The following is a 288,358-nucleotide window of genomic DNA, read 5'->3' as shown; positions in this document are numbered from 1 at the left end:
ACTGTTACCCTTATCAGTATCACTATAAGTGTACCACAAAATGCACCAGCTCTCTAAGGGATTCCACAGCAATCTACCACAAAATCCTGTGAATCCACCGGCGCCTTCCATTCACGTCTGAATGAGAACCAAAAAAGTTCCGTTACTACCCACTACTTCACAGACAATCCCTAGTCTATAATTTTTAAATCTTCCTACCTTCATTTTGTAGATTGATCAATGGTGTTACCAGTATACAAGTGCCACGCGTCCTCCACCAAAACTGTAGGGATAGTTTACAGTTTAACCCAAAGAATGACCAGTCTGGTAGATGAAGAAGAGCCGGAGTCAGAGATTTAAAAAAAAATAAATTAAGTTTACTGAAGATAGTTTGCAGTTTCATTCGCAGAAGCCAGCTTCAACACTCTCAATGAGTTCCTAGGCCGCTCTGCTTACAATCACCAATCAATAACAATTATACTCTCACATAACGTCATTAACTGCGTCATACATAAAGGTGTTCTAACCTGATTGGTTAAAACACAGATAGACTAGGAACATTTCCACGTGAGGTTCGTGCGTACAATTTTGAACAATATCTAAACATAAACGTCAGACACCCTTTAGACTGATTAGAGCTGACTCCAGACCTGTGAAACGGATCAACAATCAAATAGAACACACACACTTTAATTATAATCTGTTTCTAATTTATAATCTGAGTGTACCGTCAGCCGTCTTTATCAAAACTGGTTAAAAACTGGTATAATCTACATTCAGGCAGTTATATTCTTACTACACAAAGTCTATCTTGAATAAAAAGTAGAATCACTTTAAAAGATTTAACCGTAAAACTATAGCAAAATCACTTTAGACATTTTAGACAGTATTATCTCCTAGAAATAACAATAGAAACAGTTGTTTCCAGTCCTCAGTTCCACTCAAGATCTCCATGACCTCTGACCTAGTTTGCTGGCTCCTGAAAATAGGTATAAAGAGACTGGCAAATGCACTGAACATTCTTATATTAAGCAATGTGTTAACTTATTCATTAATTAAAATCAATTCACAGTTAAATACTAAAAAACAGGATGATTAAAAGGATAAACGTTGGTGCATGATGAGATGGACTGGAAAGCAGAAAATCTGAATCCTTCATTATGTACACCTGGCAAATGATAATAATTGATATACTGTTTTATCTGTAGAACGATGTTTGAAGTGTGAAGATAGATAGTCCTTCTGTGGTTAATCATGGTTAATGAAATGCGAGTGGCCATCTAACTAATGACGCATTGTGTTTGACTATGGGATAAAAGGGTGGAGTGAGAGGATTTTGTCACACACTGAGGAAGGCATTGTGCCAAAACGTTTGTGTCTTTAAATCACCCAAATAATGTAAAAAGAAAAAAGAAAAACAGTACGAAGTAATTTCTTGATGAGTGCGAATCATTACCTTTTGTATAAATGTGTTGAAAAAAAATCTTCTCTCCGTTAACAGAAAATGGTGAAAAAATTAAACAGAGCGAATAATTCAGGGGGGCTAATAATTCTGACTTCAACTATATGGGGTGTAATGGTTAACAGAAATCATATATATATTCTAATGGGTCATCTTCTGTGGTAACTAATGTCATTTGATTTATCCCAAAACTTTTATCATTTAAACTTGTAATATAGTACATCAGTATTCATGCATCTGGAGTAATGCAACAGTTACTTATCACTTTGAGTGCTTGTATCAGTTGAAAGTTATATTGTGTCGATTAAATGAATTCTCTGTAATTTCAAATGTAATGTGAGTTGCATTTTAAAATGGGATCAATTTGATGTTTATGTGTTATATTGAAAAGACGATTTTAGTTCAATGAACAAAGTAACTTTGACTTATGTGTATTGTATCCAGGCATTTGAAAGAGTTAAGATTTTTGCAAAAATGTGCAGTTTTGACATTGGTTGTAAATTTTGTGTCTAGATTTTTTAAAAATTGACACCAGGGTTCTGAAATTTGTAGCAAAACATTTGTAAAAAAATAAAAATAAAAAAACCTGTAAAAGACAACTTATATTAATAATATTAATTATTATTATTCATAATTATATGGGCACATTTTGCTACACTTGCTTTTCAGGGATCTTATTCAGAAATATTTAGTGTTTGTTTTCTGCCTTTGTTTCTGTGACTTCTGTTCACTGAAACATTCTAAACACACATAACCTTTATTCTTTTTTTTAATGCAAGTGCAATGCAATGCATTTTTTAATGTGTAGTTAATTTTAATATTAACTAGTAATGGAAACATTTTTAAAGTCTTAATTTAATCTTACAAATGTTGTTAATGTTCATTTGAGCAACGTGTTTTCTGTTTAAGAAACCATTCACTAAGAAACAACTGTTAAAATGAAGATAAAGTTTTAAATGCATTGTGTTCAGAATTATTATGGATTATTGATTTAATAAAAATAAAATACACAATGCAGAACCACCAAACTCTCGGTATTGGCCAATAGCAGTAAACAATCGATTATCGTTTCGGCTGGGAAATTTGCTATCGTAACATCTCTACTATTAAATATGTGTGTCAATCAATGTGTGAGTGTGTGTGTGTGTGTGTGTGTGTGCGTGCACTCTTGTGTATTGATCTGGCTTATTCTTTATTACAAAACTGTTTTTTCTTTGAGAGAATGGTTGACCCCAATAATTTAAAATTAATATTTTTTGGTTTCCCTTCCCATGATGGCTTTTTTAGTGTTTCTTTCTGGATGTAAAATAATTATGTAACACTTTGGGGCAAATATGGCCACCAGCACTCCAAAACTAGAAGCTAAGATAGCAAATATCTCCACAGCCACTGCATATTTTCCTGGAGAGCTCACATATGCTGGAACAAATGCAATCCATACAGCACAGAAGATTAACATGCTAAAAGTGATAAACTTTGCCTCATTAAAATTATCTGGAAGATTTCTTGCTAGGAAGGCTAGTAGAAAGCTTATTGCCGCCAACAATCCTATATATCCTAGCAGCAAAGAAAACCCAGCCACTGAGCCAATGGCACATTCATAGACTATTTTGGAGCGGACATACTGGTTATTTTTATGTGGTGTTGGAGAAGAAGTTGATAGCCAGACAGCACATATTACTACTTGGAGGACTGTGAGGACTAGAACTGTACATCTTTGTTGAGCTGCTCCAAACCATTGCATTGCTCCTTTGCCCTCAGGCCGAGAGGAGTTGAACACAGCTATTACCACCATAGTCTTCACCAGAATGCTGGAGATGCACAGGACAAAACTTATGCCAAACACAGCATGTCTTAATTGACACGTCCACAACTGTGGCTGACCAATGAACAGCAGCACACACAGAAAACACAGTTTAAGTGACAAAAGCAGCAGGAAGCTGAGCTCTGAATTGTTGGCACGTACTATAGGAGTGTTATGATGAAAAGCAAAGATTATCATCACAAGAGCACAGAAGCAGGTTCCTAGCAGGGAAGCAGTGGTCAGAGAGATGCCTAGAGGATCTTCATATGATAGAAACTCTATTTCTTTAGGAACACACTGATCCTTATTAAAATTGGACCAAAATTCATCTGGACAAACTGTGCACTTAATAGCATCTGTTGGTACAAAACTTGTAATTAGTAGATGTTCTCTTAACCTTTGTTCAATTCATTTGTTTATTTCTATAATACAATTTTGTATACAATAATATTCTCACCTGTTGTGTTAGAAATTTCACCATCTCCACATGTCAGGCAGTCAAAACAGCAGACAGGAAAGCCCTTCCTCATGGCTTTTCTGGTGCCTGGGGGACAGCTCTCACTGCACACAGACCGTGGGGCCTGAAAGTGACATCATGCATTATCAGTCATGCCTCTGTCATCTCTGTCACATTATGACAAGCTTGGCTTTTCTAATTGTTGTCATCTGTAAGCTTTGAGTAGTATTTAGACTTAAAATTACCAGAAAAAAAAACATTAAATTTAAGCTTACTTTTTGTGCCTCAAAGTTCCAGTAAATTTCATCCTTATTCAGTCTGAGCACCATTCCTGTTGCCACCTCATCATTTACTACACCAATACTGTGAAGTTTAATTGATCCTTCAGAGCTCGGCTGCCAGTTCAAAACATCATAGATGGCTAGAGCATCTCCATTATTGTCAAATGACACAGGATCCCCAAAGCCTGTGGTAAAATTCACTTTTTTTAGGTAGGAAAGCAGCTGTACAGATTGTAGAGAGGACAGATGTTATAAACACACACACGCACAAACATACATGACATTTAAATGATTATATGGCACATATTGTGCTAATCCATTTTCCATTCCCCTGCACTATACATGTGGGTCTTACCTGCCAGGGTTTTAGATCTGTTATGTCAGCACAGTTTTTTTCGCTGAGTGGTCCTCTCTTCTCTTTACACTGCATTAGGTCATGAAGTGCATGGGCCAGGGCATAAACTGCTTTATACACATTATAAGGTGCCCTCAAACCTGAAACATCAGTGTAAGGTGTGTTTGTGATGCTCAGATCCTCCTGTCCTGTACACACCTTTTTTATTTGTTGCCCAAATGTCTCTTTATCTTCAGTTTCAAAACTGCACCCAAACATGGTCTCCCAGAATATCCTCACTATATTATTTCTTTGGTCACTGTTGGGATGAAGGCGTAAAAGAAAACTATGAAGGCCCTGGATTTCTCCACGCCTAATAGCAATGCCCAACGTTCCCTTCAAAAAGGGCTGGTAATATGGAGTGCGAAATACAGTTGAGGTGACCCAGGCTTCACTCGCTATCCACTGCCTGCCTGTCAAATTCTGCAACACTACCTTGTTCATCAAAGGAATCAATAGGGATGAAGCAGAAAAAACAACCACTACTCTAGCTGTAGAGGCCTGAATTACTCCTATAATGTGATCAATAACTCTGGGGTTGTTATCTTGGGGCAGGATTTCAGAAAAAGCAACACAGTGTCCAAATAACTGCATTTCTTTATGAAAGGACTGAGCTGCGTAGATACCATAGTCATTATTACTGTAGATCAGACCAACCCAGGTCCAGCCAAAATGCCTCATGGTCTGAACCATAGCCCGCACTTGGAAGGTATCACTTGGGATTGTCCTGAAGAAGGAAGGGTACTTTTTCTTGTCACTTAAACAAGAGCAAGTGGCGTAGTAGCTAATCTAATTAGAAAAGATTTAGGGCAGAACAGATGAAAGAAAATGTTAAAAATGTGACAGATGAGACAAAATATGTATACAGACAAAAAAAGACATTTACAAATTCAGCTTTAAATCTACTGTTAAAAAAATATTTTGTTTTTAAGGCTCATACCATAGGCAGCCGAAAAAGCCCCAGAACACTGGAAATTGCAATAGAATGTGTAGATCCTGGATCACCTATGACTCCAATAACTGGTGGTGGGCCTTTACAGTTGAGGTCAGAGATTGTCTCCTCTGTCCCACTTATCAGAGCTGTAGCTGCCCGAAATGCCACTCCAAGCCTTAAACAGTTGTCATAGATCTGGTAACCAAGTGTAATGTTAGGTAGCAGGTTAGGATTGTTATTAATCTCACTGATGGCAAAAACCATTGTTAGTGCTTGCTGGAAGCTTGTCATATAGAAGCTGGAGAAGAAAATTAAAATTTCATTTATCATCATTAGTCACAAAATTACAGTGAACATATGTTATGCCATTAATGATTTTAATTCTGTAAAACAGAAGTATACTAGAGAATGTTGCAACGTATATGTAGTTGGAAAAAAATAGCCATAATAATTCCAAATGAATAATTTTTCAGTAGCTGTGGTCCAGACTCACAGGTCACAGTTTGGTAGTTTTGGCTGTGTTCTGAAGCTTATCTCAGGGTATACTTTCACATAGCTCTGAATCTCAAAAAGACCACCAATGACAAAATCTCCATCCTGGTGCATCCCATTTAATGTAAAATGTCCCTGTTTCTGGCAGGTACCTGAACTAACCATCAAAGTTACACAGATGAAATTACAAGACAGGAACAAACAAAAAAGTAGAATTGCCCACATCCCTCTGTCTTTATCTGTGTGTGTCTCTCTTCACTCAGCTCACTGATTTATCAATAAAGATTGTGTGTGAGACTTTTTTTTTTTTTGGAGAGAGAGAGAGAGAGAGAGAGAGCAGGTGGTGCTATTTCTCTCTGGAAATAACAACATAATGTTTGTCACTTTGTATTCCACTACCTCCCAATCATTATAAAACATTTATTATTCACAATTATTATTATTAGATTACAAGAATTATTATTAAAATGGATTAGTAGACTAATTTTATAACACAGTTAATCTATGTGAATAATTAATAAAAACACTTCAATTATATATTATATATTCAATTATATATTCAATTTATATTAAAAGATCTATTTTACTCAGTTGAAATTGGTAACAGGCGCCGCCATGTGCACTAAAGTAAAGAGATTAGAGCTGCTAGATTGTTGTATGTTAATTCTTCAACTTCTCCCAATATACAATTAAGTTGCTATTTAACGGGCAGAAGAATAGAGTAATAGTTCTAGTAAAAATAAGGAAGTGTATTTGATGTGAATAAATTGATTCTTATTCTTGTCTTTATAAACATCAGTTTAAAAAAAACTTAAACTTATAAGTTTTGCTAGCACTTATGTGTATTTAAGTATCTGAAACCTAAAATTAATGTTTTTTTGTTTGAAAGCACTGATAAATAATGATTTATTTCTCTGAGTCAGCGCACGCCATCGCAGAAAAGCAGATTTTAATTTGGTAACTGTTCAACATGAACAAAGACCAGTCAAGACTGATCACATCAGTATCATCATTAGCGTTCAAAGTGTTAAATTGTCATCTTTAGTGTGTTTGCTGTTTTTGTTAGATTTATTTGGTTTCTTTATTTCGGTAAATTTATTTTTATTTTTATTTATTTATTTTTTTTACCACAGACAGGACTTCGTATTTGTGTGCAGAATATGGTTTTGCATTGCAAAATCAGGACACAATTGTCAGTTTTGCATTGTCTAATTAATATATGCATGGGCATCACTGGAAAAGAAGGCACCATAAAATCTCTAGGTACTTTTTATAGCATTAATGGTGCCATCACAGAAGTGCAAGTTACACAAGGACACTGACACAACCCCATACCATGACAGACCCTGGCTTTTGGATTTGTTGTTTGTAACCAAAACTGTCAGCACACTCTCTGTTTCTGTAGCGGACTTGAGGAGATCTTTCCATCACGTGAACATCCGGAAAGCGACGGGCCCAGATGGCATTCCTGGACGTGTACTTAAAGCATGCGCACACCAGCTAGAGGGGGTTTTCACACACATCTTAAACCTCTCGCTGTCTCTGTCTGTGGTTCCCACATGCTTTAAGACAGCTACAATTGTGCCTATACCAAAATCAGCTAAAACCACATGCTTAAATGACTGGCGTCCAGTTGCACTGACATCCATCTTCAGCAAGTGCTTTGAGAAGCTAATTAAAAACCACATCTGCTCTGTACTGCCCGCTCACACTGACCCTCTGCAATTTGCATACAAGAATAATCGCTACACTGATGATGCAAATGCTTTCACCTTGCACACCGCTCTGTCTCACCTAAAAAACAAAAACACATATGTGAGAATGCTGTTTGTAGACTACAGCTCAGCATTCAACACCATAGTGCCTGCCAAGTTGGTGGTGAAGCTCCAAGATCTGGGTCTTCACAGCTCACTGTGCAACTGGATCCTGGACTTCCTGTCAGACAGACGCCAGGAGGTCAGTATGAACAACATTACATCATCAACACTGATCCTCAACACTGGTGCTCCACAGGGCTGTGTTCTCAGCCTACTCCTGTACTCCCCGTACACACATGACTGTACAGCCTAACAGCTGCAACGTCATCGTTAAATTTGCTGATAACAAAACGGTGGTGGGCCTAATCACCGATAATGATGAGACAGCCTACAGAGAGGAGGTGCACACTGTGACGCAGTGGTGTGAGGAAAACCACCTCTCACTCAACATCAGCAAAACCAAGCTGCTGGTGGTGGATTTCAGGGGAGAGAAGAAAGAACACACCCCATCACCATCAATGGGACATCAGTGGAGAGAGTCAGCACTTTCAAGTTTCTTGGAGTACACATGGCTGAGGATTGACATGGAATGCTCACACAGGCGCAGTGCTGAGGAAGGCACAACAACGTCTCTTCTTCCTCAGGTGTCTCAGGAGGTTTGGAATGAGCCCCCACATCCTCCGCTCATTCTACACCTGCACTGTGGACGGCATCTTGTCTAGCTGTATCACCACCTGGTATGGGAATAGCACCAGCAGCAATTGCAAAGGCCTACATAGGATTGTGCTAACTGCTGGACGCGTAGTAGGAGGTGAGCTTCCCTCCCTCCAGGACATCTACACCAGCCAGTGCATGAGGAAAGCCAAGAGAATTATCAGCGACTCCAGCCACCCAAGCCGTAAACTTTTGTCTCTGCTACCCTCAGGCAGATGGTTCCGCAGCATCCAATCACGCACCAGCCGGCTGAAGGAGAGCTTCTTCCCTCAGACTATCAGGCTGATGAACACTTAACACACCACACACAGACTCTTCCATACCCCTCAATGCACACCATCAATATTTAGCATGCACTGCACTTTTACCAATCCATACTTGAAACAATACTGCCTACAACTGGACACCTATTCATTGTACATATTGCTGTCAATTTCACATTGTCGCTGTTTTTGCGTTTCTGTATTTTGCACTGTCTGGAGCCAGGATCTAAGCTTTTCACTCATCATTGCACACTTGCTGCTGATGATGTGACAATAAAAGTGATTTGATTTGATTGATTTGATAACAGTCTGGATTATGTTTTTATTCATTAGTCCAGAGCACACGGAATACATTTCTTGCTAAATACTTTAAATAGTGATTCCTCTGACCACAGTACACATTTCACTGTTTGATAGCATGAAGCATTTGTGGATGTAACAGCGTATTGTGGTACGTGACAAAAGCCCATGTGGTGATATCTCTTTTAGATGAATGATGATTCCTAATGCAGTGACGCATGATTAATCATAGATCATGGTTGTACAGTTTACACCTGTGCCATTGTCTGTTCTGCACTGAAATTCCTCCAGATTCCTTAAATCTGTAAATTAAAATATGTGAAATATCAAAATGTCTTTCTATCTTTCTTTGAGAAACATTGTTTTTATACATTTCAATAAATTTTTTAATGAATTTGTTGGCAAACTAGCGATCCTCTGCACATCTTTGCTCCAAAAGGACTAGACCTTTCTTGAATGCTGCTTTTGAACCAAATCATAATTACAATCTCATGTTGACACCACCTGTTTCAAAATACATCATTAAACCAATTTATTGATTGATTGAACTTATTTGATTACTAGCCCTAAATTGCTCCTGTCCCAACTTTTTTTCAATTGTTGTGTTGCAGGTCTGATTGACAGGAAAGGATGTAAATTTACTAATGAAATGAAGTTGACCACTGTTCATATTGTCTGCAATTAAACACAAGTCAAAGCAAAAAATTCATTTTTTATTTGCTTTTTTCATACTATCCCAACTCTTCTTATTTTGAGTTGTAATAATTTTTTTATTATTTTTTTTCTTTTTTTGCAGTGAACTTACCCTTTAATTATGAATATGTAGTTATTTACGTGTTAATTGGGCTATAATTCTGTAACAACATTAAGTCATACTTAAAGGGTAAAAAGAAGTCAGGTTTGACAATGTTGTCTTGTGATTTACGTTTTATTATAATTTTCAGTAAAATACACAAATAAGTGTTTGTGCATTAAATCAAACTGAATCATTTGAAACAGTTCACTTTTCCAGTACTTATCCACAAATTACTTTTTAACATGCCTGATACCACCTCTGATTCAAAATAAACCAACTTCCTAAGGTTTTCAGTTACCAGAACAGAACACTGAGATTATATTGGTGTCAGTGAACTGACACCGCAAAGCAGGTCTTAAAACAATTCTAAAAACAAAGGTAGAACCGTGTGTGAAAATACTGCATAATACCATCATATAAGATATTAAAATAATGACAGGCAAGGGAACAGATTTGGAAGAAAAAGTTTGTATACCACTTTCTGGGAAACTGTGGTTGGTGATTGGTGACGTAGCAGGAGATACTTATCTTGCAGGCACTGTAACCAGTGTGCAGAGTAGCATTTAGTAGAATCAGCTGATGTTTTTTGTGGCGTTAGTATTATCATTTATCATTATCATGTGTGGGAAAAAGGAATTTATTATTATTTTTGTCTCTTTTATAAAAAAAAAATTAGACTACCAACAGATAAATCAATTTTCTTATGTATGATACCACATATTAACCAAACATACTGTACTTCTTTCTTACTGTGCTTATACTTCTTAGAAGGAACTGCTAAAGAGGGAAATTGCAAAATAAGATTAAAAATAGTTGGGGGCACCCTGCACTAGACTTCCTGTCGCAAGAAGTTTAGACGTGTGTACTGTCAGAAGAAGCTGGATACTTGTAGTAGTTGTGAAATATATTGAAGGTGCAATTATCTGTTCAGTTCTGGGATGCAGAGAAGTTAGCAAAAAGAGGAAGTATATTTGGGTGTGATTGAGAAGTGACAAATGCCACTAAAACTCCACCTGTTCATGTCAGCTGTGTAAACATGCTGGAGTCAAGAAAATGTAAATCTGTGCACACCTCCTGAATTTAATTATTGTATTGCATTGGGGATACCCCCAATGCAATATAAGCTAATATTTTTGACAAACTCTCTCCTGACCTTTTTTATTAAACATGTTAAATTGTATATCTATTCAAACAAATGGTAAATTATTGTGTTTATGGGGGTGGCACAAACTCTACCCTGTCAAGATATCAAGTCCACAAGTTTCCCATTGCTGTTCTTTTGTACTTGGTTGATTTTTTAATGGTTATAATTAACCTGATAAGATTTAAAGCTAGCATTGAATAGGCAGAACACATCACTGTACTGATCAGTCTGAGAAGCAGCTCAATGAAAATGTGATTTATATATATATATATATATATATATATATATATATATATATATATATATATATATATATATATATATATTATTTTTTTTGCCAAATGAATAAGCATGACCATATGAGTAATTACAACCAATGCAATGTGTTTACTGTACGTTGGAGTACTGCACTGCAGCTAACATTAACTTGTAACATTAAGTATTTTAAATGTATTTAAGTATTCATACTTTTTTAAACTATGTAAAAAATGTAACCATATGAAAAGTCTACCGGTAACATCAGTTTGCTAATATTATAAATATATTGTCTAGTTACCACTTAGTAACTTAGTTGTTTGCACAGCTAATTAATAACTTGCTGTCATGTGGTCAGGGCTGGATTAAGAACATATTCGGCCCTGGGACTATAAAACCCAAAGACCCCCATTTACTTTATCTCACAAATGTTTTTTTTTTTTTTTTTGCTATTATTATTAATTTGCTAATTAACATTATTTTCTAATTCTCCAATATTTGATTTCTATTTGGGCGACGCAGTGGCGCAGTAGGTAGTGCTGTCGCCTCACAGCAAGGTCACTGGGTCGCTGGTTAAAACCTCAGATGGCATTTCTGTGTGTAGTTTGCATGTTCTCCCTGCGTTCGCGTGGGTTTCCTCCAGGTGGCCCGGTTTCCCCCACAGTCCAAAGACATGCAGTACAGGTGAATTGGGTAGGCTAAATTGTCTGTAGTGTAACATGTTTTTAAACATAATAGTTAAACTAATTTCTAATAATTAGAAATTATTCTTTTCCATGGTGACAGTCAGTGCATAATATTTTACTAGCTATTTTGCAAGATTGTATTCAGATAAAGTCCCTTTAAGTATTCTATAGCTTTTGATTCAAAATAAAGTATTCAAATTAAAGTGTAATTTAAAAACTTAATTAGGTTATGTTAACTGGAAAAGTTTGAATAATTAGTGAAGTTATTGTATAAATGGTTTGTTGTGTAGACAATAAAAAACATACAGTAAATAATTCTTGAGGCTAATAATACTGACCTAAAAATATACTTTATGTAAAAAATTTCCTTGGTTTGTTAAAAATTTGAAAATGACCTTCCATGCAGTGTGTAACAACTCTAAGCGCATAAAAAAAAAACATCCAGCTGAGGTTTAAATCTAAAAGTTCACCTTGTTTAAAACTATTGATTCTTTAAATTTTTTATTATGTTTTAACATGTACATACACATTTCCACGTGTCCTATTTAACATAAACCAACAAACAAACAAACAAAACAAAAGGCTTCTCAGTATTTTAATCAGAATACAATTTCACTTCTGTTACTAATCATCTAAAAAAACATTTCCAAATCCACCACCTTTTAAAAACAGTATAAAAGTTCCCCAAACTCTATCAAAATTATGTATTTATTTCTTATCATATGAGGTTTTTTTTTTTCATAGTCATGATTGTTACCATCTCTTTCAGCCAACAGCCTATATTTTGTGCACATATACTTTTTCAGTTTATAAAAATAATAATTTAGTTTGTAGAATACATATATTCATCAATATATGCTCCGTCTTTTTCAACTTGATCTCCTTGGGATATGAATGAAATTAAAAAAAATAAAGCAGACATTGGTATATTAACCTCAAGAACATTTTCTATAATTTCTTTCACACCTTTCCTTTTTGTATTTCTTTACATTCCCATATACAGTGAAACAACGTTCATTTATGGTCCCTGCATCTCAAGCACGTATCTGTAATATTTTCATTATATTTATGTAATAAAACTGGAGTTTAGTAAATCCTCGTCAACCATTTATATTGTAACAGTTTCAGACAAGTGTTCATTGTCAGTGATTGAGCTTCCTCGCATGTCTTCATCCAGTCCTCTGTAGAAATATCCCTAATAAGATCTAATCTCCAAGCTTCCAATTTACAATTTGAAGATTCCTTTGATCCTGACACCAGCATCTTGTATAATGCAGAAATTAAACCTTCACTAAAACATGTCTTTTGAAGGCGGCGCAGTAGGCAGTGCTGTCGCCTCACAGCAAGTAGGTCGATGGGTCGCTGGTTCGAGCCTCAGGCTAAGTTGGCCTTTCTGTGTGGAGTTTGCATGTTCTCCCTGCGTTTGCGTGGGTTTCCTCCAGCTACTCCGGTTTCCCCCACAGTCCAAAGACAGATGATACAGGTTAATTGGGTAGGCTAAATTGTCTGTACTGTATAAGTGTGTGTGTGAAAGTTTCCCAGAGATGGGTTGCGGCTGGAAGGGCATTCGCTGTGTAAAAAACGTGCTGGATAAGTTGGCGGTTCATTCCGCTGTGGCGACCCCGGATTAATAAAAGAACTAAGCCAACAAGGAAATAAATGAATTAATGATTTCACAGTACTCTTTTCACCACTGTGCATAGCACCCTTTTGTAGCACGTGTAAACTGCCACTGGTGAGTGAGTATGTGAGAGCTCAAAGCTGGTATCGATATAACCAAAAGCAAGATCATATTGTTAAATATTCCCTTAACAATAATTTTCGAAATATTTATTCAATTATATCAAGTGTTTATTGAGATTGTGTGATCTGTATAGGCTGTCTTATCTTTACAGAAGCTGTAAACTGGCACACACGCAGTGACCGCAGTGATGTTTAGCTCTGATGAGGTGCTTTTATTTAGCCTGTAGACTTTAGATTTTTTACATAATGTTCCATTACTTAAAATTTATTTCATTTTTTATTTATAGTTTATATATAAAATGAGTGCTAGCTAGCTTATTTAACTGTGATCATTATGCAAAGATCATATCTCATATCTGGTTTATTCTTCAGTCGCTTATAGATTTGTTAATGATGTATCTTTTTAACACATTGTTTATAAGGACTAAGCTATTAATATATAATACGTTGGGCTAATTAATACATTAGCTATGTTTACATTCACCTATTTTTATGCACATATTTTTTGAAAATGCGCATAAAAAATGTATGCACATAACTAAGAAGGATAAACTTTTTATTTGATGAGAAAAGATGCTTATAAACAGAAACACTTTTACCGCACAAACTTAAGTATGCACATTAAAAAAGGTCATGTGATTTTGTTATAAGAGATCATGTGATGATCAAAATGTATGTAAAAAGACAAACCAGCAGGCTGAGTCCATTATAAAACATCTGAAATGTTGTTTTGGTCATTCTAAAATGCCTTACCGTTTAAGTATTATTCTTATTATATTATTATTGACCTGCAGAATCAGAGTGTCTGTGCTCCACGTCTGACACGTTCAAACGCCACCGCGCATTCACTGCATGTCAGAATTGCCTTCTGAGGAGTAAGTCATTTATTAGATGAAGAAAAGATTGACGCAGCTTCTCCTACTGCAGTAAATTCCGTTTTTACTGTTGATATTTGGCACCAGTTATACAGATACCAGTTGTACACATTAACGCTGCTTTATTCACACATCTTTTATGCGATAATCCAGATAATCCATAAAGTTTATTTGACTTTTTGGATGGAAACATATCTATTGAAGTCAGATAAGACAACAAATGACATCCATGTAGTGAATTACTGTTGAGTGGTATCAATGCATTGTATTCGCCTTTCATGTATGATACTGTAACAGTGGCTGGTAATAATAATTCAGTTTAAATATAATTTGAATGAAGAAAAATAAAAATAAATTTCAAAAACCAGTTATAGTGGGATTCGAACCTGGACCTGTTTGCACCGCGGTCCAACGCTCAACCGCTAGTCCACGTGACCACTAGGACACAGCCCTTAATCTCACTCCCAGCAGACCTCAAACAAAAAAAAAAATTAGTTATCAATATTTTTAATTAAACTTTGGGCACCAGACAAGATTACCTTGCCAAAAAGAAAAACATTTACTAATACCCTGGTTAGCTACAGCCGGCATTCAACCACCATACACAATGCAAAAGAAAAGGATAAATAATAACAACGCAACACACTTTAAATGAAGTCAACTGTTGTATTTTTATCACACAGCACAACAAATGTATTTTCTAAATAATAACTAATTCTTTTTACCACTGTTCAATCTTGGTTGAACGATTTTTAACAACAACAACAAAAAAAATCACTGCTTAGATAAGTCAATAAAATAAAAGAAATAAAACATCAAACAAACAATCAATCAAACAAACAATAATAACGTGTGGCTGAGGTAACAGAAACCAGAGAGAAAGAGAAATGTAAAGAAAGTTTGTGAAATTGAGTAGCAATGGGTGTGGATTGTATGGGTGTATGAATGAATGTGAATGACCTATATAACTGACCCGGCAAACAACGCTGATTCTGTACAGGTCCACCTTGGCTTTCGATCCCCATAAGATCCTGCAGACCCCTCGCACTTAATCGCTCGTGTAGTTTTTCTGGTCAGCCTGTCCACCATCACTTTCACACCACAGTATTTATCGCCACACCTCCATCTTCAAAGCCAACAGCTCTTCACCTTTGCATCTTTCTTGTTTTTTCGTCTTTTTCTCTCCCCACGATTTCACCACCAACACGCAAATAAAAAACCAGCAACTCCAACAGCAGCTCTAACAACCACAACAACAACAACAGCCACCCGGAGCAACCCTCAACACCCCCTTTTATGGTCTTCTATTGTGTACCTGACCTTCCGCTTCCTCCCGACCCCGGAAGTAAGGTTTTGGAAGCTCGACAGAGGGCAGAACAGAGCAGCGCCTCCTTGTGGCACTTTGAGAAAATGGGAGAGCATTTTATTCACCACAATACGAGTACAAGCCGATACCCGATACTGGTATTGGTGCATACCTAATAATAAAAATTACAATAACAATAATGGATTTATTTTCTCCTTGAGGACTGTGCAACTCGCTTGAGCTCTAAGCAAAAAAGTATTAATAGGATGCTAGAGCAGAGGACGCCCATCAATTGAGTTCTTGCTGAAGATCGTGAAGTCAATGGGAACATTACATGGCAAGAAGCGGATGTGTTGCAATCACTGAACAAAGCGTTAAAGCCAGTAAGTGAGTTTACTGACATTCTGTCTTGAGAGAATAACGTAACCGCGTCATCTCTTCTCCCTGTGCTATGTTTTATTAAAGAGGACACATTGGCCCCATCGGATGATAACAGCCAATGTCGTGGTCGACTGACAGCCCACAAGAAAAAAAAAACTTTGGCCAGTTTATTAAAAAAGAAAATTAGACACTGTGACTGCAAATTTGACTATTAAAGAAATAGTGCTGTTGGAAATCTCCGCCTATGCTTTGGAATCTCGCCATTCACGCAGAGCAGGATCCTCTGGCCTGGTGGAAAGACAACCAAAGTAGAAAGCAGAAAAAAGAGTAAACCCTCACCCCATGATGATTAACCGATGGGGAAATTTCCTCATCATCACAACCCTACCCTAGACCAGTATTTTAAAGTTAGTGGAATTAACTCCTAACAAGGACTTTGCTGTAGACACACAACAGGTTGTGTTTTTTTTTTTTTTTACCTGTACAAAGTCATCGTTACATATATGAGTTGTGGGCTCTGTAAAAGTTGGCAGAGGTTGACTTAGTCTTTCCTGTGAAGTGTCTGACAAAACTTCAACAATACCTTTATTAGGATTTTGGATTTGGTCTGTCCTATTGATGCTTATGAGAGAGAATTAATCCTTATGTGTAGTCGTAAAACTATAAAAATGTTAAAGATTCAATGTGTATGGAAACATATTGTCATTTCCCTAGATTTAGTCTTACCTGTGAAGTTTTTGAAATGCCTGACGCAGTTTTCACACATTCTCCTTCTTTCATTTTGGATTTTGTGTGACTGACAGATTTGATGACAAGAAGAACAGACAGAAATGATGCAGTGTGTAAAAATTTACTTTTCTGTTTAAAATATAACTACTAATTATAAAATATCACATTTATGTATTTGTCTATGTAGTTATTCAAAATGTATTGAAGTTATTATTGTCCATAATACTCTCCTTTAATTTTGGTGAAGGTATAGCTTCTAGGGTATTAAAGTGTTTTTTTTTTTTCCTTTTCGGTTACACAATCATTTTGGGCCATTTTTCTTCTATCTACCAATCTTCTATTTTTCACATTGAAACACTTCTGTAACATTCTGGGCGCTATCATACACCCGGCTCAATGCGGCGCAAGGCACAATGCAAATGTTGTTTGCTAGTTTCAGGTTGGTGCAAGGGTCATTTTGACTTTTTGCACCACGCTGTTTGTATAGCAAATGCATTTGCGCTCATATGTGTGCCCATAGACTTTCTGGTCTAAAAAAGGAGGTGTGTTAAGGCGCATTGCTGGAGTGTTGCTATTTTGAGAAACTAAAATAGTGTTCAACAGACCAGATGAAAGCAGGTCTATAGTCCAGCACAGAGCGTGTTATTTGTGCACCTCGCTTACACATTGCTTAATACACACAGGGTGTACAGCAATACGCAAATATCTTTACAAATGAAAAAGAATTAAAAGATTAAAATATTACAAAAAGTACTATTTTCAGTTTTTTTCAGTTTCTTCATAACAATTTGCTTTTGTATAAAGTTATTATTAGTAGAAGCATTATATATATATAATGATTTGCCCACCTGTCTGTCAGGTTTTAGACCGTATGGGGCATAGCATGTGTATTTGGATATGACTCAGTTTTTTTACCACACTTCAGTTTTATTGTTCATTTATTTGTTTGCTGGAAATTAGAACTGAATTTAGAAAGTTCTGAAACAAATCTTTGCACTTAACAAACAAAATTAATTATATATAGGCTAATTGATGTCTGTGCGTTCAACACGTTTCCTTATCCACGACAGTGAAAGTAAAAGTAAAGAATGAAGAGGTTCATCTCTCATTCTCGTGCTTTAGATGCTATGTTTAACTGTTTTCTCACTAGTGAAGGGTTAATTTTTTCCAATTACAAAGTTGGTCATGTACATAACAATTGCGCTAAAGCCTCCACGGGGTTTTCCCCCTTCGAGCTACTCTATGGCAGACAGCCCAGAGGGGTTTTGGATGTCGTTAGAGAGGCTTGGGAGGACGAGAGAGGCTTAAGAGGACAAGCCTTCTAATAGTAAAAATTAAATTCAGTATATTCTGGAATTTAGAGCAAAACTCCACACACTGGGGCGGCTCTATACAGAGAATTTGCTTAAGGCCCAGGATGACCAACGCCGGCGTTATAATGAGGGCACCAAACTACGTGAATTTTCACAGGGAGATAAAGTCCTTGTACTGCTACCCACTTCCAGCTCTAAATTACTCGCCAACTGGCAAGGGCCGTTTGTGGTCTCACGACGAGTCAGTGATCTCGATTACAAGGTGGTTTGTTCGAACAGGGCTAATTCAAGTCAGATCTATCACGTTAATCTGCTGAAGCAGTGAAGGGAGCCGGAGGATTTATCGCTGGCTACGCTTGTTACTAACGAGGATGACATGGGGCCGGAGAGCCCCGGCCGGAAACGGTGAAGCGCTCTGGTCATGGGGGGCGATCATCTCTCAGCGAGCCAGCTCCTCGACATCCGGCATCTCCAACGTGAGTACTCTGACGTGTTTTCGCCCATTCCCGGTCGGACTAACCTGATTCAGCCCTATATCGAGATTGAACCGGGCATGGTCATTAGGACCTGGCTTTATCACCTACCTGAACACAAGAAAAAAGTGATTCAGGAAGAATTGAGTATTATGTTGAAAATGGGAGTAGTAAAAGAATCCCACAGTGACTGGGCCAGCCCATTTGTCCTGGTACCCAAGACGAACGGCTCGGTCCAGTTCTGTGTGGATTATCGCAAGGTGAATGCTGTGTCGAAATTCGACGCTTATCCAATGCCGCGTATTGACGAGTTGCTCGACCAGTTAGGTGCTGATTGGAATAACTCAACATTGGATTTAACGAAGAGATATTGGCAGATCCCCTTATCTCCAATATCCTGCGAAAAAAACGCCTTCACGACGCCGTTCGGATTACATCAATTTGTGACGCTTCCATTCAGGCTGTTTGGAGCACCGGCGGCATTTCAGCGCCTGATGGATAAAACAGTCGGCCATCGAGCAGCATATGCCGCTGCTTATTTAGAGTTTATGTGGAGAGGTGAGCGTGATTGAACACCCAATAAGGGGGGAGAGCATACTCGGAACCCGGCACCAAATCAGGTCAATCAGAAATGATAAATAACACATGACTTTCTAGTGATTGGGTCGGAGAGACTCCCTTCTTAAAGAGAACGGGAGGAGCAGTCGGGAGAAGAGAGAGCACACACACACACACACACACTGCTACATGTGTGGTGGCATTTAAAAAAAAAATAAATCAGTTCGCTTACCTGAATCGCCGACCCGGTCATCATCTTCCCACCACAACGAACTTTACTACACCTACGTTCTAGTATGTGTTTCAAATGATAGAATATGTAAATAGTTTATTATGTCTATTAAACAGTTATTTTAAACTAAAATATTCAAGATAATTGTTCTCTTTGGCTGTTGGATCCAACATTGGCATTCTCGTCACTCCTGCAGCTGCTGCTTGCTCCCTCATATCTGTAGTAAGATGTCCAACTAAACTAAATATATTTTTGTTTTAAATAATAGGCCATGTAACACCGACTATAGGCCAAGCCTGTGTTTTGCACACTTATAACGTCCTGGCAAAGCTACACTGTAAAAATATCTGCTAACAGTTAATGTATTTTGTCTTTGCCATTTATTTATGGTTGTGGATTGCATTATGGGACCTTAATCTCTGCTCTGTCGACTTTTGAAATAATATAATTTTTAAGAAATAATATAGGCTATAGATAAATTAATCTGTAAAATAACAGAAAATGAACTGACAGTTTATAACAAAGTTTTTGCAGCATAATATACAACATCAGCCCAGACAATATAAATAAATACATAAATAATCAAAAAAATAAAAACATAAATCACAAAATACTAAAAACTGTTAATTTATGGATTCTTTTTACTGTGTACTCGACATTAATCCAGCGAAAGTTTCAAAAGGAAGGCTTGTTGTGTGAGAGAAAATGTGTGTGTGTTCTATAATTAATAATAATAATTATATAGGCCTAGCTTGGAAACAATCATTCAAACCAAGTGGTGCTCACAAATCTTTTGCTCAGCATCAGGAGCAATTGAGCAGCAGTTTTAACGGCGAACTATAACAGTATTTTAATGTTAAATTGTAATGATAAATGTCTAATAATACTGCTAGTATATTAGAGCAATAAGAGGAATGCCGCCTACAAGTGGATAATGAATTTTAAAGTAATTTATCCATTACGAAAATCGAAAAATCGAGCCAAAAACAGTTATTTAATAAATTATTTAATTATTAATACGAATAATTCTTGTAGCAAACTATTCTCTATTCTCTAATATGAACTATTCTTGTTGCAAAGTACATGGTATTTTAAAATGAAACAAAAATAAATATAGATATTCATTAGTATTTCTACTTTTCTAAGAACATTTTAATGTAATATAATATGATAAACATTATGATTTAATGTAATATAATAATATAATTTAATGAAATACGAGCATTTTACTGTAAAACAATAGAAGCAATTAATTAAGTAAAAAAAATGTATTTATGAAGCTGGCATTTGTATAACTTGTTACGTAAATCATGATTATCTGAGCATGTTACAAAATTATTTGCTGTCGATTGGTACTTAAAGAGCACATATAAATCTCACCTTGATCCAATTCCTCATCTCTTATGCTGTGTTCACACCAGACGCGGAACACATGGATAAATCGCACTATTTCCTTGTAAATAGACTTGTGAACATTTTAAGTTTACTCGCTTCATTCGCACATTTAATTTACTGAGCCATAGACTGATAGGCAGGGCTTCTGTCTGCCCGATGATTGTAGCTTCGTTGCTAAACGGCTAACATGGATTTTAGTGAAGTTTACTTTTAAACTAATTTCTAGAGGAGCATGTAATTATTATTGACCCAGCTGGTCCACATTACCTAATCATGATCCTCCAATCTAAAGATCCCAAGTCTATATATATATCCTCATTTACTTTCTACAACTATCTTCGTCTGGAAGAAACCCCCCTCCTCCCCTTCATCCTCCTTTGTCCAAAATGGGCAGCACGGTGGCCCAGTGACTAGCACTGTTGCCTCACAGCAAGAATACCTATAGCTTTGGGTCCTCGCTGAGCCATCTAGTATTTATGTACGTAGTTTGTATGTTCTCCCTGTGTCCGCGTGCGTTTCCCCGGTTTCCTCCCACCATCCAAATGTGCTGTATATTATAGATAAAATAAGCCTAAACCTTTTATACAATGTCTTACTCTTCACCTTGGCCTCAGCAGCGGGGAAGTTTGAGATCAACCTGAGCTCAATCTCCCCTCGCCCTGCAAAAGGGGGGAGCCCTGGGCTCGAGGATCGCTTAAGCTCAGGGCTCTCACCTGGGATAGCATGTCAAATAAGCTATGTGTAAATCATGAGCTTAGTGTGAACTCTTGAATTGAGAGAGTAGCTGTGTTTATGTGCTTTATGAAGGCTGAAAAACAATGCCGACTCATTTGGAGCAGTGTACGAGTTAATTAAATCCTTTTAGAGGTGCACCCAGCTCTGTGAGTTCATAAACTCCTCCAGAAACGTAACCTGGATGATGAAGTTGAGTGATTCAAGCAAAACATCAATCGTGCAAAACGCTCAACTCACGCCGCTTCATTCTCATGAATCATGCCACCTGATGTCTGTTCACGTCTTTACTTTGAGTAAACATGTTAATCACTCACGCTTGATGCGTCTTCTGCGTCTGGTGTGAACGACACATTAATCCTATGAACTACCCAAAATTAAACACTGCCACAACTGTGCTTCGGTTTTTTAATAATAATAATTTAAAAAAAAAAACAACTTGCAATAATTTTCCACCAAAGTTATATGAGGCATCATTTTTGAAGTCATATTATGTTTAAATCAATAAATTGATTATTCATTCATTTTCTTTTCAGCTTACTCCTTTTATTAATCTAGGGTCACTACAGCGGAATGAACTAGTGCGATGCCCTTCCGGCCACAACCTATCAATGGGAAACATTCATACACACATTCATACACTACAGTCAATTTTTAGCACACTCAATTCACCTGTACCACATGTATTTGTACTTGTGGGGGAAACCGGAGCAACTGGAGGAAACCCATGCAAACACGGGGAGAACATGTAAACTCACATAATGTCGTCAGTTTTCTGCTACCTGGCAAAGGCCTAATCTTTTTCCATTTATGCGCAGGAATGTAAATGGTAAAACTTCAAACAAAAACGCCAACTGACCCAGCCGGGGCTCAAACCAGCGGCTTTCTTGCTGTGAGGTGATTGTGCTACCCAATGTGCCACCATTACGCCCCATAATCCTGTCATCAAAATATAATTATATTATGAATTAAACATAAATTACATTACATAAGTCATGTTTATTAAAAATAAACACAATATACACTTCAAAGCAGCTTTACCTTTATGGTCTGCATGTACATACATTAGTGTAATTTTCTATTAAGCAGATAGAAGTTGCTACAAATTCCCAGAGATGGGTTGCGGCTGCAAGGGCATCTGCTGCGTAAAACATATGCTGGATAAGTTGGTGGTTCATTCCGATATGGCGACCCAGATTAGAAACAATGAAATAGTATTAAACAAGTTTTCACAATTGCACAAACAGATTAATGTTTACTATCCCTAATGTGTCTCTCTTCCCATGATGGTTTTTTTATTGTTTCTTTCTGGATGTAAAAGGATAATGTAACACTTTGGGGCAAATATTGCCACTAATAGTCCAAAACTAGAAGCTAAAATAGCAAATATTTCTACAGCCACCGAGTATTTTCCTGGAGAGCTCACATATGCTGGAACAAATGTAATCCATACAGCACAGAAGATCAACATGCTAAAAGTGATAAACTTTGCTTCATTAAAATTATCTGGAAGATTTCTTGCCAGGAAGGCTATAAGGAAGCTTACTGCTGCCAACAGTCCAATGTATCCCAAAAGCATTGAAAATCCAGTCACTGAGCCTATAGTACATTCATATACTATTATAGAGCGGATGTACAGGTTGTTTTTATGGGGAGTTGGAGAGGCAGTTGATAGCCAGACTGCACATATAACAACCTGGATGGCTGTTAGGACCAGAATTGTACATCTTTGTTGAGCTGCTCCAAACCATTTCATTGCTTTTTTGCCCTCAGGCCTAGAGGACTTAAACACAGCTATTACCACCATAGTCTTGACCAGAATGCTGGAGATGCACAGGACAAAGCTTATGCCAAACACAGCATGTCTTAACTGACATGTCCACAACTGCGGTCGACCAATGAAGAGAAGCACACACAGGAAACACAGTTTGAGAGAGAAAAGCAGCAGGAAGCTGAGCTCTGAATTGTTGGCTCGTACTATGGGAGTGTTATGGTGATGCACAAAGATGACCATCACAAAAGCACAGAAACAGGTGCCAAGCAGTGAAGCAGTGGTCAAAGATATGCCCAGAGGATCATAATAGGACAGAAACTCTACTTCTTTGGGAATGCACTGATCCTTATATAGATTAGACCAGAAATCATCTGGACAGACTGTGCACTTAGTAGGATCTGTATGTTTAAATAAGAAAGAAAATTAAAATGTAATAAAAAAAGCTTTTAAATTCGAATTTAAACATTGTCAACAACAATTTACTCACCTGTTGTGTTAGAAATTTCCCCATCTCTACATGGCAGGCAGTCAAAACAGCAGACAGGATGGCCCTTTCTTGTGGCTTGTCTGCTTCCTCGCGGGCAGCTTTCACTGCAAACAGACTGTGGTGGCTGTCAAAGACATCACTTGATATGTCATTTATTTGAGATCTCTTTGGTTATGTCACCTGAATTAACTAATTTAAGCCCACTTGCAACTGTAGATGCCAAAGTTCATATGTGCCATTTTCCTTTTATAAGTAATTTTTTACATGTTGTCCATGTTTAAATTCTAAATGCAAGCAAACAACCAAATAAAGGATTTAAAATAATATAATGAAATTGATTTCCTATCTGTCACGCAAGGGTTTCAACTTCCAACCCCTAATTCCATGATGCAAAATGAAGACAAAACCTGTCAAATAATGGAAATTATGATATTACTAAAAAAACTTTTCATATTTTTTGTTAACAAATATATATCAATATAATTATGAACAGGGCTTTACATTAACAGCCGCCAAATGCGGGCAGATTTAGGTTGTGGCGGGTTAGACAGCCACTTCCACTAGCCACTTTGGCTGACTGAAACTCTTTTTTTTTTCATTGTGCATATCGAATCTATTGTCAGTGCTGGCTCGTCGTCACTTCAGATTAAACTGCAGATTACAGATTAACAGATTTAACTAAATTAATTAAGAAGCAGCACGGCTGACAAAAACAGCTTTTCGCGGTAGCAAAAGAAAGCAGGTGAATAACAAATAAGTGGATCATGCACACGCTGATACAGGCTTTCCTTACTCACTGCCGAGAGCTTTAGTGTTGCGCATATGGATAATTTGACGCGCGAGTGTTTAAAAGCTTCTGTGCCGTTTCCTCCCTTGAAGCAAATGTGCCTGGAAAAGAAACTAGTGCGATGCTCGTGCACCCACAGTCCTTCATGGGCTCGAGATTCTTTGTAAGCAGCAGCAGTTGTTGCCACTTTCGCTTTAACCCTTCTTTGAACAGATTATTAATTGGCCTAACATTAACCATGTGCACGGCATCATCCTTTCATTATCACGCACAGAATGTTTTTTACCTGCTTTTTGTTTGCTGTTATTTTTGTTAATATAGTTTAATAATAATCCTTTACAATAATATTGCTTTAATATATTGTTGTGTGCATAGTTAACTCGTGATCTGGGATCTTGAGCCAAAACAGACCATTGCGCATAGTTTTAGATGCATGATAATAAATATGTTTAAAATGTCCGCAGTTTTGTTGAATAAAAAGTGTATGTATAACGCAGTATTTTGCTTGTTTTGAAACTTTATTTAAATTTGTGCCAAGAAAATAATTAGTTTGGTGTGGCTGGAGGAAAAAAAGGTAAATCCTTATTGTGTTGAGCCCTGAAAAGTCCTGTAAAAAGAAAACTAATTGCAATGCGACACTTTTTTATGAAAGCATAACCCATTTGCTCATGTTCATCGAGTTAGCTCATAAACAAAAAATAGGTAAATGAATGAGGAGGCAAGTGGAAAAAACACAAAATCTAAATCAAGTAATTTTTAGCATGCCGCAACCCATACCAAATTCAAATTTATACATATAAAATATTTTTTCCCAACAACAAAATTGTGGCTAGTGAAAATGGCAAGTGGCTAGTAACGATGGAAAACTACTAACTACACTAACTACAGTGGCTGGTGATCAAAAAAGTTAATCTTAAACCCTGATTATGAAGGTCACTAAACTCATCCAAACAAAACAAATCTTTCAAGAGATCTATAGTATTTTGTATACTTTGTCAAAAGTCCAAGTGGCAACTACAGTTGCTTGTGGGAAATGACTTTATAAGTACATAAGTCATGAGAATATGGTAATACAGTGTTCCCAACAAATAAACATTATTGGTCTTGTTTAATGTTTTTTTTTTTTCTTTGTGCATCCATAATACCCCATTTAAAAACAACATAACCCTTTAACTCATACAGTATCTTTATCCTAAAGTTGACTTTTTGATACACAGTTTGATACACTGCAAACTCTTCAGAGTAAAATAAACTTGTATTTGGTCCCACCCGCACAAAGAAGCTGCTTGAACGTTAATGATAAACTCATGCTGTTAACAAGCAGAAACACTGAAGAAAAAAAAATACAACTGACTTCACTCACAGCTTTAGGCCCTGCTGTCCACCGGAACACCTGTATTTTTAAAACAGAAGCTTTTTTTTTTCAACATGATTTGACTGTTTAAAAATGCAATATCAGGTCACTAAATCCCAAATTACTAATCGCTTACTGTTACTTATTACTAATAATTTTGAATTCATTTCTGTCAGATATCTACACAAGTTCTTAATGAGATCTGAAAATACTTGTTTTGTTAGATGGCTTATTGTTGAGAGTGTTTTTTACTTTACTTGGGCTCTTTGACTCTTGATTCTTTTATGTTATCTTTTTACTTTGATTACTTTGATGATTATTTTTTGCAGTGTGGGACCAAATAATCTCTACTCTGGGGATTTTTAAGACAAATGAATTAGTTATTTGTGTTTTCATATTTAAAGAATTACATGATATATACATATTTTTCTACAGGTTTTTTTTGGGGTTCATATCAAATGGTTTTCCACTTTCTGCTTTACAATTTTCTAGAAAAACAAAAACCCAAAACCTGGAGAAAATAAATGCAAAGCATGTTCATATAGGACACTTTTAACAAGGCTACATGCATGAAACCAATTTGAAAAATTTAAGCAAAAATTGCTTAATTTTTTATTCAATTATTGTGATTTGTAATCTAGTTTTCAATTTTGAAAAAAAAAAAAAAAATGACAATATAATGCAAAGTTACTTTTTTTGTCTCAAAGTTCCAGTATATTGCATCCTCATCCAGTGTCAGCATCAATCCTTTTTCTGGCTCTTCCCTCACTACACCTACTGTGTGGATTCTTATTGATCTGTCTGAGCCTGGCTGCCAGTTCATCACATCATAGATGGCCAGAGCATCTCCATTCTTATTAAATGACACATGATCCCCAAAGCGTGTGGAGAAGTTCACTTTCTGTAGATAGTGAACAAGCTGTGCAGTTTATAGACAGGACAAAAGTTATATTATTATAATCAGTGTTTTTTGTTTTTATGTTTATTTAAATGAAGACATGTTTTGATTTTCATATGGATATAGAAAATTTGCTATCTATCTGTTGGTCTTACCTGCCACGGTTTTAGATTAGTTATGTCAGCACAGCTGTTTCCACTGAATGGTCCTTTCCCCTCCTCACACTTCATTAGGTCATGAAGTGCATGTGCCAGGGCATAAACTGCCTTATAGACATTATTTGCTGCTCTCAATTCTGAAACATCAGTGTAAGATGTGTTTGTGGTGCTCAGATCTTCCTGTCCTGTACACACATTTTTTGCTTGTGCCCCAGTTTCAAAACTACATCCAAACATGTTCTCCCAGAAAATCTTAGGCATATTATTTCTTGGATCATTTTGTGGACGAAGCTGTAAAAGAAATTCACGGAGCCCCTCAATCTCTCCACGTCTGATGGCTATGCCAAGTGTGCCCCCAAGGAAGGGCAGGAAATGTGGAGTGTAAAAGACAGGTGAAGTGGCCCAAGATTCACTTGCAATCCACTGCCTGCCTGTCATATTCTGCAACACCACTTCATTTATTAAAGGTATCACTAAAGTTGATGGAGAAAAAACAACCACCACTCTAGATGTTGAGGCTTGAATCACTGCCATTATACGTTGAATATCTCTGGGGTTGCTATCATACCGCAGTGGTTCAGAAAAAGCAATACAAATTCCAAATAACTGCATTTCTTGATGAAAGGACTGAGCAGCATAGGTACCATAGTCATCATTACTGTAGAGGAGACCAACCCAGGTCCATCCAAAATGACTAATGAGTTGAATCATAGCCCGCACCTGGAAGGCATCACTGGGGATTGTTCTGAAGAAAGAGGGGTACTTTTTTCTGTCACTCAAACAGGAACACGTAGCATAGTGACTAACCTGATTAGTGATCAAAGGAGGAAGAACATAGCAGAAATAGTGTTATCATCCAACGGGGCTTTTTTAAAATTAAATGAATACAACAAACAAATTAATCAATATATTATTATTAATTATTAATGAATTAATTGATCATATCTGTATATTGATTTTCTTGTGCTTTTTTCATCTTATCTTACTATAGGTACTCGAAATAGTCCCAAAACACTGGAAATTGCAATGGAAGGAGTTGAACTTGGATGCCCCACAATTCCAATTATCGGAGGAGGACCAGTGCAGTTTAGGTTTATGAAGGACTCCTCTATCCCACTAACCAGGGACATGGCAGCTCGCAATGCCATTCCAAACGTCACACAGTTGTCATGAATATGGTAACCAAGAATGATATTAGGCAGAAGATTGGGATTCATATTAATCTCATTTATTGCAAAAGCCATGGTTTGCACATTCTGGAAACTTTCCATACTAAATCTACAGAAGAAAAGTTGATATTTAGTGTATATATATATATATATATATATATATATATATATATATATATATATATATATATATATATATATATATATATATAAACCTAAATAAAAGGCATTAATACACAGCTAAATTGTCAATTTTCACTCATCAACTATAGAACTCTTCAGGAGTACACACAATAAAATATATAGTGGTTTCTTTATCAAGCTGAGTTACAACTATAACCATTATTATTATCATCATCACCCATTCTCTCATCTTTCATAATTATGCATCCAATCTTACTCACTCACATTTCACAGTATGGTGGAGCTGGCTCTGTTCTGAAAGTCAGCTCAGGGTACAAAGTGAAAAAATGAGCCTCAAACATGCCACCAAGTATAACATCTCCATCCTGGTACATTCCGTTTAGCCTGAAACGTCCCTGGAGCTGACAGGCACCTGCTCTGAGGACTACAGCTGCAGAGATACATTTTAAAATTAAGTAAATATTAATAAGCAAAGTTATCCACATTTCTGTTTGAGGTGTTTGAGGAACTAAAGCCCTCAGCTTGTACAAGATGTTATTTTATAAGAGAGGCGGTGACAATCAACAACCTAGATATCAGCTTGTTTTTTGTTTATTTTTTGCCACAAAAATAGCCTACAGTTGAAGTCAGAATTATTAGCCCCCCCTGACTTATTAGCCCCCTAGTTTAATTTTTTCCCCAATTTCTGTTTTCGGTTTTATCTTTGCCATGATGACAATAAATAATATTTTAATAGATCTTTTTCAAAACACTTCTATACAGCTTTAAGTGACATTTTAAAGGCTTAACTAGGGTAATTAAGTTAACAAGTCAGTTTAGGGTAATTAGGCAAGTTTTTATATAATGATGGTTTGTTCTGTAGACTATCAAGAAAAAAAAATAGCTTAAAGGGCTAATAATTTGTTTGCCCTAAAATGGTTTCATAATAATTAAAAACTGCTTTTTTTTCTAGCTGAAATAAAACAAATAAGACTTTCTCCAGAAGAAAAAAATATTATCAGACATACTGTGAGAATTTCCTTGCTCTGTTAAACACTCATTAATTCATTCATTTTCTTGTCGGCTTAGTCCCTTTATTAATTTGGGGTTGCCACAGCCGAATGAACCGCCAACCTATTCAGCAAGTTTTTACACAGCGGATGCCTTTCCAGCCGCAACCCATCTCTGGGAAACATCCACACACACACTCATACACTACAGACAATTTAGCCTACCCAATTCACCTGTATCACACGTCTTTGGACTGTGGGGGAAACCGGAGCACCCGAAGGAAACCCACGAGGGAGAACATCCAAACTCCACACAGAAACGCCAACTGAGCCGAGGTTCGAACCAGCGACCCAGCGACCTTCTTGCTGTGAGGCGACAGCACTACCTACTCCGCCATTGCCTCACCCCTGTTAAACATAATTTAGGAAATATTTAAAAAAGAAAAAAAATTCTAAAGGGAGCTAATAATTCTGACTTCAACTGTAAATCTATAGAAAAAAAATCCAATTACCTAAAGGTTCCCATAGATTTACAAATTCAGAAGCTTTCTTTTTTTATCAATGGCTCTTTCAAGCTATCCTGAATTTATGCTTGTAGAAACTATGGCAAAGCATTGAGCAAATTGCTAAGTAGTGGTTTAGTTATACAGTATGTCATTTAGTCATTAAGCATCACCAGTGGTGTAAAGTACTTAAGTAAATGGACATCGTTACTTTACTTAAGTGTTTTTTTTTTTTTTTTTTGGCTACTTTGTACTTGTACTTGCACTTAGTATCAAAAATGTAAGCAACTTCCCTGCAGAAAAATCCAGCTTAAACCAGCCTAGCCTGGTTGGCTGGTTTTCGCTGGTCGACCAGCCTGGTTTTAGAGGGGTTTTGGCCATTTACAGGCTGGTTTTCAGCCATTTTTAGCCTGGTCTTAGCTGGTCAGGCTGGGAGATGACCAGCTAAAACCAGCTTGACCAGCCTAGCCAGGCTGGGAGTCCAGCCAAAACCAGCTATGTCCAGCTTAAACCAGGCTGGTCAAGCTGGATTTAGCTGGTCATTTTCCAGGCTGACCAGCAAAGACCAGGCTGGAAATGGCTGGAAATCAGCCTGGAAATGGCCAAAACCCCTCTAAAACCAGGCTGGTCAACCAGCTAACAGCCTAGGCTGGTTTAAGCTAGATTTTTCAGCAGGGTTTTACTTTCTACTTGACTACATTTTTGATTGAATATATGTACACTTTACTCCACTACATTTGAACAGACGCTTACTCTTACTTGTTACATTGTGATTGTGCGCGACAAGTCAGCACGCATATTCTCTTTGTACATCCGAAAGAAAGTGAAACTGAGCGCAACATGTACGAGCGCAAAACCCCTCCCTGCCTTCTCCCCCGTATGAATATGCTAATGACTCTACTTTGGCAAAACCCAACGAAAAAGCAATGGCAAACGCAAGCAAAAGGAGAAACTTTGAACAGAATGTGAATTGGAGGTTCTGCTTTCGGAGGTAGATTGGAGAAAAGCAGTGCTATTTGCAAGCTTGTCCTCTGGAATTAATACCAAAAGAAAAAAAAAAAGAGAGTGAGAGAGTTTAGCTGATGCGATTGACACAGTTGGGTCTGAACATCGCACTGAGTGGATTAAAAAAAGAGTGTGATTTAAAGGTGTAAAATTTTGCAGTACCTTTAACAGCTGTAGTGGTGTAGCTTGTACAACGCATGGTAGCATGATCTCACACGTTGGAGCATGAACTCGGATCGAATCCGGTGTCTGATGAACTTGTTCTATTTTTTTCCTCAGCTACATATCAGATTTTGCCTATAATCTTCATCATGAGAAAGACAAGTAGGAATCATTAATAAGTCTGTGCATCATATTTTATTTGCACATTTATTGAATTTATTGAAATGTTTTTTGATTCACGCATGCAAATTCATCTTCAGATGGTGCCTTTATAGCAACGTGTGTGCAGTAGACTGCTCTGATTACATTGGGAAAAACGGCGACCGCTGCAAATTGCACTTTAATGTTTGACAGGTCAACTGCATGGTACGAAAACCTTATGTACCTGCTAGACATGCGGATGAACCCATCTCATACAGCTGCCATTGCACGGCTCAAAGACACTTTGTAGAGTGCAATTTAACACAACTGCCTTCAAGAGTCGCCAATGGAAATAAAACAGACACAAACAACAAATGTACGTACGCCAGGCATGAAGTTTGTGTGAAACAACGCACATTCACACTTTCATTTTATTGTTAGTAAATCCAAACTTGAGCGATTTTGAGTGCGAAACCTGGCGTACGCAGAGTTTTTGTGCGTATGCAGCGTTGATACATGAGGCCCCAGGTGTTTAATTAGCTACATGGCTGCAGCCAGTGATGAAGCCGAAGCCGGCACATCAAGCAGTGCCAGCACTGAAGATCATCCATGGCCTTTTCTTAAAAAGAAATGTTTGCATTTGCCAAAATACAATATGGCTCTTACAGGATGCAGTGTCAACTTTGTTTGCCACGAACCACGAAAATAAGAATTTTAAGAATTCATTGTCAAATTAGAGAAAACTCATTTAAGTAAGAGTCTATTTAATGTTCATTTAATGTGAATTTAGTTAAATTTTGTCTGACTTTACAATGGTATTGTAAGCGTATTGTTACCAAAAGTTAATACAGTTACTAATATGGCAAAAACCACTGCGACATGAGATGACATATTTTAGCTTATATTTGTTTTGATGTAACGTGAATATATGTATCACTGAAATTATAAATTTTGCATCAGTTCCATTTAGCTGTGAGTTTGTGATGTATTTTTCATTAAATTGATATGTAGTTTACTAAGTTGAAAAATAACACTCATCTATATTGTTTATTTTTAATACAGTGAAAACATCCTAATCAATTGAAAAACTACTCAAAATAAAAATTTTGTAGATTTTCTTTTGAGACTAATCTGATTCCATACAGATTAGACTCAATAATAATTCACGCAAAAGACTCAATGTACACATGCGTAGCCAAATTCGCATGCATAAAACCAAATTAACGTGCGTAAAATATTTATTTATATTTACAAAAAAAATGTCACGTGCACAAAATAAATACATTTTCATAAAATACGTTTCACAAATGCAAAACACCATTTGCAAATGTATAAGAGTGTGCAAAAAAGTTTTGAATGTTTAAAACTTGCGAGTTCATCTTGAATGAGAATGTGCAAATCCTCTTTCACGTATGACTCCCCCTGTATGTGTGTGTGTGTATTTTTGAGACTGTCCTGCCAGAGGCAGGGCAACGCATACCTTTCAGCCAATCAGATGAGAGCTGTAGTCACTGACAACAACTCTGCGTTCCATTTGCCAGACTGTTCCTCTCCAGCATGGCGAACAGAGAAAGCAGCAGTCGCACTTTTTTTCATTTATTTACTTATTTGACCATAGCCTCACTCTTTTAATTCATTATTTTGCCGCAGCTCCACTCTTCTTATTTATTGTCTCGCAGCCCCATGAGTAAACTGTAGCCTGCAGGGTCATGATGAGGATTAAGTATCATTCCGGCCACTCAAGAATAGCAGTGCTGTTGTGGTGCAGCGATCAGCAAGTTGCGTTACCACGCCCTAAGATCTGTGTTCAATCCTCACCTTGATTACTCTTTTTTTTTTTTTTTTTCATTTTTATTGTTAAGACATATAAAACTTTAAGGTTGTTGAACATTTGAAGTTCTAAAGCAGCTGTTTTCTTGAAAAAGACGTGATAGTGTAATTAGAAACTGAATGAAATAGAAAAAAAAGGATCCTCACCTGAGTAAATATCTTTTTTTTCAGTATCAATTCAGTTTCTAATGACACTATCATGTCTTTTGAAAGATCGAACACGGATCTTAAGGCGTGGTAATGCAACGTGCTGACCGCCTGGACCACAACAGCGCTGCTATTCTTAGTGGCCGGAATGATACTTAATCCTCATCATGACCTTGCAGGTTACAGTTTGCTCATGGGGCTGCGAGACAATAAATAAGAAGAGCGGCGCTGCGGCAAAATAATGAATTAAAAGAGTGAGGCTATGGTCAAATAAGTAAATAAATGAAAAAAGTGAGACTGCGACTGCTGCTTTCTCTGTTCGCCATGCTGGAGAGGAACAGTCTGCGCAAATGGAACGCAGAGTGGGTGTCATCGACTACACCTCTAATCTGATTGGCTGAAAGGTACGAGTTGCCCTGCCTCTGGCAGGAGAGTCTCAAAAATACACACACACACATCCAGGGGGAGTCGTACGTGAAAGAGGATTTGCACATTCTCATTCAGGATAACCTCGCAAGTTTTTAACATTCAAAACTTTTTGTACACTCTTATACATTTGCAAATGGTGTTTTACATTTGTGAAACATTTTATGAAAATGTATTTTTATTTTGTGTATGTGAAATTTTTTGTGAATATAAATAAACATTTTACGCTTGTGAATTTGGTTTTATGCATGTGAAATTGGCTATGCATGTGTACATCGTGTCTTTTGCGTGAATATCTTTTGAGACTTATCTGATACCATAAAAACGCAACAGCCAGTAAACTTCACATTAGTTTTTCAGTTTTGTAGCCTATAAAAAATTTTTATTACACTGCACAGTCCCACAGTAGTCTAAACGATAATTATTATTTTAAATTATTACATTTATTATTATTAATATTATTAAAATTGACAAAATGCAGAGCCCTATGTTTGTTTTCATTTCAACATGCTCATGCACACTTTTACAGTTTTGTAAAGAAACATCATTATGCAGCAGCAGTCAAGTTAGGACACTTAAAACATGCCTTATGAGTTTAAAGATGGTCGGCCTGCGAAGTCAAGTTTACATTATTATAAATTAAATGGATAAAGTTCACAAAAATGCTTTTCTTATTTAGATTATTTGTCTTGTACTTCCTGCTTTGCTACTGTTCGGACGTCTTTGCCTACTGCTCCGCTCTTTGCACTCTTGCTTTTACATCTTATACCCTAATTTTAACTTGAGCCTATCAGCACAGTGCTCAAACAACACAGCTTGAATATCAGCATCGATTATACAAACTTTTTGGAATATAGCTTTCCTAACAAGAGGGGAATTACCGTTTAAACAATCCTCCTCCTACCAGCTGTCAGCTGCTTACATTCTGGAGACAGGAAAACACAGCTGTGAAAATGCCTCTGGATCGAATTAATTCAGATTCTCACTGCTGTACAAACTGCCACAAACTTCTACAAAGAATTGCAGTTCTTGAAACAAAGTTGCTTGCAATCCGACCAGAACTTCAACTTCATTGTGGACCCTCTGAGCACACAGCCGGTGAGCCCATAAATCTGTTCCTGCTACTGTTTTGAGCACAAAAAAACAGAATAGAACTGTTGAAAATGAGCATTCGCATAAACAAGGTGCGAAACCAAAGGGTACTCACAGGGTCAGATTATAGGCTGCTGCATTAGCGTCTTCTACCTCAAATACAGCTCGGACTCAAATACAGCTTCAGAACAGATATGAAGTTTTAAGTAATATGGTTGAAGAATCCCCAAATGCAGTTAAACAGAGATCGCATGATTTAGCAACTAATTCTGCATGGAACAGAGGCTCAAGGCCGACTAGACAGTGGCATTCTGCTACGATCACACCTGAGATAAGAACACTAGTCGTAGGGGATTCAATAATCAAGAATTTCAGGAGCAGATCTACAATGACATACTGCTTTCCTCATGCAACAGTTTCTTAACTAAAAAAAGAACTTGAGAAAATTCTGAAGAAGCACAAGACTGCAAAACGGATTATTATCCATGTGGCGAAGAATGATATTCGGAAGGAACAGTCAGAACTGCTTAAGAAAGATTTCTGTGAGCTCTTGGAAACAGTTGAAAGATTGAAGGTTCAGCCGTTCATAAGTGGACCACTCCCTGCAAGAGGGACAAATATGTTTTCAGGGCTTCTTGGTCTTAATCTATGGCTACAGAAAACTTGTAACAAGAAAGGACTGAATTTCATTGACAATTTCAATCTCTTCTGGAACCAAAGACAGCTGTTTACATCAGACGGCCTTCATCCAAACAAACTTGGTGCAAAGGTGCTAAAGGACAATATATTTTTCTCCCTCAATCATCCATCAGCTGTGTATGCCACTAAACTGAATCACACACACACCTAGCAAATGTCCGGATGACCACAGGACCTCAAATCAGCTCCTGAGTGGACTTGTGGCTGACGAATCACCCAAGGACAGTGATGATGCCAAGCAGCCAAAACACCCAATGTTGATAGAGACACTATCACTTGCCCTCTGCTCAACACAGGCAGACTGTGATGCATCAGAACAGCATCAAGTCTCGTCACTCAAAAATGATCCTCAGGAAAACATATTTCAGCAGCCAGAATCTCCAGATCCACAGCCTCTGTCACCGGACACGTTCTCATTGTCACCTTGCTCACCACTCTTGGGTTTTTCAAAAAAAGATGGAGGAACTGGTGTATGCTGGAACTAAGCTTTCACACTCCATTGCCGCAAGCCCCCAGTTACCAACCAAAAAGCGAACTGCTCCACAACCACCTATGAGCCCACCTGGAATAGCCCTTCAACTTTTGCCACACCGCCATGGCCCAAGCAACGCCCCATCTTCAGCTGGTGAACACAACAGCTCTCACTGATGTGTGTCGGGGGCCTGCTTAGATAACAGTGTCTTTATCAAATGTTTTCAGAACAAGCAGGAACCCAGTGTGTCTGTAGCTTTCTCTAAGCAGATATGTGTTGTATTAAGTGACAGAAAACCAAAGACTTCTTTTGGCCGTAAAGCAAATAATTCAAATTTAGTGTCTACTAAATGTATAACTGAGACTTCTGTAGAAAAAAACTGCTAAAACTGTTAAATTAGCACTTTTAAACATCAGATCACTTAACAATAAGTCACTTTTAGTCAATGATTTTATCAACACAAATCGCCTTGACTTTATGCTTTTAAATGAAACTTGACTAGATGACAGTTGTAGCGCAGCAGTTCTGAATGAAGCAGCTCCTTTAAACTTCGATTTTTTGAGTGTTTGCAGAGTTAATAGGAGAGGTGGAGGCATCCCTGCCCTGTTTAAAAATGTCTATGAGTGTAAACAAATCATTTGGTGACTATTTGTCCTTTGAATATCTGAGTATAGTACTAAAAGGGGCTCCATGCATCTCCAGCTTATTTTACAGAGCTGTTATCAATAGTAACCTCTGAATTTTATTATTTTAGTACTGCTGGGGATTTTAATATTCACATTGATATACCAAAACTCAACGCTGTAAAAGAACTGATGACTGTTTTTGACACTTTTGATCTGACTCAGCATGTTCAAGGACCCACACACAATCGTGGACACACTCTTGATCTACTTAAACCTAAGGGTTTACACATTTCATCGACTGTTGTTAAGGACAGTTGTCTGATCATTTCTGTGTTTTCTTTGATATATTGATCACTCCAGCTGTTAAAGACAGATCTGTCTCTGTCAGAAAGAGATGCAAAAATAAGAACACAAGTGAGCAGTTTATGAAGGCCATATCACTAGCAGCAAGTATATCTGCAGACTCTGTTGATTCTCTCCTTTATTTTTTTAACTCTAAAATTAAGATTATCATAGATGACATTGCTCCTGTTCAAGTCAAGAAGATGACTGGCAGGCAAAAGGGATCTTGGACAAGGTCACCAAGAGTTCAAATGATGAAAAGACAGTGCAGAAAAGCTGAGCGTATGTGGAGAAAAACGAAACTCGTAGTACATTATAATATCTATAAAGACAGTCTTCATGCTTTTAATATAGAACTAAACACTGCTAGGCAGACTTTCTTTTTAAGCCTTATAAACAGCAACTTAAATAATGCTCGCACACTCTTTGCAACAATAGAGAGACTCACAACCCCCCCCCAGTCGGATTCCAAGTGAACTACTCTCTGAAAGCAAATGTAATGAGTTTGCTCATTTCTTTACTGAAAAGATCAATAATATCAGAAAGGCAATCAGCTCATCCAATCAGCCAAGTTGTGTCGAAGTCCAACTAGCTCAACCACAACTTAAGAAATCAGACATTATTTCTGATTTCATGGCAATTAAAGGTAAAATCTTAGAAGAGACTGCAAATTATGAAAACATCAACCTGCAGTCTTGACACGCTCCCCACATCATTCTTCAAATAGGTGTTTACCTGTTTAGAAATGGATTTTCTAAAAGTGGTAAATGCTTCACTTATCTCAGGGATTTTTCCAACCTCACTTAAAACTGCAGTTGTTAAACCCCTCTTGAAGAAGAGCAACCTGGATAACACCCTATTGAGCAATTACAGGCCAATCTCAAATCTCCCTTTCATTGGCAAAATCATTGAAAAAGTTGTTTTTAACCAGGTTAACAAGTTCTTAAACTTCAGGGGGTGTTTAGACAATTTTCAATCTGGTTTCAGACCACATCACAGTACAGAGAGCGCCCTTATAAAGATAATAAATGATATACACCTAAATACAGATTCAGGCAAGCTAACAGTGCTGGTACTGCTCGATCTCATTGCCGCATTTGACACTGTCGATCACAGCATACTTCTGGATAGGCTGAAAAACTGGGTTGGGCTGTCTGGCACGTTCCTCAATTGGTTTAGATCTTACCTTGAGGGAAGAGGTTACCATGTCAGTATAGGTGACCACAGGTCGAGGTGGACACCAATGACATGTGAATTCCCACAAGGCTCGATTCTGGCACCTTTCCTGTTCAACCTTTACATGCTCCTGTAACGAATATAACTGACCAGACACATAAATATTTAGCACTTTATTCCACAACCGAGCCAACTTTGCCCAGAGAAGACTCAAAACCTGATTCAAAGGTATTTACGACCCAAAGGAATGTGCCATGCGGCATTAAACACAGGAACGGCTTACAAAGGACTCCTCAAACAGCTTGTTTAAAACTGATGTTTTCATATAAACTTTACTCTATTTGTTCAATCACATGTTTTGCAAAGTTTTCCTTTCTCTTGTATTAATATTTTTGGTTTTAATACCCCTGCATATAATGTTAACTGTACCTAAGCTAAACAACCTCTTATAAAAGTTTGGACTTTTCAAAAAGTTTACTCACTGTACAAATCGATCGTTGACATTTTATTTTAATATGAGTGCAACATATTAACGTTTTAAGAGACTTTAACATTTTTGTCCCAATTTGCATAAAATTTGCCTATGCAAATTCTTCTGTCTGGAACAAAGGACTTCTAATTGGTCAACTTTCTATGAAGGGTGGATCTGAACCCGCCCTATAAAAGTTTAGGACCAAGCTAAACTCATGCTCTTTGCTTAAACTCTCTTGGGACCTCTCTTGGCACCCCTCTCTGCTCTTAAACACGCTGCCTGGGAGCTCCCCCTCTCTCTCCCAACTCCAGGCAACCCCCCCTCTCTGCTCTGGAAACACGTTGTTTTGAAACCTTCTTCCAACTCAGCAATATCCTCACAAACCTAAGTATTGAAACCTTCAAGAAAGCAGGCGGAAACCCAGACGGAAAGGGTTTATCGCAACGCGCTCGGCCATTTCATACTCCAGAACTTTTGCGGCGTCAACTTCAAATACTACAAGCCTCGTGGAGAACCACGTGCTCAACAACGGGAGCTCAGACATCACAAACAGACCACAAATATCACCTTTCTCCCAACATCTAAACTGGTGTGAACTAAATTCAACCCTAAAGAGACAATAGAAGGGTTATATTGAATTTGATTACATTTGGTTTGCTTGGTTTGTGCTTACAGACTCCGAGGTTTTCGAATCATTGCATCTTTTCAACCTCTTACCTCACGGTACTCTTCCCTATGCTTGTATGAATGTGTGTTTGTGTTAGGTGTTAGTTTGGTGTTAGATTAGTCAATAAAGTTTAATTTTGTATAAAGAAAGGTGCCTGTGTATACTAATGAATCTAATGTCTTAAACTTTGATCTTGCTTCCCTGCTCAAACTTTGTTGATGGCATTGCTGAACAATTCGTATTCGGATCAAAAGAGTCGATTTATTTAAAACCCTGTTCAAATGAATCTTCCTCCCGCTAAGCTAGTCCGCTATATAATGTTTCAGAAGGTACACGAGCATTGAAATCTAAATCATAACTCGCAACATTATAACGGCGGGAAAGGCGCGGGAAGAATAACCTTAAGCTAATTTACTACAGTAATAATGGTGTAGATATGCGAGCACTTTAATCTACATTGGATAAAAGCGTTTGCTAAATGACTAAATGTAAATGTAAATTTGTCACAGATTATTAATGTGGATATGTGTGCAAGTTAATCTATATTATTGTTATAATTTGCTACAAGTTTATTTGTGGAGAATAAACAAAGCATAAAATATGTAATTTTTACACTCCCTCTGAGCCAAATAATGAGAAAGAACCAAATCTCCTACCACAGCTATGCTGATGACACTCAGATCTACCTAGCCTTACTGCCTAATGACTACAGCCCCATTGACACCTTCTGCCAGTGCATTGATGAAATAAACAGTTGGATGCGCCAAAACTTTCTTCAGTTAAACAAAGAGAAAACTGAAGTCATTGCGTTTGGGAAAAGAGATGAGGTTTTCAAGGTGAATGAGTACCTTGGCTTTAAGGCTCAAACAACAAAAATAAGGTCAAGAATCTTGGTGTGACTCTGGAGTCAGATCTGAGTTTTAGTAGTCATGTCAAAGCTGTAAGTAAATCAGCATACTATCACCTCAAAAACATAGCAAGAATCAGATGCTTTGTTTCCAGTGAAGACTTAGAGAAACTTGTTCATGCTTTTATCAGCAGCAGGGTGGATTACTGTAATGGACTCCTCACTGGTCTACCTAAAAAGACAGTCAGACAGTTGCAGCTCATCCAGAATGCTGCTGCCAGAATTCTGACCAGAACCAGAAAATAAGAGCACATCAAACCTGTCCTCAGGTCTTTACACTGGCTGCCAGTTACATTCAGAATAGACGTTAAAGTATTATTACTTGTTTATAAATCACTAAATGGCCTAGGACCTAAATACATTACAGATATGCTGACTGAATACAAACCCAACAGATCACTCAGATCTTTAGGATCATATAAACTAGAAGTTCCAAGAGTTCCGTCAAAGCAGGGTGAATCAGCTTTCAGCCACTATGCCCCCCGCTGCTGGAATCAGCTTCCAGAAATGATCAGATGTACTCCAACATTAGGCACATTCAAATCAAGACTGAAAACACATCTGTTTAGCTGTGCCTTTACTGAATGAGCACTGTGCTGCGTCCAACAGATTGCACTATTATGTTTTCTCTTCTTCATTCTTTTATATCACATTATACCTGTTTTTTATGTTTTTTTAACTCATTATTATTATTTGTTTTTTTTTATTTTACTTGTTTCTTTTATTCTTATGTAAAGCACTTTGAATTGCCACTGTGTATGAAATGTGCTATATAAATAAACTTGCCTTGCCTTGTTTCAAGTCCAAATATCTAAAAATTCTTAAATCAAGAAGCATTTTCTAGACAAGCAAAACAAATTGTCTTGTTTTGAGAAAGTAAAAAATTTCATTTGGTAAACGAAATGCATTTTTTTGCTGTTTGGAACAACCAACACTCATTTGGGGGATGGTGGGTCTCTAGCGGGGAAGGTGGGTCTTTGGAACGACCGCTGGCAAACACAATGGATGCGCTCACTGGGGGGCGTTGATTAGACCCGGGCCCGAGCCCACTAAGACCACCTTTCCCTGTTTACCTGTCGGGATGTCCCGCGCCTGGAGGAGCGTGCATGACACTGGGTCTCTCTGACCAGCCATCGTGCTTTTGGTGAAGAAAAAGGCAATTAGTGCAATTTTGGCTTTAGCGGTTGAATGAACCAGGGATCTAAGGGCAGGCCTGTTGCCCCAGGAGGTGCGACCGAACCCGGACAAGGCCGGAGGGCCCGCCCCATGGGAGTCAGCGGCCCGCGGCTGAGGTGTCAAGCCACGAGAGAGCGTCCATTTCCCCGCAGGCCAGCGCGCGCGTCCCTTGAGAGTCAGGGGCCCGCGGCTGAGGTGTCAAGCCGTGAGAGAGCATCCGTTTCCCTGCAGGCCAGCCCGCGCGCGTCCCTGGGAGTCAGGTGCCCATGGCTGAGGTGTCAAGCTGCGAGAGAGCATCCGTTTCCCCGCAGGCCAGCGCACGCACGTCCCTGGGAGTCGTGCCCGTGGCTGAGCTGTCAAGCCGCGAGGCAGCGTCCGTTTCCCCCTCAGGCCAGCGCGCGAGCATGCGTCCCGTGGCCAAAGCCGGTTGCGTCACCAGCAGTACGTGAGGTGTCAAAGCTAGAGGGTCTTTGGGGACCGGTGCTTGCCCGGGAAGAGTGGGGGGTCCTTGGGCAGAAAGCGTGTGACATGTGCCCTCGGAGGCCAATGGCTCCAGTAGTGGTCCCCCGGGCAGAGAGCGCGTGACACAAGGCCCTGGAGGTCAGTGGCTCCAGCAGTGGTTCACCAGCGGCACCGTTTAAGCATCCGGAGCGAGAAAGGTCCAACAGGAATACGAGGTTTTGGTAAACGCGACAAATCCTGCACTTAGTTTCTGACAGTCTTGCTGTTGGACCCCTCCGATACTGACCGATAGGAGCTAGTGTGACGCCCCAGGGATTAGGCCCCCACCCCGGCCCCCCAAAGCACCAAAGGGTTGGCCTCTATGGGTGTAGTAGTTCCCGCCCCCCTTCCCGCCACGATCCGTGGGTGAGGACCCAGATGGCTTGTCTGGCTTTGACCCAGAGCTTGTCTGCCGCTCAGCCCGCCCCCCTGGACTCCGTTTCCCCTGCTGATACTCGGTCCGGCTGGGGGATGCTTGTTGGGTTCGGTAGAGTCCCCCAGCATGGTGAATCGAGCCCCCAGGGGCAGCGTAGGGAACGAGCTGGTGTAGGCTTCGATTCTCCAACCCACCCACCACCGCTGTCTGGACTCCCTTTCGATGGTTGGTGCATATCGATATAGTTGTAGCAGGTCGTACAAAAAAAGCTCCCAACGGCCGGCGCGTGTGGAGCTGCCCCCAAAACGGTGCATGTTTGATGGGGCTCAAACAATCCCTTTTTGGGGGTGAAAAAGCGAATGAGAAAGGCTGTGGAAAAGCTTCCACAGGCCAGTGCAGCAAAGCTGCCCGAAGGGGTGCACTGTTTCACGGGACACCCCCCAGGTTCCTTTGAAAAGGGGGGAGGGAGTGAGGTGGACACCCCTCTCCCCCTACCTGCGTCGTAACAAGAGAGGTGTTGAACCAAATGGATCTCGTAGGCATCGGCTTACACCCTCTGGTGCGAGGGGGCGTCTTTCCCCTTTAAGAGAGAGAGGTCCACCAACGTCATGACGCAGAAGTGGATGCCGCCTCCGCCCTCTTATGAACCGCTGCACATGGTGTGTGGGCCTCTTTCCCCTTTGGCGTTGGCTCTTGCACGGTCATGGCTGAATGTGCGCTCTGCTACATCTACCGTCGCCTCTTGCCTCACCTGACCGCTGTACACAAGGTGACCAACTAGGACGAGAAGAGACTATACACACTGTCGCAGGACGCCAGCCCGCCTTGACAGGCACTTGAGGCAGCATGCAGAGCTCTCTGCCTTGGGCTGGAAAGAGGCTATGGGACGAGCAAAGCGTCGAAAAGTGGCTTGGGAGTTGCAGTGGCTTCAGTCCACCCAGCCGGCGGTTCCCGTCGTGTCTCGGCTAGCCTCGTCCTCCGAGGAGGAGTGGGACTCGGACACCCCGGTGGTCAGCCACCCGTGCACCGACTCTGGCTGCAGGCGCGCTACAGAGCGCATACAGGCTCAGCTCACGGACTTCGGCAAGCAGGTGAACAAGATGCGGTCTACCCTGGTTCAGTTCACGTGCCTCTACCGGGAGTTGAGGAGGGGAGAAGAGAGGAGGAGGAAGAGGAGGACCAGGTCGCCTCCTGCACCACCGGCCCCCGGGCGAGGAGCGGCCGGAGGTCCGATGCCCCCGAGCCTCCGGAAGCTTTGGAACCGCAAGTATAGTTGTGTATAGTTGAGTATAGTTGTGGCACTTTACTGTTGGTCTGGTGGGGTTGTGTCTTCAGGGCTATTGACTCTTGGTTGTACCCGTTCTGCAGACCTGCTTCTGGGGGAGTTTGAAGGCTTTCAACTGGGCAGCGAGTCTACCGCCCGCCTGCGGAACAACGTCACTTCAAAGCTAGGCAAGATCAAAACCTTTCTGGGCTACATGGCAAGAGGCACCGTGCAGCCAGAGAGCTTCCTTTTTCTCAATCAGCCGGCCCGAATCCGAGCTTGGGCTGCCTTACTGGGCCAGACGTGGATGGCCGAGCCCACGAGGCAGCACTATCTGAAAAACGTAGCTCAGTTCCTAGACTACCTCTCGGAAACCCCGCCGGCCTCCTGCCGGCTCTCCAGCACGGCCCTGGTACTGATTCGCAGAGAGGTCAGAGGTCTCATTCGCGGCATACGCTGGCGTGTCGTCGTGCACGAAGTCAGAACCAAGCAGGCGAAGGAGAGCAGACTGATAGCTTGGTTAACCCAGCCATGTCTGTCTGCCCCCCTTCCCCCCAAATGAATCCCATTCGTGGGGAAGAGGGGCAGACAGACGTGGCTGGGTTAACCAAGAGCTGCTGGTGACCCGGAGCAGAAATGTTCTTTTTTTTTGCTTTTCTTTTGCTTTAGAGCACCGAACTTTAGCACTTTAGAACGGCTCTTGCTAAGTTAAACTGTTGGTGGTCTAATTTGTCTAACCTTACTGCCTTCATTAGATAGCCTGGAGTCCAACCCAAACACTAGGCAACAGGGGCGCTTTTATGGCTTTCTGCCTGGTTACCTAACCTCCATCTCGGGGCACCGTTGTGGAGTCTTTTAGAATTTGACCATCCAGGAGGTTGAAGAGGCCCCCAGAAGCCCGGATGAGTCTGCTTATGTCATTAACGTGAGTATGGCGCAAGTAAGGTGGGGGTCACCAGTAGCATGCTCTCTCTCACTTTTTCTCTCTGCTTGTTCTCTGATGCCAGATCACCACGCATAAGACAAACAGAGCCTTTTGGGCGGCGCAGTTGTCTCTAAACAGGGATGAATACAGCTGGTTCCGCAGGTTCTTGGCGCTGTGGGCTGGTCTCCCCGAAGGGAGCCAGGCTACCTATTTCTTTTTCACTTCCAGAGCCAGTCCTTGTCGGACTGTAAACAAATACTTTCAGTCTGCATGGACCAGCATAGGGCTTCCCGGGAAAACCGAACTTTACTGATGTACGGACTGCCATCGCGACCCATGCGAGTATGCATGTAATGCCCCTGTAACTACCACCGATGCAGGCAAATAATGCACATTTTTCAGAGGATCGCTGGAAGGTGGCGCAATTCATGTGCCATGACACTTTAACCTCAGATAAGTTCTACGCACTTAACCTCGGACCTCTCCAAGCACGTGAGCGGCGCAGACTGTTTGAAAGGGCCCTGGTGGAGGAGGATGGGGAGGAGGAGGGGGAGGCAGCGGGCACAGAAAGCCCCCCGCGGAAGGGGCACAAGAGGACAGAGACTCCCGGATCTCCCCTGGTAAATCAGTTTCTGTTTTGCGTGTATGGTAACAGCAGAATGTGTGGCATTGGCTAACTGGCCTTTATGTGTCTCTTTTCCAGGAGGGAACCAGCAGGAGGACGCTGCCATGGCGGCCTGCCAAGGGAAAAAGCCAGGGGGCTCGCCCACTCGAACCAACAGAAGACTCTTAATCGTCCCGAATAAATATTATACACAATAACGGTCATATGGTGTTCAGTGTCTTTATTATTCCTCTATCTGTGTGGTAAAAATAGCTTCAGTGGGGACAAATGAACCGTCTCATTAGTTCAAAGCTGGATGCCTGCTGCGTCCAGGTTCAGCCTTGGCTACGGGCCAATTGGGACAAATTATCCCTGTCTTGTATGTTAAAAGTGTCTCACGGGATGCACACGTCCAGGTTCAGCCTTAGTTGATAGCTCATCTGGAGAAATCATCCCTTTTGCAGAACAAGCAGGTGCTGATAAGGATTTTTATTTACGAAATCTATATAAAGATACATTTAATTGGGTGAGTGGAAAGCCCTATGAATCTGCCATTATATGTCAATGAAAACAGGTGACAGGTTAAGACAAAGGTGTCATAAAAGAGCACGAGAAAGGACTTGGGGATACAATGAGAACCATCTGTGTCAGAAAGGCATAAAATGTATACAACATATGTTGAAACATGTATGTTTGAAAAGACACATACTGTGTGGGCGAGTTTCCAGTTTAGATGTTTAAATCATAGATACTAGTCATAATAACCAAATGTGAACTGTATGTGTAAAAAACAGTTATAAATACATTAGATCTTTACATTAAGAGGGCCACCAAGAAGAAGTTAAATTTGGGTTGTAAAGGAAGAGGAGCTGGGAGAGGCCTGTTGAACCAGTAAACAGCTGAGAAAACACAAAAGGTGGGAGGAAGCCAGGATAGAGGGGATAGCAAATGTGAGGGACATTAGATTGTCCTGGAGTGAGACTAGGGATGGGTCTGCTCATGGATGTCTCTGCTTTTTTGGAAGATATTCCAATAAAGTATACTCTTCTGATATTCATAACCCCCAGACTGAGTTTGACTCATTAAGAGAAAAAGATGAAAACCACGGCAGTGCTAGGCTGGACGACACTGTCCAGATCTGCAACTGCTTTGAATGGCCAGATGGCCTATGGTCCAACTTTGGGTATTAGCAAGCTTCTCTCGGGATACCTCGGTCCTTTGAGCTGCACGAAGAGGTCAGGACAGGGTTGCTGGGGAGTGGAGGTTAACTTTGTCGAGAAATATTATCCCAATATTAAGCGAGTTTTTCCTTAAAACAAGCAAAATAATCTGCCAATGAGGTAAGCAAAATAATCTTGTTTTTCCTTTTGACATAAGATTAATTTGCTTACTCCATTGGCAGATTATTTTGCTTGTTTTAAGGAAAAAACTCACTTAATATTAGCATATTATTTTTCAAAACAAAACAATATTTTTTGCTTGTCTAGAAAATTCTTCTTGATTTGAAAATTTTTAGATATTTGGACTCGAAACGAGATTTATAAGTGGATTTGCTGTGGATCCACCTCTCACATGTCCTGCAGGTAGGCTAAATAATAATCTAAAAAAAAATAAAAATGCATTTTAGGCTATACTGCTCATGCAAAATTAAACACCATAAAATATATTGTAGGCCTATATTAAGAGCTAAAATACAGTTAGCATATTGAGTTTGTTTTGACTTGTAGCTCATGGCCCTACAAAATGAAAATAACCTGAAAACAAGTTATTAAAATAGATTTCATAAATAAAATGACAGGTAGGCCTAATGCTGCGTTCACACCGGAGCTGAACGCGCGTCAAGCGCGAGTGATTTACATGTTAAGTCAATGCAAACGCGCAAATTGACATCCTGCGGCACGAATGATGTGAACTGCGCGAATGGCGTGGAGCAAATTGAGCGTTTTGCGCGTTTGATGCGCTTAACGTGCATTTCTGAACTTCAGCGGACATTCGAGCCGCGTTAACCAATCAGGAGCTTGCTCTTGTGGGGGAGGGATTGTGACATAGAACCTATTGATGACATCGACAACAGTTCATCAAACTGGTCCAGGTTTAGTTTCTGGAGGAGTTTATGAGCTCACAGAGCTGGATGCACCTCTGAAAGAAACTAGTGTACTCAGACACGGCCCTTAACGTATCCACGCTGTTTTTTAGACTTTATAAAACAAATAAATACTGTTATTTTCTTCATAAAATCCATGTTAGCCATTTAGCTATGAAGCTAGAGTCACCTGGCAGATAGAAGCCCTGCCAATCACACGAATCCGTGTCTGTTTTGAAGTGAATTTGACAGGCGAATGAAGCTGATTTGACGCGCGAATGAAGCGAGTAACCTCAAATGCTAATGCTGCAATTTACTTGTGAATAGCTGGATTTTTCTGTGTGTTCCGCGTCTGGTGTGAACGCAGCGTAATGGTTTATGATGGCATTTTTACAAATGCCAACCGGACAATATCATGGAAAAAACTCTGTTATGATAGCCTAAGATAAATATTTATATTTTACCTTTAAAATGATGAAAAGGTTATATAGCCTATTGAGCTGAGTGTTATCCCAAAAACTAACCATTTTTTACGGTAATAACTGTGAATGTAGGTATTCTTTTTTAGGATTTTTTCAGGCTACACTTATACCTTAAAATGTGACTAAATATTTTTTTTAAATGACATTAGAGTGTAACATTTAGCTTTTTCCTAACAATGATGTTGGTTGCGTAATGAAGCTTGATGACTCAGTTATGCTGATTTCACTATATTTATTTACCGGTTATACAAATAGTCCGACTGTGGGTTAGCTTGCATGTGTGGGCATAGTTTCACGTCTTAACCTAAAACTTTAAACTATTATTTGAAATAAAACGGAAATAAATAAGTAGAATAAAATTTGATTTAAAGCACTCGTTTGGTCCTGAGCCATGATCTGTCTCTGTTAATAAATACTATTGTTGCATAATCTTTAATAACCTTTAAATTGTTGCATAACCTAAACACAATCAGTAATAGCAAACCTGTGCATATTATACTATAAAAAGTATATTACTGCATTAAGTCAGTAGCTCAGGCCAGGGGCGGACTGGCCATCTGGCAGACCGGGCACTTTCCCGGTGGGCCGACGTACTTTTTGGGCCGGGCTGATCATCGTCTTATGATCTGATCGGCCCATAAAAGGCTTAGCAGCCTATCGTTTTTTTTTTTTTTTTCTGCCCTATTAATTGACGCTGCTGTGATCTGTGAATCTCTAAAAGTAGATGCTTTTTTCCCGGACAGACAGACCGGGCCAGCCCATGTGACACTCTGCAGCCCATTGGCTCTTTTCTGTATTGACATTGGGCTGGCCAAATCACAAACTCCTATTTTGGACTCCGTGTGAGCATGCGTCGTCTGTGTGTATTTGTCAAAATAGTCGAGGGTCAGAGAAAAGAAACGCAAGGGAGGCGCAGAGAAATCGCAGAAAATACACCGGCGTTTTTTTTATTTAGCGGTTCTGAAAAGTTCTCTGTTCATTCTAGTACACAGCTAAAAGCGCAAATCACGTGACCACACACATGCACACTCTCTGCCAAGAGCTGCAGCCTGTAGTTCAGCAGGTGAGCATAAACCCCAGGTGAGAGTATAGTGCATGTCAGACAGTTCCCACATAGCAAAATTTCTCTGGCCCAGCTCTGGCCCACACAATCAGGTTTTGCTTGGCCCACATGCCGCAGTGAATTACGGTACATGACTGGACCAAATCTGGCTTCCAGACAAGGGCCAAACACAGACCATATCTGGGTCAAGTCTCAGCCAAGTTAATAACTCATAACTGGGCCTGAACTGGGCCAGATAGGTTGGTGTGTCACGATTGCAATGAAATTGATAAACCCATGGAGTGATGCGCTTTAGGCACACTATGGGCACGCTTTTTCTCAAAGTGACCTGATTGGTAGAATTTTTTTCTTTAATCAAAAATGATATTAGCGTATTTTAAATTTGGGTCAAGACTGGCCAAACTCACATGGCCCACTTATCAAATTTTTAAATCTGTGCCAAATACTATGTTTTTCATCTGTGCCAGCTTTATGCCAAATCTGGGCCAGAATTCTTTGCTACTAGGGTAGCAAATGCGCTTATGGAGTGACGCAAGGCTCTTAAAGGGAATGGGAGATGAGACTCTGATTGGTTTATTCTCAAAACACACCTATAAATCTTTAAGAAAATAAACTCAACCCTTTTAGACCATGCGCCACGTCGCAAAGCAGATTTTTCTGTCCTTAAATTAGCAAAAATGCATTCTGACATGCCCTGAAAGCGTTTGCGCCCTGCGTTTTGCACTCTGCACATGGACCATCAAAATAGAGCCCAATATAGCTTGAAACACTTTAATATTTTAGAAAATGTAATGAAGGTTGCACAACCAATGTTTGGTCTTCTTAACCTGCTACCCATTATTCAATGTCATGTAGCCTACTTTTTGATTACTTGACCCGCGGATTAATGACAGCACCAGCAGACATAAAGGAGATCTGTGCATAACAGGGTTTTATGTGTCCCCAATATGCAAAGTCAAGTGAGTGCATAACTCCATAGGGTAACGTAAATTGCACACACTTGATTTTGTAATGTGTGAAATCAGGGATGGTCTCACAGCGCAACTTATTAAATGCCCATGCTTAATCAATCATCGATAAAGTCTATCGATTTTAAAGGGTTACCAACAGTAATCAATCGGGTTCTCGTTAGAATCCCTAGTTCAATTAATCGTAAAAGTAGTGTCAATGTTATTAAAATGCACACACAATCAATTAATTAATCTATCCAATACAGGGCTCTAGACTAAGTTTTTGCTGTTGCGCCTTTTTTTGGTTCACAACACATTGCAATAAATGTATAAAATTTTATATTTATATTCAAGATAAATTAGGCAAGAGTATGAAAATTATACTTTTAATATTTTTACACCAACAAAAATACCTTGTGGTATGCACTTGTTTAATAAAAATCTTTGTTGTTGTAACATTCAACATGCAATGAAGTGCCAGAAAAAAAAAAAAAACCTAAACCGCATAATCTTTTGTATCAGCTGAAAGGACATTCGCTGCATAAAACATTTGCTGGATAAATTGCCAGTTAGTTCCACTGTGGTGACCCCAGATTAATAAAAGGACTAAACCGAAAAGAAAATTAATGAATGAATAAATAAAATACATATTAAAATGGTGATGTACAGGAAATAAACACCTATGAGCACAGTGGCCCTGTGAGGGTCCAACTTGTCCTTTGAGGTTTCAAAGGCAGATTTCCCATTGATCTTGTTAAATTTTATTTTCTGAAAGTAATGCCTTGGGCAAAAACTCCTGAAATTCATCTTGGTACCAAGAGCATTATGAATCAAAATAAACCAGATTATTATAAAACGATTCACACAACATAAAAAGCAATCGCTATGCTACAAAATGTTCTTAAATGATCATGAATATTGAAAAATGGGAAGCTAAAATAAATTTGTAACAAAATTAGCAAATGTATGAATATTGATAATTAATAATATGTGATTATTTAAATATGAATATTTGGGTTTAACCTTGTTAAATGTAGCATAATATATATAACAATGATTTATCCAATGAGGAGATTCTTTAATTGTTTATTTATCTGAAAAGGGATGAATACTTCTTGTAAAGTAAGGGAATAGTTTTAGAGGTTTTAAGTGAAGTTTATTCATAAACTAATTTCGAGAGGAGCACGTGATTATGATTGAACACGGCTGGTTTTGCAATAGCATGCATGATCCACCAATCAAGCCATTCCTAACCTACTATAAAGAGCCAGGGTTTTTTCACCACAGTCATCTTCGATTTGAAGAATCCCCCCTTCCATCCCTACCTCTTCACCTTTCCCTCCATAGGGCAGCATGATGGCCCAGTGATTAGCACTGTTGCCTCACAGCAAGAACGTCACCGGTTCTAGTCCTTTAACAGGCCGGTGGTCGTTTCTGTGTGTAGTTTGCATGTTCTTCCCGTGCTTGCATTGGGTTTTCCCCGGGTTCTCCGGTTTCCTTCCACATTCCAAAAATATGCACAACAAGTAAATTGATAAATCTAAATGTTGCACTACAGTTATTCTCTCACCCTGCCGCATATCTTTTCATAGCATTCAATTTTTAGTCATCAGTTTTTATCAAGGGGGAGTTGTCGAGATCTACCTGAGCTCAAGGCTCCCCTCTTGCCCTTCAATCGGGAGGGAGCCCAGGGCTCAAGAACCTTTGGTCTCAAGGCTCTCTCCCGGGACAGCATGCCAAACTTGCTTATAATCAATCATCAGCTAAGTGTGAACTCTTGAAGTAATTTTAATAAAGCTGGTAGCAAAAAGAAAATATTTTACCATTAAAGTTATAGTTTTTTGTTAGGCAAAACAAAGAAATCCATGTGGTATAAAAAAAAATTGAATGACCAACGAATAGCATAACGTACAATACATAAAACACAGAAAAGTGGGGAAATATCGAATTTAGGTAATTAAGTTTACTAAAGCAACATAACAAAATTCATTTCAGCACCGCAGCAGATTAACAGCATTGTACAGTTGGTCAAACTGATGGTCGCACCACTGTGTGGCGTCACATCAAACCTATGAATAGGGGCGATATCTGATACAGCATTAGAGAACTCTAAGCAGTGACCATGTTGTAAATCTCTTTAAACAAACACACCTCTTTCAACTCATCAAACAGAAAGTTTACTCCAAAACATGTGTGTTTGGGGGTACTAGAGGAAGCTGGATAACCTGCCATGTCTGCTATAACTAAGAATTTAGCAAAGTGGACCATGTATTTTCTATATCTGTCTTTACAGAAATCTGCTACAAATGTAATTGTTCTGTTTTTAAATACTTAAAGTATACTAGGATTTTAAAAAACGAATAAAAAATAAAATAAAATAAAAACTAGGAAAGAGCTCTCTCAGTTGTTTTACCAACAACTGCAATAATATAACTGTACCTATATCAATATCAACTAAAATCTGATATTTAATATTAAATACAGATGCTAACAAGATTTTGTACACCCATTGCAAATCTTCTTTGTGTGTGTGTGTTTGTGCTAATCAAAATCTGGAAATTAAACTGAAAAATAAATACATAAATGTATTGACCTGGCTTATTCTTTACTGGGTAAGTGTCTGTAGAATAATCTCTGTTTTTCTCTCTTTCTTTGGGAGAGAGAGGGAGAATACTTGGTAACAAAAAAGTAAAACTATTTATTTTTGGTTTCTCTTCCCATGATGAATTTTTTAGTGTTTCTCTCCGGATGTAAAATGATCATGTAACACTTTGGGGCAAATATGGCCACCAGCACTCCAAAACTAGAAGCTAAGAAAGCAAATATCTCCATAGCCACTGCATATTTCCCTGACGAGCTCATATATGCTGAAACAAATGCATTCCATACCGCACAGAAGATCAACATGCTAAAAATGTTAAACTTTGCCTCATTAAAATTATCTGGAAGATTTCTAGCCAGAAAGGCTAGTAGGAAGCTTATTGCTGCCAACATTCCTATATATCCCAGCAGCAAATAAAACCCAGCCACTGAGCCAACGGGCACATTCATAGACTATTTTAGAGCGGACAATCTAGTTATTTTTACAGGGTGTTGGAGAAGAAGTTGATAGCCAGACAGCACATATTACAATTTGGAGGGCTGTTAGGACCAGAACTGTGCATCTTTGCTGAGCTGTTCCAAACCATTTCATTGCTCCTTTGCCCTTTAGGCCGAGAGGAATTGAACACAGCTACAGTATTACCACCATAGTCTTGACTAGAATGCTGGAGATGCACAGGACAAAGCTTATGCCAAACACAGCATGTCTTAACTGACCCGTCCACAACTGGGGCTGACCAATTAACAGCAGCACACACAAGAAACACAGTTTGAGTGACAAAAGCAGCAGGAAGCTGAGCTCGGAATTGTTGGCATGTACTATAGGAGTGTTACGGTGAAAAGTAACGATTATCATCACAAGAGCACAAAAACAGGTTCTTTGCAGGGAAGTAGTTCCTCATATGATAGAAAATCAATTTCTTTAGGAACACATCGATCTATTATTAAATTATTCTTTTATTTCTATAATACAATTTTGTATTCAATAACATTCTCACCTGTTGTGTTAGAAATTTCACCATCTCCACATGTCAGGCAGTCAAAACAGCAGACAGGAAAGCCCTTCCTCATGACTCTTCTGGTGCCTGGGAGACAGCTCTCACTGCACACAGACTGTGGAGGCTGAAAGTGACATCATGTGTTATTAGTAGTGCTGTCAATCAATAAAAAAAAAAATTAACTAATTAATTGCACTTTTTAAAAAAATGTAATCACGATTAATAGCATTTAAAAGACTGAAACTTGTAATAAAAAACACAAGACAAAAACTATTTATTTCAAAATATTATTAGATTTTTTGTTTAACTTGTAACAGATTTCTTCATGTAAAAAAAACATACTCACTATAAACCATCAAGATCCTGGCTTGACAGCCATATTTTTTACAGAAATAAAAACACAGGCATATTAATGCCATTTGAATTTCAAAACAATCAATGTCAATACAGAAAACATTGATTTCCATGTTGGATTTTAAGTGGACTGCAAAAAAAAAAGCCAAAATACAAGTATTACAGATATGTCAAATGGAAAACTATAATAAAAATAAAGTGTTGAATACAAACAACTGCTCTCATTGCAGGGCTGGACTGGGACAAAAAAAAATCTGCCCTGGTATTTTGGGCCAGAGCGGCCCACTACATCAATCAAAATGCTCCCCATTACCCCATGCCCTTGAATATGTTTACCAACTCCCATTCTATAAAAGCACAAAAGCCATATATAGGAGATAATGAGAGTAGACAAATTAAAAACTTATCTTTTTTTTTTATTTAATATTATAATAAAATTATAATCCACACTGGAAATGTGGGTGCCTGTGTGTTTTGAGGGAGCCTAATAAATAATGAACATAAAAACTGCCTGCTGACGCACACAGTTAATGTTAATTAATAAAATAAAGTTAAATAATAAAAGCAATGTGTCAGAGACTCTAAAAAAATGTTTAACTCAACAATGAAACATCAAACGTAGCTAAAAGATTTTATATTGTCAATCAAATGAACTTAAACAATTGGAAAATGCAACAAATATTTTTTTTAGCCCAAACTACAAAACTAAATGTAAAAAAAAAGTTGCTTAAGTTGCACACTAGTTTGGTCATGTATAAATATCATTATAGCCATATTGTATAAATATTGTCACTAAAAGCCTACATCATGCAGACGATCAAAAACACAATGTCATGATATCTTATGCAATTGTCTTCTGACCGAGTGCATCTTAAAATACATGAATGACACCCCTCATAGAGCTTGAGAAGCAGACATTCTTTATAATTTGTAAAATAAAGACTTGCAGGTTAAGGAAACAGCATAGGAGGAAGTTGCCACGGGCCATGGTGCAGAAAAAAAAAAAAACAGTATATTTATATGGACAGATAGGTAACTAGATAGAATAGACAGGAATATATTGATCTGTGCTCTGCTGCACGCTGCAGAGTGCAGACGCAAAAGGCAAATGCAAGGCTCTCCCGCGGACCCGCGCGTTAGAAACAGGCATGACTCTCGACTATTTCAACAAATACACACCTAAGTTATGCAGAGCCCAACATGGAAGTTTGTGACTGGGTCAGCCCAATGTCAATAAAGAAAAGAACCAATGGGCTGCAGATTATGTCACATGGCTGCTCTTTCCGGAAAAGAAACTTCTTACTTTCAGAGCATGACAGCTCACAGGACCGTCAATCACTTAGGGAGAAAAACTTGACAGTCTGCTAACGTTAAGTGTTTTATGGGCTGATCAGATCATAAGATGATCAGCCCGACCCAAAAATTACGTCGACCCAGCGGGAAACTGCCCGGTCTGCCCCTGGCCACAACAGGGAAAAAAAAAACGGCAACTGCGTTAATTACATTAATTTTTTATAAAGTGTTAATTATTTCAAATTAATCGCATGTGTTAACGCGTTAATTTTGACAGCACTAGTTATTAGTCATGCCTGTTGTCTCTTTCTCATGACAAACTTCTTCTTATTTATAAGCTTTGACTAATATTTCAATTTAAGTTTACTTTTTGTGCCTCAAAGTTCCAGTAAATTTCGTCATTATTCAGTGTGAGCACCATTCCTGTTGCTGTGGTGTGGTGGTGGTGTATCTTTCGCCTGCTGTGTTCACAACTGGTGGTGTGGGGAGTGTGTGTGTGTGTGCGCGCGTGTGCCTCCAACAGTAACGAATGCTCAGACAGAGATGGATCCATGTGCAGTACGTTTATTGTATAAATGAGATTAAACAGGAAGAAGTACATACTCAAGTGTACAGCAGGAGAGTACGGGTTAGTAGACAGGCGGCTAGCAATCGGCATCGGATAACAGGCTGGGATCAGGGCTGGCGGCAGAGATTCAGAGTCCAAAAGCAGGCAAGGTTCAGGGCAGGCGGCGATATAAATACAGGGTCAAGAAACAGTCCGGGTTGGCAACAAGAAGAAATCAGAATCAGGAAAAACGCTCAGAAATGTCTGCGGGGCAAAACAAGACTTCGCACTGAAGCAGCGTGTGAGTGCTGCTTATATGTGTGTGGAATGTGATTGAAGAATATTCGACTTTTGTAATAAATGTAAATCCAACTAGTTAAATTGTGTTCTGAAGTCTGATTGAGCCACAACGAATATGTGTCCTAAAACTGTTGCATAGAAGTGTAATGTGGGTCCCTGGCCCATAATTTCCAGGGTGGCGTAGTCGAGCAATATACCAATCCAACCAATCTCTCTTGCATTACAACAGCCGTCCCCTTCCCCCCAACGCCACACTTGGAAGAAAGTGAGTGAGGAGGTCGGAGAATCTGGAGAGTAAAAAAAACAGTACTCAATATTTATATAAATGTATGTTTACGTATTGAGACTGCAAGCTGAAGCCAGCTACTTCAGCTTACTATAACCATAACATTATTTGACAACTACTTTGCGACTAATGGGTTGTTATTTATTTAGAGGATGTGTGCAGAAAGAAGTGGAAGAGTCTGAGGGACACATATTTGAAGGAGAGGAGAAAGGAGACGGAGAAAAGTGGGTCAGCAGCAGGGTCAGGAAAGAAGTGGAAGTACTCTGCGGTACTGTCTTTCCTCGACCCCTTCGTCTCCCCGCGGGAGACAAGCGGGAACATGGAGAGGGGGGGTAAGGAGAGTCAGCCCGCAGGGTACGAGGGGGAGACAGAAAAAGCAGCAGCAGCAGAAGGGCAGTCAGAAACAGGTGTGTTTGCAAGTAATATAACACAACAGAACACACACACACACACTGTGATGAAAACGAGCCCACCAACTCGTCTTCAAGGGGGAAGAAATGTGAGATCATAAAAAAAAATGATGGCTTACTCGCAAAGCACTGTCGTGCAAGGTGATATTTATTTACAGTGCCAAAAAGTCACTGAAGATATTTACAAGTGCTAACAAAAAAAAATAGTAATAAAAAGTACCAAAGAAACAACAAACAGGAAAATAAAATCTGCAAAAATATACTCCAATTATATCTACAATAATAATAATATACGATAATATCAGGTATTCACAATATACAATATACTTGCTTGAGGCACCACAGTAGCACTCTTGCATCGACTTGGTTAACAAGTGTTGTAAGAAAGTTTGGCTCTGGCTTATATAGCCCAAACTCCCGCCCGTTTGTGGGCTAAACCATTCAACAGGTAAGTATTAAAACGTACAAATACACAAACATTAAATAACTTGACATTCAAGCCACACTTCACATTAAACACATAAAGAAAAAATCCTTAATATATAATTAACAACAAAACATACATTTTCTTAATATAAATAAACACATAATACCCACCCACCCATGAACACAAAACACCTATTTAACAGACATAATGGTTTCGTCAGCTTCCGATCGCAGTGCGCATGCGCACACAATCCCATTCATTCTTAAACCGGCACTTCCTATGTGCTCGGTTTGACCGATCGCGACCGGAACCCTGACTACGCCCACACAGACAAACACCAAACAGAGAAGACAACACAACAGGTGAAGTGGAGGTGTATGAAATGCCTATGGATGACTTATGAATTGCGGGGAGTGGATTTATGGAAATATGACCATTTGCTATCGAGATCGCGTGTGCACCCGCTCCTCCGATAACGGCAACGGCAGGGAGGAACATTATGATGAATGAATGAGGTAAGTGGGTCTGTGAGTATGTCTGCGTGTCAGCGCGTCTGTGTGTGTGTGTTTGCCAGTATGTGTGTGCGTGAGAATATGCGTGTGCGTACGAGAATGTGTGTGTGTGAATGCCAGTGCTGCTTTCCCAGCGGTGACAGTTAATGTGACTTTATCACATCACCTTCCCCCTCTCCCAGCTGCGTACTGGCCGGGAACCTGGACAAGTAGTCGGCTACCACATTGAGTCTACCCGGTCGATGGCGTATTTTAAAGTGGTATGGCTGCAGGGCGAGGTACCATCGGGTGACTCTGGCATTGTGGTCTTTCATGGACTGGATCCAGGTAAGGGCCCGGTGGTCAGTTTCCAGATCAAACTCTCGGCCTAGGAGGTAATAACGTAGACTGTCCAGAGACCACTTGATTGCAAGACCTTCTTTTTCAATTGCAGAATATCTTGTCTCCCTTGGCAGTAGCTTGCGGCTGAGGAAAACAACGGGTTTTTGTTCTTCTGCATTTCCTTGGGCAAGGACAGCTCCTATTCCTGTTGCAGAAGCATCCACTTGTACTAGGAACCTTTTTGTGAAGTCCGGACTCTGTAAGACTGGACTGGAACAGATCTTCTCTTTCAGGGTTTTGAAAGCTTTTTCGCAGTCATTGGATCATGGAACAGGATTTGTGACTGACTTAGACAACAAGTTTGTTAAAGGAGCAGCGATAGAGGCAAAGTTTGGGACAAATCTCCTGTACCAGCCTACAAGTCCTAGGAACGATCTCACTTTCTTCTTGGTCTTTGGCTGTGGGCTCCTGCAAATCGCCTCTACCTTGTCGATCTGAGGTTTAAGCTGTCCATTGCCCAGGTGGTATCCGAGGTAACTGGCCTCTTGCTTTGCCCACTCACATTTAGACACATTTAAGGTGAGTCCTGCTTCTGCTATCTTCTTGAGTGTCTGTTGAAGATGTTGTAGATGTTCAGTCCAAGAATTACTGTGAATTACCACGTCATCCAAATATGCAGCCGCCCAGTCTTCACAACCCTGAAGGACTCTATCCATTAACCTTTGGAAGGTGGCTGGTGCCCCATGAAGGCCAAAAGGAAGGGCTGTGAAGTGAAATAATCCAAATGGTGTTCGGAAAGCAGTGTATGGTCTGGACTCCGGATTGAGGGCTACCTGCCAGTATCCCTTACATAAGTCTAGCGTGGTTATGTATTTGGCTTGACCAATCTTCTCCAGCAGATCATCAATTCTTGGCATCGGGTATGCATCAAACTTGGACTGGGCATTGAGCTTGCGGAAATCGATGCAGACACGCAAGGATCCATCTTTCTTGGGAACAATCACCATTGGGCTGCTCCATTCACTCGTTGATGGTTCGATCACTCCTAGCTCCTTCATCAACTTTATCTCCTCTTTCAAGGGTTCCACCAGCCTCTCAGGCACCCGGTAGGGACGTTGACGTGTTGGTGTTGGATCAGAAAGGTGGATGGTGTGTTGGGTTAGCTCAGTCCGTCCAGGCCTCTGACAGAACAAAGCAGGAAACAGATTTAGGAGGTTCTGCAGCTCTTCCCTTTTGGAGTCTTCTAGGTGAGTGAGATTCACCACAGACGGCTGTCTCTTTACATCCTCCATATCCTCTTCTTCCACATCCTCTTCTACCTCCACCTTCCTCACCAGGAGGGCTGTTTCTGGTCCCTTACCGTGTGGCTCCTTCCACTCCTTTAATAGGTTGACATGGTAGGTCTGCCTGGTCTTCCCCTTGTCTGGATGATGAATTTCATACGTTACCGGCCCCATCTTGCGGATCACAGTAACATTATATACATTATGACCCTCCCCCACAGAGTCAAAATCACAGTCCCCTTCTCTTGGCACATAACAAAAACCCGTAAGTTTAGCTTTACGAGCAGGACATACCGATGCTTTATGACCCAGCTGCTGGCAGTAAAAGCAAATCAAGTCTTTGGTTGCAGGTTTTTGGGTTTGTGCATTGTCCGACAGTTCAGTACGACCCCTCTCAGAACCAGTGTTATGTAACGTGTGACGTACAGTACCTTTATGTGGTTGAGTACGGAGCCCGCCACGATGTGCGTTCAGGTACTGCTGAGCCAACCGTGCTGCTGCCTGTCCTGACTTTGGCTCGTGCTCCTTTACCCAGGTGCGTGCGTCGTAGGGTAGCACCCGAAGCAGCTGCTCCAGGATGATGACCTCGCCAATCTCCTCTTTGGAGTGCTCCTCCGGTTGGGCCCATCGCTTGTACAGGTTCTTTAGTCGGTGGTAGGTCTCTGTCGGCGATTCTCCCACTGGAACTGTAGATGACCTGAAGCGCTGGCGGTATGTCTCTGGAGAGATGTTGAACTTCTCCAGCAGTGCTTCTTTCAGATCAGCATAGACCTCAGCCTCTTCCTCGTCCATTGCCAGGTATGCCTCCAGTGCTTGTCCTGTCAGCAACGGAACCAGACGGTAGCTCCACTCCTCCTTAGGCCACCTCCATGTTCTGGCCAGACGCTCGAACCGCTGAAGATAATTCTCAATATCTTCCCCCTGCTGGAAGCTTGGCATCTTTGGCTCAGTCCACTGCATCGGCACTCTTGGCTCTGTGACATTTGGAGAGTCATGGATATAGGCTGTTCTGTGTTTTGTGGATACCTTTGTTGCGGGTGTCGGTAGCTCCATTCGTGCACTCTCTGCATCAATGAAAGTCTCCGCAGGACGTATTGACTGCAGAATGGAATCACGAAGACCTCGGAGCTCCTGCATATATCGGTCCTCTCTCTCCTCTTGAGAGTCCAGAAATCTCCGCATCAGGGAATACATTCCCTCACCAGCTGTAGCATCAGAAGTAACTGGCTTGGATGGGGTTGAGCTGGACTTTGAGGAGACTCTGGGACGACTTGTGGCTCCCTCCTCATCCTCCGTTGTCACCACCGAATTCCAATCAGCCCCTTCCTCTGATGCTGCCTTCACTTGGGACCGTAAACCCGTCTTCGGTTTTCGGCCTTTTGGCGCTGTCTTGCGAGTAGCCATCCCACCGCTGCCACCAGATGTGATGAAAACGAGCCCACCAACTCGTCTTCAAGGGGGAAGAAATGTGAGATCATAAAAAAAAATGATGGCTTACTCGCAAAGCACTGTCGTGCAAGGTGATATTTATTTACAGTGCCAAAAAGTCCATCCACAGTGAAGATATTTACAAGTGCTAACAAAAAAAAAATAGTAATAAAAAGTACCAAAGAAACAACAAACAGGAAAATAAAATCTGCAAAAATATACTCCAATTATATCTACAATAATAATAATATACGATAATATCAGGTATCCACAATATACAATATACTTGCTTGAGGCACCACAGTAGCACTCTTGCATCGACTTGGTTAACAAGTGTTGTAAGAAAGTTGGGCTCTGGCTTATATAACCCAAACTCCCGCCCGTTTGTGGGCTAAACCATTCAACAGGTAAGTATTAAAATGTACAAATACACAAACATTAAATAACTTGACATTCAAGTCACACTTCACATTAAACACATAAAGAAAAATTCCTTAATATATAATTAACAACAAAACATACATTTTCTTAATATAAATAAACACATAATAGCCACTTCATGAACACAAAACACCTATTTAACAGACATAATGGTTTCGTCAGCTTCCGATCGCAGTGCGCATGCGCACACAATCCCATTCATTCTTAAACCGGCACTTCCTATGTGCTCGGTTTGACCGATCGCGACCGGAAGCCTGACTACGCCCACACAGACAAACACCAAACAGAGAAGACAACACAACAGGTGAAGTGGAGGTGTATGAAATGCCTATGGATGACTTATGAAAAGCGGGGAGTGGATTTATGGAAATATGACCATTTGCTATCGAGATCGCGTGTGCACCCGCTCCTCCGATAACGGCAACCTCAGGGAGGAACATTATGATGAATGAATGAGGTAAGTGGGTCTGTGAGTATGTCTGCGTGTCAGCGCGTCTGTGTGTGTGTGTTTGCCAGTATGTGTGTGCGTGAGAATATGCGTGTGCGTACGAGAATGTGTGTGTGTGAATGCCAGTGCTGCTTTCCCAGCGGTGACAGTTAATGTGACTTTATCACACACACACATATATATATATATATACATACACACACACACACATATATATATATATACACACACACACACACACACACACACACATATATATATACACACACATATATATATATCCAGAATCTCGCCGGAAGTAGTAAGTTATCCGGGCATTTTTCGCATACTGATTATCGAATTCTATTGCTGTTTCGTAATATGCGTTCTTCAGCGGTCTTGCTTCCTCGTGTTCTCGTGCAACGTCATCATCAGCTGCCTAATTTCAGTTCCAATACTCAAGACCGCAAGTACGGAGAACGTGTGAAACTTCCCGGATGTGTTCTTGATATCGAGGACGCACTGATGCAGACTTGAGCACCGAACTCGCTCTGGAAGTCCCAGAAGTCATTGTGACTGAAGATGGGAAGCGCAGCATTCTATTTAGATTTATTATTAAAGGTCAAAGATATAATTTATTTATCTCAGGACTTTCCCTAAATGAAACGGTGAAAGTAAAAATGAACATGAACATCTTAATAAAGGAATAAACACATTAAGGGTGTTTGTTTGCTGAAATTCGTATTAAAATTAGTTTTATTTATATTGTGCAGGGTATATTTATAATGCTTTTATGCAAAGTATATATTTTGAAGAGGGGAAAACAATAAATCATTGTTTGAGTGCTGTAATGTTTAAATAATTTCCATTTAAAACACGTAAAGGTCACGTGACCATCAGGAAGAACACAGAATCTCATTTCTCAAAGGATGCGTTCTCTGCCCTCGCGGTCTCCTAAATTCGTTCTTCCGAGGACACCTGGCAAGACCGGTCTCCACAAGAACGCAAGTCCATTCTCTGCGTTCTTGGAATTGAGAAACAGCCTATGAATTCGGACATACTACTCGGTTCGCATACTGATTTTAGCTTACTATATAGTATGGAAGTACGTGGTTTCGGAAGCAGCCTGAGTGTTTGGTGTGGCCAAGTTAATATGGCCACCAAACAGGAAGTACCCAACGAAGAATAGGTAGTCAGAATTTGGGCGAAGGCTCCCTCTGCTGGCTGGATGAGTGGTTTCTAGTCCTGTTTGTTACACTTATAGCCATTGCTTGTTTTTGTTTCCTTGTACTTTCCCTTCCTCCTTCACCTTTTCTAGGAGACCTCTCATTGCGAGTCTTAAATAAATTAGAGACAACCCACTCTCATGATAATTTATTTTGTTTAGTTGTACGTCAACTATCAATTTTGGACTCATAGCGAGACGTTAAGGCTTCAGAGCTAGTTGTGGACCAGGTCCACTCAGCTCTCCTCTTTCTTCCTGCTTCTCTCTTGATTAGTTGTCATTTCCTTTCCCTTGTTTCCTCCTGTCTTCCATCTTATTCATCTCATTTGTAGGAACCAAACCTAAGCAAACCAACTTGTCAAGTCTATGGGAAAGAAACAAATTTGTTTTGCTCTCAAACCATCCTTTGTTTAGATTCACTTCATGCATTTGTGAATGCAATTAAAACTTCTGATTTTTCCTACAAGATCAATTGACAAAACAAGTAGTGAACAGTTCCTTCTGAAACATCGCTGGTAAGCGGTCCAACAAGTAAGTTGTGTGGTGTCAATCCTGTCATACTGAGACAAGAAAAAAATTCTCAATTATAATTTTAGTATTTCCCTCATAAATATAAGAAGTAGTATTATTTCTTTTATTTTCAGTGATACAAAATATTGAAAATATTTTCATAACTGAAAGAAAAATTATATTTTTCTGTTTAAATTGGTTTTAACTCTGTTGTTCAATTCAATTCAATTCAGCTTTATTTGTATAGCGCTTTTACAATGTAGATTGTGTCAAAGCAGCTTCACATAAATGGTCATAGTAACTGGAACAGTGTGGTTCAGTAACTGGAACAGTGTGGTTCAGGTTTTAGTGTTTAAGTTCAGTTCAGTTTAGCTCAGTTCAGTGCGATTTAATCATTACTGAGAGTTCAAACACTGAAGAGCAAATTCATCGATGCGTAGCTCTACCAATCCTGAACCATGCGAGGCATGGAACCATTGTCTCTCTTTTCTTTTCTCACACGGAAACCAATACATCACACCACTTAATTTTGGTTTATAATCACTTAAACAAACAACACTTAGCTTCTCCACTACATATAGACTGATAACACCACAAAGATCTGGATCAGTCTCCACCTCCCAGCGAGCCAACATGTCACCGACTGCAAAACTCACTGCTCGAGGAGAAGATGGGGAAATCTGGCTAATGGACATCATAAATGGCCGTATCCACAAGGAAATTGAACTTTTATTATTTTTAGTAATATTCATGATTCTAGAGAGACAGGACTTGAAACAGGACTCAAGCCAGAATCACAACCATCCTGAGCTAACCAAATTCACCTGTCTCCTGAGTGCAGCCTTCACAGCCCAGCTCAGGAACAGCACCCATTTTCAGAAGGAGCTGACGTGTGCACAAAGCCGCATCGACAAGCTGGAAGCGAAAGCCCAAGATAACTTCAAGCGTCAAACCACTGAGTTCCTAAAAGAGTTACTGCACCTCCAATGCTGCACAGAGAAAACCCAGGACCAGCTCAACGTATCAGACGAAGTGGAGCATCTAACTAAGAGACATGTTGAACAGCTCCAAACAGCCCTTGCTGTTGCTGAACGAGACCAGCATGAACTGAAGTATTCCCAGCAGGGCCTAATACAGCGTCTCCAGTCTGCTGAACAGCAAGTAGAGGAAGCTATAACCAGCATCCAACACAAAGACGCTAAAATTAATGCTCTGGAGGACCAACTGAGCACATACTGCAGTGCAAATAATGACCTGACCCAATAGCTAAATGACATCAGCGAGGAGGCTCAGAGAACTCATGCATGCCTACCAACAGAACCCAGAGCCAAGATGGGCAGAGCCCTCATCAGCATCACCTTCGCTAAGCAAAGCTGACTCCCTCATCTCCATAAACGGTGGAAGAAGTGAATGGCTGAAGACCAAGTCATTACCAGCCCTCACCACCAACATCTTCCCATCTGATGCAAGCAAAAAGTCACTACACACGGCTGTTAAACCTGCACAGGAAGCAACTCTTAGAGACCTTGATAAACTGGCGAACGCGTCACCCAATTAAACCCAAACTCCACTGAGAGCAGGAACATCAAGGCTTACCTCCAGTACATAGACTTTTATCTTGAAGTGAGACCTCATGTGACTGACAGAGACAGGTTCTACCTCCTCAGATCCATATCCAGTCCCGAGGTGCAAAGCTTCCTAGACAGACAACATGCTCACATAAAGTCAAACTACCAGCTACTGCGTGCAGCGTTAATTGAAGAGTTTAAAAGCTCAGAGTCTGAACATGGAGTGTTTACTGCCCTGGAAACCAAAAGGTCGCCACGAGACACCTTGAGCTTTCTACCACAGGTTCAGGCAAGCATACTTTGCTGCACATGATGACCCGGATATCTAAACTCATTTCACCTGACAGCGACCACGGTCAAGCACAGAGGTCAGTGTCTGTCACAGCCAGAAAGCTCCATCAGGGTAATGTAACGTGGAAGACAAGTCTGCATATCAGCTCCACACTGCCATGACAAACAACTACCCACATTCTGCCAAAGAAACACTTTTCCTAAAGGACTCCCTTCAGGTCACCAACGACCCGTCACCCACGGAAAAGATGCAATGAGCCAAACTTCATGTGTACCTAGAGACAATGAATGAGAAGCAAGTGCATCAAACCAGCAATAATAAGAGAAGGATCAAAAGAATGAGACAGATCTGACCACACAGTACACGCATTACATCAGTAACTGCAAACAGCAAACACATCTGACATTAAAACATCATTGTTTGGTTTAACTCTGCCTATCGTTTCCTATCTTTCTTTAATTAGAATATCAGGATTGGCACACCATACCTAATTTTTGATACTATTTAAATATGGTTCTGAACCAGAGAGCGCTACGCCAATTGGTCATATTATCAAAGATGACTGAGAACTGAACTAAACTTAGGAATGTTGAGAGTAAGTGTTAATTATCAGCAACCAAACAATTTGATACTCTACACCAGTACAGTATGTTGAGATGGAGGTGTTGTCTTGTTGTTTGCCGTGTATTTGTCTGTCTCTCCATCTTGTTTTGCTTTTATTCAACAAATGAGCCAACTTTTGCCGAAGGAAGACTCGATGGTCAGTTGTAATCTGATTCCAAGGAATTTATGACCCAAAGGAATGTGCCCACAGCACAGCAAAAAATAATTAAACAGAACTTCTTTAAGCTTCTTGCTTAAGACTGATGTTTTAATGTAAACTGTATTCTCTCTTTATGTGTAATCATGTGTTTTGCAATGTTTCTCTTACTCCTGTATTAATATTATGGTTTTAATACTTCTGCATACAATGTTTAACTCTACTGAAGCTAAACAAGCTCATAAGCTGTACATGTTTGTAATTGTTTTTAAGCTAATTTGCTTTACTAAACGATTGAACATTTTATGTTAATACGAGTGCAACAAATTAACATTTTAAGAGACTTGAACATTTCTGCCTCAGTTTGCATCAAATTTGCCTATACAAATTTCTCTACTTTGGACAAGGGTCATAAACCATGATTCAGGGAAGTTATCTTCTAATTGCTCAACTTTCCATGGAGGGTGGATACGGATCCTCCCAATACAGCTTGTGTTCAAAGCAACGCCCATTCTCTCTTAAAAACCGCTCTTCAACTTCAACAACTCTCTGCAACTTTTTTAGAAAGAGCCATTCTTCTCTTTACTTAATTCTCTACTCTTAAACCTCTTCAACTTCGACAGCCTAAGCACGAGACCTAAGCAGAGAAACTTCCAAGAAAGCAGGCGGAGACCCAGACGGAATGGGTTAATCGTACAGCTTGTACATTCACATCTCCGATACCTTCTTTTATTTATTTTCCATCGAGAGTTTAGTTAAGTTAGTGTGTCGCACATCAGTGGTCAGAACAAATGGTCCCTTTTGCCGCTTCAACTTGAAACACTGACTCCACCCCACTTCAAAACTCGCGAGAACAAGACCAACCAACCAACCATGTGCTCAACCAAGAGAGCTTATTCATATCATGGTCAAACCACAAGTATATTTCCACCTGAACTGGTGTTAACTAAATGCAACCCTAAAGAGACAATAGAAGGGTGAATTTAATTATGTTTGGCTCGCTTGGTTTGCTCTTACAAAATCTGAGGTTGTTCTATTATTACATTCTCTTAACCTCTTACTTTACCTTCTTTACTATTCTCTACACTTGTATGAATGTGTGTTTGTGTTAGGTGTTAGTTTCTGTTAGATTAGTCAATAAAGTTTCATTTTGTATAAAGATAGGTGCCTGTGTATATATATTTATGAATCTAATGTCCTAAACTTCGATCTTGTTACCCTGCTCAAACATAAATGGGTTTTTATTTTGATAGCAATAGCCATAATAAACTTGACTGTCCACTTAAAAGATCGCTGGATGATTAGTTTGTTCGGATCTAAAGAGTCGAGTCATTTGAAGCCCCGTTCAAATGAATCTTACTCCCGTTAAGCTAATCCGCTATATATATAATGGTGCAGAAGATACGCGAGCACTCTAATCTAGATCATAACTCGCTACATTATAATGGTGGAAAAGGCGCGGGAAGGATAACCTTGAGCTAATTTGTTACAGTAATAATGGTGTAGATATGCGAGCACTTTCTTCTACATTATAATTTGTTACAGATTATTAATGTAGATATGAGTGCAATTTAATCTACATCATAATTTGTTACACAGCATAATACACAACACCAGCCAAGACAATATAAATAATTACATAAATAATAAAAAAATAAAAACAAAATACGGAAAACGGAAAACTGTTAATTTACGGGTATGTTTTACTGTGTACTAATATATATATATATATATATATATATATATATATATATATATATATATATATATAAATTAGCGCTGTCAAAATTAACGTGTTAACGCATGCGATTAATTTGAAATAATTAACGCGTTAAAAAAAATTAACGCAATTAACGCATTTTTTTATTATTATTTTTTTCCTGTTGTGGCCAGGGGTAGACGCTGTTTCGACGTACTTTTTGGGCCGGGCTAATCATCTTCTTATGATCTGATCGGCCCATAAAACACTTAGCAGACTGTCATGTTTTTCTGCCTCAGTGATTGACGGTGCTGTGTGAGCTGTCACGCTCTGAAAGTAATGTTTCTTTTCTGGATAGACCGGCTGTGTGACATAATCTGCAGCCCATTGGTTCTTTTCTTTATTGACATTGGGCTGACCCAATCACAACCTTCCATGTTTGGCTCTGTGTAACCTTGGTGTGTATTTGTCAAAATAGCCGAGGGTCACGCCTGTTTCTCACGCGCGGGTCCGCCCCGCGGGAGAGCAGACTTTCGCGTCTACACTCTGGAGCAGGGCACAGATCAATATATTCCAGTCTATTCTTTCTAGTTACCTATCAGTCCATATAAACATACTTTTTAAACTTTTAATCTGCACCACGGCCGCGGCAACTTCCTCCTGCTGTTTCCTGAACCTGGAAGTCTTTATTTTACAAATTATAAAGAATGTCTGCTTCTCAATTTCTATGAGGAGTGTCAGTCATGTATTTTAAGATGCACTCGGTCAGAAGACAAGCGCATGAGATATCATGACATTGTGTTTTTGATCGTCAGCATGATGTAGGCTTATAGTGACAATTATATTTATACAATTTATATTATAATATATGGAAATAATAATTCCTCTAATATATGGTTAATATAATGATATTTTTACATGACCAAACTAGTGTGCAACTTAAGCAACTTTTTTACATTTAGTTTTGTAGTTCTGCCCAAACAAATATTTGTTGCATTTTTTAATTGTTTAAGTTCATTTGATTGACAATGTAAAATCTTTTAGCATCGTTTGATGTTTCATTGTTGAGTTAAAAAAAAATTAGGGTCTCTTACACATTGCTTTCATTATTATCTTTATTTTATTAATCAACATTAACTGTGTGCGTCAGCAGGCAGTTTTAATGTTCATTATTTATTAGGCTCCCTCAAAACACACAGGCACACACATTTCCAGTGTGAATTATAATTTTATTTTAATAATAAATAAAAAATGTAGTTTTTTAATTTGTCAACTCTCGTTATTTCCTATATATGGCTTTTGTGCTTTTATAGAATGGGAGTTGGTAAACCTTTTCAAGGGCATGCGCAGGTTTTCAATACTTTATTATTATTATTATAATTTTCCATATCTGCAATGTCTGTATTTTTGTTTTCTTTATTGGCATTGATTGTTTTGAAATTCAAATGGCATTAACATGCCTGTGTTTTAATTTCTGTAATAAATATGGCTGTCAGGCCAGGATCTTGATGGTTTATTGTGGGTATGTTGTTTACATGAAGAAATCTGTGTTACAAGTTAAACAAAAATTCTAATAATGAGTTATATTTTGAATTCAAACAGTATTTGTCTTGCGTTTTCATAAATTTTACACTCGAATAGCCAAAATTACAAGTTTTAGTCTTTTAAATGTGATTAATCGCGATGAATTATTTTTTTTTTTAAGTGCGATTAATTAGTTACATTTTTTAATCGATTGACAGCACTAATATATATATATATATATATATATATATATATATATATATATATATATATATATATGATCAAATAATAATAATTAAATGCCTGGGTGCTGATCCACAGAGGACTACAGGACTATTATTTTGAGGATGACATCAGGAGCTCAGATGTGGTTGACCAATCAGACGAAATGGGTGTTTAGAACCACCTTCATGTGGATAATAAATTTTAAAGTAATTTATCCATTTTCCTACCCTAAACCAAAAAAAAAAAAAAAAAAAAAAGGAAAATTGAGCCAAAATCAGTTGCTTAATTTTTTATGGGCAAATGAAAAAATGGCCATTTCTTTGTTTATTAAATTGCGTTTAAAATCAAAAATCGAATGAACGCAACAAACACTGACCATTCTTGTTGCAAAGTACATGGTATTTTAAAATGAAACTAAAATAAATATAGATATTTATTAGTATTTCTACTTTTCCAAGAACCTTTTAATGTAATATAATATGATGAACATTATGATTTAATGTAATAATAATATGATTTAATGAAATACGAGCAAAATATAATTTTATTGTAAAACAGAGGCAATTGATTAAATAAAAAAATTATTTGGAAAGCTGGCATTTGTATAACTTGTTGTTACATAAATCATGATTATCTGAGCATGTTACAAGATTATTTGCTGTTGATTGGTACTAAAAGAGAACATATAAATCTCACCTTGATCTAATTCCGCATCTCTTATGCTTTGTTCACACAAGACACGGAACACACTGATAAATCGCACTATTCCCTCGTAAATAGACGCGTGAACATTTTGAGTTTACTCGCTTCATTCGCGTGTCAAATCCACTTAATTCGTGCATTTAATTCCCTGAGCCATAGACGCAGATTTGCATCATAGGCAGAGCTTCTGTCTGCCCGATGATTGTAGCTTTGTTGCTAAACAACTAACATGGATTTTATTGACAGAGTAGCTGTGTTTATGTGCTTTATGAAGGCTGAAAAAAAAGCACAGACTCATTTGGAGCAGTGTACAGTGTAACAGAGTCCATTAAAGAGCCCATATTATACATGAAATAGGGTCATATCTTGGTTGTAAGGGTCTCCAACAACATTTTAATATGCATGCAAGGTCAAAAAACACTTTCATGGTCTTATAATCTGCATTTATTTTTACCTAATTATCCCAGCGACTCCTGTATGAATCGTCCAGTGATTCATTTGTTCCCAAACCCCTACTTAGCGCGAAGCTAATCTGCACTGATTGGACCAATGACAGTCTGTTGCGATTGGTCGAATGCCTTCAGTGAGAGAGTGAAATGCCCAACAGCTAATCAGCAATATAAAAGTAATCACATTTCATACACGCTCGATAGTGTAGGCGTGGATTCTAGCTGCCAGTGGGTCAATGTAAATACAGACTATGGACTTGAAAATACAGACGTCTATCTATTTTATTGAGCAAAAACTCCAAAAACAGTTGAGGAGATCTTCTAGCTTGTGTCAGTCTGCTATTTTCACAGACACACACACACATATTGCAAACAAACAAACACTTAACCCTGCTCCGGACAACAGCGCGCACACACACACACACACAAACACAAACACACACCTCCGGATGACAGAGTAAGTTACTCTTTACTGATCCTTCCTTTAACAAACTCTGATGAAGTATTCTTTGTAGCATGTAGTTTCCAGAAGTTTCCAGTAGTTTCCAACTGCTTGGCTATAATGCTGAGGTTTCATCTTTGGGTAGAGACTCAATAATATCCATCTGCAGTGTGACTTCAATCGACCGGCATGTTTGTGTGTGTGTGTGGGGGTATCTGTGTCAGAGGGCGGGGCCGCAGGTTTGAAATCTCCCGGGTTTGCGCGTGCACGTGAATAACTTGGTTTCGTTAGTACGTCATGGCAAAACACCTAATGACTCGGTATCAAGGCGACTCGTTTGAAGCACTATGAGTCAACTCTTTTATAGATGAATCACCAGTTTTAAACACTGTACTCTTACAGATTTAAGCCTTAGCTGGATACTTCACTTCACTTAGAGCTGTGTTACAAACTACATGGAAGGGCATTTTCAAAAACCCATAATATGGGCTCTTTAAATCCTTTCAGAAGTGCACCCAGCTCTGTGAGTTCATGAACTCCTCCAGAAATGTAGCCTGGATGATTAAGGCTTTCAGCAGTGCTTCTAACTGACCGGAACCCAGTTTGATCAACAGTGGTCAGGTGTCGGCAGGTGAATTTCCCCCTGGGACACCAACAACAGATGCTATGTCATAAGCACGCCCCTACAAGAGAAAGCTCTTGGCTGGTTAGTGCAAATGTCCACTAGTTTAGATTTTCGAACTTGAGCGATTCAAGCAAAATGTGCGTTTAGTTCATCAAAACGCTCAACTCGCGCCTTTTATTCTCATAAATCATGCCGCCTGATAACTATCAGTTTTCTGCTACCTGGCAAAGGCCTAATCTTTTCCATTTATGCGCAGGAATGTAAATTATAAAACTTCACTCAAAAACTGACCCAGCCAGGGCTTAAACCAGCTGCTTTCTTGCTGTGAGGTGATTGTGCTACCCAATGTGCCACCATTACGCCACATAATCCAGTCATCAAAATTTAATTATATTATGAATTAAACATAAATTACATTACATAAGTTTTGTTTATTAAAAAAATAAGCACAATATACACTTCAAAGCAGCTTTACCTTTATGGCCTGCATGTACATACATTAATGTAATTTTCTAGTAAGCAGATAGAAGTTGCTACAAACTCCTAGAGATGGGTTAAAGCTGGAAGGGCATTCGCTGCGTAAAACATATGCTATATAAGTTGGCGGTTCATTCCGCTGTGGTGACCCCAGATTAATAAAAGGACTAAGTCGAAAAAAAAAAGATGAATGAAGTTGCTACAAAATTCCTGTCATCTCATGTGTTGCATATATGTTCTAATATAACAGAAACAATGACATAGTATTAAACAAGTTTTCACAACTGTACAAAAAGATTAATGTTTACTATCCCTAATGTGTCTCTCTTCCCATGATGGCTTTTTTATTGTTTCTTTCTGGATGTAAAAGGATAATGTAACACTTTGGGGCAAATATTGACACCAACAGTCCAAAACTAGAAGCTAAAATAGCAAATATTTCTACAGCCACTGAATATTTTCCTGGAGAGCTCACATATGCTGGAACAAATGTAATCCATACAGCACAGAAGATCAACATGCTAAAAGTGATAAACTTTGCTTCATTAAAATTATCTGGAAGATTTCTTGCCAGGAAGGCTATTAGGAAGCTTACTGCTGCCAACAGTCCAATGTATCCCAAAAGCATTGAAAATCCAGTCACTGAGCCAATAGTACATTCATATACTATTATAGAGCGGATGTACAGATTGTTTTTATGGGGAGTTGGAGAGGCAGTTGATAGCCAGACTACACATATAACAACCTGGATGGCTGTTAGGGCCAGAATTGTGCATCTTTGTTGAGCTGCTCCAAACCATTTCATTGCCATTTTGCCCTCAGGCCGAGAGGACTTAAACACAGCTATTACCACCATAGTCTTGACCAGAATGCTGGAGATGCACAGGACAAAGCTTATGCCAAACACAGCATGTCTTAACTGACATGTCCACAACTGTGGTCGACCAATGAAGAGAAGCACACACAGGAAACACAGTTTGAGAGAGAAAAGTAGCAGGAAGCTGAGCTCTGAATTGTTGGCTCGTACTATGGGAGTGTTATGGTGATGCACAAAGATGACCATCACAAAAGCACAGAAACAGGTGCCAAGCAGTGAAGCAGTGGTCAAAGATATGCCCAGAGGATCGTTATAGGACAGAAACTCTACTTCTTTGGGAATACACTGATCCTTATATAGATTAGACCAGAAATCATCTGGACAGACTGTGCACTTAGTAGCATCTGTTTTGTATAAATGAGAAATAAAATTAAAATTTAACAGAACAAAACTTTTACATTGTCAACAACAATTTACTCACCTGTTGTGTTAGAAATTTCCCCATCTCTACATGGCAGGCAGTCAAAACAGCAGACAGGATGGCCCTTTCTTGTGGCTCGTCTGCTTCCTCGCGGACAGCTTTCACTGCAAACAGACTGTGGTGGCTGTCAAAGACATCATTTGATATGTCATTTATTTGAGATCTTTTTGGTTATGTCACCTGAAATAACTAATTTAAGCCCACTTGCAACTGTAGATGCCAAAGTTCATATGTGCCATTTTCCTTTTATAAGTAATTTTCTACATGTTGTCCATGTTTAAATTCTTTTTTTTTTTCTTTTTGAAAAATTTGGGCAAAAGTTGCTTAATTTTTTATTCAATTAATGTGATTTGTAATCTAGTTTTGACTTTTGAAAAAAGATTGACAATATAATGCAAAGTTACTTTTTTTGTCTCAAAGTTCCAGTATATTGCATCCTCATCCAGTGTCAGCATCAATCCTTTTTCTAGCTCTTCACTCACTACACCTACTGTGTGGATTCTTATTGATCTGTCTGAGCCTGGCTGCCAGTTCATCACATCATAGATGGCCAGAGCATCTCCATTCTTATTAAATGACACATGATCCCCAAAGCGTGTGGAGAAGTTCACTTTCTGTAGATAGTGAACAAGCTGTGCAGTTTATAGACAGGACAAAAGTTATATTATTATAATCAGTGTTTTTTGTTTTTATGTTTATTTAAATGAAGACATGTTTTGATTTTAATATGGATATAGAAAATTTGCTATCTATCTGTTTGTCTCACCTGCCACGGTTTTAGATTACTTATTTCAGCACAGCTGTTTTTACTGAATGGTCCTTTTCCCTCCTCACACTTCATTAGGTCATGAAGTGCATGTGCCAGGGCATAAACTGCCTTATAAACATTATTTGCTGCTCTCAATTCTGAAACATCAGTGTAAGGTGTGTTTGTGGTGCTCAGATCTTCCTGTCCTGTACACACATTTTTTACATGTGGCCCAGTTTCAAAACTACATCCAAACATGTTCTCCCAGAAAATCTTAAGCATATTATTTCTTGGATCGTTTTTTGGACGAAGCTGTAAAAGAAATTCACGGAGCCCCTCAATCTCTCCACGTCTGATGGCTATGCCAAGTGTGCCCCCAAGGAAGGGCAGGAAACGTGGAGTGTAAAAGACAGGTGAAGTGGCCCAAGATTCACTTGCAATCCACTGCCTGCCTGTCATATTCTGCAACACCACTTCATTCATCAAAGGTATCACTAAAGTTGATGGAGAAAAAACAACCACCACTGTAGATGTTGAAGCTTGAATCACTTCCATTAAACGTTGAATATCTCTGGGGTTGCTATCATACCGCAGTGGTTCAGAAAAAGCAATACAAAATCCAAATAACTGCATTTCTTGATGAAAGGACTGAGCAGCATAGGTACCATAGTCATCATCACTGTAGAGGAGACCAATCCAGGTCCATCCAAAATGACTAATGAGTTGAATCATAGCCCGCACCTGGAAGGCATCACTGGGGATTGTTCTGAAGAAAGAGGGGTACTTTTTTCTGTCACTCAAACAGGAACATGTAGCATAGTGACTAACCTGATTAGTGATCAAAGGAGGAAGCACATAGCAGAAATAGTGTTATGATCCAAAGGTGCTCTTACAAAATGAAATGAATAAAAAAAAAATAAAACAACTAATTAATCAATGGATTATTATTAATTATTAATAAATTAATTGATCAAATCTGTATATTGATTTTCTTATGCTTTTTTCATCTCATCTTACTATAGGTACTCGAAATAGTCCCAAAACACTGGAAATTGCAATGGAAGGAGTTGAACTTGGATCCCCCACAACTCCAATTATTGGAGGAGGGCCAGTGCAGTTTAGGTTTAAGAAGGACTCCTCTATCCCACTAACCAGGGACATGGCAGCTCGCAATGCCATTCCAAGCATCACACAGTTGTCATAAAGATGGTAACCAAGACTGATATTAGGCAGAAGACTGGGATTCCTGTTAATCTCATTTATTGCAAAAGCCATGGTTTGAGCATACTGGAAACTTTCCATATTAAATCTACAGAAGAAAAGTTGACATATATATATATATATATATATATATATATATATATATATATATATATATATATATATATATATATATATATATATATATATATATATATGTATATATATAAACAGGCATTAATACACAGCTTATATGTCAAATTACACTTATCAATTATAAAACTCTTCAGGTGTAGACACAATAAAGTATATAGTGGTTTCTTTGTCAAGCTGAGGTACAACTATAACCATTAGTATTATCATCATCACCCATTCTCTCATCTTTCATAAATATGCATCCAATCTTACTCACATTTCACAGTATGGTGGAGCTGGCTCTGTTCTGAAAGTCAGCTCAGGGAACAAAGTGAAAAAATGTGCCTCAAAAAGGCCTCCGAGTATAACATCTCCATCCTGGTACATTCCGTTTAACCTGAAACGCCCCTGGAGCTGACAGGCACCTGCTCTGAGGACTACAGCTGCAGAGATACATTTTAAAATTAAGTGAATATTAATAAGCAAAGTTATCCACATTTCTGTCTGAGGTGTCTGAGGAACTAACGTCCTCAGCTTGTAAGAGATGATATTTTATAAGAGAGGCGTGACAAGTAACAACCTAGATATTAGCTTGTTGTTTGTTTATTTTTTGCCACAAAAATAACCTAGATCTACATAAAAACTTAAATTACCCAAGGGTTCCCATAGATTTGCAAATTCAGACACTGTTTTTTATTAATAGCTCTCTCAAGCTATCCTCTTAGCTCTCAAGCTGAATTTATGCTTCTAGAAACTATGGGCAAGCATTGAACAAATTGGTAAGTAGTGCTGTAGTTATACAACATGTCATTTAGTCATTAAGTATCACCACATTGATTTTTTACAATGCATAATAGGGGCTCTTTAAAAACTATAAAGTGTCCATAATCATTCAAATTATGCCTGGTTTATGCTGATTACACATACAATTATATTGTACTTTTAAATATAATTATGATTGTTTAAAATACACACACACACACACAAATGCACAGCATTATTTCACTAAATCAGGGGTCCACAAACTACGGCAACATACAACGTGGGGCCTCTTAATTACCTCAGAGACATTAAAATATATATTTTTTTAATTTTTTTTTAATGTGTCACTTACATGCAAATTGTTGTGTATCGATACTATGCACACAGGGGTAGTTCCGAATGCAGCTTTATTATAAGAAGGGTCAATCAAGCAGGGGTCAAATACCAGCATAAACAGTATAGTAGACAATCCAGAAGCGTAATCTAAAAACAGGCAAAAAGGTTCAGGGCAGGCAGCAAAGGGTCAAAACACGATAAACAGTCCATGGTTAAAAACACAGTAAACAAAGAGAATCGATTACGTAAAGGCAGCAACAGCTAAACAATACTCAACACATGTGAGTGGAACTAAGGGTTTTAAATGGTCTAAATAATCAGTGTATGAGCAGCTTCAGCTGTGAAAGTGTAATGAGTCTGTATTTTGAACTGGTTGTGTGTGTGTGACATGACTGGGTGCTGTAGTCCATAACATGGCAGATTTGTAGTTTATTTGAGAATGTTTACCAGCGATCTTTTTTTAATCAAGCACAAACAGCTTGTTTTGTAATTTAATACTGGCTATACCACCTGAAGGACGGTTACAGCGTGTTGTAGTTGGCCATTACTGGAGAAAGTCAACTCTTTCTTTAATTGTTTGGACTAGTTTGAAAGCTTTAGTGGCACTGTAGCTGTCCAAGGTACTGTTTTATGATTTAAATTATAGCCTATGCACCAATAAACAAGTCAAAGGTGTGAATGAATAAATAAAATATATATGGAGACTTAATTGTCGATATTGTTTTTACAAAATAAATAAATTAATAAATAATAATAATACTATAAGTAGAACATTTATGGTGCCATATAACAAGTTTTTGTGTTTGTTTGTTTTTTGTTTTCGGTGATCTTTAATACATACTGGGTAGCTGCGCAAAATATTTTATAAAATGTCAATCAGGAATTTGTCTATAACTTAATTTTGACGTCAATAAATTATTAAAAACTAACAAAAATAAAAAAATAGAAATACAAAGATAAAAAGAGCAGTATTTTGCTAAATATAATAGTGCTTTATGTTCTGCTATGGGTTGTTTAATATTCATTTTTTTATTTCACTTGATGCATTCGTTATTTAATGTTTAAATACTGAAAGAAATAACAGCTATCGTTTAAATGGTTATTTTACCATCAAAATGTATATTTTATATCAGTATAAAACCTTGAAATAAAATCCTGCAGGTGCCCCTGCTACAGATAGACTTTTTGGCTGAAAGACATTACTTGTTAATTTTAGTGCTGTATCTTGACATTTCCCAAGGGCTTCCGCTGGTACCGGCCTCAGATTCACAACTTGACGTTAATGTGGCATCTACTTGATGTCTGGATGACAGCGAGAGCGAGATGAAACCTCAGATACAATGTACGGCTGCACAGTTTCTTTATACAGTTTCTGCAAATTTCGACTATAGGCTCATCTAAATAGTTTTTTCATTCAATTGAAAGCCGAAATATTGCCAGAAAGACATCTAAATAGTTTTTTCATTCAATTGAAAGCCGAAATATTGCCAGACAGACAAAGTAACTTTTGGTTATTAAGTTTAATTAGTGTAATTTATAAATACATGAATTATTTAGTGCTTTTTGGATTTAGGCATAGGCCGAGTATAAAACTTAATTTTACATGTAAATGCAAAAATTGTATACAATCATTGCAATGCATTGTTCACCGAAAAAAAGGTGCACCAAGACAAAAAGTTAGTCTAGAGCCCTGTATTGGATAGATTAATTGATAGATTGTGTGTGCATTTTTAATAACATTGACACTACTTTTACAATTGATTAAACTAGGGATGCTAACTATTACTCGATTGATTATTGTTGGTAACCCTTTAAAATCGATAGACCTTATCAATGACAGATTAAGCATGGGCATTTAATAAGTTATGCTTTGCGCTGTAAGACACGTCCCGATTTCACACATTACATAATTAAGTGTGTGCAGTTTACGTTACCCTATGGAGTCATGCACTTTCTTGACTTTGCATATTGGGGACACATAAAACCCTGCTATGCACAGATCTCGTTTATGTCAGCCTGGTGCTGTCGTAAATCCGCAGTTCAATTAATCGAAAAGTAGGTTACATGACGTGTAATTATGGGTAGCAGGTTAATAAGACCGAACTTTGGATGTGCAAACCTTATTAGTTTCTCTAAAATATTAAAGTGTTTATAGCTATATTATCAATTTATAGACTGCCAAATATGCATCATGGCCAGACATTTATAGTTTATATAAAAACAAGCTCTTACCTCATTTCACTGTGATCATTATGCGGATCATATTGCATATTTGGTTAATTCTTCAGTAGCCTTGCAAATAATGTATTTTATTCATGATTTGTTAATGGACTAAGCTAATAAATACTGTGATTCTCTGAATTGAAAATGCTTAAGTGGTTTCATAACATATCATTCAAAACTTTATCATGTTTATGATCTGCCCCTCATCCTTCAGTATTACAGATCGTTTTATCAGATGATTTGTCATAAGAGAGATCTTAACAAAAACATTTTCTTTATGGAGACCTATCTAAAAACAATCCACAATCAATAATTCATTTAGTATAAGTTTTAGTAACAATAGCTTAAACCGAAACATAACTTTGTACATGAAAGAGCAGGGTTCTGTTTTTCGATCACTCCAGTTAGCTGGATTTGGTTATTGACGATTTGACATGATCCAGGATCGTTTCGTTCTTCAAAACTGATCTGATAGTTGTTGTCATAGCAACAGTTCTGCTAGCTCAAACCTGGTCGGAAGCAGGTTTAATTCATATAAACAGGATTAGATCAGCTCAGTTCAAGCAAAGATAATACAGAAAGTATGTACCGAATTTTGATATTTTCTTACAGTAGTAGTTATATACACTTGGGAAAATACTATTTTTTTTAAACTATATAAAGTTATACTTATTAATAAAATAAATAAAGTTATATATTACAGTTTTTTACAATGGTTATGACACTTTTTTCAATACATATAACAAGTTTTCTAAACTCCTAATGCAGTTAGCACAACATCCGTCTTTTTTGGCTATACAATTAACACATTTCTTGTTGCTTTGACACAAGATGCATCCAGTTAACGACAATTTAAAATGTTTTAACTTTGTTTACACTCAAGCTCAACCACGACCAAAACAATGTAATATTACAGTGAAATTTACAAATTCTCTAACACAGTTTGTCAGAACAGATAACACCATGTTCTACACACAACTTATATGGGCTAAAATCAAAGTGGATTGTGAATTGAAACACAAATATAATCCCTGTATTTTTTCCATTGCCAATGAGAAACAGCTTATTGCTGTTATAAATATATACATATATACATACATACATATATATCACAGCTGATGCCCATCTAGAAACCACACTCATGTGTTGAGTTTTTCCCAAAAGCATGATCATATGTTCTAAAAGAAGACTCTTGAGGTTTTGAAAAGGAACAGTGAGCGCATCAAAGAACTCTGTCACCAATGTGTTCGGGTAAGGTTATGCAATACAGTCAATAATGTACTTTACACAGTGTGTTTTGCAGTAAACTACTCTATAAACCAGGAGTTCATTAGTACATACAGTAGATATATAGTACAGTACAGCATTTGCATACTCTGTGTCTAATTACTTTTAGAGAGTCATGAAGTTGGAGGCCAGTCAAGCACCACATGGAATTATCTATGTTGACAGAGCTGAGGATGTCGCCGTGGGAGAAACATAATAGGCCAAAGTGCCACAGTTACCGTGCCGGGCCATAGAAGATATCAAGTATAATGTGGATGAGAACATGTGGCAAAATGCAGAAGACCTGGCAGAATAAGAGATTACTTAGGTTTTTTTTTTTTTTTTTTTTTGTAATCGCGGTGCTTTTTCTTCTTGTATGTCTTGCAATGATGTCGTTTTGCAAATAAAGTCTGTTCTGTAGCAATTCTGTGTCTGTATTTTTTTAACATAAACTGTAAATATTATAAAGCATTGTTTTTCTTCATTTTTGTATTAAATTTTTGCAGTAAAAGAAAGAAAATGCCTGCATTTACCAAACCCAACAAAACAAAAATGTACAGAGGCTTCAAATATACAGTCAGAGCTGACACAAACTAATGCAGTTTCTGTAATTTTAGCTGAAGATAGTGTTTTTATTTTCAATTTGTTATGATTGTCTGACTGTTTCTGTTGGAAGAGAACATGTGTTAGTGTTTTGAACAATAATTTCATTTTGAAACGTGTTTGCAGTGTTTTGTTAGACACGGTGTATTGTGTTTGTTTATTATTGTATTTTGAAAAGTAGTTTAGAGGTTTAGTTTACAATGTGTGATTTTGAGCATGAAACTGTTTTGCCAATTGTGTTTTAGGTGTGTTGCTGCATTAAGAGTTTAGCAAACTTGTTAAATGCATTGAAAAAACTGTCATAGCCATTGTAAAAAACTGTAATAAAACTTATGCAATCTGCAGCCCCGAAATGAAAGTACAAAGACTGCCACCTGGTGGTGCAAAGAGAAAACTTATTGATATGGACTTTTTAGATCATTTAGTATAATTTGTGTATGATAATAAACATGCACAATATGTGACTTTTTAAAAGCGATAATACTTTTATGCAGTCATAAACAATTTTTTGATAGATATAACGGTGATTTGATGCTTCATAAATGTTGCAGACACCTTTACCAATATCAAAAAGCTTTTGTAAACATCCAGTTATTCTTTACACAGATTAAAAAAACGGCTACTATAATACTACTATAATAAGGAAAATCCGCACTAACTGTAAATATAAATAAACTGCTCTTGAAACATAAAAGGGCATAAAAGTTATTGCTTGTCATATTTAACAAACCGTTTCCAATGAATTTTATGTAATTTTGCTCACATGGATAATTGAATATTAATCAGATGATGTCATTACGCTGCTGTGCCATCAGCCAATCGTTGCATTGCTGATCATGATTACGAGGATCGATAGATCAGTCCTTCACAACACACGCAGCGATCTCTGATAAGTTTATCTAGACATTTTAATCCGATTCACGAACTTGTTTGAAGAACCAAATTAGCGAGAGATCAGTTATCAAGATTAAAAGATCCAGGATCTGCCAAATCATCTTAGATCATTTAAGAGAGCTACGAAGAACAGACCCCAGGTTCTCAGTAACCTTTAAGACAAGCTTGTCGCATCAAAAACGACTCTCACTTATGACGTCTGCTTTTCAGTCATTTCACGTTGTACGCGTTACCGTTGCATTTGTACACATGCTTTAAATTAATGCTTTTTGTTTCCCAAATTGATATAATAAAGAGAACGATTAAAAAAAAACGTTATTAACCGGTTAACTGTAAACGTTTCTGGGCGAAGCAGTGTTGCAGTAGGTAGTGCTGTCACCTCACCGTAAGAAGGTCGCTGGTTCGAGCCTCGGCTCAGTTGGCGTCTCTGTGTGGAGTTTGCATGTTCTCCCTGCATTCGCGTGGATTTTCTCCGGGTGCTCCGGTTTCCCTCACAGTCCAAAGACATGCAGTACAGTTAAATTGGGTTGGCTAAATTGTCCGTAGTGTGTGTGTGTGAATGTGTGTGTGGATGTTTCCCAGAGATGGGTTGCGGCTGGAAGGGCATCCGCTGCGTAAAAACTTGCTGGATGAGTTGGCGGTTCATTCCGCTGTGGCGACCCCAGATTAATAAAGGGACTAAGCCGACAAGAAAATGAATGAATGAATTAATGAATTAATGTAAAAGTTTCTGTTCAGAACGAATAAAGTTTTTAGTTTTTCGTTTCTGTACCTGCAAAATGTCATTCGTTTCCATTTTTCATTTCCATTCCTTGAACCGGTTCGGAGCCCTGCACCAAAGTTCATGTTTAAAAGAAAGTTTACCAGCGAACTCTGCTGGTTAGATTGCTTGTAATCATGACACAAATAGGATTATTATAGGCCTATCTCTATGTGATAATAATTGTTGCCTTTCATTTTTTTTTTTTACTATGTTTAACATTTATGTCTATAGGAAGGCTTTAAGTGTTACAAAATAAGAATTCATTCATATCTCTAAAACTGCTGTGTGCAATCTTAGATTGGTTCTTATATAACTGTCAATCCCTCAGTCACTGCCTCCCGCTGTTAGATGACAGGGCGCTAAATATCACTGCAAATGTAGGGCTGCAGGAGAGGGAATGAAAAGAATACAGGTTTTTTACAACTTAGACTTACATAGACATTAATGAGCTCCCAGTATATTTAAAATTTCATGTTAGTTAATTATTATTTTAATACTACAACCATTCAAAGAATGTAGTTTTATTGTATTAAAAATTGCTTATATTAAATATTTCTTCAGTATATAATATTACAAACTACTGATGCTCATTTTGGTTAATTTTCCCAACCAACCAAAGAATAAACTAAATAGAAATAATAAAATTAATTGGTCAGTCCTAAATATTTTTCACTTAAATTACAAATTTAGATTACAAACAAAAACACTGACTGAATCCTATTTAAGAACTGGCATAGGCTGTTTTTCCAATATATATATATATATATATATATATATATATATATATATATATATATATATATATATATATATATATATTCTTTTGTTCACCAAATACTTTGCAGCTGCCTGTCACTCTGGGTGGTGATTCTACCTTGAGGTTGCTTGGGTAACGTTTATGGTGATATTCACATAGAGCAAATGAGTATGGAATAAAACGGCACTAAAAAATAACTAAATAGGCAAAACTTGAAACAACACGGTATAAAAACTATAATGAAAGTTACATTTTTAAAAATGGGAAATATCATTTTAAATTACAAACAAATTTGTTTAACATTTCATGACAATTCCATAACAATCCAGAAATTCCATGACTCATGGGAGTCATGTGTATAGCCTGCATCAACAAACAAGTGCATAACAAACATTAATGCAAGCATAACTCAAATGTTTTTCCACCATATTCTTACATTGGAGGGTCACTTTTCTTTGATGAAGCCTCATCATTATTGCATTTTTGTGGTATATGGGGATGGCTAGGGAAGTCCAGTCAAGTCATCTTTACAATGTAGATTATCAAAACAGTTTACATTGATGAAGAAAAAAGCCAAAATATATCAAATTATGGAAAATTCCAGCCTCTTAGGAATTGATAAGAACTGTGGTACAGGGCTCGTATTGTTATAGTTAAATTAAAACTGGGTAATCAAAATTTTCAGTAGTGTATGATTCGGTGTGTATGGATGCTTCCCAGTGATGGGCTGCTGCTGAAAGGGGAGGGCATGATACATATTAAAACGGTGATGTACAGAAAATAAACACCTATGAGCACAGTGACCTTGTGAGGGTCCAACTTGTCCTTTAAGGTTACAAAGGCAGATTTCCCATTGACCTTGCTAAGTTCTATTGTTTTTTAAAGTAATGCCTTGGGGAAAAACTCTTGAAATTCATCTTGGTACCAAGAGCATTATGAATCAAAGTAAACCAGATTTTAATAAAATGATTCACACAACATAAAAAGCAATTGCTATGCTAAAAAATTTTCTTAAATGGTCATGAATATAGAAAAAAGGCAGCTAAAATTAATAACGAAATTAGCAAATGTATAAATATTAATAATTTATAATATGTGATTATTTAAATATGAATATTTGGGTTTATCTTAGTTAAATGTAGCAGAATAAATATAACAATGATTTATCCAATGAGGAGATTCTTTAATTGTTTATTTATCTGAAAAGGAATGAATACTTGTAAAGTAAGGGAATAGTTTAAGAGGTTTTAGGTAATTTTTAAAAAGCTGGTAGAAAAAAGAAAATCTTTTATCATTAAAGTTATTGTGTTTTGTGAGGCAAAACAAAGAAATCCATGTGGTATAAAATAACTGAATGACCAACGAATAGCATAACCTACCATACATAAAACACAGATAAGCGAGGAAATATAAAATTTAGGTAATTAAGTTTACTGAAACAACATATCAAAACTCATTTCAGCACCGCAGCAGATTAACTGCTTTATCAAAATGATGGCTGAAGCACTATGTAGCGTCACATCGAACCTATGGATAGGGGTGATTTCAACTACAGCATTAGAGTTCTTTAAGCAGTGACCATGTTGTAAATCTCTTTAAACAAACACGCCTCTTTCAACTCATCAAACAGAAAGTTTACTTCAAAACCTGTTGTGTGTTTGGGGGTACTAGAGGAAGCTGGATAACTTGCCATGTGCTATAACCAAGAATTTAGCAAAGTGGACCATGTATTTTCTATATCTGTATTTAGAGAAATCTGCTAAAATGTAATTGTTCTGTTTGTAAATACTATAAAATATACTAGGATTTTTCTAATTAAAAAAAAAACTAAGAAAAGAACTCTCTCACATATAATTTTCATATTGTTCATATATGCCTGTTTTACCAACAACTGCAATAATATAACTGTACCTATATCAATATCAACTTATATTTAAACTTAAATACAGATGCAATCAAGATTTTGTAAACTCTTTGTACATTTTCTTTGTGTGTGTGTGTGTGTGTGTGTGTGTGTGTGTGTGTGTGTGTGTGTGTGTGTCAATCAAAATCTGGAAATTAAACTGCAAAAGAAATACATAAATGTATTGACCTGGCTTATTCTTTACTGGGTAAGTGTCTGTAGAATAATCTATTTTTGTCTCTCTTTCTTTGGGATAGATAGGGAGAATAATTGTTCACAAAAAAAGTTAAACTATTTATTTTTGTTTTCTCTTCCCATGATGGCTTTTTTAGTGTTTCTCTCCGGATGTAAAATGATTATGTAACACTTTGGGGCAAATATGGCCACTAGCACTCCAAAACTAGAAGCTAAGATAGCAAATATCTCCATAGCCACTGCATATTTCCCTGATGAGCTCATATATGCTGGAACAAATGCAACCCATACAGCACAGAAGATCAGCATACTAAAAGTGATAAACTTTGCTTCATTAAAATTATCTGGAAGATTTCTAGCCAGAAAGGCTAGTAGGAAGCTTATTGCTGCCAACAATCCTATATATCCCAGCAGCAAAGAAAACCCAGCCACTGAGCCAATGGCACATTCATAGACTATTTTAGAGCGGATAGACTGGTTATTTTTATAGGGTGTTGGAGAAGAGGTTGATAGCCAGACTGCACATATTACAATTTGGAGGGCTGTTAGGACCAGAACTGTGCATCTTTGTTGTGCTGTTCCAAACCATTTCATTGCTCCTGAGCCCTCAGGCCGAGAGGATTTGAACACAGCTATTACCACCATAGTCTTGACCAAAATGCTGGAGATGCACAGGACAAAGCTTATGCCAAACACAGCATGTCTTAACTGACACGTCCACAACTGGGGCTGACCAATGAACAGCAGCACACACAGGAAACACAGTTTGAGTGACAAAAGCAGCAGGAAGCTGAGCTCTGAATTGTTGGCACGTACTATAGGAGTGTTACGGTGAAAAGTAAAGATTATCATCACAAGAGCACAAAAACAGGTTCCCAGCAGGGAAGTAGTGGTCAGCGAGATGCCCAGAGGATCCTCATATGATAGAAAATCGATTTCTTTAGGAACACATCGATCCTTATTTAGATTGGACCAAAATTCATCTGGACAAACTGTGCATTTAATAGCATCTGTTGGTACAAAATTAATTCATGTTCTCTTAACCTTTTTTAATTCACTCTTTTATTTCTAAAATACAATTTTGTATACAATAATTTTCTCACCTGTTGTGTTAGAAATTTCACCATCTCCACATATCAAGCAGTCAAAACAGCAGACAGGAAAGCCCTTCCTCATGGCTCTACTGGTGCCTGGGAGACAGCTCTCACTGCACACAGACTGTGGGGGCTGAAAGTAACATCATGTGTTATTAGTCATGCCTGTCGTCTCTTTCTCATGACAAACTTGGATTTTCTATTTGTTTATTCTTATTTAAAAGCTTTGACTAGTATTTCAATTTAAGTTTACTTTTTGTGCCTCAAAGTTCCAGTAAATTTCATCATTATTCAGTGTGAGCACCATTCCTGTTGCCACCTCATTTACTACACCAATATTGTGAAGTTTAATTGATCCTTCAGAGCTCGGCTGCCAGTTCAACACATCATAGATGGCTAGAGCATCTCCATTATTGTCAAATGATACAGAATCCCCAAAGCTTGTGGTGAAATTCACTTTTTTTAGGTAGTGAACAAGCTGTACAGATTGTAGACAGGACAAATGTTATACATATATCTGATTTAAATGAGCATAAGGTACATATTATGTGTGTGCTAACTTTTCTTCACTATACCTGTGGGTCTTACCTGCCAGGGTTTTAGATCTGTTATGTCAGCACAGCTGTTCCCACTGAATGGTCCTCTCTTCTCTTTACACTGCATCAGGTCATGAAGTGCATGGGCCAGGGCATAAACTGCTTTATACACATTATAAGTTGCCCTCAATCCTGAAACATCAGTGTAAGGTGTGTTTGTAGTGCTCAGATCCTCCAGTCCTGTACACACCTTTTTCATTTGTTGACCAAATGTCTCTTTATCCCCAGTTTCAAAACTGCACCCGAACATGGTCTCCCAGAATATCCTCACTATATTATTTCTTTGGTCACTGTTGGGATGAAGACGTAACAGAAAACTATGAAGACCCTGGATTTCTCCACGCCTAATAGCAATGCCCAACGTTCCCTTCAGAAAGGGCTGGAAATATGGTGTGCGGAACACAGCTGCGGTGACCCAGGCTTCACTTGCTATCCACTGCCTGCTTGTTAAGTTCTGCAACACTACCTTGTTCATCAAAGGAATCAATAAGGATGAAGCAGAAAAAACAACCACTACTCTAGCTGTAGAGGCCTGAATTACTCCCATAATGTGATCAATAACTCTGGGGTTGTTATCTTGGGGCAGGATTTCAGAAAAAGCAACACAGTGTCCAAACAACTGCATTTCTTGATGGAAGGACTGAGCAGCGTAGATACCATAGTCATTATTACTGTAGATCAGACCAACCCAGGTCCAGCCAAAATGCCTCAAGGTCTGAACTATAGCCCGCACTTGGAAGGTATCACTTGGAATTGTTCTGAAGAAGGAGGGGTACTTTTTCTTGTCACTTAAACAAGAGCAAGTGGCATAGTAGCTTATCTAATTAGAAAATATATAGGGCAGAACAGATTAAGTGTTAGTCAGATGAGACAAAATAAGTATTTAGCTCTAAATCCACAGTTCAAAAAATAAAGATTTGGAAAAATTATATTATGTTATTATCAATCATAAAGTAGATATAGCCAAATACAAAAAAGCCAAATAAAATGCGATAAAAACAAATAAAAAAAGGCTGCAGAATAGACCCTCCTCCCCCAAAAAAATCCCACAAGAATCTTTTTTAAGGCCCATACCATAGGCATTCGAAACAGCCCCAGAACACTGGAAATTGCAATAGAATGTGTAGATCCTGGATCACCTATGAGTCCAATAACTGGTGGTGGGCCTTTACAGTTGAAGTCAGAGATGGTCTCCTCTGTCCCACTTATCAGAGCTGTAGCTGCCTGAAATGCCACTCTAAGCCTTAAACAAGTGTCATAGATCTGGTAACCAAGTGTGATGTTTGGCAGCAAGTTGGGATTGTGATTAATCTCACTGATGGCAAAAACCATTGTCAGTGCTTGCTGGAAGCTTGTCATATAGAAGCTGGAGAAGACCATATTTAATTCATTATCATTAACCACAAAAATACAATTAACATTAAAAGTACCAATTATATGTAAATAATCATATTAGTACTTTAACACACAACAACATTAGAAAATATTACAATCTATTTGTAGCTGAAAAAATAGCAATAATAATTCTTATTTCCCAATTAATCATTATTTAGTAGCTGTGGTCCAGACTCACAGTTCACAGTTTGGTAGTTTTGGCTGCGTTCTGAAGCTTATCTCAGGGTATACTTTTAGGTATGTCTGAACATCAAACAAACCACCAATGACAAAGTCTCCATCCTGGTGCATCCCATTTATTGTAAAGTGTCCCTGTTGCTGACAGGTACCTGTACTGGCTATCAAAGTTACACAGATATAGCAACAAGACAGAACCAAACAAAAAAGTAGTACTGCCCACATCCCTTTGTCTTTACCTGTGTGTGTCTCTCTTCACTCAGCTCACTGATTTATCAGTAAAGATTGTTTGGCACTATTTTTTGGAGAGAGAGTGAGAGAGAGAGAGAGAGAGAGAGAGAGAGAGAGAGAGAGAGCACGTGGTGCAATTGCCCTCTGGAAATAACAACATAACTTTTGGCACTTTGTATTTCACCTCCCAAACATAAAACATAGACTTTTACAATATTTTAACTATTATAAGATGGATACATTAAAGTAAGTGGCTGTTTAACTGGGTGAAGAATAGAGTAAATGTTTTAATAACACAAATTATGTGTATTTGACGTAAATAAAGCACATACTCCAATTGCTATCTTCAGTCAGTGCTAGCAAAAAATCTATGTTGTGCTAGCACTTTTCTATATTTAAATGTCTAATGAACCTAAAATTTATGTAATTTGTTTGAAAGCACCAATAAATTATAATTTATTTATCTTGCTCAGTGCGACCCATTGTGGGAAAGCACATTTTAATTTAGCAGCTGTTCAACATGATCCTCTGAACATTCAAATCATACGAGTGTAACTGTACACTCCAAGAGAACAACCCAGACTGATCACACCGGTGTGATCTTTAGAGTAGGGTGCATCATGATTCTTTTTCTTAATGATTCTGGATTGATTCTCAAGAGTTCAGAATTGATTCTGTTATCAAATTAGGTTAGGCAGTTTTGGGCCTGCATGGGCACAAGTTCCAAAGAGAAAAAATACGTCTTAGTTTTAAAATGGCATTTTCAACAATTTATTGTTATATATCTCCGGCCACTTTCTATTTATACCTGCTATCATATCAAATGTTTTAAATGAGCTTTGTACTATATAAAGTTACAAATGAATCTGTGTGAAAGTGCGTTACTACAATTCATTTAATTCAAGTTTATTTGTATGTGTTGTCCTTGAGGTCCTTGATGGTTGGGATGGGTGGCTCTTCCCAGGTATTGGATCACACCAATGTTAGTGCTATAAATGAAAACAGTGGTTATACAGTAGGTGAGAGTTCAAAGTGGCTATTACCGCCGCCGTTTGAAATGGCTGCCGCTCTGTTTTTAGTGTATGACTGCAGTTTGTGAATAAGCTGCCAGGGGGCGCCAAGGGACGGGATGCAAACGGACAGAAATAGCCTATACAGCAGCTTTAAATATGCTACTGTGCTTGTAAATGAGATTAAACAATAAGTCAAAGCATTATAATTCCTTCATTAATCATTTAGTGCAAAGAGGACTCTATTTGGAAAATAGAATTGAAGAAATAAAAGCAACTAAAATGAAAGCACAAACATTCAGTACAAATAAGTATGCCTAAATAAATAAATAAATAAAGCAGTCATATAGCCTAAATACAGAGAGATGTTCAATGTTTGCTATTTTGAGGACTAAGACAAGACATTTTCATTAATGTTTTTATTTACGTTTTTATTTACATTTTCATTGTTGAATATATTTTACTATCTCATTTTATGTCTCAATTATTGTACATAATAATAAAAGAACAATGAAAATAAATGAATAATGAAAATAGGCCTAAATTAATAATTTATTTAAAGACATTGTGGCGAAACACTGAGAAACGGTCAGGCGCATGGTTTAAAGAGCTTAAGTTGAATGCTGCTTCATCAAAAGCAAAAAAATAAATGGACCTACCTCAAGCAGATCACTAAAAGTATAATAAAAATAATTTTGCCGCAGGACATAGATTAAATCTCGCAAGTTTATTTTTAATAATTTAGTTTCAGTTCAGTTTTTTTGTTTCAAAATGTCAATGGTCTCCATTTTGTTTTGTTTTTTTACTTAATGGCTTAGTATGTTTTGTATTTTAATTTCAATTTCAGTCACCTTGCATATGCGTGTGAAATATAATGCGCGCATAACCTTGGAAAAAGAAGAAAAAGCTGTCAAAGCTAATTTATCAAAATTAGCTATATTTAAATACAGCATGTATGTTAATACAGGCAGAGTGTGAACAAACTCAAGGTAAATCTAAGATATGCGCTTGCCTTTTAATGCATTTAAAAAGATTTGCAGCCTTTTTATAGGCTACAGGCTACTATGGTGTGTAATAATGTTTTTTTTTTTTTTTTTTTTTGTATGGTAAAGGACAATGCACAGTATGTTATTGATGTAAACTTAGGCTAAAACTTACCATTGATAAAGTGACCCACCTCAATCAGATCACTTAAAGTATAATAAAAATAATGTTGCCGCAGGACGTAAATTAAGTCCCGCAAGTTTATTTTTAAATATTTTAGTTTCAGTTTTGTTTAGTTTTTTTTTCTCAAAACGTCAATTTTCTTCTTTAAAATAAAATTGTTTTTTTTTTTATTGTTTTTTTTACTTGTAATGGCCCAGTATCTCAGTATATATTCATAATAAACTTCACAGCCACAAATATAAAAAACACAACTTGTATTAAAACTGGGCGAGTATAAGAAAGAATAGGATGCTTGTTATATAATTTAAAATTAGATTCCTCTTGTCCAATTTCTGCATGCACATTTATTCACTCGCTACTCTGCCAGGTACTTCGCCGCTGGAGAGCACCTTCAATAGGCCTAATAATCTAAACGTTTGTTTAAAGATGGACCACAAGATGTGCTCAAAAGAGTGGCTACATGTGGTAAAGAACGATGGCAAAGCTAAGTGTGATTATTGTAATAAACTAATAAGTTATAATGCAGAGTGTCCAACCAACATGGCTAAGCATCTGCCGTTGGCTCATTCTTCATGAATATAGAATTAAAAGAAATTAAAAGAAAGAATGGCGCATTAGGTTTATTGTGCATCCCGCGGGTGCAACCAACAAGAGTTGTGCATTTTAGTTTAACTTTTCGAGCGTTATGAGCAGTTCGGTGTTAGTTTTAATTAAAATATATCGAGCCGAAACTATTCCCAGAGATGGGTTGCAGCTGGAAGGGCATCCATTGCGTAAAAACTTGCTGGTTGGCGGTTCATTCCGCTGTGGCGACCCCGAATTAAAAAAGGGACTAAGCTAACAAGATAATGAATGAATGAGCCGAAACTAAACAGCACATTCTCTTCGCCTTCTCGTTTATAACCAGCGAGATGCGCTGCTAAGCAGGCAGGAGAGACTCCGTCATTCATAATCTTAGCTGATGTATCGGAGTCGAAAGAATATATTAAAGAGGAATGTTCTTTTAACAGTCCCGATATGTTTAATCTTTTTTTTCTTTTTTTCCTGTCATTCCTCTTCAGTAAATTATATTTTTTAAAGCTGCTTGATTCTTTTAAAACCGAAAGCAGAGCCCGTCAATTGGTGTTTTTCCCTATCATATACTCATTTATGAATGTTTTATTTTATGAGTAAAGTCTTTAATGTGCTCTTTAAAAACTTTGTTCTATTCAAAGCAGCACTAAGATGCGAATTTATCCTCAAAACGTGGCATGAGAGCGATGCATGTCAAGTGTCCCTAGATTGCCTTTTTTTTCTGCGCGTGCGCGATCTATTTCTGATCTTTTGCATAAAGGTTTTAATCAAACGACAGGTAATTTAATCACTTTCGATGTGCTAAAATATTTGTTAAACGAATGTTAATTTAAAAAAAGCATATGCTCATTTTAATACTGTAAAACAGACTAAAATGCATGGTCTAATCGGAAATAAAGGAAATTATATATTTCATTATTTAATGCATAAAACAGGCTAGTCTTTTGATAAATTTAGTTTAATTGTTTTGAAACTTTTAATTGCATTTTTATTACCTGTAAATAATAAAAGTTGCATCAGATTGATAAAAACGAATCTGAATACCTGCGTGAACAGGGCCACAGTTACTTTTTTTCACTGACAGGACTGGCAAACGCATCAGAAAAAAACTGCTGAATCTCTGCGAATATTTGGTTAACTTATAAAACAAATATCTGGTTTAGTGATGTTAGTAATGCATAGAAAAATGCAAAGCAGAATTCTCCTGAGCTCATTAACCCACTGATGACAGCCAGGGAATCGCTGGCCCACCACATTCTTACTAACATATTTTATTTATTAAAATATATGATTATATATTTTTATATATTATTATATATTATTAAAATATTAAAATAATAAAATAGCCTATTATTTTTTTTCGTGGCTAGAACTTGAATAAATTGATTAACAAGCGATGTGATTGGTAATCTTTAATATGTACTAGGTATACGCAAAATATTTTTTAAAATGTCAAGCAGTATTTGTCTATAGCTTTAATTAATTTAAAACATTAAAAATAACAATAATAAAATTTAAAAAATACAAAGATAAAAAGAGCATCATTTTGCTAATCATAATAGTCCTTTATATTTATATCCATGTGTTGTTTCCTGTTTGTTTTATTTCACTTGATGCATTCGTTATTTAATGTTTGAATACTGAAATAAATAACAGCCATCGTTTAAAGGTTGTTTCACCATCAAAATGTAGCCTATTGTATGTATCATTAACTTTTTATATAAAACTGTGCAGTGTAATTGGGACCTTAATACAGTTTAAAGCGAGGTTGTCTAGAAGGATGATGGGCATGGCATGTATTTTGTTTTGGCTTGCATTGGGCATATTTGAAAATAACTGTCGGGTGAAGGCTTTATGTAACGAAGTGGCTGACACAGAGGGATCCATTTGCAGTATTTTCATTAAACACATTTAATAAACAATAGCACACAGATGTTGTGCGTGCACAAACTCACATCAAATACAGTAGTATGTAGTCGTAGGGCTGGCGGCTGGTAAACACAGGATGAATATGCAGGCATGGGTCAGAGGCAGGCAGCTAGTATCAGAGTCGGTAAACAGGCTAGAGTTCAAAGGCAGACGGCTAGTATCAAAGTTGGTATTCAGGCTAGAGTTAGGGATGGCTGACGTGAAACTGATGTTTCGACACAGTGTCGAGATCCTGAAGCACAAGTGTTACGAAACACTGCACCGAAGCATGATCCGAAACACCTAGTCACGTGACTAAAGCGATTCAAAGTATCGATCAGCTTACAAACGTTTCGAGACCTGGTGAATCTGCATTTGACTGCCAGGGTCAAGACAAAACTCTGTCTCATATGGCCTAGAGGACTGTGTGTGTGTATGCTGTTTCTATGCTTTGCATGATGTTTTGCGTTCGAATCCCGACTTGTACAAATACTCCGAAATCATGGTTTTATGTATTTTAATCATGTTTCTGTTTTGTGTAGCCTAAATAGGATACAGCTGCAGTTACGCCATCAATTTAGCATCATTTTTGTAACACTGTAAAACAATAATAAATATTTTTACAGTATGGTTGGGTTTAGGGTTTGGGTGGACATTAATAAAATACTATAAATGGGCAATTTAATGAATAATATAAATAATTTTTGATAACTTCAGGCCACCCTTTCTGATCTAGCAACAACCCTGTTTTAAGACCAAAACAAGACATATTTATTCACAAATTGTTTATTCGGATTTCAGACCAATGATGAAACAAAATGATACAAGAGCAAAGCATTACCAACTGGTATTAAAGCATTTCGAAACAACTGTATCAGGCTGGCTTCGAACCTACTATCCCTGCATGGTAGTCTGACACCTAAACCATTGTACTAAATTACTTGAAAGACCAAGCATACAAAGTAGGGTTTAATGCCTCAATGTGTTTAACTGTTCTTCGCTGAAGCTGTTTTAGTGCAATACATAAAAAATTACCACTAGATGTCACTGTAGAGTGGGGTTTCAAAACATTTCGAAGCTTCGACACATTTGCTTCGACTGTTTTAGTGTTTCACGAAGCCTTGCTTTGCCCACCACTAGCTGGAGTACAAGGCAGGCAAGACAGGGTCAGAAGCAGGATCACAACGGTAGAAGCAGGCAAGGATGCGACCGCTCAAGTGTGTTAGCCTGGGCAGGACAAGACTTTGCAATGAGGTGTGTGTGAGTGCTGCTTATATGTGTGTGGTGATTGATTGTGGGATGTGATTCAGGTGTGTCTGCAATCAGTGTATGTGGATGACATAATGTCAATAGTCCGGTGATGGTGACCTCTGCTGGCCAGCGAAGGGAATGACTGGGGTTAAAAATATATATTGGTTTTGGCGAATGCTAGGAGCCTAATATAGATATATAAATATATAATATTTTATATAACACAAAGTTCAGTCCAGAAGTTGCTGTGCATAGAAACATTAATTTTCATATGGCCCCATATTTCATGCGGTTTCGTTTTAAAACGCATAGGTTTTGCTACGGTTATGCTATCCATCCTACGTCGGAGTTTTGGATTTTGTGCATGTTTGTGAAAAACATGTATACACAAGAGTGGAGACCCCTTTCCCCATCTCATAACCAAAAGCTTGTATGTCAGGTGTTAATAGGCATCATTGTGCTTTAACCGAAAAAAAAAAAAAAACACTGCATGGATTCCAAGGGTTGCTACAGAAAATAGCCTAACAACATCAATAATACTACTACTAATTATAATAATATTGATGGATTGCAGTTGGATATGCATTCGCTGCGTAAAACATATGCTGGATAAGTTGACGGTTCATTCCACTGTGGCGATTACAGACTAATAAAGGGACTAAGCTGATAAGAGAATGAACGACCGAATAAATGAATAATAATAATAAAATAAAAATAAGGTAATAATTTTTACACACAGATGCCGCACAAGCGGTCTTTTTTATTTTTAGAGATGGTAAATTTGAATTACCTCTCTGCCCACATCCCCCACCTCAAACCTGAAAGTTGCAGAGAGAACTATAGCCCATTTACACCTAGGACAGAGTTTAGCTGAATGAAGATCGTATGTCACATCTGATTCACACAGATAAAGCGCACCATTGCACCATAATGAAACTATTACAATGGTGACAACCGAACCAACCAAATTACACATTACTGCACTGAATTAGCTACATTAAACGTCTATATGCATAAGCCATTCATGGACTGATGTGCTTTTTTTAAACAAACAGATTCGAAACAGAGATTTTAAATATCTATTTGTTTCCCCTCCAATCATTTTCAATCATTGGTGTAAATGGGACCTTAATACAGTTTAAAGCGAAGTTGTCTGAAAGGATGACAGGAACTTCATATCTATTGTTTGGCTCGCGTTGTGCATATTTGAAAATAACTGTCAGATAAAGGGCGGCGACGCAGTGGTGCAGTAGATAGTGCTTTCGCCTCACAGCAAAAAGGTCTGTGTGAAATTTGTATGTTCTCCCTGCGTTCGCGTGGGTTTCCTCTGGGTGCTCTGGTTTCTCCTGTGTTAATGGTACACTGCATTGTGCTTTAACTGGGGAAAAAAGTAAAAAAAAACTGAGAAAAAAACAACAACCTGAAAACACTGAATTGGATTACAAGGGTTGCTGCAGAAAATAGCCTAATAATACTAACAAAAATAACAATGATAATAATTCCTAGTGATGGGTTGCAGCTGGAAGGGCATCCGCTGCGTAAAACATATGCTGGATGAGTTGGTGGTTCATTGCGCTGTGGTAACCCTAGATTAAAAAAGGGACTAAGCCGAAAAGAAAAATGAATTAATGAATAATAATAGTAATTTTAAAATAAAATAATCTACACACAGATGCCATGCAAGTGGCCTTCTATTTTAGAGGAGATACATTTGAATTGCTGCTGCAGCCTTCCCCCACCCCACGCTCTTCAACTTTAAAGGTGAAGAGCGAACACCTTGATGCCTTAGCCTCAATAGCAAAAGATCATAGCCCATTTGTACCTCAAGAAGACAGTGCAAGTTTAACGGAAGAATGTCATATCAGAAACACACAGATGAAGCACACCAGCTGCTACTATCATGAAACTATTAAAATGGTATGGGCATAACTCTTTTATTTGCAGCAGCTTTTTTCGCGCAACAGAAATGCGGCGTTGGGAAGCATTTAATGAATAAAAACAGGGTTAATAGTAAAATCGGCTTTTCATTGCATCCCTATTAACTATATCAGTGCATTGAAGGCATTTTAGTGTCATATCTCGATAGAATAGCCTAAGTTAAATTGAAATAATTTAAAGAATAAAGATATAAAAAATCAGATTAAATAAATCAATTATAAATTTGTTTCGGTTGTTTTCATTTTATTGCCCTCATGATGCGATGTGCTTTATCATTATGGGCGTTTTACGTTATAACTAACGTGATTCAAATGGATCTGCGACAGAGAAATGGGTTTTGGGAAACACCACAAATAAAGAGTTCCAGTATTTGTGAGTTGGAGACAGTGGAGCGGGTCTTGGTTGAACACACAGCAGCACACACACTCCCCTAGTAAGATGGGCAGTTCTGTTTGACAGGGAATCAGTTGTTTTGTATGTGTTGGATTATCGGGTAGATTTTCTCCAGGATCTCGGAGTATTTAATGCACTCGTAAGAATATGCAGTAGCTACATCTCAATCAGCTGCTGAGGGCAGTGTGGGCACAGCCGGTCCTCCACCGGCAGCCATGTTTTTCTGTGCCGGCCCGTCTCTACGGCCAGCTGATGTCTACTGCCCGCTTCTAACATGTTAGAAAATACTGCAAATCAAGCTGTCAGTCTCTCCCCGCAGTTAAAATTGTTCGTTATTCAGAAAAAAGAACAAATATCAGCGCGCAGTGGTTGCTTTATAGATTTATTTTAGGCCTGTACTCAGCTGACAGCGCACGTTTTAATCTTGCAATTATGATAACCTTTAGAGAAAATGTCTATTTTATCAAATTTTCTGTCATTTATTTCTCATTTGCTACTTATTTTTATTAATTTGTTGATGTTAATATGTTACATAGGCTTGTTTATGTGTAACCTACTTCACTCCCAAACCTACTTCATTCACCCTTAAGTAATACACAGACACTGGACTCGGATGAGGAGGATTTTATTTTAGCCCTGCACACAGAGCAGTAACAGTGAGATCACCCTGGTTTTATATAGCATCCACATCCACAGCAGTTCTCCCTAACTCTGCTGCTTTTATTTTGAAAGCTTATATTATTATGATATAAACAAAAAGAATAAAAATAAAGAAAATGTGTTACTAATATAGCTGAATAAACACAGTATACTACAGGAGTTACATACTAAACAACAGAATCCTGTGGTAAATACCACAGAAATGTTTAAGTGATACCACACACTACCACAAGAATACTACAGGAGTATTACATACTAAACAACAGAATCCTGTGGTAAATACCACAGAAATGTTTAAGTGATACCACACACTACCACAAGAATACTACAGGAGTATTACATACTGTACAGCACAGAATCCTGTGGTAAAGCGTCCCAAAAACAACAAAGAACTACACAATTCCAACATTATTTTTGTTTTGTACATTTGATGGTTTACCACATAAAATACCACACGCTACCACAAAAATATTACAGGAATATGACAGTAATACCACACAAATATCACAGGAGTATTATATACTGAACAACAGAATCCTCTGGTAAATACTACAGGAATGTTAAATTATTACCACATACTACCACAAGAATACAACAGAAATCTTAAATTATTACCACATACCACCGCAAGAATACTACAGAAATGTTAAATTATTACCACCTATTACCACAAGAATACTACAGAAATGTTAAATTATTACCACATATTACCACAAGAATACTACAGGAGTATTACATACTAAACTGTCAGGGTTCTGCCACTTTGGTCTTGAAAATTCTTGTTTTGGTGGCAGAGCTCTGACACTTCTCATGTCTGGTCCTGTTTCTGTCTCTGTGTGAGCGCGCGCCGTCGTGGGTGTACGTAGAGTGTGCGCGCTCCTGCTTGACGCGGCCGCGCGCGCGCTCTGCGTCCCTCAGACGCGTGCGCTCTTGTACTCGTGTTTGTGTTTTCGTCTGTCAGCAGCATGGTGTTTCATTCCCAGCGTCTCAGTCTTGTTGGTTTCGGTTTTGGTCGGCGCTGGGATGAAGCATGCATGCTGCATATGTGAGCGCATGGTGAGTGTTTTCATTCATCGTGTGCTCGTGTCTTGCGTCTTTTGTCAAAGCACATGGCTCGGTGTTTACATTGGTCACGTGCTTTTGTCGTGTGCTTCAGTGTTGTGTTATGTGAGCGCATGGCTTGTATTGTCTCTCTGTGTCATGCGCTCTCCCGTCTATTGTCTAGTCCCACCCTCCTTGTTAACCCATATTTAGTTAATTGTGTTCACCTGTGTTTCAATTTACTTTTTTGCTTTATAATCCCCCTCATGTTTTCAGTCCTTGGTCAGTTCGTCGTCGATATTACCCTGTCTTGTTGTCTCCAGTCCTGTTTTGTCCTGCCAGCCCTGTCAAGTTTGTTTTTGCCTTTTTAATTCATGGTTTCCCCTTCGGGGTAGTTTTGTTTTGCCTTTTATTTTTATTTGTAGTTTATAATAAATATTTCTACATTTCTTCTGCAATTGGGTCTGCACTCCTTTTTTTTCCCTCACCGATCGTGACACTAAACAACAAGAATCCTGTGCTAAATACCACATAAATGTTAAAGTGATACCACACACTACCACATTAATACTACAGGAGTATTACTGTACATACTAAACAACAGAATCCAGTGGTAAATATTACAGAAATGTTAAACTAATACAATAATACCACAAGAATACTATAGGAATGTTAAATTATTACCACACACTACCACAAGAATACTACATGAGTATTACATACTAAACAACAGAATCCTGTGGTAAATACCACAGAAATGTTTAAGTGATACCACACACTACCACAAGAATACTACAGGAGTATTACTGTACATACTAAACAACAGAATCCTGTAGTATATACTACAGAAATGTTAAACTAATACAATAATACCACAAGAATACTATAGGAATGTTAAATTATTACCACACACTACCACAAGAATACTACATGAGTATTACATACTAAACAACAGAATCATGTGGTAAATACTACAGAAATGTTAAAGTAATACAATAATACCACAATAATACTACAGGAATGTTAAATTATTACCACACACTACCACAAGAATACTACAGGAGTATTACATACTAAACAACAGAATCCTGTGGTAAATACCACAGAAATGTTTAAGTTATACCACACACTACAACAAGAATACTACAGGAGTATTACATACTGTACAGCACAGAATCCTGTCGTAAAACATCCCAAAAAAACAACAAAGTACTACACAATTAACAGATAATTTTGGTTTGTACTTTTGATGGTTTACCACATGAAATACCACACACTACCACAAAAATATTACAGGAATATGACAGTAATACCACACACTCTAACACAAGAATATCACAGGAATATTGCATATTGTATAACACAATCCTTTGGTAAATACTACCAAAATATGAAAGTGATACCACACACTACCACAAGAATACTACAGTAATATTACATGATGAACAACAAAATTCTGTGGTAAATACTACAGATATATGAAAGTGATACCACACACTACCACAAGAATACTACAGGAGTATTACATACTGTACAGCACATAATCTTGTGGTAAAACGTCCCAAAAAACAACAAAGTACTACACAATTAACACATAATTTTTGTGTTGTACATTTGATGGTTTACCACATAAAATATTGCAGGTAATTTTTGTAATGGTAAGTACATGAACACAATATATAATAGAAAATTACCTGCACACAGAGCAGTAACAGTGAGATCACCCTGGTTTTACTTAGCATCCACATGTAAAACACATATAACTTCATTAGCACTGTATTGGTTTTTAAACTTTTAACTTATGTTGTTGTCTTTATAAGTGTTGTTATTGTGTCGTTGTTGTATGTTTGTAATTGTTGTCCTAAATCCAGTGTTGAAGAAAAATTTCCTTTCTGTGTCAAGCAGAACGGACAATAAAGTTTAAACTAAACTAAACTAAACTAAGCACATGGGGGAAAAAATCAAGATGAGATTAAAAGTATCAAAATCAAACAAATATAAAAAGAAAACCCACTCTATCGATCAATAAATGTATATAAAGTGTGCTAGACTTTTAAAGCTGCATCCAATCAATCACTGAAATGATATTTTTATATTTTAGTGTGGAGCTAATAAATAACCCGACTCACCCACAGCAGTTCATAATAAATACAATTATTATCATAAAAAATGGAATTATGTTTTGTTTATCGCATATACAGTAGTTAAAGTGAATTGCGGGAAGCACTGTGATAGTTTTTCAAAATAAGCGGGGAAATAAATACATTTAAAATTTTATTAAGTGTTGTTCACATTAAATAATAATAATATGAAAACAATTATTTAAAAAGTATTTTGTGACACCCACATCCGTCATTAAAACGCTTTATCTTTAAAATAATTACTCAGAATCCATGCGATAATTTTAGTCCGATAAAAAAGTCTATGCAATACTCTATGTAATAACTAAACTATTATAAACTAACTTTTGGGAAATGGCAAACCAACAAACTATGTTTGTAATGACGGGACCTTAGTTGGCTAACGATGGTTTTGGGAAACGCATCTAAATATATATTTTCCACACTATAGGCCAGTGGTTTCCAACCTGGGGTCCGCGCCCCCCCTTTGGGGGGCGACAGAGTTCACAGGGGGGCGGCGCGGGAGAGGATAAGTATTGAGGTAGAAAAGGCATAAAAATGCTCCACTATTATAAAGGGCTTTGCAATTAATCGAAAATCCGATTTAGATTTCGGTTTCAAACGATTATAAAAAAAGCATTAATCGAGATAAATGATTATTGCATCATATTTTGCCACGTTCCAGTTGTACAAGTGTTGCTCTTAAAAGCGCGAAAGAGCTTATGTGTGTGTGCAGCACGATCACGCAGTCAGAAGCATGCAGCCGGTCAGCATTCACTCTCATTCACACACTGAGACGAGCAGAGGAGCGCAGACATCTAAACTCATCTTAACGTGAGCGCTTTAATGGTCAAATAGGTGTCAAAATGCGGTGTTTAGTGATTATTTACATTAACCCTCATTTGTGTAATAAACAATTGTTTAAACGAGTTGAGGATCAAAAGACGTGAAAGACAAACCATTAAAGAGACAGCGCGCTATAATCCTTCTGCCGGCTGTTTTTATCATTATTAAACAAACATAACGAGAAAACCCTCGCTGCTCTTGACTGAAGGACTGCTGTAGCTAAAGTGTTTTTCTTACAGTGAAGATGCATAAAGCACAGTTTGTTTGATATTTTTATTTTATTGTATTTATTTCTCTTTCCTTTGCAGGGTGGAAAATAACTGTATGTATACAGTTGAAGTCAGAATTATTAGCCCTCTTGAACATTAGCAAACCTTTTCCTGCCCAATTTCTGTTTCATGGAAAGAATATTTTTGAACCACACTGTTCCAGTTACTGAACCACACTGTTCCAGTTACTATGACCATTTATGTGAAGCTGCTTTGACACAATCTACATTGTAAAAGCGCTATACAAATAAAAAGCTGAATTGAATATTTTATTAACTTATTTCTGAACATAATAGTTTTGATATCTCATTTCTAATTACTGATTTCTTTTTGTCTTTGCTATAATGACAGCACATAATATTTTACTATTTTTCAAAATACAAGCATTCAGATTAAAGTGCAGTTCAAAGGCTTAATTAGAGTAACAAGGCAAGTCATTATAATGGTAGTTTATTCTGCAGACAATCAAAAATATATATTGCTTAAGGGGGCTAATAATATTGACCTTAAATTGGTTTCAAAATATTTAAACCTTTCTTTATTCTAGCTAAAATAAAACAAATAGAAGAAAAAAATATTATAGGAAATACTGTTAAAATTCCTTGCTCTGTTAAACATAATTTGGGAAATATTTCAAAAAAATAAAATCTCAGGAGCGCTAATAATTTTGACTTTAACTGGCAATGGTTTTGAATAATCGTGATTACCATTATGACCAAAATAATTGTGATTATGATTTTTCCCAAAATCGAGCAGCCCTACTATTATATATGTATTTTTAAGTACCAAAAAAAAAAATCTAAACACATGCTTAAAATTCCAACATAATAGTGAAAAAAATTAAAATAAATAACTTTAAATAATTATTTAAATTTTGCTCACTCGCGCAATCTGCTTGTCAACGTGTCATAAAGGCAAAACAAAAATTTTTCTTGTTTTGTGAAAAAATGATTCTTCAGAGGCGAAGAAAAAGATTAGACAGTATGACAAAGCCTACCTAGATTTTGGTTTTATTGAAGGCCAAGACAAGTTAAAACTGATTAATTAATATTTTCTATGCATATTACTAGGGATGTAACGGTATCAGAATATCACGGTACGGTAATACCGCGGTATGAATGTCACGGTACGGTATTTATTGAATCATTTACAGGAAAAAACAAAACTTATGAAAATACTCCAAAAAAGTGCCAAAAGTGTCAATGACATACAAATTAGCCATCTATCTGTAAGCTTTGAAACAGGAACTTCAATTTTAATAACAAAAAATTATTAAACCATGTAAAAAAATAAAGTTTCAATTTAGTATTGTTGAAAACTCATCACATTCAACATTTAATCACACTCAGCCCATCTACCCAGATGAGAGCTCTGCTAGTCGGACTTCTCATCAAGCATCTCCCGCTGGATCTAATCTCACTATATTTATTAAACGGGATATTTCATTTATCTTGTTGTCTTTATCTAACGACATATTCCCTGACTTTGGGCATTGGAATCTATTACTTGTTCTCAGGTAACGTGTTTTGGCTGAGCGCAAAGATAAGTTAATGATTAATGTAACCACGTACATTCTGTATATTGACTGATCGCTTGCCTTTATTTCCGATAATGTATAAACTTATTGTATGTTATACTTTTAAAATGGCCATTATTGATTCTTAAAACTGATACTCAGCAAAAGAGAGGCTGTGTTTCGTATTTTCACTGAAATTGAACGGAGGCAGTTGTTATCGGCTCCGTTTTGTTATAAATATCCACACAGTGAAGATGACGCTCATCTTATGCAGCACGACGCCTCAACATTTCTGCTGTCTAAGTTGCTAATATTAAAATGAAAATAGGCAGTTCCTTAAATCATGTTTACATTTTATTGTTGAGAAAGTGAAACAACGAAGCCAGGGTGATGTGAATGAAGTTATAAAGTACACTGTTCCCTTTGAAGATTTACCCGTGTCCTCGGTATAGTCTGCTTTTCCATATCAAACTGAGAAGAAGAGACTGCAGCCTTGATCAAACTTGTGAAGTCTGAACTTACACGGAGAGAATGCAGGGCTGAACTGTGCGTGTTAGGCTACTTAATATTCAGGAAAAGCCCCAATCAGAGAGGCGAACGTCTGCAGCCCCGCCTCCGTTTTCAAATGTCTCCGTTTTCCATCATCCACACTGAGACGGAGCAGCAGCGTTTCGAAAACGGCTGAAAATGAAAACGGCCTCTCCAGCGTTTTCGAAACGCTCCGTTTTCGGCGCTCAAGAACTCCGGCGTAGTGTGGACGGTTGGCGTAACCGTAGCAAAACTTATGCGTTTTCAAACTAAAACGCATTAGTGTAAACGGGGCCTTAGAGTTTTCCAGCTCTTTTCATACCCGCTTCTAGCAGCACACTCCATTTCCGCATTACTGGATCTGTAGCGACAACAGACCGCGAGGGATGATGGTCAAGCATGGGCTGATGGGAGTTGTAGTTTTCGCTACCTCCCGTTCGCTTCATTTGTCTGAGCAAATTTTCTCAGAAGACCTATAGTTTAAAATTTATATTGCGGTATGACGGTATTTACAATACCGTTACATCCCTACATATTACTATATATTAATATTACACAAACACACACACACACACACACACACACACACACACACATATATATATATATATATATATATATATATATATATATATATATATATATATATACAGTACATATGTGTGTGCATGCGTGTGTATTCATATGGTGGGGGGGTTCCAATGTTTGTATATGTTCATGGGGGGGGCCCCAAAGAAAAAGGTTGGGAATCACTGCTATAGGCTATAGCCTATGCCATGCAACTCTACAATTTTGCTTTTGACCTAGATTTCGTGTCAAAGCACCACACATCCTGGCTATATGGATATAGGTAATTACTATTAGCTAATTATTATTATTATTATTATCATTAGGCTATTTTTATTATTATTCATTAGCGGACGTAATGCTTTTTTAAACAAGCAGATTTTTTTCTTTCTCTACATGCCTGTGAAAAAGAAAATTAACAGAGAAAATAAACAGACGATAAATAATATGCAGCTCACTTTGCGTGCGGATATGCCTATTTATTGAATTAATTTATTCAAACATGAGAGTCTTTTACATGAAGTGGCAGTTGGTCAAATATTTGTAACATAGTCTGTAATAAATAATAAATAGCCTACTGATAAAGTAAGTTCAGGTGATCACAAGTTCACAATCAGGTGATGTGCTCCACCGGCACGATAATCTTAATATTATTTTGCTGTTTTCCATATGCGTACGTTTAAGATTTGAGGTAATAACATCGCCATGATGGTCAAAGAAATCAAAACATTATTTTCACCCAAACACAATTTAATAGGGCAATAAAGGCTAAAGAACTTAATTCTTATATTTGCTTTTTGCAGCCTATGACTTCTGACCATGTATCTTTTCTAAAGCATTCAGTATAGTGTAAGAGCATGTTTATTACTAAGAAAACTAAATCAAAATTATATTTTAATTGAATTCATCACATCACATACAGTAAGCTACTACGCCTACAGTCTGTTTAGTATTGTGAAAAGGCAAAGCTGAATACCTTTGGTTAAAGTGCCACCCAGCGGTCAAAAGCTATTAGCGCACCACTTACCGCTGTCGCCGCGGTATGAATGGCGGCAAAAGGAAGACATTAAAGTAGTAACATCTGTATAAGCAAACAGAAACAAACATATAAAACATATAAGTATTTTTATCAAAATGCCTAGTGCATTAAGACAGGAGGAGTGTGTCCTACAGGTGGTTTGTCAAGCCCATTCACCAGCATGGAGCACACTCATCCATCACACCGTTATGTGTGCATTATGCTTATGCGTTACTAAAAGGATAGGTCTATAATCTAGTTTTGAACTGAGAAAGTGTGTCTGAGACATTATCAGGTCAGTTATTGCAGAATTTAGGAGCCATAAATGAGAAGGCTTGACCAGTACAGACCAGAGTACAGACTCTTCAGTAGACTTTGCTATTCTGGGTACTATCAGAAGCCTTGAGTTTTGAGATCTCATCAATGACATCAACACATTTCAGCCAACATATTCACACTACTTCAAATCTCAGACACAATATGGAATCACGCTGTTTATCTTGGTGCGTTCTCTAGCTTGTGATTGTCTATTTACATTTCTACATGCTTCTGTTACAGCTCCCTGGTTCATAGTTAACATGGAAGTATTACTCTGCCGGATGGGTGATATGCATCCCATATAGTGATTTTAAGTTGCTGCTTGAGCATCTTGTTCTGCTTCAATGCTGTGCATGATGGATGCTGCTGTTTTGCTTAAACTCTTTTTGTTTGCTTAAACCTTTTTTTGTTTGTTTTAGAGGTTTTAAGTAATTTTTAAAAAGCTGGTAGCAAAAAGAAAATCTTTTATCACTAAAGTTATTGTGTTTTGACAAAGAAAGAAATCAATGCAAAGAAACAAAGAAATCCATGTGGTATAAAATAACTGAATGACCAACGAATAGCATAACCAACAATACATAAAACACAGATAAGCGAGGAAATATAAAATTTAGGTAATTAAGTTTACTGAAACAACATATCAAAACTCATTTCAGCACCGCAGCAGATTAACTGCTTTGTCAAAATGATGGCTGAAACACTATGTGGCGTCACATCAAACCTATGGATAGGGGTGTTTTCAACCACAGCATTAGAGTTCTCTAAGCAGTGACCATGTTGTAAATCTCTTTAAACAAACACGCCTCTTTCAACTCATCAGACAGAAAGTTTACTTCAAAACCTGTTGTGTGTTTGGGGGTACTAGAGGAAGCTGGATAACTTGCCATGTGCTATAACCAAGAATTTAGCAAAGTGGACCATGTATTTTCTTTATCTGTATTTAGAGAAATCTGCTAAAATGTAATTGTTCTGTTTGTAAATACTATAAAATATACTAGGATTTTTCTAATTTCCAAAAAAACTAAGAAAAGAGCTCTCTCACATATAATTTTCATATTGTTCATATATGCCTGTTTTACCAACAACTGCAATAATATAACTGTACCTATATCAATATCAACTTGTATTTAAACCTAAATACAGATGCAATCAAGATTTTGTAAACTCTTTGTAAATCTTCTTTGTGTGTGTGTGTGTGTGTGTGTGTGTGTGTCAGTCAAAATCTGGAAATTAAAATGAAAAATAAAAACAAATGTATTGACCTGGCTTATTCTTTACTGGGTAAGTGTCTGTAGAATAATCTCTATTTGTCTCTCTTTCTTTGGGAGAGAGAGGGAGAATAATTGGTCACAAAAAAAGTAAAACTATTTATTTTTGTTTTCTCTTCCCATGATGGCTTTTTTAGTGTTTCTCTCCGGATGTAAAATGATTATGTAACACTTTGGGGCAAATATGGCCACCAGCACTCCAAAACTAGAAGCTAAGATAGCAAATATCTCCATAGCCACTGCATATTTCCCTGATGAGCTCATATATGCTGGAACAAATGCAACCCATACCGCACAGAAGATCAGCATACTAAAAGTGATAAACTTTGCCTCATTAAAATTATCTGGAAGATTTCTAGCCAGAAAGGCTAGTAGGAAGCTTATTGCTGCCAACAATCCTATATATCCCAGCAGCAAAGAAAACCCAGCCAATGAGCCAATGGCACATTCATAGACTATTTTAGAGCGGATAGACTGGTTATTTTTATAGGGTGTTGGAGAAGAAGTTGATAGCCAGACTGCACATATTACAATTTGGAGGGCTGTTAGGACCAGAACTGTGCATCTTTGTTGTGCTGTTCCAAACCATTTCATTGCTCCTGAGCCCTCAGGCCGAGAGGATTTGAACACAGCTATTACCACCATAGTCTTGACCAAAATGCTGGAGATGCACAGGACAAAGCTTATGCCAAACACAGCATGTCTTAATTGACACGTCCACAACTGGGGCTGACCAATGAACAGCAGCACACACAGGAAACACAGTTTGAGTGACAAAAGCAGCAGGAAGCTGAGCTCTGAATTGTTGGCACGTACTATAGGAGTGTTACGGTGAAAAGTAAAAATTATCATCACAAGAGCACAAAAACAGGTTCCCAGCAGGGAAGTAGTGGTCAGCGAGATGCCCAGAGGATCCTCATATGATAGAAAATCAATTTCTTTAGGAACACATTGATCCTTATTTAGATTGGACCAAAATTCATCTGGACAAACTGTGCACTTAATAGCATCTGTTGGTACAAAATTAATTCATTTTCTCTTTTTTTAATTCACTCTTTTATTTCTAAAATACAATTTTGTATACAATAATTTTCTCACCTGTTGTGTTAGAAATTTCACCATCTCCACAAATCAGGCAGTCAAAACAGCAGACAGGAAGGCCCTTCCTCATGGCTCTTCTGGTGCCTGGGAGACAGCTCTCACTGCACACAGACTGTGGGGGCTGAAAGTAACATCATGTGTAATTAGTCATGCCTGTCGTCTCTTTCTCATGACAAACTTAGATTTTCTATATGTTTGTTCTTTTTTAAAAGCTTTGACTAGTATTTCAATTTAAGTTTACTTTTTGTGCCTCAAAGTTCCAGTAAATTTCATCATTATTCAGTGTGAGCACCATTTCTGTTGCCACCTCATTTACTACACCGATATTGTGAAGTTTAATTGATTCTTCAGAGCTCGGCTGCCAGTTCAACACATCATAGATGGCTAGAGCATCTCCATTATTGTCAAATGATACAGAATCCCCAAAGCTTGTGGTGAAATTCACTTTTTTTAGGTAGTGAACAAGCTGTACAGATTGTAGACAGGACAAATGTTATACATATATCTGATTTAAATGAGCATAAGGTACATATTATGTGTGTGCTAACTTTTCTTCACTATACCTGTGGGTCTTACCTGCCAGGGTTTTAGATCTGTTATGTCAGCACAGCTGTTCCCACTGAATGGTCCTCTCTTCTCTTTACACTGCATCAGGTCATGAAGTGCATGGGCCAGGGCATAAACTGCTTTATACACATTATAAGTTGCCCTCAATCCTGAAACATCAGTGTAAGGTGTGTTTGCAGTGCTCAGATCCTCCAGTCCTGTACACACCTTTTTCATTTGTTGCCCAAATGTCTCTTTATCCCCAGTTTCAAAACTGCACCCAAACATGGTCTCCCAGAATATTCTCACTATATTATTTCTTTGGTCACTGTTGGGATGAAGGCGTAACAGAAAACTATGAAGACCCTGGATTTCTCCACGCCTAATAGCAATGCCCAATGTTCCCTTTAGAAAGGGCTGGTAATATGGTGTGCGGAACACAGCTGCGGTGACCCAGGCTTCACTTGCTATCCACTGCCTGCTTGTTAAGTTGTGCAACACTACCTTGTTCATCAAAGGAATCAATAAGGATGAAGCAGAAAAAACAACCACTACTCTAGCTGTAGAGGCCTGAATTACTCCCATAATGTGATCAATAACTCTGGGGTTGTTATCTTGGGGCAGGATTTCAGAAAAAGCAACACAGTGTCCAAACAACTGCATTTCTTGATGGAAGGACTGAGCAGCGTAGATACCATAGTCATTATTACTGTAGATCAGACCAACCCAGGTCCAGCCAAAATGTCTCAAGGTCTGAACTATAGCCCGCACTTGGAAGGTATCACTTGGAATTGTTCTGAAGAAAGAAGGGTACTTTTTCTTGTCACTTAAACAAGAGCAAGTGGCGTAGTAGCTTATCTAATTAGAAAATATATAGGGCAGAACAGATTAAGTGTTAGTCAGATGAGACAAAATAAGTATTTAGCTCTAAATCCACAGTTCAAAAAATAAAGATTTGGAAAAATTGTATTATGTTATTATCAATCATAAAGTAGATATAGCCAAATACAAAAAAAGCCAAATAAAATGTGATAAAAACAAATAAAAAAAGGTTGCAGAATAGACGCCCTCCCCGAAAAAAATCCCACAAGAATCTTTTTTAAGGTCCATACCATAGGCATTCGAAACAGCCCCAGAACACTGGAAATTGCAATAGAATGTGTAGATCCTGGATCACCTATGAGTCCAATAACTGGTGGTGGGCCTTTACAGTTGAAGTCAGAGATGGTCTCCTCTGTCCCACTTATCAGAGCTGTTGCTGCCTGAAATGCCACTCTAAGCCTTAAACAAGTGTCATAGATCTGGTAACCAAGTGTGATGTTTGGCAGCAAGTTGGGATTGTGATTAATCTCACTGATGGCAAAAACCATTGTCAGTGCTTGCTGGAAGCTTTCCATATAGAAGCTGGAGAAGACCATATTTAATTCATTATCATTAACCACAAAAATACAATTAACATTAAAAGTACCAATTATATGTAAATAATCATATTAGTACTTTAACACACAACAACATTAGAAAATATTACAATCTATATTTAGCTGAAAAAATAGCAATAATAATTCTTATTTCCCAATTAATTATTATTTAGTAGCTGTGGTCCAGACTCACAGTTCACAGTTTGGTAGTTTTGGCTGCGTTCTGAAGCTTATCTCAGGGTATACTTTTAGGTATGTCTGAACATCAAACAAACCACCAATGACAAAGTCTCCATCCTGGTGCATCCCATTTATTGTAAAGTGTCCCTGTTGCTGACAGATACCTGTACTGGCCATCAAAGTTACACAGATATAGTAACAAGACAGAACCAAACAAAAAAGTAGTACTGCCCACATCTCTTTGTCTTTACCTGTGTGTGTCTCTCTTCACTCAGCTCACTGATTTATCAGTAAAGATTGTTTGGCACTATTTTTTTGGGGAGAGAGAGAGAGAGAGAGAGAGAGAGAGAGAGAGAGAGCACGTGGTGCAATTCCTCTCTGGAAATAACAACATAACTTTTGGCACTTTGTATTCCACCTCCCAAACATAAAACAGAGACTTTTACAATATTTTAACTATTATAAGTTGAATACATTAAAGTAAGTGGCTGTTTAACTGGGCGAAGAATAGAGTAAATGTTTAATAACACAAATTATGTGTATTTGACATAAATAAAGCAATACTCCAATTGCCATTTTTATTACCATCAGTCAGTGCTAGCAAAAAATCTATGTTTTGCTAGCACTTTTACATATTTAAATGTCTAATAAACCTAAAATGTATGTAATTTGTTTGAAAGCACCAAAAAATTATTATTTATTTATCTTGCTCAGTGTGACCCATTGTGGGAAAGCACATTTTAATTGAGCAGCTGTTCAACATGATCCTCTGAACATTCAAATCCTACGAGTGTAACTGTACACTCCAAGAGAACAACTCAGACTGATCACACCAGTATGATCATTAGAGTAGGGGAAAAAAAAATCGATGCATCATGATTCTTTTTCAATGATTCTGGATTGATTCTCAAAAGTTCAGAATTGATTCTGTTATCAAATTAGGTTTTGAGCCAGCATGGGCACAAGTTCCAAAGAGAAAAAATATGTCAGAGGCCGATAGACATCACAATGCTGAGCCAATTCATTCAATTCAAGTTTATTTGTATGTGTTGTCCTTGAGGTCCTTGATGGTTGGCATGGGTGGCTCTTCCCAGTTATTGGATCACACCAATGTAAATGATAACAGTGGTTATATAAGCAAACACAGATACAAACATATAAACAATATAAGTATTTTTATCAAAATGCCTAGTGGATTAAGACAGGAGGAGTGTGTCCTACAGGTGGTTTGTCAAGCCCATTCACCAGCATGGAGCACACTCATGCATCACACCGTTATGTGTGCATTATGTGTATGCGTTACTAAAAAGATAGGTCTTTAATCTAGTTTTGAACTGAGAAAGTGTGTCTGAGACATTATCAGGTCAGTTATTGCAGAATTTAGGAGCCATAAATGAGAAGGCTTGACCTTCTTCAGTAGACTTTGCTATTCTGGGTACAACCAGAAGCCTTGAGTTTGAGATCTCATCAATGACATCAACACATTTCAGCCAACATATTCACACTCCTTCAAATCTCAGACACATTATGGAATTGCGCTGTTTATCTTGGTGCGTTCTCTAGCTTGTGATTGTCTGTTTACATTTCTACATGCTTCTGTTACTGCTCTCTGGTTCATAATTAACATGGAAGTATTACTCTGCCGGATTGGTGATATGCATCCCATGTAGTGATTTTGGGTTGCTGCTTGAGTATCTTGTTCTGCTTCAATGCTGTGCATGCTGGATGCTGCTGTTTTGCTTGAACTCTTTTTTTTTTTTTTTTTTTTTTTTTGCTTAAACCTTTTTTGTTTTGCTTTAAAAATTCCCTTTTTAAAAAAAAAAAAAAGATCTTCTATGCAGTGTGTAACACAGCTCTGTTAATGAAAACATCCAGCTGAAATTTAAATCTGAAAGTGCACTGTGTTTACTCTGAATCATTTATAACAAATCATCTTGGGTTTAAACTGAATGCATGCTCAAATCGACATCAATATAAGACATCACCAAATACGAGGCGGGCGATCAGGTAAAACATGAACCAGCCCTTTCATTCAAACACCAGCGAAGTGCAGGAAGGAGATTGATCATAACTGAAGATGAGTAATCTGATTACTGTGAGATGGCCAGAGATGCTGCTGTGGGGAATACATGGTTGAACTTCATTTTCAAACAATACCACAGTATAGCCAAGCTAACCTTGCCATGTTTGTTCCTGTCATTTTTTTGATGATTAATACAATACAATGCCAGCCATTTGTTATAGGAAGATTCATCACCAAAGATAATCAATGTATGGGACTTTGCCACACATTGGCAGGGACTTGTCATTACAAAGTTTATGTGGAACGGTCTCTTCTTCCTCCGGATCTGTAAGTGTGGTTAAAATAGTTGCCTCATTGCTTTCTCTTGCTTGCAAAATATGTATTCAATTGTGTTTTGTAACTTGTAATCACTTAGCATTACTTGTACCATATCTCTGGTTAACTATTAATGGGGCTGTTCATATATCTTTTCTAAAACAGCTAGAAAATATGACAAAGTTGCATTTTTAACTGCTTTAAAGGGGTGGTCCAGAATGTAATTTTAAGGCTTGGTTGTGTTTATAAGATGCAAAACAATGTGTGCTTATGTTTCACTTGATGGAAATCGGGTAATTTTTTCATATATCTCACTTTGATTATACACAGCTACTCAGCTAACATGAAAACGACTGTCATATTTCCTAGCTCCTCTAAAAGACCCGCCCTTAAGTGACTCTGATTGGTCATCGTCATAATGTGCTACTATTGGCGGATTGGCTCCACGTCACACCTGTAAAAGCACGCGCTTTTCTGCTGTGTAAACATGCAGTCAAACTTGCGCCCACTCTCTAAAATAACATCTGACAACATCTGATCCACCTTGGTGCTGTGTGTCACTTGTTATAGGTTGTCTAGACTCTGTAGCATCCAGTTGGGTGGTTTTTGGGAGGCATATTTAACCACTATACACTTTACATTCTTGGTCCAATATGTACCTGCTATGTGTATATCAATAACGCTGATATGATTTATAAAACACAATCTGTAGTTGGCAAATATATTGAGTAGATATGTTTGTAAATCTGACATTGAAAGAGTTCCCCACTTCCCTGCTGCCGACCGCCATAACAGACGAAGAGCTGCTCAGATGATCTAAACTCTGAGTGCGGTCCGGATAATATGCAAGACGTGAACTGGACAATAAAGAAAGAGCTGGGTCTGCCTCCTCCGAGGGCAGCTCTTGCAGGCTCACTACCTGGTATTAAAACGGAGTGGTAGGAACCTTGGGCACATATCGCCAGCCCAATTACAGGCATGAGTCACTGACCGAAAAAATGCCTCCGGGTCCCCTACCCTCTAATCGATATCAACGCAACCAGCAGAGCTGTCTTCAGGGACAGAAAGATACTGAGTCGAGGATCGAAGGTATCTGACGCGGCTCGTGTAACGAGGGCGAGATCCTAAGAGGGCATAAGAGGGGGCGGGTGGATTAATTTGCCTAGCGCCCCTGAGGAACCGGATGATGAGGTTATTCGTTCCCACGGTGCTGCCAGCCACCGCGTCATGAGAGCGGAGAAGGCAGCCACGTAACCCTGAGTGTGGAGGGCGACAGCCTGCTCTCCGGCTTCTCTCGGCGTAAAGAAAGCGCAACGCTGAACTGGCAAATTACGGGGGTCTTCTCTACGAGAGACGCACCATTCATTGAATAGACTCCACTTCAGGGCATAGGCGCGCTCGGGGAGGGGGCTCTAGCCCGAGTGACGGTATTAGCCACCGCAATCGGAGGTTACCTAAGTCTTCCTCGTGTCTAAGGACCTCCAAAGATCGGCGAGGGTGCCAGATGGTGCCCTGTTCCTAAGAGAGTATGTGCTCTCTCGAAGGGAACTGCCAGGGGAGGGCCATCGCGAGGAGGGATAGCTCTGACATCCAGGTTTGGTTGAGCCAGAGGGGCGCAACCAGCAACCTGTTCCTCATCCTCCCTGACCTTGCACAGTAACTGCGCAGGCAGGCTCACTGGGGGAAACGCGTATTTGCGCATGCCCTGAGGCCAGCTGTAAGCCAGTGCATCCGTGCCGAGAGCACTCGGTCAGGGAAAGAACAACTGGCAATGAGCGATCGCGGGGGAAGCAACAGATTGATCTGGGCTTCCCCGAATCGCGCCCATATCAGCTGAACAGACTCGGGGTGGAGTCTCCATTCTTCAGGACGTAAGGCTGCCGTAAGAGCGCATCGGCTGCACGGTTGAGCTTGCCTGAATCTGAATGGCGTGTAGCGATTTCAGCCGCGGATGACTCCAGAGGAGCAGACGGCGGGCGAGCTGAGACATGCGGCGAGAGCGCATACCCCCCATACGGTTGATATCCGCCGCCGTACTGTCCGTCCTGACCAGCACGTGTTGCCACTCCAGCAACGGAAAAAAATGGTGGAGAGCGAGAAACACTGCCAACAGCTCCAGGCGATATGCCAATGCAACTGGGTACCTTTCCACAGGCCCGCAGCCGCATGCCCGTGTTGAAAGCGTCTGTTGAAACGACAACAAGACTGGACGCCTGTCCTAGAGACACTCAGGCCTGTAGGAACGAGGGGTCGCTCCAAGGGCTGAGGGCGCAGGACACAGCGCAGTAACAGAGACTCGGTGTGCGCACGCGTGTCATGCGCGTCTGGGGACTTGATCGTGAAGCCAGTGCTGAAGTGGTCTCATATAGAGTAATGCGATCGGCATGAAGCGGATGCCATATGCCCCAGGAGCCTCTGACATAGTTTCAGTGGGACCACTATTTTACTGTCGAGCTCTGTCAGACAGTACAGCATCAGCTGAGCGCGCTCTCCGGAGAGGCGTGCTGCCATGGTGACTGAGTCCAGCTCCAGCCTGAGAGAAGAGATCCTCTGCAAGGGGGCGAGTTTGCTCTTTTCTCGGTTGACCTGAAACCCCAACAGGGGGAAGTGCCAGAGCACTTTGTCTCTGTGCATAATCAATTGCTCCGAGAGAGGGCAAAAATCAGCCAGTCGTCAAGAAAATTGAGTATGCGGATGCCCGCGAGCCAAAGGGGCGCTAAGGCACCCTCTGCAGGCTTGGTTAGGACCCGCGGAGCCAGAGAGCCCGGAGAGGAGGGCTTTGTTTTGCCAAGCTTGACCTTAAATTGCAAACCGCAGAAACTGACGGTGGCAAGGAAGAGTGGAGACATGGAAATACGCGTCCATCAGGTCTAATGCTGCAGACCAACCCAGAGGACAAACGCACCGGAGGATGCGCTTCTGTGTGAGCATTCTGATCGACAGCTTGTGTAGGCAGTGGTTCAAAATGCGCAGATCTAGGATTGGCCATGACCCACCTCTCTTTTTGGGCACAATGAAGTGTGGGCTGTAAAACCCGCTCTCCATCTCAGCTGGAGGGAGTGGCTCGATTGCATCCTTTGCCAGAAGGACAGCAATCTTTTCTCGCAAGACAGTGGCGGACAGGGGGCTGACCCTGGTGAATACACACCCGTGACTTGGGGGGCCGTTTCGCGAACTGAATCGCATAGCCGAGTCTGATTGTGCGTATGATCCACCGCGAAGAGCTGGCCCGCGCTAACCAGGCAGGCAAAGCTCTCGCTAATGGACTCATCACTACAATCGCTGACGTACCAGCAGTGGGGCAGCGCTGAGTGGATGTGCTGATCCGGGAAGCGTGCGGGTCCCACAGAAGAGCTGGAGGTGAGAGATTTGCTCTCACTCCGCACCCGAGCTCCGGAGGGGAGGCTCGAGGGGTGGGAGAAAGGAGACCGTCCTCCCAGCGCTCGTGAGCCACTGGCGAAATGCACCGAATCTGCAAGCTAGAAAGCATAGCGTCCCAGACTGGCAGATTTCGGGCTGTCACATCCGGGGAAGTGGAAAAGTGCTCTTTCATGATGTTTTCATGGCAGTAAAAAGTGAAGTAAGGAAATGGGGCCCCGCCCTCCAGCGGGAAAAGAGCAAGTTCCCTCTTCTCCAGATGGCCTGACCTAGGGATGCTTCGCGGTCTGTTGCAGGACTTAGCGGCGTTCTGGGCAGGGGGGCTGCCTGCTTCCGAGGTGCTCTGCGTGCTCGCTTCGCCAGAGGCGTGTGCGGGGGCGGTGCAGCTCTCGTAGGCGGGCACCTTCAGCGAGGAGCAGGTATGGATGGCACGGCGGGCTGAGGGGGCTTAGGGATCGGCGATAAAACATCACCCTTCAGACTGCTCTCTCACCGCCTCGAATTCTTGGGTGAATTCACAGACGGTGTCGCCGAACATGCCAGCTTGGGATATGGGGAAGTCAAGAAAGCGGACTTTGTCGACTTCGCACATATCAGCTGGAGGTGGCGCTCCTGGATCACTGGTGTGGACATCTTCCTCCACAACGCACACGCAGCGGACTTAGTAGTCCGAAGAGCTTAGTCGGCGGCGGTGCGAAGCTAATAAACCTGGGTTGGACCCACCCTCGTGCAGCTCGGCGCCTGCGATTGGTAGCGCAGGTAGGTGGCTATCGCATGCAAGGCGGAAGCAGCTTTGCCTGCAGCCTTGTAAGCTCTAGCTCCGAGGGAGGCAGATAACTTACAGGCTTTGGATGGAAGACGAGGCGGACCCCGCCAAGAAGAGGCGCCACGCGGATCAACCGCCATCGCGCACTCAACCTGAGGAATCGCCACATACCCCCTGGCCGTTCCACTGTCAAGAGTGGTGAGGGTGGAGGGACACGCAGCACGAGCAGAAAAAAGTGCCCTTCAAGACCGCGTGAGCCTACTGTGCACCTCCGGAAGAAGGGGACGCCCCTCTAGTCGGTCCGGCCGCGGAGCCGTTTGACAGCGCTCACCTGCCCGGAGGGGCCGAGCGGGTTTGGATCATCATCGGTCAATGAAAGCCTACCCTCCGATGCCACGGTGGACGTCTGGTCTCCGGTGTCATCAAACGTAAGGGCTACCATCTGTTAGACGGATCGCTTCCCCCGCACGAAGCTTGGATGGAGCTCTTGGAGAAGCGGGAGGTCCGCGGGCCCGTGGGTGACGGATTATCTCTCTCTGAAACCCTCAGATCTGCCCAAGTGCCCGCTGCAGAGCAGGGGGCAACTGGGGTGGTTTGCCCTTTTGCAAAGGCTAGCCGCGATCTTTACTGCGCAACAGTCATGGCATCACAATGACGACATGAACTGCCCGCGAGCAGCGCATAAACATGCTGGACCCCCCAGGCATGCAACGCAGTGCCCGTGCCCATCATCCGAGGACAGGAAACCACCAGAAACGCACAGTCGGAGCGCCGTCCTGAAAAGGACGTGCTGCACGACTGTGTTGCTCTTTCTGTGAAGTTTGCAACTTTATACGCACCGCTCTGGAGGACCGGACCCAAAGAACGCCAGGCAAGGGAGAAACCCAGCTCAACCGTCTGCCACTACGTGTACACACTCTGGACCGGGAGAATGCTCTCGTTCGCTCGGAATCGCTGGATCACAGAAGGAGGAACCCTCATCGACTCGATCAGAAAGTCTCTGAAGCGAAAAGGATGACGTTTGCTCGCTCCAGTGCAAGCTTACGCTGCCAATTCATTGCATTCATTGGCCCGTTCAATACTCTTTCAGACAAGCGGCTTCTGAACCGAATCTTTCCCATACGTGGATTTTCAATATCAAATCCACTGTATAGCACTGAAGTTCCCCAACTGAAGGGGAACGATGGTTACTTAAGTAACCGTAGCGATCTGCTTCCTTCATGTCTGTATGTTATCTGACGCAGCCGGAGGTAGAGATTGAGCACACTGATAGAACGGTAGGCGGGACCTTTGAAAGGTATAATAAATAATCTGATGGGTGTTTTGTGCTGAAACTTTACAGACACATTCTGGAGACATTAAATACTTATATTTAATCTGAAAAAAGGGGTAAACTGGGTGCCCTTCAAACTTTTGTTTTTTCATTCTGCTTTATTTTGTTTTGACTGCTAATCTCCTGATGATGTTGCTGCTCGTGAGGTCCAGATGACGTAGAACAGAAGTCACCAATGTTGGTCCTGGAGGGCCAGTATCCCTTCAGAGATTAGTTTCAGTTTACCGCAACATACCTGCCTGGAAGTTTGAAATATATCTTGTAAGATTAGCTCGCTCAGATGTATTTGATTACGGTTGGAGCTAAAATCTGCAGGACACCACCCCTCCAGGAACAAGTTTGGTGACCCTTTAGTGTAGAACAGGACCTACATTTATGCAAATGTTGAGGTGTGCTAATAAATATCTCCATGATAAATACAAGAGTCTGTATTGTGTTTTGATTGGCCTATTTTCCACACTAAACAATAGTGTTTTGAGTCTCACAGTATGGCTATTTCCATGTACTAAACTTAACTATGACTCTATACATATTTTCTTCATAGGGCACCTTAGTAGCTTTCAAAGGATGTATTGTATAGTAACTAATATAATAATGAGATGGAATCATTTTAAAGTAATGATGGACGTCACTGAAATTAAATCTATACAGACTACAATTATGACAATGTGAAAAGTAAAATGACAAATGGAAAACAATATGTCAGCATGTTAACTGATTTATTATTTTTCAGCTGTTCTTCCCATGATGGCTTTTTTAGTATTTCTCTCTGGATGTAAGATTATGATGTAGCACTTTGGGACAAATATGGCAACCAGTAGTCCAAAACTAGAAGCCAAAATGGCAAATATCTCCACTGCGACTGAATATTTACCTGGAGAGCTCACATATGCAGGAATAAATGCAATCCACACAGCACTGAATATCAGCATACTAAATGTGATGAATTTGGCTTCATTAAAGTTATCTGGGAGGTTCCTTGCTAGAAAAGCTAACAGGAAGCTTACAGCTGCCAGGATGCCAATGTAACCCAACAGAATGGCAAAGCCAGCCATTGAGCCAATAGAGCATTCAAATACTATTTTAGATCTGACATACAGGATGTTTTTATGGGGTGTTGGAGAGGCAGTTGAGAGCCAGACCACACATATAACAATCTGGACAGCAGTGAGAACCAAGACGGTACCTCTTTGCTGAACTGCTCCAAACCATTTCACAGCACTTTTACCCTCAGGTCGAGAGGACTTGAACACAGCTATTACCACCATGGTCTTGACAAGGATGCTAGAGACACACAAGACAAAACTTATGCCAAACATGGCATGTCTTAACTGACATGTCCATAACTGTGGCCTACCAATAAACAGCAGCACACAGAGAAAGCACAGTTTGAGTGACAAAAGCAGCAGAAAGCTGAGCTCTGAATTGTTGGCACGTACTACAGGAGTGTTATGGTGATGAGCAAAGACGGCCAACACAAGAGCACAAAAGCAGGTGCCAAGCAGTGAAGCAGTGGTCAACGAGATGCCCAGGGGATCCTCATAGGATAGAAATTCTACTTCTTTTGGGACACATTGATCCTTTTTTGGACTAGACCAGAATTCATTTGGACATGATGTGCATTCAGTAGCATCTATTAAAAAAAGAAAACAAAACAAACAAATCTTTACCATTTGCAGAGTCATGCAAAGAGCATAAAATCACTTTCTCTCTCTCTCTCTCTCTCTCTCTCTCTCTCTCTATATATATATATATATATATATATATATATAAATATATATATATGTGTGTGTGTGTATACAGTATGTATATACATATATATAAATACAGTTAAAATCAGAATTATTTATGCCCCTTTAAAATTATTTTTCTTTTTAAGTATTTCCCTAATGATGTTTAACAAAGACATTTTCAAAGTATGTCTGATAATATTTTTTTCTTCTGGAAAAAGTCTTGTTTTATTTCGGCTAGGATAAAAGCAAATTATTCAAAATTAGCCTCTTTAAGCTATATATATATATGTGTGTGTGTGTGTGTGTATATATATATATATATATATATATATATATATATATATATGTATATATACACACACACACACACACACACACACACACAAACACACACACACACACACACACACACACATATATATATATATATATATATATATATATATATATATAGCTATATTTAAGCTATATATAAGATATATATTTTTTTTTTTGTGAGAATAAACCATTGTTATAAAATAACTTGCCTAATTACCCTAACCTGCCTAGTTAACCTAATTAACCTAGTCAAGCCTTTAAATGTCACATTAAGCTGTATAGAATTGTCTTGAAAATATTTAGTAAAATATTATTTACTGTCATCATGTCAAAGATATAATAAAAATCAGTTATCAAAAATGAGTTATTAAAACAAGGTTTAGAAATGTGTTGAAAAAATCTCAACGTTAAACAGAAATAGGGGAAAAAATAACGGTGGCTAATAATTCAGGGGGTTAAATAATTCAGACTTAAACTGTATATACATATATATATATATATATATATATATATATATATATATATACATATTGATCCTTACCTGACATATTAGAAATCTCCCCGTCCGCACATGGCAAGCAGTCAAAACAGCAGACAGGAAGGCCCTTCCTCATGGCACGTCTGGTTCCTGGAGGGCAGCTCTCACTGCATACAGACCGTGGTGGCTGAAGGGTACATTATCATGTGTTTATACCTTTATTATTATTTCTGTTGCATAATGACAAAACCTGGCCTTTCCATCTATTTATTCTTATTTGAATTATTATCACTGTATCTTTGTATAGCATTAGGGTATATATCAACAAAAAAAGGATAACTTAAAATACGAATGGTTATTACTTTTTTTGTCTCAAAGTTCCAATATATTGCATCCTCATCCAGAGTGAGGACCCTCCCTGCTGATGCCCCTTCATCTACGACACCTACTGTGCGGACAACAATTAACCCATCAGAGCTGGGGTGCCAGTTCATCACATCATAAATGGCCAGAGCATCTCCATTCTCATCAAATGACACATGATCCCCAAAGCCTGTAGTGAAGTTCACTTTTTGCAGGTAGGGAACCATCTGCAAATATCAACAAATATATTTTACATACATATGCTTGTCTTTTTTCCCCAAATTAGTTTTCCGTAATTTATGTAGATTTTTGGAGCAGTAAGCTCCAGGTCTAACCTGCCAAGGTTTCAGTTTTGTTATGTCAGCACAGCTGTTCCCACTGAATGGTCCTCTCCCCTCCTCACACTGCATAAGATCATGAAGTGCATGTGCCAGTGCATAAACTGCCTTATAGACATTATAAGAGGCTCTCAGCTCTGATACATCATTGTATTCATTAACTGTGATGTTTAGATCCTCTTGTGCTGTACACATTTTTTCTCCATACCCGTTGCCTTTCTCAAAACTGCACCCAAACATGTTCTCCCAAAAAATTCTCACCATGTTATTTGTTGGATCATTGTCAGGTTGTATGTGTAGCAGAAATTCATGAAGTCCTTTGATCTTTCCCCGATGGATAGCAATGCCAAGCGTGCCCCTAACGAGAGGTACAAAACGTGGAAGATGAAGGACAGGGGAGGTGGACCATGCCTCACTTGCAATCCACTGCCTGCCTGTCACATTTTGTTGTAACAGCTCTTCCATCAGGGGTAACAGATCAGTTGAGAAAGCCACGACTACTCTGGCTGTAGAGGCCTTAATAACTGCCACTATGCGTTGAATGTCCCTATGATTATCATAGGGCACTATTTCAGAAAAAGCCACACAGCCTTTGAACCGCTGCATTTCCTGCTGGAAGGACTGAGCAGCATAAATGCCATAGTCATCATCACTATAGAGAACACCAACCCAGGTCCATCCAAAATATTTTAAGATCTGAACCATAGCCCGAACCTGGAATGCATCACTGGGGATTGTTCTGAAGAAAGAGGGGTACTTTTTCCTGTTACTCAAACATGAGCATGTGGCATAGTAGCTAATCTGCATGGAACAAGATAGGAAAAATAATTATTGTAAGTGTAGCATAAAAACTGTGTTATTATCATAATGTCATTACTATCACATCTTACCAATGGGACATGAAACAGGCCTAGTACACTAGAAACTGCGATGGAATGAGTGGACCCAGGATCCCCAACGATAGCAATCACTGGGGGTGGGCCAGTGCAGTTGAAGTTTGAAAACGTTTCCTCCGTCCCACTAATAAGAGTTGTAGCAGCCCGAAATGCCACCACAAGCTTTAAACAGTTGTCATAAAGATGGTAACCAAGTGTGATGTTAGGCAACAGGTTTGGATTCTTATTGATCTCATCTATAGCAAAAACCATGGTCTGTGCCTGCTGGAAGCTTGACATGTAGAATCTGAAGCATAGAATGAAACAAATAATAAAGAGTAAAAATGCAAACAATATTTTCAAAATGACATCAGTGGAACTACACAGAACAAAATCACAGCTTTGAGAATTATGGTACAGTTTGTACAATATTTAATTTATGTAGGAGTTGATTTTAGTACTTAATAAATTTGACATGCAATCAAATAAAAAAAAAAAACATGTTTTTTTTTCAGTATACATAATTTGTTATTGTTTAATTTGTTCACTTACTCCTCACACTTTGGCTGTTCTGGCTCCATTCGGAAACTCAGTTCTGGAAATACTTTGAGGTGCTGAACCTCAAACAAGCCTCCAATGATATAATCTCCATCCTTATACATTCTGTTCAACTTGAAATGTCCCTGGATTTGACAGGAGTCAGAATTGACAGAAATAAAGATAAAGGACAGATGCAGGCAGATGTTTAGAGTGATACACATCTCTCTCCATTAATCTTTTTATGAGCCACAAACCATTTCAGCTTCTGAATTTATTAGCCATATGGACATGCGCCATAGCACCACCTCCCACCCACCCCATAGAACAGGTGGTTCTGTAATGTAGTTACATACATTTATATGTAATTATGAGGTTATTTATGCTTTTGAATACCATTAATGAATGATAGTACAGAATGAAAAAAAAATGTATTGTTCAATTACCCTTGCATGTATAATAAACTAAGATTATTTTGGGTAACTGAGATGGGCTGGAAGAGCTGGGACTGTTTTTTAAGTAGGCTACACCGAATCTGATCTAGGTGGCAGTCATGCACTGCAAATTCAATTAACAATGGCACTATTTTACACAGAACTGAAACGCATTTTTATTTAGTCTGCAGTGCCTGATTTTGCTTACAGTGCATGAATGTATACAATTGAAGTCAGAATTATTAGCCCCCCTTTGAAATGTTTTTTTTTTTTTCTTTTTAAAATAATTCCCAAGTTTAACAGAGCAAGGAAATTTTCACAGTATGTCTGATAATATATTTTTTTTTCTTCTGGAGAAAGTCTTAAACTGTTTATGAACTGTTTTATGGTCAAAATTAGTTGCCCCTTTAAGCATTTTTTTCCCTGATAGTCTACAAAACAAACCATCGTTTTACAATAACTTTCCTGATTATCATAACCTGCCTAATAAACCTAATAAATCTAGTTAAGCCTTCAAATGTCACTTTAAGCTGTATAGAAGTGTTTTGAAAAAGATCTTGTAAAATATTGTTTACTGTCATCATGGCAAAGATAAAAGAAAACAGTTATGAAAAATTAGTTATTAAAACAATTGTTTAGAAAAGTGTTGAAAAAAATCTTCTCTCTGTTAAACAGAAATTGGGGAAAAAACAGGGGGCTATTAAGTGACTTCAATTGTATATACATACACACACAAATTATCATTATGCAGAACTATTAAGAACTAGGATTAAGAAAATGTTTTTGGGTGTAACAGCAGTTTGTGACAATTGCGCAAAGGGGCAAAAAGGAACGGGATGTGAACAGACAGAAATATACAGTAGCTGTAAATACCCTCCTACTTGTAAATGTATATGAAATACACAGACAAACAGTCTGGCGCATGATGTTGAGGGCTCTTAAGTTGAATGCTACTTCATCAAGAGCATAAAAATAAATTGGCCTGTAAAGAAATCGAAAAGTTGACCTCACAAGCAGATAAAAAAAAAATAAATTAAAAAAAAAAAAAAAAAAAAAATATATATATATATATATATATATATATATATATATATATATATATATATATATATATATATATATTTATTTATATATATATATATATATATATATATATATATATATATATATATATATATATATATATATATTTTTTTTTTTTTTCTACAGGACATAAATTAACTCCTACAAGTTTATTTTTAATAATTTAGTTTGTTCAGTCTTTCAAAACATCTGGGGCCTGTTTCAGTAAGGAGGTTCAAACAGCTCGGAGTTTAAACTTGAACTCTGAGTTGATTTACCGAGAGATAAAAAACTCTGAGTTTTCGGTTTCAGAATAGCTGATCTGAGCTGGGTCAATCAACTTTGAGTAGACCAACTCAGAGTTAAGCGCGCACACCGTGACTATAAAAAGGCATTATCAATGGAGCGCAGATATTACGAGTGACCATGGCAACATCTTAAAAAAAGAGATCACCATTTCTTTCCCCAGCTGAACTTGATCTGCTCATGCAAAGTTATAGCAAATATGAGTGTATATATTTAAAAAGAAGCAACCATCAGTGAAACAGAGACAGCGTGGGAACACAGCTGCTCAAGTTAATGCGTAATTTTTAATTTAAAGTATTTAAACATTTAAGTATAATAAAATAAGTAATGTAATGTGTGACGTTTATACTTTTTTTCTAAACTTTTATACACGTTTATCAGTTTTAATAGATTTAACAGTGCACTTGTGTGTCTGCCTTTTTATTGATCAAGTAATAGAGGTTGATATAACATTAAGAACGTAAGCAGTGCTAAAAATAATTTTTAGACAGAATAATAATCCCATTAATCTAGTAACAGTGCATGTCGAAGGTTAAGCTAAATATTTATGGAAAAAAGGACAAGCCTCGTACGTGACTTTGTTCTGTGTGTGACAAAAATGTAGGCAATAGCTGTTTCCATCAAAATACAGGCTATTACATAAATGTGTGCAAAACTGGAATAACGCCTAAAAGATGCGAATAAAGCAGCGTTTTTATCCAAGGAGTCAAAGAGAACACAATCGTCACTTCCTGATTAACTTGCGGCAAATATCAACAGTAAAAACAGAATTTACTGCGGTAGAACAAGCTGCGTCAATGATTTTTCATTTAATACTTGCGCCTCAGAAGACAATTGACACACAATGAACACGTGGGGGCGTTTGAGGCCAGACGCGGAGACTTGACACGCTCCAGACGCTTTGAGGTAATTAATAAATACACTAATGCTGAAACAGTTAAGGCATTTTAGAATGACTAAAACAACATTTAAGATGTTCTACAGTGTGCTCAGTCTGCTGGTTTGTCTATTTACACACATTTTCATCATCATCTCTAACAAACTTTTTTTTAATGTACATACTGTAATTTGTTAAGTGCACTTCGTAGTTTATGCGAATCTTTTCTTATCAAATAAAAATTTAACCTACTCAGTTATGCACATGTTTTATTATGCATATTTTCAAAAGTTATGTGAATCATGACGTTTCCATCAATCGTTTTTATCGGTATCTCCTAAATGAGCTCTAAAATATGTGTGTGGAAATGTACGGCTCAGGCGAGAAATACCGCTTCATCTTTAAAAAAGGGGAGGAGACCGACAGAAACTCAGAGTTTAGAGAATAAAACCTGCTCCGGACCAGGTTAGATTCACAGAGTAAGTTACCACAGTAACTGACTCTTGAGTTAAAGTTACCTTTCTTTCAGAAACAGGCTTGACTTACCCTGATTTCTTGAGTTTAACAAACCTGCCATTTTGAAACGGAAAATCCAGAGTTTCTCTCATTTCAGGGTTAAAATACTCTGAGTTTTCACTTAACCTCCTTTCTGAAACAGGCCCCTGGTCTATGACAGTGCTGATATTCATTCTTTTGTCTTCAACCAATAATGACCAATTTCAACCTCAACGATTAAATCTGCGGTCACACTGGGCTTTCCCTCCCATAGACTTCCATTCATACGCACACAAATGCGTCAGACCGGAAAAGCAGGGTCATGCATCAAGTTTTGCAGGTTGCTGCGGTGCAAAGTTCAAGCTTGGTGAACTCTGACCTGCGAAATCGCATCACTAGACTGCGTGAGACCCATAGAGGATCAAAACATGACCTCTCTGGACAGAAATTAAAAAAATGGAGCAATCGCTCGCTTTTTTCAATGTCTAATAAACTTGTTTAATCTCGCCCCTTTTCGCAGCGCCGCATGACAGAATATCGCATGCTTAAACTCTAATGTGACCGCAGCTATAGAGACAACTTGATATACAATAGTCCGCTGTGACCATCTGTTAAGCCTAAGTTAACAGCAGATGGGATAAGTTTAGCTATACAGTGCTTCTCAGTGTGGAGGAATGGTAGTAGCCATAGTAATTTGAGCTATATAACTCGTAGGGACAAGTTGAGATTAATTTAATAGTGATATAGTCTGATCGAAGAGGCAGCATGGTCCTCTACCTTTATTCAAGACCACTTGGTGCTGCTGAAGAAAATCCAAATCAAGAATTATACCCTGATTCACATTTCTAATCACATGCATTTCATGCCATAATGTGAGAGTGCTTAGTCTCAGAGTAACAGTTACAGATCCCAAAGTTTCCAAATTCTGACCAGTTACAGATTTTGACAATAAAAATACACTTCAGTGGTTTTGACACAAAAATGGAATTGCTCTTTGAGTAGCTTCACTAATAAATGACATGCTGGAACCCGTGTCTATCAGAATGTGCCTGTCAGTACCTTCAACTGTGCCACTGATGTGTGCTGTGTAAGTGCCCTTGTGGTCTGCAACATGCCAATGTTTATGATCTTGGATGCACAGTAGGTTTCAGCAGTTTTCATCTGGATGGTGTCAAATGGGGCTGGTGGTAAAACAGCTGAACTGTGCCCTGCTTCATCAGCTAGTTGAAGTTTCCCTGATGACGTTTGTAATGAGCTGGTATGTTGCTCATCGACAATTCTGAGGAAACAAACTGGACTGCTGTGGTTCTTGATGTAGCTCTCTCGCTCTTCTCCTCAAAAGTAAAATGCTTTCATTGAGGACTGGAACTCCATCATTGAATTGAGGAGTTATTATATGGCTTTGTTTCAGACCATCTTCCTCGCTGGTCATCACTATTATAGTCAGTGCAGAAATTGGCAGAATGTTTAGTATAGTTATCATCATGGTAACTCTCCCGTGGATCATGGTAGGTATGTGTTGGTAGGTATCGCTAGCTAGCCTGTACAGGTCCTGGTGAAAGCTGGGTAATCTTCTGTAGCTGTCAGGTGAAGATGAACGAACAACTCGATGTCTGTTTCTGTAATGGCGAAACAGTTTCCTGCTGTACTATATTTCGTTAAACTGTAGCTATTTGGAGATGACATTTGGCGAGAATGACTTTGTGACTTATGCAACTGCAGTTTAAATGCAGACACTTCTTTACTTAAATCTTTTACTTTGTCAGTAAGCTCAGCAACAGCTTGCTTGTGAAAAATTGTGTCATAATCAGACACAATTGTGGAAGACTTTAGGCTTTTTCAAGTAGGCACAAGCTTTAACCTTCAAGCTTATTCTAGAACAAACAGTTAATTACTTTATTATTAATATTATTGTTGTAATTATAATTATTAATTATTGCTGTATGTTTTAGCTTATATTGTTTATATGGCTAAATTCTGACTTCTGATAAAGTTTAATGTGCTACGAGCCAGATGTATATATTTTAATTAACACATAGTTCATTCCCGAATTTGCTGGGCATAGAAACATAATAGCCTACATTTCTGTAAACTAAGGAGGCCTTTGTGTCTGTAAAAGATATGTAGATGGGGATTTTGTGTCTCCATGATTGCGAAAAATACTGGCACACAAATACATCCCCCTTCCCCCATCTCAAACCAAATGTTTTGCTATTAATGACGGAAAGTTTGTGGTGTTAAAGGAGCATAGTGTTGAGCTTTAATAAAAAAAAAATAATAATAAAAAACAGAAATATAATAATAATAATAAATTAATTAATATATAAGGGAAAGAAAGAAACCCTTATGGGAGTCATTTTTGCTTATGATTGGCTTTTTTGTTGTAAATTTAAGGGTGTTGCATAAAAAATCCTTAAAGTAGTTGTAACTTTAAAGAGGGACATTTCTTTGCTGAGTCCTCCTTTAAAATGTTTCAATAGGCCTAACGCATAATCTTTTCACACAGATACCACACAAGCAGCTGTTTTTAATTTTAGTTTTATTATTATTATTTGGATTATACAAAATATGAATTCAACAGAAAGACAGACAAATATACAAATTACGTATCAACTTTTGTTAGCTCAACACATTAGTCACATTAAATCTAAATAAAATAGCCCAAGCTAGGCCTATTAAAAGCACTTAATGACAAAATTTGATATAATAAAAATAAGTAATCTAATTAAATAAACTGCAATGTTTTTTTGTTTTTTTTTTCAACTACAGTGGTTCGTTAGGGCAGTAATAGCTTAAAATGTGGGACAGCGTTGCTATTGTGTGATTGTATTGTTTGGAGCAATTAGGTTTTGATGTTAAATCAAAAGTAATTTACAAATACTTGAAAATGAAAATATTTAATGACAATAATTTTCTATGGTTAACTGAATTAGTTACAAAATAACTGTATAAAATGAAAAACATGAAACAATATAAAACATATGATAATAATTGTACCCAGCTTGAATAAAAAATAAGGTTACCAGAGGTAGAAGGAGAGGCGGAGGAGGGAGGGAGGGAGGGAGAGAGAGAGAGAGAGGGAGAGAGAGAGAGAGAGCAATAAGTAGACCTCAAAGATAGCAGTAGAGTCAGAGAGATAGAATCCAGAACAGGAGAAAAGCAGAGCAAGAAAAGAGGCAGAGCAAAGTTTACCAATTATTTTTTATCCTTCTTGACCATGTGACCAAAGCCCAAATACTGAGACAATTAAACTAACAAATCAAAATGTGACCACATCGTAAAACTTCCAAAGTCCACACACCATGCTCTGATCTTATCAGTGACTGCCTTTGAAGTCAGTATGGAGCTTTTTTGGTGAAATAGACATATTTTGCCTTCTAAACAAATGAATATGATAATTTTCATTCTTACAAAACCAATATAAAACAAACAAACGCTATAACAATTTAGGCCTAATACATATAAATTAAAAAGTTCTAAGCCATTTTGAACTTTCATTTCATTCACAAGTTATTTTTAACTTTGAGTGCTGGCTTGCACAGGCCCAACAGTGGAAATGCTGCTAATGCCCCCTTCTCCCTTCCTCAAACCTGAATGTTGCAGAGAGAACACCGGTAATTCATCAGCCTGTTAACCCTCTGGGGTCTGAGGGTGTTTTTGGGGCTCTGGAGAAATTGACATGCACTGGCATTTGTGTTGTTTTCAGTATCTTAAAAACATGAATGGCTAAAGTGTGATAACACTGCAAACAGCACAAGCGGGGCTACAATAATACCTAAGCAGAATGTTTGTATGTGCTTGTCATTTTGAGAAAGAAACATTTATGTGTGGTTAGTAAAAAACTAAAAATTTTAAGTCACTGAAACAAGGCCATGAAACACATTAAGAACATTTGTGTACAAGACTTTTGAGAACTGGATCTTGTAGCTTAGTGTTTTTGCTTCAAAATGATGTGAGAATCATCTTGTTTACTTGCTCACAGAAAAGTTTATTTAAACCAGTTGATCACTGTTGTCCTTAATGTAAAACAATATGGCTGCTTCTTCTCCTTTCATCATAGTTACTTACTGTAAGTCTTTTATCAGTGTCACACTTCCTAGAGACAGTTCATACTCCTACATAAGTGCATTGTAAAATATTTCAGAATATTGTTTTTATACAAAACAAATACACGGTGCCAAATATATTTTACTGTATTTTCCCCACAAAAACAGTGTACACAGTGTTCATTCCAACCAACCCAAAGTTTCACATAACATGGTCTACACATACCATCAACAGAAGTATTTCTTGAATACAGTTACAGTAAAATAAATAAATAAATAAAAACAGCTATGCTGCATCCTCTCTTCTGTTTCGGTCTGGCCACAGCACCTTGTCCACATTACAAGCAATGTATGCCTTGGCTAAGCAGTGGGGGAAATGTCGCCTAGCATGACAAATCCAGCCACGAAAAGCATCATTTGCTATATCTCCACATGCATCTTCCATAGCTTGGAGAAAGGGTAAATGTGTGTTTGTGTGTGGATTTTGGTCATACTCTTTCCATCTTTAATCAGAAAAAAAATCCTCAATAGGATTAAGGAATGGAGAATATGGAGGGAGATAAACAACTAAAAACGTGGGTGTACAGTGAACCAGTTATGAATGAGAGCCATCTGTATGATCTGGTGGATTGAGTTTGTTGTGTAGGATTTCCAGGAATGTGATCATATAGGCAGTGTTGTAGGGGCCAAGTGTAGCATGTGATGTTCCCACTATGCTGGCCAGGGACTCTAACAATGGCCTGCTGGCCAATGACATTTCCTTCCACACCTTTGTCTTTTTGTGAGGTTGAATTCAACCTCATCCATGAAGATGAAATGGTGGTCCACTGCAGTCACCTCTAGCTCAAGGACTCTCTGAAACACACATGATACATAATACAGACTTAGAGTGGTCACTATTGTGAAGCACAATCAGAGCATGATTACTGTACACAACAGAAATATGCATGCTGTAATTTATACAGTATCGAGAGTATGCATCAATTGGGGGATTGTATGGGACTTACTTGCACAGTTATATCGCAATTCTTTGACTCTCTCTGAATTGCGTTCAGTTGGCACCCTGTAGACCTGCTTCATCCTCAGGTTATTTCTGTGCAAGAGTTGATAAGCTTACCCTATCAATATTTTGAAATATGTTGCTGTTTTCTTTTATTTTTCTTTGTATTTGCCATGATGTTATGGTGTTACTTTCCAGAACCATGATTATGATTTCAGTCTCCTGTTCAGGAGACAGAAGACGTTCCCGACCACCATGTGTTGGTAATCTTTCCCAAATACTTTCAACATGCTTTAGATTATTGTCACATTCTACAGAACAGTCCACAGGCAACACTGTTCTACAGTAATATACTCATTGAGTACAGTGAGATTTCTTGCCTATTCTCATTTAGAAAAGTCCAGAAGATCAAATTTGGCTGTACTATTAGCCAGACTGCATGGTCAACCAAAGTGGCTTTGATCTTATCAGAGATTACGTTCCTTGGCCTTCCTCGTCCTCCGCTGCTCCTCAGACTCTGCATCTGTTTCCAACGTTGGCATCCATTGCTCCAAGACAGAAGAGCTCACCTGTTGCCGTTTTAAAAGCTTTGATTTCTAAATTGCAATTATGTGTGACACGTATTAACCCATGAGATGAGTTAGTATATGAAGTTGGGCTACTGACTTTACAATTTTGAATGACCGTGTGTTCCTTATGAAAACAAGAGATTTTCTTTGTGAAAACTGTGCTAAATGCAGAGAATTGTATGTAGTGTTTAAAACCTGTAATTTAAGTGTAAAGTAGGAATTGTGCTTGTTGTTTAGCAGAGTTGTTTTAGGGGGTTGGTGCAACATTACATGTTGTAGGCATTGTGTCTGAAGTACAAGTAATTGTGTCTAAACAACTTGGAAAAACTGTAACCTGTACCTTAAGTTTTTCTCCTCTTGGAGATGGAAAGTTTTTTAAAGACATCCCTACACGAGTAGATCTGTTGCAAGTCATGGATTTAGACTGTGGTGATGTAGGTTAGGAATCATATCAGGCTAGATACAGCACACAAGAGGCTTCTTAATAAGGACAATATTGCTTGTAATGTCGACAAAGTGTTCTGGCCTGACTCAGCCCAAAGACAAGATGATGTAAACTGATTACTTTCCTCCTTTAATTTTTGTCCCTTTTAGCATTGTATACTGTCGAAAAGTGCATTGTAGGCTGTAGGCAGTACAATGAACAAATTGTATGACCCTAAACATTGAGATTTGAAATGTACTTCTCCCTGTGAACGACGGGTTTTGAATAATGTGTTTTATGTTTGTGTTGTATTGTTTAGTGACTGCTTGATAGAGTATTTCATTTTGATAGCTTTGTTTATTATTTGAGAACAGTGCTTGATTTTGAACAGGTATGTCATGGTTTATGGATCTGTGTGTTCCTTCTGTATGTTGTGTGTCATGCCATGTGTGTTGTCGTGTGCAAGGGTGTGTGCTTGTTTACCTTTTTGTGTTGACAGCGTGCTATCAAAACAGCTGACATAATCATCCTCCAGCTGATCCCTGTTTGACTGGCTATATATTTCAGCCTGTGGTTACTGCTGGTTATGAGTCTGTTGTGTGTTCTTGTCCCTGTCTGTTTGTCGGATGACGACTTTTTGTGTTTTGTTGGCATTCTTTGTTTTAAACTTAGCTTTATCTCATTTTCTCCGGCTGCAAGCCATTTGGTATCAAAGGTTGCTTGCACTTGGATCCTCTCTGTCTGGTGTTGTGACAAGGTAAAACTGTTTTGAGGCAAAAGTTTCATTTTGCAAGAGAAGTCAGCAGTTTTGTTAATAGGGCTTGAAAATGAAGTTTTGTGTTTAATGGTTTATGAAAATGGGGCAAGGTTCAGAAATTGTGTTTTAGCAATTGAGAAAAACTGTTATAAGCAACCCTGGCAGGAAAATATAGTATACATTGTTTCAAGGAAAATATCTTAATAATAAAAAGGAAACATATGTTTGATCCTATTAATATTTTAACGAATGCCCTTAAATAATGTAGCCTAGTTGTCCGTAACTATCACTGTTTACTGAGATTAAAATTAGATTAGGAAAATTTCGAGTTTGTTGGGGGTTGTCATAACGTTTAAAGTTATGTTTTGGGGCTATTTGGGGTAATTCCGCCTGAATTTGGCCGTTCGAATTAAAAAGCTTCCCATACCCACATGCAGTGGTGTAAATACAAAAGTTTGGTATCATTTTAAAGGAAACCCTTTGAAATTTCATAAAATAGTGTTGCAATTGAAAAAAAAATTGTTGTGTATATATATATATATTGTCTGTGTTATAATAAACACACAAAAAAGGCGCTTTTTTATAATCTGAAGTTTGGAAATGTGCAAATCAGTATTGGAGAGTTGCAGCACCCTTGAAACAGTTTTATTTCTTTCCAACAGGTGTCAGCAAACACAGGAAAAATGATTTTTTCTTTATAATAATTTATGTGAGAATAATTCTATTCCAACTGCAAAGAGTTAAAATGCCTTTTTTCCGCCTACCTATTTTTAAAGTCTCTCCATACCATCATACAGTATAATAAATGAAATAACTCAATGTAATTTTACAGAAAATCCTTTGAAATTACAAAAAGTACTGCTGAAAGTGCTAAATATTATTATATACGTCCAGAATTGATCAGATGTGCTCCAACATAAGGCATGTTCAAATCAAGACTGAAAACACATCTGTTTAGTTGTGCCTTTACTGAATGAGCACTGTGCTGCGTCCGACAGATGGCACTATTGTGTTTTTTCCTTCTTTTTCATTATCTTATAACATTTTAACATTTTTATCTGTTTTATCTATTTTTTTATTCTTATTTTTATAATTTTTATTTTTATTATTTCTTTTCATTTTCTTACACTTGTCTCTTTTATTCTTGTTTATGTAAAGCACTTTGAATTGCCACTGTGTATGAAATGTGCTATATAAATAAACTTGCCTTACCTTGCCTATATGTTTTCTGTCCTATGATGAACCACCTCAACACAAACCGCTTTTAGTTTTTTTTTTTGTTGTTGTTCTAAAGCCTGATTTAGAAAGTGTAAAACTCAGGCCCTGTATGCTCCATCAAACTGTAGATTGCTTTCCTTGTTACCAGCATTTGTCAGAAGACACTAGAAAAAAGAATTTAGTTTTTATCATGTAGTATGCAATAATTATGTTAGTTCAACTGAAGGGTGGGAAATCACAACTTTTTTGCTTCTGATCTGTGACTTTTACACATTGGCTGTGCCTGAAACCGCATACTTCCATACTATATAGTACGCTAAAATCAGTATACGAGCCGAGTAGTATGTCCGAATTCATAGAATTCGAAAATCAGTATGCGAGAAGTACACGGATGACTTACTACTTCCGGCGAGATTCTGGAGTGCGCATCCCATGCACGCTGCACTATCCCATAATGCCCCGCAAGAGAATTCATGAATGGAAGTGATGCAACTGATGTAGGTAGGTCACGTGACTATGACAAAATGGCGGATGTAGTACGTCCGAATTCCATTCATACTTTTCACATTCATACTGTATAGAATGTACTTTTCTAACGGCCGAGTAGTACGTTTAAATTCAAATGCAGTACCTACTGAGTAGTAGGAGGTTTTGGATGCAGCCATTCTGTTTTGCACACCTCTCTTCCTGTTTGCCATGCAATATCTCAGTCACTGATTGGCTGATCAAGGCTCGCGATACATCAGCGTAAAGCCTCACCTTTCCAGTGATATGTAATACATCTGGATAGGTTGAAGCCAGGGCTGGACTGGGGTAAAAAATCGGCCCTGGCATTTTGGGCCAGAGCGGCCCACTAAATTCAATCAAAATGCTATATCTATGCACGTCCAATATTTTTATCAACTCATATTCTAAAAACATAAAAGCCATATATATGAAATAAATAAATAAATACAAACTTTAATCTCAATTTAATTTCTGTATACTGTCCAAAAAGATATTTGTTGAGTTCTAAAAAATACACTATTCATTCATTTATTTTTCTTCACATAAGTTCCTTTCCTTATCAGGGGTTGTCGCAGTGGAATGAACTGCCAACTATTCCAGCATGTTTTATGCAGCAGATGCCTTTCCAGCCACAACCCAATATTGGAAATCACCCATACACACGCATTCACACACACTCATACACTACAGCCAATTTAGCTTATTCAATACACTATTCACTTAGCCTATATTCAATAATAAACATAACAAAAACTGCCTGCTAATGCATGGGTAAATCTTCAAAGGCAACAGTGTTACATTTTAACCTCTTTTACCTCATCCTGCTTGCTGTTTCACTATCTAAACAATGAAAACATAATATAAGTCAAATTTGTTTCATTTTGATATTATGATTAACAGACACCAAACAGCCTCGTGTAGCTGCATATTTCTATGAGCATCATCTTCACTCTGCATATTTATAACAAAACAGGGCTTAAATATAACTGTCTCCTTTCATTTCCATTGAAAAGAATTAACTTTACCCTGTCTCTTTTGCAGAATATCAGTTTTAATAACCAATAATGGCCATTATAACATTATAACGTACATTAAATTTAAACAATAAAGGTAAGCAATCAGTCAATGTGCAGAATCAGTGTATGTGGTTACATAAATTAATATAGCTTATCTTTGCACTCAGCCAAAACAGTTAACTGAGAACAAGTGATTCAAAAGACATAAGAATTGTTAGATAGAGACAACAAGATGAATTCAATATCACGTTTAACAACTATAGTGAGATGAGATCATCCAGCAGATGAACTGTCTGACATGCACTATTCTCTCACCTGGGGTTTATGCTCACCTGCTGAACTACCAGAAAGTGTGCATGTGTGTGGTCACGTGATTTGAGCTTTTAGCCGTGTACTAGAAAGAACTGCGAACTTCTCAGAACCTCAAAATGAAACGCCGGTGTATTTCCCGCGATTTCTCTGCGCCTCCCTTGCGTTTCTTCTCTCTGACTCTCGACTATTTTGACAAATATACACAGACGACGCACGCTCAGACGGAGTCCAAAATAGGAGTTTGTGATTGGGCCAGCACAATGTCAATACCGAAAAGAGCCAATGGGCTGCAGAGTGTCACATGGGCCGGCCCGGTCTGTATGTCCGGGAAAAAAAGCATCTACTTTCAGAGAGTCACAGATCACAGCAGCGTCAATTATTAAGGCAGAAAAAAACGATAGGCTGCTAAGCCTTTTATGGGCCGATCAGATCATAAGACGATGATCAGCCCGGCCCAAATAGTAATTTTAATTAAACTTTAATTTGATGTATTACTTGCCATTGTGTGTCTAATATTAGCGATGTGAAAAATATGAATACTGAACAATGTACATAATCGGTGGGGTTGAGATATTATACATCGAGTGTAAATTAAGTTTAAATAACTTTGTTACAGTATAACAAATATCAAAGTGTTGTGTATCAGATGAAAATAGACATTCTAAGCTTTCACTCAGTAGGTGATATGGTGTTATTGATGCAGACAGACCTCTTAAATCTATAGTTATTCTCCCGATGACGTCATTTTGTTCCCGGTACCGGGCACGCAAAGTTTAACTTGTTAACGATCGTCTTTAAATCAACGGGTCCAAAAGATGGATTAGTGTACTTGCAAAAAGGATCGCTCTCAACATGTATAGTTGCTGTACATCAAATGTCCACCATGTATAGTCTTTACTGCAATTCTGCAAGACTAATGTTTTTAAAAAGAGAAAAAATCCACACAAACTATGGTCCTTGGCACACGAAAAAAGGTAAGCTGCGTCCCAAATGGCACACTATACACTATGCACTCATGCACTATGTACTTATGCACTTACACACTCAACAGGATAGTATATGTATGTAGTGGCGTCCCAAATGGCACACTAATGTTTTTTTTTAGTAAGCGGAAATTCAGACCGTTTCCCTGATGACGTTTGACTGTTGCCAAATCAGTGAAATAAACGACTGAATTATCAAGTAATACCTGCCGTGAGTATTGCCGCATTCACCATCGGGAGGCGCTATAATTACTCTCGTAGGAGAATTTTGCTTTCACCATCCAACATAAATAAAGTTATTCAACATGTGCGTCCGATCGCTCCGCCCCTTCCGCTACGTAAGCAAACCTGCGGTCGTTGAGTGCGTGAAGTGTCCATCCTTTCACACTTCATTTTAGCGGCTGAATGAGTGCATCATCCGGGTAATTAAAGTGCACTTATTATTTTGAGAGTTTTCAATGTGAACACACTACTTACACTATTTATACTACAAAATGGCGTAAAATAGTGCATAAGTATGCGATTTGGGACGCAGCTGTAGATTTGGCATGTGCTTTTCTGGCTTCTTCAGAAGTACCACTGAGCAGTGTCCATGTGCCCTCTATCTCCCCCTTGTGGTGTGTATGATATGTAAATGTGTATATATAGAAAAACGTCAACAGAACAGAAAATAGAATAGACACAATCACCTCACCTCATCACTTCAAAATAAACAATTCAAAATAAAAGTCCATTACTCAATTGTGTGTGTGTAAATGTGTGTATATATATTAGGGATGTAACGGTATCAGAATTTCACAGTATGGTAATACCTCTGTATGAATGGCACCGTACGGTATTTATTGAATCATTTACAGGAAAAACAAAAGTAATGAAAATACTCCAAAAAAGTGCCAAACGTGTCAATGACATACAAAATAGCCATCTATCTGTAAGTTTTAAAATAGGAACTTAAATTGTTCAATTTTAATAACAAAAATTATTAAACCATGTAAAAATTAAAGTTTAAATTTAGTATTGTTGAAAACCCATCACATTCAACATTTAATCACTCACTCACTTAGATAGAGATGGGTTTTAAGGAAAATTATCATATAACTATAATCTGGTAAAAGCTGGTATCTCTAGGCATTTACAATGTCCCCTGCAACAGAAAAAAAAAAAACCTCTCATTTGGGACTGAGGTTTCTGGGACAGAGATATGACATGGCCCAGGTTGACAGCAGTGGGTAACGTTGTGCATTGTCTTTCCCCCACTTGAGAGGACAAGCCATGAGTGAGATAGAAGTCTCTTTGCGGTACAAGTCAATGTCTGCATCAATCTGAACAGTGTGCTGTATTCTGCAGTCCCCATGACTGTTATTAGTCGTATTCCCCGACTTGTATTTCACCACAGTCTGGCAGTGCCTGCATACCAGTATTTCTTTGTCACTTTTTCTCCTTTCTTGTATCTTTTTAGAGAGAAACCGAAATGCTTCCACACATCCGATTTAAAACCCGCTTTAGTTTCATCATTTTCAGCTCTTTTTCATCCCCGCTACTAGCAGCACACTCCATTTCCGCATTACTGGATCTGTAGCGTCAACAGACCGCAAAGGATGATGGCCACGCCTGGGCTGATGGGAATTGTAGTTTCCGCTACCTCCCGTTCGCTTCATTCACCTGAGCAAATTTTCGGTAATATTTAAAAAAATTGCTATTGCGGTATGACAGTATTTACGATACCGTTACATCCCTAAATATATATATATATATATATGTCAATAATATTTTTTCTCCTGTGATTTGTTTTTTTTATTTTTCAAATGTTTCTGTTTTGATTGTCACCAGTGTTGCCTCTGCTGGAGATCACTTCCTTGTACTTCCAGACTAAACTAAAACTCCCAAAAGTCATTGCACTCATCACTCCTGCCACAGCTGACAATCATCTGGACACACACACACACACACACACACACACACACACACACACACACACAGCTGAAACTCCTCATCAATTACCTGGACTATATGTTCATCTCTCCTACACACACACTTTGCTGAGTGTTGTTTTTCCCACAAAAAAAAAAAAAAGTTTTTTTCCCTGTTTGTCATGCTGTGTTTTTGATCCTCTTGTTTTTTACATTTATGTTGTCTTGTTTCCTGTCCTGACCATTCACCTGTTTTTGACTTCACTCTTTGGATTGTCTCATGCTCCAATTCGTACCTGTTTGACTGTTGCCTGCTTGACTATTATTTGTACTAAACTGCACATGAATCCTCTTCTCCATGAAACATCGAAATTATGTTTAACAGAGCAAGAAATTTTTTTACATCATTTTCTATATTTTCAGCAAAAAGTTATATTGTTTTATTTCTTCTAGAAAAACAGCAGTTTTAATTTTTTAAAGAAACATCTCAAGGTTAAATTGTTAGCCCCTTAAGCATTATTTTGCTATTGTCTACAGAACAAACCATCATTATACAATAGTTTCCCTTATTACCCTAATTCGTTTAGTTAAGCCTATAAATTGCACTTTAAGCTGGATACTAATATCTTGGAAAATACCTAGTAAAACATTATGTACTGTTATGGCAAAGGCACAAAACATCAGTTTTTAGAAATTAGTTATTAAAACTAGTGTGCTTAGAAATGTGTTGAAAAAAATCTTCTTTGCAGTAAACAGAAATTGGAGGGAAAATATACAGGGGGGTAATAAGTCAAGAAGGCTAATAATTCTGAATTCAACTGTAAATACATAGTTCTAACTTATATAGCTTAAAGTGCAACATAACTATATATATGTACGCTTAAAAACATAACTATGTTATTACTTTAATTAGGCAAGTTAGGTTAATTAGGCAAGTTGTGTAGAAGTGTTTTTTTTTTTTTTGTAGAATATATAGAGAGAGAAAAAAGGACTAATATTTTTGACCATTAACAATGTAAACACTGCTTTTATTCCAGCCAAACTTAAAGAAATAAGACTGTCAGCAGAAGAAAATTATTATATAAAATACTGTGAGAATTTCTTTCGTCTGTTAAACATAATGCTGTAAATATTTGAAAAAGAATAAAAATGTCATAGGAAGGCAAAAATTGATGTCACCTGTATATAGGATGTGTACAGATAAATTGAAGAGGGTTAATTGTTTAATTTGATTTTTATTATACAAGTTTTACTTAAATAATAAATAAATTAAGAGAGTGAGACTTAGTACAGGATCTTAGAGCAGCAATTTATTTAAGAAGGTCAGCATGTAAAATTATTTATTTTGAGTCGATCGTCCCATGATGGCTTTTTTAGTGTTTCTTTCTGGGTGTAATATAATGATGTAGCACTTTGGGGCAAATATGGCAGCCAGTAATCCAAAACTGGAAGCTAAAATAGCAAATATCTCCACAGCCACTGCATATTTTCCTGGTGAACTCGCATATGCTGGAACAAATGCAATCCATACAGCACAGAAGATCAGCATGCTAAATGTGATAAACTTTGCTTCATTGAAATTATCTGGAAGTTTCCTTGCCATGAAGGCTAACAAGAAGCTTACTGCTGCCAACAGTCCAATGTATCCAAGGAGCAAAGAAAAACCAGCAACTGAGCCAATGGCACATTCATATACTATTTTAGAATGAATGTACTGGTTGTTTTTATGAGGTGTTGGAGATGCAGAGGACAACCAGACAGTACATATTGCTACCTGTGCAGAAGTTAGGGCTATAACTGTCCCTCTTTGCTGTGCTGAACCAAACCACTTTATGGAAGTTTTTCCCTCTGGCCGCGAGGTCTTGAATACAGCTATTACTACCATAGTCTTAACTAGAATGCTTGAGATGCACAGGACAAAGCTTATGCCAAACACAGCATGTCTTAACTGGCACGTCCACAACCGTGGCCGGCCAATGAACAGCAGCACACACAGAAAGCAAAATTTGAGTGACACCAGTAGAAGGAAGCTGAGCTCTGAGTTGTTGGCTCGTACTACTGGAGTGTTATGGTGATAAGCAAAGATAACCAACACAAGAACACAGAAGCAGGTTCCTAAAAGAGAGGCAGTGGTCAGCGATATTCCAAGCGGATCATCATAGGAAAGAAATTCCATTTCTTTGGGAACACAACGGTCATTTTCTGGACTTGACCAAAAATCTTCTGGGCATATGAAACATTCAGGAGAATCTGAAAGAAAAAAAATACAACTGTACTGTTATTAACCAATAATACACATATAAATGATCCAAAAGGTAAAATACTCATTGAAATATTCTCAATTATCTTACCTGTAGTATTAGAAATCTCGCCATCCCCACATGGCAGGCAGTCAAAACAGCAGACAGGGAGACCCTTCTTCCTGGCTCGCCTGGTTCCTGGGGGGCAGCTCTCACTACACACAGAGTCTGGGGGCTGAATATAATCAATATTTAAATGTCTTGTTATATTTTCATATATTATTATTATTAGTAATATTAATATTATTAGTCTATAACTTTTAGTGCTGGGGAAAGATTTATCATGATTAATCACATCAAAATAAAAGCTTGTTTTAACAATATATGTGTATACACACACACACACACACACACAAAACTATAAAAAAAAACTAAATACTAGTTTTACTAAATAACTATAAATAGTTATTTAAATTTCTAAATAATTTGTATAATTTACATTTTCTCAAATATAGCATGCATATGTGTATTAATATATTCATATATACTATACAGTATGTCAAAACAAACGTTTATTTTTACACAATTTATTTTTGCACAGCATTATTCATTTTATTTTGAATATTATATGCTAATTGCCTTTTTTGTTTCAAAGTTCCAGAATAATGCATCCTCATCCAGTGTTAAGACTTTCCCTAATATTGCCTCTTCATAAACACCGACCACATGGACAATGATCGACCCATCAGACCTTGGATGCCAATTCATTACATCATAGATGGCCAGAGCATCTCCATTCTCATCAAATGACACATGATCCCCAAAGCCTGTGGTGAATTTTACATTCTGTATGTAGTGAACCAGCTGTTCAGTTTGTATATAGAACACACGTTATATAAAATCTGTGGCACAGTATTAGAAATTGTACATACAATATGTGCTATTTAGAAGACTTACCTGCCATGGTTTTAGATTGGATATGTCAGCACAGCTGTTCCCAGTGAATGGCCCTTTTCCTTCCTCACACTTTACTAGGTCATGAAGTGCATGTGCCAAGGCATAAACAGCTTTATAAACATTATAAGAGGCTCTCAGCTCTGACACATCCGTGTATGCTGTTTCTGAGTTGTTAAGATCCTCTTGGCCTGAACATTTGTTTCTCCCCCTTTCTTGCTGTTCATCTACTTTTTTACCTCCAACCTCAAACTTGCACCCAAACATGGTCTCCCAAAAGATTCTAATGGTGCTGTTTTTTGGATTTTTGTCAGGTCGAAGATTTTTTAGAAATTCATAAAGTCCCTGAATCTGTCCACGCCGGATGGCAATTCCCAGTGTGCCCCCCAGTAGCGGTAAATATTGTGGAGTTTGCAGGACAGGTGTTGTAGTCCAAGCCTCACTTGCAATCCACTGCTTGCCTGTCACATTTTGCAGTAACAACTCATCCATCAAGGATGCCAGATCAGTTGAGAATGCTACAACTACTTTGGCTGTAGACTTTTGAATAACTCCTGCTATTCGTTGAATGTCTCTACCGTTGTTATCATAAGGCAACATTTCAGAAAAAGCCACACAACCTCCCAAAATCTGCATTTCTTGCTGGAAGGACTGAGCAGCGTAGATGCCATAGTCATCATTACTGTAGAGGAGACCAACCCAGGTCCATCCAAAATGTCTTAAGATCTGAACCATAGCCCGCACCTGGAAGGCATCACTGGGGATTGTTCTGAAGAAAGAGGGGTACTTTTTCCTGTCACTCAAACATGAGCAGGTCGCATAGTAGCTAACCTAATAAAATTAGTAAAAAAGAGGCTTCTCAGGTAAGTTTTACATTATGATAATAATGATGTTTGAAAGTAGTAATAAGCAAGGATTAAAGAAAAATGTTATTTCTTGTTTAAAAAAATTAGTATTTAAAATGCTTTTTTGAAAATTAAAATATCAAATTTTAGAACAAAATTTCTTACCATAGGAACTCGATATAGCCCCAGGACACTAGAAATTGTTATAGATTGAGTTGAACCAGGATCCCCTACAATGCCAATCACCGGCGGAGGGCCAGTGCAGCTGAGGTTTGAGGATTCCTCTGTCCCACTAACCAGGGACATAGCAGCCCGGAATGCCACTCCAAGCCTTAAACAGTTGTCATAAATCTGGTAACCAAGTGTGATGTTAGGCAACAATTTGCTATTACTATTAATCTCATTTATAGCAAAAACCATAGTCAGTGCTTGCTGAAAACTTGCCATATAGAATCTGGAAAAGGCAAAACAGATCTCATGACTAAATAGAAATCTAGGCAACCTACTTTACATTTGAAATGAGTTTACTGTATATTTGAAATTGTTGCAAAATGTATATAACATTAAATTACAGCTTTAAAAATTAAGGTCACCAAGAGCAATATATACAACAAAATTGTTACATTAGCAAACTCACTAGTTCTCATTTATTTTTATTGATTTATTTTTACATTTTACTTTTCAAACTTTGTTTAGAATAGCAGTTCACAATCCCATCCAAACAACACTTACTCCTCACACTGGGGCAGTTCAGGCTCATTTGTGAAGCTAAGCTCTGGGAAAACTTTGAGGTTCTGGACCTCAAAGAGGCCTCCAATAATAAATTCACCATCCTGGTACATCCCATTCAACTTGAAGCATCCCTGGAGCTGACAAGACTCAGAGGTAAAAACACCAGAGATATGATTAAAATACATATAAAGACAGATGTTTAAAGTTATCCACATCTCACACAGCATTCCCAATTCTTTACCATCCAACTTTTAAAAAGTACACCTATTGTATAGCTCAGCAGTGTGTTATTCTTTTTTTTAGAGAAGGAGGTGTCAATGGAAAAATAAGGACAACCCTAAATGGTAATTTTTATTGTGTCACAAGTATGCTAAAAAGTTTGCATACCCCTTGCCGAATCTCTAAAATGTTAATTATTAATTATTATTACAATTTTGGGCTTACAAACAGTTCAGTGGTCTTTCCTGATTCTATTGTTCCAACAAACATTTGCAGAGCTATATCTCTAGAATGGTTATTAAAAGAATAATTCCTGACTCTGTTCTATTAAGATGACATTTTAAAATACACTTCAGTCCTAAATTGGAATGGAAATATGGATATACCTAGGCATACCATAACTGTAATGACATCCTGGGAGCCTCAAATACTGTTTCTTTGTTTCATGTAAATCCTTTGTATTTAAAATCCTATTGAAAAAAATAATAAAACAGTCAATCAGATGATATGAATACAAGATTTTTATTATAATGCTGAAGCAAATTCCTTCAATTTTTGTCATACAGAATATTTTAAAGTAAATCAAATATTCCTGTAAATTTAGATTGAAGGAACAAGAAGGTCGTTGGTTCAAGTCCCAGCTGGGTCAGTTGGCATTTCTTTGTGAAGTTAGCATGTTCTCCTGGTGTTCGCGTGGGTACTTCGGTTTCGCCCACAGTCCAAAGACATGCGGTATAGGTGAATGTCTGTTTGTGTATGTGTGAATAAGAGAGTGTATACGTGATTTACAGTACTTTGTTGGGGCTAGAAGAGCATCAGCAGTTCATTGTGCTGTGGAAATAAGCCGAAGAAAAATGAATGAATGAAATATATTTATATTAGAATTCCTTGCAAACAACATGTTTATGTGTTTTCATTTATTTCTGTCCCCTCATAGACAGCCTGTTGAAAGAGGTGGTACTTTCCCCCCCAAAAGTGGATATTCTTTTGCTGCTCTTTTCATCATTTTGTGTTTATTTGTGAGGTTAAACAAAATATGTTGAATTATTATAATAAAGACAAAATGGCATGAAGTCATGAGTAATGTTTGCATTCACCAAAACATTTTTTATTTTTTAAAAAACAGAACCTGACAGTGAGTGCCACTTGCTGTAGAGCCAGTGTGAAAAAAAGAGTAATCCAAGAGACAGGAAAAGGTTGGGGCAAGCAGATCTATCAAAACCCCAAAACAGTCCAAGAATCAAAAGCCAGACCAGAAAACCTGGAACACTGAACAATACTGAGTTAAGAATGAGTGTGCCTGTGGTGCTGAATAAGAATGATCTGCAGCTGTGTGCATGAAATCAAGGGTTGATTTAGAACTGGTGTGTGAGTGATGGGATTGTAGTTCTGTTGAGTGGCAGATGTGTAGTTCTTCAGTGATCTGCAGAGGCTAGATTGCTGGTGATCCTTAACAGTTGTTTTCCAAAATATTTAAATGTTTTTTATTTGACATTTTACCTTAATTAGGTTAAGATAGTGTGCAAAAATTAAACAAAGTTGGTAGTAGTGAGAGGGAACAGGATTGCCTGGTGGCCTGTCCTCAAACATAATGAAGTCTGATACTCAATTGCAGCACATGTCAGCAATGAACTGGGACTGTTTGAGAAGCAATCTTGCATTGTCCAATAACCTAGAGGCAACACTCTAAAATTAGAGAGAAAAATAAGGGTGATTTTCAGCAAACATGACCCGTAAAGGTGTTTATGCAACTGTATAGTCAACTGAGCAGTGGCTATTTATCTTTTTCTTTTTTTTATTTTTTTATTTATTTATTTGTGAGTGTACTCTCTGTGCACAAAAGCAAAACTAATGAAATGGCCAGACCCTCTTTACCTAACTCGTCCCCCAACGCAAGCCAAACAATAGACATATGCTGTTCCTGACATCCTTTCAAAAAGGGATCCTCACTTTAAACTCAAATTAGGCTCTGTTTACACTGATGCATTTTATATATAAAAAAAGGCATTTTAGAGCAAAAACATAAAGCATTTCTGAAAAGGTCTCCATGCACAATGTCAAAACATACATCATGTCACCACTCAAACACTCTGGGATGCGCTGAAAGTTGCTTCAGTGTGTTCGAACATCTGAGCTTCAGGCAGTCAGCCCTACGCACACCTGCCTGTCAAAGAGCAGCACACACTGGCCAGTCCATCGTCGATCTGCCAATATATCTCATATCTCTTTATAGTTCATAAACATAACATAGGCTAATTTTGACAACGTGGCCCTATATAAATTTCTGGAGGTCGTAAATTATGTAGCTAGAAGTAGATATGGCTGCATTTTATCTTTGAAACAAACACTACAGGGTGGTATGATGATGTTTTTTTTCGCGCTGACCGTTTATCTTTGTATGGACGGCTTTCATACATAGTTTGTCCAGTGGCTTACAGCATACGTCAGCAGACTTGATGCACAAAGAGGAGTTTACCAAGACGACGGGGTTCGAGTCTGGAGAAGAATGATTCCAGAAAGCAGGTAGGACAAAAACAAAAGCCAAAAATAAATAAACAAGTAAATAACTGGGTGAAAATGTGGTAAAATATAATAACGTCATACAAATCATGGGGCTTTTCTTTATCTGGATTGTTTTTCAACACACTGTCGGTTGGGTTTAGCTATGTTGGTGTCACGGTTTGTGGTTGGGGAAAAGGAGAGAAGACTCTGGGGATGGAGCCGTTGTGGTGGAGGAGCCCTTTCTCTTTCTGAGCTTCCTTGGTTTAGGTGGCAGGAAGCTAACCACCTCTTCAGGCACTGTTGGACCCTCCACTACATCTTGAAGTGCTGCAGTGTCATTTATGGGCACCTCAGGGGAAGATGCTGCAGCCAGGGTGGTAGCTGGATGGGTTGCAGCGGGTTCAGTCACCTCTAGATGGGTGACAAGCGTTCTTCCTCCTCTGTCTTCACTGGTGGTCATCGGAGTACTGGGGATTTGGCAGTCTGTGAGCGGGAGGGGCGGTGGACCAAGAGGAGGCAGGCCACTGTTCCCCTGGCTGTGGTACAAATAGTTAGAATGACAGAATACCCAGCATCCCCATCTCCCAGGTCTGAAGGGGGCTGTTGAGTCCAGCATCGAAAGCCTCCTTCAGTGCTGTCGTGGTAAACTCAAGCCCCTCTGCAGCATAAACAAATCGGTAGGCAAACCCCTGGTCTGAAAATTCCCCTCAACGAAAACCAAGGAGTTTGCCCAAACGCTCCTTCTGGTGGCATGCAGAGGGACGTGAACTGGGACATGGGAATAGGAAGATACCCATATTTCTGCTGAACCTCTGTTGGCCAGTTCGTACTGTCACGGTTTGTGGTTGGGGAAAAAGAGCGAGGACTCAAATGCAAAGAAAATAGGTATTTATTAATAGTAAAAAATCAAAATAAAGCAAAATAAACTACCCTGAGGGGAAAACATTAACAAAACACACCAACAAACTTCACTGGTCAGGCTTGTAGGGAACAGGGCTAGACAGACTGGAAAGAACTACAAAGAATGACGATCTGACACAGGACAGCAGACATGAGGAGAATATAAGCAGAATTAAATTAACAAAAACAGGTGAACATAATTACTTAATAATGGGCTAACAAGGAGTGTGGGACTAGACAATAGAAGGGAGAGCACATGACTTACTGTGCGCTCACACATATGCAACACGCATGTTTCATCTCAGCACCAACTAAAACCGAAACCAACTTGAAATAGCTTGATGCTGACAAAACAAAACACAAACACGAGTACAAGAGCGTGCGTCCCAAGCACGCACAAACCCTGCGTGCCCACATCAAGCGGGAGCACGCACAAACCCAGAGTTACACATACAATAGCAAAACAAGTGCTCGACCCAAGAAAACTCAAGCAGAGCACAAAAGGACAGGACAAAACTGAGCTAGTGTCCAGACTCTGCCACCAAAACAAGAATTTACAAGACCAGAGTGGCAGAACCCTAACAGTAGGTGGGCAGTGGTCAATCAGTGCTTTTTAAAACACTATTGGTTGGGTGTAAGGAAGGGGGTGGGTGGAGAAATCAGTCAATTGATCAGTCAGTCAGTCAGTCAACAACAGCCTCTGGTGGATATATGCGAGAGGAGCAGAAATTAATGGCACTCGTGAGAGAAATTTGAGATCTCAAAAAGCAAACACAGCAGCCTCGTCAACCTAGGTTGGATAAATGTGATATTGATATCATCTTGTGTATATCTAATGACTCTTTAGTCATTTGAATATATTAGACTACTTGTTCTCAGGAAAGGTATTTTGACTGAGCACAAATATAGGTTATAATTTAACATTTGAATTTAACAACTTTATTTTGTATACTGAACAAACTTTTTGTACGTTATATTTTTTATAATGGCCATTATTGATTACTAAAACTAATATTCAGCAAAAGAGACTGGGAATTTCATATTTAACCATGCATTTAGTCTGATAATCTTTATTGTGTGCTTATAGCCTCATTAAGCACATATTGCCAAAACCACAAAGTAGTTTCATATTTTCAATGAAAATGTAAAGAAGCAGTTATGTTTAGGCTCTGTTTTGTCAAAAATATGCTTGCTGTGAAGATGACGCTTTTATAAATACACAATGCCTTAACATTTTGGTATGTGTAATGTTTTAGGTGTTAATATCAAAGTTAAAAGAGTCTGTGCTGTGCTACAGTTATACATCATGTTTTTCCTTTGGATAAGGTCATTTATTTTGTTAAAAGAGTGAAACAATGTAGCCAGGGCGATTTGAATGACGCTATAAAGTACACTGTTCTATTTGAAGATTTACCGCATCCTTGGTATTGAGTTCATTTTCTCTATCAAATTTGAAGTCCCAACTTTGTGTACTTGATATTGAGAAACTTTCTCAATCAGGTAGAGACGGACATACACATTATAAGCAAGAAAGGTACCCCGAGGGTCAAAACTACCCAGAGCAACAAAAACTACACTTAAGGGGGAAAACATTAACATAAACAAACTTGACTGGGCTGGCAGGGAAGAAGAGGGCTAGACAGGACAAGACAAGACAAGACTGAATTATCAGGAGGAATGACGACAAACTGACACAACACAGCAGACATTAGTAAATTTAACAAGAACAAATCAAGAAACAAACATGTGAACAGAGCAGAGAGGAAGACAAACAGCTGTGATTCGGGGAGAGAGAAAGAGAAAAAACTGTGCACTCTCTGAAATCTGTGGAAACATGGAAACTGAGAAGCTATTCCTGTTCAAACAGCATCATAAGATCCACATATTTTTCCAATTTAAACATAATCACACATTTTTTTTTATCTTTTACAAATACAGAAAAGGTATATTTTAAAAAAGAACCCTGATACCAATAGCAACAAAGTATGTATTTGTCAGCCAGTAGACAAAACTAGTAAGAGACACTATCACAAACCATCTGAACAAATATACAGTTATGTATTGTATTTTGTATTTTATTTTGTTATTTGGTTCTCACTCATTATCTTTTTAATTCTCATATTAGTTTTCTTTCTTTTTTTTTTCTTTTCTGTGTGCTTGTGTGTGTTCTCAATTATGTGTGGGCTCAATAATATCCCTGACTGTTCAAAATATTTAAGGTTAAGACAAAGCTTTTTATTCTAGGTGTATTTCTTGTGCTTATAAATGAGCATATATAAATGAAAAACTTGAAAAAGCCACATACCTATGTAGAAATCAGAAAATAATTTAACATACCGAATCAATGCACTCTGTTACAACATTAACAATATTCACAGACAATTGTGCTTCATTCTTAGTGCACTCAAAAAAAATTTATTTAGTTGTTTTAGGCTTTGTTTACCATAGTAGAAAAGAAACAATATTCTCAAAATTAATTATAAATAAATAAATAAAAGTTCTTGTTTCATTTAGGTTTGGAGGGAAAAAAACCAAGGCAAGCAAACAAGCTTTATTAGTTTGTTACAAGCAAATTGTTTATTATAACTATAACTTGTATAAGTCATAGAGGATTCAAAGAAATAATAAATATAATAATCATTTTTATTTAATTTTTGTTAAGGCAAATGTAGTGAGGTTTGGTGAGACATTGCATGTGAAGTGAAGTGCGGTGATTGCGATACATGAAGATAGAATTTAAATATTGATTTGCACTCAGAGAAGAAAAATCGGGTATTAGTCAATACACATCAGACTGAATGATGGATTTCATTTCACTGCACATGTTTTTGCATATGCTCGTAAAAACCGGTTGATGGAAACGCCAAGATGCTCATACATTTTGAAAATGCGCATAAAAAAACATATGCGCATAACTGAGTAGGATAAACATTTTATTAGAAACACTTAGATAGAAACACTTTTATCACACAAATTCCAGTATGCGCATTAAAAAAGGTCATGCGATTTTGTGATAAGAGATCATGTAATGATAAAAATGTGTGCAAATGAATAAACCAGCAGGCTGAGCACAATTGCTAATTGAGTCCTTCAGGCTTGTTTGAAACCTACAGGTAAGTGTGTTGGAGCAGGGTTGGAACTAAACTGTGCAGGGCTTCGGCCCTCCAGGAATTGAGTTTGACACCCCTGCCTTAACTGTTTCAGTATTAGTGGTATTATATTATTAATGACTTCCAGAATCAACAGCGTCTGCAGTACCGCCTCTCCCTATACTCAGAGTATGCAGGATGCGTAGGGCCTTAACTCCGGAGGGGGGCAGCATCTCAGCTGCTTAAAAAATATATTAATATTTATTTACTAATAGTACCATAAACTGAGTGCAAATGAAAAATATATTTATGTTGTTAAATACATTTTAAAAAATCATTTTATGACAGACGCAAAAACAAACATGTGACTTTTTTTTTTTTTTTACTTGTACGTGCAAAGCTGCGTACATGCGGCTTGGCCTGGTCCACGTATCTTTGAGGCTGCTAGCTGCATATAATTATAATTGATGCAAGTTGCAGCTCTATTCCCAGGAAAAGACAACAGCAGTCTGGAACCAAGAAGAGGAAAAAAGTACAGGATGAATAGTGTGAATAACTTTCAGTTATCTTGTTTTCATAAATCTGGAAAACTAAAAAACAAAAATTTTAATTTAAAATTTGTAATATTGAGGCTAGCCGTCAAACTTTACTTTATCTATTGTTGTAGTTCACGTTCAGTTTCTTACTTTGTGGCTATGCATTGTGCTTTAAACTGACAGGACATGTTTTATGACTTGTTTGACATGTTTGTCCCTCTTCCCCATGTTGCTAATAATTACACAAACTCAATTATTATTAATAGAAACCAGAAACACAAGAAACCATTTTATTGCATAAATTCATTAATGATTTTTTTTTTTTTTTTGAATGTTAACAAAGTTTTTTGTTTCAAAATACACTCATTCGTATTTAAAAAACACAAATGTCTTTGATTTATATTGAAAGCAAGTGTCAGTTTTTGTCACTATCGATTATAGTGCAAGTTAAATCCACATTTTGGTTGTAGTTTAGACACATGAAGATGGCTTGACTAGACTATTATTTTAATGATGTGTCATGAGTTTTTTCTTTAAATGACTAATTTCATCTGTATTGTACATGGAGGTTTAAAGCAGAAATTTGTTACAAAAGTAGAGGAGGTGGAATGACCAGCACTGCTCCAGAGGCACCAGCAGCTGCACAGGTAAAGACACAGCAGCACTGAGGACCGTCTATCTCTACAGGTACAGAGAGGGCTTTATTTCTTGCCTTTTGTAAATTTTTAAGATTGGGAATGCTTCTGCAGAAGACATGTCAGTGTTTATTTTGATGTAAATTATTATTTTTTAATGTTAATATTTGAATGTTTAAGTATAATTATGCATGCATATTTATGTATGTAAATAAATAAATAAAAACATGTTTAAATACATATGTTTGTGTGTTTTTGTTCCTCTGTGGGGGCACCACAGTAAAATTTTCCATAGGGAACCCTTTTGGGTTGCAGCGGCCCTGAGCGTCTGTATTCAGGATTGCCTTCTGAGGCACAAGTCATTAATTAAATAAAGAAAAGATTAAGGCAGCTTCTCATACCACAGCAAATTTAATTTTTAATTTCTTAATAATTTGGCGCCAATTAGTCAGGAAGTGACCATTTTGTTCGATTTGACTCATTGGATGGAAACGCTGTTTTATTCACAAGTTTTTTATGCAATTATCCAGTTTTGCGAACTGAGGCAGAAACAGCTACTGGGGCAGAACATTTTTAAAAGTTGTTAGTCTGTACACTTAATGTCTGTACACTTGACCTTTAGGATTCCATTATGGACTATTAGTACAAAACTTTAAAAGGAAGGTACCACCCTACCACTTGCAAGTTTCGTTTGTCTCAAACAGGGTTTCATGGAGCTGTCTGTTATTGAGAGCTAAATAAGATGTATTATAAGAAAATAACAAAATGTGCACAGTGGTGGAGTCCCCAGGACTAGAGTTCAGAAACATTAATGATAAAACATTTAAACAATGTAATATGGAAATGTTAAAACACTTGCTACATATTCCATAGTATGGCCACATGCTATTAACAACATGTACATTTAGCATAAACTCTTTATTTAAAAATAATAATTACCTTGCTAGACATTTATCTGGAAACCACAATTACTTGAGTGCAAACCTGTTTACTATTTTTATATGCGTCAAAGCTGTTTTTAAGTTTCATCAAATAGCAAATTTAGATATAGTCTAAAAACACTGGAGAGCGTCTATGCAACACAATCTCAAGGCAATTTGTAAATTTTTGATTTAGTGGCTAATTCATATGAATTCGTACGATCTAATTAGTACAATTTAGTATGATTTGTTCATCTATCAATGACGGTTGGGTTTAGGGGTGGGGTTAGGTGCCATGTCTCAAATAACTGAACTCGTATGAATTCATACGAATTAGCCACTAAACTGGCAAAATGCAACATTTTTACATGTTCTTGTGAGATCAAGCTGGTCTATGATACAAATTATGTTCTTTCAGGTTGCTCTTCCCATGATGGCTTTTTTAGTGTTTCTTTCTGGGTGTAAAATAATAATGTAGCATTTTGGTGCAAATATGGCAGCCAGCAATCCAAAACTAGAAGCTAAAATAGCAAATATCTCCACAGCCACTGCATATTTTCCTGGAGAGCTCACATATGCTGGAACAAATGCAATCCATACAGCACAGAAGATGAGCATGCTAAAAGTGATGAACTTTGCCTCATTAAAATGATCTGGTAAATTTCGTGCCAGGAAGGCTAAGAGAAAACTTACTGCTGCTAAAATGCCAATATAGCCAAGTAGCATTGCAAAACCAACCACTGAGCCAATAGTACATTCATATACTATTTTGGAGCTTGTATACTGGTTGTTTTTGTAAGGTTTTGGGGATGCATTTGTTAGCCAGACTGCACATATGACAACCTGGAGTGCAGTGAGGACCAGAACTGTGCATCTTTGTTGATGTGAACCAAACCATTTCATAGCACTTTTACCCTCAGGTCGAGAGGACTTGAATACTGCTATCACCACCATAGTCTTGACCAGAATGCTGGAGATGCACAGGACAAAGCTAATGCCAAACACAGCATGTCTTAACCGACATGTCCACAACTGTGGCTGGCCAATGAACAGCAGCACGCACAGGAAACACAGTTTGAGCGACACAAGCAGAAGGAAGCTGAGCTCTGAATTGTTAGCACGTACTACAGGAGTGTGACGATGATGTGCAAAAATGACAACCACAGCAGAACAGATGCAGGAGCCAAGCAGGGAAGCGGTGGTCAGAGAGATGCCCAGAGGATCCCCATAAGTAAGAAACTCTACATCTTTGGGGACACACTGATTCTTTTTTGGGCTAGACCAGAACTCATCTGGACACACCACACATTCAATGGAATCTATATTCATGAGAAAAGAGAGAGTGAAATGATATAGGTATACTGTTGATGAAAACTATGATTGAATAAAAATGCAGATAACTTTATGATGTGAATTTCTTTACCTGGTATTGTAGAAATTGCTCCGTCTGCACATGGAAGGCAGTCGAAACAGCAGACAGGAAGCCCCTTCCTCCTTGTTCGTCTGGTTCCTGTGGGGCAGCTCTCACTACACACAGACCGTGCAGGCTGAAAAACATACAAAGAGTTCAGATGCAAAAACCTCTAAGTGCTCTTTTCCTCAGACTCTTGTGTTTAAGTTTTAAGGCAATGAATAACTGCTTTTCATTGCCTTTAAAGTGAAAAACCCGAACATAACATAAAAGACTGAGCTAATTGCTTATTTTTAAACTGTTTGCATCTAAGCTCTTCATATATATACACACACGTGAACACATACGTACATACAATAAACATTTAAATGCCGTATATGTCTGAATAAAATTCAATGATATGACTCTTTTTCAATGTTATGATATACGAACTATACTCCTGTTTCAGTAGTAACAAAAAAATTAAGAAGATATAAGTTACTTTATTTTTTGCTGTGTTCCAGTATATTTCATCTTCCTCCAATGTAAGCACCTTCCCTGTTGATGCCCCTTCATCTACAACACCTACTGTGCGGACAACAATTGACCCATCAGAGCTGGGGTGCCAGTTCATCACATCATAGATGGCCAGAGCATCTCCATTCTCATCAAATGACACATGATCCCCAAAGCCTGTGGTGAAGTTCACTTTCTGTAGGTAGTGAACCAGCTATGCAGATTGAAGACAGGACAGTTGTATGCTTCATATGTACACATTTTTGTCTATTTTTTTATTTTATTTACAGGTTAATGGACATTTAATATATATTAGCTGATAGGCTGTGCTCTGTGTATGGAAGTTTTACCTGCCAGGGTTTCAAGTTTGTTATGCCATCACATCTGAATGGTCCTTTCCCCTCCTCACACTGTATTAGGTCATGAAGAGCATGTGCCAGGGCATAAACTGCCTTATAGACATTATAAGAAGCCCTCAGTTCTGAAACGTCAGAATATGGTGTGTTTGTTGTCCTGATATCTTCTTGACCTGTACACATCGTTTCACCCTTTCTACCCACAGTATCAAAACTGCACTCAAACATGTTTTCCCAGAAGATTTTCACCATATTATTTCTCAAATTACTGTCTGGGTGGAGGCTTAGCAGAAAATCACGAAGTCCCTGGATCTCTCCACGTCTTATGGCAATACCCAGTGTGCCTCCCAGGAAAGGCAAAAGACGCTTAGTGTGAAAAACTGAAGAGGTGGCCCAAGCTTCACTTGCAATCCACTGCCTGCCTGTTACATTCTGCAAAACCACCTCGTCCATCAAGGAAAGCAGATAGGCTTCTGTGGAAAAAACTACCACCACTATTGCTGTAGAGGCCTGAATCACTTGTACAATACGCTGGATGTCCATGTGGTTATTATCAAGTGGCAGGATTTCAGAAAAAGAAACACAACCTCCAAACAACTGCACTTCCTTTTGGAAAGATTGAGCAGCATTGATGCCATAATCATCATCACTGTAGAGGAGCCCAACCCAGGTCCATCCAAAGTGCTTCAAGATCAGAACCATAGCCCGCACCTGGAAAGCATCACTGGGAATTGTTCTGAAGAAAGAGGGGTATTTGCTCCGGTCACTTAAACAGGAGCATGTGGCATAGTAGCTAACCTATATAATGTATATATTTTAAAAAGACAAATGTGTTATCATTACAGCCAGTACAGTTTGACATGAACAGACACAATTAACAATTTTTATAGGCGGTAATACAATTTTATATACAAAACATCCTACCATAGGTATTCGAAATAATCCCAGCACACTGGAGATTGCTATACAATGAGTAGATCCAGGATCCCCCACAATCCCAATGATGGGTGGTGGACCAGTGCAGTTCAAAACATTGAAGGATTCCTCTGTCCCACTAACCAAAGCTGTTGCAGACCTGAATGCAACTCCAAGCTTCACACAATTGTCATACAGATGGTAACCGAGGGTGATGTTAGGCAACAGGTTAGGATTGTTATTGATTTCATTTATGGCATATACCATAGTTTGTGCCTGCTGAAAACTTGCCATATAGAACCTAGAAAAGGTGGTGCAAATGTTATTATTCAGTAAATAATCCTAAAATCAATAATCAGGAAAATGTATTCATTCTCTTGATAGGATTACATTTTTTAATGGATTTTTAGGATCAGTTATGCTCTAAATGAATAAGAAGACAAAAATACAGGTCAACAAAAACACTTTTTTTTTTTTTTTACTTCTGGCTATTTTCATGACTGCATATTCGAATGTCCTTTCATCTAATTATTTATTTCTTTTTATTTCTGCCCATCGGTTTTGCACAGTCTCACCGCTCACAATGTGTCTGTTCCGGTTCTCTTTTAAAGTTTAGTTCCGGGAAAACTGTGATAAGATGAAATGCAAACAGGCCCCCAATCATAAGGTCTCCATCTTGGTACATCCCATTTAACTTGAAGTGTCCTTGGAGCTGACAAGAGCCTGATTTACTGATTGAAGAGGCAGAGATAGATTTAAAAAACAGATAAAAACATAAATATAAAGTGATCCACGTGTCCATTACTCTATCTGTCTCACACACTTGACATGTTAATGCAAGATGCAGTTGATGTGCAGCACTATTTTATAGAGCAGGTGGTGCCACATGGGCTTCTCAGGAAAGACGTCACTTAGTAGATCTCACTGTCTTTCAATTGCACAGAACAAAGCAACATAACAATAAATACAACAGATTTGTGATAACTGTCTTAGTCGTGAACATTACAAATTGTTTGAAAACAAACAAATCATAATTAAAAAGCACAAAACAGCAAAATAAAATCACAGGTTGTAAATAAAGTTTCCAGTAGATGGCAGTCACTAATTAAAAAAGCATATACATATCTGCCATTCCTAATTCAACTCAATAATTCAGCCAGAATCTTAACACCTGCAAACAGCAGAATAGGAATTACAAATGAACAAAGCTCATTTTTTAATAGCATATTTATAATTTTTTCAACCCATTATGGGTCTCTATCTTTGCACACACACACACACACACACACACACACACACACACACACACTATATATATATATATATATATATATATATATATATATATATATATATATATATATATATATATATATATATATATATATATAATACTAGTATTCAGCTTAAAATGCAATTTAAAAACAACTAGGTTATGATCTTTACTAGGCAAGTTAGAATACTTGGTTCTATCTATCTATCTATCTATCTATCTATCTATCTATCTATCTATCTATCTATCTATCTATCTATCTATCATCTATCTATCTATCTATATATCTATATATATATATATATATATATAGATATATATATATATATATATATATATATATATATATATATATATATATATATATATATATATATATATATATATATATATATATATATATACAGTTGAAGTCAGAATTTTTAGCCCCCCCCCCTGTTATTTATTTATTTATTTTATAATTTTATAATATAGTTTAATGGAGAGAAGACTTTTTTTAAACACATTTCCAAACACAATAGTTTTAATAACTCATTTCTAATAACTAATTTATTGTATCTTTGCCATGATGACAGTAAATAATATTTTACTAGATTTTTTTAAAGACACTTCTATACAGCTTAAAGTGACATTTAAAGGCTTAACTAGGCAGGTTGGGGTAATTATAGGCAAGTTATTGTATAACGATGGTTTGTTCTGTAGACCATCTAAAACAAATAAAGCTTAAAGGGGCTAAAAATTATATAAAATATATATTAAATAAAAAAAAAAAAAAAATATATATATATATATATATATATATATATATATATATATATATATATATATTTAGTCCCTTTATCATTCTGAGGTCGCCACAGCGGAATGAACCACCAACTTATCCAGCATATGTTTTATGCAGGGGAGGCCCTTCCATCTGCAACCCATCTCTGGGAAACAACCATACACTCTCATTCACACATAGGGTTGCCCTCCATTCCTTACAGAATCGTTTTTGATAATGAAATTGCGCGTCCGGTTTTGAATCAATACGGGACGGCTTTTGTCCTTTTTTTTTTTTTTTTTGTCAGATACTGAAGATACCTTATTTCCTACTTTTGATTGGGTAATACTTGATGTCATCGTTATGTTTGATTGGTCTTTGTCCAGTGAGGAGGGTGGTTCTTCTAAGCAGAGTGGGTCAAGTCTTGACAGAAAGTAAAGTCAGATGCATCTCCGGGCAACCCTACGCGTTTTAAAGTTTCAGAGTTTAAAGGCAAGCGACTGCAAAAGTACCGCAGAGAGTGGGAGTACATACAGTTGCTGGCTGCAGAGTTTCAGAAATAATTATTTAGCTAACTGCACGATTCGTTGGAGAGCGTTTTATGTGGCTCATGGTGGTCTGTGGGACAACATGCCTCCGGAGAGCAGCATTCCCGCAATGACAGCTCATAAAAATCAAAGTATTACATTGTAAATACAATGTAAGTGGATCACATTCCAATGTAACATTATGATTTGTTTGTTAAGGTTAAGACAGGTACATAAGCATTTATTTAATACTTAAAACATTTTATTGTATACATTAACAAACAACATAATGCCCATGTAAAGAAAATAAACTAGTAAATTGCAACTTTCCATATTTTAAAATTTAAAAAATAGGATATAAGAAAACTTTACTACACTGTAAAAAATCCTGGTTGCCTTATTTATTTATTTATTTTAGCTGAACCAAATTAACCAAAAGTTCATTAACCTTATATTATGTTAAACTGGCTTAAAACAGCTTGCATAACTTAAAAAATTAGATAGAAAATATAGAACATGATTAACTTATTTCAATAAGTTAAAATGACCTAATGCTGTCAGGACTAATTTATCATATAATTATTTTACCGTGTAGCTAATGTTTGTATCTAGTTTATGTATGTGCTGTTTCTATGTTAGGATAGTTGTTACTGCAAATAATGACATATATTTTAGTCAAAATCTGTTATCAATACCACCCTTTAAAATTAGGTTCATTAGTATTTTCTCCTCTCCCCTCCTCTCCTCTAGGTTACAGCAGCTAACTTAACGCAGGTGTACCACACTATTAAACATAACATCAGTGCTGCAGAGTTGTAAAAGAGAAAGACTGACTCCATCTGTTTACACAGATTTCAATAAAATACTTTATTTTAATGTGCAGGTGTTCATACTTTCCTCAAAACATAGGGCTAAAATATTGACTTTTACTATATGTATATGCAGAATATACGTACTGTCACATATTTTGTCTTTTATGTGTTTTTTTAACTAATTTTGTCAGATTCAAAGGTTATAGTAAGGTGATGGGTTTGCATTCACAAGATGTGATTTTAGACAATCATTATGCCATGTCAATAGTAATGTTTTAGTTTTGTTTTATAGGTCAACCTTGTTTTTTTTTAAATGTGCTCTATAAATAAATATTGTATTGTTTTGTATAGGACCTAACATATCAAGGCACTTTAATGTGAAACACAGTTAAATCACATGACCTGAATGACTACTCCACCCACAATGTTTACCATTGGCCAGCGTCACCTGATGTTTCATTCATCATTATAGTAATATATTTTATATATTGGTGGTTCATCCACTCTTTCATCCACTCTGGATGGGATCCTCACTTGCTGCCTCCATGGTTGGAATTTAAAGACCCCAGAAAAATGCCAGTGATTGAACTGGTGTCACTGGGCCTTGCTCTTCTGTTGAACTTCTCAGTAGTTTTATGCACCTCATTGGACAAAAGTTGCTGGACATTGGGTGATTTTAATTCCCCAGTACTGGAACAGGATGGTGATATTGTAATTGGAGGGCTGTTTCCCATGCACAATATAGCTCCAGAAACTGACTATAATTTCTCTGATTTGCCACACTATCAAGATTGTAGCAGGTGTGTGAAATGACATGAGTATAATGGAGAACATAAATGAAAAATTGTACCAAGTTTGTTTTAATGCATGAGTTAAACTGCAATGTAAATGAGGTCTACACCTTAAATGCTGTGTTGCTATGCTAGAACAATTGTTATATCTTTAAACAACTGTTTTCCTAAGAACTAACTTATTTGTCTGCATTTTACTACTGCTACAACCAGTTCCCTACTTGTTGCATTGGCTCTCTGTCTATTTTCTTAACAGGTTTGACTTTCGTGCATTTCGCTGGGTTCAAACAATGGTCTTTGCCATTGAAGAAATCAACAGCAACTCAAGTTTGTTACCTGGAGTGGCACTAGGTTATAGGATCTTGGATAGCTGTGATCATGTGCACACCAGTCTGCGCAGTGCACTTTTTCTTCTGAACGGCACATTTGGTCAAACACAGACTGATGCTGTTGGCACTGCAAATTGCCTGTCCACAGCCCCAGTGCCAGCTGTCATAGGCCTGGCATCATCTTCACCTACACGAGCTGTGGCACAAACTTTGGGTCCGTTTGGAATTCCATTGGTAAGAATCTCAAAATGGGTCTGGTCACAGTTGATAATTCTAGATATTCCATTTATTATTTTTATTTAATAGACAGTCAAATGGAAAGAATTTCATTTAAAACCTTTGTTGATACATTGACATTACCTGAATCTCTCTTGTTTGATATTTCTCTTTGTCTTTTTTCTACTCAAGATAAGTTACTTTGCCACATGCACTTGCCTCACAGATAAAAAGGAGTATCCTTCTTTCCTTCGCACTGTCCCTAGTGACAGGTTTCAGGTGCAGGGACTGGTCCAGTTGGTTTCCCACTTTGGTTGGCGCTGGGTGGGTACAGTGGGCACGGATGATGACTACAGTCACTATGGTATCCAGGCATTTACCGAGCAGCTTGAAAGACTTGGTAGCTGTATTGCCTTTCATCAAACTATACCCAAATCACCTTCTCAGGCACAGATACGTTCTATTCTTAATAGTCTTGAAAGTTCTACAGCACAAGTAATTATAGCATTTGCCACTGAAGGAGAACTGCTGGAGCTCCTGGTTGAAGTTGCTCGCCGGAATCTGACTAGGTTGCAATGGGTGGCCAGTGAGGCCTGGGTGACAGCCAAACTTCTCACAATCCCCGAGCTTCATCCTGTCCTGATAGGAACAGTGGGCTTTTCTTTCAGGGGCACCGCTATTCCTGGCTTGGCTGAGTTTCTCTTCAGGGTAAGGCCTTCATCGAGACCTGAATCTGCTTTCACTAACATGTTTTGGGAGGAACTGTTTGGATGCAGACTAGGTTACGAGGACAGCAATGATTCTGTGTTGCCACTCTGTACTGGCTCAGAGAATCTGCTGGAGACGGAAAGTAGCTACACTGATGTATCAAGGGTGAGGATTTCATACAATGTCTATAAGGCTGTCTATGCTATAGCTCATGCTCTACACCAGCTATTACAATGTGGCTCTAAGGAACAAGGCTCAGATCACAGCTGTAATACTGAATCAAAGTTCTCTCCATTGCAGGTATTAGGCATTTATTTACATATCAGGGTTTTTGCAGGTTTCACAAAGTCAAATTTAAGACTTTTAAAGACATTTTTTAAGACCATAATGAATGCAATTTCAGACTTATACAGGACTTTTTTTATTATATTATATTAAAGTTGGTTATTTTTTAGCCACATTTTTAATAAATTGTCAAAACAAGCAAATCTTATGTATACACATTTTTCAACATAACTTATCTTAAAAAAATATATATATAAAATAAAATTATAATACACTAAATGTATGCACAAGAGTCTGTCCAGGTCAGCGTCCTTAGCATATATGGACTACAAATATAATGAGAATTTTTAAGCTAATAGTAAGGATCATAATTAAACTGTATTGGTAAATAGAGTTTTGTTAAAAGTTCTACTTTGAAGAATTGTTGGTTATTGAATGCGTGTTGGCTTGATTGGGTAGCTTTACATGGTCATAGGAAAACTAGGACCTGGTTACAATTATTTAAAACCTACAAAACACAATTTAAGACATTTAAAGACTTTATAAGGCCTTTGGACACCCTGAATATGATTGCACTTAACAGTTTATTTATTTTTTTGTTAAAAATGTTGTTGTGGGTATTAAAAAATGTAAAATGAATTTGAAAGAAAAAAAAAACTCTTAAACTCAAGAAGATGCAGCATTAAATACTATCGATTAACTCACTTCCCTTTTATTCAGCAGAATGTTACATTTTTCGACAGAAGACATGGTCCTTGAGGGTTAAAAAAACAATAGTATGATAATGTGTGTTGGTGTGTATGTAATAGTTGATTATTTTAATTATCAAGGGCCATATTTTAGAGATAATGATAATTGTTTCAGAATCTTTTTTTTAACTTAGTCTTAAATGGGCCTTAAAAAGTCTAACACTTGTCTTCATAAAGCCTGCAGAAACCCTCATTAAATTCAAAATAAGAATCAATATTGTACTTGTATTTATATACTTTCTCTCATTTGCCATAACTAATAAAATAGCTTCTACGCTATCTGAAGAAGGTACACTTTACAAACCAGTTCAATGAAAAAGTCTATTTTGACACCAATGGAGAGCCTGTGCCACTCTATGACATCATAAACTGGCAGAAAAATGCTAGAGGTACCATCAATTTTCAGTTGGTTGGCACCTATGACGGCTCCGCCCCACATGGGCAGCAGCTTAAAATAGAAGAGGGCTTAATTCGGTGGACAGGCGGACAAACCAAGGTGAGCTTGTGCACTCATGACAAACAGTCACAAAGCTTTCAGTTTTGGCAGACTCCTGACATTATAACGTAATGCATGCAGGTTCCAGTTTCCTTATGCAGTCCTCCTTGCCCACCTGGAACCCGCCAGGCCACTCGACCAGGACAGCCTGTCTGCTGCTTTGACTGTTTGCCTTGTGCTGAAGGAGAAATCAGCAATATATCAGGTAAATGCCTGTCGTTCTGCCGATCAGGAACATTTCTATCCATCTGTTTGCCTGTCTATTTTTGCTGAATGATGCAACTGACCAAAGAGAATCGAGTATTTCAGAGTGTAAATTAGCAAGCAACCATAATTAATGGCAATACATGACAAACAGTGATCTATAATGTTTGTTTGTACCTATAGGTGCTACTGAGTGTCTCAAGTGTCCAGAGTACTACTGGCCAAACAAAGAAAGAGTTTCCTGTGTTGCTGGCATTGAGGAGTTTCTGTCATACCATGACGTGATGGGGATCATTCTCATTTCTTTGTCTCTATTTGGTGTTGCTGTGGCAACAGTTGTTATGGTGATTTTTTTTATTTTCCGAAGCACACCCATAGTTAAGGCCAACAACTCTGAGATGAGTTTTCTACTGCTGCTGTCTCTCAAACTTTGCTTCCTTTGCTCACTGGTGTTCGTGGGTCGACCCTCGCCATTGACATGCCGCGCCCGACAAGCAGCATTTGGAATCAGCTTTGTTCTATGTATCTCATGCATACTGGTCAAGACCATAGTGGTGCTTTTGGCCTTTCGTTCTACAGTTCCTGGATCCATTTCTCTAAAGGTGTTTGGCCCCCCACAGCAAAGGGTTTTCATTTTCTGCTGCACAACAGGACAAGTTATTCTGTGCGCTTGTTGGTTGGCACTAGCACCTCCTTACCCCTATAAAAACACATCCTATCAGGATGGCAGGATTATACTAGAATGCAAAGACATTTTGCCACTTGGGTTTTACCTGGTTCTGGGCTATATAGGATTGCTCTCTTGTATGTGCTTTGTCCTCGCTTTCCTTGGAAGGAAACTTCCAGATACATTTAATGAAGCTAAGCTTATCACATTTAGTATGCTCATATTTTGTGCAGTGTGGATCTCTTTTATACCAGCATACAACAGTTCTCCAGGGAAATACACAGTTGCTGTTGAGATATTTGCCATTCTAGCTTCTACTTTTGGACTTTTATTTAGCATTTTTATACCTAAATGTTATGTAATTCTGTTAAGGCCTGATTTAAACACCAAAAAGGGAATGACTGGAAAATTGTCGAAATGATTTTATATATTTTTTTACAATGTGCTGTTATTGTGCACACAAAATTAAATTCATTTGTTTTATATCGCTTGATTGTTATACTGTCTTATGATGATTGATATGTTTTCTGTAAATTTAGGGCAAATATTATTACTCTACAATGCTATAAATATAATGAATAAACAAATGGATTAAAGACTTTATTGTCATGTGTTTAACTATTTTTAATATTTGATGTTTATGTTGACCTAACATCTTTACACAAATGTATTAAGCAAAGACAAAAGAAATGAAGTCCCAAGGCCTCCATTAACACCTAGGGCCTCATTTATTATCATTTTTGTCATGCAGTGAAAATGAAGGTGCACACAAAACCTGTGTCTAAATAGCAAATTATTTTAAAATAGTGAGCAGCTGACTACCTTCCTACCTTGCCATGACAACCTAAAAGTTTATTCTTACAAAAAAAAAAAATGGTGTATCGGTGGCGCAGTGGGTGGCAAGTTCGCCTCAGAGCAAAGAAGGTTGCTGATTTGAGCCTCGGCTGGGTTAGTTGGCGTTTCTGTGTGGAGTTTGTATGTTCTCCCTGTGTTCGCTTGGGTTTCCTCTGGGTGCTCCAGTTTCCCCCAGAAGTCCAAAGACATGCGCTATTGGTGAATTGGGTATGCTAAAATTGACTAGTGTATGGGTGTATGTACAGGGTATGTGTGAATAAGTGTATGTGGATGTTTCCCAGTGATGGGTTGCAGCTGGAAGGTCATCTGCTGCATAAAACATATGCTGGATAAGTTGGCAGTTCATTCCGCTGTGGCGACTCCAGATTAATAAAGGGACTAATCCAAAAAGAAAATGAATGAATGAATCAATGAAAATTATTTTTGATTCTGGTCACTGGTCTAAAAAACTTGAATGTGAATTGGCATTTTTTTATTACAGTTGACTATAAAATATATTTTGCACAAATATAGCTGATTTAAGGCTGATGTCTCCATTCACAGAAACAGCAGATTATTTGTAATGTGAAGGGACACTGACAATTGAAGTGTAGATCCAAATGCAGGATTTATTATGAGAATGGTCAGGCAAGCAATGGCTAACGCAGGAACAAACATAAGTATACGGGCAAGTCGTGGTCAAAAAACAGGCACATAGTCAAAGGCAGGCAGCAGACAACATAAATAAACAAACAAAACAAAGCATGGGTCAAACACAGTAGGGCAAGGCAAAGGAAACCACATCGTAATGTCACACACAGTTAATTAAGACACAGCCCTGAGGTGTGCGTGTGTGCTGTGTATATAGTCCCTGTAATCAGTTCATAACGATCGTCTAGCTGTGTGTGTGTAATTAATGGAACCGGGAACAGGTGTGTGAGCGGTGCATGACTGTATATTGTAGCTCTTTTGCTGACAGATTTGTAGTCCTCCAGATTTCTGCATGTGCTAGATTGCTGGTGACTGTGACATTTTGGAGTTTTTTTTATTAGTTATTGTGGATTTTGAACATTACTGCATATCAAGACAACCCAAAATATTGTGTAAAACAAAAACAACAACATGGAATTAACTGTGTTAAGTTTCCACAGCTACACAAGAGGTTACTCCACACATCCACACAATTCGGAAAATAACTAATCTAGTCTTTTAATAAAATTTTCATCTTCTAAGTATATGAATTTAATTTATTTGCACATACAGCACAAACAGTAGAATCAGAAACCTATACGCTTAATTCCCAGAATACAATGTTCAAAATTAATCAGAGTGTGCACCTCAGAAGCAATGAGTGACTTAAAGGGCTTTTGATGGTACTTTACCCATTATGTGTTTTTTGGTGTTCCGTTCTGGTCGAAATATAATAATGAAAAACTTAGGAGCAAAAATACAGAGAATCAAACCAAAGCTTGAAGCTAAAATGGCAAAAATCTCTACAGCCACAGTAAATTTCCCTGGAGAACTGACATAAGCTGGAACAAATGTGATCCATACTGCACAGAATATGAGCATACTGAAGGTGATGAATTTAGCCTCATTAAAGTTATCAGGCAGCTTCCGGGCCAGAAAAGCTAAAACAAAACATAGGAAAGCTAGGAGGCCTATGTAACCCAGCACAGCCCAGAAACCAACAGCTGACCCTAAACTGCATTCTAGAATGATCTTGTCTTTGTAGTGCTGCATATTCTTGTAAGGAAACGGTGGAGATATTGTTAACCAAAGCACACAAATAATAATCTGTACAAGAGTGAAACCAAAAACGCTGAGTCTCTGTTGAGAAGGCCCAAACCATTTCATGACATTACTTCCTGGAAGTGTAGCTTTGAAGGCCATTAACACCACTATTGTTTTCCCCAGAACGCAAGAGATGCAGAGGACAAAAGTGATCCCAAAAGCTGTGTGACGCAACATACAGGACCACTCAGTGGGCTGACCGATGAAAGTGAGTGAACAGAGGAAACACAGAGTCAGTGAGAAGAGCAGCAGGAAGCTCAGCTCAGAGTTGTTGGCTCTCACTATTGGAGAAGCCCTGTTTTTATAGAACACTAAAGCCATACTTAAAGCCACTAAAGAGCCAGCAACAGAAAAAGCAGCCAGAATAATTCCAAGGATCTCATCCCAAGACAGAAACTCCACTGGTTTGCGGAGACACTTGTTCTTCTCATTATTGGGCCAGTAGTCTGAGAGACATTCATGACAATCCAAACAATCTGGAAGGTAAGGAAATCAGTGTTAAAAAGTTATTCATGGACAATAGAAATGACATCGTTGGCATGCAGAATATTAGATGTTATGTTTACATACACTTAACACCAGTTTACATATAAGCAGTATAACGTATGTATTTAAGTAAATGTCACAGTTGTGGACCTTATGTTATTGTTTTCATTGAATTAGTTGAGCCTAGTTTACTTTGTTCTATTTCTCCCATTTGTTTTTTACATTATCCTCACATACATTTAGTTAATTGTCTACTGTGAGTTTAAGTCTCAATTTGTATTTAGTTCTGTCCCATTTAATGTCTTTTGTTCTGTTTCCTACTAATAGTTTGTTTTCATTGACATTTATCACTTTTGCCAGTGGAGGAGTGAAAGAGCCAGGGCTAACTAGAGTGACAAAACTTGCCACCTTGTCAAAGCCTAAAGGCAGATTTATACTTCTGCGTCAAGTGCACACATATGCTCCGGCGCAGCCTGCGTGTGAACGTAATGTATAGCTCTCATCGTGTGCGTAGCGCAAGCACTGTCACTGGTCAGCTTGGTAGTGCTGACGAGTGTGGGCTGGACCTAGAGACATGCGAACCTGTTGGAGCAAGTGTTTACAAGTTTAGAGTCCCTTAAAAGAGTTCCAGATGGAAACTGTTGTGTTGTGTTTACCTTATGATTAAAGCTGTTGCACGTGCCCTGATTCCCACCTCAAAATGAGTGAGTTTGAGCTACTTCTACATTAACGTAGCTTTCGAAAAAGAAAAACACAAGCGAAGAAACTCGATACAGAGGAACATAAAAACCTCACTGCTAGCTAGCGTTTCAGAAGTGTTATTGCAGAGCAACACAAACAGCGAGCAGAAGTATAAATGCACAACAACCCGCAAGGCATGTGCCGTGCCGTGGGTCACATCGATCACTGAATGCAGAAGTATAAACCACGCTAAAGCCTAATGCCGAGTTCACACTGCCTGATTTTCAAAGTCATTGCATCACTGTTAATTTCATCATTGTGTCACAGTGACGCAGTGGGTAGCATGATTGCCTTACAGCAAGAAGGTTGCTGGTTCGAGCCCTGTCGCTGAGTCAATTGGCATTTCTGTGTGGAGTTTGCATGTTTTCCCCATGTTCGTCTAAGTTTCCTCCGGGTGACAAGATACATCATGAATTTAAATGAGATTTTATGTATGCTTTTGACAGCTTTTATTAAGTGTTATTTGCTCAGTTAGCTCATTGAAAAGCACAGATTACATTGTTTTGTTATGACAAAACACATTAACAAATACATCACAAAAGTTTTCATCTTTGTCAGAAATCTCTCATAAACATGATTGACATGGGGCATTATAATTGTGTCATGAATAATTTTTTGATCCTGTTTTCAGTGGAACAAGCTGTATTTGTATGTAAAAGTGTGATTACTCTGTCAAATTATATCTAACAGGGTCATTAATATAAAAACATTAGATTTAATGACATTTTGATGAAAAACAAGTTGTGTTGTATTGGTAATTCAAGTTGACATGAGAAAGACAAAAACAGGTTGTGATGTATTTGTTTATGTCAAGTTGTCATAACTGAACGAATGGCACTTAATGACAGTTGTTATAAGCATGCATAAAATCTCATTCACATTCATGACATGGTCATGTCATGATTATTTATTCATTCATTTTTTTCAGCTTAGTCTATTTATTAATTCGGTGTCACCACAGAGAAATGTACCGCCAACTTATCCAGCATATGTTTTACTCAGCGGATGCCCTTACAGCTGCAACCCATCTCTGGGAAACATCCATACACACTCATTTACACTCACACACTATGAACAATTTAGCCTACCCAAATCACCCATACCGCATCTCTTTGGACTGTGGGGGAAACCGGAGCACCCGGAGGAAACCCAAGCGAACGAGGGGAGAACATGCAAACTCCACACAGATACGCCAATTGACCCAGCCGAGGCTCGAACCAGCAACCTTCCTGCTATGAGGCAACAGCACTACCTACTCATGTCATGATTATAAAGGTTTAATGACGTCTTATGAACACCCCTTTAAGTGTTACTGCAATACCTTTTCAAAATGTACACTTTTGTACTTTTTAGGTACTAATATGTGGCACTAGTACACTGTAAAAGAAATATCACAAGTCATGACAAAAACATGTATTTATGTTAAGTTAATCGGGATTCAAGTTAAAAATTTAAAATGAACAAAAACATTTCCTTAACATTTTCTCACACTTAAGCGGTTCAAATCTTTTGAACTCCTTTCTTCATATGTTCATATGTTCAGACATATCCTTATATTTTGAAGAATGATGGAATTTAGCAGTTATTGACATCCATAGTGGAAACAAAAATATTGCCAGCTGCTTTACTCTGTGCACATCTAAAGCTAGCACCCATGACATATTTCAAGTTTTATATAGTTCACCAGACAAAATGGTTATAAATCTCAAGTGGTTATAAATCTTTATGAGTTTCTTTGTTCTGGTAAACAAACCATTTGTAGAAAGCTGAAAACCTGTAACCATTGGCATCCACAGTATGCACAGTATGAGATTCATCTTTTCAAACTCAGGGCAATTAAGACACGCAAACAATCGATTAACAAAAAATGCAAAAGTATTAATAATAAAGTCAGTGGATTTTGGGGGGAAATGAATGTTGGCTAAACTACTGAAATATTATTGTCACAATAACCAGCAACCCTTATAGATCACTGAAGAACATTCACATTCCCTTGGACTAAAGTTTTGACACCGTATGAACTACAACTCCCTTCAAGCACCACACACACACCTGTTCCTGTTCTCCGTTGATTACTTACACACACAGCTGGGAGCTACTCAAGGACTAATTTCAAAGACTATATAAACTGCTAACAGTAACACTCACATTGTTGCATCTTGTTTGGTTATACCCTGTAACATTATGAAGCAGTCTTCTAGTCTAGTGTTTTTGTGTTTTACCTTTGCCTTGTTCTCTTGTTTACATTGTATGTCGCCTATATCGTCCATTTGCCTGTGACCTGACTACGCTTCTGGATTTCCCTGTATGTACCACCTATTTGCCCCTGTGTTTGACCATTGCCTGACCGACTACTCTTTAATAAAGCTGCACGTGGATCCTCAACACCGTTGTCTACCGTTACAATTATCCAGTATATTACAATTATACAGTATGTCTGACAATATTTTTTCTTCTGGAGAAAGTCTTATTTTTTATTTCGGCTAGAATAAAAGCAGTTTTAAATTTTTTTAAACTCCATTTTAGGGACAAAATTATTAGCCCCTTTAAGCTATATATTTTTTTCTTGACTGTCTACAGAATAAACCATCATTATTCAATAACTTGACAAATTACCCTAACCTGCCTAGTTAACCTTATTAGCCAAGTTAAGCCTTTAAATGTCACTTTAAGCTGTATAGAAGTGTCTTGAAAAATATCTTAAAAAGTATATTATTTACTGTCATCATGGCAGAGATAAAATAAATCAGTTATTAGAAGTTTCTCTTGGTTATTCCAATTTGTTAAAATTTTATTTAATATTTGTTTGTTTGTTTATTTTTAATAGATTACATTTGTAAATCCCCCCATTTGAAAATTAATATTTTATGCATGTCTCTGTGAATATATAGCCAAATTGCTTTTTCTGCCATTTAAAAACAAAATGTTTTATTTCAAAATAAAACATTACAAACCACAAAATTTTAACTTAATTAAAAAAAAACATATATGTACTTGATTTTTCCTGTGTATTAACAGTTTATTTTTTATCCAACATATTAATTTGAGTGTACTCATTTTTGAATGGTGACCTTTTTTGGAATTATTTTTTTTCATTTGGATTTGTTCTAGTTTAGACTTTGGTACTAATCTAATGTATATGCACAAAAATGTATATGCACAAATCAATTGTATTATTGTGAAGCATCCTAAAGAAAATAATAATTTAAAAGGGAGATTTATAAGGGGTATATACTTTTGAATTGTATTATAAAACACAATTGTGTTTTGATAATTTAAAAAAATTAATTGAGGTAAAAGAACTGGGAATGGGTAACAAAATCAATTAAATTCCCTTCACTTTTTAATTTCTGCATTTTAAACATTATTTGTTAACACTTTCTATGAAGCTTATATCTTTAATGAACAATTTAGCCAACCCAATTCATCTGTACCGCATGTCTTTGGACAGTTGGGGAAACTGGAGCACACGGAGGAAACCCACGCGAACACAGGGAGAACATGCAAACTCCACACAGAAACACCAACTGATCCAGCCAAGGCTCAAACCATTCATTCATTTTCTTGTCGGCTTAGTCCCTTTATTAATCCGGGGTCGCCACAGCGGAATGAACTGCCAACTTATCCAGCAAGTTTTTACGCAGCAGATGCCCTTCCAGCCGCAACCCATCTCTGGGAAACATCCACACACACTCATACACTACGGACAATTTAGCCTACCCAATTCACATGTACCCCATGTCTTTGGACTGTGGGGGAAACTGGAGCACCCGGAGGAAACCCCCTGAATTATTAGCCCCCTTGTTTTTTTCTTTCCCCAATTTGTTTAACAAAGAGAGTTTTTTAACACATTTCTAAACATAATAGTTATATTAACTTATCTCTAATAACTGATTTATTTTATCTTTGCCATGATGACAGTAAATAATATTTTACTGGATATTTTATAAAACACTTCTATACAGTTTAAAGTGACATTTAAAGGCTTAACTTGGTTAATTAGGTTAACTAGTCAGGCTGGGGTAATTAGGCAAGTTATTGTATAATGACGGTTTGTTCTGTAGACTATTGAAATAAAATATAGCTTAAAGGGGCTAATAATTTTGTCCATAAAATAGTGTTTAAAAACTTAAAAACTGCTTATTTTATTTTATTCTAGGCAAAATAAAACAAATAAAACAAATAAGACTTTCTCCAGAAGAAAAAAATATTATCAGACATACTGTGAAAATATCCTTGCTCTGTTAAATATCCTTTGGGAATTATTTAAAAAAAAATAAAAATCAAATGAGGGCTAATAATTCTGACTTCAACTGTATATATATATATATATATATATATATATATATATATATATATATATATATATATGTGTGTGTGTGTGTGTGTGTGTGTGTGTGTGTGTGTGTGTGTGTGTGTGTGTGTGTGTGTGTGTTTATACCACATTGTACATGATTTAGAAGTATTAATTAGTCAGTCGTGATTCTATGTAAAGATGCAGCTTATGATTATTTGTAATCAACCACAACAAGTCTATAAATGGTCTTTCAAACAAATAAATTGCTAAGATCTATTAAAATGGCAATAAGCCACTTATACATGCATAACCAACACAATGAGCAATGCCAATAACCAATTCTCTTTTTATAGAAAATTTCCATCCTGTTTCACTTGAAGCCAATATTTATGCATTTATACAGGTTGGTAACTCTATTATGACCCACAATAAGTGTTTATAAAGCATATGACTCTTATCATAAATATAGACCATTCATTTTTTGACAGAACAAAATATGTTTACTTACTTTTAAGGCTTTGCTACTATAACATAACATAAAATGTTAACATTGAAAACTGCATCTTTATAAATATAATCACGACTAGACTAACGAATACATACAAATCATGTGTAGGATGTTATGAACATGTGCATTGACAATTGAAATGTATCTGTAGTAAGTATTGATAACGTTGTTATACATCTAGCTATAACTGTCATTTTAATATAGTTTATAAAGGTTTGTTGCGTCTTTATACATAAATGTATAGAATTGTTATGGTTAATTATAAATAATTGTAAACAGAGTGTTATAATTCATTACAAGTATGAGCTTCATAGAAAGTGTTACCCAGTAATTTTTCTTTGTCATGTACTGTCGTATATAGTATGTCAGTGCCCATGTGTGATTTATCCAGCAGAACATGCCCAAAGCACCTGTATCATTGCTGATTTCTCCATCGGCACAATTAATGCAGTCATAACAGCAGACAGGTCTTCCTTTTTGGACAGCTTTCCGTGTACCCGGTGGACAGCTTTCACTGCACACAGACACAGGCACCTGCAGGTGACAGACGTGTATAATATCAGAGTCACAAATGTATTAGAGTATTCCATAACATTCAGGAGTTATTATAGAACACATTTAATACCTCTTCAGTGCCATCATACCAAATGATAGCTCTGCTCAGGCTGAATTCTTTGCCTTTGGGCTGGGAAGAATCATATTTACCCACTGTTACAAAATCAATTGAACCATCTTTTTGAAGCTGCCAGTTCACAAGCTCATACACGGCCACAGGGTCTCCATAAGCATCAAACGAAACAGAATAATTATTTTTAGAAAACTTCACTTGTTTGAGCTTATCAAGAACCTGCATGACAGACATGAAATTATTTAAATGTGTTAAAGCGAAAATTGCGTTATCTGCTATCAGAAATGCATTAGCCTACTGGATTACACAGATATTTTTTAGCCCTGTTTAAAAGCAAATTATAACTATTACTTGGTACATTAAAAAACACAAAATAAATACCTCTCGTGGCTCAATCTTGATGTTTTTGTTGCACTTCTTTTCATTACAGATAATGCCATGGAGTGCATGAGCTATAGCGTATGTGGCTTTGTACACCATGTTAGAGATGCGCAACTGGGACGTGTCTGTATACGGGTTCTTTAACCTGCCAAGGTCCTCTGTGCCATCACACGCGGGCATGCCAGTAGAAGGACCTGTCTGCTGTTTTAGACTACAACTAAATGAGCTTTCCCAGAATTCTGTCAGCAGTGGGAATTTCATTGCGCGCTGTGGAGACAGGTCAAGTAGAAACGTACGAAAGCCAGGGATAACTGACCGCGGGATTGCGAAACCCACACCACCAATACACATATTAAAGCGCAACATTTCTGGATCTGTAAACCACGCCTCGCTGCCGATCCATTGCATCGGAGGAAGAGGCTGTTGGCTCAACTCTTCTAACAGAAGTCTCATATCTCCTGAAGCCATGAAAGCAACAATGACACGAGCCGTTGATCTTCGGATGACATCAGCGACTCTCATCAATTTGCTGCGCGGTTGGGTCCTGTAGTAGGCCTCAGAATATTCCACACAAATTCCCTCCTCCTCTGCTGCTTTCAGGAATGATGCCATGCCATTATTCCCGTAGTCTGAATCACTGCGCACAGCCCCAATCCACGTCCACCCAAAGCGCTTGACCATCCGTGCCAGTGCGGCCGCTTGATGGTGATCACTGGGGATGGTCCTGAAGAAAGTTGGGTGCTGTCGCTTGTCACTGAGACACGCGCATGTAGCGTAATGACTCACCTAGTGTACAATGAAGAGGGAAAAAAATAAAATAATTGTAATTGGGCAAAATGCATGTAAATATTGCTCCAATTACTATTTGCATAAAAAATGTTAAGAGATAATTTGACAGTATATTTGCAGTTAATATAATTAATACACATTAAGGAAAATTTTAATATTTTTTGTGAATTTGTTTATTTATTTATTATTATTATTACTTTTATTATTATTATTATTAGGAGTAGGTGGTATGCTCCAAAATAAAATAGCCTACTAAACCTGGGGAATGCCAAAAGGACCGTAAAGCCTTGAAATGCTTATAGAAGGCGTGGAGCCAGATTCTCCGACTAGTGCGGCAACCGCAGCAGATTTCGAACAAGAATCATTGTCGTTAAATATGAGATCTAATCCGTTGGCAAGCTGAAATGACAACTTGACTGCCATTGGCACAGAGCCACAAGAGTCATATATGCGGTACCCTAATGTAATGCCCGGCAAGAGATCGGAGCTGTTGTTGATCTCTTGGATGGCGAACTGCAAGACACGGGCAAAGCGCAGCTCTCTGAAGTCCATGCTGTTGAATTACACAATGAAAAAAAAAAAAAAAAAATAACATAATTTATCACATTCACAAACCACAAAAGACTATTAAGAATTATATACTTGGTTTTATATTTCTAACCTGCCACTGCACTCTAATGATTGTGGCCGCATAGTATAGGTGTGCTTTTCTGTCCTCAAATAGTAATGGATGCTAAAAGCACCTCCAATAATAAAGTCTCCTTCGTCGAAGAGAACAGGAGGCTGAGGGTCACCTTGGAGGATGCAGCTACCTAAACGGTTCCCATACACAACATACAAACGCGTGATGATACACTGTAGTGTCACGATTAACAAAACATTATTATACATTTCTCCTGCTAGGAGAGCAACTACTTCAAATATTAGTTGAGCATTGCGTTTTTATAGGTTTCAACTCTCTCTGGAATGACAACAGGTGTAGTTAGCCTAATTGATGTCAAAATATTCAATCAGAACCTGTAAACTTTCCTCGAGTGTTTTACAAAGTTTCAAAATGCACACCGCCTAAAAATTGTATTGTTTGTCTAAATATTTTTTTTATGTAGTCCAATCAGTAGTCTCAGACAGAGAGAACGGGTTTGAAATTACTTGAATGTGAGTAAATAAGTAGGCCTACATATTTTCTAATTTACGGTGAACAAGTCTTTATTTTATAAAGTTATATATAACTTTATTATAACTATATATATATATATATATATATATATATATATATATATATATATATATATATATATATATATATATATATATATATATATGTGTGTGTGTGTGTGTGTGTGTGTGTGTGTGTGTGTGTGTGTGTGTGTGTGTGTGCGTGAGAGAGAGAGAGAGAGAGAGAGAGAGCGTGCGTGCGTGTGTTACTGTAGGCACCAAAATACAAGTTGTTTGGTATTCTCTATTCAACTCAAAACAGAAAAAAATAAACGACATAACATTTAAAGTTAATAGATAATTCAAAACGCTGTTTATTAATTCGGGCTTCTTTAAAAAAAAAAAAAAACACTGAAAATGATAAAAAAAAATGTGAAAAAATAGATTAATTGGAATTTTTTTTTTTATTTCTTCAAAGAGTGTAGCCTAATCTCTGCATGGGGAGTTATATTCGGCGCAAAGGTGAATATTTTATTTTAATATTAGTATGCTACCCTAATTTATTAGGCATATGTTATAAAAAAAAAGATAAATTATTTATTTTTTTATATTGTGCGTTATTTTACACTTAGATTCGGTGAGTGACATAGCGAACATATTTGCTCTTGCACTCTCTCTATGTTTGAATATTTTGATTAGTTTATTTATTGTTTGTGTTTAATTTGGTTATTTAAAACAGTTTATACAAAATGTTATCAAAGAACTTAAATATGTGGGAATATCTTTTTAGTGGCTTGGTACAATTTTCAAATATAAAGTGTACATTTTTTAAATATCTGCTAGGGCGGATCCGTTTAAATTGGTTTGGCCCCCAAGTCATATCATATCTCGGACATAAAGATGAGCTTTAATTAATGTTTAACACCGGATGATCCCTGCTTCAGCTACTTCTTGTATAGTGCTTTCATCATCTTTTTCAAGTGCTGTTGATGGACTGGCTTCCGAAACAGGGATTAACATTGTTACAATGTTGCTGGCAGGTGCGCTATGGCGATATCAATAGTAAAAGCAAGGATAGGTTCTGTGCTGTCGGTTTCTTGTACAACACGGGCGCTTTCTGTTTAGAATCACTGTGTTTTTGTCACTAAGGAGGTTAGAAGAAAATCGTAAAGCCAAATCTGTAAAAATGACGGACATGCGAAATTTTTTTTAGTTAATGTGACCTGATATATGACAGACATTTCAGCTTTTTTTTTTTTTAAATAGAGCATTATGATATTTACCAAAAATGAAAGCTGTGCATCAGTTACTTAACACAGGACTTAACACACTTGAACATGTTCTTCACAGCAGAGCCGGCCCAAGGCATAAGCGAACTAAACGTCTTCTTAGGGCCCCGTGGCCACCAGGGGGCCCCAAAGAGTGCATGTAAAGACCAAGTGTGCCGCAAGCCTACGTTTGAGTGAAGGTTTCGGCCGTTAGATCGCCCCCTGGGGGTTGGCTGCAGTACAAGTCATAAAGCCCGCCTCCTCCGTGTTAATGAAGGAGACTTGAGCCCAAATAAAAAAAAATATTACACTTGCAATAAAATGTCCCGAAAGATAGTTCTGGGCTGCGTTTCCCGATAACGATTGATCTTAGCACTTAAGAGCGTTTTCTACGAGTCATTTTGCGAACGTTCGTTATTGTTTCACGTGCGTTTCCCAAAAATGCACTTAACACAATTGCACGTAGCCCAGCTTTAAGTGCAACTTAGGAGTTGCTATCCGTTTGTTAAGTGCTGAAATGTCACGCTATAGAATGGCTCGTTATTGTTGCACATGTTATAGCAATCCATATAATTCTTCTTCTACTTGTGTGAATGTATATTCAACTCGAATAACATAAAAAAAAATATTTTTGAGCCAGTTTAAAAACATAAATTAACTGGAAATGTCGTACTGTAAAAACACTGTCTTGCTCCAATCTCGCATAAAACTAATTCTAACAGTCCTTGCCGGAAATGACATCAGCATCATTTTCGATATTTATATGAAACCTTAATTAAGTAGAATTATTTATCAATTTCTTTATCAAAAATTGCTTATCTCACATCAAAATAAATAAATAAGTAAATAAATAAATAAATAAATAAGCTCTTACATTTATTTTTGAAAAGTTTAGCCTAATTATTAATTATTATTATTTGTATATTGAATTGTGTAATGTGTAGAAAATATAAATGAATAGAGATATACGTACAAATAAAATGAATAATGACTTTGAAGAGAAGTAAATTGTAGGTGCAATTTGCCGGTTGTCCAGCAGGTGCCCTCATAACTCTGTCTCCTTACGATGCACTTAAGGCTTTACGATTACTCCAGAGCACTCGTAGATCCACGAAGATTTTCAAGTGCTACTTAAGTTACGATGCTTTTGGGAAACAGACCGTAATATTAAGATCAGTCGTACGATCATTTCTACGAACTTCTTAGGCTTACGATGCTTTTGGGAAACGCAGCCCTGGTCGATTAAGGCACTGGTTATTGTGCTGAAATAGGTGCAGATCTTCATTTTTGTAAACAGTTTGTTTTTAGCAGTAATTTAATGCTGGGCGTGTCATCGTGATTGACAGCTGTGATTGACAGTTTCTCAAAGCGCGGCGTCTGAGCTTCGGCAGGAGACTGAAGTAGACTGAAATGTTATTATTCGATTTCTGTGTTATTTTACCATGACAAAATGAGTTCAGCAGTAAACTATAGTTTCTGACATACATGATCCTGGTGGAACACTGTTTATTCGCTAAGTTCAGGGCTTTTTTCGGGCTTTATTAGTTTGCTGATACACGCCTAGCCACCCAGATAGCAAAGCACAGTTCCGGCTAGATTCTCGCCTGCCGGAGACTTATCTCTTAGAGCTCAGACTGACTAATGTTACCTCTGCTGGACCTACTCCGGATGCCTGGACTCACTACCCAATTCCAGCCCGAGTCAATCAAGCCAGATGCGGCGGCCGAGCGAGCAGGCGCTGCCGCATGCGAGCCGGAATCAGCCCGCGACGCCGCGAGTAAGTTATGCGCTGCGGCCTGGAGCTGGCGCGATTGAATATATATAACCCTCATATTTGTTAACGTTATTACATCCATTTGTGTTGATATGACAGCAAACGCATGCTGAGAAGTTCGGGGGGCGTAGTTGATTTTACATAAAGCGTTTGATTGGAAGCTCGACTCTGCTCATTTTCGCGGCTCCTCCTCTGGCTCCATCAGACAATCCTTCTGCGCATGTCTGGCTCCAATTTCAGCAGTCTTTTGCGACAGTTTGTGCCCGTCAAGCAGGCGTTTTGCCCTCAAGGCGTTCAATGGGAAAAAGGGCTGTCGCGTCGTCCATATTTTTTACAGTCATTGGTAAAGACTGAGTGACTTTTGTTTTTGTTTTTGTTTGTTGTGTTGTGGATTAGGGGTGGGACAAATATATGCCCATTTAACGTTATTTCCGACCGCTGTACATACTCTGGCGCCTAGACATTTATCTAAATTTATCTAAAGAGACATTTATCAAGACATTTATCTAAAGAGATCTGAAAATGCTTCTTGGTTTAATTTGAATTTCATTTAAATAGATGTTTTAAGTTATTTGAACTACAAAATACAATACAATTTTTTTCAGGGTTAACATTTATATCCATTTAAAAAATATATTGTCACTATGTTTGACTGTTTGGCAGCGTCTTGTGACTGAATAATAATAATAAGTATGCTATTGGCTACTTCCAGCTGTTTTTGTTTCTGTCAGCTCAGATTCATATTTTGTGTCTAACTATTTAGATTTGTGGCAAGCAGTCATAAATAGTGGGATCAGTAGGAAGTTGTTTCTGCAGAATAATATTTAGAATTGTCTTAAAACATTTTATAATGTAAGCAACACATCTACAGCGAATAAAATCGATAATGTGTGTTTTAAATTTATAGTGCGCGAATAATCAAGGATTGATGATAATTTGTCATATTGTTTGCACCAAGGGGGCCCCAAATAAAATCCTGCTTAGGGCCCCCTGAAGGTTTGGGGTGGCCCTGCTTCACAGTCTGAGATGAAGCCCAAAATACACAGTTAAAGTTATATTAATTTGGTGAACTAATATCCGCACTATGCAAAAACTTGATTAAAGAACAAAGTAAACTAGCCTATTTAATCTGACAATTTTTTTTAATTAAAGAGATAGTTTACCCAAAATGAAAAAAAAAATACTACAATTTACTCAAGTTTCTTTCTTCTGTTGAACACAAACGAAGACATTTTGAAAAAAGTTGAAAACCTGTAACCATTGACTTCGTAGACACAAAAACAAATAATATGGAAGTCTATGGCTATAGTTTTCCAGCTTTCTTTAAAATAGCTTATCTTGTGTTCAAAAGAAGAAAGCCAAACATGTTTGAAACAAGTGAAGGCTGAGTAAATGATGACAATTTTTAGTTAGAGTGAATTTTCATTTTAACACAATAATAATTTCTCCAGTTTCTTTTGAAATTCAAAATCTGCCACAGGGTTCCTGGATTTAAGCAATATTAGAAACAGTTTTTGCTGTATAAAAACATTAATACATTACATATGGAGAGTCCTTGTAACCTGTATACGTGTGTGTGTGTGCGCATTTGTGGTATACAGTGTATTTTTTTTTTGTAACTTTAAACTTATATAAGAACATCTGACAGATTTCTGTAGGGATACCACTGTCTGTGTTTTGCTTTCACTGCCAAATGTAGGCACACTCAAAAAAAAAAAATGTACTAAAATGCACCAGCCATAACATAATTACTTTTTAGCGTTTAGCATGTGGGATTGAAGTTAGATACTATAGCTTAAAACTGAACTAATGAAACAGCTTCATTAGATTATGCAAGCCTTTTTTTTCTTAATGAATATAGGCCCGTAGCCAGCCTGGTAAAAGTTTTTTTTTTTTTTTTATCTCAAAAACTATTACAACTAAGTAGCCTGTGTCATTTTATTGGAAAATAACAAACTTGCCCGCACATTCAACTTTACTAAGCCAGAATTTGCCACTTGAATAGAAAAAATTGAAACGTAATAATAAATATAGTGTAGCCTCCTGGTTTTCTAGCCTCTCTTGTAAAAAGCTCATTTTAAAAAATCTATGAATAGCAACAAATTAGTATTATAATAAACTTTTATACGCTTTAAAACTAACTTTTGGTGCTTTAAACCTTTTTATCAGGTATTTTCTTTCTTAATAAGGTCCAAGATTTAGAATAAAAGTTACTTGTAAAATATTTTTGCTATTTAACAACAATACAGTAGTGAAAGATGATATCAGAATCAGATTCTTCTCTGTCTTTAAGCCTTCTTCGGTGAGTTTTTTTTTTTTAACAATTTATGATAGTATATATTGGTTATTGCGATATAGCTTAAAGGGGCTAATAATTTTGACTTTATTTTTTTGTTTAAAACTGTTTTTATTCTTGCTAAAATAAAACAAGGAAGACTTTATCCAGAAGTAAAAATATTATCAGACAATTTCCTTGTTCTGTTAAACATAATTTGGGAAATATTTAAAAAAGAAAAAAAACTCAAAGGGGGTTTATTAATTCTGATATATATATATATATATATATATATATATATATATATATATATATATATATATATATATATATATATATATATATATATGTATAAATAACTGTATATATACAGTTGAAGTCAGAATTATTAGCCCCCTTTTGATTTTTTTTTTTTCTGTTTTAAATATTTCCCAAATGATGTTTGACAGAGCAAGGAAATTTTCACAGTATGTCTGATAATATTTTTTCTTCTGGAAATTTTATTTATTTGCTTTATTTTGGCTAGAATAAAAGCAGTTTTTAATTTTTTTTAACTATTTTTGGGACAAAATGATTAGCCCCTTTAAGCTAGTCTACAAAACAAACCATCTTTATAGAATAACTTGCCTAATTACCCTAACCTGCCTAGTTCACTTTATTAACCTAATTAAGCCTTTAAATGTCACTTTAAGCTGTATAGAAGTGTCTTGAAAAATATCAAGTAAAATATTATTTACTGTCATCATGGCAAAGATAAAATAAATCAGTTACTAGAAATAGGTTTTTAAAACTATTATGCTTAGAAATGTGCTGAAACAATCTTCCCTCCATTAAACAGAAATTGGGGAAAAAGTAAACAGGGGCACTAATAATTCAGGGGGGCTAAGAATTCTGACTTCAACTGTGTGTGTATATATATATATATATATATATATATATATATATATATATATATATATATATATATATATATATATATATATATATATATATAAGATCCCTTTTGTAAGCTACTAAGCTTAGAGGATTAGAGTAAAGTTGCACGTGTCTATATATATATATATATATATATATATATATATATATATATATATATATATATATACATACATATAATTTACATAACCATTGTTTCAGAACACAAGATCATTGTGATATGTAATGAGAACATTTGCTTTAATCACCAAGAAAAAAACCTTAAGATTTTTTTAAACTTACTATTCAGTAGCAAGAAATACAAGATACAAATTTCAAATTACACTCTGTGCTGAATTAATGTTAATGTGCTGCGAAACTTTATACACAGCCATCACAGCAAACTGACAAAAGATATATTTTTTGTTTAAAAAGTTTATACAACATGAAAACATAACCAGAGAACCCATAGACAAATTTCATACATGGCAATATATACAAATTACATATATTTTTCAAAGTTTTCCATTGTACATATACAATTTGTATAGTTTTGATTAATGCACACTGTCAACATGTAAATATAAAATGACAAACTCGGGCCGCACAATATTGTAAAAAAAAAAAATCAACCTTTTATTTTTCTATGATTCATATTGCGATATTGAGTATACTGTCATTTCACTAGGATGAGTTCGGGGTGGAAATATTTTATTGGTTTAGATTGATTAGGATGATTTTGTAGGACTGTCTATCTGCATAAAATATATTGAACCTACTGTATCACAAGCATTGAAAAATATAGTGGCATAAAATAAACAGTGAGTCTCTATGAGTCTTCCATGAGTCTTGCAGTGTTCAGGCACAAATTATCTAATATAAGTCAAAAATGCTTTAAACTGGCTTAAAATGCTCACACTTGCAAGTGATTGATGTTTTGGTAACTTTATGGTTTAAACGTTGCATTTTTGTCCAAAAATTACATGTTTTCCTCTGTGACTCCTGATTAAATATAATCCAGACTTGATGTAGCAGATCCTGTAATGTGAATATTGCAAATGTGCACATTGCAATTTCAATGAGAAAACCATATATTGTGCAGCTCTAGTACAAACTTTAAAAAATGTATATGATTAAAGCTGGCACCAAAACATCTTGAAATAAGTGATATATTATGCAAGGTGTTGTGAGTACATCAGTAAGATTTGCTTTGTACTTTACCCATTAAATGTTTTTTGGTGTTTTCTTCTGGCCTAAATAAAATAATAAAAAACTTCGGAGCGAAAATACAAAGAATCAGACTAAAGCTTGAAGCTAAAATGGCAAAAATCTCTACAGCCACAGTAAATTTCCCTGGAGAACTGACATAAGCTGGGATAAAGGTGATCCAAACAGCACTGAATATGAGCATACTAAAGGTGATGAATTTAGCCTCATTGAAGTTATCAGGCAACTTCCGAGCCAGAAAAGCTAAAACAAAGCAAAGTGATGCTAAAAGACCAATATAACCTAGTACAACCCAGAAACCAACAGCTGACCCTAAACTGCATTCTAGAATGATCTTGTCTTTGTAGTGCTGCATATTTTTGTACGGAAACGGTGGAGATATTGTTAACCAAAGCACACAAATAATAATCTGTACAAGAGTGAAACCAAAAACGCTGAGTCTCTGTTGAGGAGGCCCAAACCATTTCATGACATTACTTCCTGGAAGTGTAGCTTTGAAGGCCATTAACACCACTATTGTTTTCCCCAGAACGCAAGAGATGCAGAGGACAAAAGTGATCCCAAAAGCTGTGTGACGCAACATACAGGACCACTCAGTGGGCTGACCGATGAAAGTGAGTGAACAGAGGAAACACAGAGTCAGTGAGAAGAGCAGCAGGAAGCTCAGTTCAGAGTTGTTGGCTCTCACTATTGGAGAAGCCCTGTTTTTATAAAACACTAAAGCCATGCTTAAAGCCAGTAATGAGCCAGAAACAGAGAGAACAGCTAGGATAATCCCAAGGATCTCATCCCAAGACAGAAACTCCACTGGTTTAGGAAGACACTTGTCCTTCTCAGTACTGGGCCAGTAATCAGGTGGACATTTATCACAGTCTGGAGAATCTAGAAGATTAATATACCACTGCATAACAGCAATTCATGAACCACAAGAACAAAACAGAGATAATCAAACTGCCATACCATAATAGTTTGTTCTATATAAAACAAATATTTGAAAATTAAATTCATGCAAAAACCTTCATTATAATGAAGAATTTCTTGAAAAGAAATCTTTATTATAAAAATGGATTACAATTTTTTTAAATGCCCTGTGGTGACCACAGATTAATAAAGGGACTAAAATATTTCATTTATTATTTTTTAGAAATAAGAAAACAAATCGTTTAAAATGTTTGACAAGGTACTTTACATATTATTATTTTGCATGAATATAAAATGTAGAAAAGCAGATTGAATGATAAGAAAAGAAACAGCAAAATAATAATTTTAAAAACATTAATTACATTTTTTTGAATCTTTGGGCCCCATGGCTGGAATTCACTTAATCCACCCCTGAGTCTACAAACACTCTAATGACTAGCAGATGGCATGTGTTTACAGACTATGATTAGACACTTAAAATAAGGTGTTTAACAAATCGTTGGTAAATGTATTCAAGCAGTAATAAAAATACTAATATTAAGATGTTACTCACTAGAGTGTTTAGACAAGCAGCTTACCTGTCTTATTGCTGATTTCTCCTTCTCCGCATGGAATGCAGTCGTAACAGCAAACAGGTCTTCCTTTTTTTACAGCCTTCCGAGTACCCGGTGGACAGTTTTCACTGCACACAGACACAGGCACCTGCAGGTGACGGATGCACATAACATCAGAGTCTGAACCAATTTATTAATGATTGTATTGTTCCTCTCATCATTAAAATAATGATATAACATCAGTAATAATTTTCCAGGTTACAGCCTAACATCCCTGAAAAAAAATAAAATAGACTATAACAACACATGAAATACCTTTTCACTGCCATCATACCAAATGATAGCTTTGTTCAGGCTGAATTCTTGGCCTTCAGGCTGGGACGCATCATATTTGCCCACTGTCACAAAATCAATTGAACCATCTCCTTGAAGCTGCCAGTTCACAAGTTCATACACGGCCACAGGGTCTCCATTAGCATCAAACGAAACAGAATAATTATTTTTAGAAAAATTCACTTGCTTGAGTTGATCAAAAACCTGCATGACAAACATAATGTGTGGGGTTAAATATGAATTAAGTAGACCTTCACACACAAATAAATATTGTAGCCTGTTTTAATATTATTTTGTTGCTATATATAGGTGAAGGTTTGAAACAGGTTTGAACAAGTAAGGGGTGAGTAATTGATGACAGAACTTTTAGACGAACTATCCCTTTAAAGTGTGAATGTTAGAAGAAGAATGTTAAATGCAAACTCGGTTAATTAAACAAGCTATTGAATAACAGTGGTTTGTTCTGTAACTAGGCTAATAATATTGACATTAGAATTACAAAAAAATAAAAAATAAAAATAATAAATGAATCTGCATTTATTCCAGCCAATTTAAAACAGCCCCTCTCCAGAAGAAAAAGAAAAAAATACACTCACACACACAAACACGTAGGCTATATTTGTGAGTTGTATTTGGGTTTGATTATTCTTGTTATAGCATACCTGTCGGGGCTTAACTTTAATGTTTTTGCTGCACTGTGTTTCGTTGCAGACAATGCCATGGAGTGCATGAGCTATAGCGTATGTTGCTTTGTACACCATGTTAGAGACGCGCAACTGGGACGTGTCTGTGTACGGGTTCTTTAACCTGCCAAGGTCCTCTGTGCCATCACATGCGGGCATGCCAGTGGAAGGATCTGTCTGCTGTTGTAGACTACAACTAAATGAGCTTTCCCAGAATTCTGTCAGCAAGGGAAATTTTAACACCTTGTATGGGGACAGGTCAAGTAGAAATTTACGAAAACCCGGGATAAGAGATCGCGGGACCGCAACGCCCATCGTTCCTATACTTAAATTAAACCGCAGCATCTGTGGGTCTGAAACCCAAGCTTCACTCCCAATCCACTGCATTGGAGGGAGTGGCTCTTTGCTCAGTTCTTCTAGGAGAAATCTCATATCACCTGCGGCCACAAAAGCAACGATAACACGAGCCGTTGATCTGCGAATGACATCCGCAACCCTTTTCAGTTTACTGAGCGGGTAGGTCCTGTAGTAGGCTTCAGAATATTCCACACAAATTCCCTCTTTCTCCGCAGCTTTCAGGAATGATGCCATGCCATTGTTCCCGTAGTCTGAATCACTGCGCACAGCCCCTATCCACGTCCACCCGAAGCGCTTGACCATCCGCGCCAGTGCGGCGGCTTGATGGTGATCACTGGGGATGGTCCTGAAGAAAGTAGGGTGCTGTCGCTTGTCACTGAGACACGCGCATGTTGCGTAATGACTCACCTATATGTAAAAACATGACAGGTCATATGTAATTATCATCAGTTGTTAGTGTTCTTTTTGGTTTTGTTATATACTTTTTATATACTCAGCAAGCACCTGTGGAATTTCAAAAGGACCGAATATTCTTGAAATGCTTATAGCCGGGGTGGAAGCAGAATCTCCAACTAGTGCGAGAACTGCGGCAGATTTTGCACAGGAGTCGGTGTCGTTATATTTAGGATCTAGTCCGTTAGCAAGCTGTAACGCTACCTTGATTGCCATTGGCACAGAGCCACAGGAGTCATATATGTGGTACCCTAAAAAGATGCCCGGTAGAAGATCTGAGCTGTTGTTGATCTCTTGGATGGCGAACTGCAAAGCACGAGCAAAGCGCAGCTCTCTGAAGTCCATGCTGTTGAAGTACACATATATCAGCTGTCTATTAAGGCTTGTTTGAATTTAAAGCATTGTTTATTATTATTATTATTATTATTATTATTATTATTGAAACTCTAACCTGCCACTGCACTCTAATGGTTGTGGCCTCCTAGTATAGGTGTACTTTTCTGTCCTCACATAGTAATGAATAGTAAAAGCCCCTCCAACAATAAAGTCTCCATCCTCAGAAAGTGCAGGTGGCTGAGCGTCACCTTGAAGGATACAGGTCCCTAAATCAACCCCACAAACTGCAATACACAGTCTGGCAATGCACAGCATCTTCACTGTGAATAAAAGATGAGCATTCATTTCTCCTGTTATAGCTGTAATTCTAAATGTGAGTTGAGTGTCATCTTTATTATAGGCTGTCAGTTACACTACTGTTGTGTGTGTTGTAAATATTTGCTGGGAAAACAAGGGTGTGGTTAATATTTCACCCCAGTCAAATGTAAAATACAGTAGGAGAATGTGTCTCAAGTGTAAAAAGTTTCAAAACAGCACAATCATAAATTGACTGTAAAAAATGTGTCAATATGAAAACTTTTATACAGCATTTAGCAACACTTTCCAGTCAGGTTGTTGTGATGCATTAACTCAGACAAACAACTTCATTATATTCACCTTTGTTAACTTTAGTTAATGAAAATCAAAATGTTAATTGTTAAATTAAAACCACCAAACATATTAGGAAATTGAAAGAATACAATTAAATTCAAGCAAAATATTGCAAAATAAATAAATAAATAAATAAAATACAACCAACACAATTTCAACTAAGTTTTTAAAAAAAAGTTTTTTGCTTCTCTTGGTTTTTTCTCTCTTTTTTTATTTGTATTTAATATTTATTTTTTTAAACTTTGGGTGTACTCGTTTATTAAGCTATTTTGTTCGATGTCCCACAGGATTCACTTTTAATATTGATTGAGATAGGGCATGTCGAAATTTGCTTCATTTCAGATTCTGAGAAAATACAATTTAAAGAAAAACTTTTTAAATGATATATTTAAAGCTATATTTGAAACTGCATCACATCTGAACTATCCTGAAAGGTCTAATTGTTACAGTGTATGATTTTCTGGTCCAAAAAGTATAAAACAGTTAAACTATTGTGTGCAGTACAACAGCTTTATTTGTTAAAAATATAAATAAATAAGAAATTAAGCAGAAAATATTAATAATATATAAATGTAATATTGATACATACATACAATATAAATTAATATAGTAAATTTCATGTGTTAACTAATTGCAGTCACTAATGGTAGAAAACAAAATATATTAGCCTAACAAAGAATCAACCTTGCGTTTGCGTGGGTTTCCTCCGGGTGCTCCGGTTTCCCCCACTGTCCAAAGACATGCAGTACAGGTGAATTGGGTAGACTAAATTGTCTGTAGTGTATGAGTGTGAATGAGTGTGTGTGGATGTTTCCCAGAGATGGGTTGCGGCTGGAAGGGCATCCGCTGCATAAAAACTTGCTGGATAAGTTGGCGGTTCATTCCGCTGTGGCGACCCCGAATTAATAAAGGGACTAAGTGAATGAATGAATGAACAAATAGCACATTTTTGTCATTTTTATGACTAGGCCTACTTGAAGCTTGTGTTCTTGGAAATACATTATATGCCACTTTAGCAGAGGGTTTTCAAAGGGGTTTGTCTGTGTGTGTTTATTATATTCTTTAAAGGGTTACTTTAAATGTATACGTTATAACTTACTTCTAAAATAACGTGCTTCATTACAGGTGCAGTAGGTGATTGTCTTCAGAAACTTTTTTGTTATGCTGGTTGAATGGCTCTTCACATTAAAATAGTAAGGATAAAAGTATCTAAATGTATTTGTATGTATTTTATATTGTAGATAAGGAATAAAAAAATGTTCCTCCAATTAAATATTGTCAGACCGAAAAATAACTAAATTACAACAGGTATCACAAACTGTTCCCAGAGATGGGTTGCAGCTGGAAGGGAATCCGCTGCTTAAAACATGTGCTGGATAATTTGGCGGTTCATTCCGCTGTGGCGACCCTGGATTAATTAAGGGACTAAGCCGAAAAGAAAATGAATGAATGAATGAATGAATGAGAGAATCTCAAACTGTCTGTTAATGAATTTAAGTTTAAACTTTTGCGCAGCCTCTTTAAGCAGACAGATACGTCATTCGCGCACACATGTAAAGCGCGGATAGAGAGACGTGAAAAGTGGGGATTTAGAATATCTCAAGAAAAAACTAAAGCCATGTTATTTACCAAAAAGAAAATAAGAGAGGATTTAAAATTGAAATTGGGAGGTAAAGATTTGGAGAATGTTGAATCTTTTAAATATCTAGGATTGTGGTTTGATAGGAGACTCACATGGAACACACATGTGAAAGGCCATAATGACAATCACATATCACAGACAGTTCTGATGCAATGCCAAGAACGAGAGAAACGGGGCATTAAAGGTTATGGATGGACAATACAATAAAAAATAAATGATATGGAAAAAGATACACTAAAAATTTTGCCCACTATAGTATTTCCAGTAGCTCCCACATGGCTGCTTGATGATTTGGAAGTTGATTTTGAATTAATGAAAGAAAAACAAGAAAATGAGATTGACAGTAAACAAGTGGAAAATTATATAAGGGAAAAATACAATGAAACAACTGAAATATACACAGATGCATCAAGAATTGGACAAAGGGTAGGAGTGTCATTCAGTATTCCAAAGTTAAAAATTGAAGTTACAAAAAGAATTAATAATAATTTAGCAGTTTATACAGCAGAATTGGTAGCGATATGGTTGGGTCTAAAGTGGGTAGAGGACAATAAACCAATTAAAGCAGTCATTGCGTCTGATTCAAGTTCAGCACTCATGAGTATAAAAAATGTAGTATCAGAATCACGGCAGGACATAATATATGAAATAGTACAGTTGGGAAATAATATCATTAAATCAGGAGTTATCATTTCATTATTGTGGGTACCAGCGCACATAGGGGTTAGTGGAAATGAGATGGCAGACAAGTTGGCTAAACAAGCAGCACAGCAAACTATGATAGACATGGACATCAAATACAGCAAGTCAGAAATCAAAAGTATAGTTAAAACCAAAATATTAGGAAAATGGCAACATATATGGAATAATGGGAGTACAGGACGTCAATATTACACCATACAGAACATAGTTGGGAAAGGTAGGGAAACAAGGAAAAACAAACAGGAAGAAGACAAGTACCCCTTCGGGGGGAACTCCAGCACTATAAGTGGATTTGATTGTTAAAATCCACGTATGGGAGGTTCGGTTCAGAAGCTACTCGTCTGAAGGAGTATTGAACGGGCCAATTAAGAATGAATTGGCAGCGCAAGCCTGCGCAGGTGAGCGGCATAAGCAATCAACTGAGTATATAAGCTCACCTGGCGCCAGCAGACGCTATCATTTTTCGCTTCAGAGACTTTCTGATCGAGTCGATGAGGGTTCCTCCTGCTGTGACCAGCGGTTCTGAGCGAACGAGAGCATTCTCCCGGTCCAGAGTGTGTACACGCAGCGGCAGACAGTCGAGCTGGGTTTCTCCCTTGCCTGGCGTTCTTTGGGTCCGGTCCTCCAGAGCGGTGCGTATAAAGTTGCAAACTTCACAGAAAGAGCAACACAGTCGTGCAGCACGTCCTTTTCAGGACGGCGCTCCGACTGTGCGTTTCTGGATGCGGTGGTTTCCTGTCCTCGGATGATGGGCGCGGGCACTGCGTTACATGTCTGGGGGTCCAGCATGTTAATGCGCTGCTCGCGGGCAGTTCATGTCGTCATTGCGATGCCATGACTGTTGCGCAAGATCGCGGTTAGCCTTTGCAAAAGGGCGAACCACCCCAGTTGTCCCCTGCTCTGCAGCGGGCACTCGGGCAGATCTGAGGGTTTCAGCGAGAGATAATCCGTCGCCCACGGGCCCGCGGACCTCCTGCTCCTCTAAGCGCTCCATCCAAGCTTCGGGCGGGGGAAGCGATCCATCTAACAGATGGTAGCCCTTACGCCCGATGACACCGGAGACCAGATGTCCACCGCGGCATCGGAGGGTGGGCTTTCATTGTCCGATGATGATCCAGACCCGCTCGCCCCCTTCGGGCTGGTGAGCGCTGTCACTACGGATCCTGAAACGGACATGTTAGCCGTGCTTTCCCGGGCTGCTTCGGCCGTGGGTTGGAGATGGTTTATCCCCCAGCTCCGCGGCCGGACCGACTAGAGGGGCGTTCCCTTCTTCCCGGAGGTGCACAGTAGGCTCACGCGGTCTTGTAAAGCACTTTTTTCTGCTCGTGCTGCGTGTCCCTCCACCCTAACCACTCTTGACGGTGAAACAGCCAGGGGGTATGTGGCGATTCCTCAGGTTGAGTGCGCGATGGCGGTAAATCCGCGCGGCGCCTCTTCTTGGCGGGGTCCGCCTCGTCTCCCATCCAAAGCCTGTAAGTTATCTACCTCCCTCGGAGCTAGAGCTTACATAGCTGCGGGCCAGGCTGCTTCCGCCTTGCATGCGATAGCCACCTACCAGCGCTACCAAGCGCAGGCGCTGGCCGAGCTGCACGAGGGTGGGTCCAACCCAGGCTTACGAGCTTCGCACCGCCGCCGACTTAGCTCTTCGGACTACTGAGTCCGCTGCGTGTGCGTTGGGGAGGACGATGTCCACATTAGTGGTCCAGGAGCGCCACCCCTGGCTGATATGCGCAAAGTCGACAAAGTCCGCTTTCTTGACTTCCCCATATCCCCAGCCAGGTTCGGCGACACTGTCTGTGAATTCACCCAGGAATTCAAGGCGGTGAGAGAGCAGTTGGTGGGTGATGTCTTATCGGCGGTCCGTAGCCCGCTCCACCCGCCGTGCCATTCATACCTGCTCCTCGCCGAAGGCGCCCGCCTACGAGAGCTGCTCCGCCCCCGCACTCGCCTCCGGCGAAGCGAGCGCGTCGGGCACCTCGGAAGCAGGCAGCCCCCCTGCCCAGAACGCCGCTAAGTCCGGCAACGGACCGCGAAGCGCCCCTGGGACAGGCCATCTGGAGAAGAGGGAACTTGCTCTTTCCCCGCTGGAGGGCGGGGCCCCATTTCCAACGGCACTTTTTACTGCCATGAAAACATTATGAAAGGGCATTTTTCACTTCCCCAGATGTGACAGCCCGAAATCTGCCAGTCTGGGACGCTATGCTTTCTAGCTTGCAGATTCGGTGCGTTTCGCCAGTGGCTCACGAGCGCTGGGAGGACGGTCTCCTTTCTCCCACCCCTCGAGCCTCCCCTCCGGAGCTCGGGTTCGGAGTGAGCAAATATCTCACCTCCAGCTTTTCCGTGGGACCCGCGAGCTTCCCGGATCAGCACACCCACTCCGCGCTGCCCCACTGCTGGTACGTCAGCGATTGTAGCGATGAGTCCATTAGCGGGAGCTCTGCCTGCCTGGTTAGCGCAGGCCAGCTCTTCGCGGTGGCTCATACGCACAATCAGACTCGGCTATGCGATTCAGTTCGCGAAACGGCCCCCCAAGTCGCGGGTGTGTATTCACCAGGGTCAGCCCCCTGTCCGCCCCTGTCTTGCGAGAGAAGATTGCTGTCCTCCTGGCGAAGGATGCAATCGAGCCGCTCCCTCCAGCCGAGATGGAGAGCGGGTTTTACAGCCCACACTTCATCGTGCCCAAAAAGAGCGGTGGGTCACGGCCAATCCTAGATCTGCGCGTTTTGAACCGCTGCCTGCACAAGCTGCCGTTCAGAATGCTCACGCAGAAGCGCATCCTCCGGTGCGTTCGTCCTCTGGGTTGGTCTGCAGCATTAGACCTGATGGACGCGTATTTCCATGTCTCCACTCTTCCTAGCCACCGACAGTTCCTGCGGTTTGCGTTTGAAGGTCGAGCTTGGCAATACAAAGCCCTTCCCTTCGGGCTCTCTCTGTCTCCGCGGGTCCTCACCAAGCCCGCGGAGGGTGCCTCAGCGCCCCTTCGGCTCGCGGGCATCTGCATACTCGATTTCTTTACGACTGGCTGATTTGCCCTCTCTCGGAGCAATTGTTTATGCACAGAGACAAAGTGCTCTGGCACTTCCACCAGTGGGGGTTTCAGGTCAACCGAGAAAAGAGCAAACTCGCCCCCGTGCAGAGGATCTCTTCTCTCGGGCTGGAGTTGGACTCGGTCACCATGGCAGCGCGCCTCTCCGGAGAGCGCGCTCAGCTGATGCTGTACTGTCTGAGAGAGCTCGACAGTAAAATAGTGGTCCCACTAAAACTATTTTAGAGGCTCCTGGGGCATATGGCATCCGCAGCCGCTTCATGCCGCTCGGATTATTCTATATGAGACCACTTCAGCACTGGCTGATCACGATCGAGTCCCCAGACGCGCATGGCACGCGCGCGCACACCGAGTCTCTGTTACTGCGCTGTGTCGCCGCGCCCTCAGCCCTTGGAGCGACCCCTCGTTCCTACAGGCCTGGGTGTCTCTAGAACAGGCGTCCAGTCTTGTTGTAGTTTCAGCAGACGCTTCCAACACGGGCTGGGGGGCTGTGCGTTGCGGGCATGCGGCTGCGGACCTGTGGAAAGGTACCCAGTTGCATTGGCATATCGCCTGGAGCTGTTGGCAGTGTTCCTCGCTCTCCACCGTTTTTTTCCGGTGCTGGAGCGGCAACACGTGCTGGTCAGGACGGACAGTACGGCGGCGGTGTCGTATATCAGCCGTATAGGGGGTATGCGCTCTTGCCGCATGTCTCAGCTCGCCCGCCGTCTGCACCTCTGGAGTCATCCGCGGCTGAAATCGTGCAGCCGATGCGCTCTCGCGGCAGCCTTGCGTCCTGGAGAATGGAGACTCCACCCCGAGTCTGTTCAGCTGAAATGGGCGCGATTCGGGGAAGCCCAGATCGATCTGTTGCTTCCCCCGAGATCGCTCATTGCCAGTTGTTCTTTCCCTGACCGAGTGCTCTCGGCACGGATGCACTGGCTTACAGCTGGCCTCGGGGCACGCGCAAATACGCGTTTCCCCCAGTGAGCCTGCTCGCGCAGTTACTGTGCAAGGTCAGGGAGGACGAGGAACAGGTTGCTGGTTGCGCTCCTCTGGCTCAACCGGACCTGGATGTCAGAGCTCTCCCTCGCGATAGCCCTCCCCTGGCAGTCCCTTCGAGAGAGCACCTACTCTCTCAGGGACAGGGCACCACCTGGCATCCTCGCCGATCTTTTGGAGATTTTTAGACGCGAGGAAGACTTAGGTAACCTCCGATTGCGGTGGCTAATACCGTCACTCGGGCTAGAGCCCCCTCCCCGAGCGCGCCTATGCCCTGACGTGGAGTCTATTCACTGAATGGTGTGTCTCTCGCAGAGAAGACCCCCGTAATTTGCCAGATCAGCGTTGTGCTTTCTTTACGCCGAGAGAAGTTGGAGAGCAGGCTGTCGCCCTCCACACTCAAGGTTACGTGGCTGCCATCTCCGCTCTCATAACGCGGTGGCTGGCAGCACCGTGGGAACGCATAACCTCATCATCCGGTTCCTCAGGGGCGTTAAGCGAATTAATCCGCCCCCTCTCATGCCCTCTTAGGATCTCGCCCTCGCTACGCAAGCCGCGTCAGATCCCTTCGATCCTCGACTCAGTATATTTCTGTCCCTGAAGACAGCTCTGCTGGTCGCGTTGATATCGATTAGAGGGTCGGGGACCCAGAGGCATTTTTCGGTCAGTGACTCGTGCCTGTAATTGGGCTGGCTTCTCTCACGTCCTGAGACCCCGCCCGCGATATGTGCCCAAGGTTCCTACCACTCCGTTTTAATACAAGGTAGTGAGCCTGCAAGCGCTGCCCTCGGAGGAGGCAGACCCAGCCCTTCTTTATTGTCCAGTTCGCGTTTTGCGTATTATCCGGACCGCACTCAGAGTTTAGATCATCTGAGCAGCTCTTCGTCTGTTATAGCGGTCGGCAGCAGGGAAGTGCCGTACCGAAATAAGTTCCCACTAGATTGTGGATGCCTTTCTTTCACTATCAGAGCCGAGATGAGCCGCGTCCCCCGAGAGCGCGTGCGCACTCCACTCGGAGCTTCGCATCCTCTCGAGCGCGCGCACGCGGTGCCCCTCTAACAGACATCTGTAGAGCTGCGGGCTGGGTGACACCCAACACATTTGCAAGGTTTTACAATCTGCGAGTGGAGCCGGTTTCCTCAAGGGTATTAGGTAACCCTTGGTGATTGAGGAAACAATTCGGTAGGGTGTTGAAACACGCTTGCTGCGCCATTTTCCCTAACACGGAGATACGTGCGCCTTTTTATCTGTCAGTAAAGTTCCCCGTCAGGTGAGCCCTGCAGATTCCTCCGTGGCCCCCAGCACTGACTCAGCGGAGGAGTCACTTGCTGGCCCACTACGTTGTAGGTCTGCCCGCTGGTCAGCCCGGGTTTTGGGTAAAGGTGCCTGCTATGCGTGATCCCCACTAGGCGATCCCATATGCTTATTCCGCCACGGTTAAGTCCCCCCCCCCCTGGGCGGACCCGTGTCTTCCCTCCCCGCTAACCACTCTTTTGCTATGCGTACTCCCCCTTTTTAGGGCTAGTCCATATGTAAATTCTGCCATCTATCCCCCCTTGGGTAACGGATGGCCTCCGCAGCGTCCTCCCTATCGGGATTGCACGCTTCCCAACGTACTGTCGTATTTTCCTAGAATTATCTAGATGCTCACGACTTCCCAAAAAATATATCTAAATCCGTAAAACTTCTGTTGAAGTAGGATAAATTAGGGCCAGGGACACGTTGGAGGACCGCGCCCCCCATGATGTGGGTGCGTCACGCTTGCTTGACTATCTCCTCATCGGGGGTGTTGGTAAGGTGCAGTCATTATGGCGCTTTCAATGGGCTCCCATACGTGGATTTTAACAATCAAATCCACTTATAGTGCTGGAGTTCCCCCCGAAGGGGAACGTTCGAGGTTACTAAAGTAACCCTTCGTTCCCCGAGGAGGGGAACGGAAGCACTATACTCCGTCGCCATAATGACTGTCCCTTAGCTGTTAAAAGTCTCTTCAGCTTAAAAAGGATAGCGTCTGCTGGCGCCAGGTGAGCTTATATACTCAGTTGATTGCTTATGCCGCTCACCTGCGCAGGCTTGCGCTGCCAATTCATGCTTAATTGGCCCGTTCAATACTCTTTCAGACGAGTAGCTTCTGAACCGAACCTCCCATACGTGGATTTTAACAATCAAATCCACTTATAGTGCTTCCGTTCCCCTCCTCGGGGAACGAAGGGTTACTTTAGTAACCTCGAACGTTCTCAAGAATGAGATTTAATCACACATCACTCAATAGCACATTACATTTGATCAACAAACATGCAGATGGGATGTGTGAATGTAACAACCAGGAAACTGTAGAACATGTATTAATGCACTGCCCAATATATCAGACAGAAACAAATATATTATTCACACAGTTACAGGAAAAACAAGTGGAACCCAACATAAAGAACATACGAAAGTTGAGCACGGGTGATGTATGTTTTAGATATGTTTATAACTATTTGAAAGACACAGGGTTGAGTAATAGAATTTAGTATTTAGATGAATAGTTATCTATATCATATAGAGGTATTATAGAGAAGGAAATATCAAAAGTTTGGGACATTAGTAAGTTGGAATTTATTTAGTAATTTATTCATATGTATAGGAAAATGGTGTTTTTTTTTTTAATTGTGTTTTTTGTTTTGGTGGGGCTATGTTTAACTATAATACATGGGTTAGTTAACTCCGGATCCACAGATGCACCAAAAGCTGGTTGCCAACCGCCATAAAACACACAAGAAGAAGAAGAAGAAGAAGAAGAGACGTGAAAAGTTGGCAACAGTGCGGGCTCTGCATTAACTCTGCATTTACCTGAACTTCTTTCTGAAAGACCAACGTGGCCTTGTATGCATGTAAAGAAAGATTGTTTTTCGGCTTCTGCCAAAAATGCAGAATCAAATCTTTTCTAAACCCTGAATCAATATCGGAACTTTATGCAGTTCAAAACAACAAAGAGGTAAAGTTGGTTTTATATTCGCACATTCTGATCTCTGCGTTCAATAAGTTTGTTAATCAGCAAGTAAAAATTTCAAATTCTATTATTTACCGTTGCAGGCGATTATGAGCAAAATGTACACCACAATTTTCTGTAAAACTCGGTGTTTTAAAGGAGTAGAAAAACACGCTTAACTCTATGGAAGACTGTGACGTCATCGCTTTTTAAGGGACCGTCTACAAATTAGCAGTTTGTAAAATCAGGCTGCTAACAATCACGGTCCAAAGTACTACTTCTCAATCCTAAAAAAAAATGTCTGTAAACAATATATTAAAGAAATAAAAAACATTTTAAAAATAGAATTAGATGTAGTAATTTTATTTACTGATTTTTGTGTTATGATTAATGAATATACTTTACATAAACACACACACACACACACACACACACACACACACACACGCACACACAAACAGACAGACACACAAAGCATACATGTTTATATGTGCAATGAATAATTCTGTTTTTTTTTCTTCTTTTTTTCCGTATTATTTACAGATTTTATGCAAGCAAAAGATGGCCAGATTGAGATTTGTGATCTTCATCAATGGGTCTAACTAAATCTGAAGGATGACACCACGGTTGAAGTATTTCTTTTAGATGGGTATGTTTTAAAAACTATTTTAGCCTGCATACTAAGCCGGCATATATCAAATACAATGTCTCCATACCATTAATACAATTTTCAAATACTGTTGGGTCACAAAATGTAATTTTATATCTACATAATGTAGATGTTTTCGAAAATGTTAGCATAATAACAGTAAAGTAATTAACTTTCCATACTGTGAGAATGTTATGTGGTCAGTTTCATATTCACATGTAAAATGTAAGTCATTGTGTTTGTTTTACAGCAGTACTTCAAAATATCATATATGGTACAGATGTTACTACTTCAATGTGTTCCTTGTGCCGCCATTCATACCGCGGCGACGGCGGTATTTGATGCGCCAGCAGCATTTGACCGCTGGGTGGCACTTTAACCACAGATATTCAGCTTTGCCTTTTCACAATGCTAAACAGACTGTTCTGTAGGCGTAGCTTACTGTATGTGATGTGATGTGTTCAATTAAAATATAATTTTAATTTAGTTTTTCTGGTAATAGACATGCTCTCACACTATACTATGCTGTAGAAAAGATACATGGTGAGAAGTCAAAAAGCAAATATAAGAATTAAGTTATTAGCCTTCAGTGCCCGATTAAATTGCGTTGGGGTAAAAATAATGTTTTGATTTCTTTGACTATCATGGCAATGTTATTATCTCAAATCTTAAACGTGCGCATATGAAAAACATAGATTATCCTGCCGGTAGAGCACATCACCTCAAAGTTGTGAACTTGCGATCACCTCAACTTACATTTAACATTTGTTTACCTGGTTTATTGTAAACTTTTTAAGTGCAAAGAGGATTCGTTTTGGAAAATAGAATTGAAGAAATGAAAGACAACTAAAATGAAAGCACAAACATTCAGTACAAATAAGTAGTCTTAAATATATAAATAAATAAATAAATAAAATAAAGCAGTCTTTTAGTCTAAATATAGAGAGATGTAGTGTTTGCTATTTTGATAGGACTAAGACAAGACCTTTTCATTTATGTTTTTAATTTACGTTTTTATTTACATTTTCGTTGTTGATTATATTTTACTATCTCATTTTATGTTTCAATTATAGTACATAATAATAATTGAATAATGAAAATAAATGAATAATGAAAATAGGACATAAATTAAGTCCGGCAGGTTTATTTTTTATAATTTAGTTTCAGTTCCTTTTTTGTTTCAAAACGTCAATGTTCTGCTTTAAAGTATAACTGTTGTTTTGTTTTGTTTTTTCTTAATGGCTCAGTATGTTTTGTATTTTAATTTCATATTCAGTCACCTTGCATATGCGTGTGAAATATAATGCTGCATAACCGCGGAAAAAGAAGAAAAGGCTGTCAGTTAAAGCTAATTAATCAAAATTAGCTATATTAAAATACAGCATTTATGTTAATACAGGCAGAGTGTGAACAAACTCAAGGCTAAGATATGTGCTTGTCTTTTAATGCATTTAAAAATATTTGCGGCCTTTTTATAGGCTACAGACTACTATGGTGTATAATAATGTTTTTTTTTTTTGTATGTTAATGGACAATGCACATTATGTTATTGATGTAAACTTAGGCTAAAACTTACCATTGATAAACGTGACCTACCTCAAGCAGATCACTTAAAGTGTAATAAAAATAATGTTGCCGCAGGACATACATGAAGTCCCGCAAGTTCATTTTTAATAATTTAGTTTCAGTACTATTAATTTTTTTTTTCTCAAAACGTCAATAGCACCTTCAATAATCTAAACATTAAAGATGGACCGCAAGATGTGTTGAGTGGCTATATGTGGTGAAGAACGATGGCAAAGCTAAGTGTGATTATTGTAATAAACTAATAAGTTATAAAGCAGATTCCCGACCAACATGACTAAGCATATGCGGTTGGCTCATTCTTCACGAATATAGAATCAAAATAATGGTGCGTTAGGTTCATTGTGCATCCCGCAGGTGCAACCAACAAGAGTTGTGCATTTTAGTTTAACTTTTTGAGCGTTATAAGCAGCTCGTTGTTAGTTTTTATTTAAATATATCGAGCCGAAACTAAGCTTCGCATTCTCTCCGCCTCCTCGTTTATAACCAGCGGGACACGCTACTGAAGCAGGAGAGACACTCTGTCGTTCATAATCTTAGCTGATGTGTCGGAGTCGAAAGAATATATCAAAGAGGAATGTTATTTTAACAGTCCCGATATGTTTAATCTTTTTTTCCCTGTCATTTCTCTTCAGCAAATTATATTTTTAAAGCTGCTTGATTCTTTTAAAACCGAAAGCAGAGCCCGTCAATTGGTGTTTTTTCATAAGATACTCCTTTATGAATGTTTTATTTTATAAGTAGTCATTAATCCCTGCTGAAAAAACCAGCAAAGACCAGCATGATTTTCATGATTTTCATGCTGGTCTATGCTGGTCAATGCTGGTTTAGCTGGTCTACCAGCTTGGTCTTGCTGGTGATGCTGGTAGACCAGCTTGGTTTTGCTGGTTGACCAGCTTGGTTTTGCTGGTTGACCAGCTTGGTCTTGCTGGTAGACCAGCTTGGTCTTGCTGGTGGACCAGATTGGTCTTGCTGGTGATGCTGGTAGACCAGCTTGGTCTTGCTGGTGATGCTGGTAGACCAGCTTGGTCTTTCTGGTGAAGCTGGTAGATAAGCTTGGTCTTGCTGGTAGACCAGCTTCGGCTTGCTGGTCAGGCTAGTCTACCAGCTTGGTCTTGCTGGTCATGCTTGTCTACCAGCTTGGTCTTGCTGGTTATGCTGGTAGACCAGCTTCGGCTTGCTGGTCATGCTTGTCTACCAGCTTTGTATTGCTGGTGATGCTGGTCTATGTTTGGTGGACCAGCAAGACAAAACTAATCCCAGCAAGACCAGAAAATGTTGTGTTTTGGTGCTGGTGACCAGCATGGGATGCTGGTGACCAGCATCCCAGCACCAGCATTTCATGCTGGTCACCAGCATAGCACCCAGATCCCAGCAAGACCAGCATGTGTTTTGGTGCTGGTGACGAGCATGGGATGCTGGTGACCAGCATGGGATTGCTGGTCACTAGCATACCAGCGCCAGCATCCCAGCAGCATCCTATGCTGGTCACCAGCATCACAGCACAAGCATCCCATGCTGGTCACCAGCATAACACCAGCATCACAGCACCAGCATCCCATGGTCACCACAGCATAACACCAGCATCACAGCACAAGCATCCCATGCTGGTCACCAGCATAGCACCAGCATCCCATGCTGGTCACCACAGCATAACACCAGCATCACAGCACCAGCATCCCATGCTGGTCACCAGCATAACACCAGCATCACAGCACCAGCATTCCATGCTGGTCACCAACATCACAGCACCAGCATCCCATGCTGGTTATCAGCATACCAGCACCAGCATCCCATGCTGGTCACCAGCATACCAGCACCAAAACACAACATATGCTGGTCTTGCTGGTGACCAGCAATGCTGGTCTATGCTGTTTTTTTTCAGCAGGGATGTGCTTTTTAATAGTTTTATTTTATTCAAAGCAGCACCTAAAAGCGAATTTATCCTCAAAACGTGGCATGAGAGCGATGCATATCATGTGTCGCATATATTGCCTTTTTTCCCTGCGCGTGCGCGATCAATTTCTGATCTTTTTGCAACTAAAATGAAAGCATAAACATTCAGTATAAATAAGTAGTCTTAAATAAATAAATAAATAAATAAATAAATAAAGCAGTCTTTTAACCTAAATATAGAGAGATGTTCAGTGTTTGCTATTTTGACAGGACTAAGACAAGACATTTTCATTAATGTTTTTATTTCTGTTTTTACTTACATTTTCGTTGTTGACTATAGTTTACGGTCCCACTTTATATTAAGTGTCCCTAACTACTATGTACTTACATCAAAAAATAAATACAATGTACTTACTGAGTTTATAATGTATTTGAGAACACTTGTGGTGCTTTTGAGTTGGGATAGAGGTTGGGTTATGGACAGGTTTGGTGGCATGGGTAGGTTTAAGGGTAGGTTAAGGTGTAAGGGATGGTCAACATTGTATTTACAAATGTAATTACAAAAGTTAATTACAGATGTAATTACATACATGTATTTAATCAAGCATAAGTACATGGTAAATACATTTATTTACACAATAAGTACATTGTAACAAACTATTAATTCCTATTTAAGTACATATTAGTTAAGGCCACTTAATATAAAGTGGGACCTAGTTTACTATCTCATTTCATGTCTCAACAATTGTAGATAATAATCAACGAATAATGAAAATAAATGAATAATGAAAATAGGCCTAAATAAATAATTTATTTAAAGACATTGCCAACATTGAGCTTAAGTTGAATGCTGCTTTATCAAAAGCAAAAAAAATAAATAAATTGACCTACCTTAAGCAGACAGAAATCACCTTTGAAATCACCATTTCACCTTTGAAATCAGAAGACAGAAAAGGGTTTTGCTTCACACAAAAATGTAAATTCTGTCATAATTTACTCTCTTCACCTGTTCCAAACCTGTTTGTTTTTGTTTCTCCTGCTGAACACAAAATAATATATTATGAAGAAAGCTGGAAACCTTTAACCATTGACATCGGCAGTATCTGGTTTTCCCACTAAACGACTGGAAGTCAAAGGTTACAGGTTTCCAGCTTTCTTCAGAATGTATTCTTTTGTGCTCAACAGAAGAAGTAAACTCACAAAGGTTTGAAGCCACATGAGACTGAGTAATAAACGGGTACATTTACATGGGTACATTGGTCAAAAGTAGGATTTTTAAATGTTTTAAAATAGGCTTATCCTGCTCAGAAAGGCTGCATTGTTTTCATCAAAAATACAGAACAAGTTGTAAAATTGTTTAAATGCTTTTGCACTATAAAGTAACTGTTATAAAATGTAGTTTATAATTTAATTTGATCCTTTATTCCAGTGAGCTTCATTACTTCAGTCTTCATGGTCACATGATGCTTCAGTAATCACTCTAATAATAATTATTAATTATTATTATTATTATTATTATTATTATTATTATTATTAATGATAATAGTAATAAAAAGCAATTATGACTGGAGTAATAATTTCATTTAAAACTACATACAACAAGAAAGCAGTTATTTACAATTTTAATAAATATTTACATTTTTTTACATTTAATAAATGCTGCCTTTATGAACAGAAAAAAAATTTAAACAATTAATAATAAAATAAATAAAATCTGACCCCAGAATTTTTGACGGTTAGTGTACATTTTTGGGGTCACTATCCTTTTAAGAACCACTACAAATTAATGTTTAATATTTCAAGCTGAAAATCTATAAGGCAGAATTGTGTTTTACAAAATATTTCATTTGAATGTAAATGTAAAACTACAGTAGAACTGAAAAGCGGTAAGATATAACAACAAAAACACTTCAAGGATTAACAGTCAGCATTACACCGAGTCAGGGCACTTGGCAACTGTCAATAAAGCAACTATACACAAGTTACATTTTAGAGCTGACAGAATTTGAGACTGACATATACTCAATTGTTAAGAAGGTACTTACTGAAAATCATTGCAGTTTATTTGTGCCTCACCCAGCAGTAGTGGCTTCATGCCACGATTACAATAAAAAAAGAAAAATAGCATTCTTCATACAGTAAAAATTTAATACCAATTAATAGTTGCTTAAAGTAATTGGAGAGATCGGTATGGTCAAACCACAGGTTAGACGTCAATATTACAGGTGTGAATTCACAGTATTTTACTGTGTCCCACATTATGTTAGCAGTGCTTAATTTGTAAATGAATAATTCCCGGAACAAAAGGAAATAAAAGTTACCGAGACCAACGTCCACCAAACAAATTCACTTTTCCCAGAATATTAAATGATGGAAAGAGGATCACATTTCTGAACATTTTTTTTATTATATTGTGCCATAAAACATTATAGGTCAGTCATGAAAAAAAACATGTATCTGTAGCTACAAACATAAATCGTATAAACAATCGCTCTTCAGTTCACTTCACTATGTGCCAAGTGGAAAAAGTCAGTCCCAGTTTAATCTTCAAGAAGAGCCCACAGTTACCTCTTCTGTCATGTTGTCTAGATGACTTGAGATCGCTTTGCTTCTGTCTCCCACTATCCTGATCTATTCGCACAGTTTCATTACAGAGTTTCATTACACTTCTGTTTGATAAATTGACTGAGCACAATTTAATATGTTTGGTGAATATATATTTTCCAGACCACCAGATAAAATTAATACAGTGGATAGTTTTTTGTTTGATTGTTGTTGTTTCAAAAAGTAATGTCTGTTACAATTTGTGCATATGGTACAGGCAGGTAAAAACATATCAGCTGTGTGATAGTTGACTCTGTAAAATCACACCTGTGATATCTAATAGTGGTCAATTTTTAATGTAAGATATGTGTTTTCAGAGAGCTTTCGGTGGTACTTTACCCAATAAATGTCTTTTGGTGTTTTCCTCTGGCCTAAATACAATAACGAAACACTTTGGAGCAAAAATAAGGAGAATCAGACTAAAGCTCGAAGCTAAAATGGCAAAAATTTCTACAGCCACAGTAAATTTACCTGGAGAACTGACATAAGCTGGAACAAATGTGATCCATACAGCACAGAATATGAGCATACTGAAGGTGATGAATTTAGCCTCATTAAAGTTATCAGGCAGCTTCCGGGCCAGAAAAGCTAAAACAAAACATAGGAAAGCTAGGAGGCCTATATAACCCAGCACAGCCCAGAAACCAACAGCTGACCCTAAACTGCATTCTAAAATGATCTTGTCTTTGTAGTGCTGCATATTCTTGTAAGGAAACGGTGGAGATATTGTTAACCAAAGCACACAAATAATAATCTGTACAAGAGTGAAACCAAAAACGCTGAGTCTCTGTTGAGGAGGCCCAAACCATTTCATGACATTACTTCCTGGAAGTGTAGCTTTGAAGGCCATTAACACCACTATTGTTTTCCCCAGAACGCAAGAGATGCAGAGGACAAAAGTGATCCCAAAAGCTGTGTGACGCAACATACAGGACCACTCAGTGGGCTGACCGATGAAAGTGAGTGAACAGAGGAAACACAGAGTCAGTGAGAAGAGCAGCAGGAAGCTCAGCTCAGAGTTGTTGGCTCTCACTATTGGAGAAACTCTGTTTTTATAAAACACTAAAGCCATACTTAAAGCCACTAAAGAGCCAGCAATAGAGAAAGCAGCTAGGGTATTCCCAAGGATCTCATCCCAGGACAGAAACTCCACTGGCTTGGGAAGGCATTTGATCTTCTCAGCATTGGGCCAGTAGTCAGGTTGGCATTTGTGACAATCTAATGAATCTGGAACATGAAAAAACAAATGTTCAGCTGTCATTCAAGATCCATAGCAATAAAACAACAGTAAGGTATCAGATTATGTTTTATACATAGTGTGTGTGTGTGTGTGTGTGTGTGTGTGTGTGTGTGTGTGTGTGTGTTATGCTATACAGCTTTGCACTACTTGCCTAAAGTTTTTAGTCAACAATGGCCCAATCCCAATTCTACCCCTTAGCCCTACCCCTTACCTCTAGTCCTAGGTTTGTGCATTCACGTGAAGTGGTAGGGGCGTCCCAATTCTCTTTATCGTAAAAGCATAGGGCTAAGGGGTAGGGCTAGATAGCCCTCGAAAGAGAGATTTGTCAGGACCACACTCGAAACCAAGGGGTAAGAAAATTTCCCAGAATACACCAGCCATTTGTCATTATTACAAACTTTTACAACAAACAAACAAACAAACAAACAGTTGAAGTCAAAATTTTTAGCCCCCCTTAGATTTAATTTTTTTTTATATTTTCTAAATGATGTTTAGAAGAGCAAGAACATTTTCACAGTATGTCTGATGTCTGATTATAATTTTCTTAAAGAGAAAGTGTCAATTTTTTCCCCGAATGGTCTACAGAACAAACCATCGTCAGACAATAACTTGCCTAATTACCCTAGTTAAGCCTTTAAATGTCACTTAAAGCTGTATAGAAGTGTCTTGAAAAATATCAAGTAAAATATTATTTACTGTCATCATGGCAAAGATAAAATATTAGAAATGCTAGAAGCTAGAATAGCTAGAAATGCTATTAGAAGCTATTAGAAATGAGTTATTAAAACTATTATGTTCAGAAATGTGTTGAAAAATCTTTTTTCCATTAAACAGAAATTGGGGAACAAATTTAACAGGGGGGCTAATTATTCAGGGGGCTAATGATGCTGACGTTGACTGTGTTTTAATACATCCATAACCGCGTTTGTGTTTTACCGTCATACTTTAAAAAATAAAATAAAATAACGCTTAAATAAAAAACGCTAAATTTCGCTATCTATGATCCATAATAATAACTTCTTTACAGCAGTCCCACAGCATTCTGACACTTGAATACCCTGTCAGAAATGTCTAGTGGCTGGGAATGACCTCTTTACAGTGTCTGCTATTATGCTTTTTCTTGTGTTTACATAGATGAATATGGCCAGGGTGTAAATGCACAGAACAATCTTAAGCTTTTTGCCACATTATGATAACATGATATCGTTGCCTTCAGTGATTTCCTGAAGATACATACCAAAAAATAACGCAACTGGAATAATTACAGCGGTTGCGATCATCTGATCTCATATGAAGCAAGAGATCGCGATGACATATTATGATGATGGCATGTGCAGGTGTTGTAGTGTTGTCCCATTTCTTAAGGGTAAATTTGGAAGCCCTTCTCCTTTACACTCTGTTGGAAGGGCCAAGGGGTAGGGGTACAAAAATAGAATTGGGATTGGGCCTGTTGCATGTTTGAGGAAAACTACTTGCATTCAAGTGCTAATAAAACATGAACACATGATAATAGAATACAACGTTTTTTTTTGGATTTGTTTTGTTTTTTGCTCACAGTTTTTTTACAATCGTTTTGCTACAAATTTCAGAACTCTGATGTTATTTTTCAAAACTCTAAACAGTCACATCAATTCAATAAACAATCATTAAATATTGATGTTTCAAATATATGATACAGCTTGAACCAAAATTAAACGTATTGTATATTTTAAACAGCAATTTTTAATGACTGTTGATGGTTTATTGAAACGATACGCGTCTTGTGTGCTGGTGATCTAAAGTAATGTTCCTGTGGTATTTATATGATAAAAGGATTATGTGAATTAACGATCCCGCAAATGCAAGACTAAAAGCTTTGTGTCTAGAGTTTTGATAATTGACATCAGGGTTCTGAAATTTGTGGCAAAATGATTGTAAAAAAACTTTAAATAAATACTCAGTTATTTCCTATGTATCTTGTGAGTAGCATTTTGAAATGTGATTAATTTTATGTTAAACTGTGTTATATTGAACTGGTGATTTTATGAGCACTGTATCGTTGACTTGTGTGTATTGTATCCAAGCATTTTAAAAATGAGTTTAGAGTTTGGAATTTTGTGTCTAGAGTTTAAAAAATTAACATCAGGCTTCTGAAATTTGTGGCAAAACAATTGAAAACTGTATTAAGTATTAAGCAACTTGCATTACTCTTGATGCATAGTTTTATGGAAAAAAGATATATTCAGCAATATAAAGCAATATTACATGTTTAGAAGATGAATGTTTCAGGATAAATAAAATTACATCATAATCGCAGAAGATGACTAAGCAGGGTCCGTGTACCATTCGTTCATTTGATTATTCCTTTTATTCTGGAAAACGAAACTACAGAAAAACAGTCAATATTTTGTTTTTCTGTTTATTCTGTTGGCACAAAAAAGCGCTTCTGTTTTCCTGTTTTTAACTCAAAACGGAGAATTAAAACAAACAATAAAAATAAAATAACAAGGCATTTATCCGTTTGATCAAAAAACGGACACCAAAAAAAAAAAAAAACATGATTTCAAGGTGTGTGTCCGCACGAGATGGAGACACCCCTTTTTCTGCCGATTGGTCAATAGCTATAGGATTTAAATCAAACCTATACTATTGGATGTTCAAAATAATATATGAAACTTGCATATATACATAAACTTGCACGCATACATCCACATATATGCGCACATACATATAAACTCGCTAAATGCAAACACACCTATATGCACTGCATATACACTTATAATTTACTCATACACCTATGCTATTGGATGTACAAAATATACGAGCCTTGCATATAAACCTGATGTACTTATACACCTACATACACTCGCACATAAACACACTACATGCAAACACACACTCGCATATACATATAAACTAGATCTATGCATAAGCGCCCAAAAACTCTTGCATATGAATATAAACGCAATGCGTGCATAAACACCCAAATAACATTCGTGCAAACATACAAAATAAAATTCACAAAAGCAAATACAATAAGTTGTGAACATGCAAGTGATTTGATATGTGTGTGTGTGTGTGTGTGTATGTGTGTGCGCATAAACTTCTAAAAAGTCACTTGAGTGGACAAAATCATTATTTATCATATAAATAATAATTAATAAGCTTATGAAATAGAAATAATCTGATTAATAGATGAATTATATCTGTTGAATAATAAAAATAGATTATGCTAAATATAAATATATATATATTAAAAGATAATGCTAGGAATGCTCCAGCTAATTTTAAAGGTTTATTATGCAATTCAATTATTGGAAAGCAATGGGTTTAATAAAGAAAATGCTGATAAAAAGTTTCCTTTCATTACTTTGGTTAAGCTAACCCCCATGAACTAGATATATATAGTTGAAGTCAGAATCATTAGCCCCCTTTTGATTTTTTTTTCTTTTTTAAATATTTCTCAAATGATGTTTGACAGAGCAAGGAAATTTTCACAGTATGTCTGATAATATTTTTACTTCTAGAAAAAGTCTTATTTGTTTTATTTTGGCTAGAATAAAAGCAGTTTTTAATTTTTTAAAAAACTATTTTTGGGACAAAATTATTAGCCCCTTTAAGCTAATTTTTTTTCGATAGTCTACAGAACAAACCATCATTATAGAATAACTTGCCTAATTACCCTAACCTGCCTAGTTCACCTTATTAACCTAGTTAAGCCTTTAAATGTCACTTTAAGCTGTATAGAAGTGTCTTCTGGACACTGCTTCTTTTATGTTTAATAACTATATTTTATGGCCCCTGGCATCCAGCATTTTTGTGCATTAGCCTGTTTATTGGTAACAGGCAAACCCATTTAGAAAGTGCATTCCTGCCATCTACTGGGCATAAGTGTGTATTGTAACCCTTGACGAATCGCAAAATCTATAAAATATCAAACATAAAAAACTAAAATAAATATATTTTATTCTAAAAAATTACTTAAGCAACTTTATATTTATTAAACCCATTGCTTTCCAATAATTTAAGTGCATAATAAACCTTTTTGCTGGAGCATTCATAGCATTATCTTTTTATATTTTTATATATACACGTATATATACGTTTCATATATTTTGAACATCCAATAGTATAGGTTTATATGCAAGTAATTTATAGGTGTGTTGATAAGCGAAGTTGATTTAAATCCTATAGCCTCATAGCTATTGACCATTCTGCAGAAAAAGGGAAGTGGTGCTCGCTGCAGAGCCATTTGAGCAGAGCTGAGCTCCAGCGAGGGGGAGCATGAGCTCTCGCTCTGCCTCCTGTAAGCTGTTTTAATGCGTACACCAACCCCACCCCTAACCCTACCCCCAGTGACATCACTCGTAAAAGAAGTGCAAAAAAGGTGGAGCTCAAGCTCAAGCTCCCCCTCGCTGGAGCTCAGCTTGCCCAAATGGCTCTGCAGCGAGCACCCTCATGTTGAAATCTTGCTTTTTTTAGTGTTCATTTTTTGATCAAACGAATAAAGGTTGTTATTTTTGTTTCTGTTTTGTGATTGTTTTAATTCTCTGTTTTGAGTTAAAAACAGGTAACAGGTGATCTTTTGTCTTTTTTGTGTGTGCCTACAGAACAACGGAATATTGACTGTTTTTCTGGTGTTTCGTTTTCCAGATTAAAAAAAAATAATAATCAAATGAACTGATGGTACACAGATCCAAGCAGGCCTATATTATCTATAGATTGAATCCTTATTCTTCATCGGATTTGGTTTATATATTCCATGTACCACTTTTACAACCAATACTTTCATTCATTCATTCATTCATTGTCTTTTCAACTTAGTCCCTTTATTAATCCACGGTTGCCACAGCGGAATGAACCACCAACTTATCCAGCAAGTTTTACGCACCGGATGCCCTTCCAGCCGCAACCCATCTCTGGGAAACATCCACACACACTCATTCACACTCATACACTATGGACAATTTAGCCCACCCAATTCACTTGTACCGCATGTCTTTGGACTGTGGGGGAAACCGGAGCACCGGGAGGAAACCCATGTGAACGCAGGGAGAACATGCAAACTCCACACAGAAACGCCAACTGACCCAGCCGAGGCTCGAACCTTCTTGCTGTGAGGCGACAGCACTACCTACTGCGCCACTGCGTCACCCAATATTTTCATATTTGAATATATTCCAGTGTGCAAGAAAGCCTAATCACAGCAGAACAAAGTCAAGACACGATAGGCCAGAAGGTTCTTTCAGTGATGTATGGCTGATGAATACATGCACTGTGATGTGGAGGAGAACCTGTGGCCAAATCCACAAGACCAGATAGAAATACAGATCCCAAAATAGAAATCTCATTCATTGATCCATTTTCCTTCGGCTTAGTTTTCAGGGGTGGCTACAGCGGTAAGAATTGCTAACTTATCCAGCACGTTTTATGCAGTGGATGTCCTTCAAACTGCAACCCGGTACTGGGTATATGGCTGGATATGAACACACACATTCTAGTGGTTAAAAAAATGTAAATGGTGATTTTTTTTTATAATATTTGGACAATTATTAATTTATATACAGTATCTGAATCCAAGTGTAATTTTGATATGAAGTCATATATCATACCATATATCAGCTTTCTATATGGGGACCTTTATTAAAGTTTTTTTTTTTTTTTTTTTTTTACAATAAACCTACAGTTGAAGTCAGAATTATTAGCCCCCCTGTTTATTTTTCCCCCCACAATTTCTGTTTAGCGGAGAGAAGATTTTTTAACACATTTCCTAACATAATAGTTTTAATAACTTATCTCTAATAACTGATTTATTTTATCTTTGCCATGATGACAGTAAATAATATTTTACTAGATCTTTTCAAGACACTTCTATACAGCTTAAAGTGACATTTAAGGCTTAACTAGGTTTATTGTGTTAACTGAGCAGGTTAGAGTAACTAGGCAAGTTATTGTATTATAATGGTTTGTTCTGTAGACTATCGAAAAAAAAATTCCTTCAAGGGGCTCATAATTTTGTTTTTATAATGTTTTTTTTTATTTATTTATTTATTTTTTTTATTAAAAACTGCTTTTATTATAGCCAAAATAAAACAAATGACACTTTCTCCAGATGAAAAAAAATATTATCAGACATACTGTTAATTTTTTTGCTCTGGTAAACATCATTAAGGAAATATAAAAAAAAAAAAAAGAAAAAAAATCAAAAGGGGGCTAATAATTCTGACTTCAACTGTGTGTTATGATTGCATAAATAAAACTTTCAGTTTGAATTTACTGACTGTTTGTGGCAAAACAATTACAAAAACTAATTTAAATTGAGTTGATATCTTGTAACTACTAGTGCATCTTTATAACAAAGTGTCATATAAATAAATAAATAAACATAAACAACAATTTGCATGTGTGATTGAAATGTACCCTCTAAAATGATGCATTGTTTCAATGAAAATTTGGATAAAAGTTGGACTAACCCAACCCTTAGGTTAAACCTTAGGCTTTTATTTAAAAATATTGATTGGGTTATTTTACAATAATTTCAGTTGAGACAATTCAGCATTTTTAGATTATATGTGCAGAATAAAAGACCTGTTTCATTGTTGATCTCCCCATCGGCACAGTTAATGCAGTCATAACAGCAAACAGGTCTTCCTTTTTTTACAGCCTTCCGAGTACCCGGTGGACAGCTTTCACTGCACACAGACACAGGCACCTGCAGGTGACAGATGAACAATAATAATATCATGAATAATGAATAATATCAGAGTCAAAAATCTATTAGAGTAGTCCATAACATTCAGCAGTTATTATCGAACACATTTAATACCTTTTCAGTGCCATCATACCAAATGATAGCTCTGTTCAGGCTGAATTCTTGGCCTTTAGGCTGGGATGCATCATATTTGCCCACTGTCACAAAATCAATTGAACCATCTCCTTGAAGCTGCCAGTTCACAAGCTCATACACGGCCACAGGGTCTCCATTAGCATCAAACGAAACAGAATAATTATTTTTAGAAAAATTCACTTGCTTAAGTTGATCAGAAACCTGCATGATGAACATAACGGTTATGGTTAAATATGTGCTATAGGTACACCTACACACAAATATGGTAGCCTGTTTAATATTATATCACACACAAAAATGGAGTCAAAATAATTAGCCCTAAAGTGAAGTTTTAATTATTTTATAAATATTTTCCAAATTGTTTAAAATATTTTTTCAGACTGTTGTAATTTGAATAGTCAGTTACAAATATTACAACATTGTTCAAGACTGCAGTAAAGTTTATGGCTGTACTGTAGCACGAATACGATGTAGCATTATTAAATATGGTTTAAAATTGCATTGTTTAAAAAAAAAAAAAAGAATTCAATTAAAAGGTTCAGTTGTTCCACTCTTAGAAAATGTACCTTTCGGGGCTCTACTTTGATGTTTTTGTCACAAAGTTTTCCGTTGCAGACAATACCATGGAGTGCATGAGCTATAGCATATGTGGCTTTGTATACCATGTTAGAGATGCGCAACTGGGACGTGTCTGTGTACGGGTTCTTTAACGTGCCAAGGTCCTCTGTGCCATCGCATGCGGGCATGCCAGAAAAATAACCTGTGTGTTGTTTTAGACTACAGCCAAATGAGCTTTCCCAAAATTCTTTCAGCACAGGAATCTTTAGCGCCTGCTCTGAAGACAAATCAAGAAGAAATTTACGGAAACCAGGAATTACGGACCGAGGGATTGCAAAACCAACAGCACCAATACTCAAATTAAACCGCAGCATCTGTGGGTCTGTAACCCACGCCTCGCTGCCGATCCATTGCATCGGAGGAGGAGGCTGTTGGCTTAGCTCTTCTAGGAGAAATCTCATGTCTCCTGCAGCCATGAAGGCAACAATGACACGAGCCGTTGACCTTCGGATCACATCAGCGACTCTTTGAAGTTTGTTGCGCGTTTGAGTCCTGTAGTAGGCCTCAGAATATTCCACACAAATTCCCTCCACCTCCGCGGCTTTCAAGAATGATGCCATGCCATTGTTCCCGTAGTCTGAATCACTGCGCACAGCCCCTATCCACGTCCACCCGAAGCGCTTGACCATCCGCGCCAGTGCGGCGGCTTGATGGTGATCACTAGGGATTGTCCTGAAGAAAGTTGGGTGCTGTCGCTTGTCACTGAGACACGCGCATGTTGCGTAATGACTCACCTATTTAATGCACCGTAAAGAAGAATAATTAATAAATAATTATAAATAATAATATTAGTCTAATAATAATAATTGCCTTATTGCATTTATTTATTTTATTTATTTTTATTTTGCAAAACAGTGAAAACAATTTACAAGCTTAAAGATTACACAACAAGCACCTGCGGAATTCCAAAAGGGCCGAAAAGTCTTGAAGTGGTTATTGCCGCGGTGGAGCCAGATTCTCCAACTAGTGCGAGAACTTCAGAGGATTGTGCACAGGAGTCAGTGTCGTTAAATGCGAGTTGTAGTCCGTTGGCAAGCTGCACAGCTACTTTTATTACCATTGGCACAGAAGCACATGAGTCATATATATGATATCCTAATGTGATTCCCGGCAAGAGATTGGAGCTGTTGTTGATCTCTTGGATGGCGAACTGCAAGACGCGAGCAAAGCGCAGCTCTCTGAAATCCATGCTGAAGAAAAACGCAGAAAACAACAACTTATCATCACTTATTATTATAACACTTATAACTTATAACTCTCGTGTGCTAAAATAAACAAAAATAAAAACATAAGCATCTGCTGGAATTTTGTCAAACTAATGCACTCTAACCTGCCACTGCACATTAGTGGTTGGGGCCGTACAGTGTAGGTGCGCTTCTCTGTCCTCAGATAGTAATGAATGGTAAAAGTCCCTCCAATAACAAAATCTCCTTTGCTGAAAAGTGAAGGTGGCTGGGGGTCACCTTGAAGGATGCAGGTGCCTAAATGAACTCCACATACAGCAGGGAAAAGCCTTCTAATACAGAGCAGAGTCAAGATCAATAAAAGATTAACATGCATTTCTTTTACTAGGCAAACTACCCATCCAAGTGAGATCCGCATTATGCCTTGTTTAATATACCCATCAGCCACTACTGTTGTATCTTGTAACTCTCTGGGTGTGGTTAATATTTTATATCAGACAATAATAATAAAGATAATAATAATGTAATGTGTCCCATAAGTGTCAAAGTTGCTCGATCAGCACCAAAATGATGCCTTTAATGTCAGATGCAAAATCCTCTAAATGCCATCTGAAATTTTCTCCTAAAGTGGGCATTTTTCTCAAGCTCCTTCGTGTTTGTTCAGTAAATCCACCTTTATGGTAAAAAGTTGATATGTTCTTTACATTGCCTTTAAAGTGAAATAACTGAACAAAAACATATTATCCTGAGAAAAATGCTCATTTTTTGTGTACTTGGGTTCTGTAGTAGGCCTCAGAATATTCTACACAGATTACCTCCACCTCCTCAGCTTTCAGGAATGTTGCCATAATAATACTAATTTCTATATTATAATAATATTATTATATATATTTCTAAACATATTAGGTTTACTAAATAATTTCTAATAACTTAATTCTTTTATGTATGCCATGACAATATATATATATATATATATATATATATATATATATCGGGTGCTCCAGTTTCTCCCACAGCCCAAAGACATGCGGTACAGGTGAATTGGGTATAGGCTAAATTGTCCGTAGTGTATGAGTGTGAATAAGTGTGTATGGATGTTTCCCAGAGATGGGTTGCTGCTGGAAGAGCATCTGCCGCATAAAAACCTATGCTGTATAAGTTCATTCCGCTGTGGTGATTCTGGGTTAATAAAGGGACTAAGATGAAAATAAAATAAATAAATGAATGAATGAATGTGTTTTTATTACAGCCAAAATTAAATATTATAGTATTATAGTATATTATATTATAGTGTAAGGATGGCTTAATCTCTCCATAATATTAGACCCCGAAAACTGCTATGTAATTTCACAAGGCAAGAATACAATATTTGTCATGCAACAAAACAATAAACTTTCTACTCTGAGAAGAAGTTCAGGAAACTAGTTGTTCAATTATCTTGATCATGCATCCCTGCCCTCGACTTTATCTTCTCCACCAAAGCTGCTCACTCACATTCCACAGTTCCAAGTTTTCAATATGGCGTATCTTGTGGATCTATATTCATGTTTGGTATCATTTTAAATGATTCTGTGCTTTTATAAGATTATTGCAAGATGCTCCACTCCAGGGAAAATGAACTTCACATCAACTCATGACCAGACAAAGATCACTGTCTTGAATTTATGATTGTTTGTTGTGATTTGAATACTTAAGGAAAAGCACCTTTGTGCTTGTTAGTGTCTGTGGGATCTTGTACCCCATTGCAGTGTGCGAGTCTCTGAGCTCTGCATCATGACTTATAAGCTGCAACATACCTCTAGACAGTCAGGCATTCATCTTTTAGATTTTTCTTTGAGTAATTGATGTTGTACTCTTCTGAATTGGCTTATTTTTGTTTATGTAAATTGGCAAGTTTATGGTAAATCTTTACACGACAAATAAAATGTTATATTTGATTTTTTTTCTACTAAAATCATTTAAATCAAGTAGATTGTTTAGGCTGATCTTTCCACAGCCTTACGACCAAGAGTGCTCATACTGTAAATTCAGGCCCAAAAGATGGAGTATAGGCACATCATATGAGACCTCCTGATTTCTGACAATCACTGACCTAGTATGTATAATATAGTGGCAAAATCTACATTTCTTTACGTATGAACAAACATGCAGTGGCCCAATATTACCTAAAATAAATTAGTTTACAATTATACCTTCTATCTAAAAACTGGCAAGGTTGTGTCCGTGAGCTGATGGAACTGGCCAGCATACTGAGCGAGTTAGTCGAATATCTAAATTTATTCTTCATTTATGAATGTAATCTTTTTCTATTAGGAGCACATTTGAAATGTAATGATCCCTTGAAATTGGAGCCAGATTAAATTCAGAGATGGAAACAAATTTAAATAAATTCTAATAAACACAATATTCCTTTTCAGGTGTGCTAGAAAAGGTTTACACTCATTAAACCTTCACTATATATACTGTATATATATATATATATATATATATATATATATATATATATATATATATATATATATATATATATATTTGTGTGTGTGTGTGTATATATACATACAGTTGAAGTCAGAATTATTAGCCCCCCTGAATTATTAGCCCCCGTTTATTTTTTCCCCATTTTCTGTTTAACGGAGAGAAGAATTTTTTTTCAGCACATTTCTAAACATAACAGATTTAATACCTCATCTCTAATAACTGATTTATTTTATCTTTGCCATGAAGAGAGTAAATAACATTTTACTATATATTTATATGATATACTAAATACATATGATACTACATACATACATACACACACACACACACACACACACATATATATATATATATATACACACACATATATATATATACACACACATATATATATATATATATATATATATATATATATATATATATATATATATATATATATATATATATATATATAGACACAATAAGTTTGATGTTGATGTTACTATATTTTTGGGTTTTAAAAAATCCCTATAATGGTATATTTAAACAGTGTGTGTGTGTAAAGAAATACAATTTTCAATATATATTATTATAAATATTTTATTAAAATAGATAAAAATGCACATGGATGCATTTTTACTTGCCTTTGGTGGATTTGCTTTACACATGATTTTTCTCCTCTGTTTTGATTATTTATTTCATGATATTTTCAGTTGGATTATGGATTAAGGATTTTGTTGTGTATTATGATTATTATTTTTTCATTATGTTTGTACTGGATCTAATTAATGTTCAGCTTTATCACTTGTCTTTTCCCATGAGATGTTGTTTTGTGTTCTTCTCTGGCTTCACTAAAATGATATAAACCTTTGGGGTAAATAAACAAAGAAGCAGGCCAAAACTAGAGGCTAAAATGGCAAAAATCTCCACAGCAGTTGTAAATTTACCAGGTGAACTGACATATGCAGGCACAAAAGCCAGCCATACTGCGCAAAATATAATCATGCTGAAGGTGATGTATTTAGCCTCATTAAAATTACCTGGTAATTTCCGTGCCAGAAAAGCCAGAAAAAAGCAGACACAAGCTAAAAGACCGATATATCCCAGCACACACCAAAATGCCAGATCAGAGCCCACACTGCAATCCAGAATGATCTTGGACTGTTGATATTTAGTGTTTCTATAGGGAAATGGTGGGGATGCTACAAGCCAGACTGTACATATGAGCACCTGAATGAGAGTGCAGCAGAAAATGATGATTCTCTGCTGTGTAGGGCCCAACCATTTCATTAAATTGTTTCCAGGTCGGGTCGCTGTGAAAGCAGCCAGCACCACTAAAGTCTTTCCCAAGATGCAAGAGATGCAAAGCGAGAAGGTGATGCTGAATGCAGTGTGTCGAAGCATACAGGACCAAGATGTGGGTTCCCCGATGAATATCAAAGCACACAGAAAACAAAGAGTCAGTGATAACAAGATGAAGAAACTGAGTTCGGAGTTATTTATGCGTACTACAGGAGTGTTTTTGTAATAAAGAAACACGGAAAACACAGCTAATGTGAGGCAGGCTCCTGCTACAGCTATTACTGTCAGGGTTAATCCCATTGCATCATGGGACAGGAATTCAACCACTTTAGGAATGCACACTGTTCCATCAGCATTTGACCAGTAATCTTCAGAGCAGGCAATACAATCTAGTGAATCTAAAGAGAAAGAGGGAAAATTAAGTTGAAGGTCACTTTTTGCAAATTTATATACAAATTACTGAAGTTCTCTGACCTGTCTCATTACTGATTTTGCCACTGTCACATGGTACACAGTCAAAGCAGCACAGAGGCTGGCCACGACGAACAGCCTTCCTGAATCCCGGAGCACAGCTGTTGCTGCACACAGACACCAGCACCTGCTTAAACAACAGATCCATACATATATGGTTAGTTCATAAATACAAAAGCAGTATTTTTGTGTGTGTAAAATACAATTTTTTGAAAAAAAATAAAATATATATATATCCAGCACGTTTTACGCAGCAGATGCCCTTCCAGCCACAACCCATCTCTGTGAAACATCCACACACACTCATACACTACGGACAACGTAGCCTACCCAATTCACCTGTACCGCATGTCTTTGGACTGTGGGGGGAAACTGAAGCACCCGGAGGAAACCCACGAGAACGCTGGGAGAACATGTATATCATATATGTATATCACTCTCTTCTTCTTCTCTATTAAGTTATTGAGTTATTAAAACTATTATGTTAAGAAATGTGTTTAAACAATGTTCTCTTCATTAAACAGAAATTGGGGAAAAAATAAACAGGGAGCTAATAATTCTGACTTCAACTGTGTGTGTGTGTGTGTGTGTGTGTGTGTACATATCGTCACCTTGGAATTATAAGAATGATTTTAAGATATTGAGCTTTCAAGTTTTTGCATTCTAACAGATAACAGTTTGTGTGTAGCATTTGTTTTAAAATTAAAAGTCATAAAATGTTAACAACTTATTTATAAAAACATTCCATACTGTAAATAAGTTTATAAGAATATGTCAATAACTCAGTTTTGACAAAAATGTCAGATAGAACCTTATAATTCTAAGGTAACGACACACACACACACACACACACACACACTTATTATTTTTTTTTTTTGTTCGACTTGTCAGACATTTTCAATAAACAAGGACGTCACACTAAAGGACAGCAAACCTTTATAATTGTATAGTGTTGCCTAAAAAAGATCAACGTGACAAATTCTGAGACGAAAACTTGTCATGGCCTTCACAGGGGCTTCAGTCATATGTGTCACATGATCTGGAATCTTCAACTAATAATCTACGTTGTCAGTGGAATTGCCAAATTTAAAATTAGCATATAGTGTCACAGCAGAGGACATTGTTTTTAATGACAAAATGTATCAAGTCCCTATGTTCTTGGAAATATGTGGATAAAAATAATGTTTACCATTTAATAAAATAGACACTGCATGGATTTATTAATGATTTTTAATTAATTTCCTTTTAAATGTATGAATTGTCATTTATTATGCTTGAGTTTTGGCTGAAAAATTAAAGAAAAAAATATAATAACAGTAGTTTGAAAAAAAGTCCAAGGAACACAGAAATGTTTAACAATGACTACATTATAAATGCTGCCATTTATATTTGTTATGTGTGACAGTAAAAAATAAACATCATGTAAACCCATTAGAGAAATGCATATTAATAATTGGTAAATTAATAATGCTCCTTACAACTAAAAAGCATTAATTAAGTCACTAAATGTCTAGCTTCAAATTTACTTGAATAAATAAGAGACTACTGGATTAAAATAAAGATTATTTTCACCTTCGTTATTTCCTTCCCAGATGACAAATCTGCCATCTTTATTTAAGTCACTTACCTCCAATTGACCCTACAGAACTTCAGAACGTGGGATCTCATGTACTGTAATACACTGTGAGAACAGCTTGCCTCAGTCTGATGGCCGGGCCACATGATAGCCTCCTCCTTGATGACCAGCTCTTGGCCAGATTCAAGTGCACCATCGAACATGCCCACATTAATAAACTCAATATTTCCTGCTGAGCCCCTCTGCCAGTTTATGAGGTCATAGGATGGAATAGAATCACCTTTCATGTCAAAGTTCACTTTCTCTCCTGAAATAGTGAATGACACCTCTTGGAGATACTGTTGTAACTGAAATATTGTGATAAATTGATCAAATCAAGAACTATTTTTTTTTTGTACAGAGGTCATTTAACAAATAGCAACTTAAGAGTTAGTTCACCCTAAGGTTAAAGTTTACTCACTATGTACTCACCCTCAAGTGGATCCAAATCTTTACGAGTTTCTGTATTCTGTTAAACGCTAAAGAAGATCATTTGAAGAAAGCTGAAAACCTGTAACCAAGACTTCTATAGTGAAAAAAAAAAACAAATACCATGGAAGTCAATGGATACAGCTTTCTACAAAACATCTCATCTTGTGTTCAACAGAAAAAGAGAGTCACACAGGTTTGGAACAAGTAAAGGGTGACTAAATATAGCATTTTAATTTTGGGGTGAACTATCCCTTCAAGAACTCATTATTTTCAGTACCTGCCACGGGTAGATATGAGGTGCGTTTGCACATGTGGAGTTACTAAATGGTCCTTTTCCAGGGGTACAGTAAATAAGATTGTGCAGGGAATATGCAATGGCATATGCTGCTTTGTAGACATTATAGGAAATGCGAGGACTGGATGTGTTTAAATAGGCAGAATACTGCAGCCTAACAGTCTCCTTCCCTGTACAGGATGGCAAGTGACTACTCAGGTTGGACCATGAGGGGGAACAGCCATATAAAGCCCCCCAAAGCTCATAAACCAGAGGATTTGTGGGGTACCTTTCTGGGTTCACAGTTGTGAGATATTCTTTTAATCTAGGAATTTGACCCTGTCGAATGCCAAATCCAATAGTCCCTCCAAGGAAAGGGTCAAATTCACTTCCTGCAAACACAGAGGATGTAACCCAAGCCTCACTTGCGATCCACTGTATGCCTGTCACATTCTGTTCCATGTAATCTCTCAAGAAAGGTGTGAGCTCACCTTCAGCTGAAAACACCACTACTACACGGGCAGTGGAGTGGCTCATGACATGTATTATTTCCAGCGCCTTCTGACGATCATATAACAAAGGGATCATCTTCTGATAAGCAACACATATGCCTGTACCCTCCAGCTCCTTCAGTAAGCCCTGAAGGGCAAAGCGGCCATACTCGTGATCTCCTCGTATCACTCCGATCCATGTCCAGTTAAAATGCCGCAGGAGTTTGGCAATGGCCTTCACTTGATAAGCATCACTAGGTATGACTCTGAAGAATGTGGGGAATTCTCTCCTATCACTCAGACAGGCACATGATGAAAAATAACTGATCTGTCGAAATCAAGGTCATTTTGTAACATTATCTAAAAGCTTTTGGAAACATAATTCAGTTTTAAATTACACTGCACAGGTTTCACGGAACATTGATAAGATTGTGTTCATGATTAACTTATCATGATGAGAACAGTGGTTCTACTATCACTAAAAAGTGCACACAAACACTATAAAATGCTATTTAGTGAATGATAAACAATGAAAACAATTCACTTTAGACTCACCATTGGTATCCCAAAAGGTTGCAAAATTCTAGAAACTACAATAGACTGAGCTGACCCAGATTCTCCTATCACAGCAAGCAGTGGAGCAGCATCTGCACACAAGGGGCTTTCTAGTTCATTTGGCCCATTTAGAACAGCCACTGCTGATCTCTGTCCTGTCAGAGGGTAAGCACAAGAGTCAAAGATTTTGTAACCCAAAGTGTAGTTAGGAAGGAGATCAACTCGCTTGTTAATTTCTTCCACTGCAAGTTTCATTGTAATGGCCCATCTAAAAGCTCTCGTATCAAACCTGCAGATGACATAAACGGAGAAGAAAACTTAAAAAGCATCAACACTTTTACACAGGTTTAAATGTTTTCAAACAAGACACCTTTCAAGATTCTTAGAATAAATCGATACGTATTTACATACTGTGCACACATAAAGCTCTCACCCATTACATTTGACCGGCCCAGGTTTGTAAGTAAAGTTGAGGTCTGGCATTTCCTGATTATAGTGTAAAGGAAAAATACCACCTATTACAAAATCTCCATTAGCCATGAGGCCTGGCTCAAATTCATTTTGCAGTAGGCATTTGGAAGCTTGTGCGGGATTGAGTACACTGAGATGGTAAACCAGTAGCCACAGAAGCAGGATAGTCATTGTCTCTAATGAATGCATCGCTCAGCATGACTAGAGTAGGCAGGGCAACCTGTTATATATATAGCAGATACAGGTTCCTTTGCATCTCATTATGCATCACAGTCAGATGTCATTAACAGGATTCAAAATACTCATTTTCACAAATATATTTTATTAATGTATTCTTTTTACAACAGTAGTACAACCTAAGAGCTGTAATCCTTAGAAAGAAGGGACATTTGTGTTTGCATTATGAGATGTATAAAATGTTGTTTTGGTGCACAAGAATGCATACAGACCTTTTCTTTTTCTTACATTTTTATGTTAAAAATATCCCTTCAGAATAAACATAGCATACCATAATAGACAAACTGTGCTATTTATATTATTCATCATGTTATAACTTTTCCCATGAGATGCTGCTTGGTGTTTTTCTCTGGCTTCATTAAAATAATGTAACATTTGGGGGCAAATAAACAAAGAAGCAGGCCAAAACTAGAAGCTAGTATAGCAAAAATCTCCACAGCAGTTGTAAACTTACCAGGCTGGCTGACATATGCAGGTACAAAAGCTAGCCATACTGCGCAAAATATAATCATGCTAAAGGTGATGTATTTGGCCTCATTAAAATTACCTGGTAATTTCCGGGCCAGAAAAGCCAGAAAAAAGCAGACACAAGCTAAAAGACCGATATATCCCAGCACACACCAAAAAGCCAGATCAGAGCCCACACTGCAATCCAGAATGATCTTGGACTGTTGATATTTAGTGTTTCTATAGGGAAATGGTGGGGATACTACAAGCCAGACTGTACATATGAGCACCTGAACGAGAGTGCAGCAGAAAATGATGATTCTCTGCTGTGTAGGGCCCAACCATTTCATTATATTGTTTCCAGGTCGGGTCGCTGTGAAAGCAGCCAGCACCACTAAAGTCTTTCCCAAGATGCAAGAGATGCAAAGCGAGAAGGTGATGCTGAATGCAGTGTGCCGAAGCATACAAGACCAGGATGTGGGTTCCCCGATAAATATCAAAGCACACAGAAAACAAAGAGTCAGTGATAACAAGATGAAGAAACTGAGTTCAGAGTTATTCACACGGACTATAGGGGTTCCTTTGTTGTACAGAAAAATCACCAGCACAGTGATGGTCAAAAAGGCTCCTATTACAGCTATGACAGTTAAGGTCATTCCCATCGCATCATGGGAGAGAAATTCAATCACTTTTGGTACACATGATGTACCATTTGCATTTGACCAATAGTCCTCAGGACATGGCAGGCAATCTACTGAATCTAAAAAATAAAAATATATTTTTACACTGCACAGGCCATGGAGGATATCAAACAATTACAATAATGAGAGCATATTCAAGATGCAGCAAGGAAGCTTACAAGCAAGGTGACTCTACCTGTCTGATTACTGATCTTGCCACTTTCACATGGAACACAGTCAAAGCAGCACAAAGGTTGCCCACGACAGGCAGCTGTCCTAAATCCTGGTGCACACCTATAACTGCACACAGACACGGGCACCTATAAAAAAGTACATGTAATAAGAAATTAGATACATGTTTAATTATTGTTTTCTTTATTGATACACAGCATACACAACCAAATGTTCAGATAGAAATTCTAACAAAATCAAGACAATAGGGGTTATTTCACTGAAATATCAGATGGCAGTGTAGTGTACAGTCAACACCTTGCCTTAGTCTGTTGGTTAGACCATGTAATGGCCTGCTCCTCAATCACCAGTTCTTTGCCAGAATGCTGAGCACCATCATAGAGGCCCACTTTAACAAACTGCATATCTCCACTTGCACTTCTTTGCCAGTTTATTAAATCATAATATGGAACTGAGTCTCCTTTATTATCAAAGTTAACATTTTGTCCAGATATTGAGAAGGAAACATCCTCAAGGTAATGCTTCAGCTTTGGAGAACAAACAACCAAACAAATGAAGGAGTAATATTCAAATAATAAAAATTGAAAAAGAAGACAAGATAAACATAAGGACAATTTTGTTTGCAATTTAAAGGAGTAACATATAAATTATTTACAAGGTTTTATTTACTATTATTTATTTATATTTGTTATTGGCCTATATGTAAAACTCTGTTTCTTTTAATTTTGAATAAGCAGTTCCCACCATACCCTAAAACACTTTTACCTGCCATGGAAACACATTGTTGAGGTTCGCACATGAGAAATTCTCAAATGGCCCATGTCCATTTCTACATTCAATAAGATTATGAAGAGAATGAGCAAAGGCATACACCGCTTTGTAAACATTGTAGGTCACACGAGGGCTGGATGTGTTCATGTAGGCAGAGTATTCTTTTCTGAGAGTTTCTTTTCCTGTGCATGAGGGTAAATGACTGCTCAAGGTGGATGTGGATGGAGAACAACCATACAAAGCCTCCCACAGTTCCTGAACCTGAGGAATAGAAGGGTACTTTTCTGGAGTGACGGTCCTGATGTAATCCTGAAGACCTGGGACGTGTCCTTGACGGATTGCAAAGCCAATTGTGCCATCTAAAAATGAATATGTCTCTGCTAACATTGATGCTGTAACCCAAGCCTCACTTGCAATCCACTGAATTCCAGTGATATTTTGAGCCACAAACTCTCTTAAAACAGGATAAAACTCTCCTTCTACTGAAAAAACAACAACTACCTTGGCTGTTGATTCCTTCATTACTTTAAGAATCTTCAAGACTCGTTCCTGGGTATAGTCTTTTGGAATCATTTCATGATAAGCCAAACAAATATTTGTATTTTCAATTTCTCGCTTTAAGCCTTGTAAAGCAAATCTGCCATAATCATGGTCTTCAGTCACAACACCAATCCATGTCCAGTCAAACCTCTTTAAAAGCTGTGCAATCGCTTTGACCTGGTAGTCATCACTAGGAACCACTCTGAAAAATGTCGGGAACTGCTTTCGATCACTTAGACAAGAGCAGGTGGAGAAATAGCTTATCTATAATAATAATAATAATAATATTAATAAATAAATTTTAAAAAGTTAATTAATTATTATATATATATATATATATATATATATATATATATATATATATATATATATATATATATATATATATATATATATATATATATAAAATATAAAATTAATATACCATAGGTATTTGAAAGGCTTGCACTGTTCTGGAGAGAACAATAGACTGTGAAGATCCAGATTCTCCTATTAATCCTATTAAAGGGCCAGCCCCAGAGCACATAGAACTTTGAACAACTTCCTGCCCATTCATTACAGCCAGAACTGCTTTCTGAGCTGTTACAGGAGTAGAGCAAGAGTCAAATATTTTGTAAGCAAGTGTAAAATTGTTGAGGAGATCTTTTCTATTGTTTATCTCCTCCACAGCAAGCTTCATAGAGAGAGCCCAACGGAAAGCTCTTGGATCAAACCTACATTTTAGATAAATAAAAAATAAGGGAATGAATTGTTACATAATAACTTTTGTAAAAAATGTTTTAGAACATTGATTGATTTCAATAACTGTAATACTAATTATAAAACAACTGAAATGATGAATGGAAGAGAAGCAACTGAAAAATAACAAACGTCATTACCCACGACACTGTGCTGTTAAAGGTTTCTTCATATAGTCTGTTGGTGGAAGCTTTACTCTGTAATGTAAAGGAAAAATTCCTCCTATTGTGAAGTCTCCACTAGTCATGAAAACTGGCAGATCAAAGTCATGTGGGGAGCAGATTAAAGCCATAGACGCACTGGAAAGATGAAATATCGACATGAAAATGTAAATCATTGCTCTAACTCCAAAAGCACACAGATAAAGTTGTTTCTATTTCCAAAGGTTTTATATGGTTAGTCATTTTCATCTCATTATGTATGGTTCCACGCGTTGCAGAATTTGCTAAATTGAGAGGAGAGTAATATCACCTATGATGCAACAGTTCAGGCATGAATATGTAAACCCTCATTTAAATACAACCCATCATCAAACTTTGTTGACATAATGAGTGTTATATATAAAATATATAGCTGAAGCTACATTTATTAGCCCTCCTGTGAAATATAAATTCTTTTTAAATATTTCCCAAGTGTTGTTTAATGGATTGAAGATTATTGCTTAAAGTGTAATTTAAAGAGTTTACTTGGTTATAATGTAAACTAGGCAGGTTAGGAGAATTAGGTAAGTTATTTGATAACTCTGGTTTGTTTTAATTCTTAAAATAATCCTTAAAGAGTCTAATAAAATTTACCTTAAAATTTAAAAAGTGTAAAAAAAAAAAAATTTTCCAGCCAAATAAACTTCACTTAAGATATATAAAAAAGAAAAAAAAATCACAGAAGGGCTAATATATATATATATATATATGTGTGTATGTATGTAGAGATGCACGGGTCAGCTGAAATGACACCCGAATTCGCAGCTTTATACTAATCATCCACCTGCAGCCCTATATATCAGATATAGTTTTATCTGATATATATAGTTGATGTCAAAATTATTAGCCCCCCTGAATTATTTGCCCTTATTTAAATTTTTTTTCCCAATTTCTGTTTGACGAAGAGAAGATTTTTTTTCAACACATTTCTAAACATAATTTTAGAAATTGGGAAACGTTTTTTTTTTTTTTTTTTTTTTTTGCAGTGGATAGTTTTAATAACTCATCTCTAATAACTGATTTATTTTATCTTTGCCATGATGACAACTATTAATATTTTGCTAGATATTTTTCAAGACACTTCTATACAGCTTAAAGATACATTTAAAGGCTTAACTAGGTTAATTAGGTTAACTAGGCAGGTTAGGGTAAATAGACAAGTTAATGTATGATGATGGTTTGTTCTGTTGACCAGCGGTTCCCAACAGGGGGTCGCGGCCCACAAGGGGGCCTAAGCGAGGTTTGTGGGGGGTCGCGTCATATTTTTAAAAATCTTAGCAGTGAACAATTAGGAGAATGATCATGTTGCCTTCATTTTATCCCCTAGCTCAGTAGTCCTTAACCATCGGTCCTTGGATCAATTGGTTCCGGGCCGCAAGAAATCATTAATTATTTGCGTTTTACTTATTATCTGAGTCTGAACGATCTTTTATTTTGAAAAGTCTTTTATTTTGAAAAATGACCGTACTCTTGCTTACATCTTGGTCACTTTAGCGATCAAATTTAACCCACAAGCAGCAAAATGAGTAAGAAACAGACGTCTTAGGAAAGTTTCTTTGCAAAGGGAAAAAGACCCAGTGAACGACCTGGGTACTGCCAAGGAACAGATCCGCAACCCACTTGTCAACAAATCAGGTGAATCCACCATGGCTGTGCAAGAAGATCAACTGATGGAGATTGCAAATGATCACAGCCTTTAAGGTGCTATTTGTATATTGCGTATTTCTAGAGTCTGCACAAGTTTATTTTTCCAATGGAGGTGCGCGGCTTATGCGCACAAGCGGCGTGATGCACTCGCACCAATGAACTCCGGGCCACAAGCACACTGCATGTCACGTGACAAAAATTGATCAATCAGCTTCAGCTTGTATGGAATATTCACATTTCGGTAAGACTAATTTTCGCAGTCAAACACTGAACACACAAACACTGCAGTCCTTTGTACTTTTCTTCATAAATTAAACTTGTATCAGAAAGTGACAGCAATGTTTTGTCAGTTTGTCATTCTCTGAGAAAACGGTTGATGGTCGCATAGCAACCTACAAAGCACTCATCCCCCCCCCCCAGTAAAATTGCAAACGTTGACTGGTGCGTGGTGATAAAATGGTTGAGGATCCCTGACCTGGCTGACCAAAAATGGACAAATTTATAATCCTTCCTCCACAAAAAAAAACAGAGTCTTACGAATTCGCCTCGCAGAAATCCTCACTCTAATTGTAATAGCCTATATTATTTTTTCCCTTATAAACTTGTGTAAATACTGATATTTTTGTCATCGAATTTCAAATAGAGTCAATTTAAAGGCCAAAGGCTTATGTTTTTCAGTTACAAATGGCCTACTGATGTTTTGCTTTTATAATTTACATTAGGCTTTTATTCATTCATTCATTTTTTTCGGCTTAGTCCCTTTATTATACCCTTCCAGTTGCAACCCATCTCTGGGATACATTAGGCTTTTATTTGTGCATAAACATATCTAGATATAGTGATAAACAAACCGTTTGTTTGAAAACCAATTTTTTTGTCATCATAACTGCAAACATATATGAGCGATTATATCATTAAATGTGCAGGGGGGCCTTACAATATTTTCCAGGGGAAAAGGGGGTCTCAGGTTAAAAAAAAAAAAAGGTTTGGAACCACTGCTGTAGACTATTGAAAAAATATATAGCTTAAACGGGCTAATAATTTTGTACTTAAAAAAAAAAATGCTTTTATTCTAGCCAAAATAATATGAATAAGAGTTTCTCCAGAATAATAATACTAAAAAAAAAACATTATCAGACATACTTTAAAAATTCTCTTGCTCTGTTAAACATCATTTAGGAAATGTAAAAAAAAATCAAAGGGGGGCTTATAATTCTGACTTCAACTGTATAAATATATCCGCACCCGACCCGTGCCCGATTGTCACTTTAATAATTTAATTCTTTGTTTTAGGCATGATGATAGGTCACCGTGGATATTAACAGCAGATTCAGTGAGCTATAATCTGCGCAGCTCAGATAGTAAAATAATGTTAATCTTAAACGTTTTTAAATGAAAATTTATTCATAAAAACAAAAGTGTCTTTAGACAACTTTTTCTTCATTTTCAAATACAGAAAGTAAAAATAAGACATTTTAGCTTTTACGAATACAGGAACAAGATAACAAAAAGGGTGCCAATTTACTTGGCCCTTTTCTGTACACTGTGCAAAAAACAGCATCTACTGTGCCTGAATTCGGATGATAACGCTCGCATCACTTGTTGTAGGAATGAACAAGATTATCCCCACAAGGAGCTGTAGTCGTGTAAATAAGCGATCTTGTTTCTTCCAGAACTAGAGCAGATTTTCGTCTGATGACTCCTCTAACTAAAACTTTGAACAGTAGGATACTCTTGCACTTTATCCACTATTTTTCACGTCCCATCTTCCCATTCTGCAAAGCCCACTCTCTGCTTTTTCGCTGGCCAACTGCCATGTCCTGCTACATCCAGCCACAATTAATCATAACGTATTTTTTTATTACCCAACCCGCCCGACCTGCGGATTATATGCACACACAGTCACACACACATTGTTATCCTGTGCAAATTTACATTAAAGGAGGGTCTAACTGTTAATGTATTCTGCTGAACAAGCAACAATCCCAAAAAATGTGATTACAAACCATCTAAATCAAATAATAACTTGGGGGCAGATTAAAAAAAAGACTAGTATGAACCTGTAACTTAACCATATAAAAAATATTAAACTTGTAGGTGTGAGGGGTAAAGGTCTGCATGTATTATACTTTCACTCATACTATTTGGTTTCTGTTGTTGGGTCCATTTCATATGAATTAAAATGGACAGTGAATGTATAGACAGTCTTTATTTTGTTTATTTTGTTGTTACTTTTTTTATTTAGACTTTATTTTTTATTGCAAAAACCAGTGGCTACAGTGTAGGTTACATAACCTAGAGATCAGTTAACATCTTCATTGTCTATTGTTATTTTACGTAAACATTTCTGACAAGCTTGTTGGAATCATGAAACTTGAAAAACAAATTGAATACTACAAAAATAAAAAATAAATGCATAGGATATTGACTCTGTCCCTAAAATATTTAAAAGTTCATAGTTGAAGATAATATTTGGATTTCATGTTTATAGCATTTTTATCATTTTTAATTTTTTTGAAAATCTGTACAAACACTATTCATTTTGTGACTTTTCCAATTAAATGTTGCTTGGTGTTTTTCTCTGGCTTCACTAAAATAATGTAACATTTTGGAGCAAACAAGCAGAAAAGCAGGCCGAAACTAGAAGCTAGTATAGCAAAAATCTCCACAGCAGTTGTAAACTTACCAGGCGAACTGACATATGCAGGCACAAAAGCTAGCCATACAGTGCAAAATATAATCATGCTGAAGGTGATGTATTTGGCCTCATTAAAATTACCTGGTAATTTCCGGGCCAGAAAAGCCAGAAAAAAGCAGACACAAGCTAAAAGACCGATATATCCCAGCACACACCAAAAAGCCAGATCAGAGCCCACACTGCAATCCAGAATGATCTTGGACTGTTGATATTTAGTGTTTCTATAGGGAAATGGTGGGGATACTACAAGCCAGACTGTACATATGAGCACCTGAACGAGAGTGCAGCAGAAAATGATGATTCTCTGCTGTGTAGGGCCCAACCATTTCATTATATTGTTTCCAGGTCGGGTCGCTGTGAAAGCAGCCAGCACCACTAAAGTCTTTCCCAAGATGCAAGAGATGCAAAGTGAGAAGGTGATGCTGAATGCAGTGTGCCGAAGCATACAGGACCAGGATGTGGGTTCCCCGATAAATATCAAAGCACACAGAAAACAAAAAGTCAGTGATACCAAGATGAAGAAACTGAGTTCAGAGTTATTCACACGGACTATAGGGGTTCCTTTGTTGTACAGAAATATCCCCAGCACAGTGATGGTCAGAAAGGCTCCTGCTACAGCTATCACAGTCAAGGTCATTCCCATCGCATCATGGGAGAGAAATTCAATCACTTTCTGGATGCACTCTGTTCTATTTACATTGGACCAATAGTCTTCAGGGCAAGACAGACAATCTACTGAATCTTTCAAAGAAAAAAAAGAAAGAAAACCATATGAAGTGCATTGGAATTAAATATGACAGCATGAATAAATGGTGTCTTTATATAATTTTTGTCAATAGGAAAACATGCATCACAGAGCTCTGACCTGTCTGATTACTGATCTTGCCAATGTCACATGGAACACAATCAAAACAACACAGAGACTGCCCATGTCGGACAGCCTTCCTGTATCCTGGAGTGCAGCCGTTACTGCATACAGAAACAGGTACCTAAATTAAAATTATTTTTATTATAACCTCTTCCCAAGAATATGAGTCTCCAAATAACAGAATGCAATACCAGATGCATTGTCAGTTTTAGCATAATGAAACAGCACATCTTTTTATCAAATGTATAAAGGCTTAATGAGCACATACTGTATAGTGACAGTTATATTATTAGAACAACAGATGGCAGTGTAGTGTGCAGTCAACACCTTGCCTTAGTCTGTTGGTTAGACCATGCAATAGCCTGCTTCTCAATCACTAGTTCTTTGCCAGAATGCTGAGCACCATCATAGAGGCCCACTTTAATAAACTGCATATCTCCACTTGCACTTCTTTGCCAGTTTATTAAATCATAAGATGGTATTGCATCTCCCTTGATATCAAAATTAACTTCCTCTCCAGAAATAGAGAAGGATATTTCCTGTAAATAATGTTGAAGCTGAAGACAGCAGAGGGAAAAATGGAGATGATTAAAACAAATATCCACATCTAGACAGTTCATGTGCAATATAATAACTAATCTACTTAAACACAAGTTATCATCAAATCCTCAAGTACTTTTACCTGCCATGGAAACACATTGTTGAGGTTCGCACATGATAAATTCTCAAATGGCCCATGTCCATTTCTACATTCAATAAGATTATGAAGAGAATGAGCAAAGGCATACACCGCTTTGTAAACATTGTAGGTCACACGAGGGCTGGATGTGTTCATGTAGGCAGAGTATTCTTTTCTGAGAATTTCTTTTCCTGTGCATGAGGGTAAATGACTGCTCAAGGTGGATGTGGATGGAGAACAACCATACAAAGCCTCCCACAGTTCCTGAACCTGAGGAATAGAAGGGTACCTTTCTGGAGTGACGGTCCTGATGTAATCCTGAAGACCTGGGACGTGTCCTTGACGGATTGCAAAGCCAATTGTGCCATCTAAAAATGAATATGTCTCTGCTAACATTGATGCTGTAACCCAAGCCTCACTTGCAATCCACTGAATTCCTGTAATATTCTGAGCCACAAACTCTGTCAAAAAAGGGTAAAATTCCCCTTCCCCTGAAAAAACAACAACCACCTTGGCTGTTGATTCCTTCATAACTTTAAGTATCTTCAAGACTCGTTCCTGGGTATAGTCTTTTGGAATCATTTCATGATAAGCCAAACAAATTTTTGTATTTTCAATTTCTCGCTTTAAGCCTTGTAAAGCAAACCTGCCATAATCATGGTCTTCAGTCACAACACCAATCCATGTCCAGTCAAATCTCTTTAGGAGCTGTGCAATCGCTTTGACCTGGTAGTCATCACTTGGAACCACTCTGAAAAATGTCGGGAACTGCTTTCGATCACTTAGACAAGAGCAGGTGGAGAAATAGCTTATCTATAATAATAATAAATTCATAAAAAAACCTAAGTTATATATAGTTGTATGTATGTATGTATATGTGTGTGTGTGTGTGTGTGTGTGTATATGCACACTTATTAATATACCATAGGTAAATATAATACCATTGGTATTCTGAAAGGCTCCAAAGTTCTGGAGACAACAATTGATTGTGAGGATCCAGACTCCCCAATTAATCCTAATAAGGGGCTAGCTCCAGAGCACATGAAACTTTGAACAACGTCCTGTCCATTCAGCGCTGCCAGGACTGCTTTCTGAGCCATTACAGGAGTTGCACAAGAGTCAAAGATTCTATAGGCAAGAGTGTGTTCTGGTAAGAGGTCTTTTCGATTGTTTATCTCTTCTACGGCCAGTCCCATTGTGAGAGCCCAGTGAAAAGCCATTGGATCAAACCTGAATTAAAAACAAAACAATTATTTCATTAAAAATCCTAAAGAACATTTATGAAGTCGCCTTTTAGAAAGTATTGTAATACATTAGATGGGGTTTTCATAATGTAAATGAGATAATAGATTTAATAAACAGTTTGGGGAAAAATATAATTGATAAGACATATCCTTACCCTCGACACATTGCTGTTAAAGGTTTCTTCATATAGTCTGTTGGTGGAAGCTCTACTCTGTAATGTAAAGGAAAAATTCCTCCTATTGTGAAGTCTCCACTAGTCATGAAAACTGGCAGATCAAAGTTCCCTCTTGGAATACATCTTGAAGTCATAGCTGCACTGGAAAGATGAAAAATACAAAGAAAAATATGAATCATTGTATTGTTAGCCTCCTCTACTCAAAAGGCAAGAAGATGCAACTTCTGTCTTTGGTTTTATATGTTAGTCATGCATGAAATTATGCATGACGTCTTTCTGAGTTATATATTGACTCAGGTGGGCTATGATGTTTCCCAAGATGCCTCAAACTAAAACTATATTTGTCTGTTTTTTAGACACATTGCATAATACTAATAATCTATTATGTAGGCTTGTTAATAGAATTTATTAAATCTATTTTATTAAATGTAACTTATTAAATCGAATTAATTGGACTCAATTCCATATTTGAATACTTGTGTAACTCTGGCTGTGTTTCTGTTTAGTTTTGTTATCTATGTCACATACTTCCATGTAAGCTCTCCTGTGTTCCTTAGTTTCCTTATTAGTTGCTTTGGTTTTTTATTGTCTCCACCCTCATGCAATCCAATTAGTTAATTATGCTATTATCTGTCACAGTATTCAAGCCCTCTGGTCTTAGCCCTTGTTGTCAGTAGTTTTAAGTCACCCCTGTGATGTTTGCATGATCTCTGTTTGTTGTTTTGTTTAGTTTTTTTACAATGGCTATGACAGTTTTTTCAATACATTTTACAAACTCTTAACACAGTTACGTTTTATAATACATAATACAATTTATAAACTCGTAAAACAGTTAGCACAACAACCGTCTTAGTTGGCTTTACAATTAACACATTTCTTGTTGCTTAGACACAAAATGCATCTAGTTAACACCAATTTAAAATGCTTAAACATATTTTACAAACAGGCTCAACCAAGACCAAAACAATGTAATATTACAGTCAAATTTACCAATGTTCTGTTCAATGTTTTGTTTAAGTAAACAGTGTGCTAGCTGCATTTGTATCCTACATGCACAGAGGTGATAACTTGCTTTTTACAGATTTTTCCAATTGTTTACACAATTACTTGTACTTCAGACACAATGACTACAACATGTAACTGATGCACCAACCCCCTGAACCAACTCTGCTAAACTACAAGCACAATTCCTGCTTTACACTCAAATTGCAGTTTTAAAACACACTTTTTACTGTTTTTTTTTACTGTTCAACTGATCTTATGAATGTCTATTCATGTGATGGCTTGTGTGTGTCATTTGAAAACAAAAGATCATTTTGAGAAGAAATCACATTGTTTTGAATGTAGTTTTATTTTGCAGAAGAATTGATGAGTTTTGCCCAATGTGTGTGTTTTGTGATTTGTGTGTAGAGATCTGACAAAATGAGACATGCTTTCAGAAAATGTGTGTAAACAATTGGAAAAAACTGTAAGCCACAAAACAAACACAAAAGCCATATGTCAAATGCTACAGGTTTTTTCAGAGTGTAAAATTAATTTAAATTACTTTATACTTTACTAACCACTTTTTACACCCCTCTAGCAACCTATTTATTTCTAAATACACTAACTTTTTATATTTTTTAAAGATTTTGTTTTTATGTATGGCAATGTATGACAATATAGTAACCAGCGATCTTCGCCACTGGAGAACTATACACAAGCCACAGTTAAGAACTACAAATCCTATCAAGCACCACACACACACCTGTTCCGTTTTTCCCTGATCACACTTGCAAGCACACACTCACAGCTGAAGCTCTTCATTGTTTTATTACCTGGACTATAAAGAGAGCACTCATACACATCTGGGCTGAGTCTTGTTGTCTGTTAAAATGTGATATTACGATGTTTTGATCCTTGCTTTGTTTTGTTTGTTTATGTAGTTTGCCGCCTAAACCGACAACTCTCATTTTTATTGACCTCGACATTGGATTATCTGCATATATCTTTTTGCACCTATTTTGATTGTTGCCTGCATGACCATTTTGCCTAATAAACTACATGTGGATCCTCAAACTCTGTTGTCAGCATCTGTTACAGAAGACTCAACCGCTCAATGGATCCAGCAAGTATTCTTATTATGTGTCTCCTTCAGGGGAAGCAATCTATTGAGGATTATGGAAAGGATTTTATTCAGTTAGCCCACTACTATGGACAAACTCTATATGAAATTCTTTTTAAGGGGGCTATTTTAGTGACAGTTCAAAGGAGGGACGTTTTAACATTCAAGCACATGAAAAAAGTGGACAACTTCAGTTAAAGATTCGGCTTCATCAAAGCAATCAAGAAAAACGTTCGAGGTTACTAAAGTAACCCTTCGTTCCCCGAGGAGGGGAACGGAAGCACTATAAGTGGATTTGATTGTAAAATCCACGCATTGGGAGGATTTGGATCAGAAGCCGCTTGTCTGGAGAGTATTGAACGGGCCAATGAATGAAATTAATTGGCAGCGTAAGCTTGCGCAGGTGTGCGACATCTGCAATTATCTCAGCATATAAGCACACCTGAAGCCAGCAGACGCCATCCTTTTAAGCTGAAGAGACTTTCAAACAGCTAAGGGACAGTCATTATGGCGACGGAGTATAGTGCTTCCGTTCCCCTCCTCGGGGAATGAAGGGTTACTTTAGTAACCTCGAACGTTCCCCTTCGGGGGGAACTTCAGCACTATAAGTGGATTTGATTGTAAAATCCACGCATTGGGAGCCCATTGAAAGCGCCATAATGACTGCACCTTACCAACACCCCCGATGAGGAGATAGTCAAGCAAGCGTGACGCACCCACATCATGGGGGGCGCGGTCCTCCAACGTGTCCCTGGCCCTAATTTATCCTACTTCAACAGAAGTTTTACGGATTTAGATATATTTTTTGGGAAGTCGTGAACATCTAGATAATTCTAGGAAATACGACAGTACGTTGGGAAGCGTGCAATCCCGATAGGGAGGACGCTGCGGAGGCCATCCGTTACCCAAGGGGGGGATAGATGGCAGAATTTACATATGGACTAGCCCTAAAAAGGGGGAGTACGCATAGCAAAAGAGTGGTTAGCGGAGAGGGAAGACACGGGTCCGCCCAGGGGGGGGGGACTTAACCGTGGCGGAATAAGCATATGGGATCGCCTAGTGGGGACCACGCATAGCAGGCACCTATACCCAAAACGCGGGCTGACCAGCGGGCAGACCTACAACGTAGTGGGCCAGCAAGTGACTCCTCCGCTGAGTCAGTGCTGGGGGCCACGGAGGAATCTGCAGGGCTCACCTGACGGGGAACTTTACTGACAGATAAAAAGGCGCACGTACCTCCGTGTTAGGGAGAATGGCGCAGCAAGCGTGTTTCAACACCCTACCGAGTTGTCTCCTCAATCACCAAAGGGTTACCTAATACCCTTGAGGAAACCGGCTCCACTTGCAGATTGTAAAACCTTGCAAATGTGTTGGGTGTTGCCCAGCCCGCAGCTCTACAGATGTCTGTTAGAGAGGCGCCGCGTGCACGCGCCCAAGAGGATGCAACGCTCCGAGTGGAGTGTGCACGAACTCCCGGGGGACACGGCTGACCTCGACTCGAATAAGCGAGTGAAATGGCATCCACAATCCAGTGGGATAATCTTTGTTTCGATACGGCACTTCCCTGCTGCCGACCGCCATAACAGACAAAGAGCTGCTCAGATGATCTAAAATTCTGAGTACGGTCCACATAAATGCGCAGAGCGCGAACTGGACAAAGTAAAGAAAGGGCTGGGTCTGCCTCCTCCGGGGGCAGCGCTTGCAGGTTCACTACCTGATCTCTAAAGGGGGTGGTAGGAACCTTGGGCACATAACCGGGGCGGGGTCTCAGGATGACGTGAGAGTAATCCGGCCCGAATTCCAGGCACGAGTCACTGACCGAAAATGCCTCCAGGTCCCCGACCCTCTTGATGGAGGCCAACGCAACCAGCAGAGCTGTCTTCAGGGACAGAAATCTTAGAGATACTGATTCGAGTGGCTCAAAGGGATCGGATCGCAGACTCGTGAGAACGAGGGCGAGATCCCAAGAGGGCATGAGAGGGGGGCGAGATGGATTAATTCGCCTAGCACCCCTAAGGAACTGGATGACCAGGTTATGCTTTCCCACGGTGCCGCCAGCTACCGCGCTATGATAAGCGGAGATGGCGGCCACGTAAACCTTGAGAGTGGAGGGCGACAGCCTGCTGTCCAACTTCTCTTGAAGGAAAGAGAGCACAACACTAATCTGGCAATTTCGGGGGTCTTCTCTGCGAGAGACGCACCATTCAGTGAATAGACTCCACTTCAGGGCGTAGGCGCGCCTCGTGGAGGGGGCTCTAGCCTGAGTGATGGTATTAACCACCGCAGTCGGTAGGTTACCTAAGTCTTCCTCGCGTCTAGGGACCACACGTGGAGGTTCCAAAGATCGGGGCGAGGGTGCCAGATGGTGCCCTGTCCCTGAGAGAGTAGGTCCTCTCTCAAAGGGATCCGCCAGGGGAGGGCCGTCGCGAGGAGTGAGAGCTCTGATATCCAGGTCCGGTTGGGCCAAAGGGGCGCAACTAGCAGAACCTGTTCCTCGTCCTCCCTGACCTTGCACAGAAACTGCGCGAGCAGGCTCACTGGGGGAAACGCATACTTGCGCATGCCCCGAGGCCAGCTGTGGACCAGTGCATCCGTGCCGAGAGAGCCCTCGGTCAGGGAAAAAAACAACTGGCAGTGAGCGTTCTCGGGGGAAGCAAACAGATCGATCTGGGCCTCCCCGAATCGCGCCCATATCAGCTGAACAGACTCGGGGTGGAGTCTCCATTCTCCAGGGCGTAACAGCTGTCGTGAGAGCGCATTGGCTGCACGATTGAGCGTGCCTGGGACGTGAATGGCGCGCAGCGATTTCAGCCGCGGGTGACTCCAGAAGAGCAGACGGCGGGCGAGCTGAGACATGCGGCGAGAGCGCATACCCCCCATGCGGTTGATATACACCGCCGCCGCCATACTGTCCGTCCTGACCAGCACGTGTTGCCGCTCCAGCACCGGTAAAAAGCGGTGGAGAGTGAGGAACACTGCCAACAGCTCTAGGCGATTGATATGCCAATGCAGCTGGCCCCCCTTCCAGAGGCCCGCAGCCGCATGCCCGCAACACACGGCCCCCCAACCCGTGTTGGAAGCGTCTGTTGAAACAACAACATGGCTGGACGCCTGTCCTAGAGGCACACCGGCCTGTAGGAACGAGGGGTCGTTCCAAGGGCTGAGGGCGCGGCGACACAGCGCAGTAACCGAGACCCGGTGTGTGCCCGCGTGCCATGCGCGTCTGGGGACCCGATCGTGAAGCCAGTGCTGAAGTGGTCTCATATGGAGCAATCCGAGCGGCGTGACGGCGGCTGCGGATGCCATATGCCCCAGGAGCCTCTGAAAGAACTTCAGTGGGACCACTAGTTTGCTGTCGAGCTCCCTCAGACAGTTCAGCAACAGGCGAGCGCGTTCCTCGGAGAGGTGCGCTACCATGGTGATCGAGTCCAGCTCCATCCCGAGAAAAGAAATCCTCTGCACGGGGGCGAGTTTGCTCTTTTCTCGGTTGACCTGAAGCCCCAGTATGCGGAGATGCCGAAGCACCTTGTCCCTGTGCATAATCAATTGCTCCCGCGAGTGGGCTAAAATCAGCCAGTCGTCGAGATAATTGAGTATGCGAATGCCAGCGAGCCGAAGGGGCGCTAGGGCACCCTCCGCGAGTTTGGTGAAGACCCGCGGAGACAGAGAGAGCCCGAAGGGGAGGACCTTGTACTGCCACGCTCGACCCTCGAACGCAAACCGCAGAAATTGGCGGTGGCGTGGAAGAATGGAGACATGGAAATACGCGTCCTTCAGGTCTATGGCTGCAAACCAATCCCGAGGACGAACGCATTGGAGAATGCGCCTCTGCGTGAGCATTCTGAACGGCAGCCTGTGCAGACAGCGGTTCAAAACGCGCAGATCTAGGATTGGCCGTGACCCACCGCTCTTTTTGGGTACGATGAAGTATGGGCTGTAAAACCCACTCTCCATCTCGGCTGGAGGAACCGGCTCGATTGCACCCTTCGCCAGGAGGGCAGCAATCTCCTCTCGCAAGACAGGGGCAGACAGGGGGTTGACCCTGGAGAAATACACGCCCGTAAACTTGGGGGGCCGTTTCGCGAACTGAATAGCATAACCGAGTCTGATTGTGCGTATGAGCCACCGCGAGGGGCTGGCCCGCGCTAACCAGGCAGGCAGAGCCCTCGCTAATGGAGTCATCGCTACAATCGCTGACGTACCAGCGGTGGGGCAGCGCGGAGTGGGTGTGCTGATCCGGGAAGCACGAGGGTCCCGCGGAAGAGCTGGAGGAGAGCGATTCGCTCTGGCTCCGCACCCTGACTCCGGAGAGGGGGCTGGAGGGCTGAGGGAAGGGAGACCGTCCCCCCAGCGCTCGTGAGCCACTGGCGAAGCACGTAGAGTCTGCGAGCCGGAAGGCAGCGCGTCCCGGACTGGCAGAACTCGTGCAGTCACATCCGGGGAAGGGAAAAAGTGCTCTTTTACTAATGTTTTGGTGGCACTGAAAAGTACCGTTGTTATCGGGGCCCCGCCCTCCAGCGGGGAAAGAGCAAGTTTCCTCTTCTCTGGATGGCCTGTCTCAGGGACGCTTCGCGGTCCGTTTACCGGACTTAACGGCGCCCTGGGCAGGAGGGGCTGCCTGCTTTCGAGGTGAATGCCGCGCCCGCTTGGCCGGAGGCGCAGGCGGGGGCGGGGCAGCACTCGTTGGCGGGCGCCCTCGGCGAGGAACAGCGGAGGTGGATGGCTCGGCGGGCGGAGCGGGCTTACGGCCACGCCGATAGATGACATTGCCCATCGCATCCGACTGCTCTTTCACCGCCTTGAATTCCTGGGTGAATTCACCGACGGTGTCGCCGAACAGGCCAGCCTGGGATATGGGCGAGTCAAGAAAGCGAACTTTGTCAACGTCGCGCATATCGGCCAGGTTTAGCCAGAGGTGGCATTCCTGAACCACAAGTGTGGACATCGTCCTCCCCAGCGCACACGCGGCGGACTTAGTAGTCCGAAGAGCATAGTCGGTCGCGGTGCGCAGCTCATGTAATAAGCTTGGGTTGGACCCGCCCTCGTGCAGCTCGGCCAGCGCCTGCGCTTGGTAGCGCTGGTAGGTGGCCATCGCGTGCAAAGCAGAAGCAGCTTGGCCCGCAGCCTTATAAGCTCTGGCTCTGAGGGAGGCAGACAACCTACAGGCTTTGGACGGGAGGCGGGGCAAACCCCGCCACGTAGAGGCGCCGCGCGGACAAAGATTGACCGCGATAGCGCGCTCCACTGACGGGATCGCCTCATACCCCCTGGCAGTTCCGCCGTCAAGGGCGGTGAGGGCGGAGGCACACGCAGCACGGGCAGAGAAAGGTGCCCTCCAAGACTGCGTGAGCCTACTGTGCACTTCCGGGAAGAAGGGGACGAGAGGCTTCGAAGGCTTCGCCTTCTGGTCCTCTACGTAGCACCCATCTAGTCGGTCCGGCCGCGGAGCTGGGGGATAAACCATCTCCAACCCCACGGCCGAAGCAGCCCGGGAAAGCACGGCTAACATGTCCGCTTAAGGATCCGATTTGACAGCGCTCACCTGCCCGGAGGGGGCGAGCGGGTCCGGATCTTCGTCGGACAGTGAAAGCCCACCCTCCGATGCCGCGGAGGACATCTGATCTCCGGTGTCAGCGAGTGTGAGAGCTACCATCTGGTTATACGGATCACTCTCACTACCCGAAGCTTGGATGGAGCGCCGTGAGGAGCGAGAGGTCCGCGAGCCCGTGGGCGGCGGATTATCTCCCGCTGAAACCCTCAGATTTGCCCGAGCGCCCGCTGCTTTTTTAGAACAGGAGGCAACTGGGGTGGCTCGCTCTCTTGCGAAAGTTAGCCGCGATCTTAGCTGTGCAACGGTCATGGCATCGCAATGACGACATGAACCACCCGCGAGCACCGCATTAACATGCTGGACCCCCAAACATGCAATGCAGTGATCGTGTCCATCATCCGGAGCCAGGAAACCCCCGCATCCAGAAACGCACAGTAGGAGCGCCATCCTTAACAGGACGTGCTGCACGACTGTGTTGCTCTTTTAGGAAAGTTTGCAACTATACGCACCGCTCTGGAGGACCGGACCCAAAGAACTGCAGGCAAGGGAGTAACCCAGCTCGACCGTCTGCCACCGCGAAGACCCACTCTGGACCGGGAGACACACTCGTTCGCTCTGAAGTGCTGATCAGCAAGAGGAACCCTCATCGACTCACTCAGAAAGGATCTGAAGCGAAAAGGATGGCGTCTGCTGGCTTCAGGTGTGCTTATATGCTGAGATAATTGCAGATGTCGCACACCTGCGCAAGCTTACGCTGCCAATTAATTTCATTCATTGGCCCGTTCAATACTCTCCAGACAAGCGGCTTCTGATCCGAATCCTCCCAATGCGTGGATTTTACAATCAAATCCACTTATAGTGCTGAAGTTCCCCCCGAAGGGGAACTGTATATATATACATCACAGCTGATTCCCATCTAGAAACCACACTCATGTGTTGAGTTTTTCCCAAACACATGATCATATGTTCTATGGACTCTTGAGGTTTTTGAAAGGAACAGTGAGCGCATCAAAGAACTACGTCACCAATGTGTTCAAGTAAGGTTATGCAATACAGTCAATACTGTACTATACACAGTGTGTTTTGCAGTAAACTACTCTATAAACCTGGAGTTCATTAGTATATACAGTAGATATACAGTACAGTACAGCATTTGCATACACTGTGTCTAATTACTTTTAGAGAGTCATGAAGTTGGAGGCCAGTCAAGCACCACATAGAATTATCCATGTTGACGAGGCTGGGGATGTCGCCATGGGAGAAACATAATAGGCCAAAAGCCCACAGTTACTGTGTCGGGCCATAGAAGATATCAAGTGTAATGTGGATGAGGACATGTGGCAAAATGCAGAAGGCCGAGCAGAATAAAGATTACTTTGGTTTTTTTTTATTGTAATCGCGGTGCTTTTTCTTTTTGCATATCTTGCAGTGATGTCCTATTGCAAAACAAGTCTGTACTACAGCAATTCTGAGTCTGTATTTATTTTTTACATAAACTGTGAATATTATAAAGCATTGTTTTTTCTTCATTTTTGTATTGAATTTTTTGCAGTAAAAGAAAGAAAATGCCTGCATTTACTAAACCTAACAAAACAAAACTGTAGAGAGGCTTCAAATATAAAGGCAGAGCTGACACATAAACTAATGCAGTTTCTGTAATTTAAGCTGATGATAGTGTTTTTATTGATAGTGTGTTCTGATTGACTGAATGTTTCTGTTGGAAGAGAACATGTGTTAGTGTTATGAATAATAATTTAATTTTGAAACAAGTTTGCAGTGTTTTGTTAGACATGATGTAGTGTTAGTTTATTATTGTATTTTGAACATTAGTTTAGTGGTTTAGTTTACAATGTGTGATTTTGAGCCAATTTTGCCAATTGTGTGTTTTAGGTGTGTTAGTATGGGATGAATTTAGTAGCAATATTATTTGCGAACGCAAACTCTGTCATCCACATGCTCTGTTGATGTTGTATCTACAGTTTTACATCCACAAACGAATGGCTCTGCACAGTTTTGCTCCAACTGTATCAAACAAATCTAATCCAAATCATCAAGGCATTCAAAGGAGTCTTGATCACCTTAATTATTTGGAATAGATGTGTTAGATTAGGGTTGGAGCAAAACTGTGCAGAGCTGTGGTCCTCCAAGAAATGACCTTGACACCTCTGTAGTAAGGTGTACTTAATAAAGTGGCCAGTGTGTGTGTGTGTGTGTGTGTGTGAGTGTGTATATATATAAAATACCAACTTGTTAACTTGCTATATTTGCATTGAACTGAGAGTACAGATGCCCAAAATAAGCTCTATACATTTATGGGTCTTTTCGTTCTTAAGGAGACCTTGAGGGAATTCAAAAATTAATTGCAAAGTGCTAACTGACATCACTTTAAATGTATAAAAAGATTTATTATTTCCCCTAAGTCTTCAAGCAAGAACCCACACCACAATCTCCTTATGCATGTCATATAGCCCGTTTTAAATAAAAAGACAATTACTGCAATGCTAAAAATTCTTCTTTTATACTGGCTAACAAAGTGTTGAGCAAAGACTCACCTCAGAATAGTCAAACTCAACCTCAGGAGCAATGTACAAGACTAAAAGTAAAAGATGTTATTTAGTTCTAAAATTACTAATGCAGTTGTCATTGTACATTGTAAAACTTACCATGAGCAAAGACTTCACAGTTATTGGAGAAACACTGCATTGGAATGTCCTAGGTAATGTTATAAAATGTATATAAAAATGTAAATAAATATATAATATAAATTATAAATCTGCAAGAATCATCATCAAAAAGTCATGTATTAAAATCATTTAAAGTAAAGCATGTTTAAAATAAGAAGTTTCAAATGTAACAAAAAAGTAGCATCCATTATGCATAGACGAAAATTATGAAATTACTTGTTGACATACACATTCATATTTGGATTTTAATTGCATAAAATGTGTCATATATGCAACAGATATTGTAAAATGTTGCAAAAAAGTCCACTTATGTTTTCAACCATTGGAATTACAAATATGTATATGCATGTTACTAGCCTATATTTTATAATATGATTTCAGTGGACTTTTTTTCTCTAAGTGAACATACTTGCTATATTTCTAAATGCATGTTGCATAAATGACAAGTTTTAGATGTAAAATAAACATGAATGTTATATATGTAGGCTAATTTGCACGTACACATTTTCATGTGTCAGATTTCTATGAGCGATCGCTGTTCACGTCATCACATATGACCCAAACAAATTATATTAAAATGCATACCGCAAAATAACTAGTACTTACGTTCGTGATAAACTGTGCGAGGTTTGTGACTTTGCAGATGAGTGTGTATCATGTGTAAAGGTCTCAAAATATTTACACAAAAGGACACCTAAACATATTACCTGTTTTAATCGTATATCTTAATACAATGTCTGTTTACAGCTGTCAACGTCATGTCTTTACCGACACTATTGTGCAAGCGTTTGGTGATTGCTGATTGGCCAACACATTTGACCAGAAAGAAAACCTGACCAATAAAACCCTTTTGCCACACCCCTACCGGAAAAAACTTTCAACCAATGAAAAACCTTTTGCCACACCCCTACCTTTTGCCACGCCTTTTCTCCAGACTGCAGTTACCCATACTAGACTTTTTCTGTCTTTATTATATTTTACAGGAAATCCAAAATGTTTTCACATATGCGATTTGAATTGCACATTGTCTCAAGGATCAGAGTGTATTGGATGTGTAAAATCATTGGTTCAAGCAAGTAATTACATTCCCAAGCTTGGTACATAACAGACTTACACCAGGAGGGGCATACAGTACGCTTGATTAATTTAAGGACATCCTTCAATCACAGATTATCAATATAGGCTGTACCTGTTAGATTTGTTAGATTCGTTTCTGTGTCAGTTATGGCAGGAGTTTATAAAGTGTTGATTTCATTTTGGCCACTGCTGTGTATCGGTGTGCAGAGCCAATATAAAAGCAAGGAAAACTGTGTCTTTCAGGGAGATGAAGACACATACAGCTTTTACCAGCGGGGAGATGTGGTTTTGGGAGGAATCTTTCCTTTGCATTCTAGCCCTGTATCATCGCTGTTTTCTTTCAGAACCAAACCTAAGCCAACAAGTTACAAATTGTATGTCATGCTTTCATAAAGTTTTGTCTGAAATTTGTGTGAAATTATGAAATGCCAATGCATGTGTGTGACTTTTTGCAGTTTTACCCCTCGAGCCTTGAGGTGGATGCAGACAATGATCTTTGCTGTGAGAGAAATAAACCAGCGGCAAGATCTTTTACCCAATCTGTCTCTGGGCTACCACATCAGGGACAGCGGTGATGATATACCAGTGTCTGTGAAGAGGTCTCTTCTCCTGGTCAATGGACAGCCAGAAAAGGGCAGTGGACAGAGCTGTGAAGACATACAAATGCAGCCGAGTCCTGTGATAGTAGGTGATGCTGCATCAGGAGTCTCCATGACTGTTCTGAGAACTTTAGGCTCCTTCAAAATACCATTGGTAAAATACATTATTGTTTCATTCATTTCTTTATGCCATAGCTCTGTCTTGCTTATGCAGGTTGTAATTTTACCGTTACACATAAATATGTAGTTGTGTTGATATTGAACTTATCTCTTTTATTTCTAATTCAGTATTGTTTATTTTTTTATTTTATTTTTTATTTTCTAGGTGAGCTATTTTGCATCCTGCTCTTGTCTCAGTAACAAAAGGGAGTTTCCAGCATTCATGCGGACCATGCCAAGTGACCTATTTCAGATTAAGGCTTTGGTAAAACTTATTAATTATTTTCAATGGACATGGGTTGGACTGATAGGTGTGAATTCTGACTATGCTCACTTTGCTATCCAGCTCTTCCTTAAAGAATCAGAACAATTTAATATTTGTCCTGCTTATGTTCACTTTTATCCTGTTGTACTGATGGAAGATGCATTGGAGGAACTTGTGAACATTTTAAAAGCCTCTTCTGCCACAGTCATAATAAATTTTTCTGGAGAATCAGAACTGCATAGTATTCTAAAAGAATGCAGACGTCAAAATGTCACACATCTGCAGTGGATCGCCAGTGAGGCTTGGGCCACATCAAAATCCCTCTGGGAGGAATTTGGTGATCTGCTAAAGGGTACATTGGGTTTTGCCATACATAGAGCTGATATTCCACATCTTGGCAGTTATCTTAAAGAAATAAGACCTCAGACCTCCCATTTCCTCTCTGAGTTTTGGGAAGAGACTTTTCGTTGTCGACTGAATGGTTCCTTAAACACTCATGCACATGGAGAACAGGCACAAAACTGGCCAGCCTGTAATGGTAGTGAAAATCTGGATAATGTGTACACCACTTATTCAGACGTGTCACAACTCAGAGTCTCCTACAATGTTTACAAAGCTGTGTATCTCATAGCACATGCACTGCATGACATGAGCACATGTGTTCCAGGAAAGGGCCCGTTCCAGAATGGGACATGTGGGAGTCTGTATCAAATTCAGCCATGGCAGGTGTGTGTTTATCACCATTTTATATTCTCTGCCTATATTGTACTGATAAGGAACTATCAAGCAGTGTATACATTTTAACACAATGGTGAAATATAACATCTGTGGAACCTAAATATTTTCCATCAAATAATTGTAATGTTTTTAATATACATCATCCTTTTCCTTAATTATGACTCAAGCTCCTGTACTACATGAAACAAGCAAATTTTACAATCTTAGGAGAAGAGGTCAGATTTGATGAGAATGGTGATCCTATTGCATCTTATGACCTTATGAACTGGCAAAGAGGATCCGATAGCTCCCTTCAACTTGTCAGGGTGGGATTCTATGATGCTTCCCTTGAAGATGACAAGGACCTAGTGGTAGAGGAGTCAGTAATTATGTGGCACAGAGCAGAGAAGGTGTGTGCCATCCCACGCATCACTAGATATTGGTCTCTAAGTTTGTTTTTCCTTCAGCTCTATTTTATGATTTTGACTGGACTAAATAAAATGGAGTATTGTAACTTTAAATGGAAATGCAATATTGGTTTCATTATGCACTAAACAATTGTAAACAAAATATGTTAAAATGTGTAATAATGTAGAGAACATTATAAATGACTTCAGATTTTAAATTTATATGTATCTGTTTGCAAATTTACATTGTAATATGCACTCACATAAAGTTTAGACACATTTCTACTGCACTGTCTGTTGTTGTCATTAGGCACCAAAATCAATGTGTAGTCAAAGTTGTCTGCCGGGCACCAGAAAGGCCAGGCAAAAAGGAAAGCCAGTCTGCTGCTTTGACTGTATATCATGTGCTGAAGGAGAGATCAGTAATCAGACAGGTGTGAATTTCTTCCCTCTTTGTCACTTAATTACATTTTTTTAAGAAAAACGTCAATAAATAAACAATACAAATACATTTTATCTTTCACCTATTCATTTATTTTTACAGACTCAATTGATTGCTTGACATGCTCAAAAGAAACGTGGCCTAACCAAGCCCAAGACCGGTGCATCCCCAAAACTTTAGAGTTTTTGTCCTTTCAGGAGCCCTTGGGAATAATTCTTTGGGTATTTTCAGCATTCGGGGCCTGTGCAGCATTAGCAGTGCTCTGTGTGTTTGTAATGTATAGGAAGACTCCAGTTGTACGTGGAAACAATATAGAGTTAAGTTTCCTTCTCCTCTTGTTCCTCTGTGCTTGTTTTTTGATTGGCCTAACATTTTTAGGGAAGCCAACTGATTGGCTATGCCAAATTCGCTATCCAGCTTTTGGAATCAGCTTTACACTCTGTATTTCATGCATCTTGGCAAAAACTGTGGTCGTTTTAATGGCTTTCAGGGCCACCATCCCTGGCAATAATGTCATGAAGTGGTTTGGTCCTGTTAAACAAAGATCAAGTGTTATCCTGTGCACATGTGTGCAAGCACTTATTTGCATAATATGGTTAACAACTAAGCCCCCTCTTGCTTCATATAACAGCAAGTTCATGAGTGAAACTATAATTGTTGAATGTTCTGTGGGATCTGAAATTGGATTTTGGTGTGTGCTGGGATACGTTGGCCTTCTTGCTTGCTTGTGTTTTTTAATGGCATTTTTGGCTAGAAAGTTACCAGACAACTTTAATGAGGCTAAATTCATCACATTCAGCATGCTCATATTTTTTGCTGTGTGGGTAACCTTCATTCCAGTCTACGTGAGCTCAAGTGGAAAGTATATGGTTGCCGTCCATGTCTTTGCTATTCTAGCTTCTGCCTTTGGTCTTTTAATGTGTATATTTGCTCCTAAATGTTATGTTGTATTACTGAAACCAGAGAGAAATGACAAAAAACACATGATGAAAAAATAACAACAACAACAACAACAACATCTAATAATGTAGTAATAGCCCTTTACCTTTCCCCCACATTGTTCGCTATTTAATTTTTAGTTTAATAAAAATGCAATGCAAAATACATTGTCTAATTTTAGTTTATGAGATGGCGTAACTCATTTCCTTTAACTTTTAAATGTAAACTATTTTTTTTTTTTTTATAGTTGCATATTTAGTCTGTTTTAATGTTTATTATATTTTTGTTTGATTTATACATTTTGTAAAACACCTTGATGTGCGCTATACAAATCATATCTTGCCTTAACACCGTTGGGTTTTCTCTAGAGTTTTTAACTGTGCTCAGTTGAAATATGCCTCACCTCGTCAGAAATTCAAACAAGAAGAGGTATACTTCAGCAATAGCAGGAATATTATCTGCTTTTGTCACATATTAAATGGATGCATCTAAAACAATATAAACAGCTTAAACTGCAGATGAGCACCAATTAAACAGGAAAATGCTAGTCAAATCCTTAAATTCATAAAGTTTGTAGTGTATAAAGGTTGATTGTGTTTAAATTATATGGATTATACTGAATGTATCTATTTTCATGAGTAACGTCTATAAATTCAAAGTCATTATCTACTGTGTAAATCACACACACACATGAAAATTTAAAAAAGATATTCAAAAGACTGATTGGTCCTATATATTTGTGTTTTTCCCATCCCTCTTACTGAAGGCACACCTACAGTACACGTTCAACCTTTTCCTAACCAAACACACCTGAATCAGCTCATCAGAACATTAGAACAACTGAGAGGGGTCTGGATGCAGACCTGGTGCAGTGCAATCTGAGCTGCCTCCAATGCTTTTTAATGCGCTCACCTTACCCCACCCCTAACCCTACCTGTCACAGTGACGTCACTTATTCCATTGAGTGCATTGTGTCTGAGATTGCATTGCTGAGTGATGCAATCTCAACTTGCATCATAAAGGCTGCATCCAGATACTATTGGAAAGAACTTGACCTGAAATCAATGGGTCAGATGAGGGAGACATCTAAAATATGTTCTGCTGGTGTGCCTCCAGGGAAATGGTTGGTAAACACTATGTATTTATTCTTACAGTTTACTCTAATTCTAACTTCTCATGCATGTTTCATGAGTTACAATACAATATACAAAATTAAATTACATGTTTGAAAATTAAAACATGTTACTTGTTGGGAATTTGCTTAATCTGACAAGGCATGTTAAGAAAACGATAATATGAAACTCAGTGGGCAAATTCTGGAGTCGTATTGCATAACACACTATATATTATTTTAAGAAATATTATTTTACTCAATAAAACTTTTGTCAAACTTATTCCATCGTCACTGAATCTCAGTCTATTTACCATTTTTCTTGCTCTCACAGTCTTGTTTTTTTAATGTACAATTATGAGAAATGAACAGATTGAGGTTTAAGTTTGAATATTTTCCCTAAATATGGCTTACATAGCATATAATGCATAATTGCAATTTAAATTTGAACTTTGTGAAATTGTTTTTAAAAAGTGTGTAAAGAACGTAGAATGGACGTAGTACGAAGTATGTGAGCAAGAACTTTCAATCTGTGCTCAAAAATTTTTCCATCTGCTTCTCGCTCTCTCTGCGCTCCATCCTAAACTGCTCCCCACTTCACAGAAAGTAAGGACTTAATTAATGCTCCAGTCCACTGTAATTGTTGTATCACAAACTTCATGTGAGGGAGTGTTTTAATCTATGGTTTTAATAAATGGCCACAGTTTAGTTTAGCCTGCGTAAACCCATCACATAAATATCAGGCTTTCCTGAAAGGCTGGTTATTTTAATGGCGATAAGGGGTAATACTGGTATTACAGGTTTTAAATTAATACATTTAAACTAATATTAAAAAGAAAAATGTAAGCTCGATATCATCAGGTCCTATCAATTTTAATACAACAAATGGTTTGTTAATTGAAAATATCACATCATTGCACAATTGTTCTGATTAGGCTAGAGTGGTTCTGGTACGTGTTTAAAAAAATCAGTGTTCCTCAGTGAATCCTCAGTGCTGGGAAACACTCATGAACTTTCCAGCCTGATCTCACAAGGAAACGTAAGTATTTTACATTTTGTCAGTTCAGTGGCTAATTCGTACAAATTTGAGTTCAGTCGTACAAAAATTTTTAAAAAGGAGGCGTGGCACCCAACCCTACCCCTAACTCCAGCTATCATTGGGTGATAAGCAAATCGTACTAAATTGTACAAATTAGATTGTACGAATTCATCCGAATTAGCCACTAAATCAAAAAGTTATTGCCGAGAGATTGCGTTGAACTTTCTCATTCACACACACAGACACGCACACTATGGACAATTTGGTTTTGTCAGTTCATCTAAACTGCATGTCTTTGGACTGTAAGAAATACAGGAGCTCCCAGAGGAAGCACACATGGACACTGAACAGTTGCCATTCACAGTCAATTACATTCTATAGGCCGTAAGTAGCTAAAAAAGCAGATGAGAGGAAAATGTAAAACAGAGACTGATGGAAAAAAGTTGGTTGAAAGTGGCAGATGAACAATGATCAAAAATGATGCACTGGTTCAGGTTTAAAATGATGAGGTGTCCTGGCCACAGGCAGGGCCCTAATTAATTTGGCACCCTAGACAAGATTTCAGTTGGTGCCCATCCCTTCTGAGAAAATTCCACTGCTAGTGTACATATAATCATAAGAAACTTAATAGCGTTATCATGGGCATTCTTTTTATTTAAATAAAACAATTGCACATTCAAAGTTAGAACGAATAATTTGCAATGGTCGGTCTGAGATAGCTCAGCAGCGCATCTGAAGACAGAAGGCATGATTTCAAGAATAAAAGAAAATGTAATAATATAAATGAAAAACAGAGATTCATGCATGATGTCAGATACACTGTATAATACATTTTCTGATATACAAATTATATTATTGATTCATATATTAGCAACAATTTAAATGTTATTGTCATTACAGTGAAATGCCAATTAACAAAATGCAAAGAATGAGTAAACTGCAGCATAATACACCATGTGGGAATGCTAAGTATGCTCTAACATTAATGATGTGCACTTTAACACTAGAAATTTAACATTATAAATGTACTTTACACTGTAAACATATAAACTAACTTAAATTTTTAAAGCAAATTTTGAGTTTTCTCTACTTAAGTGGTTGAAGTCCTGCCAAATATTTTTTTAAGTTGACTGAAAGGGATGGTTTCCAGTATTCCAGCCTAAGTACATGTTATTTGTCATTATGAGTTTGCTTAATAATAAACCTTAGGCTTAGGCCCTTTATTCATCAGGGGTCGCCACAGTGGAATGACCTGGCAACTTTTTATATTGAGGGAATAAATTAAAGAGGAGAACGACAGCTGTTGGAAGACCTTGCACATTTTCCTGCACGATTTGTTCGTTCAGAACCACAGACAGATGCATACATTTGGGGTGGTCTGGACAGTGGCAACATCGTCTTCAACCATGCTAAAGATGCCCATCTCCATCCCTTTTGTGCAAGTATCTTCTGGCTCTGTGTCTTGCTGTCAAAAACCCCCATAAAAACAGGATTAAAAAAAAAAACTTTTACTGCTAAATCACAAACATCTCTGGAAACAAAAAGCAAAGTAAAAAAGCAACTTCATTTGAAAACTAAACACAGTAATGTCAATAAAACAGCTAAACAGTTATTTATATGCTTCCATTTATAAAGCTTTTCAGGTAACACTTAAAAGACTACACGCTATGAATCATTTATTAAGCATTAGAAAATAGTTATTCATTATTTGTTACGAATCAACTTTACATTAACAGTTGTAAGAGGTTTATAAATACAGCTATACATATGTATAATGTGTGTAAAAATTTTACTTTTATACTTAGTTAATGATTCATTTTTCATTACTAAAGTAAGTATTGCCTTATTTACCAGGTTGCTGTTTTTTGCAAAAGACAATGATTAATAAATTATAAAAAAATTTAAAATTAACATTAAAATATTGTATTATTCAGGCATATAGTAGTGGTTACTTTGCATGTCTATAAATGTGTTATTAACGTATTAATCCAGTTTTGTGAACTAATATATAAAGAAAGGACTACATATGTAAATTCCTTTTAAAATGACAATTAAAAGCACTTGTATTCAAAATAGGAACATTCATTAGTTTCAATTTATTTCAAGTTATTCTAATGAATCTATATCAACTGAAAATTAAATCTTTGCAATCTTATGTAAGATAAAATTACTGTGCAGTTTAAATACCTTGAATAACATTAGAATTTTGTTCAGTTGATACTAAGCTTTTAATTAGGCATTTGCAAAGTATTAATAGTCCTCACTTTAGATTAGATCACAAACCTGGATGAAGTTGAATTAATGAAGCATTTATTAACATACAAAGTGAGTATTAATGACTGAATAATAAGAAATGTAAATGTTAATAGTTTATTAATCATTTGCTTATGCATTCTGAATGATGAAGAACAACAACTATTCTTAAATAACGGGTCTGTAAATACACACTCATACACTACGGACAATTTAGCCTACCCAATTCACCTGTACCACATGTCTTTAGATTGTGGGGGAAACCGAAGCACCCGGAGGAAACCCATGCGCGAGGAGGACATGAACACTACACACAGAAACGCCAACTAACCCAGCTGAGGCTCGAACCAGCCACCTTCTTGCTGTCGCCTCGACAGCACTACCTACTGTGCCACCCAACAGGTGAATTGGGTAGGCTAAATTGTCCATAGTGTATGAGTGTGAATGAATGTGTGTGATTTCCCAGAGGTGGGTTGCAGTTGGAAGGACATCGGCTGCGTAAAAAAACATGCTGGATAAGTTGGCGGTTCAGCACTAATACATGCATTCACTGATTCAGAGGTTTCATAGGAGGAGCAACGATAGACACACAGCTTTAATGCAAATAAAGTGAATACAGACATTTTTATGTTTAATATTTTACATTTATATAAGCCAAAATAAAGCAAACAGCTCTTGCAATTATATCACATTTGAGATACAAATGTATCTCTTTTACTTTTCATTGAAAGATTACAGGAGAAATATGGGAAAATACTTAAATGATAGGATAGCGACGCAGTGGCACAGTGGGTAGAATGGTCGCCTCACAGTAAGAAGGTCGCTGGTTCGAGCCTCGGCTGAGTCAATAGGAATTTCTGTGTGGAATTTTTATGTTCTCCATGTGTTTGCCTGGGTTTTGTTTGGTTTCCCCCACAAGTCCAAAGAAATCTGGCACAGGCAAATTGGGTATGCTAAAATTGACCAAAGTGTATGAGTGTGTGTGCGTGTGTCTGTGTGAATGAGTGTGTATGGATGTTTCCCAGTGATGGGTTGTGGTTGGAAGGGCAACCGCTGCGTAAAATATATGCTGGGTGAGTTGGTGGTTATCAAAAACCGCAAAAACAGGAGGGTTGACAGGAATGTTATCAATTATCATTCGGATAAAGCAAAATAATCATCTTTATCATAACATTACCCCTGTCTTTGTCTCGTTTTTCCATTTCTTTTCTTTTTTTCCCTCCCCAGCTCACCAGACAGTTTGGGACATTTTGACATGTTGAGCTTGTTAACTTATAAAAAAATGACCAATATGTAGCAGGTAAAGTCTAATTATTCAAAAAAGGGGGTGCTTAGCTTATATTATATTATTGCTACTACTACTTCTACTACTTAGTAGGCTTTGCTATGCAGTTAAATTAATGTGAGCTCATTCTTTGCTCGAGTCACAATACCAACTAGTTTAAAGAATAGGGAAAGTTCCACTTTTATTTTTCCTACATTTCTGGCTAGCCCTGCCTGGCCAAGTGAGACTTACCAGGCTTTCTTGTATGTGTGCTTTGAGGTCTCTTGGGGGGAAGGAGTGGTGCATGAAATCTGGCCAGATTGCAAAGCTGAATTAAAAAGTCTACAGCTGGTCCTTGGTCATGCCATGTATATGTTCTGAATAGAATTGGAAAAAGCATGTGCGTCCAAGATCCAATGTTTTTATTTCTGTAGGTGCAATTCATGTCATTGAATTAAATCATTTAAAGTAAATCTGATTGCAGGTGGTTGTAGAGATAATGTTAAGTCTATACATTTATAACAAAGGGAATACAAAAATTCAAGATAACTTTGAAAAAGAAAAACAGCACCCAGAACAAGGACAATTAACTCTTTCCCTGCCATTGCTGAGTTTTTATTGCAATCTGTGTTTTAGGTATATTATGGTAGGAGAATATACAACGGTATATATCCGAGAATATTTATCCGATCGGTCCCAAAGAGATTCTTGCAAACTGCCCGGTGCGTCAGGAGGGGAAAGCAGTACTACACCAACACTGTTTACAGCAGAAGTGGGGAGCTGTTGACCTTGTCTGGGCATGTTGTCGGACAGTGGAAGGAATACTTTGAGGATCTTCTTAACCCTAACATGTCTTATATTGAGGAAGCAGAGACTGGGGATACAGGGGTGGACGATTCATCCTGTGTATCTTAGGTCTCTGGATATTGTAGGGCTGTCTTGGCTGACACGCCTCTACAATATTGCATGGAGGTCGGGGACAGTACATCTGTCTATGCCAGGGTACAGGAGAGGAGGATCCGGCCGATGGTTGAACTTAAGATACAAGAGGAACAATGTGGTTTTGTGGTGCATTGGACCAGGTCTATACCCTCACCAGTGTGTTTAAGGGTTGATGGGAGAATGCCCAACCACTCCTTGTGTTTTGTGGACTTAGAGAAGGCATTCAATCGTGTCCCTCATGGCATTCTGTGGATGGTGCATTGGGAGTATAGGGTCAGAGGTGCTCTGTTAAGGGCTGTCCCTGTATGAAGAGAGTAGGAGTTTGGTTCGCATTGCCGGCAATAAGTCTAACTCGTTTCCAGTGCACGTTGGCCTCCAGCAGGGCTGCCCTTTGTCACCAATTCTGTTCATAATTTTAATGGACAGAATTTCAAAGCGCAGCCTTGGGCTGGAGGGGGTCCGGTTCGGTTTCATCTGTTATTCGTAGATGATGTTGTTCTGTTAGCTTCATGGAACATGGAACTGCTGCATGCAATGGGGCAGTTTGCTGCTTAGTTTATGCGGCTGGAATGAGAATCTGCACCTCCAAGTTTGAGGCCATGGTGCTCCGTTGGAAGGTGGTTTGCCATCTCCAGGTTGGAGGAAAGTCTTTACCTCAGGTGGAGTAGTTCAAGTATCTTAGGGTTTTGTTCACAAGTGAGGAAAGGTTGGAACGTGAGATTGGTGCAGCGGCAGCAGTAATGTGGTCCGTGTATCGGTCTATTGTGGTAAAGAAGGAGCTAATCCAAAAGGCAAAGCTCTTGATTTACCAGTCAATCTACGTTCCTACTCTCACCTATGGTCGTGAGCTTAGGGTCATAACCAAAAGGACAAGATCTAGGATACAATCAGCTGAAATGAGTTTCCTCCGCAGGGTGACAGGGTGCACCCTTATAAACAGGGTGAGCAGCCCTGTCACCCAGGAGGAGTTTGGAGTAGAGCAGCTTCTCCTCCATATTGAGTTAAGTCAGCTGAGGTGGCTCCGGCATCTATTTCGATTGCCTCCTTGACGCCTACCTAGGGAGGTGTTTAATTCATGTCTCACCCGTAGGTGGCCTTGGGAAAGATGCAGGATATGCTGAAGAGACTATGTCTCTCGGCTAGAATGAGATCAAGGGAGCTCCCCCGGAGAAGCATGGAAAAAGTGTCTGGGGAGAGGGAAGTCTGGGGTTCCCTCATAAGACTGCTGCCCCTGTGACGTGGCCCATGAAAATGGATGAAATAAGATGGTAGAAGAAGCCCTTAAGTATGTCCTGAGTGAGGTATGTGATGTCACATGCTCCGGAGAATGAAATCTGATAAAGAGCATGGATAAAAAGGATAGTAATACAACCTTGCTTTGGCTTAATCCCTAACGTTATTATACCAGAGCTAACCACATTAAAATGATCCACATTCAATGAAGGATAGAAATTTGTTTAACACACAAACACAAGTGCATGTACATACGTGTGCATGCATACGTACACATACACAGTGTGTGTGTACAGTATGGATGTGTGAATTAATAAATGTAATTTTTTTTGTAAAAAAAGTGAATTTTTTTCATGAAAACTACATATATATATATATATATATATATATATATATATATATATATATATATATATATATATATATATATATATATATATATGGCACTTCCGTGGCGCAGTAGATAGTGCTGTCCCCTCACAGCAAGAAGGTCGATGATTTGAGCCTCGGCTGGGTTTGTTGGGGTTTCTGCGTGGAGTTTGCATGTTCTCCCCGAGTTCATGTGGGTTTTCTCCGGGTGCTCCAGTTTCCCCCACAGTCCAAAGACATGCGGTACAGGTGAATTGGTGTATGGATGTATCCGCTGTGTAAGTCATATGCTGGATGAGTTGGCGGTTCATTTTGCTGTGGCAACCCCAGATTAATAAAGGGACTAAGCCGAAAAGAAAATGATTGACTGAATATATATATATATATATATATATATATATATATATATATATATATATATATATATATATATATATATATATATATATAATATATAGGTGGGCATAGATATATATTTTTTTAATCTAGATTAATCTAGGTTAAAATGGCTCATTTGAATTCTAAGGAAGAAAATGTCTTTGAGAGCGGGTTTCTCAAGCCAGGTGCCGCATTAGACCAGGGGCTCATCTCCTGTTTTTCAAATGCATCATAAACTGCTTGAAAAACTGTTCTATTGCGATAATTGGTGATGAAAATAAATTATGTTCAATAAGATATTCTTGTGTTTACTAACTGTTTATTCAGTTAAACGTGAATTTTGAACTGTAGGCCTGAATAAGCTCGAAACAGCAGTTTTTGATTACCTTCTGACTGAAGTCATCCATGAACTAAACAGAAATTGAATGAAGACATGGAGTATGCATATATTAGTGGAATTATTGAAGTAAACACCGCAATCAAACTATCACTGTCATGAAGGACTTTTCTCCATATTTTCCGACAAGATCCAGACACAAGGCTGTTAGTAAAGGACCCCACTAAAACACACATCGTGAAATGCGAACGTTTTTTTTTTTTCTTTTAATTTGGCGTGCGTTATTAAATTCCATAACACTCTCACCAGTCCTCACTCCTTAGTTGCATCTACCTCAGTTTGTCATGGCGGCATGAATGAAATGTTCATGAGGTAAAGTGAAACTGCCAAACTGCAGTTAAAGTCAGGCATCCTGGTGATTTGATTCAGACGGGCACTTTTTTGTCAGATGGCTCACCGATCAGGTATACATCTATGCTAAAAAATCAAGGTGAAAGTCATCATAGCTTGTGTAGAATAGACCCAGCTCCCAACCCAACTTTGAGAAAAGATTAACGGCGATATTTTTTATCGCATGATAAGAGTCTCGCGTTAACGCAGCACATTAACACCAATAACCACCCACCATATATATCAATAATTTTCCTAGCCGAAAATATTCGGAGAGCTGTCAAGCTTTAGTGAAAATCATCAAAATGCAGGCAAAAATTTAAAAAATATTGGCAGGGAAAAGTGAATTAGTAAGGTTTAATAAAAACTATAATTATTTACAAGTACCATTTTACAGACATTTGCATCAAACATGACTGATCAATTATGTGCATAGCAAGCTATTTGTCAAAAATTGCAAATAATCACACAAATTTTAAGACTCAGACAATTTAAAATAGCATGCAGCAAATATTTTTACTATTTTTTCATTATATGTTTTTTATCATTTTTCTCTGGCTTCAGTAATACAATATAACATTTAGGAAAAAATATACATAGCAAGAGACCAAAGGCAGAAGCTAGAATAGCAAAGACATGGACAGCAACCATATACTTTCCACTTGAGCTCAGGTAGACTGGAATGAAGGTTATCCACACAGCAAAAAATATGAGCATGCTGAATGTGATAAATTTAGCCTCATTAAAGTTGTCTGGTAACTTTCTAGCCAAAAATGCCATTAAAAAACACAAGCAAGCAAGAAGGCCAACGTATCCCAGCACACACCAAAATCCAATTTCAGATCCCACAGAACATTCAACAATTATAGTTTCACTCATGAACTTGCTGTTGTATGAAGCAAGAGGGGGCTTAGTTGTTAACCATATGATGCAAATAAGTGCTTGCACACATGTGCACAGGATAACACTTGATCTTTGTTTAACAGGACCAAACCACTTCATGACATTATTGCCAGGGATGGTGGCCCTGAAAGCCATTAAAACGACCACAGTTTTTGCCAAGATGCATGAAATACAGAGTGTAAAGCTGATTCCAAAAGCTGGATAGCGAATTTGGCATAGCCAATCAGTTGGCTTCCCTAAAAATGTTAGGCCAATCAAAAAACAAGCACAGAGGAACAACAGAAGAAGGAAACTTAACTCTATATTGTTTCCACGTACGACTGGAGTCTTCCTATACATTACAAACACACAGAGCACTGCTAATGCTGCACAGGCCCCGAATGCTGAAAATACCCAAAGAATTATTCCCAAGGGCTCCTGAAAGGACAAAAACTCTAAAGTTTTGGGGATGCACTGGTCTTGGGATTGGTTAGGCCACGTGTCCTCGGAACATGTCAGGCATTCAATTGAGTCTGTGGAAACATTGGAGAAAATTGGACCATAAAATAGCAATTTTCCTTTCTTCTCAGAATGCCATTAAGAGAGAAGCTCTCTGGAAAATCACACCTGTATGATTACTGATCTCTCCTTCAGCACATGATATACAGTCAAAGCAGCAGACTGGCTTTCCTTTTTGCCTGGCCTTCCTGGACCCTGGCAGACAGCTTTTACTGCACAATGATTCTGGTGCCTAATGACCACAGCACAATAAGAAAACTTTGAACTCTTTGAGAGTCCATTTCAAGTCAATTACTTGCAAATAGACATATATTATTATATATTACTCTGCAAAAAAATAAAAATTGTGCTCAAAAAGAAAGAGTAACCCCCCCCCCCCAATCTGTCAGTGAAAATATAAAATAATAATTCAAAAGTGTATAAGTTTACTAAAAATGAAATTAACAGTGCTTTTCCATTTAAAATAAGAATGTTCCATTGTTCTTAGTTTATTCATAAAGATTAAGTGCAGTTGAAGAAAAAGTAAAAACAGCCAGCAATATCTAGTGATGCGTGGGATGGCACACACCTTCTCTGCTCTGTGCCACATAATTAGTGACTCATCTATGACTAGGTCCTTGTCATCTTCAAGGGAGGCATCATAGAATCCCACCCTGACAAGTTGAAGGGAGCTATCGGATCCTCTTTGCCAGTTCATAAGGTCATAAGATGCAATAGGATCACCATTCTCATCAAATCTGATCTCTTCCCCTAAGGTTGTGAAATTAGTTTGTTTCATGTAGTACAGGAGCTTAGGTGAAGTTTGCAAGAACACATAATGCAAAGTAAAGAAAACACATAAGAAAATTGTAACACTTTAATACTTGTATAATCTTTGAGAAATAACTATCAAAACATAATAACAGAAAATTCATTTAAAATAATAAAATACACACCTGCCATGGCTGAATTTGAAACAGACTCCCACATGTCCCATTCTGGAATGGGCCCTTTCCTGGAACACATGTGCTCATGTCATGCAGTGCATGTGCTATGAGATACACAGCTTTGTAAACATTGTAGGAGACTCTGAGTTGTGACACATCTGAATAAGTGGTGTACACATCATCCAGACTTTCACTACCATTACAGGCTGGCCAGTTTTGTGCCTGTTCTCCATGTGCATGAGTGTTTAAGGAACCATTCAGTCGACAACGAAAAGTCTCTTCCCAAAACTCAGAGAGGAAATGGGAGGTCTGAGGTCTTATTTCTTTAAGATAACTGCCAAGATGTGGGATATCAGCTCTATGTATGGCAAAACCCAATGTACCCTTTAGCAGATCACCAAATTCCTCCCAGAGGGATTTCGATGTGGCCCAAGCCTCACTGGCAATCCACTGCAGATGTGTGACATTTTGCCGTCTGCATTCTTTTAGAATACCATAAAGATAAGAGTCTACAGAGAAGCTTATTATGACTGTGGCAGAAGAAGATTTCAACATCCTCACAAGTTCTTCTGCTGAATCTTGATTTAGTGCAACAGGATAAAGTTGGACATAAGCAAGACAAATATTCAACTGTTGTGACTCTTTCAAAAAGAGCTGGATTGCAAATCGGGCATAGTCTGTATCCACACCAATCACCCCGACCCATGTCCACTGAAAATAATGCACAAGTTTTGCTAAAGCTTTGATTTGAAATAGATCACTTGGCATGGTCCGCATGAATGCTGGAAACTCTTTCTTGTTACTGAGACAAGAGCAGGATGCAAAATAACTCACCTAAAGCAGGAAAATGCAACAATTCAGTAATATTGGCAATTGCATAAAAGTGTAATAAATAAATAAATAAATTATATATATATATATATATATATATATATATATATATATATATATATACACACACACACACACACACACACACACACACATATATATAATATAATATATAAGATAATGTTTTACTAAAGGTATTTTGAAGCAGCCTAGGCTTCTCAGAACCGCCATAGATATTCCTGATGATGCCTCTCCCACAACTACAGGGCTAGGCTGCTTTCGTGTATCTTCACAGCTCTGTCCACTGTCCTTATCTGGTTGTCCATTGACCAGGAGAAGAGACCTTTTCACAGACACTGGTATATCATCACCGCTGTCCCTGATGTGGTAGCCCAGAGACAGGTTTGGTAAAAGATCTTGTCGTTGGTTTATTTCTCTTACAGCAAAGATCATTGTCTGCATCCACCTCAAGGCTCGAGGGGTAAAACTGCAACATATTTCACATACATTTAATCAATTACAAACAGCTATGCAACAAAGAAGAAAAGAAAAAAAAACAAGAAAATAACTGAAGAGACAAATAATGTAAAACATCTTTTTCTTACAAAACACATATGAGAATTCAAAAGTATAACACACAATTTATATGTGGTTGGAGTAGGTTTGGTCTTATAAGAAGAAAGCGATGAAATAGGACTGAAATGTAAAGGAAAGAGCCCTCCCAAAACCACATCTCCCCCCTGGTAAAAGGTGTTTGTATCATCATCTCCCTGAAAGACACACCTAACCTTGCTATTATACTGACTCTGTACACTAAGGTACATCAGAAACCAAACCATAAGGAGTGTTGCACATAACAGTGCCATAATTGACACAGACAAATGAATTCGTCATAACTGTGTACAGAATTTATAAATACTCTCTGATTGAAGGTTGGACTTCAGAGGCCATGTGGGAACAAACAAGCCAATAGCAAAACCTGCATACAGTCTTTTACTGTATATACCAAGAGACTGTCAATGTAATCATCTCTTCTTTGAGATATTGGTGATACACAAACCATTATCAAATATATAACCAAGACCATTATCAAATATTCTCATCTCTCCAACACAGTGGTTTTAGCAGAGACTCAAGGGTACCTTGAACTGCAAGCATCATTAACAATCAGGGATGTTTTTGAAATGTCGCTATAATTGTCTATAGCGTTTGTATTCAGTACTTGTTGCTTAAAAGTTACGGTAAAACAGGAAGTCCGTTCCAAGGGATTTTTACTTAAATAAGCTTCCTGCTAAGCAAAGGATAAAAATTTTTTGGTAACATTTTTTTTAGATAGTTCACTTTAAATACTTATTAATAACTAACTGTAAGTTACTTTGCAAGGGCGAGGCAGTGGCGCAGTAGGTAGTGCTGTCGCCTCACAGCAAGAAGGTCGCTGGTTCGTACCTCGACTCAGTTGGCTTTTCTGTGTGGAGTTTGCATGTTCTCCCTGCCTTCGCGTGGGTTTCCTCCGGGTGCTCCGGTTTCCCCCACAGTCTAAAGAAATGCATTACAGGTGAATTGGGTAGGCTAAATTGTCCGTAGTGTATGAGTGTGTGTGTAAATGTGTGTGTGGATGTTTCCCAGAAATGGGTTGCGGCTGAAAGGGCATCCGCTGCGTAAAAACTTGCTGGATAAGTTGGCGGTTCACTCCGCTGTGGCGACCCCTGATTAATAAAAAGACTAAGCTGACAAGAAAATGAATGAATGAATGAAAGTAACTTTGCAAATACATGTCATCTATTCAACTAATGCAGTTTTAGTAGATTGTCTGCTTATGCTCCACCAAGCTAGTCAAAAGATCAATCATAAAGTTTATCATTAACTGTTTGTAACCATTTGATTTCATTTAATTTGATTTTATATGTAGTCAGATTTAATAAAATCTTTCTTATTAGATGTATTAGATGTAATCAGTTAAAACAGGAATATGGTATAAATATAAATTTTTCATCTTAAAATTGTTGCCAAAAAATGGTTGTCTGATGCGGAAAAGCTTATTCATGCTTTCATGACCTCTTGATTAGATTATTGTACTGCGTTACTAGATAGTTGCCCTGCTGGCCTAATTAACAAACTTCAGCTAGTTCAAAATGCAGCTGCTAGAGTGCTTTCTAGAACAAAGAAATATGATCATATATTACCTCAGTTCTTTTATCATTGCATTGGCTTCCTATTAAATATTGTATAAGTACAAAAAAATACATTGACTACCTACAAAACCCTGATTGGTCAAAATCAACTATAGATCTTTACGGCTAGATCTAAACATAAAACACAAATTCGAAAATCCAAATGCTCTAAAGGATTGTAAAGGCTCCTACACACTGGAACGCTTTTCGTTTGCGTTCATCGTCAGCGTTTTACGAGTCGTTTTTCGCATTCAAACCCAAACGATTTTCACTGGCGTCAAGCAGAAGAGTTTGCAAAATCACAGTGAATATTAAACCACACTGAACTGAACTAAATTGAACTTCAACACTGAAAACTGGACTGACACCGTTTTAGTTTACTATAATCTTCTATGTGAAGCTGCTTTAACACATCTAAATTGTAAAAGCGCTATAGAAATAAAGATGAACTGAATTGAATAAATCTTGCTGTAGAAATAGATACACCCAATCAGTTACATTTTTATGAGATTGGTTTTCTTAAATGTGCCCAGTAATGAAAATCTGGGTATACCAAGGCATAGCAGAATAATGAAAGATCAGTATATCGAAATGGGCATAGCCTACTGTGAGCCTCAGACACCAGTTCCACTGTGTGAATTCCACAAGTGTGAAACCATAATTGACAACGGGCGAATCAGTGGACAAAACAAACAATGACAAGTCATTTCATTTCTTAATATTTTACATAAAAAGTCAATTAAATTTGGTTGGCTACTTGGGTACATACAGAGGAGTAATTTGTTGATAGTAAGGAAAGAAATTTTTTTTTCCAGTGAATATGGTCATCACCACTTTAAAAAATAAATGGAAAGGATGCAATAAAGAAAAAGCATGCTCTAAATCATTCTTCTTAATCTGATTTGTGCAAAAAACTATATTACAGCGACAAGAACAAGCTCTAAAATGTAAAGTCTAAAGTGAGAGAAGTTATTAATATGTTATTATTATTAAATGTTAATATTAATGATCATAAACATGAACTGCGTTGTATGATAACGGCATCACTGTGTCTTGTCTGCGATTTTTTTTCTCATCGAAGAACAGATAATTCATGTTATCGCTGTTTCCCCAGACAGGTTTTCAACCACAGTGTCCACTTTTGTTTCTTCTTGCCACAAACAATACAGTATCACTATAGCAGGCCCCGCGCCAGGATGTCATAACTGAGAAGGCATTTTAATCCCATATGGGGGGTACTTGACCTGATGACGGATTTTGTTCCCTCTTATTCCTTTCATTTAGGCTATTTATTCACGTATTTATTACTTTACATTACTGCCTAAGTTACCGACTTAAGGCAGTAAAATACTTTTTTATAGTAATAATAATATGCACAGTTTACCCATGATTTTATTAATGAATGTTGTGCAATGATACTGTTTATATAAACAAAGACAGATCATGGCTTCAGTGCCAAAGGAGTGCTTTAAATAATATTTTATTCTCCTTATTCATAATTAATATTATCATTCAGCCTACCTGCAGTGCATGTGAGAGGTTGATTTGTAACAAATGCACTTACTCACGCACTATACCCATTTAATTAATAACACCGTAAACTTGACTTAATAATTAGTTTTATTTATATTAATGAATATAATAAATTATGATATTATTTATAGTGAGGACTACTGTGGGACTGTGCGGTGTCCAACTAATTAAAAAAACAAATTAATCCCTTTCTAAAAATGTATGTGAAAATGACTGGCAGTTGCATCATGGTAAAATTATTTTAACTGCAAAATTATTTAGCATTTTTCCCATTTAAAGCTCAAGAGAGTTGTATTTAAAGAATTAGTTAACCAAAACATGACATTTATTATGCCTTTATGTCTCCCACTTCTACCATATGAGTTTAGAATGCGTCTCCGCCGCCGCATGTCGTACCCTGACCTGATGTGGGGACCAGACCTCTGGTCTATTGCTTTAATTTCACAATTTTTATAATTTAATATCTTTTTTCACATTCTAAATTACATAAATGTGTGTTCTGAAGGTTTGAATGACAGGAGTGTTAGTAATTAGTGAAAGAAAAAAATTACTTCAAAGTGAACTTCTATCACTGATTGTTTTTACAGCATAATTGACCCAACCTCCAGCACCACCGCTACATCGACATTTGTTGGCGAGTTATCACCCCGGTGGTAAAACATTGTCACCGTCACAGTCCTAAAATGAACTGCCAGTCCCCCTGAACCAAAGCCCTCTGACCAACTGGTGTTAGGTAGGTGATCTGTCCGGAAATAATGGCAGGTGCACTAATTAACTCTACCATCTGTCACAGGTGCAAAACAAATTGTCACAATTCACTATCTGCTTGGTTCCTTATTTTATTTCCCATTAACCCTGGCAACATTCTCAAGTAGCACCAGTTCTGACCAGCATGCCCTGCAACCCAAATGTCCACAAGAATTTATTTGTTGTGATCATGCAAATGGCTGTACCTGTGCTGCTCCCTCATGGACTCACTTTTAAAAAGAATGGCAAGTGTTTTTTTATTGAATTGTATTGGACAAAACACTCATTTCCTGCATCATCAATTGGTAAACAAATAGAAACTGGCTCAAAGTAAGTTAAAGTTCTGCTTAAATACAATTTTCCCCTGTTTTGCTGTTTTCAATATTTGAGTGATGCAATTCTGAAGAAGATAATCTGTTTTAATCTCGTCTACCACTCTTTCTATATCAGTCAAAGGAAATCCAAGCAACATCAGTTTTCTTTCAGTTTACTCAGCAAATTTGGCAGGCTGATGTCACATAGTTTCTGGAGTCCTTAATTGATTGCTTAAATAACAGATCTAGCAAGCAGCAACTTAGCTTGCAACTTGGGATGAAACTGGGCTAGATTTTTTTTAGAAACATGTCTTTAGCTACATCTTCATGACAAATCTCTTCTACAATCATTTCACTAGAGGCAGCAGCCTCATACCAGTCCTCAGAATGGACCACAGACTCCTGAGTAGTTCATTGGGTCACACTTTACAAAAAGGTTAATTAGTTAATGTTACTTAATGCATTTATTAACATGAACAAGCAATGAACAATACATTTAATACTGTACAAATACTGTTCATGTTAGTTAACGTTAGTTAATGAAAATACAGTTGTTCATTGTGAGTTCATGTTAACTCACGGGGCTTTAACTAATGTTAACAAGCATGAGTTTGGATGTTAATAATGCATTAGTAAATGTTCAATTATGATTAATAAATGCTGTACAAGTGTTGTTCATGATTAGTTCATGTTAGTAAATGCATTAACTAATAAACCTTTTTGTAAAGTGTTACCGTTCACTGTTCTCTTGTTCCCAGAAATCTGTTTCAATTAGACTGTTCTCTGACTTTCCTTTATGACATCTTAACAAATTTGATGTGAATGTTATCAAGACAGTAAATGTATTTTTGCACTGTTTAAATGGAAATATTACTGCTCTACCCTCTTTCAAATGTGTCTTAAGATGACAAAGTAATCTAGTCAAATTATCACAATGCACAGTGCAACATTAAATGTGACAGGTCAATCCAGTACTACAATATTGTGCCACAGCTAAATGTTATCTTTCATTGTTGACTTCATTATGACTTCATTATGTTGTGACTTTGACGCATTCAAGTTTTTGAAGACTAAACTGCAGTTAGCTATTCCACATTCAAAAAAAAATCTCCTTTGGCAAACTCCGGTGTACTCTAAGGAGTATGCCCTGGCAGCATTTGAGAATGCTGACTGTGGACACTGTGATACTCTCTCCTGCAAAGTGCTGCGTTGTCGGAAGGAGTTCTTTAATAAAACTCCAGCGGCACGCGCTCCTCGCAGTTCGGGTCCGGCTCGTGCTGAGGCAGAGCGTCGACTTCGGTTGTGGAGTGGATGGAGACGGACTCTGTCCTTTCTCTTTCTGTATCTGCGAGATCTAATTCTTCCTCGGGAGCGTCAGAAGCATGCTCTGCGGTTTCTTCTGTGCCTCGTGGGAGGGCGGCGTCCTCCGTTTCTAAAGAAACAGATGCGCCGCTACAGCAAACGCAAAGAGTCTGTCGGATGCCTGCACAATATATCAATGTTACAGGCATGTCAGGCTGACCTAATTAAAGAGTGCTTAGATGGTGGAGGAGCAACACTGGAGCAGCATCGAGAAGCTCTTCGGGAGTTGGATTTAGCTTTAAAAGCAAATAAAGAGGCGGCCTCTAGTTTGGGGCGATCTATGGCTACCATGGTGGCTACTGATTGGCACCTCTGGATGACGCAAGCAAAGGTGTCAGAAACCAATAGAGCTATTTTTATGGACGCTTCAATATCAAGCTCAGGGCTCTTAGGTGACGCCATCGATCATGCCGCCGAATCTTTTGACAGAGTGAAAAAATGCTCTAGCTCCCTCTGGGACTTTCTCCGCCCAAGATCTAAAAGACAGCTCCAGCCGTCAACCAGCTCCTCATATCGTGCAGTACAAAAGGAGAGCATGGCTTCTCGGGCTCCCCCTCAGAAAAAGAGGGCCTGGAGAGCACGCTCTCAGTCTGAGCCTTCCTCAAAAATTCCCACAAGGATGATAGTAATTTCGAGTAAGGCGAAGGATAAAAGGAAGTCCTGACGTGTTGGGAGTCAGGTTTCCCAGGGCCCCCCCTGGACACAGAGAGCACCATTCGGCGCCCTCACTGAACCAGAGTCCATGGAGAAAGGTACAGATCACCTCAACACTTATGCTGGTGGGGGGCTCCGTGTCTCCCAAGGTGGGCATTCCTCAGTGTCTGAGGGCAATAGAGCGTGTTCTCTCACTCGACAGAATGTCAGGGTTTTACAGCCAGTATTGGCTGGGATTGCCAGTATGGGGGATTGCGTCCCATATTAGATCTGAGAAATCTAAATCGGTCTGTCGGGGCCCTCAGGTTCAGGATGTTAACCATCAAAAACGTGGTATTACAAATTCAGTCCGAGGACTAGTTTGTGACGATAGACCTGAAAGATGCGCATTTCCATGTATCCATCCTTCTTCAACACAGGAAGTACCTGAGGTTCGCTTTTAGGGGCGAAGTGTTCCAGTATCGGGTTCTTCCATTCGGCCTAGCTCTGTCACCTCGAACCTTCACCAAAATAGTCGAAGCGGCACTAGCTCCACTTCGTATGCAGGGTATACGTATCATAAACTACATAGATGATTGGCTAATTCTAGCTCAGACACAAGTGGCAGTTCGACATCGAGATGTCTAACTTACCCATATCAGATGGTTGGGGTTTCGGTTGAACACCGCAAAAAGTCTGCTTGTTCCAGCCAGGACACTTGCGGTGCTGCCTTCGAGCCTTAAGTATATGGAAAATGCCCTGGTTCCTGTCCCAGGGCCCAGTGTTAGGGGCTGTCTGTTATCGCGTCATGCTTATGACAGATGCTTCTCTAACGGGCTGGGGAGCAACCCTGATGGGGCTTCCTGCAGCGGGACAATAGGGAAAACATCATCGTTCCTGGCACATAAACTGCCTGGAGATGATGGCCGTGTTTCTGGCCTTAAAACACTTTCTCCCGGATTTAAAGGGCCATCATATTCTAGTTCGCACGGACAATACATTGGTGGTCGCTTACCTCAACCATCAGGGGGGTCTGAGGTCTCAAATGCTATGCAAGCTAGCACATTGGATCCTCCTGTGGGCCCAGAACAAAATTCTGTCCATCAGGGCAATGTATTTCCTGGGCCATATGAATATGGGAGCAGATCTCCTGTCGAGGCAGGGGTTGAGATCCGGGGAATGGAAACTTCACCCCGAGGTGGTGGAGATCATTTGGGAAAGATTTGGAAGAGCACATGTAGACCTGTTTGCTTCCCAAGAGACCACCCATTGCATACTGTGGTTTTCTCTCTCGCAGCTAGCCCCTCTTGGACTAGATGCCATAGTGCAGACATGGCCGAGGCTGTCAGGTAGCCTCAGTGCTGGAATTTCTCCAAGATCGCCTGTCTGCTGGGTTAGCTGCATCCACTCTGAGAGTGTATGTGTCAGCCATATCGTCTTACCGTTCGCCCCTGAATGATGAGTCACTAGGACAGGATCCACTAATTCATCGCTTCCTTCGTGGAGCCATAAGGCTAAGGCTTGTCAGCACACAGGGTGCCAACATGGGATTTAACATTGGTGCTCGAGGGCATCTCTGTTCCCCCATTTGAGATAAGTTTCTGACACTAAAAACAGCTTTTATTAGCTATTTCTTCCCTAAAAAGGGTTGGTGACCTCCAGGCTTTGTAGGTTGCACCTTCATTTCTGGAGTTTGCTCCAGGCATGTCCAAAGCCTTTTTTTGTCCCAGACCGGGGTATGTGCCAAAGGTGCCCACTCATGTGGCAAGACCTGCTGAGCTGCAGGCATTTAATTTCAGTCGTCAGACCACGAGAAATTAAATTTACTCTGCCCAGTTAAGGCTCTGAATACATACAGTATGTTAACCGGGTTATCAACTGGAGAAAGAGTGAACAGTTACTAGTCTGCTTCAAACCCTCAAAGAGGGGGAGTCTGGCGAATAAGCAGACAATTAGTAATTGGATAGTTGAGACTGTCTCAATCACCTATCAGGCTGCTGGACGTCCCGCGCCTAAATTTGTTAAGGCCCACTCCACAAGGACTGTAGGGGCTTTTAAAGCTTCTATTTCGGGCTCTGCCCTTTCTGACATTTTTTTGACGGCAGGATGGTCACCACCACATACATTTGTGCGTCACTATCAACTTGATGTAGAACCCTCACCAGGTTCCTCTGTTCTCAGTCAGCAGTGAGTCTGGCCTAGTGGGTAGTGCGTTTCCCTAGCGTTCTGGTTAGACGCAGTGTTAAAGTTCCCTAGATGGGGAACGTCTCGGGTTACATATGTAACCGTAGTTCCCCAAGAGGGAACGAGACACTGCGTCTTCCACCATACTTTCTTCTGCCTGTTACTTCTTTCAAGCAAATTCAAAGTTAACACTGAAGGCTCAGTGCAGGCTTTTATACTTATACTTATCCCCTAGCGTTCTGGTTAGACGCAGTGTCTCGTTCCCTCTCAAGGAACTATGGTTACATACGTAACCCGAGACGGTCTCTTGCATCAGACTTTGAAAAGGAAAAAAAAATGAGACAGTAAGCGCACGAAAAGGTATATAAAAAAGTGCCAAGTTTGTAAAACTTTTAGCTTGAAACCTTTATACACAATAAACATTTTACTGCCTAAATGACAAATGTTTTGCATTTTAATTTCCAGAGTACGAGGCACTGAGGGAGGCGCACGGTGGTACACTGGGTAGCACTGTCACCTCACAGCAAGAAGGTTGCTTGTTCGAGCCTTGGCTGGGCCAGTTGGAATTTCTGTGTGAGGTTTGCATCTTCTCCCCGTGTCCATGTGGGTTTCCTCTGGGTGCTCCGGTGTTCTCCACAAGACCAAAGACCTATGCCAGGGGTGTCCAAACTATGGCCCATGGGCCATCTGCGGCCTGCTATCAGTTTTGTGACAGCCCGCAAGTTTTATATAAACAATAATAGAATCTGGCCCACTATACAAAAATGAAACACAACATCACTGTTAACATTAACAGATTAACAGAATTTATGCTGAGTAAAATATATATTATCATTTTAAAATGTAGAAATTGTTCCATAATAATAAACAGATGTATGTAAAATTTGGCCTGGGAAGTTTATTTTTTTGGTATCTGGCAAAGTTTGGACACAACCCTGTCCTATGCGCTATAGGTGAATTGATTACCTAAATTGTCCGTACACTGTTAACCCTTACTGTAGATTATGCAGTAAATAACTGTAAAATAGCCAGTGTTTAGCTGTAATGAAAAGAAACAGTATTTTACTGTAAAAGAAGCAGGATTTGTATGAAATTCTGTAGTGCAAAGAATAAATTACAGTAATTTACTCTATGTACCATTACAGATATTTACTGTGATAATAAATGGTAAATTACTGATCAACCATTACTGCCCCATCTACTCTTATGCTTTATGTTCCTATTTTATATTTATTTTATCTCTGTGTTTTCTTTGGTTCCTTTTATGTTTTTAACATTGAGTATCAGGAGTCAACCAATGCCACAGAGCTTATTAAAAGGTAAGTGTAAGATATGGACGAAATGCATTTAAAGGCAAAAATATTCAAACAGAGCAAAGAAATTGTCACAATAATTTTTATAACTTTGTTTACTTTTTCTATAATTAATCTAATTTAATTGCCTAGTTTGACCTATAGTTAAGATTTTAAATCACACTTTCAACTGAATATTAGTATTTTGCTAAATAACTAGTAAAAATGTGTTATTTAAAAATATATATATATCTTAAACAACACGCACATACATTTTTGCAGAGACTCAATGAATTTGTCTGGAAAACTGGCAAGTAAAAGTGCCATTAACAGTATAAAGGCTTTCCTAAATAAATGTATAAATCATGATATTTGTTGTGTTTTTTATTATTACTACAGATTTGGAACGACATGAGAATCAGATTATTTATTTATTTATTTTTCTATGGATGAAGTTTATATTATAGTATATTTTCATTGTTTTTATTAAACGATATGTGCATAACTGTGATAAATGTAGGCAGTTGCTTTGAAAATATGCTATGCTCCAGGGGTGTCAAACTCCTGGAAGGCCACAGCCTAGTAGAATTTAGTTCCAGCCCTGCTTCAACACACTACCTTTAGATTTAGTTTTATCAGGTGTGTTTAATTAGTATAACTGCACTGTTACTCTGTAGATTGTGCAGTAAATAACTGTAAAAAACAATGATTTAGGCATCACCACACACTCCCACAGGCTGTCCGTCTTATTCTAAACACAAAGGTGTTAGAAAGAGTTTTCAGAAAATGCTGGCCCTTTAAGAGAGCCAGGTGTTTGATTTGTTTACTGCTGAGTGTGCTCTATTCTCTGTCCATCAATTCAGATGTTGAGTCTGATATGTTTTAGGCTTTAAATAAGGATCTAAAATGAGTAAGTAAAATGTGTTCAAATGTTTTTGAGGGTTTATAAAATAAGGCTGTGTTTTAAGTTATATTGTTGTTATCTTGAACTGTGTACTTGAAAGCTACATTGTTAGCTAGTTAGCCTCTCCTCATATAACTTCTTACATTACTTTTATTGAAGTATATGTATTTATTGGATATTGCATACTGCCATAATGTACAGATGCTAACAGTTGTATGTATCTTTCTGGCAACTAAGCCAAAATTAAATTCCATCATCTCAGTAAGGTAACATATGCACATCATCACAGGCAATAACAAAAACATGATACACATAGCCATCCACACATAAAAGCTCCCCTGTCCGGTCCCAGGTTGTGAGTTTGTTGCTAAGTATTTTTCAGAGCAGTGTTTCCACCTATGAATTTATATTTGAAACAATAAAAAAGTTTGTTGTCATGAGATAATTATAACAATAAAAGATTGGATCCTTTGGTTTTTTGGTGTTGCCAACTTTATTTTTGTTTTCTATAATTATTTTAAACTTTTTGAGATTTGACAGAGCTTTTAATTATTTAAAACTTTAAAATTTAAAATAATTATTTTGTGTTTTTTTGCTGTTCAGTTTTTTTTTTTTTTTTGCATGGTCAGCATTAAGGAGAGAGTAACACATTTCACTGCAGCATTTTGTGTGTGTGTGTGTTTAATGGATATGTGATTGTGATAAATGTTAGCAGTTGCTTTAAAAGTATGCTATATACCAGGGTTGCTTAATCCTGTTCCTGGAGATCTACCTTCCTGCAGATTTCAGTTGCTATCCATATCAAACACACCTAAACCAATTAATTAGGACCTGAACAACACTTGATAATTACAGGCAGGTGTGTTTGATATGGGTAGCAACTGAAATCTGCAGGAACGTAGATCTCCAGGAACAGGATAAAGCACCCCTGCTATATACCATAGAGGTCAAACTCTAAAGCTGCGTCCCAAATGGCACACTATACACTATGCACTCATGCACTATGTACTTATGCACTTACACACTCAACAGGGTAGCATATGTATGTAGTGTCGTCCCAAATGGCACACTAATGTTTTTTTACTAAGCGGAAATTCAAACCGTTTCCCTGATGACGTTTGACGGTTGCCAAATCATTGAAGTAAACGGCCGAATTATCAAATAATACCTGCCGTGAGTATTGCCGCAATCACTATCGGGAGGCGCTATAATCACTCTCGTAAAAGAATTTTGCTTTCACCATCCAAATTAAATAAAGTTATTCAACATGTGCGTCCGATAGCTCCGCCCCTTCCGCTACGTAAGCAAACCTGCGGTCGTTGAGTGCGTGAAGTGTCCATCATTACACACTTCATTTTAGCGGCTGAATGAGTGCATCATCCGGGTAATTAAAGTGCACTTATAATTTTTAGAGTTTTCAGTGTGAACACACTACTTACACTATTTATACTACAAAATGGCGTAGAATAGTGCATAAGTATGCGATTTGGGACGCAGCTTAAGTTCCTGGAGAACTGCAGGGCAGCAGAGTGTAGTTCCCACCCTGCTGCAACATTACCTGTAGATTTCTAACGAGCCTTAATTAGTTTTATCAGGTGTGTTTAATTAGAGTTACAGCTTAAAGTCCCGGTCACACTGCACTTTTCTCCCTTTAGACTTCCACTCATACGCATGTGAATGCTGCAGACCTGGAATGATAGCTCATGCGACAAATTTTACAGTTTGCAGCATTGGAAAGTTCAAGCTTTGAGAAATCTGAACTGCGAAATCACATCATGTGATTGCTTGAGACTAATCAAAGATCCGACCATGACCTCTCTTAACAAAAAATATGGACCAGTTGCTTGCTTTTTCAGTCTCTAAATATTTTGTTTAATCCCAGTCCTTTTTGCAGAGCCATATGACAGAATTTTGCATGCTTAAACGTTAGTTTGACTGCAGCCTAGCTGTGCAGACCTGTGGCTCTCAGTAATATGCAAGATGATATATCTGCTGATTTCTTAATTTTGTTATACATTTTCTGTCTTATATTTGTTTGCTGCCAAAACAATAAAATAAATTTGTCAGAATTTACAACTTAATTAATTTAAAGAATTAATAACAGGTAAGAATACTAATTAATTTTAGTAACACCTTGACATACTATTGTGTATGCAGTATAATGCTGTGAGTTGTAACACTACAGTACAGTAATTAACTGTACACAGTTTCCAGTTAGTTACCACTACTGCTCTATTACAGTAATTAACTGGCAACACTGTTACCAGCTACTCACTGCAATGGTTCGGTTACAGTAAACAACTGGCAACACTGTTGCCAGCCACTCACTGTAATGGTTCAGTTTCAGTAATTAACTGGCAACATTGTTGCCAGTTACTTACTGTAACCAAACTTTTACAGTGAGTAGCTGGCAACAGTGTTGCCAGTGTTCTACTGTAAAAAAGCCTGGTAAGGTCTAACAGTGTAGTGTATGTGTGTGAATGAAAGTGTATGGGTGTTTCTCAGTGATGGGTTGCAGCTGGAAGGGCATCTGCTGCGTAAAACATATGCTGGATAAGTTGATGGTTCATTCCGTTGTGGCAACTCCTGATGAATAAAGCTGAAAAGAAAATGAATGAATGAAGTCACTGAGGGAAGTTTAATACAAAATGTACTCACCAATTTACCGCTAGATGCATTTTCATAGCCAACAGCAAGTAGCCACCTAAATGCTTTATATCTGGATCTTTTAGCTTTGCTATTAGTTAGAAAAAAATAGCATAGTTATTAACCTCTTTACACACCGCTCAAACGAGAACTCAACTGAGATGAGAATTAAACAGGTCCATTTTCTTTTAAAAAGTTTTTTTTCTTTATCATCCAAGTTTCTCATTTTTTCAAGACTCCTGTTGTTGTTCTTCAAACTATTTTGTTCTTTTTTTTCTCCATCTTCCATTTTGTCTGCACATGCTCAATAATTAACTTCCTATATTCTAACGTGCAATTTCTGTTACATCCATTTATCCAATGGCAAAAGTGTCACTTACAGAGACTACTCAAGACGTTTGCACATCCACAATGGTAAGCATATACCACAAATGTGTTTTTGTTTAGAAATGCACTTTTGAATAATACACGTTACCGATGTATATCTTTAGCTAGAACGATTGTCATTTATGGGTATAAATGTCTGCATTAGGCACAGGTTTACAAACTGGTACTTCATAGATCTAAGCTGACAGTTAGATTGCGTTACAATGTAACGTTAACATGACCATAAAGTTAACTTCTGCATTTATGCTAGAGATTAGCTGCAGTCAGTCAGATAAGGAGTTAATGCATTATATTGCATGTTTAATTTTAATTACGTTATTATTTCTTCGAGGTGACCCAGAAGGTAGTGCTGTCGCCTTTTTACCTAGAAGGTCGCTGGTTCGAGCCTCGGCTGGGTCAGTTGGCATTTCTGTGTGGAGTTTGCATGTTCTCCCAGCGTTCGCTTGGGTTTTCTCCGGGTGCTCCGGTTTCCCCCACAGTCCAAAGACATGTGGTACAGGTGAATAGGGTAGGCTAAATTGTCCGTAGTGTATTAGAGTGAATCAGAGTGTATGGATGTTTCCCAGAGATGTGTAGCAGCTGAAAGGGCATTTGCTGTGTAAAACATGTGCTGGATAAGTTGGTGGTTCATTCCACTGTGGCGACCCCGGATTATTAAAGGGACTAAGCTGAAAATGAATCAATGAATTACTTACTCCTGCCATTCCATGAGTTTGCATTTTTCCGGTACACGAGTATTTCGGTAACACATTCAAAGTAATTACAAAATATAGTTTTTTCAATAAACATTTTTTTTAAATGATTAAATGTGGTGTAATATATTAATTAATATATTTAATTTCATTAATGTTGTTCACAAAAACCCCCATGGTTTAAAAAGGCTACTTTCTTACACCCACATCCATTTTTTTAATAAAATGCAAGTTTTTGTTACATTAACATGCTAATTTTGAGCTGGCAGACGATTTAAATTGTTGACATGGATATAAGAAAATTTTTCAATGAAGAAAAAATCATACAGCAATGATCTTAATTCCACTACAAGTGTGAAACTAAAATCATCAGTGAAAAACTTATGCCTAGTTCAGACTGCGTGATTTTAGCCCCGATTTTGGCTCGCCGACAGGTTTTGAGAAATCGCCGACAAATGCCTGAAATCACAGGCAAATCGCTGCTCGTGCATGTGAGTGACAATCACACAGTGTGAACGATCAAAGACGCGATCTGAGGGTGCTTTCACACCTGTGAATCGATTCAGTTGTTCCGAAACAGAGATTACAATTGTTACATTGTTGCTCTTTGCTCTTGGAGCGGTTCGCTTTCACACTGCAAAGTTTCTAATCGGACCAAAAGAGCTTAAACAAGTCACGTGCGAGTAAACTCTCCTCACATTGGTCAGAGTGTCAGGGTTTATTTTGATGCGTCCCGCTAAGCTGTGAGAAGTGGTGGTTTGGTGGTGATTGACAGGGTGTGCGCACGCGATGTGTCTGAGGAGAGATGCGGAGGGGAGAGGTGAGAAGGGTGCGCGACGATGCCTATTTGAGGACCTGTAGGGAGACGCGAGATTACCGGGAGATCATCACTCGTTTGCGGGCATCCGGAGACTCGCGAAACTTCCCACCCCAATCATAATTCTCTCTTCATATAGCCGTAAGCCTATTACATATCCATAAAACACAGTGATACAACCGCGCTCGGATCGGATCGCTTTCTCACTACAATCGAACCGCTCCAGGGTTCGTTTCAATCGAGCCGAGACCACCTCATTCAAGCGATCTCGGAGCGATTACTTTGGCGCGGAACAGAGCATGATTGCCCTGTTCACATATGCCAATCGAACCGCGCTAACTGGGCAAACGAGATACGTTCCGAAACAAAAGTGTAGGTGTGAAAGCACCCTGAGAGAATCGCAGATGAGTCGCCGATGCCTGTGAGATATTTGGCATGCTAAATATCTGGAGCTGTCGGCGATTCAAATCATGCCGTGTGATTTGAGTTTTGACTGAAAATAATATCAGCCATCGCCTACAGCCAATGAGAGAGCAGCTTTCACTTGTGTGTGCGTGTGTGTATACCTGCTGCAGGCCAGCGGGAGGCTGGGGGAGAAGTTAAAAGCGCTCTTTTTCGGTTTATTTGGACCCACAAAATGGAGGAAAAACTAGTGGAGGTTTGACAGGACTCAGGAGCAACCGTGTCTGTTTGACGTTTCAAACAGAAAGAAATTAGTTTAAAACATCTGTGACACGACTAGTTTGAAAATCATGCAGTATGAACTCGGCATTAGAGGAAAACTCTTCATTAAACACAGCAGCTGGTAGGTTTGGCAGCGATAGGGCTTATGAATGGGAAGATCGGTTGTAGTGACTTACGAGTAAAACAACATCACCGGGGGATTTGGGCACAAAGGACTCTGGACCATCACCACTTTACTTACATCAAGGATGCCCAAACTTGGTCCTGGAGGGCCAGTGTCCTGAATAGTTTAGCTCCTACTTCCTTCAACATGCCTCCCTGGAAGTTTCCAGCACACATAGGAAGAGGTTGATTAGCTGGTTCAGGTGTGTTAAATTGGGATTGGAACTAAAATATGCAGGACACCAGCCCTCCAGGACCGAGTTTGGACACTTCTGACTTACACACATATCTGAAAACAATGTTTGGTTAGCAAAATCGCTAGTTTTCATCTGATTACTACAAATCATATGCATAGGGTTGGGTACTGTGTAACCGGTATGCACCGGACCGAATCAGCATATGAATTTCAGTGCCACTGGTGCTGTGTCAAGCACGTAAGAAGCATCACATCAAAGGCACATATAGGTATGTGTTGTGTTGCACCATCTCTGAACATTTAATTCTAAACAAACTTTTAATTCTTAACAAACAAAAATGGCACTGGTACCATTTTAAAAGTATTGAATTAGCACCGGCCTTAAATAACCTCAAATGATACCCAACCCTACATTTGCATTCATTAAATACAGCAAAGAGACGAATACAGTAGGGTTGGGCATCTAAGCTATAATGCCGATCCGATACGCATCTCGATACAAAGAATACGATCCGATATATTAGCGATACATTTGTGACATATTGCGATGCGACACGATACGATTCACACCCATATCACGATACAATGCGATATTTCAGCACTAACTAATTAGATCAAGTTTATGAGATGATGTGAAAGAGGATGCTGTGCCATTGAATGAGTTTGATTATTTATTAACCAAGCAAAACCAAGACTTTTTTACAAACTGGCTCTTCTCTCAGAGCCAGAGTGTCAGTTTACAGTAGAGGGCCATTTTAGAACATATAGCACATATTATTTAAGTATTTTCAAGATAAACAGAATGTATAAGTGCAATATATATTAAAAAATATATATATTTGCACTCTTTCAACATAAATAAATTTAGCATTGCACAACAAGAATTGTGATTTAACTTTTCAACTATGAAAACAAGTTTTACAAAGATATTTTGCCACTGATTATTTAAAACTTAAGGTCGTGAACTAGCAGTGTTATGCTACGTTGAAACATCACTGTCACTGTAAACAACAGGCTAATAAAAATATAACAAACCAGCAATCTTCTTGCTGTGAGGTGGTCAAACTACCCACTGTGCCACCGTGACACCCAATTATTTTTATCATTATTATTATTAACATTATTATTATTATTATTAAATAAAAATTAACAGGAGGAGGTGTTTAAAACCTTCGTTCTCCGTGACACTAGGCTGAATATCTTTGCAGATGAACAATGCAATAGCATTCGTTATTGGCGTAGAGCGAGCAGAACTGTTGCGCATGGAAAAAAAACTTTCAATGCTTTTCTCACCACTTTTGGAGCTGGTTAAAGCAGTGCGAAAGCCGGGGATGCAGAAACACTAGAAGATGCTTTCACAACAACACCGTGGCGCCGCTTCAAGTGAGATATCAGATTAGTCGTACTGCCCGCGTATTTTACAGATGCGCGGCACATTTTGCAAATTGCATCTGTCCTGTCATGTCGTCCATCCTTAAATCCATAATGTTGCTTGCCATACTTTAGATTTAAAACTCAGTGGGGAATAAAATGTTTGTTTTGCTTCTCGCGCTTTCTGAGGGCGCTCCACTAGCTTCATCCGCACACCTGATACATTTTGTAGAGTTGTAGTGTGTGCACATCCGCAAATCCGTTGCTAAGGCTTACTTTATGTAGGTCGATTAAATTATGCGCCAAAAACAGGTTGACAACACTTGTTAATAAATAAAAAATACATTCTATATTAAAAATATAAGCTGTATCTCGGAAAAATCGATGCATCTCGCAAAAACCGATGCATCTCGATTTGCTTCCAAAATTTCATTTATCCTCTGCTGCTCAACCGATGCACTCGCATCGTGCACGCGCATGACCGCGTATCGATACATATCGGTTAATCTTCCCATCCCTAGAATACAGTATTCTGCTTCCCTTAAAGATTGTTTTAGTGTAATTCAGTGTAATGACCTGCTTTTACTGCAAATGGAGTTTGTGACTGTAACAATATTTTAGCAAAGCTACAAAAACAAAAACAGATGGCGCACCACATCGTCTATATACAGAGCAGTGGCACTGCCAGGTGTGACAATGTTTTCTGTACTCAATTAAATGCCTAATTCAATCTAATGAGCCCTGACACACAAAATTATTATTTTTTAAATAGCTGCTTGTATGGTCAAAGACAAGATAAGCACACAGTTTGAAAGAGGAACAATGGCTGTGTGTATGAGATACACTTAGAAAATGGAGATGAAGGAAAGATTTCTAGGTTTTGTTGACTGTTCTGAAAGAGTCGATGTGACAGGAATTTATAGACACATATAGCACTTTCTGGACGCTTGTGCAATATACACTTTAGCCACCGTTGCTCTAAGTTTTTTTTTTAAATCCTTGAGAAGCTGTATGCATTTTTCTAATAACCTGGAACTCCCCATGCATACTAGCAGCACCAAAAGGAGCTTAGAGTTAAAGCAGTCAATTAGCGACACAAGATGGGCATGTCCTTGGAAAAACATTGCAGTTGTAAAGAGTCTGATAAAAAGCCCTGCTCTAATTGCTTTCCGAGCTTGGTGAGCCGCCTTTTCGTAGATTTGTTGAGGCATCTCAAACCATCTCAAGAAAGCCACGTTCTATGTGTGTCTTGTGGTTTTACCATGTTCTTATGCATGATCAATGTTTACATTACCTATCATGTGCAAAGTGGGGACATTAGAGCTGTAATTAGGCCATAAAAATTAGGTCCGATAGGCCACGAGTCCGACAGAATTCGGCTTGAGCCCGACATGTACATTTTGATTGACAGCCTTATAAAGCCAAACAATCTGGCATTAAGGCGAAGGTGAAGCTGGATTTTTAAAAGAATAATGCGAACATTAGCCTGTATACTCTGTCTACGTTACAATTTTATAGTTTAATTAATTTTTATTTATAATAAAAAAAATAATAACTTTACTCACCAAGATTAGGCTACATGTTTTTTGTGGAGGAACATTATTGAATCCACTGTAAATGTCTTTAGCGCAGTCCTGCACTCACGATGGTGGGTCCAGCAGCACTGAACACCCTTTCACTGCTGCTGCTACATGCCAAGATGCATAGTTCTGATCTGGCTATTTTTGCAACTTTTGGGTATGATTGTTTGTTCTTCTTTTACCAACCAAGAACATCCATTTAATTTTTCATGACAGCGGTTTCAATGTAGTGAGTGGCCTCATCATCTTCCCTGTCAGCTTGCTGTGCTGTTTAGTGATCTACCGTAATACGCAGTGCATGAGCGACCGCCGAAATACCTTTGCGGCTAGAATGACAGGTTCTTTCTGAACTGGTGGCTAACCTGACTGCAGTCAAAATTTGTTCTTTTTGACTTCTCCGTCATCTTTTGTTTTTACATTTGCAAGGAGGGAATTTCATGTTGTAACAAACGATTTAATTACTTTCTCGCACTAATCGAAATGCATCGCATGATTGTTCATTTACTGCGCAAGCCAAGCCCGGCCCGACTCTGTCTAAAATGATAGAAATTAAACCCGAGAAAGATCTTTAGCTCTAGGGGACATATAATAAAAATGTCTACAATGTATAAAACATTTAATAAAATATTACATTGTTAGCATACACTGAGTAAGCAAAAGGCACATGCTTAACCCAGTTTGCAAACTATTGCGCAATCTGATGCACAGCTTGGTGCTGATTCACTTCGCTTCCTACACAGTAATTGAACTGGAAATATGCTAAATAAGCAATTTTGCTTATAAAATTTTTTAATAAAAAAGCATTTAAACCACAAATCAGTGGACAAATATTTATTTTATCATTACTATACATCTCATGATGGCAGGTGAGGATCTCTGGTACATATCCTATTGTAGGAAATCAGTGAGGTAAGCTAGAACTAGTAAATGCCATTAAACTACATCAACATTTGTTGTTAGCTGTAAAAAGTCAATGTCATTTTTAATCAAGAAGTACATTATGCAGATCCAGTAAATGGCTGTCAAGATGGTTACTGAGACTTCACTGTGCGTAGTGCTGACCCGGCCTATACCGTAGAGTCTGCCACATCCTGTGGAGAACAGAACTAAAGGTTCAGATAATCCTGAAAGAGAGTGCTGCTATAATGCAATTTTATTACTACAATCCTTGGTATTCCGTTAGGCCATGGCTGGCCCAGTTTAAAATATCTTTATACAAAAATCTGCTGAAAATTCTGTTAATTTAATTTCCTGTTTATTGTCATTCATGGGTGTTTTTTATTTACTTATTTATCATGGGACCCTGATCTCTGCTCAACAACTAATATACTAATTTAAAAAAATATTTTAAAAAACATAACATAAACAGTATTTATACATACTGTATGTGTGTGTTGGTGGTTGGGGGTGGTTTGGTAATTCATTTTAAATTTATGGATCAAGAATCAAGGTGCCAAGTTTTAGGACTTTCCCATCATTTGTTTCTTTGTGTTTTTTTCAGGTTTTAGCAAAATAATGTAACATTTTGGGGCAAATATGCAAAATAGTAAACCAAAACTAGAAGCTAAAATAGCAAATAATTGCACAGCAACAGTATATTTTCCAGGAGCACTGACATAAGCTGGGATAAATGTGAGCCAGACAGCACAGAAAATTAGCATGCTGAAAGTGATGAACTTGGCTTCATTGAAGTTATCTGGGAGTTTTCGAGCAAAAAAAGCTAAAACAAAACACAAGGTTGATAACAGGCCAGTATAACCCAGAACAGCCCAGAAACCAAAAGCTGAACCTAAGTTACATTCTAGGATGATCTTTTCTCTGTAATAACTCAAATTTAGAAATGGGAAAGGAGGAGACATTGTTAACCAAAGAACACAGATGATCACCTGTATTAATGTTAAAGAAACTACACTAAGTCTCTGTTGAAGAGGCCCAAACCATTTCATGACATTACTTCCTGGAAGTGTAGCCCTGAATGCCATTAAAACCACTATTGTTTTCCCCAGAACACAGGAAATACAGAGGACAAAAGTGATCCCAAATGCTGTGTGACGCAACATACAGGACCAGTCAGTGGGACGACCAATGAATGTAAGTGAACAGAGAAAACACAGAGTTAATGAGAAGAGCAGCAGGAAGCTCAACTCTGAGTTGTTGGCCCTGACAATAGGTGTTTCTTTATAAAAATAAAACAGAAAAGACACCGTTGCAGTTAATAATACCCCAATGAAGGAGAAAATACAAAGCCCCACACCCATGATTTCTGTATAGGAAAGGAATTCAATGACTTTAAGTACACATCTGTCTTTGCTTTCATTTGACCAGTACTCCAAACCACAAGGAAAACAGTCACTAGAATCTGTGAAAGAATTTCAAGATAAGATTATTCAAGTAGAAAATACATTTCAAATTACTTGACCTAGGTTTACACTTCACCAAACTTTTATGAGAGGTATCTCACAACTACTATTTTACCTGTATAATTACTGATTTCTCCCTCTGCGCATGGGATACAGTCATAACAGCAGATGGGTCTTCCTTTTTGCACAGCTTTTCTTGTTCCAGGGGGACAGCTCTCACTGCACACGGACACAGGCAACTATAACAAAATACATTTTTAGTTGAGCCCCTAGTTAATGATATTCACTTCCACTTGATTTATTTGACAATTGTTGGAATGATTTGTTACAGGTATTACACAACAGAAATTTCATATAGTGTTAGCTAAAATTATTAGAATATTATATTTTCAACAACTAAAATTGCTTTAGGTCAGTTTTTCTAACTTTTGTTGGTCAGTAGGGATATCGGTTTACATTTACAAACATTCTAATTATAATAATCCAGTGACATTTTGTTTGCATCAGACAGTAGTCAGTGCTCCACACAGTTAGGTTTCTTCAAGTCTCTTGGAGATGTTGCCACAGTTCTTCTTAATCACCAAAAGGCAGAAATAGCTGACTTAAAACCATTTTTGTAAGTGGTGAAAATATAAGTGTTTACTGTATATTTGCAGTCATATTGACTTTACTGACTGTTGTTTGATTGTTGTCTTTTTCATAATTCAAACCTTCATCAGTTTGTTAATGTATATAATATTGATGTACTTGTCCACTGTTTCCTGCCCATAACATGGATTCCTGATTGATTTGAAGACGTTGCTCTGAAGGCAGTGAACTGTCATAGATGCCCACAAGTTTAAACTGCAGACTTCCATCCTTAGTAGGCTGCCAGTTCACCAAGTCGTATCTTGCCACTGGATCACCACTTGCATCAAAGAAGATATTCTCATTCGTATTGACAGTGAAGTTCACATCTCTCAAATATTCCAACACCTGGAGAAAAAATGATAGAAAATATACATGAAATCATTGTTAGTTAATTTCGTTATTTTGCTGTAAATATACCTTCTGTGGTGTGGGCAATTGCTTTTTGCTGCTGTTGGTGAAGAATTTGAAGCCTTTTAGAACATTATGCAAAGAATGTGCAACAGCATACACAGCAGTGTATACTTTATTTTCGATTCGTAATTCTGAGAAATCAGTGTATTCATTCTGAAGCTCTGACAGTTTTTCTGAGCCAGTACATCCACCACTGCTGCTGTTCCTGAAAGAGCAAAGAAAAACAGTTTCCCAAAATTCTTTTAAAAGTTCATTGTTTAGCTCTTTATCAGGGTGCACATTCATTAAGAACTCTCGTAGGCCAACAGGTTTGGAATTTGCAATAGCAAAACCCACAGCTCCAGAGAGAAAATGGTATTCCTTTGTTTCTGCAAGATTTCGCGATGTTATCCAGGACTCACTACCGATCCACTGTATCCCTGTAATGTTTTGTTGTGCCATTACTTTCAAAAGGAGGACAAAATCTCCAAATGCCATAAACGCCACCACCACCTTTGTGGTTGCCTTCTTTATTACTTCTATTGTCTTCAGAAACTGTACTTCTGGATCTGTTTTGAATACAGCTTCTGAGTATTCAATACAAATCCCCTCTTGTTTTGCTGCTTCCTCAAATGTTGCAATGCCATTATTACCATAGTCACTGCGGCTTCTGACTGTCCCAACCCAGGTCCAGCCAAAGTGTTTGACAAGTTGAGCCAGTGCTCGGCTTTGGTAATAATCGCTGGGTATTGTTCTAAAAAAGGTTCGAAATCTTTTTCTGTTACTCAGGCATGAACATGTAGCAAAATGACTGACCTGAAGAAAAAGAAAAAACTTATTTATTGGTATTGTTAATCAGATTAAAATTTTTCATATATGAACATTAGCCTTCTGCTGGTATCAGATTTTCTTGTTGCTATTTCTTGCTAAAACTTTTAACAAAATATACAGTAATATCGTTAAAATATAATATTGAAATTAAATTCTTATTGTATATAATTTCAAATGAAATTATTACTCCTCATTAATGCTTTTATTACTATTACCATTACTATTATTAATAATAATAATAGTTATTGTTATAATGGTTTCTGAAGGATCATGTAACTGAAGACTAGAGCAATAAAACTAAAAATTAATCATTAAAATCACATGAATAAAATATTAAATTAAACTACAAACTACTTTTGAACAATTATTTTATAGTGCAGTCACACTTCACAATTTTACAATTTATTCTTTATTTTCCAATTATATAAATGCAGCATAGCTGAGCAGAAGCTTATTTTAAAACATTAAAAAATTGTAAAATGTTTGACCGGTAGCGTACATTTTCATAGTAAAATGTTTTAAATAAATTCAATTGCGAAATAAAATAAATTAAGTAACCTTTACTATATATATATATATATATATATATATATATATATATATATATATATATATATATATATATATATATATATATATATATATATATATTGGTTTACTATAGTCTCATTAAAATCTATAAATACATTTTATTATTAACTTCATTTAATCAAATGATTACGACTTTTGATTTTTAATGCACCACTAAATAGACATTTGCATAGTGGGATGCAGAAGTTTCTCATAAACTGTTATACCACAGATTCAAAAGGAGCATTAAAATAGGAATTCTTACAAGAGGTAAGCTAAATGGACCAACTACTGATGCCAGGCCAATTGTGGGAGATGAGTTTGATTCTCCTACAATAGCATGAACAGCTGGTGGTGTAGAACAAGATGTATCACTCAAAGTCTCTTCATAACCGTTCATCAAAGCCATGCCTGAGAAAATAGCTTGAGCTACTGAGCCACAGGAATCATATATTTTATAGCCCAGTGACGCACCAGGCAACAGAGAGCTGTTATTAATCTCCTCAATGGCAAAAATTAGTGTTTGAACAAATTTAAATTCACGGAGGTTCAAGCTGTAAAAAAAGCAGTTTAGTTACTATAAGCAGAGTCATGTTTGAGTCTAGCCATCATATCACACTTACCCGCCACATGTTGTTTGCTTTGGTTTGGAAGTGAAATTATGGCTCTTCAAAAGAGCACTTTTGTGCAATGAGAAAATTGCCCCAATGTTAATGTTTCTTTCTTCAGAGAGTAGAGGAAGGGCAGGCTGACCAAGAAGTCTGCAGACTTGTGCTAAATTGGGTACACAGATGCCATGTGTCACCAGCACCATTAACAGCAATAACTCAGACTTCTTTGTCATGCTCACATGTACAGTATGCTAGCAGATACCTTTGAAGCAGAACAAGGTTTGTACTGCCTTTTATGGCATCTTAAAATGCCCTTCAGGGTTGGAATCCTACATCATTGACACTAATTATATCTACCAAGAAGACCATGATGCACTTCTATTCCTCAATATTTTACAGGTAGGTGCTCTATTGTATTAGGATCAGGGCCTGTATTTATCTGGCATCAAGTAGCAATTTAGTCTTATGCATCTGTAAGGATGGTTATATTTTTCCATAATATCAAATGCTGAAAACTGCTGTGAAATTCTCTAAGATCAGACGATGAGAACTACTATGCAATAAAACAATAAACTCATTAATCTTCTGAGAGGATCACAAGAAATCCATCTGGATAGCTGACCCACCACCCATCCTAAGGCCCTCTTGTCCAGCCCAAATATATACGGCCTGGGTCATTGAGCAGTTGCTCAGGAATTACCAGATTTTAAGTATATACGGTGAAATGAGGGGTAACGAGGTGGCGCAGTAGGTAGTGGTGTCGCCTCACATCAAGAAGGATGCTGGTTCGAGCCTTGGCTCGGTTAGATGGCATTTCTGTGAGTTTGCATGCTCTCTCCGCGTTCACATGGGTTTCCTCTGGGTGCTCTGGTTTCCCCCACAAGTCCAAAAACATGCGGTACAATTGAATTAGGTAAACTAAAGTGTCCGTATGTGTGTGAATAAGTGTGTATGGATGTTTCCCAGTGATGGGTTGTGGCTGGAAGGACATCTGCTACATAAAACATATGGTGGAGAAGATGGCGGTTCTTTCCTCTATGGCGACCCCAGATTAATAAAGGTACTAAAAGAAAAGAAAATTAATGAATAGTGAAATGATGATGTATGTATATTTACAGAATTTGTAGATTTTAACTTGTCATGCTTGGTATCATTTTAAAGGTCTCAGTGTGAGTGTAAATGTGATCTCAGTTTTATCTCAGTATCATAGACCAAAATAGATGATCTCAGATTTGGATAAATTTTGTCCTCATGGGAGAGGATGTCCTGGATTAGATTTTTTGTCAAGTCTTGTCTTTTTCCTCAGATGGTATTAGGCAAGGGGAAGCAGTAGGTAGTGTTGTTGCCTCACAGCAAGAAAGTCGCTGGTTCGATTTTCGGCTTAGTTGGCATTTCTGTGAGGAGTTTGCATGTTCTCCCTGTGTTCGTGTGGGTTTCCTCCGGGTGCTCCGGTTTGCCCCACAGTCCAAAGACATGCGGTACAGGTGAATTAGTTAAGCTTAATTGTCCATAGTGTATGAGTGTGTGTGTAAATTTGTGTGTGGATGTTTCCCAGAGATGGGTTGCGGCCGGAGGGGCATCTGCTGTGTAAAAATGTGCTGGATAAGTTGGCGGTTCATTCCGCTGTGGCAACCCAAGATTAATAAAGAGACTAAGAAGACAAGAAAATGAATGAATGAATGGTATTAGGCTCAGAGGGTAAAATGCCCAGTTAAAACGTTGAAATATTTTTATTAATTTGAATTTATGACATTTTGGGTATTTAAGGAGAATTGGCAAAACACTCAGGAAAGCATCTGTAATCAGATGAAACTTCCCACACAGTTTCTACATTGTCGGGTATCAGGGCCAGCCCGTGGCATAGGCAGTATAGGCAAATGCTAAGGGCGCAGTACGCACAGGGGGGGCGCCAGAAATGGGGGAAGAAAAAAAAAGTAACTTCCACTATACTCAAAACAAGTTGGTATGACTTCAGAAAAGAATAAGCCCACATTAATTTAACTGCATAGTGCATAGCCTACTAAGTAGTAGTAGTATAATAATAATAAAATCTACTCGCCTAAGATGCCCCCTCCAAATAATTAGACTGTACCTGCTACGGTGTTCATTTTTTTTTTGATGGGTCAACATGCTCAAGATGTCAAAACATCCCAAGCTGTCTAGTGCGCAGGGGAGGCAAAAAAAGAAAAGAAGATGAGGAAAAACACGACAAAGACAGAGGTAATGATACAACAAAGATGATTGTTTTACTGTATCCCTGATCGATATTGCCATTAATTAGCTTGACACATACTCGTCACGTTTAAGTATTTCCCCGTAGTTGCCCCGTATGTTTAAACTTTCTATGATCTCAAATGTTATATAATTGCAAGAGCTGTTCAAGAGAATTGTGCTTTCGCTTTAGTTTGGCTTGAAAGCACGTTTATAAAAATGTCTGCATTCACTTTTTCCCCTTAAAGCTGTGCGTCGATCGACGCAACCCCTAAATCAGTGTATGCATGCAGTCTGACTACTGGACGTGCTCTGTCTGTATGATAAACTGTTCCGCTTCTGTACACGCAATTTAAAGAGGAGCGAAAGTTTGGCATACTTGGGGGATTTAGGTGTGTTTAAACAGTCACATACATTTAATAATATGTAAACATGTTTGTTCTGCTTGTATTATTTTAAACCCAACATTTTTTTTTCTTAAATGAGCACAAACAGTTACTAAACTAATGCTTTCATTAGCCTATAGATCTGTGCATTCTTACAGTTACACCTCTGTTATCAAAAAACAAAATGAGAGATTGCTGCTCTTCACTAAATAACTGTAGTAATGCTAATCAATATTTAAATACAGTAAAAAGTGAATGGGATTTTATAACTTGATTTATTTTCTGTATAGGCCATTGATTTTAATAGGCAAAATATTTGATGCTATTGATAATATTTTCTAATGTTTGCTATGTCTTCTTTTTAAAGCTAATTGCTGTCCCATATTTTTACATCCCAGTGTTGACTGGTATGGCATAACATGGTTTGCTAATCAATAAATAGCTAGCTCTATCTGTTAGATTTAACGTCAGCTTATGTTATGGAAGGGCATGTAATGGAAAATAGTAACAGTAATGTAACTACCCCCATCATTCCTTTCTCAGGCAAATGTGTAAATATTAGATATTTTCAGGAGCATTAGGCGTTATAACGTTAATTGGATTGGCATGGTTATCTGATGTTTTCCCAGCTTGTAGTAGTCAATCAAAATGCTCTTGATTTTAACTATAGTCGTAAGCTTTTGTTGTGTTACAGTTCACAGTGTATAAAGTGCATTTATCAAAAACTTTACATCAGTGTTAAAGTGCACATCATTGTTGTTAAAGCATAGCTTAGCATTACCACATGGTATATTATGCTGCAATTTACTCATTTTTTTGCATTCTGCTAATTAGCAATTCACTGTAATGACAATAAAATTTAAATTGTTACTTATATGAATTACTTATATAATTTTATATCAGAAAACGTACATAGTGTATTATACAGTAGTCTACATCATGCTTGTATCTTTAGGTTTTTCATTTATATTATTTCATCTTATTTTATTTTTGAAATCACGTGTTTATTATTAGACTGGTGTCGCATACTCCTCTTCTGTCTTCAGATGCACTGCTGAGGTTTCTCAGTCCCATCGGTGCAAATCCTTCTTTCTAAGTATTTTGAATGTGCAATTGCTTAATTTAAATAAAATTATGTCCAAGACGAATGTAATGGAAATTCATTTTAGATAAACATGTGTAGTGGAAACTTACAGCAGAAACAGCGGAGCACCTGATGCATGTACAGAATGGGCCTTATAAGGATTTGACCTTGCAAGCAGTACAAACTAGATAGAACAGTGAACATACTTTGCTTCAGTGTCTCATTCTGTAGAAACTGTTGTCAGAATGGGCAGTATTAGGGTTTGACCTTGTAAGCAGTAAAAACCAGATAAAAGGGTGAACACACTTGACTTCAGTGTCTCACTCTGCAGAAACTGTTGTTGCTGTATGACTGTGACCTTCTTTGCAAAGAATAAAACTTTAAAAAGACATTCCGAGTAAGACTTTGTTTCTTGACCACAGAGAGCGCCTCTTTAAAGAAAATTGCCACTACAACGAAGCTATTTAGTTTCTTATGAGTATATGTAATGTACTATGATGTGACGGGGCGCCACCTGAAATCTTGCCTAGGGTGCCAAATTGCTTGGGGCCGGGCCTGTCAGGTATGATGACTCTTTGACAATTGTTTGTTTTAGAAATTGTTTTAATGTTTTATGCTGATCATGTTGTGTAATCATTTTGTACTTTAAATGTGATATTAATCAACATTACTGCCTGGCAAATAAATGTAAAATTTTGTTTAATATCTCCTAAAATCACTTAAATCTAGTAGATTGTTTAGGCTTATGTTTCAGCAACCTATGACTAGGGGTCTGTTCTTTGTAGCTCGCTTAAATGATCTAAGATAAATCTTAATAACTGATCTCTGGCTAATTTGGTTCTTCAAACAAGTTCGTGAATCGGATTAAAATGTCTGGATGAACTGATTTGAGATCGCTGCGTGTGTTGTAAAGGCCAGATCTATCGATCCTCGAAATCATGATCAGCAATGCCACGATTGTCTGACAGCTCAGCAGCGTAATGACATCATCTGAATAATATTCAATTATCCATGTGAGCTAAATTACATAAAATTCATAGGAAACAGTTTGTTAAATATTATACGCAATAACTTTCCACCTTGTTGTGGTCTGCATGCTTGGCCCTTTTATG

The 288,358-nt window shown here is 38.3% G+C and overlaps 20 protein-coding genes and 1 long non-coding RNA gene across 31 annotated transcripts; 4 read left to right on the top strand and 17 right to left on the bottom strand.

The window, feature by feature from the left end:
- Positions 1-2,212: 2,212 nt before the first annotated feature.
- Positions 2,213-6,080, bottom strand: olfcq9 (olfactory receptor C family, q9). Of its 2 annotated transcripts, XM_073929787.1 has the most exons (7): positions 5,805-6,047; positions 5,318-5,609; positions 5,004-5,166; positions 4,339-4,478; positions 3,978-4,205; positions 3,703-3,826; positions 2,213-3,601 (listed from the first exon to the last, which is right to left on the bottom strand). In XM_073929787.1, the coding sequence occupies exons 1-7, from the start codon at positions 6,026-6,028 to the stop codon at positions 2,688-2,690; spliced, it is 2,085 nt and encodes a 694-aa protein (XP_073785888.1). In that variant the 5' UTR covers positions 6,029-6,047; the 3' UTR covers positions 2,213-2,687. The 2 variants fall into 2 exon arrangements, with proteins under 2 accessions (XP_073785888.1, XP_684341.5); XM_679249.10 differs by having other exon boundaries at positions 2,243-3,601; positions 4,339-5,166; positions 5,805-6,080.
- Positions 6,081-21,879: 15,799 nt separating this feature from the next.
- olfcq8 (olfactory receptor C family, q8) lies at positions 21,880-28,737 on the bottom strand. Of its 3 annotated transcripts, none has more exons than XM_073929781.1 (6): positions 28,491-28,737; positions 27,900-28,191; positions 26,911-27,720; positions 26,549-26,776; positions 23,717-23,840; positions 21,880-23,627 (listed from the first exon to the last, which is right to left on the bottom strand). In XM_073929781.1, the coding sequence occupies exons 1-6, from the start codon at positions 28,709-28,711 to the stop codon at positions 22,720-22,722; spliced, it is 2,583 nt and encodes an 860-aa protein (XP_073785882.1). In that variant the 5' UTR covers positions 28,712-28,737; the 3' UTR covers positions 21,880-22,719. The 3 variants fall into 3 exon arrangements, with proteins under 3 accessions (XP_073785882.1, XP_073785883.1, XP_073785884.1); XM_073929782.1 differs by having other exon boundaries at positions 26,549-26,758; XM_073929783.1 differs by lacking the exon at positions 21,880-23,627 and having other exon boundaries at positions 23,723-26,776; positions 28,491-28,600.
- Positions 28,738-71,745: 43,008 nt separating this feature from the next.
- On the bottom strand, positions 71,746-81,743 carry olfcq6 (olfactory receptor C family, q6). Its single transcript, XM_068214849.1, has 8 exons — positions 81,670-81,743; positions 79,640-79,704; positions 75,091-75,256; positions 74,496-74,787; positions 73,497-74,306; positions 73,135-73,362; positions 72,731-72,854; positions 71,746-72,653 (listed from the first exon to the last, which is right to left on the bottom strand). Exons 1-8 carry the CDS (start codon positions 81,741-81,743, stop codon positions 71,746-71,748), a joined length of 2,667 nt encoding a protein of 888 aa, XP_068070950.1.
- Positions 81,744-83,582: 1,839 nt separating this feature from the next.
- olfcq5 (olfactory receptor C family, q5) lies at positions 83,583-89,331 on the bottom strand. Its single transcript, XM_002665366.7, has 6 exons — positions 87,779-89,331; positions 87,280-87,571; positions 86,198-87,025; positions 85,863-86,087; positions 85,619-85,742; positions 83,583-85,525 (listed from the first exon to the last, which is right to left on the bottom strand). The coding sequence occupies exons 1-6, from the start codon at positions 88,000-88,002 to the stop codon at positions 84,612-84,614; spliced, it is 2,607 nt and encodes an 868-aa protein (XP_002665412.5). The 5' UTR covers positions 88,003-89,331; the 3' UTR covers positions 83,583-84,611.
- A 14,925-nt stretch (positions 89,332-104,256) lies between these two features.
- On the bottom strand, positions 104,257-109,933 carry olfcq4 (olfactory receptor C family, q4). The gene is made up of 6 exons (XM_679945.8): positions 109,658-109,933; positions 109,159-109,450; positions 108,077-108,904; positions 107,742-107,966; positions 107,498-107,621; positions 104,257-107,409 (listed from the first exon to the last, which is right to left on the bottom strand). The coding sequence occupies exons 1-6, from the start codon at positions 109,879-109,881 to the stop codon at positions 106,496-106,498; spliced, it is 2,607 nt and encodes an 868-aa protein (XP_685037.7). The 5' UTR covers positions 109,882-109,933; the 3' UTR covers positions 104,257-106,495.
- Positions 109,934-118,181: 8,248 nt separating this feature from the next.
- On the bottom strand, positions 118,182-122,325 carry olfcq3 (olfactory receptor C family, q3). The gene is made up of 6 exons (NM_001082889.1): positions 122,117-122,325; positions 121,580-121,871; positions 120,687-121,490; positions 120,351-120,578; positions 120,052-120,175; positions 118,182-119,092 (listed from the first exon to the last, which is right to left on the bottom strand). Exons 1-6 carry the CDS (start codon positions 122,323-122,325, stop codon positions 118,182-118,184), a joined length of 2,568 nt encoding a protein of 855 aa, NP_001076358.1.
- A 15,590-nt stretch (positions 122,326-137,915) lies between these two features.
- On the bottom strand, positions 137,916-143,061 carry olfcq2 (olfactory receptor C family, q2). Its single transcript, XM_021473306.3, has 6 exons — positions 142,789-143,061; positions 142,222-142,510; positions 141,215-142,042; positions 140,897-141,121; positions 140,369-140,492; positions 137,916-140,267 (listed from the first exon to the last, which is right to left on the bottom strand). Exons 1-6 carry the CDS (start codon positions 143,013-143,015, stop codon positions 139,354-139,356), a joined length of 2,607 nt encoding a protein of 868 aa, XP_021328981.3. The 5' UTR covers positions 143,016-143,061; the 3' UTR covers positions 137,916-139,353.
- A 6,267-nt stretch (positions 143,062-149,328) lies between these two features.
- Positions 149,329-155,598, bottom strand: olfcq1 (olfactory receptor C family, q1). Of its 2 annotated transcripts, XM_073928765.1 has the most exons (7): positions 155,342-155,598; positions 154,776-155,067; positions 153,846-154,649; positions 153,482-153,709; positions 153,013-153,136; positions 152,715-152,908; positions 149,329-150,007 (listed from the first exon to the last, which is right to left on the bottom strand). In XM_073928765.1, exons 1-7 carry the CDS (start codon positions 155,566-155,568, stop codon positions 149,981-149,983), a joined length of 1,896 nt encoding a protein of 631 aa, XP_073784866.1. In that variant the 5' UTR covers positions 155,569-155,598; the 3' UTR covers positions 149,329-149,980. The 2 variants fall into 2 exon arrangements, with proteins under 2 accessions (XP_073784866.1, NP_001076568.1); NM_001083099.1 differs by lacking the exon at positions 149,329-150,007 and having other exon boundaries at positions 152,004-152,908; positions 155,342-155,451.
- Positions 155,599-158,714: 3,116 nt separating this feature from the next.
- olfcu1 (olfactory receptor C family, u1) lies at positions 158,715-163,007 on the top strand. Its single transcript, NM_001082899.1, has 6 exons — positions 158,715-158,941; positions 159,189-159,495; positions 159,670-160,485; positions 161,488-161,715; positions 161,797-161,920; positions 162,103-163,007. Exons 1-6 carry the CDS (start codon positions 158,715-158,717, stop codon positions 163,005-163,007), a joined length of 2,607 nt encoding a protein of 868 aa, NP_001076368.1.
- A 1,022-nt stretch (positions 163,008-164,029) lies between these two features.
- Positions 164,030-174,240, bottom strand: olfck3 (olfactory receptor C family, k3). Its single transcript, XM_009293731.4, has 6 exons — positions 173,706-174,240; positions 173,303-173,597; positions 172,256-173,041; positions 171,872-172,093; positions 171,657-171,780; positions 164,030-165,690 (listed from the first exon to the last, which is right to left on the bottom strand). The coding sequence occupies exons 1-6, from the start codon at positions 173,933-173,935 to the stop codon at positions 164,777-164,779; spliced, it is 2,571 nt and encodes an 856-aa protein (XP_009292006.3). The 5' UTR covers positions 173,936-174,240; the 3' UTR covers positions 164,030-164,776.
- On the top strand, positions 164,070-205,784 carry LOC141378718 (uncharacterized). The gene is made up of 4 exons (XR_012393959.1): positions 164,070-165,697; positions 182,188-182,272; positions 195,835-195,940; positions 202,899-205,784. It is a non-coding gene; the product is annotated as an uncharacterized lncRNA (long non-coding RNA).
- Positions 180,664-185,701, bottom strand: olfck2 (olfactory receptor C family, k2). Its single transcript, XM_001334531.6, has 6 exons — positions 185,411-185,701; positions 185,011-185,305; positions 184,129-184,914; positions 183,449-183,670; positions 183,158-183,281; positions 180,664-182,540 (listed from the first exon to the last, which is right to left on the bottom strand). Exons 1-6 carry the CDS (start codon positions 185,638-185,640, stop codon positions 181,627-181,629), a joined length of 2,571 nt encoding a protein of 856 aa, XP_001334567.4. The 5' UTR covers positions 185,641-185,701; the 3' UTR covers positions 180,664-181,626.
- olfck1 (olfactory receptor C family, k1) lies at positions 201,805-212,310 on the bottom strand. The gene is made up of 6 exons (XM_691158.11): positions 212,039-212,310; positions 211,604-211,898; positions 210,657-211,442; positions 210,070-210,291; positions 209,832-209,955; positions 201,805-203,251 (listed from the first exon to the last, which is right to left on the bottom strand). Exons 1-6 carry the CDS (start codon positions 212,308-212,310, stop codon positions 202,338-202,340), a joined length of 2,613 nt encoding a protein of 870 aa, XP_696250.9. The 3' UTR covers positions 201,805-202,337.
- Positions 212,311-214,943: 2,633 nt separating this feature from the next.
- On the bottom strand, positions 214,944-220,166 carry olfcv3 (olfactory receptor C family, v3). 2 transcript variants are annotated; one of them, XM_073929817.1, is made up of 7 exons: positions 219,926-220,166; positions 219,493-219,781; positions 218,938-219,265; positions 218,450-218,838; positions 217,824-218,048; positions 216,129-216,252; positions 214,950-216,052 (listed from the first exon to the last, which is right to left on the bottom strand). In XM_073929817.1, the coding sequence occupies exons 1-7, from the start codon at positions 220,150-220,152 to the stop codon at positions 215,154-215,156; spliced, it is 2,481 nt and encodes an 826-aa protein (XP_073785918.1). In that variant the 5' UTR covers positions 220,153-220,166; the 3' UTR covers positions 214,950-215,153. The 2 variants fall into 2 exon arrangements, with proteins under 2 accessions (XP_009291997.3, XP_073785918.1); XM_009293722.5 differs by having other exon boundaries at positions 214,944-216,052; positions 218,450-219,265.
- LOC110438105 (extracellular calcium-sensing receptor-like) lies at positions 220,145-222,870 on the bottom strand. Its single transcript, XM_073929825.1, has 3 exons — positions 221,822-222,870; positions 221,524-221,647; positions 220,145-221,407 (listed from the first exon to the last, which is right to left on the bottom strand). The coding sequence occupies exons 1-3, from the start codon at positions 221,921-221,923 to the stop codon at positions 220,506-220,508; spliced, it is 1,128 nt and encodes a 375-aa protein (XP_073785926.1). The 5' UTR covers positions 221,924-222,870; the 3' UTR covers positions 220,145-220,505.
- On the bottom strand, positions 221,896-227,232 carry LOC141378813 (vomeronasal type-2 receptor 1-like). The gene is made up of 2 exons (XM_073930299.1): positions 227,227-227,232; positions 221,896-223,094 (listed from the first exon to the last, which is right to left on the bottom strand). Exons 1-2 carry the CDS (start codon positions 227,230-227,232, stop codon positions 222,270-222,272), a joined length of 831 nt encoding a protein of 276 aa, XP_073786400.1. The 3' UTR covers positions 221,896-222,269.
- olfcv1 (olfactory receptor C family, v1) lies at positions 224,757-231,335 on the bottom strand. 6 transcript variants are annotated; one of them, XM_073929821.1, is made up of 7 exons: positions 231,060-231,289; positions 230,584-230,890; positions 229,664-230,473; positions 229,314-229,538; positions 228,979-229,102; positions 228,195-228,854; positions 224,757-227,294 (listed from the first exon to the last, which is right to left on the bottom strand). In XM_073929821.1, the coding sequence occupies exons 1-7, from the start codon at positions 231,257-231,259 to the stop codon at positions 227,239-227,241; spliced, it is 2,382 nt and encodes a 793-aa protein (XP_073785922.1). In that variant the 5' UTR covers positions 231,260-231,289; the 3' UTR covers positions 224,757-227,238. The 6 variants fall into 6 exon arrangements, with proteins under 6 accessions (XP_073785922.1, XP_073785923.1, XP_073785919.1 ...); XM_073929822.1 differs by having other exon boundaries at positions 230,602-230,890; XM_073929818.1 differs by lacking the exon at positions 224,757-227,294 and having other exon boundaries at positions 227,611-228,854; positions 230,602-230,890; positions 231,060-231,322.
- An 11,299-nt stretch (positions 231,336-242,634) lies between these two features.
- On the top strand, positions 242,635-244,926 carry olfcx3 (olfactory receptor C family, x3). Its single transcript, XM_021473303.3, has 4 exons — positions 242,635-242,870; positions 242,952-243,249; positions 243,421-244,245; positions 244,425-244,926. The coding sequence occupies exons 1-4, from the start codon at positions 242,644-242,646 to the stop codon at positions 244,788-244,790; spliced, it is 1,716 nt and encodes a 571-aa protein (XP_021328978.3). The 5' UTR covers positions 242,635-242,643; the 3' UTR covers positions 244,791-244,926.
- Positions 244,927-244,965: 39 nt separating this feature from the next.
- Positions 244,966-247,959, top strand: LOC141378812 (extracellular calcium-sensing receptor-like). The gene is made up of 2 exons (XM_073930298.1): positions 244,966-245,077; positions 245,188-247,959. Exons 1-2 carry the CDS (start codon positions 244,966-244,968, stop codon positions 246,081-246,083), a joined length of 1,008 nt encoding a protein of 335 aa, XP_073786399.1. The 3' UTR covers positions 246,084-247,959.
- A 7,265-nt stretch (positions 247,960-255,224) lies between these two features.
- Positions 255,225-259,381, bottom strand: olfcx2 (olfactory receptor C family, x2). The gene is made up of 6 exons (XM_021473316.3): positions 259,138-259,381; positions 258,688-258,985; positions 257,677-258,501; positions 257,310-257,531; positions 256,850-256,973; positions 255,225-256,755 (listed from the first exon to the last, which is right to left on the bottom strand). Exons 1-6 carry the CDS (start codon positions 259,362-259,364, stop codon positions 255,860-255,862), a joined length of 2,592 nt encoding a protein of 863 aa, XP_021328991.3. The 5' UTR covers positions 259,365-259,381; the 3' UTR covers positions 255,225-255,859.
- Positions 259,382-278,878: 19,497 nt separating this feature from the next.
- olfcd1 (olfactory receptor C family, d1) lies at positions 278,879-285,736 on the bottom strand. The gene is made up of 6 exons (XM_021467838.3): positions 283,578-285,736; positions 283,220-283,508; positions 281,581-282,369; positions 281,281-281,508; positions 280,649-280,772; positions 278,879-280,532 (listed from the first exon to the last, which is right to left on the bottom strand). Exons 1-6 carry the CDS (start codon positions 283,796-283,798, stop codon positions 279,634-279,636), a joined length of 2,550 nt encoding a protein of 849 aa, XP_021323513.1. The 5' UTR covers positions 283,799-285,736; the 3' UTR covers positions 278,879-279,633.
- Positions 285,737-288,358: the final 2,622 nt, after the last annotated feature.

This window comes from Danio rerio, chromosome 18 (assembly GCF_049306965.1).
Source record: "Danio rerio strain Tuebingen ecotype United States chromosome 18, GRCz12tu, whole genome shotgun sequence".
NCBI lineage: Eukaryota > Metazoa > Chordata > Actinopteri > Cypriniformes > Danionidae > Danio > Danio rerio.
This window is presented reverse-complemented; position numbering and strand designations above follow the sequence as displayed.

Bases quoted from the DNA above. Each gene is read 5' to 3' on its own strand.
- olfcq9 (XM_679249.10), bottom strand. From the start codon at position 6,028: ATGTGGGCAATTCTACTTTTTTGTTTGTTCCTGTCTTGTAATTTCATC. The intron at 4,206-4,338 runs GTAAGACCCACA...CAATCTGTACAG, and splicing joins CAGATCTAAAACCCTGGCAG to CTGCTTTCCTACCTAAAAAA. The intron at 3,827-3,977 runs GTAAGCTTAAAT...TGTCACTTTCAG, and splicing joins GGAACTTTGAGGCACAAAAA to GCCCCACGGTCTGTGTGCAG.
- olfcq8 (XM_073929781.1), bottom strand. From the start codon at position 28,711: ATGTGGATAACTTTGCTTATTAATATTTACTTAATTTTAAAATGTATC. The intron at 26,777-26,910 runs GTAAGACCAACA...TAAACTGCACAG, and splicing joins CTAATCTAAAACCGTGGCAG to CTTGTTCACTATCTACAGAA. The intron at 23,628-23,716 runs GTGAGTAAATTG...TTAAACATACAG, and splicing joins GGAAATTTCTAACACAACAG to ATCCTACTAAGTGCACAGTC.
- olfcq6 (XM_068214849.1), bottom strand. From the start codon at position 81,743: ATGAACTTTGGTGCAGGGCTCCGAACCGGTTCAAGGAATGGAAATGAA. The intron at 74,788-75,090 runs GTGAGTAAGATT...TTTCTTCTGTAG, and splicing joins GCTCCACCATACTGTGAAAT to ATTTAATATGGAAAGTTTCC. The intron at 73,363-73,496 runs GTGAGACAAACA...TAAACTGCACAG, and splicing joins GTAATCTAAAACCGTGGCAG to CTTGTTCACTATCTACAGAA.
- olfcq5 (XM_002665366.7), bottom strand. From the start codon at position 88,002: ATGTGGGCAGTACTACTTTTTTGTTTGGTTCTGTCTTGTTGCTATATC. The intron at 87,572-87,778 runs GTGAGTCTGGAC...GGTCTTCTCCAG, and splicing joins AAACTACCAAACTGTGAACT to CTTCTATATGACAAGCTTCC. The intron at 86,088-86,197 runs GTAAGACCCACA...CAATCTGTACAG, and splicing joins CAGATCTAAAACCCTGGCAG to CTTGTTCACTACCTAAAAAA.
- olfcq4 (XM_679945.8), bottom strand. From the start codon at position 109,881: ATGTGGGCAGTACTACTTTTTTGTTTGGTTCTGTCTTGTTACTATATC. The intron at 107,967-108,076 runs GTAAGACCCACA...CAATCTGTACAG, and splicing joins CAGATCTAAAACCCTGGCAG to CTTGTTCACTACCTAAAAAA. The intron at 107,410-107,497 runs GTGAGAAAATTA...TTGTACCAACAG, and splicing joins TGAAATTTCTAACACAACAG to ATGCTATTAAGTGCACAGTT.
- olfcq3 (NM_001082889.1), bottom strand. From the start codon at position 122,325: ATGTGTATCACTCTAAACATCTGCCTGCATCTGTCCTTTATCTTTATT. The intron at 121,491-121,579 runs GTAAGATGTGAT...TGTTCCATGCAG, and splicing joins GCCTGTTTCATGTCCCATTG to ATTAGCTACTATGCCACATG. The intron at 120,579-120,686 runs GTTAGACCTGGA...TGATATTTGCAG, and splicing joins CAAAACTGAAACCTTGGCAG to ATGGTTCCCTACCTGCAAAA.
- olfcq2 (XM_021473306.3), bottom strand. From the start codon at position 143,015: ATGCTGTGTGAGATGTGGATAACTTTAAACATCTGTCTTTATATGTAT. The intron at 140,493-140,896 runs GCAATTAGCATA...GATTATATTCAG, and splicing joins GGAACTTTGAAACAAAAAAG to CCCCCAGACTCTGTGTGTAG. The intron at 140,268-140,368 runs GTAAGATAATTG...TTTTTCTTTCAG, and splicing joins CGAGATTTCTAATACTACAG to ATTCTCCTGAATGTTTCATA.
- olfcq1 (NM_001083099.1), bottom strand. From the start codon at position 155,451: ATGTACCAAGATGGAGACCTTATGATTGGGGGCCTGTTTGCATTTCAT. The intron at 155,068-155,341 runs GTGAGACTGTGC...CACCTTTTCTAG, and splicing joins GAACAGACACATTGTGAGCG to GTTCTATATGGCAAGTTTTC. The intron at 154,650-154,775 runs GTAGGATGTTTT...TACATTATATAG, and splicing joins GATTATTTCGAATACCTATG to GTTAGCTACTATGCCACATG.
- olfcu1 (NM_001082899.1), top strand. From the start codon at position 158,715: ATGCCAGTGATTGAACTGGTGTCACTGGGCCTTGCTCTTCTGTTGAAC. The intron at 158,942-159,188 runs GTGTGTGAAATG...TTTTCTTAACAG, and splicing joins CACTATCAAGATTGTAGCAG to GTTTGACTTTCGTGCATTTC. The intron at 159,496-159,669 runs GTAAGAATCTCA...TTTCTACTCAAG, and splicing joins GTCCGTTTGGAATTCCATTG to ATAAGTTACTTTGCCACATG.
- olfck3 (XM_009293731.4), bottom strand. From the start codon at position 173,935: ATGTATAATAATGTTTTGTTAATCGTGACACTACAGTGTATCATCACG. The intron at 173,598-173,705 runs GTTAGAAATATA...GTAATTCAACAG, and splicing joins TCATTAGAGTGCAGTGGCAG to CATGGACTTCAGAGAGCTGC. The intron at 165,691-171,656 runs GTGCTTTGGGCA...CTTACCTTCCAG, and splicing joins AGAAATCAGCAATGATACAG to ATTGTTTGGATTGTCATGAA.
- olfck2 (XM_001334531.6), bottom strand. From the start codon at position 185,640: ATGAATGCTCATCTTTTATTCACAGTGAAGATGCTGTGCATTGCCAGA. The intron at 184,915-185,010 runs GTGCTTGCTGAG...TTTTACATATAG, and splicing joins GTCCTTTTGAAATTCCACAG to GTGAGTCATTACGCAACATG. The intron at 183,671-184,128 runs GTATGCTATAAC...TTTGTCATGCAG, and splicing joins TTAAAGTTAAGCCCCGACAG to GTTTTTGATCAACTCAAGCA.
- olfck1 (XM_691158.11), bottom strand. From the start codon at position 212,310: ATGCGGATCTCACTTGGATGGGTAGTTTGCCTAGTAAAAGAAATGCAT. The intron at 211,899-212,038 runs GTTAGAGTGCAT...GTTTTTCTTCAG, and splicing joins CCACTAATGTGCAGTGGCAG to CATGGATTTCAGAGAGCTGC. The intron at 203,252-209,831 runs GTCTTTTATTCT...TTCATGTTCCAG, and splicing joins GGAGATCAACAATGAAACAG to ATTCATTAGATTGTCACAAA.
- olfcv3 (XM_009293722.5), bottom strand. From the start codon at position 220,152: ATGCATTCATTAGAGACAATGACTATCCTGCTTCTGTGGCTACTGGTT. The intron at 216,253-217,823 runs GCAAGCTGTTCT...TTGTTTAAGCAG, and splicing joins GGCCCGGCCATCAGACTGAG to GTGCTGGTGTCTGTGTGCAG. The intron at 216,053-216,128 runs GTCAGAGAACTT...CTTTCTCTTTAG, and splicing joins CAAAATCAGTAATGAGACAG to ATTCACTAGATTGTATTGCC.
- LOC110438105 (XM_073929825.1), bottom strand. From the start codon at position 221,923: ATGCAGTTTGTTAAAGTGGGCCTCTATGATGGTGCTCAGCATTCTGGC. The intron at 221,648-221,821 runs GCAAGGTGTTGA...ACTTTTTTATAG, and splicing joins GGTCTAACCAACAGACTAAG to GTGCCCGTGTCTGTGTGCAG. The intron at 221,408-221,523 runs GTAGAGTCACCT...TTTATTTTTTAG, and splicing joins CAAGATCAGTAATCAGACAG to ATTCAGTAGATTGCCTGCCA.
- olfcv1 (XM_073929818.1), bottom strand. From the start codon at position 231,259: ATGATTCATATTTTTCTTTGTATTTTTCATCTTTCCAGTGCAGCTATG. The intron at 230,891-231,059 runs GTAAGGATATGT...TTTTTAATTCAG, and splicing joins TTAACAGCAATGTGTCGAGG to GTTTGATCCAATGGCTTTTC. The intron at 229,539-229,663 runs GTAAAAGTACTT...TGCTGTCTTCAG, and splicing joins ACAATGTGTTTCCATGGCAG to CTTCAACATTATTTACAGGA.
- olfcx3 (XM_021473303.3), top strand. From the start codon at position 242,644: ATGGCAGGAGTTTATAAAGTGTTGATTTCATTTTGGCCACTGCTGTGT. The intron at 242,871-242,951 runs GTATGTCATGCT...GACTTTTTGCAG, and splicing joins AAGCCAACAAGTTACAAATT to TTTTACCCCTCGAGCCTTGA. The intron at 243,250-243,420 runs GTAAAATACATT...TTTATTTTCTAG, and splicing joins GCTCCTTCAAAATACCATTG to GTGAGCTATTTTGCATCCTG.
- LOC141378812 (XM_073930298.1), top strand. From the start codon at position 244,966: ATGTGTAGTCAAAGTTGTCTGCCGGGCACCAGAAAGGCCAGGCAAAAA. The intron at 245,078-245,187 runs GTGTGAATTTCT...TTATTTTTACAG, and splicing joins AGAGATCAGTAATCAGACAG to ACTCAATTGATTGCTTGACA.
- olfcx2 (XM_021473316.3), bottom strand. From the start codon at position 259,364: ATGGCACTGTTATGTGCAACACTCCTTATGGTTTGGTTTCTGATGTAC. The intron at 257,532-257,676 runs GTGTGTATTTTA...ACTTCACCTAAG, and splicing joins TTCAAATTCAGCCATGGCAG to CTCCTGTACTACATGAAACA. The intron at 256,974-257,309 runs GTGTGTGCCATC...TGTGGTCATTAG, and splicing joins TGTGGCACAGAGCAGAGAAG to GCACCAGAATCATTGTGCAG.
- olfcd1 (XM_021467838.3), bottom strand. From the start codon at position 283,798: ATGACAAAGAAGTCTGAGTTATTGCTGTTAATGGTGCTGGTGACACAT. The intron at 283,509-283,577 runs GTAAGTGTGATA...CTTTTTTTACAG, and splicing joins AAGCAAACAACATGTGGCGG to CTTGAACCTCCGTGAATTTA. The intron at 280,533-280,648 runs GTAAAATAGTAG...ATTCTTTCACAG, and splicing joins AGAAATCAGTAATTATACAG to ATTCTAGTGACTGTTTTCCT.